This window comes from Melanerpes formicivorus, unplaced genomic scaffold, assembly GCF_026170545.1.
Source record: "Melanerpes formicivorus ecotype bairdi unplaced genomic scaffold, bMelFor1.0.p_v2 SCAF_54, whole genome shotgun sequence".
NCBI lineage: Eukaryota > Metazoa > Chordata > Aves > Piciformes > Picidae > Melanerpes > Melanerpes formicivorus.
The window spans coordinates 184,077-427,869 of record NW_027142406.1 but is presented as its reverse complement, the minus strand read 5'-3'; the positions used below and the strand labels follow the sequence as shown (position 1 = coordinate 427,869).

At 45.0% G+C, this 243,793-nt stretch overlaps 4 protein-coding genes and 1 long non-coding RNA gene across 17 annotated transcripts; 2 read left to right on the top strand and 3 right to left on the bottom strand.

Annotated features, from left to right (window-relative positions):
- The first annotated feature begins 437 nt into the window (after window positions 1–437).
- Window positions 438–24,562, top strand: PUS7 (pseudouridine synthase 7). 3 transcript variants are annotated; one of them, XM_068160885.1, is made up of 17 exons: window positions 438–569; window positions 4,079–4,557; window positions 6,349–6,445; window positions 6,555–6,656; window positions 7,541–7,685; window positions 12,378–12,395; window positions 14,259–14,370; window positions 15,509–15,586; window positions 16,480–16,608; window positions 16,818–16,943; window positions 17,206–17,267; window positions 17,847–18,007; window positions 18,835–18,961; window positions 20,202–20,303; window positions 21,653–21,782; window positions 22,704–22,795; window positions 23,494–24,562. In XM_068160885.1, exons 2-17 carry the CDS (start codon window positions 4,193–4,195, stop codon window positions 23,628–23,630), a joined length of 1,983 nt encoding a protein of 660 aa, XP_068016986.1. In that variant the 5' UTR covers window positions 438–569; window positions 4,079–4,192; the 3' UTR covers window positions 23,631–24,562. The 3 variants fall into 3 exon arrangements, with proteins under 3 accessions (XP_068016986.1, XP_068016987.1, XP_068016988.1); XM_068160886.1 differs by having other exon boundaries at window positions 6,349–6,433; window positions 23,494–23,636; XM_068160887.1 differs by lacking the exon at window positions 12,378–12,395 and having other exon boundaries at window positions 441–569; window positions 6,349–6,433; window positions 23,494–23,636.
- On the bottom strand, window positions 496–24,626 carry LOC137452466 (uncharacterized). Of its 2 annotated transcripts, XR_010990095.1 has the most exons (5): window positions 24,441–24,626; window positions 22,013–22,138; window positions 7,197–7,276; window positions 3,614–3,731; window positions 496–1,462 (listed from the first exon to the last, which is right to left on the bottom strand). It is a non-coding gene; the product is annotated as an uncharacterized lncRNA (long non-coding RNA). The 2 variants fall into 2 exon arrangements; XR_010990096.1 differs by lacking the exon at window positions 22,013–22,138 and having other exon boundaries at window positions 496–1,511; window positions 24,441–24,540.
- Window positions 24,627–25,567: 941 nt separating this feature from the next.
- RINT1 (RAD50 interactor 1) lies at window positions 25,568–39,998 on the top strand. Its single transcript, XM_068160884.1, has 14 exons — window positions 25,568–25,657; window positions 26,037–26,229; window positions 26,427–26,668; window positions 26,821–26,994; window positions 27,072–27,221; window positions 28,363–28,519; window positions 30,279–30,389; window positions 30,535–30,760; window positions 31,374–31,511; window positions 32,351–32,550; window positions 33,596–33,810; window positions 34,447–34,627; window positions 34,718–34,836; window positions 39,500–39,998. Exons 1-14 carry the CDS (start codon window positions 25,650–25,652, stop codon window positions 39,711–39,713), a joined length of 2,328 nt encoding a protein of 775 aa, XP_068016985.1. The 5' UTR covers window positions 25,568–25,649; the 3' UTR covers window positions 39,714–39,998.
- Window positions 39,999–42,660: 2,662 nt separating this feature from the next.
- EFCAB10 (EF-hand calcium binding domain 10) lies at window positions 42,661–45,824 on the bottom strand. Of its 2 annotated transcripts, XM_068160861.1 has the most exons (4): window positions 45,698–45,824; window positions 45,337–45,501; window positions 44,601–44,685; window positions 42,661–44,122 (listed from the first exon to the last, which is right to left on the bottom strand). In XM_068160861.1, the coding sequence occupies exons 1-4, from the start codon at window positions 45,795–45,797 to the stop codon at window positions 44,086–44,088; spliced, it is 387 nt and encodes a 128-aa protein (XP_068016962.1). In that variant the 5' UTR covers window positions 45,798–45,824; the 3' UTR covers window positions 42,661–44,085. The 2 variants fall into 2 exon arrangements, with proteins under 2 accessions (XP_068016962.1, XP_068016963.1); XM_068160862.1 differs by lacking the exon at window positions 42,661–44,122 and having other exon boundaries at window positions 44,600–44,731.
- A 6,674-nt stretch (window positions 45,825–52,498) lies between these two features.
- On the bottom strand, window positions 52,499–189,652 carry ATXN7L1 (ataxin 7 like 1). 9 transcript variants are annotated; one of them, XM_068160882.1, is made up of 12 exons: window positions 189,388–189,652; window positions 188,808–188,876; window positions 138,684–138,788; window positions 90,759–90,981; window positions 81,375–81,658; window positions 77,061–77,143; window positions 75,975–76,231; window positions 73,466–73,658; window positions 69,016–69,137; window positions 64,374–65,319; window positions 58,478–58,552; window positions 52,499–55,226 (listed from the first exon to the last, which is right to left on the bottom strand). In XM_068160882.1, the coding sequence occupies exons 2-12, from the start codon at window positions 188,824–188,826 to the stop codon at window positions 55,185–55,187; spliced, it is 2,349 nt and encodes a 782-aa protein (XP_068016983.1). In that variant the 5' UTR covers window positions 188,827–188,876; window positions 189,388–189,652; the 3' UTR covers window positions 52,499–55,184. The 9 variants fall into 9 exon arrangements, with proteins under 9 accessions (XP_068016983.1, XP_068016975.1, XP_068016978.1 ...); XM_068160874.1 differs by lacking the exon at window positions 189,388–189,652 and adding an exon at window positions 188,977–189,042; XM_068160876.1 differs by lacking the exons at window positions 52,499–55,226; window positions 189,388–189,652 and adding exons at window positions 55,235–55,671; window positions 188,977–189,042.
- Between the last annotated feature and the right edge of the window lie 54,141 nt (window positions 189,653–243,793).

The window sequence follows — 243,793 nt, the reverse complement described above, 5'->3', positions numbered from 1 at the left end:
AGATGCTTCAGACTGTTTTTTGCCCGCGAAGGAGTCGTCAGCAGGTCAGTGGTGATGGAAGCCCGTGCAAAACCAGCTCTCGGGGGTGTCACTGCCTCCCAGCCCTCATCAGAAGCCGCCGGGGCCGCCGCTCCCCACCACGCACCCGCGCGGCTGGCCCAGCGTGGAAAGACTTCAAACACACACGATTAGGTTGAAGCGAGGCGCCCTGCTAATAGCATCTCGCTACGGGGGCACCTCCCTCATTCCGCGTTAGGACTCCGCTCAGTGGCCAGCGCTGACGATTATTCGACCCTTTTCTTTCCGCGAGGGACCCGAACCACGTACCGTACGGCAGCGGCTCAGCGGAAGCCGGCCGCGGCACAGAGGTACTACCCCCAGCAAATGCCGGGAGCCAGGGCCCGGCTCACCGACCGGGCCGCGCTGGGCCGGGCCGGCCGGGGGCGGGCACAGGCAGGAGGCCGCCTCCGCACACGAGAAGCTGGGGCGGGCCCACGCTGTTGGCTGCGCCCACCGCCTTCTTTCACGCGGTGCTTGGCCCCGGCCCACCCGCTAGTGCCAGCGTGCGGGTAAGTGGCATCCCCTCCCCGGTTTATGCCTGCCTGCGGGCGGACAGGTGCCCTCCCCCGGTAGACATAGCTAGCTAGGGCTTCTCGGCGGGCGGGAGCTGCGGCCTCCGCGGCGGGGCCAGCTCTCAGCCCGGGCGTGGGGCCAGGGCGGCGGGCGAAGGGGGAAGGGAGGGCTCAGTCCCGGAGCAACTTCACCCAGCCAGGCTTTCTCTGGCCCACCCCAGGGCTCTCGCCTGGAGTGGCTAGGTAGGGCGAGTGGCAGCCGCGCGGTGCCACGGCCGTAGCTGCAGCTCTTTGCGCCCGCCCCATCTCCGCTTATCCTCGCTTTGCCCCGGCAGCTTCGGGACGGGCAGCGGCAGAGCCGGGCCGCGAGACCTGTCGCCGCTCTTCCGGCCGCGCCGCCCAGAGTGCTGCTAGCTGCAGCTGCCTGATTCGCCCTCCCGATACCGCGTCGCCGCCGCGCCGGTGCCCAGCCCGCATGGCTGGGGACGCCGCTCGCTCCCGGCCGAGTGCCCCTTTGCTGCCCCCCGAGGGGTTGCTTTCGGGTGCTGCTGCATCATCTTGGTACCCGTCACTCGCCTTGTAATCCTATCTACCTCGTCTCATGGTGAACCAGCTTCCTACCCCGGGCTGGCGTGCGTCTACTCTTTTTATTTGCTATCCTAAGTACCCCTTGGCTCCTGCTAGCTGGTGTGTCTGCCGGATAGATACCACACCAGAAACAAAAGCGCTTTTTTTAATTTTAATTTTTTTTCTTTCTTTTGTTTTTTTTTTTTCTTTTTTAATTCTTCTTCCAGAGGAGATACTCAAGTCCTTTATTTGTAGTAGTAACTCCTGTCTGCTGAAACATGGTCTCTGTCGAAATTGCTGCGGAGCTGTTCTTCATGCAGTTTCTGGCATTTACAGAAACGTTTGCTAGGAAAAGGAGCTGCTGTTGAGCAGCTGTCACAAAATAACAAATGCCCCTTAATAGCAATCTGCACAAGATAGACAGCATGTGCCCCTCTTCAACTTTCTCTTTCAAGTAATTACCCTGCCACCATTTGGCACGGGATAATTCTTTGCTGTATGTGAGGCATTCCTCTGCTGTGAGAACAGGCTGTATCTGACAATTTTGGAGTATTTGTGGCTAGCTGTTCTAACGGTTTGTATCATTCAATAACTAGGTACTACAATTTTAGTGGAGAAAGATGAGATTTGCTGAATGGTGTTTTGTTTGCCATGCAAAGACATTCACAAGCTGTTTAGAAAGCCTTTTCCACATTTATGCTTTATAACATGGGCTCCAAAAATTTGGATATGTAGGAGAAGCATCTGGAAATTAATGAATTGCTTCTCTTGGCTATGGTTTGGGGTTTTTTTGTTCTTTTTAGAGACGGATCTAACATACTTAGTTTTTATTTGAGGACAAACTGGACTTGGTGCTTTCTGCTTTGCTAACTGTCCTGCTTTCTTTATGCATTTTGTCATCTTTCTCTGCAGGCAATACATACACTGGTTTATGTATCTTCTTATTTACCTTTTGTTTATAATTCCCTCTAGCAGCCTTTTTCAGTTCTTCATCTGAGCAAAACATTTCAGGTGTTTCTAAAGCAGGTGTTCCTGCCTCCATACCCTAAGTTCATGACTCTATAGCAGAAACTCCAGGCAATGAAATCAGCAGTGACTTAACACCTTGGCAGTAACAGTTAGTTAACAACCCAGCACTTGGTGATTACTGAGTTAGTAATGAGTCTTCCTTTAAAATTAAATACAATATGTTGTCTAGTGACTGGAGAAATAATACAGGATGGTGTGTGCAGTTTTAAAATGCTGATATGTGCCTAAATTAATTTCTTAGTAACAGTTGAATCTTATTAATTTAGAAACTTGCCCGTTGTGGGCAAAACTGTCCTGACTGGGGGAGTTAATATCACTTATTGCTACTTAATGTAAACTTTTAATAACTGATTTGGCTAGCAAGATATAAAGATGACAACCAGTTGAACACTTGTGGAAAACTATCCTCCTCCTTCACTCTAGACATCTCCTCTACCCTGACTGTCTCCACAGGTTACACTTCTTTCCTTGGGTGTGATATTGGTGGTGCAGAAGCTTGGGGTTGGTGCATGGAGGTTTCTTTAAGCTGCTGCTTCTTTTTCATTACTTTCACTCCCATGTGGGCCCTTTCACAGGCCATGGTTCCCTCAGGGGTGTCCTGTCTTGGCGTGGGCACCTCTACAGGCCCCAGTCCTCTCAGGGGTATCCCTTTCCCAGTGTGGACACATTCATAGGCTGTAGTCCTCTCAGAGGTGTCGCTGCTCTGGTATGGAGAGCCTCCTTTCAAGAATGCATCCCTTTCCTGTACCTCTCCCTGTGTCTTTTTTAGCACACTGTCACATTTCCTCTGCTTCCCACTGCACTTCCCACTGACAGCTCCTTCCTTCCTTAAATAAGCCAGAGCAAAGGCACTGTGTGCTCACCTGATGGAGCAGGTCAGTTTTGGGAGGTGGTAGGTTTGATTCATTATAGAGCCAGCTGGAATTTGCTATGATTAGCATAGGTCTCTGTTGTGCAGCCCCTTTTATCTTTTATCCCCAACACAGGTGTGTGACAATTGCATGGTGCTGTGAGAAAGGTCCTATTATTGCCTAATTATAGGAATTCTAGTCTCCGTTCAAAAGCAGAGAAAGAAGTCTGAACGTCTTTGCTATAGCTTGCTAAATAGCAATATTGAGTGATGCCACTGGATTGGTAGCACCTTAATGATTGTGCTTGTTATTAACCTGTCAGGGGCAGCTGGTTTCTGTAATGATCCTGTTCCTATCCGTGTTCATACTTGAGGGTTTTTTTCCTGAAAGTCAAGAAGAGATAGTTTTCCTCTCTTTAAGATCTGAAGGTACTGTATCTGCTGACACAAAGGCGGCAGCTCAAGCTGCCAGGGAAAAGTTAAGGACTCTGCTCCACCAGTGTGAATAGTCGTGCTTTTCTCAGAGATCATATCACATCCTTGTCATTTTATTTGTCCCCCACATTCAATGATTATGTTATCTCATCCCTCTTACCTTTTGGTTTGAATTGCTGCCACCTTAACTTCCATGAGGGATTGTGTATGTTAGAAGAGACAAGGTTCCAGGTTTGGGGGAATCAAGCTGCTCTCTCTTGGTCCTTGCAAGACAGAATCTTGGTAGAACAAGGAGTAATTGAGAAGTAGTAATGTTTAACAGAAGGCTTGGAGAACAAAAATTACTTGGGCACTAAATTGCTATTGACAGCAGGCCTGTGTGAACAGGGCTGGATGGGGCTTGGTAAGAGTTGGCAAGAGCGATGATGGTGGTAAATGGTCAATGTAGTATTGAATCCTGCTCTTCCATAGCCTAATATGAATGCTGCCTTGGGTGGGTAGTAAGTCCTCATAATGTCTCACTTCTCTCCTCCCACGTACATATTGTTTCTCGCTGTACAAAATCTTTACTTGATGTTTAACTTAAAAATGCTGAAAGTGATGTGGTTTTCCTGAACTGTTGCAGGGTGTAGAGTCCTCGGAGTGAAGAGACTGTTGGTTGATACAGCCCTTAAGCAGACAGGAAATAAGCCATTCTTCTTGTTTCTCAGGACTTTGTATCCTACACTGTGCCTTAAACATGGAAACTGTAGAAACGAATAGTGTATCCTTGAAACGTCCTCACTCAGAGGATGATGTGGCTAACGCAGACGAAATTAAAAGACAGAAGATTTCACAGAAGTCTAAGACAGGGAATGACTACGAGCAGAGCATCAAGACTGTAACAGAGCAGCCAGACAAATCTCTGCTTGAGGACATGAAAAATGAAATAATCCCCAATGAGTTAAGTGAGGATCAGGAAGATGAGGAACTAGAAGACAGTGATGAAGATGGAGATCCAGAGAGCTTTGCAGATATGATGAAGCACGGACTGACAGAAAGTGATGTTGGCATAACTAAATTTGTTAGTTCTCATAAAGGGTTTTCTGGAATCTTGAAAGAGAGGTAAACTCTATCTTGTTACATATGTTAATTCCTTGTGTTAAGCAGCTGCTTTCTACTCATAGGATGCAAATGGATTATTTGCAAATGCTTGCGAGGTTCATCAATTTCTAGTGCTGAGACTGAAAGGAAGACTTAATGTGGGTCTTTTCTACATTGTGTTTCCCTTTTTTTTCCCAGTTCTTTCCTGTCCAGTGGAGTTCTGAGGAAAGAAGCTGTGTGATAGAAATACAGGACGACACTGACCTTTGCTGTTTGTGTTGCTGTCTGGCAGCATACATATAGCATAAAACTTTATGTAGGATACCCACTTTTTGCACCAGTTTTCAGTGCTGATACAAGGTGCACAGGAGAAGGGTATTAAATCATCCCTCTTTGGTTCTTTGCTTTTCTGATTTTTTTTCTTCTTTCTTCTTTTTTGTGCTGGTGTCTTTCAACACCTGTATCGTCAGGTGGTCCATTAGACTTCAAATTACAGACTGATCAGTTGCAATGTCATTTACAAAACATAAAAGGGAGTTTTATAACTAATAGTGTGGAATTCCAAATTATATACTTAAGAATTTGGGGGCTTAGTAACTTTTGAAATGAAACTTCTGGTTTTAAAAAATTCCATAACATATTTGAATAAAACAGAATGCATACACAAAACTCACTGAAGTGAGAATCATTGTTGCCCTGACTTGGCAAAACAGTTAAGGATGCCTTGTGTACACATCAAGAAGTCCCTCTTCCTACGTACTGGCTTCCTATATAGATAATTTTGCATAATAAAGTGGTATGTACATACTGTATTTAATCTTTGTATGCAGTATTAAGCAGCTAGCATAATACTTCACCAGGGGGACATGGCCTGTGCTGAAGCTCCTGTGAAATACGCCAGTTTTGAACTGAAGTGGCCAAAGGTAGCCATTTGTGGGCTCACAATTTTTCTTTGATGCTAGTTTTTAACACCTGTTGTTAATTAAGTCCTGGCAATTTTATGGTAGCAGTCACTAGCAAGTCTAGAAAGCTACATGTAGTAAGAAAGACGACACACAGCCCTCCTCAGGAAGGAACACTTAATGGTATGATGTATGGCAAACAGGGCTTGGGGGGAGATAGTGTAGAAACATTCCTACGTTGAAGTTTCATCTTTCAAATTCATAAACTAAGATTTTTTTTGTTTCCTTTTACAAGGAAATTCTACTTAAAATAATTTAACAATTGCAACACAGACTATGCTCTGTTGAAGTCAGGATGTTTTAATTATTGGACGTAGTGACTTGATTGAAAATGTCACAGTCAAATTCTTTGCGCTGTTACAGACAGAGTAACTGTTCATTTGAAAGATGTTCTCTGTAGTTGCTGAGCTGAAATTGTCCTGAGGAGTGACCAATATGCTCTTTATCCCACAGGTTATTTGAAGTGACAGAGTTCTTGTGTTCACATTTCAGCAATGTAGTAGAGTCTGGGGACTGAGGATGTGCATTACTGATCACTGCAAGCTAGTGAGAAAAGTCCTCAGAGTAACTACAGCAGGTCTTTGGTTATCTGCAAAGAAATCTGCTGTGTTTAGATAAACCAGACTGTTTTTCTGTATTCTTGTGGTATCCTTCTGAGGGGTGGGAATAAGTACAGCTTTCTCTACAGTTCAGGGTTCTTTTATGTAAATTGAATTATGTGAAGTCAAAATTCCTGAGTGAATTCTGCTAACAAACAGCTTATTGTGAAAGGCCTTTATGTGAGGTGGGACATTTCTTTATGTATGTATTTATTTAAATTTCATATTTAATACGTGTTTCTTCCTATCAGATACTCTGACTTTGTTGTCCATGAAATAGGCAAAGATGGACATGTGAGCCATTTAGATGACTTTTCTGTTCCAGTGGATGATGAGGTAAATTTTGAGGTAAAGATTCAGTAACGATCATGCTCCTTTAGCAAAAATATTCAAAGGCTAGAAGTTGCTCTGTGATAGTTGTTAGATGTTTGTTTTTCTTCCCCGAAACATGTATTAGGACCCATCAGAAGAAACATTTACAGTTTTGTCAGAGGAAGACAAACAGCGTTTAGAGGAGCTCCAGCTTCTTAAGAATAAGGAAACTAGTGTTGCCATAGAGGTAAAATTAATAAATCACCTGGGGGTGGGGGATGGGAATAGGATGAGAGAGTGAGGAGAAGGTGTGTGCATTCTAGTGCATGTAAGGTGTAAGAGCAGTTTGAAGATCATGCAACAGGTAGTAACAAAATGTTTCCAGTCTAAAGTTTAGTTCGGTAAAGCTTTACGGATGTACTCAAATTCACACACAAGTTGTTGTTTTGATTTCTGTGGGACTGTACACATGAACTCAAAGATGTGTCCTAATTTCTATGGTGTTAAAATTTTCTTGGAGTATTTTGATTTTCTGCATAGCTGTATTTTCTTAGAGTAATTATGTAAGAAGGATTAAATGAAACATCCATCCTGATGAAAGACTTTTTCATGGTCAGTGTTTAGTGTTTTAACAGAAAAGAAGATAAATATGCAAAATCAAACGAAAAATTGGTATTTTAAAACATCCCAGAATGATTGTTAGGCTAAATTAGGGACACAGACACATAGGATTAAATCTAGTAATTTCAAGTAAACATTTGCACATTAAATAACATAATAATCTTACCTGGGTGTTTTTTGGTTTTGTGGTTGTGGTTTTTTTTCCTCTTAAATACATAGCGAAGAACTTCAGTTTGCCAGAGTTTTCTATAGAAGAAAGTATTTTATTAAGCACAAAAGAGGGGAGTAAGTCTTTGTAATTTTATGAGTGTTGAGACTGCGGTATGTAGCAAAGACACTAATTTTCAAACTAACCGTAATAAATAGGCCATGCTTTTGAAAATATACCTGTGCAGTACTTAGTGTGATTTCAGAAGTCTTCTTTAGGCATTGCAAAATTTAATGCTTAAGAAAATCTCTCCCCTTTTGCATCAGTTCATTTTGTTTCTGCGTACATGTGTATCAACACAGGTAATTGAAGACACCAAAGAAAAAAGAACAGTTATTCATCAGGCTGTGAAGTCCTTGTTTCCTGGACTGGAGACTAAAACAGAAGATCGAGATGGAAAAAGATACATTATTGCTTATCATGCTGCTGGGAAAAAAGCACTGGCAAGTGAGTTTCGGTATCGTGGAAGCTGGGTAAACAAAACGCTAAAATTGCCCCCCAATACAACTGGTTAGTCAATAATTCAAGTGGAGGGTTTTCTTCTTTGTAACTGATGAAGTGCATCTAAAGTGACTAGGAACACAAGCAGTGTCTCAAATGTAAATTTCTAAATTTCTACATCAAATACAGATGTGTTAGAAGTGAGAGAATCTTTTGCTGTTTCAGTGGGTAAAAGGAAAACAGAGGCTTTATTTTCAGTATTGTTTGAACTTAGCTTTCATGAATTTTACTGTAGGTGTAAGTGTGCCTTGTGGAAGTAAAAGGCTGTAGCTGAAACGCTCACATTACACTGCCAGTCAGTGTAATCCTGATTCTCCTGAAAATCCATGACAAAATTTTCAATGACTTGAGTAGAGGAGGAGGTGCCCTCTATGTCAATAGCCAGTTGGAATCAGTGGAGCTCCACCTGGGGAGGGATGATGAGCTGGTTGAGAGTGTATGGGTTAAAATTAAAGGCAGGACAGGGGAAGGAGATATTACTGTGGGGGTCTCCTACAGGCCCCCTGACCAGCAGAACCAAGCAGATGAGGCCCTCCACAGGCAAATAGAAGTGGCTTCCAGGTCACAAGCCCTGGTCCTCATGGGTGATTTCAACCACCCGGACATCTGCTGGAGGGACAACACAGCAAGGCACCAGCAATCCAGGATGGTCCTGGACTGCATAGAAGACAACTTCCTCCTCCAAATGGTAGAGGAACCAACAAGAAATGGTGCTATGCTGGACCTTGTTCTCACCAGCAGGGAAGGGCTGGTAAGCAATGTGAGGCTCAGAGACAGCCTTGGCTGCAGTGACCATGAAGCAGTTGAATTGAATCTCCTCAGGGCAATCAGGAGGAAGTATTCCAAGCTCACGACCCTAGACTCTAGGCGTGCAGATTTTGATGGCTTCAGGGATCTGCTAGCCAAAGTGTCCTGGGACAAAGCCCTGGAGGGAAGAGGGACCCAGGACAGCTGGTCAGTATTCAAGGACCACCTCCTCTGTGTCCAGGAGCTCTGTATACCAACAAAGAGAAAAGCAGGTAAGAATGCTAGGAGGCCTGCCTGGATGAGCAAGGAGCTACTGGACACACTATTACTTAAAAGGAAACTCTACAGGCAGTGGAGAGAAGGACAGGTAGAACAGGGGGGAGATAAGGAAGCTGCCCGAGCAGCAAGAGTCCTGGTTAGGAAAGCCAAAGCAGAGTTTGAATTGAATCTAGCCAGGGAGATTAAAGGGAACACTAAGAACTTCTACAGGTATATTAATGGGAAGAGGAAGACTAGGGAAGGTGTGGGCCCCCTCAGAAAGGAAACTGGTGACATGGTCACAAGTGATGAGGAAAAGGCTGAGGTGCTCAATAACTTCTTTACCTCAGTCTTCACTGCAAGGGCCTCTAGCCACACTCCTGATGTTATGGAAGACAATGCCAGGGACAGGGAGGAAGAACTGCCCATTGTAAGTGAAGATCAGGTTCGTGATCACCTGAAGAACCTGAAAGTGTTCCAAGTCCATGGGACCCAAAGGGATATACCCACGGGTGCTGAGAGAACTGGCAGCTGAGGTTGCTAAACCCCTCTCTATTATATTTCAAAAGTCATGGCAGCCTGGGGCAGTCCCCACAGACTGGAAAAGGGGAAACATTGCCCCCATCTTCAAAAAGGGTAAGAAGGAGGAACCAGGGAACTCCAGGCCAGTCAGTCTCACCTCTGTGCCTGGAAAGATCATGGAGCAGATCCTCCTGGAGTCACTACTGAGTCAGAAGAGTAGTGAAGAAGTGATTGGGAACAGTCAGCATGGCTTTGCCAAGGGCAAATCCTGCCTGACAAACCTGGTGGCCTTCTATGAGCAGGTGACAAAATTAATAGATGAGGGGAGAGCATCTTATGTCATTTCCCTGGACCTGAGCAAAGCCTTCGACACTGTCCCACACCACATCCTGGTCTCCAAACTGGTGACACATGGGTGTGATGGGTGACCACTAGATGGATAAGGAACTGGCTTGATGGCCGCACCCAAAGAGTGGCTGTCAATGGCTCCATGTCCCAGTGGAGGCCTGGGTCAAGCAGAGTCCCTCAGGGATCAGTCCTGGGACCAGGCTTGTTCAACATCTTTGTGGGTGCCATGGACAGTGGCACTGAGTGCACCCTCAGCAAGTTTGCTGATGACACCAAGCTGTGTGGTGCAGCAGACACGCTGGAGGGAAGGGAGGCCATCCAGAGGGACCTGGACAGGCTGGAGAGGTGGGCACAAGCCAACCTCATGAAGTTCAATAAGAGCAAGTGCAGGGTCCTGCATCTGGGTCGAGGCAATCCCAGGCACAAATCCAGGCTGGGCAGGGACTGGCTGGAAAGCAGCCCTGAGGAGAGAGACTTGGGGGTGCTGGGGGAAGAGAAGCTGAACAGAAGCTCTCAGTGTGCACTTGCAGCCCGCAAAGCCAATCAGATCCTGGGCTGCATCAAGAGAAGTGTGGCCAGCAGGTCAAAGGGAGGCGATCCTCCCCCTCTACTCAGCCCTGGTGAGACCCCACCTGGAGTACTGTGTCCAGTTCTGGAGCCCCTATTACAAGAGGGATGTGGAGGTGCTGGAATGTGTCCAGAGCAGGGCCATGAGGATGATCAGAGGGCTGGAGCACCTCTCCTATGAGGACAGACTGAAGTAGTTGGGGCTGTTCGGTCTGCAGAAGAGAAGGCTCTGAGGTGACCTAATTGTGGCCTTCCAGTATCTGAAGGGGGCCTACAGGAAGGCTGGGGAGGGACTGCTCAGGATCCCTGGTAGTGATAGGACTAGGGGGAATGGAATGAAGCTGGAGGTGGGGAGATTCAGGCTGGATGTGAGGAGGAAGTTCTTCACCGTGAGTGGTGAGACCCTGGAATGGGTTGTCCAGGGAGGTGGTTGGGGCCCTGTCCCTGGAGGTGTTAAAGCCCAGGCTGGATGAGGCTCTGGCCAGCCTGATGTAGTGTGGGGTGTCCCTGCCCATGGCAGGGGGGTTGGAACTAGATGATTCTTGTGGTCCCTTCCAACCCTGACTGGTATTATGATAAGCACCCATTTTTTTTCTCAGAGTTAGTTTGATACAACCATAACGTATTTGCCATGATCTGTAAGGCTACTTCTGCTTCCAGTACTAAATATGTTTGCAGAAAATTATCTTTGTTCATTAGAAATCCCAGTTACTATTTTTGAATAATTAAAGTAACGAAGGATTTTCAAGATGAAGTGTTACCCACCTTATGCTCTTGCCAAGCACTGTTTTGGCTACTGGGGCTAAATTAATATGTTTGTATCTTTTAATGTTATTACAAAATTGTTGCTGCTGTAAATTGAGAGGGTCATCTGCATACAGAATGTTGCACATTTAACAAAAGGTATTAAGGTTTGGTTTGGTTTAAACTGATGACATGCCTGTGTAATTTCAACCTACTGCAGATGTCAGAGTTTAAACCTAGCACAGTAATTTTGAAGATGAAGGAGATGGGAAAAGATAGAGACAGTTTAAAATTGGAACTAACACTGTCTCCACATTCAATTTATCATAGAATCAACAAGGTTGGAAAAGACCTCAAAGATCATCAAGTCCAACCTGTCACCCAAGACCTCATGCCTACTACACTATGGCACCAAGTGCCATGTCCAATCCCCTCTTGAACACCTTTAGTTACTCTGTTTCTAAGACTTGTCCTAAGCAAATACTGGAATGTTGTGCTTTTATTGATACAATGATACTGTGTTGATTTATTTAACAATATTTAGAAGATGTGTATGTTTGCATGCTTCATGCATGGGGTACCTATACTTACCAGCACAAATTACTCCTCAGCTAGTTTTGTTCTTTGTTGGTTTGCAATGGTTTTACTTCCACCTTTTCCTTCTGCTGATTCTGTTCTTTAACCATTACTACAGTCAAATGGTTGTTACTAAGCCGACTAGTCTGTTTTAAGAGATACTGTATAGAAGAATTTAAGTATTTGAAACTCACTGAAAAGAATTTAGTGATGCTTCTCCAGGATTGCAATATTATCTGGAGCACCATCTTGTGATGCAGAGAAGCATCATCTTAAACTTGGCTTCCTGAGCTGTGATGCTACAAATGCCTGTGTGTGTTGGTGGAGATGTGAAGTTTCAGTGAGTGTGTGTAAATGACAATGAATGTAGGATCTAAGAGTGCAAGTTCTTTTTAGTCAGGATTAAATTTATCTTTCATGTTTGTATGGATATGCATACGTCTTGGTCTTGAGCAAAATTTCAGGAGTGTAGAACATACAACTATTAGCTGAGATACCTGATTACTTTTGGTGATAATCTAAAAGGGTTACCAAACATACTTTCCTAAAATTTAAAATTGGAAGCTGCTTTATGTCTATAGTAAATTTACACCTAACATACTTAAAGTCCCACCTCATTAAATTGTCAATAAATTGGTGTTTCATCATCGTCTACAAATGAAGTTTGTTGCATCTTCCATATGTTCACTGTTTGCCTCTGCACGATTCCATTGCATAACTGTCTAAATGGTTGTCATCCACCATCTAACTGTTGGATGCTCCCTGAAACAAACAATCCCATAACCATAAACCTGCATGTTCACCTCTAAAAACCCTTTGACAGTCTAAAAATTAAATGCTGCTCTTTTGTGCTCTTTATGCTGTGCATTGGGACAGAGGTCAGAACTGCAACAGGTAAGAGATACTGACATTTCATGCTAACAAAATGAAATGCCAACCATTATGACCTCCTAAACAGTGAAAAGACTGGCCCAACTAGTAACCATTCTTTAAAAAGAACCCTACACGTACACAATGCTTAAAATTCCTTGAAACGGCCAAGAATTTGGCTTGTGCTACCTCTGTCTTTGTGCAGTATAGGCAGTAGGCATTCAGTGCAGAGAAGGCCTGCCAGTAACAAGTGATGTGAATTATCAGTTTTGACACTCCTGTGTGAAATCTGTGGTAATTTTTCCATTGGTTTAATTAAGACAGGCCTTTTCCCTTTAGCCTTGTATTCCACACACCACTATCTGCATTTATACAACTTTAAAAGTATTTATCATGCATCCTGATATTTAAAAAGAACTTCTAGCCCTCAAGCTGCTGCAAAATATTTGGAGTAAGTGCTTCAAAATACAATTTTACTGTAAAAAAATTTAACATGGCTTTGAAATAGCCGTAAGAACTGCAAACTGTCCCTCTGATCAGTCTACCCAATAGACTTACTGCTTGAGGACTAGTTAAATATTGGGTTTGGAGCTGCAGCCCCCCTGTACTCGGCATGGCCAGCAGTGCAGTGGAAAGGCAGATGGCTGTGATGTGCAAAGTGTGAGGAGACCATTGACATGTAGTGTCTATAGAGTATGTTTAATCTAGCGTAGATTAGGGCTCACTTTTCGAAGGGTGTTAAATGACCATGGGCAAGTCGGATTAAAGGCCATCTGGAGATTTTCTTTGTGAATCATGCTCTGTTCTCTTCCTTTCTGACTACTGAGTTCTTCTTGAAGGACCGTGCTCTTCAGCCTGAGTATGGCTTTTTCAGTTAGCTTTTGCTGTTACAAAAATCACTTAAAGCCCTTTTTGTTCAAAACCAGAAATGTCTGCTGTGTGGTTTCCAAGAGATAAGGGATTTCCTATTTAAAACAAATCCTTAGTTTTGGTCTTAACAAAATAAAGAATTTATAAACAGAGCACCTCAAAATTGTTTGCTAAACCTCTGTGGAATCAATCCTCCTTCCCTCTAATGCCATCAGCGTTGGGTCATAAAAGGTAGGATTTGTCTGTGGAGGATTTTGTGTGCCGCAAAAAGTTTTCTTTCCTCTCCAAGAAATGACAAGTAGTTGTACAGCGTTGTACATCAGTTGTTCAGTCTGCAGCAGCTGAAGTTACCTTGCCCTCCGGCCTTCTCTAAACACAGCATGGTATCTAGCTTGAATTATTTGTTAATGTCTTTATTGTGCTAGATTTCTCTCTCCTGCAGGACTTTTAAAAATCACCTTAAAGGTTTTTTTTTGTGAGGATACTTTTGTTTAGATCCTTTGTGGAGATAAAATCCATGCTTGTACATGACAGAAAAAAATCCTACAGAAATACCAGACGTGTTAGTACTATAAATAATAATTGTTGTCTTCCCCCAAACAGGCCTCTAATGGTCCTCATCTATCAATTCTAGAAGGTGCTAGATGAAATGTAGAATGACTTTTGTTGCTCAAAGTCAGCTTAACAGTGTTTGTGAGAAATTTAATCAGGAAGTACAGCAGTTAAATGATTGGGGTGCATTTTTAGATACTTTCATGATCAAGAAATTGTCATAATTTCATTCAAGATTTTCTAGGTGATAGGATTAAAGAGAAGTTTACAGCCTGGTGTAAGGGAAGGTCTTTTTCAGTGTGGTGTCAGTTGTCATTTTCTTCTCTTTTTTTTTCCCTTAAGGCAGATGGAAATTAGCAGAAATTGAGTCTTGCATATTTGTTTTAAACGTAGCTGCAATGGTAAAGATATTAGTCACATTATAAAAAATGACACTATAAAAATGTTAATATTTTGTTTTTAAAGATCCAAGAAAACACTCTTGGCCAAAATCTAGGGGAAGCTACTGCCACTTCATACTGTACAAGGAGAACAAGGATACCATGGATGCCATTAATGTCCTATCCAAATTTTTAAGGTAAGGTTGTTGTTTCTGCCAGCCTGGCGTGCCTGGAGCTCTCTGTTTGTCTCATGTTACTGTAATGTGTTGCTCTTACGTAATTCTGAAGCATAACAGGTGCTTACTATTGCCTAATTTGTAGCCAGTATTATTTTAGAATATCAAACTGGAACTTGTTAAGTTTTGGAAAGAGACAAGATATGTAATAATTATCTATATATACATACCTACAAGTCTGTCTATCTAGATATAATCCAAATAAATTCAAAAGACTGTACTCCACTACTTCAGTGGATAAAGGTCCACAATTGAAGTTGGCTGAGCCTCAATGTGCATAAACTGAATTCAAAGCGTTTTTTTTTTCCTCCTCCCCTTTGTGAATATATGCATGTGTGTAATGAGACTGTCAGAGAATATGCTGATAAGTTCCTAAGCAGTTACAGTTGATAAACTGTTGTTCCAGGTATTAATTTCTCTGTGGCAGCACACAGTCTAGTTCCTTTCACCCCACCAAGTGTGGCAACAAAAAGATTTGTTAAAGGCATGGTGTGAACGCAGTGAATTGCAGAGGAAAGGCTTTTTCGAAATTGGCACAACTCAGTCATTTACTTGGAGAGGCACTTCCCCATTTGTACTCTTTCCCTTTTCCCTTCCTGTGCTAAAGCAGTGTCTGTAATCTAGACTTTAACCGGCATCCTACTAGTATTTGTATGTGAGAACAAAATAATAGGAGTGTAGTTGATGGAAAAATGTATGTAATGGCAATCTTGCTGCTCTCTGGTGTTTGTAGCTGGAATAACTGGAAATACTCAGAGGCTAACAGGCTGTAACGTATGAAGTTGTAACAGGTTAATGTGCTGTAGCATAGTAACCTGCCTGTCTCCCCCCAGCGCAGAACGCAAAACCTCTGGGTTGAGATAAAGAGAGTGAGATAAATTTAATATTAATGAGATCTCATAACATAATGCACGATTGCCTTAGCTTAGTCTGCTTGCAGAAGTAGTACATTGAAATGCAGGAAAATAACCAATAACATATTTATATGTTATGTCTATATTTAATATAGAACATTAATAATATAGCTAATTAAGATGAAAATGTTGTTTGATCTGTGCCTGTTTTAATATAGGCAATACTTATTACTGTTGCTTTTCAGAGTGAAGCCAAACATATTTTCCTACATGGGAACTAAAGATAAAAGGGCAATAACAGTTCAAGAGATTGCTGTTCTTAGGTAAGTGAAAGTCTACTTAAACATTTGCACTCCTACCATGGTAGCTTGAATATCTCACTAAATATCTTGAAGACCCAGTACGTGTGTGACGCAAATGGCACATTCAGGTCCTGATCTTGTAAAAGACATGCATTAATGAAGATGCTGTAATCCTTTTATATTCTGTGGTGGGTGCTAGTGTTTTCAGTCAGTGGTGCTCTGAGTCATAGGCCTGGGTACGTGTATATGGCTGAAGCAGCAGGCCAAATTGTCTACTTGCTCTTATGCTGAGTGGCTCCCATATAATGACAGAAAACAGAATAACAGTGAAAATTACACTGCATTTCCTTCCTATTGTTTCCCCCTTCCCCACCTGGAATCCTATTTACTTATTAACTGTCTAAACAGTTCCAGAGAAAGGTAACTCCCAGTGGTTTGTATGTGAATATGTTTGCACATAAAAAAAGGAATTACAAATTTTTGAATCATGAGGTGTTGGACTTGATCTCCAGAGGTCCCTTCCATCCCCTAACATCCTGTGATATTCCTTGATCTGCACTAAGCTTACACAGTGCCTACTAATTCTGTATTTATGGCTGTGCTAACTGGAGTGTGTTCATACTGTACTCACAGCATAGTTCAGCTGGTGCAGTGCAGCATACAACAGTATTGCAACATCTTTTTTTTGCCTGCATACTGTAACAGAGATGTGAAAAGACAGTGCTAACAGTCACACTATGCCTTGATAATTATCTTTTCTTTTCTTTTAGATAATTCATTAAAATACTTTGAAAAGGTAACAACAGAAAACTGAGGAGCTGGACCCACTGCATTTTGTTTTGAAATGCCAGATGTTAGATATTTATTTAATTCTCTGCTTTTCTAAGTGTAGGTTGCTCACTGTTTCTTTTTAGAATCACTGCACAAAGACTTGCTCATTTGAACAAATGCTTGATGAACTTCAAATTAGGAAATTTCAGTTACAAGAACCATCCACTGAAATTAGGAGAGCTGCAAGGGAACCACTTCACAGTTGTTCTCAGGTAACACATCGGTACATATTTAGACAGTTCTGTTACAAATTGTTATTTCTTGGAATAGCTAAGAGATACCATCTTGTGTTAGAAAAAAGATGAAAAGTCCAGCTGGCAAACATTTACAGAATTTGATATATGCTATATAATGTTGATGCTGAGCTTTATTATTTAAAAATATGTCTATAACTTTTTTTTTTATATATAATTAATGCTAGAAACATAACAGGAACTGATGACCAGATAGAGCAAGCAATGCACTCTCTCAGGGAAATTGGATTCATTAATTACTATGGAATGCAGAGGTTTGGAACCACAGCTGTTCCTACATATCAAATTGGCAGGTATGTGTGGTTTTCATCCTATTTTTGTGCCTATGTAACCTCTAATGGATTTTGGGGATGTTCTTCTAGCATATGGCATGTGCCAATTTTAATTGCAGGTTCAAGAAAGAACCTACCTGCTGAAAAAAGTTCAGGAACGTCTTGCACTACTTTTAATATTGCATAAATCTAAAGACTAAGACTTGTTTTTGTGATAAGTTGGCTATATCTCCTTCAAATATATTTAGTCACTTCATAATATACTTTTCTACTTGAATCTTAGAGCTATTCTACAGAACAATTGGAATGAAGTAATGGATTTGATACTAAAACCAAGACCGGGAGGTAAGAACTGAAAACTGATACACTGAATGTTTCTGCCTCTCCTCCTCCAAGAACTGTATGTTCAGCAAAACCACTTTTAGGATCACAGGATGTTAGGGGTTGGAAGGGACCTTCTGAGATTGAGTCCAACCCCCCTGCCAGAGCAGGACCACATAATTATATAATCTAGTGCAGGTCACACAGGAACCATCCAGATGGGTCTTGAAAGTCTCCAGAGAAGGAGACTCCACAACCTCTCTAGGAAACCACACTGGTTCTTTTAATTTGAAAAGATGTTTGTGAGATTTACATGTGCTAAACTTCAGCCAGTTTGATGGTGGAGAACAGACTCTGCCTTTCTGCTTCTCTTTCATTGCTGTGCAGTTTCTTGCACTTGGAGTGAAAAGGGGCATATTACAATGAATACCTACACACAGGGTCTGCTCAGACTCCACCTGAAACCTTCCAACATAAACCATTCTGTGATTCTGTCAGTCTAATTACTGTGATACTTTAGTTGTTCTAACTTACAGCAAAAGGCGAGATGGATGTTTTTCCGTTCTGTAATAAAACCATTTTTGTTTTACATCCTTGTTCTAGCTGAAAAGGGGTACTTAGTAAAATGCAGAGAAGAATGGGCAAAGACTAAAGATCCAGCAGCAGCCCTCAAGAAACTACCCGTAAAAAGGTGCGTGGAAGGACAGCTTCTACGCGGACTCTTAAAGTATGGAATGAAGAACATAATCTCTGCATTTGGAATAGTGAGTGTAAAAGTGCTGTAGGTATTTACTTGAATAAATGCTCTTTTGATGTTATGATGGATTTGAAATAGACTTACAGATGCTTGATGAGTAGAAGGTTAGTGTAAAAGCGTAACATTGCTTTTTGCTTGAAGCACTGCCATGTGGTAACCCATGACCTCTGTAACGTGCATGTAATGAGCTTTGCAATTTATACAACCATCTCTGGTACATTGGAAGCAATTCAGTTATACTTGGGAACCTTGTCTAGTAAAGATCTGAGAACTGTGAAAAAGTTTAGTTAAGCAGAGAATTTCTGTTTCTTTAAATGTATAAATCACACCGATAATGTGCTGATTAAGTCAGCTTGGCATAGAGCTGGTGGCTTTGCTGACATTTTCAAGCACTGTAATTAAGAACAACTCTTTGGAGGAAAATACCTCATCACCAGCAAATTACCAGGGCCATTGCAGAAGCCACGGAATAAATTCTTCTTTTTTAGTAACACTTCTTTAAGAATAACACTGTTTTCTCCATCTGCAAAGTTTACTTAAGAGTTCAGGAGGTTGAGTATGAATTTGGTGTTTGAGTACAACAAAAATGTAATTTCTAAATACTGCTTAAAAAAAAGCACAAGGAGGTTTGTGTAGATTTCAATGGTATAAAAGCATTATTTCTTCACAAACCTCTCTCCCAAGTAATGAACAAAACCCAAATCTGTATACCAAGAAATTGTGTTTCTGGAGAAGGTACCACTTAAAACATATGTCCTTTCAGTTATGATTGAGAGAAGATAAAACTAATAATAGATCTTTCTAATGTTTCACTTTTTTTTTCTGTACCTCTAGATACCACGAAATAATCGTTTAATGTATATTCATAGCTACCAGAGTTATGTGTGGAATAATATGGTGAGCAAGAGAATAGAAGAGTATGGGCTTAGAGCTGTAGCAGGAGATCTCGTACTTAAAGGAGGTAAATGAGACAAACAAAGCTAGTGATGCTGTGTAGTTCAAATTCCTAGGAAAACAAGACACTTTTACCTGTTTATGTGATACTGGTAAGTTCTTCTACCCCTCTACTTTGCGCTGGTGAGACCACACCAGGAATACTGCATCCAGTTTTGGGCTTCCCAGTTCAAGAGGGACAGAGAACTGCTGGAGGGAGTCCAATGGAGGGCCACAAGGATGACTGTGGGACTTGAGTGCTCATCTCCCGTATAAAGAGAGACTGAGATCCCTGGGGCTATTTAGTCTTGGGAAGAGAAGACTGAGAGGGCATCTGATCAATGTGTACAAACGTCTGAGGGGTGGGTGTCAAGTGGAGGGGGCCAAACTCTTTTTGGTGGTGCAGAGTAACAAGTCAAGAAACAACAGGTACAAGCTTGAACAAGCTCCTCAAGCTGAGGATAATCTTCTTTACTGTGAGGGTAATGGAGCACTGCAACTGGCTGTCCAGAGAGGTTGTGGAGTCTCCTCTGGAGACTTACAAAACCCACCTGGGTGCATTTATGTGTGGACTACCATAAGTGATTCTGCTTTGGCAGGGGGGTTGGACTGGATGATCTTTGGGGGTCCCTTCCAACCTCTCATATACTGTCATACTGTTTTCTCTTCCTTCTCATTTTGATCCAGTGATTTCCAAATCCATTGGCCAGTGTTAGTCAAATTTTTCAAGGAATTGTAAGTTAAGGTATTACACTTCCATGAGCTTGTGAGGGATACAGAAGACAGAATAGGAAGGACTGATTGTTCTAAAAATGAGCTCAGACCTAGTTGAGCTGTGGAGAAGTTGGCACCATGTTCTGAATGTTCTAACCACAGAAGTGTGTTTTCATTAGTATCTTGTAAAGCAGAGGCTCCTTTTAGTTCAAACTGTATTCACTTGGTGTTCTGGCATTTCCCTGGGGTGTGGATATCCACAGTATTTCTCCTTCATGTGCGCCTGATGCCTAGTGAGAGGACTGTTCATCTAGCAGTCCTTACTTCATTCAGCTTTAAAAGTCACTGAAAGCCAGGCTGTGATTCTGCTAGTAATTGTGACAGCCTTGAAGACCGTTACTACTTTTCCTGGAAATGTCTGTTTAGTGGAAGTAAAACACAGTAGTTATCCCTCTCAAAGCAAGCTTATGTCAAGGAAGTGGTTCGGTTTATATTCAGCTAATGCTGTCACAGGCGTCCACACTGCTGACTTCATTTTTCTATCCCGATTGTAGCTACAGCTGTTCATATTGAAGAAGGAGATGTAGATAACTACACTATTCATGACATTGTGATGCCATTGCCTGGATTCGATGTCATTTATCCCAAGCATAAAAGTAAGTCTGATTGTTAACTCAGCTACATTGAAGATGTAACTACTTCAAAATTATTCTTAAAACAAAGATTGGATAATATGCAGCCTTGGTGATCATTGAGACAATAGACTGTTTTGGAGTTCTGATCTCTTACTGTATTCAGGTCAGGGCTTTGTCCTGTCAGGTCTGGAAGTCCTAAGTCTCTTTAAGTTCTCCTCTAAGCCCAGCCCCCTCAGACTCTCTTCATAGGATATAGACTATAACTCCTGGCCTCAGTGGGACTCATCCAAGTTCATCAGCATCTGCTTTGTATTGGACACACTATTCCAAGTGCAAAAGTGCCCAATGAAGACCAGTAATTGTTTTTCCTGGTGTAAATACTGGCCAAGCTTCTGTTGCTGCCAGGGTACTCCAAATCCCAAGTGACTTGTCACTGAAGTTCCTCCCTACTCCCTCTAAACTCTTACAAGAGTTTAGCCATGAGTTCTTTACTTCACCAAACCAGTGTATCCCAATGCTTGTGCTTGTGTTCCTCAATATTTGGTCGAACTTGCTCTTGTATTTGATGGTTCTTAAAACAACAGTCAAGTCTCTTGAGGTTCTGCTTGTCAGAGCTAAGTTCCAGAGCTAGGATCCCATGTATCACTCATCTCTGAAACACTTAGAAGGTAAAGATCTGTTGTGGGGTGTGACACTGAACCATACAGAGTTAAAAGATCAGAAAGAAAAGCTGCTATTTTTTTTGTTCTATAAATACTGGGATTTGCCCACAGTAAGCCTAACATTTCTGCTTAGGATTTCCAACTGCATGAATGAACACTGGCAATGATGCTGTAAATTCAAAAGCACCATTTTAGCTGCAGTTATTCTTGTCTTTCCACTGTCATCCTTGTCTTCCCTAGGTGTGCATGCATATGCCCTTAAGGACACCACCACTGTAATTGAGTTACTTCTCCTGGCAGTGTACTTAAAGGTCCCTAGTGGCTCTCTTAACTTGCTTCACTCTGGAGCTTTTTCAAAGAAAGAGCAATTGATATTTTGGCTTCCCCCCGCCATATAGCTGAGATAAGTCTTGTGAAGTTTAGATAATTGGAAAGGGTGTAAGGGATATCAGTGAAATGGCAGTAAAATACTTGGTAAATTTCATTTTCAGCCCAAGTTTGGATTTGCAAGATTCTTTCTTGAATATTGCCTCTACTGATCAGGTTGTAGAAGCAAATGCTGTAGGTAGTAAGATTTGCAATAAGTAATTTCCAACTTCTGTGTAACATCACACATATGCTGAAAACTACGAAATGCAAGTGAAGGAATGATTCAGGATGTTTCACTTTGCTACACTATACTCTATTAAATATTTTCCTGTCTTACAGTTGGTGAGACCTACAAGGAAATGCTAGCAGCTGACAGTCTTGATATCAATAACATGAGGCATAAAATTAGAGATTATTCACTTTCTGGAGCATACAGAAAGATTATCATTCGACCTCAGAATGTCAGCTGGTAAGTAGGAGAATAAAGCAAATTGCATTTGAATTTATAGCACATGTATGTGGAATGACTTAAGTACAACAACCATTAGACTGACCCATGGGACATACATATAGAATGAAGCATAGGCAGGGAGGAATTTCCCTGTGTCCCCCTCATGTTTGCAATGCAGAGTTGAAGCATAACCTCCCTCCTTTAGTTCTCTGGTTCTGTGATGTGAAATTGTCGAGGCATCTACTCACTTGTTACACTCCTTGTAAGGCTTTGCCTGAACGCTTCATAGATAATTACATTGAAACCATGACAGTAATATTCAAAGCAGGGTTTTTGTAGTCTTACTACTAGAAAGTTGCTCTCCAAGTACCTGTCTGTTGAATCAGAAAAATTTGTGTCACTTAACACCAGCAATTTAATAAGTTTAAGAGATGCAACCTAGTTGTCATATGGCAACACCTTTTAAACAGGTGACTGTACAAATGTGCAGAATGACTTGATCACTGATGCATAAAAAATAATAGGGTGTAGGAGTTAGAAGAATACAAATGTTTACACTTGATTTCATTTAGTCCTGATGTTTAAAACTTATGTACTTCTCAGCTACTTTTCCAGCCTTGTAATTATGTATGGAATTTGTTAAACTAATAGCAGAAAGAGTCAAATATGTATTTAAGCTCTTTCAGAGAAGTTCAGATAGCTTTCTTCAAAATGAAGGTGCTTCCCCTCTTGAAACATTCTTAGAGTTGATACATAAAGCTTTACCAGTTACTGTGCCATGAATGTTGCTTTACCTTATTACAAAATCAATTCAATTTCAGCTTGATCCGCCAAATTGGAATAATGAAATTACAAATATGCACTCATATGAAATAAAATATATATTAAAAATATTCTGAATAATAAAAATAATTAAAACCTTTCATGTATATTATAAAGGGAGGTTGTTGCATATGATGATCCCAGAATCCCATTATTTATTACGGACTTGGATAAGCTGGAAGGAAAACCATTACCGGTTCCTCCTACAGGTAAGGTGATTTTTCTGCTGATATTTGCAGACAGAAGTTTGATCTGGCTGTTGCTTTGAACCACTTCATATTGAGAGCTCTTTTAAGGAAGAATTTTCATTTAACTATACTTTAAATAATGGTATTATAGGGATCCAATGTTAGGTATCAAAACAAGGCCCTTTATTTCTCAAGAGTGTAAGCAATTTTTTCAGTAGTTTGTATTGATGGCTGCATTTTTTTACAAGCATCTGTAAAATTGGTTAAATTATTAAGAATGTCTGTGAAATCAATGAAGGTGAAATTAAGCCACAAAATGTATGCATAAGTATGTATTGTTTGTGCTCAGCATAAGAAACCACTCGAGTACTTGACAGAATTCAATGGCAATTCTTTTAATGTAACTGGTCACATGGTCTTCTGGCACTGCTTTTGAGAAAAAGGGAAGAGGCTAAGGTTTCAAAGACCAAGTTTGGTTTGCCTTTAAAAGAAGAAAACTCACCAAAAAACCCTGCTTTCTTTTGTGGGGAAGCATTAACAAGTTTCTCTACAAAATGCCACTGTGGATTGTAGGTTGGAGTGCAGTGGTTGTTTCGCTTTATGGGTTGGGGAATTGATGGTATAAAATGTCAGTCCAGTTTAGCTGGTATTCAGAGTAAGTGTTGCTTGTGCTTTTAGTAACTCTTTGTTGCTTTGTGTCTCCTTGCCTCTTAAAATAGATGGTAAATTCAGGGCACTAAAGATGGAGTTCTCCCTTCCCCCATCAACTTACGCTACCATGGCCATTCGAGAAGTGTTGAAAATGGACACGAGCATAAAAAACCAGACACAACTGAACACTACCTGGCTACGCTAACTGAACTGCAAAAATGACTTAAGCGTATAAAAAGTGTTTTCCTGTTTACACGTTCTGTATAAATCTTTAGAGATTGGTAGTACAAGATTTGTATTTTTCAAAGTTTTTATTAGTGCCAGCATTTACCTTCAGTAGTCATTTGCAAGGTGGTGGTTGTTAATATAACATTAGTAACTGGTGCTTTTTAATGAGTAAGTTGCTTGAGCTGTAACGTGGGTGCAATATAAGACATGAGCTTGCTGCATTTTTAGACCTGGAAGAATGTTTAGCTTGCCTTTATTTTGTTTGCCAGAAACAAACAAGCACTGGGTATTCTCATGAGTTCAGCACACCGTTAAATCTCTTCAAATACAGGAAATGACACCTTTAAAACGTTAGAGTGAAATTGAGATACTGCTGAAGATTTACATGCCAGGAGTTTTTGCTGGTACCATTTGAGCTGATACGGTAGAAGAGTCCGTTTAAAATCAAGGCATTTTATGTGCTGTAAAGAAGTACAGCTGGTTTTAATTAGGTGGTCTTTTAATTGAGAAATACTTGTGCTTCGCTAATGGCTGTACCAAAGCACGGGTACTGCAAACAATTGAACCTAGACAGACGACCAAGCGCCTATCAGGAATTGCTTCCTTTACACATCTTGGCTATTGCTGGCAGGGCTTGAAGCGCCCCCCTGGTAGAAAAGAAATTAAAATATTATAAAACTGTTCTAAGAAGACACTGTAATTTCAGCCTCTTTTCTTTTGGCTTGAGAAGACCTGCGTTGCTAAAACAACTTAAATGGAAGACAGCCGCCGCCGTTACAGGCCGTACCTGGGTCTCCAGCCCTTGCCCGCCCGTGAGGTACCTCAGGAAAGGACGTGTCCCGAGCGCCTCGATGCGGCGGAGGCCTCTGCGCTTTCCACACCGGAACAAAATGGTCTGCTGCTCGACCTAACGGCGTGATGCCTGCCGGCGCCAGCAGCCCTGTGTCGCGGCGCGGCAGCACTAACCACCGAGGCCGTACCTCCAGCGGTGCCGGAGAGGGGCGGGCAGCGGCCGGCGGTGCGCGTGCGCCCTGCACACACGTGATGGCCTGCGGGGCCGCGCGCGGGTGACGCGGCAGGAGCAGGGCCAGCGATGCGGAAAGCTGACCCAGCAGCGGGGACTCGGGCGGAAGCCTAGCGGCCGGGGACTCGGCCTTAGGGAGCCCTGGCCTAGATCGGAGAGCCCCTGTGCGTTCTGCTGCTCGTCACGCCGTCTTCCGCTGTCTGCGCCCGCTGGCGAGGTCCTTACTGGGTGTCGTCCAGTCTGCGAGCTCGAGGCAGAGCTTGGAGCAGAAGAAGGGCTGCTTTGCCGCCTGATCTGGGTCCTGGGCGCCGGAGGGCCTCGCTTAGCGCCTCCCCGGGGCCCAGAGAGTCTTCTAACGCTCCCTGAGACGGTCTGGCCTCTGGCGAAGGTGGGTGTGCAGCTGCGTGTCTCCTGTATCCTGATGCGTGCCTCTAGCAAGAAAGGAGCGCTGCTTGGGCAGCAGTCTAATGCATTACTACTTGTTTCCATTGCAGCAGACAGCACGGTGCTTTTTACTGTTATTTTATTTATTCACTTAAGCAATGCACTTGGTCTTCCAGTTTGTTCTTTCTGGTGCTCTCTATTGCTTCTCCAACTTTTGCCTGTCAGCTACACCATTTTCTTACTCCTGCTGCCTGTTTAATAGGGGGTTTCACTTGAAGTACATAACAGATAAGAGTGCAAAGATAAAATATCCATTAAAAAATACTATTTTAAAAGAGACATTAAAAAATTGAGAATTGAACTTTGTGGCCTCTTCTGTTGCACTGTGTGATCACCCTCTCAATTTCAGGTCTAGCTTGCTCTCGATGCTGCCAAGCGTATGGGTCAGCAAGTGTCTTGGTTGCACTCTGTTTTCTTACAAGTGTTTCAGTGATGCTTCTACTTTACCAATCATTGCCAGACCTGAGTGGATACTTTGCCAGCGGCACATTGGTCATCGGCTGAGATCTCTGGAACATCCTAAACTATATGAAAAGGTAAACCAGAATGTTGTGTGCTATCTTGCTTTGTATATATAAAAACATTAAAAAACGTTTTTCCGGTATTTTTGAGTTTTCCATATTGCATAGATGTAAAATTTTTAATAACTTTAATAGCTCTGGTGGAGAAAGAAATTAAGAAGCGTATTTCCCTTGAGTAGTAATGTATGATAAGTGACCAGCTGCAAGTGTGAGCAGGCTTCTGTAATTTTTCAGCTAAGACTTATGCCAGTAAATTAAAGCAGTGTGCTCAGTGAATGTTTTATTTGGCGTTTCAAATTGAACTGCCTGGCTTTTGATGAAGTTTTGTGCGCTCAATAGATCAATAGTTGTTTGTGTTGACTTAGTGGTGGCTAATGAAAACTTGTCTGATCAGCACTGCAGAGAAAGAAAATATGGCAACCATTGCTGGTAGCAAGGAGGTCGCTAGAGATCTGGATCATTGTGATATCCCATACTATATTTCTGAGTTTGTGGAAAGAGAAGTTGGAAATGACTATGATTCTCTTAGGAAGCTAGACAGGCTTATTGATCAACTGTCTGAAAATAAGAAGCAGTTAGAAGAACAGGTAAGCATCTTTTTTTCTTTTTTCTCTTTTTTTATTTTTTCTCTTTTTTTTCTCTTTTTTCTTTTTTTTTTTCTTCTTTTGACTATGCTGTATGACTGAAGTATATTTAACTAAACTAAAGCAATGTATTAAGGTCTCAAAAAGTACTGTGCTATACAGTGCAGTGTTTTTATCTCTGACTTCTCTGTGACTTTTAGGTCCTTACAGTTTCATCAGAAGTCCCTAAAAGAATTCAGAATGCCTTAAAGAATGCTGAGGACTCTAAAAAGTCTTTGAATCAGCTTCTAGAAGATGAAACTCTTCTGTTTGAGTCAGTCAGTAGCCACTTACTGAAAGCTCAGCCGTGGATGGAGGATCTTGATGTACTGATTGGTCAAGTAGAAGAGATTGAACGACACCTGGCCTATCTGAAATGGATTTCACGAATAGAAGAGTTAAGGTAAAGATTCTGAGACTGGCAACCACGTGTCTCCCATCCTTAAATACTTAATCTATACGGAAGTCTTATCTTCATTTTTCAATATACAAATGATGTTTTTCTGTTAATTCTAATGCAGGGTTTTTTGCCTTGAATCTTCTTGTATTTTATAGTGATAGCATTCAGCAGTATCTGATGACAAACAATGTTCCAGAGGCAGCCAGTACTCTAGCGTTCATGGCAGAACTGGATATTAAACTTCAGGAGTCGTCTTGTTCTCATCTTCTTGCTTTTGTGAGATCCACTGTTAAATTCTGGCATAAAATTCTTAAGGATAAATTGTCTAGGTAAGGGATGTAGTGTCACTCCTTTGTCTTTGCGTTGTGCTGTAAGGTCATGTTACAGTGCTTGTTTTGCCTTGCAGTGACTTTGAAGAGGTACTAACCCAGCTTCACTGGCCCTTTGTGGGGCCACCGCAGTCTCAAGTGTTTGGCCTTGCTGCGCCAGCGAGTTCTCCAGATGTGTACAACAATTTGGAGATGTTGTTTTGTCAGCTTCTGAAATTGCAGATCTCGTATCCTTTTAACTAGTTGGGGTGTATTTTAGTAAGAAATAGGAATGTGAGAGATGCATATTCTCAAGGAGAATTATTTAAAGTTTTGATAATTTGAATTTTTATTGCTTTTGTATTAACATTACAATGTTGGGTGGTTTGGGGTTTTTTGTTGTTGTTTGTTTAGAAAATGCTCTGTGCCAAATTTTTAGGCAGTGGCAACATTATCATTCCAGTTCATCCAAGCTAGTGATCTCATGGTAGGTGCCAGCTTGCCAGCTCAGGTTTCATGAGGATCAGGGCTCATATAGTTCAGTAATATTACCCATGTTAATAAATGGTGATGTGTCTTTTATTTCACACAGCTAATGCTTTTCATTTCATTTCATAGTCTTACTTGAAGTCAGTTTTAATATTTTTACTGTGTCCTGTCCCAGAAGGAAAAGAGGGAAAGCTGAGGATACATTTCTCAGCAGGAGACTTTGCAAAAAACTGGGAGACTACAGCAGGATTTTCATTGTGTTGCAAGAGTAGTCTGCCTCTGAGGCTAATCAGAAGGCACTGCTGCTGATCCTGTTACTTTATTTTCCCCACTCCTAATTAAATGAAGCATAGATAGAACTCAACCAAGCAATTTATGCTAGATGTGGTGCCTTTGTTTTGGGATTTTTTTTAAATCATAAAAGGTCATTTTACTCAACTCTGAAATGGTAACGGCTTTAGTCTGGCAGACTGTGTCACTTAATCAGTTACTTGAAAAGGGGAAATTATGTATTTATTAGTCTCATAATTCTTCTTTTATCCTCCTTTAACAGATACAAGTAAGTCTGTCTCTTGGGACAGCCCCTGTGTTTGGTACTACTAATGGTGGGTTTCTGTGAGGAGTTTTTTAATTATACAGGTTTCCTAAATCAGACTGAATTAAGAGACTTGTTTTGGAATTGAAGAAATAATCCTTAGCAGCCCAAGTTGTATTAAATAGCAGATAAACTGAAATATTTTTGTATCCTTCATATTTGAAGAATACTATTGATTACATAATACTGCCTTCAATTAGTAAGAACTGAAGACCTCAAATGTTCATTTGTATAAACCTATTCCACTGAAATAATGATGCTGGGAGAATCCAACAGTTAAATTTATCCTTGACTGTGAAACTCAGAGATGAGCTGCTAACCAAACCTAAACAGTTGCCAGGAAAGTACTCTTTACCCCCATCACCACCCATTATCCTTCCAATACAGATCATGCTGAATCCTCTTCAGAAAAGATTCAAGTACCATTTCACTGGAAATAAACAAACCAATGTTTTAAACAAGGTGTGGGAGAAAGCAGCGTTCTCTCTTTTTCTTTCCACAATTGGTTCTTTAAACAACAGATAGATTGCCATATTTTAATTGTACAGCTCTCACGCTTTGCTTTGTGGGCTTTTGATTCTTCGAAACTGTGCAGTTCTTGTGCCTACTTAAGTGTGGACAGACATCAGGGTTGCTCTTGGAGGCCTCTCAGATACACAAGCATTTTCCATGGCCCAGGCAGTATTTTGCCTTTGCGTGGCTGCATTACTACAATCTTAGCTTGACTCCCATCATTGCAGAAGTTACAATTAACTACCTCTGCCTCCTTGGAAATGGTTTTGCACTCACTGTTCCTTATTACTCAGGCTCAAAGGCTGTACAATGCTGCAACTTGGATTTCTGGCATTGCATTTTGCTACTTTCATGAAACTGAAAATGTTGGATTCTGCTGTTAAAAGACATTTATGTAAGGCATTACATAATTAGTTTTCTGGGTTAAATTTTATCACTGACATACAAAGGAAACTGACTCTCTTGTATGAATTACCTGCAAAGACTGAGGATTTTTATCTGAGAATTATCATTGGAACAGGTTTCAATGTGTTGTTAATGCTACTCTAATTCATCTGGAGCTGTTCTCTACAAGTTTAGTTACGCAAGTCTGTGTACTTATGTTGACAGTCTTGTGTAAGTTTAAATATATTTGCAACCTTGATAGTTGCTACTACAGTGCTTTTAAAAACAATGTTACATACATTAGTGAGGAAGAGGTTTATTAGAACTGCATGAAGTGATACCGTGAGTGAGCGGAAAATTACATCCAAGACAATTTATGAACAGGTGAACAACTGTTCTTCTAAAAAAGCTTCTGAACAAGAGTTTACAGGCAGTTTCAGTCAGATCAGAAAGACAATCCAACAGGGCTGTGCTCAAATTAGGTGTGTTTGCTGCTGCTTCTTGTGTCATTTTTTGTTTGGTGGTGGTTGTTCTCTTCGCCCCCCCCCCAAAATAATAGCTTGGACTAAAGAAAATACTCTTCAAAAACATCAGCTTGGAAGGGATTATGAGTATTTCAGAGGACAAGCTTAGACATCACAATGATCTGGGGAAGCTGGGGAAGGAGGGAGTATTGAAAAAAAAATAAATAAAAAAAATTGAGTAGGCAAGTGAAAATGAACACAGAAAATGTGGAAAATGCAAGTGCAGTTCAAGAGAAGGTCCTTCAGCTGCTGGGAGTCATGAGGACAGGAACTGCTTTGGCTTGCTCTAACGCTAATTATTTACCCATATTATTTGGTCTGGAAAAAGGAAAAGCATAAAGGCATTAAAATGTGAAATGAGAATGTGATAGATTTCCTACTTCCAAGGGAAAGGTGAAGTGGTGGTTGGATACAGTGACAGAATCGAGTTTTTGGGAAGAATTTTTTTTTCCAGGAATGCATCCTTTTTGCTGTAGTAAGAAATAAAGACCTCATAGAAGAACAGGAGGAAGTATGTGAAACAGGAAAGAGGACCCTATGAGTGAGAAAGCAGTGAAGTAGGTAGAGATAATAAATGGAGGTTTTGCTTGAGCAGGAACAGATTAATTGGTGTATTAAACATAATGCTGCTTTTATGAAAATAAAACCCAGTAGGAGATAATTAAAGACTTGCATGATCTGAGACCCAGAGAAGGCGGGGAAGAGACTGGTATTTTCAGAAGTTTGACTTAAAATATTCGTATTACTTGAATAAATGTTGTTTGGTTGTGTTTAATAATTTGTTTTCTTTTTAAAATAAGCCTGAGTGGTATTTAACACAAGTACTCATGTGGATTGGAAATCATGCAAAGTTCCTTGATGACAAAATCCAGCCAATACTGAACAAGGCAGGATCTTCAGTGAATGCTGGGGTAAGGACTTTCATAGGTTTGTGAGTCAGCTTACCATAAATTTTTGTGTAAGCCCAGTTCCACTGATTTCACTTAAGTATGTGGTGAGACTTAAGTCACTGTATGTGTTTTGTGACAATTTTACTCACTTTTTTTCTTCCAAAAGCTTGAATTCTCTCGTGCTCTAGTAATGCTGATTTTGGAGAAGTTGGCTACTGATATTCCATGTCTGCTGTACGATGACGCACTCTTTTGTCACCTTGTGGATGAGGTACTTCTGTTTGAGAGAGAGTTATACAGCGTTCATGGTTATCTCAGCAGCTTTCCCAGTTGCATGCATATTCTGTCAGAAGAATCCTGCTTCCAAAGGTGGCTATCAGTGGAAAAAAAATGTAAGACTGTAGATTCTGTTATTTATATTGCACCGTTAGAAAGTATGTGTGTATTTAACAAAAATAGAATGGCCTTCTCAAATAGGATAAGTCACTTGGACAAGGCTACTGCATGAGATGTACATATTTTTATACTGTGATTATTTTGTCTAAAAATTGGTTAGGCTCTTGATAGTGTTTTTGTGGGTTTCAGGACTTTAGCCCCTTAAGCTGCAGAGAATCCAGTAGGGCTGTTTTTAAACAAATGTTACATTTACCTGTGTGCAGACAAGGATGGACTTCAAGTTGAAATAGGGGAAGGGTACTAACTTTTGAAAAATGAAAGGGAAATGTATTGGAAAGGAGCAAGCCAACTATTTAAAACTCCCCAAACCCCAGAAACAACCACCCCCCACACTCGACTCTGACATAGTTAATAGCATTGCAACTGCGATACATAGAAGCTGGGGTTGTATGAAGCCAGTTGTCAGTAGTTTTTGTAACCTGAAAATGTAAAATTGAATTTAATAGAGATAAGGCTTTTATGTTTGTATATTTTAGAGGAGGTTTTGCTAAGAAATTTTGTATTTATTATTAAAAACTTAAAAGAATTTACAAGTTTTGTGTGTTTCAGTTGCTCTACAGAAAATGGACTCTATGCTTTCATCGGAGGCTGCATGGATATCACAATACAAAGATATCACCGATGTAGATGAAATGAAAGTTCCAGACTGTGCTGAAACTTTTATGACTCTGTTGTTAGTTATAACAGGTAATCTATAATCATTGTTCTTGTTTTGAATGAATAGTAAAAAAGCACTTCAGGAAACTTCATGGAACACTGGAACAGGTTGCCCAGGGAGGTGGTTGAGGCCCCTTCCCGGGAGATACTCAGGGTAAGACTTGACGAGGCCCTGGGCAGCCTGCTGTAGTTGAGGATGTCCCTGCTGACTGCAGAGAGGTTGGACTGGATGACCTTTGGCAGTCCCTTTTGGCCTGGACCATTCTGTGATTCTATGAAACAGATTTCTTGACTAAAGAAATTGCAGCATTATTTGCTGAGTACTGCTGACAAAGTTGTGATGTTTGCAATGCAATAAAAGCTTTCCTACTCATTTTGTATTTTGGACACTAAGTGGAGCAGGAGTAATCTTTAGCTAGCGACTTCTTTACAAATTATTTAAAAAAACCCAACTTGATATTTGTAATATTAAAGTTTGCTCATACTTAAGAGCAATTACAATGCACTAATAGAAAAATGCTACCGTTCCTTTTAAATCTGTGACAACTCAGAATGGTTGCTTTGGTGGGACAGAGCATTAGGAGACAATTAGTAGGGGCCACACTGAACAGCGTGGTATAACTATGTACTGCTTCAAGTGTTAGAATACAAAATACTGGTGGAATCAGGAGGAGGAAGGACGTGGTTTCTTTACATGTTGCTTTTGCATTGAGTAGTTTCCCTGAAATTACTGAAATGTCAGCTGTTTTAAATACTATGTGATGTCCTCCTAGGTGTTGGGCTATATAAAAGATGATTGATGTTTCTTTTTTGAAGAGCTCTTATTCAGCATTGGAAAACCTAAAAGCCTTTTATGAATGTCTTTCCAGACAGGTATAAGAATCTTCCATCAGCTTCCAGAAGACTACAGTTCCTGGGTCTACAGAAGGAGTTAGTTGATGATTTCAGGATACGATTAACTCAAGTGATGAAGGAAGAGACTAGAGCTTCTTTAGGATTCCGATACTGTGCAATCCTTAATGCTGTTAACTACATAGCAACAGTGTTAGCAGACTGGGCTGACAATGTGGTAAGTGATTATACTTAAATAAAATTTTAAATAGACTTTGGGTATTTCTTTCATAACAAACACTTTCAACACCGTTTATCTAAGTGTATTCAGAAGAACTGATTAATGAAAGAAACCAGAACAAGATGTAAATTCAGACTGAGAAGAGATGCATAAATAAGGACAGGTTATTGTTTGAAATATAAGTTGCATTAATTGTAAACTCTCCATAGAAATGCAAAGAGAGCCTGGGGGGGAATGGAACAATCTGAACAGACAAAGCAATCTCCTTTGTATGCTTTGGATTGGGGAAAAAAAAATAAAAAGTAGTGAGCTGATTTTCGGAGATCTCTGAGCCAGTGTTAACAGCTTTGCTGTTGAATTGCATGTGGTTGCCTATGTATCAACCGTGGCAGGTTAGCTTAAAGTGGTTATTGGTACATAAGTCAAAACACCTGTTGCACGTAAAGTAATGGGTATCGTGTGCAAGATGAGCAGCCTGCAACTTCTTTTCATCTTCACAAGAAACTGGCGCTCTCAGCCTTCATGTTGTATAGTGTGGATAAGCATCTTGATCTGCTTGAAAGCAAAACCAAGTGGTAACCAGTGTCATATTAAACGTGATCCATTTTCTTGCTGTTGTCAGTCCAGCAGATTATTTGATTTAATGCATAATTATTTTGCAAACAAATGACAATTAAAGATTGTAGTTTACTTTTGTGAACATCAAAAAGATCAAAAGCAGGGTATTGGGTTTTTTTAAGTATTGTGCTGTCAATCTTAAATACCTTTTCGGTATTTCTTAAGGTCTCTTTCATTATCTATCTGCTCTTGATTCTGAGACCCATATCAGTTCCATTGCTAGGATTAAACTACTGTGGTTTGCTTTTTGCTAGATTAAGACCATGGGTAAAGATAAGAAAGTGGTTTTAAAATCTTAAAAGCTCAAGTTCATAAATATGCCAGGTGAGTGTTTTCTAGAACTGTGCCTATTAAAGGGCCAATGCAAAGTTCAAATGGTAAGCTTACTTTTTGAACTATTCATAGTCTGGTTTTGTTTCTCTAGTTCTTCTTGCAGCTACAGCAGGCTGAGCTGGAGGTTTGTGCAGAAAGTAATGCTGTCAGTAAACTGCAGCTAGGGCAGCTGGCTTCAATGGAGAGCTCTGTCTTTGATGAAATGATTCAGCTTCTGGAACGCCTGAAACATGACATGCTGTCTCGGCAAGTAGATCATGTCTTCAGAGAGGTCAAAGATGCAGCAAAGCTGTACAAAAAAGAGAGGTGATTGACAGTTTACTCTTTTCCCCTATTACAATATTATTTCATATTAAAAATATTGAGGTAAATATAGGGAAAATTATTTTCCTGAATAGGAATAGCAAAGGGTTGTAAGTTTTAGAAAACTCTTTTAATGTTTATTTAAGACTATCTCACTGCTACGTTTTCTAAAGCAGTTCCACAATCAGTGGGAGCATCATCTTGAAAACCCTAGGAAGAATTCTGGTTTTGACAAGAATTATTTTTCTGGAGTTAATATGATATGCCTGTAATGACTTGTTCTGTCTTTACAGTCTCACAGGGCTGCTTGAATGTTTGCTCCCCAGTAGAATTTCTGAAATGCTTCATGAAAGGAATACAACCACTTGATTTGAATTTTAATTTTTTTTAAGATTAGATGGGGTTCTCTGAATGACATGTTCATAAAGTTATACCTAAACTGAGTTTAGTATATAATGAAATCTGGATATAGCACTAGCCTGTGGTTGCTTTTAGATTTGAAATGGGAGGGGAGAACTCTGTCTGAACCATTGTAATTGGGTAAGGTTTGGGGTGGGTTTGTTTGCTTTTCTTAAAGGATAATTTTAGCTGCAGTTGTAATATGAATTACAATTACTTCAGTGTGATAATTTCTTTCAGGTGGTTATCTTTACCATCTCAAGCCGAGCAAGCAGTCATGTCTTTATCAAGCACAGCTTGCCCAATGTTATTGACCCTAAGAGACCGCTTGCTACAACTGGAACAGCAGCTCTGTCACTCGCTGTTCAAAGTTTTCTGGCAGATGCTTGCAGAGAAAGTGGACATATACATATATCAGGAAGTAGGTATCAGCCAGTTGTGCCCTATGGAATACAGTGTAGTAGGTGTCAGTTGTAGCTGCAACAGCAGATGTACCTCTTTGTGTTTGCAGATAATTATGGCAAATCATTTCAATGAAGGAGGAGCAGCACAACTCCAGTTTGACATGAGTCGAAATCTGTTCCCTTTATTTTCACACTACTGCAAGAGGCCAGAAAACTACTTCAAGCAGTAAGTAGTCAAATTTCTGATTTACCAGTGTTTCAGAAGTGATTGTTCAGTTGAATGTTTTACATATTGCCAGTGAGTTTTTCAGAGTTGGCTTTGATCGTATAAGGATCATTTATGCTTCCAGTGTTTACAAATAGGGAAGTTCTGTTTGTGCAGTTTTTACTTGCATAGCAACAAACTGTGGCATGTGTTCTGGAGTATTTTGTGTGGTCAGGATGTTCATATACATTAACTTAGGGAAGAAATACAAAGAGCACAGACTTCCAAAGCTGGGGACAAAAGAAGCTCCAAAGAGAAAAACCTACTGGACAGCAAGTTTGCCATGGGACAACAGTGTGCCCTTGTGGCCAAGAGAGCAAATGGTACCCTGGAGTGCATCACAAGCGTATCCAGCAGGGATGTTCTTCTCCCCCTCTACTCTGCCCTAGTGAGACCACACCTGGAATACTGTGTCCAGTTTTGAGCTGCCCAGTTCAACAGAGACAGGGACCTGCTGGAGAGAATCCAATAGAGAGCCCTGAGGACAATTAGGGTACTTAACCATCTCCTGTATGAAGAGAGACTGAGAGGCCTGGGGCTGTTTAGTCTGGAGACGACTGAGAGGGGATCTGATGGATGTGTATAATTATCTGAGGGGTGGGTGTCAAGTGGAGGGGAGAGGGACAAAGCTCTTTTTGATTGTGCACAATAAGAAGACAAGGAAGAACAGGTATCCCAGTATTACCAAGGTTGGAAGAGACCTCAAAGATCATCGAGTCCAACCTATCACCACAGATCTCATGACTAGATCATGGCACCAAGTGCCACATCCAATCCCCTCTTGAGCACCTTCAGGGACGGTGATTCCACCACCTCCCTGGGCAGCCCATTCCAATGACCAATGACTCAGTGAAGAACTTTCTCCTCACCTCCAGCCTAAACTTACCCTGGTGAAGCTTGACACTGTGTCCTCTTGTTCTGGTGCTGGTTGTTAGAGAGAAGAGACCATCCCCTTCCTGGCTACAACCACCCTTCAGGTAGTTGTAGAGAGCAATGAGGTCTCTCTGGACAGATGGGCAGTATCCAACGGCATGAGATTTAACACATCCAAGCGCCAGGTTCTGCACATTGGCCACAACAACCCCATGCAGTGCTACAGGCTGGGATCAGAGTGGCCAGGTGGAGAGGGACCTGGGGGTGCTGGTTGATAGTAGGCTGAACATGAGCCTGCAGTGTGCCCAGGCGGCCAGGAGGGCCAATGGCATCCTGGCCTGCATCAGGAACAGTGTGGCCAGCAGGAGCAGGGAGGTCATTCTGCCCCTGTACACTGCACTGGTTAGGCCACACCTTGAGTCCTGTGTCCAGTTCTGGGCCCCTCAGTTTAGGAAGGAGGTTGACTTGCTGGAACGAGTCTAGAGAAGGGCAACAGAGTTGGTGAGGGGTTTGGAACACAAGCACTGTGAGGGGAGACTGAGGGAGCTGGGGCTGCTTAGCCTGGAGAGAGGAGACTCAGGGGAGACCTTATTGCTCTCTACAACTACCTGAAGGGGGGCTGTAGACAGGCAGAGGTTGGTCTCTTCTCCCAGGCAGCCAGTACCAGAACAAGAGGACACAGTCTCAGGCTGTGCCAGGGGAGGTTTAGGCTGAAGGTTAGGAAGAAGTTCTATACAGAGAGAGTGATTGCCCATTGGAATGTGCTGCCCAAGGAGGTGGTGGAGTCACCATCACTGGAGGTGTTCAGGAGGAGACTTGACAGGGTGCTTGGTGCCATGGGTTAGTTGATTAGGTGGTGTTGGATGATAGGTTGGGCGCGATGATCTTGAAGGTCTCTTCCGACCTGGTTTATTCTAATTTGCCTGAGCCTCCTCCTCTCCAGGCTAAACAACCCCAGCTCCCTCAGCCTCTCCTCATAGGGCTTGTGCTCAAGGCCTCTCACCTGCCTTGTTGCCCTTCTCTGGACACATTCAATTGTCTTGATGTCCTTCTTAAACTGAGTGGCCCAGAACTGGACACAGTCCTCAAGGTGTGGCCCAACCAATGCAGAGTACAGGGGTACAATGACTTCCCTGCTCCTGCTGGCCACACTATTCCTAATGCAGGCCAGGATGCCCTTCTTGGGCACCTGGGCACACTGCAGGCTCGTGTTTAGGTAGCTGTCAATCAGCACCCCCAGGTCCCTCTCTGTTTGGCAGCTCTGCAGCCGCTCTGACCCCAGCCTGTAGCACTGCATGGGGTTGTTGTGGCCAATGTGCAGAACCTGGCACTTGGATGTGTTAAATCTCATGCCCTTGGATTCTGCCCATCTGTCCAGTTGAGGTCCCTCTGCAGAGCGTTCTGCCCTCTAACAGATCAACATCTGCTCCCAACTTAGTGTCATCTGCAGATTGGCTGATGACAGTCTCAATCCCCTCATTCAGATCATCAATGAAGATATTGAACAGGATGGGGCCCAGCACTGATCCCTGGGGGACGCCACTAGTGACTGGCTGCCAGCTGGCTGTGGCACCATTCACCACCACTCTCTGGGCTCAGCCCTCCAGCCAATTCCTAACCCAGCACAGAGTGTTGCTGTCTAAGCCATGAGCTGACTGCTTAGCCACCAGTTTGCTGTGGGGGACGGCGTCAAAGGCTTTGCTGAAGTCTCGATAGATTTCCTTACCCCACCCCCTTCAGACCTAGTTTAAAGCCCTCTTAATGAGCCCTGCCAACTCTAGTGCTAGGACTCTCTTGCCCTTTCCAGATAATTGCACCCCATCAGGATCCAGCAGGTCGGGTGCAGTAAAAGTTGCTCCATGATCAAAGAACCCAAAATTCTGCTGCTGGCACCATCCCTTGAGCCAATTGTTGATGGCATGGGTCCTCCTGTTCCTCTCAGTGTACTCCCCTGCCACTGAGGGAGCTGAGTAGAACACCACTTGAGCTTCTGCCCCATCAATCAATTGTCCAAGGGCCTTGAATTCTTTTTTAATTGCCCTGGTGCCCTTCTGTCAATTTCATCACTCCCAGCTTGTATTACCAGCAAAGGGTAATAGTCAGTGGGCTGGATTAGCCTGAACATAGAAAATTTAACCTCAACATGAGGAGAAACTTCTTTACAGTGGGGGTGACAGAGCACTGGAGCAGGCTGCCCAGAGAGGTTGTGCAGTCTTCTTCCCTGAACACATTCAAAACCCACCTGGATTCATTCCTGTGCAGACTACCCTAGGTGATCCTGCTTTGGCAGGGGGTCAGACTTGATGATCTCTGGAGGTCCCTTCCAGCCTCTAATGTACTGTGATGTAGATCAAACGTATTACATTTTCTTTGTTAGTTTAAACCAGTATTTTTTCTATGTTCCCACTTGTACAGCAGTCTAGTTGCTTTCATTGATGAGAAGCTGTCTTCATGGTTAGTATTTTGTAAGTAATCCAGTCTTCTAAAGAGTCTAGTGCTAAACTCTCAGGCTAATGAGGCATGAGTCTGAATGTTTTAATATGGAGCACGGCCTTCAAAGTGAAGGTATTTGCATTCTTAAATTGTTGTGTTTGTGTCATCTTCTGGTTTAACTTTTTTTTTTAACACATCACCATTATAAATGTAACTGACACATGCACATTATTGCCAGCATAAGAGGAAGCACACATAAAGCAACCATCATAAATGATGCATAATGGGTACCTGGCTATATGTAGACTAGAAACAATGTGACAAGTACAAGGTATCTGTTTCCTTCCTAATGATATTTATGAGGGAAAATATTCAGATTCTAGGAACTGTCTATTAAACTGCTCTTTAAATGTACTGTGTAAGAAGTTTGTAATTATCTTAGGGGAAAACGTAGTTAGGGAAGGCGAGATTCATAGAATGGCTTAGGTTGGAAGGAACCTTAAAGATCATCTAGTTCCAGAACCCCCCTGCCATGGGCAGGGTCACCTTCTGTTACACAGGTTGCTCAAGGTCTCATCCAACCTGGCCTTGAACAACTCCAGAGTGGGGGAATCCACAACCCTCACTGTAAAGAATTTCTAGTCTACATCTACCTTCCTCAAGCTTAAAGCTGTCCCCTCTCATCCTATCACTATGAGCCCTTGTAAAAAGTTCTTTCCTAGATTTCTTGTAGGTCCCCTTCAGGTACTGGAAGGCTGCTGTAAGGTCACCCTGGATCTTCTTTTCTCCAGACTAACAGTCCCAACTCTCACAGCCTGTCCCCATAGGGAAGGTTCTCCAGGTCTCTGACCATTGTTGTGGTTCTTCTCTGGATGTACTCCAGCAGTTCAATGCTGCGCTTATGCTGGGGCCACCAGAACTGGACACAGTACTCCGGGAGAGGTCTCGTAAGAGCAGGGGGGTTGAATCACTTCTCTTACCCTGCTGGTCACACTTCTTTTGATGCATAAAGTGGTAAATCCTATTCTGTCATTTTAATGCTAGTGGAAAAACTTGGGAAGTAAAAGCCATGCTGAACACTGGGAGCCAAAATACTGGTGTTTATGGAATACACATAATGGAAATGGCTTGGAGACTGAGACAAAGTATAATATCTGCCTTGATCTAGGCAATACCTTTCAGTTTAATACGTCTGATCGTTTTCAGAAGTCCGTGGAGACTTACTTTGTTTTTTGTTGTCAGTCACTGTTAGCAGAAAAAGAGAGAAGTGTATCTTATGGGTGCTTCTCACATTAATCTATGTAACTTTTTCCTCTAGCATAAAAGAAGCCTGCATCATCCTGAACCTGAATGTTGGCTCTGCATTGCTTCTCAAGGATGTACTACAGTCAGCTTCAGAAAATGAAACATCAAAGCTAAACCAGCCATCTGCAACAGCAGCATTAAATGAACTGGGAGTTTATAAATTAGCTCAAAAGGATGTTGAGATCCTTCTCAATTTGAGAGCTAGTTGGCCAAATACAGGGAAATAAAGACTTCTTCAGAAATGGTTAATAACTTCAGTCTAGATTACTTATATCAAACAGTAGCACTAAGCCTGGATTGTTTATACAATACTTTGTGAGTGGTCTAATTTTATGTCTTCTTGTATACAGATTTTAAAATAACTCAAAATACTATTGCCTGTGCTGATCTCATTTCCCATGCCATTGCATTCAGAAGCTAAATCAGTCTTCAGCTCCAGTGAACAATGGTGCATGCTGCACAAGGAATAAAGAGCACTTACAGTGTAAATACACCTGTGTACAATATGGACACCTACTCTTTGTGCACTGGTCCACCTTCACTTAAACAGATACTATACATCTATACATCCCAGCTGATAGGTGTTACATTAACAGGTATGGGGCAATGGAGATTGAGGGTGAGGTGATCCTGCTGCTGGAGGTTTTCCCTGAGGGTAAACAGCTTAAGGTTAAGCAGCCTTCCCCTGGCATCAGGACCTGCTCCCTCATAAAAAAGAGGAGGATAATTGTTATTGGTGATTCCCTCCTGAGGGGAACAGAGGGCCCCATCTGTCAGCCAGACCCATCTCATAGGGAACTTTGTTGTCTCCCAGGAGCCCAAGTTAGAGATGTTACTAGAAGGCTGCGTAGCCTGGTGCAGCCCTCTGACTACTCTCCCTTACCAGTTATGCAGTTAGGGAATGATGATGTTGCAACCAGAACTCCCAGGGCTATCAAAAATGACTTCAGGGCCCTGGGAGACCTGGTTGAGGAGGCAGGTGCACAAAGAATTTTTCATCAATACCCTTAGCTGCAGGAGGGAATACAAGAAGGAACAGGTCAGCAGCTATAGTCAACAAGTGGCTTAGAGGCCAGGTCAGCTGGCAACAGATGGAGTACATCTGTCCCAGAGGAGGGGAAAGGTCACAGTATATGAGAATGGCCTGTCCCCCAAAGGTAAAAAGATTCTGGGAAGGGAATTGGCAGGTCTCATTGACAGGGCTTTAAACTAGTTTCAGAGGGGGAAGGGGCTGAAACTAGTTCTCTCAGGCAGGAGTCTGGGGGTGATAAGATAGAGTCAGAGGTGAAACCAGAAGCCTAGGTGCAGTGCATGTACACTAATGCACAAAGCATGGGTAACAAGCGAGGAGCTGGAAGCCTTGCTGCAGCAGGAAAGTTATGATGTAGTTGCCAGCACAGAGACATGGTGGGATGACTCACATGACTGGAGTGCTGCAGTCAATGGCTACAGGCTCTTCAGGAGAGAGAGGCAAGGAAGAAGGGGTGGAGGGGTGGCCATGTACATCAGGGAGGCACTAGATGCCATTGAGATGGAGATTAGGGACGACTGGTTTGAGTGCTTGTGGGTAAGAATTAGAGGGAAGACCTGGTTGGAGTCTGTTATAGACCACCCAACCAGAAGGAAGATGTTGACGAAGCATTCTATAGGCAGCTGAGGGCTGTCTCAGGATCGCCTGACCTCGTTCTCATGGGCGGCTTCAACCTGCCTGACAGCTGCTGGGATTTCAACACAGCAGAGGGGAGACAGTCTAGGAAGTTCTTAGAGTGCATGGAGGACAGCTTCTTATCCCAGGTGCTGCGTGAGCCTACCATGGGTAAGGCTATGCTTGACCTCCTCTTCACCAACAGGGAAGGGCTGGTGGCTGATGTGGTGGTTGGAGGGTGTTTGGGGTCCAGTGACCACGAGATAATTGAATTTTCAGTTTTCAGTCAAGCTAAGAGGGGCAGCAAGAAGACCTCCACTCTGGACTGCTGGAGGGCAGACTTCAGGTTACTCAAGGAACTAACTCAGAGGGTTCCTTGGGATAAAGCCCTTAAAAATAAAGGGGTCCAGGAGAGCTGGACCTGTTTCAAGGAAGGCGCAGGAACAGGCTGTGCCAATGTGCCGGAAGATGAGCCGCTGGGGCAGACGGTCAGCCTGGATGGGTAATTGACGAGAACGGAGACAGGGACGACAGCACTCAATATGAGTGATAGTAATCATCCAACTTTATTGTTCCACACTTCATTATTTATAGTCTTATGCATAGTTAATTCTATTCTAATTTAACACATACTATTGGTTTCTCTCTAAAAGGTTACATTGTTTTCACTACTCTGTGGATTTTTTCTACTCAGTCTAATTGCTCTTTTTCCCAGATCAGCCACTTGGATCCCCACAAATCCATGGGACCAGATGGGATCCATCCTAGGGTGCTGAGAGAGCTGTCAGAGGAGCTGGCCAAGCCACTCTCCATCATTTATCAGCAGTCCTGGCTCACTGGAGAGGTCCCAGAAGACTGGAAGCTGGCCAACGTTGTGCCCATCCTCAAGAAGGGCTGGTCGGATGAGCCAGGGAATTATAGGCCTGCCAGCCTGACCTCAGTGCCAGGCAAGATTATGGAACAGGTCATCCTGAGTGCAATCACACAGCACTTACAGGATGGCCAAGGGATCAGGCCCAGCCAGCATGGATTTAGGAAGGGCAGGTCCTGCCTGACCAACCTGATCTCCTTCTATGATCAGGTGACTCGCCTGGTGGATGTGGGGCAGGCTGTGGATGTAGTCTACCTGGACTTCAGCAAGGCCTTTGACACTGTCCCCCATAGCAAACTCCTGGCCAAGCTGTCAGCCTGAGCTGTCAGGCTGAGCCCGGAGAGTGGTGGTGAATGGTGCCACATCCAGCTGGCAGCCAGGCACCAGTGGTGTGCCCCAAGGATCAGTGCTGGGCCCTGTGCTCTTTAACATCTTTTTTGATGATCTGGATGAGGGCATTGAGTCCATCATCAGTAAATTTGCTGATGACACCAAGCTGGGGGCAGGAGTTGATCTGCTGGAGGGTAGAGAGGCTCTGCAGAGGGACCTCGACAGGCTGCACAGATGGGCAGAGTCCAACAGCATGAGATTTAACACATCCAAGTGCCGGGTTCTGCACATTGGCCACAACAACCCCATGCAGAGCTACAGGCTGGGGTCAGAGTGGCTGGAGAGTGGCCAGGTAGGGAGGGACCTGGGGGTACTGGTCAATGGTAGCCTGAACATGAGCCTGCAGTGTGCCCAGGCGGCCAGGAGGGCCAATGGCATCCTGGCCTGCATCAGGAACAGTGTGGCCAGCAGGAGCAGGGAGGTCATTCTGCCCCTGTACACTGCACTGGTTAGGCCACACCTTGAGTCCTGTGTCCAGTTCTGGGCCCCTCAGTTTAGGAAAGATGTTGACTTGCTGGAGTGTGTCCAGAGGAGGGCAACAAAGGTGGTGAGGGGTTTGGAACACAAGCCCTATGAGGAGAGGCTGAGGGAGCTGGGGTTGCTTAGCCTGGAGAGGAGGAGACTCAGGGGTGACCTTATCACTCTCTACAACTACCTGAAGGGAGGTTGTAGACAGGCAGAGGATGGTCTCTTCTCCCAGGCAGCCAGTACCAGAACAAGAGGACACAGTCTCAGGCTGCGCCAGGGGAGGTTTAGGTTGGATGTTAGGAAGAAGTTCTACACAGAGAGTGATTGCCCATGGGAATGGGCTGCCCGGGGAGGTGGTGGAGTCACCATAATTGGAGGTGTTCAGGAGGAGACTTGATGGGGTGCTTGGTGCCATGGGTTAGTTGTTTAGGTGGGTTGGATTGGTTGATGGGTTGGACGTGATGATCTTGAAGGTCTCTTCCAACCTGGTTTGTTTTGTTCCTATCCTATCCTATCCTATCCTATCCTATCCTATCCTATCCTATCCTATCCTATCCTATCCTATCCTATCCTATCCTATCCTATCCTATCCTAAATTGTGTATGAACAGAACATGGAAGGAATGTGGCACTTTTGTCCTTTATTCATACAAATCTTTACAATTCTTTGCTTTACCAGAGTCTCTTTTTTTAAAAAAAATTCTTCCCTTAAAAGTTTGCATAAATACTATGTTGAAAGTTTGAAAATAGCATCTTCTTGCGAAGTGCTCCTTTCTTCATCTAGGGCTGTACTGAAATTTGGTGAAGTGTGTCTTTCCTTTGAAAAAAAACACACAAAACCCCAAACCAACAAACCAACACCTCACAAGCCCCAAAACTGACTTAGAAACAAAATCACTCTTACTTTTATTCAATGGTAATGAACCAACAACTAACAACCTGTTACTGTGAGTTACAAACTGAAGAAGGAAACTCCCACACCACACTCGTTTTGTTGTTTAAAAGAAATCTCTACTTCTTGGCGTTTAACCACCTAATTCAAGAAGAAGTACTTTTGTTAATACAAAGATTGCCCTCCTGTGCCTGTCCTTTTCAGCCAATTAAAGAAGGGGGAAATGATGGGGGAAAAAAGAGAATGCTATTTAGTCACTTATCCACAGCTGATGAAGCAGAAGCATCATTTAGGCAGATGCTTATTTTTAATATCTGTAAGAGACATCATCAAACTAACACGCAGCCCAGCTCTTCAGCATCTTTTTCTTCCTATAATAGAAAAAAATGTAGTTAGATAATGAGGATAATTAGTTTGTTGCCATTCAGAGATTGCACGTTACCAAAAAATTGTCCCCCAGAACTGTACTTTGGCCATAAGAAATTATCCTGAGTTTGTTTCACCTACAGTTGTGCTGCTACTTCTGGCAACGATGATGACACCATTTCACATTTCTAGATCAGTATTTGAACCCCTGGGCTACCCAATAACTATCTCTCTGACCTGAAAGGCAAGTAATGTGAGCCCTTTAGATCCTGGAACTGAGGTGGTGGAGGAAAATGCCAAGTTTGATTCAGGTTACAGAAGCTAAGAAATGCTGGGCCAGTAACTGACCATTTAAAAACATTGCCACACAAAATAAATGGGTTAACCTTAACCCAGCAAGTTTTGTAATCTAAAAGGAAATCTCAGTAAAGTATCTCTTCTGTGCATGCCCCCACCCAAAAAAATACTTTGAATTAAACTTACACTTCTTCCTTGAATATATCCAGTGTGATATTCATATCATCTTCAAACTGTACATCTTCAGTGCTCAGTCCCAAAGTTTTAAGAGCTGAAGTGAAGGAAAGAGTATTTCCTATGCAAGTCTTGCAAAGATTCTGATGAACAGAAAATTCTCATTAACAGAATCACAGAGTTGATAAGAATTTTCCTCGTTAGCTGAAATGCTGGAATGCAGGGAGGGGAAGAGGGGTTGGCAGACAGCCTTTGCATAGATAAGGAGTAACAGGATTTGTCAGTGATTCACTTCTGTTAGTCTTGGACAAGATGATCTTTTGTATAAGATAAAGGACACCTGCATGATATGTATACTTCTGCTCTTTTTAGCTAGATAAGCTTTGTATAGATAGGAAGCATCTGGACCTCTGTCATTATAGACAGATAACTTTTTGTATAAAAGTTTGCCCAAAACTCTCTGAAGACACACAGGTCTTTTGAAATGATTCTACCTGTGTCAGGCGCCAGAATAGAAGCATGATACAAAAACCTTACTGAGTGTCTTGTGTGTCTTTCTCTAAGTCAGTTCAATCAAAATCTTAAAGCAGCCTAGAGAAAAGATAAAGTATGTACCTCTTTTAACTTTCCAAGCTGCGTAGTGGCAGAGGTGTGGATAATTTGAAAGCATATAGATGGGTAGCTTTGCAACTCTTTCAATAATTCTGTGCAAAACCAGCCCGTGAGCTGCCGGTCAGGAGAGACACACCTTCTCTGTACTGCGCTGCCGTGATGTGGCCTTGGCCTGCAACTTCCAGCAAGCTGAACATGGCCTCCAGGTTGCCTTCGTCCATCAGGCAAGGGTACTCGCTGTCGTCTCGTTTCCCAGCCTTCACCCTTTCCAGCACCTGGATCAGGAACTCGCGGGGGCTTTCTGCAACGAAGTAAAATTGCCCAAAGCTGAGGGACAATTCGCTAGCGACCGAAGGCCACGCGATCCCATCTTCTGCCCCCCGCCATCCCGCGGGAAGGCGGCTCTGCGGCTGCCGGGGCTGACGCGGGAACCCGCCCCAACTGCCCTCCCCAACTGCCCTCCCCCGCCCTGGGGCGGCTGCGGAGCGGCCGCGCACCGGGTCGGCGGTAGAGCAGCAGCGCGCCGAGGCGCCGCATCAGCTCGGGGAGCCGGTGGCGCCGCAGGTAGTCGCCGCCCTGCTGCTCGCGACCCGCCATCCCGCGTTGCTGGGAGACGGCACGCGCGCCCCCGCCCCGCGAGACGCGGCGTGAAGGGAGGCCGGCGGCACCGCCCTCCGGGAGCAGGGCGGAGAGCGGCCGCGGGCCGGAGCCGCGCAGGCGCGGCGAAGGCCTCAGAGAAGACAGCGCAAGGACAAGAATGTGAGGGCTCGGCGGCAGGGAAAGCAGACGCTCGGCAGAGCGGGCGGGGTGCGCCTTGGCTCGGCTAAGGGCGTCACAGCGGAACTGACTGGAGTGGGAAAGAAGCTGTAAGGATTAGCGAGGCAAACCCGCGCCTCGCAGGGCTGCGCAATGCCAAACCAACCCTCAGCACTCTTCCTGCCCGCCTCTGCCTGAGGGGGCTTGGGATACCGCCACCCAGACGTGTACGGGGTGGGTTCAGTCTGTACTGGGAAGTGGCCAGGGGATCGAGGCAGGGGAAATAGATGACCGAGGTGTTACAGAGTGCACAGCCACTGCTTCAGTGGGTACAAAGTGGGAAGCAAAAACATCATTTGCCTAGATGTCACATTAGCGCTAGAACAGAAACTCCTCACACCCAGCTAAGTTACTTGTTTGTATCACAGCTGCATTAATTCATGGGGAGAGCAAATTACATGCTTTGGGCTTTAACATTTCACAGAATCACAGAAGCATGTTGGAAAAGACCCTCAGGATCACCAAGTCTAACCAACAACCCTGCTCTGCAAGGTTCACCCCTAAACAATATCCCCAAGCACCACATCTGAACCACCTTCACGCACATCCAGGGTTGGTGACTCAACCATCTCTCCGGGCAGCACATTCCAATGCCTGACCACTCTTTCAGTGAAAAATTTTTTCCTAATGTCCAGTCTAAACCTACCCAGCCACAGCTTGAGGCTGTTCCCTCTTGTTCTGTCACCTGTGAGAAGAGACCAGCACCAGCCTCTCCACAATGACCTCTCTGGTACATAGCAATGAGCTCTCCCCTCAGCCTTCTCTTTTTGAAACTAACCACCTCCAGCTCCTGCAGTCTCTCTTCATCAGATTTATTCTCTGGACCCTTCCCAAGCAATGTTGCCCTGCTCCACACTCCACTCCTGCACCTCCACATCCCTCTGGTATTGAAGTGCTCAAAAGTGGCACAAGGGGACAATCACCTCCTTACTCCTGCTGAACACAGCAATTCTAATCCAAGCCAGGATGCTGTTGGCTTTCTTTGGCCCATGTCCTTTGTCACTAGGTGTCATATCATTCCTCCCCCTTCCCTCCCATGTGGTGATGCCCATGTTTTATGTTGCCTTCCTTTCACGTTAATATACAGAAAGTGTTTTTCACATCTGTTGTTAATTCCACGTCTAGCTCAACTTTGACTTTCTCAGTTCAGCATGCCTAGGCAGTATTTCTATATTCTTCCAAGGTAGCCCATCCCCTGCTTCCACAGTCTGTATATTTGCCTTTTGGGTTTGATTTCAGTCAGGAGCTCCCCATTCAGCTCTGCAGGCCTTCTCCCACGTGTGCCCAACTTCTGCATAGCAGAATGGTCTGTTGTGCTTCAGCTAACTCTGCTGGGCCCTTCAGGGCAGTCCTCTGTGGGATTCTGCCAATAAAATGTCTGCAGGAGACAAAGTCTGCTCTCCTGAATTCTATGGCTGTAATTTATCTTCCTCACTTCTCTCAGAATCTTAATCTCTGCCATCCCATAGTAAGTGCTGTCACCAATGTCAATGTTCCCCACCAGCCCTTCCTTATGTGTAAGAAGCATGTCTAGCACAGCATGTTGAGCACTTCTGTCAAGAAATTGTCCTTGATGTATAGAAGTAGCCTCCATCATGCTGCCATCCCAGTCCCCTCCACCAGAACAAGAGCCTGCCGTTGTAAGGCTAAGCTGTGCATGTTGTTGCTTCTCTCTTTTTTATTTTGTTTTTTTATGTCAACTGCAAAATAAAAACTAAATCTGTCACAAAAAATCATACACTGGAAAAAATTAAATATCAGGAATCAGAAAAATACTTCCAGTTACTCTTTCTGGCTCAAGAATAAGTAAAAATAGGTCACAAAAATGGCTAGTTTAGTATCAGGAGACTGTCCTAAGTGCCTGAAACCCCAAGAAACTGACTTCCTAGAATGGGGGTGAGACCCTTGCTGAAGGCAAAAGGAAAAATGTTACTTAGCATGAGCTTTCATTCTTTCAGATCTACAGTACATTTGTCCATTTTAGTGTGGCTCTGAGCCCATACCTCTTAAGACCACAGCTGCTTTTATTTTAGCAGTAGTTGTAGCGCAAGTCCAGACTGCACAAGTTGGTGGAGATCAGAGATCCATCTCAGTGACCTGTGTTTCTCTGACCACCTCACAGTCCAAGAAGACATTCTAAGCAACAGGAAGGCTGGACATGCAGTTTGGAAGCAAAAGGAAGTTTCAATTATGCACCTCCAATTACTTACGTTACTGCACAGTAACTTCTGTCTTTTTCTGCATTTGACTGTAAGTCCACATTTCTTCTCATGGTAGTCATTCCAGACAGTGCCCTGTACAAGCACAGTTACCAGTAAGAGATCTTGGAGTACTTCAGTGTCAGCATTGCTCTACCAAGTCAAACAGTTCTGATGCATCAACCTTTGATGAAAGTGAGTTATCAATGTAAGTGGTTTCCCAGAGGTGTCACAACAGTCATACTCTTCATATAAGCTGCAATACTGCACATACTGTAATAGAGAAAGTGCTGATTACTGAGGATAGAAAATAATGTCATTAACTCTGCTGCACAGCTCACCATCCTTACTGTAAAGATGTTCATTATTCCTCAAAAGAAAGTAACTTTCTTGGAGAACATGTTAAATGCTTGGTCCTGTGAAAATAAAAATACAAGACTTTAAAAGAGTGGACAACAGTTTCTCTACCTCATTCTATGCTGCCTTAGAAACAAAGCAGGTAAATTGATTCAACGGAAACCGGGGTGCATCTCAGGGAAACATCTGGAAAAAAAAATCTGCTGAAAAATCTGTCTAGGAAAGACACAGTAGAGTGTGAAAGGCCAGTGATAAGATGTTGGGCATCACCATCTCTGAGAAGAATTCTAAGCTACCAAAAAACCTGAGGAATGAATCGCAAAGACCAAGCGCTGAATGCTTCATGTGCTATTATCAAAATACCCTAAGGCTGCTCTAGGGAGTTTTCCTGAGGAAATGACCCTTCGAGTCCTTGAGAGAGGAGTTAGATAATCATCACTGCTTTCTTCACATTTGGATCACAAGACAAGAGCATCCTGCTCAACGCAGGGTCACTGCTGAGGCTGGACTCAAACTGCTATCCAGTTTGCATTTGAAAACCTCAGAAGCTGAGTACTTTGTTCTAACACCTGACTGTCTATGTAGAAGGAAGGTTATCCCCTGTATCCAGGCTGAACCTCCCTTTTAAGTCCATTGCTTCTCACCCTCCTACCATCAATCACTGCAGAGCCTGGTTCTGAGATCCCAGTGACTTCTTCATAGGTACTGGCAGGCTGCTGTTATGTCCCCTTAAATCAGGGGAGAATTAAGCCAAGAGATAGACTCAGAGGGTCATTACACTGCTCACCGACTTGATTTGTGCTTGTATTTCTATATCTTTTCCCTTTTTCTTTCTTGTCAGCCTCATAAGGGATTTTGAAGGCCAGACTGGGCCCCAATGCCCTGGACAAAAATTCAAGATGAAGGCTTCACTGACATATCTTTCAGGCTTCACCAGCATTTGACTGCAGATGAAAGGAGTTTGGGATTGGAAGACCAGCTGTGAAAGTCATGGGAGCGAGTGGTCCATTAAGAGAACTGTCTGTTAGAAATGAAAAGCCCAACAGAGTCTGTTATGTACTCCAGGAGCAAACATGCACTTGGCTTGTTCTAGATTAAGGAGCATGAATGGAGCATGTCCCTTTGAATGGTTTTATCATCCATGCTCAGGGTGTGAAGCTCTAGGCCTTGGAAGCACTCTGCAAAATTACACAAGTAAAAACCAGCTTTCTGCACCTTCCTGATGTCTCCTTGATAATGAAGTAGCAAGCCCAGTGTGTTGGTATTATTGTTCAGGTTATGTGGCCAAACACAAATCCTAAAGAAAATCAACAAGGAAGGAGTACCTCAAGGCAAGGTTAAAACAAACAAGCAAACGAAAAACAAAACCAAAAACCATACCACAGCCATCCCCCCCAATTGATTTTGAGTCAAAATATGTGAAAACTAAAGAAAAGGGAAGTCAAATAGAATTTTAAGAGTGGAGCTGACCAGAAGGGAATGTTTCTTGCGCAGGCTGGTTGAGAGCATCTTCAGAACTCTGGTGACAGGCCAATGTATTCTGCATCATGAAAGGCTGAAAAGGATGAACCCCAGTAGTCCTCTTCTAGTGATCTGTCCATTTGCTTTGGACACAGCTCTCCAAATTGGAGAGTATATTTGCCACTGGAAGGGGATGATTGTTTCTCCTCTGCAGTCATGCTTTTTCTGTCACCATTCCCTTCTCTGCCTCTGTAGGGACCAGGCTGGTGCAGATGCAGGACTCAGGATTGCAGTCATGAGTTCATCAGACCATTTGTTGTACTTACCAACATGCCTTTCTACCTCTAGCATTCTGTCAATATACTTTGTTCATGTTAGACAACTTTCCTGAAAAAGTCTCTTGTGGTGTCACATCATCCATATTAGTAACTGCTCCAAGTTAATCAAACCAAGACTCAGCTTCAGAGAGGAACCTTACAAGTTTGGGAAATCTGCGAACGGGCAGCTGAATGTTGTGCACCATCTTTATCCCTACTGGTGTTCTTACCCTCAGATCTAGTTCTCCTGGATCCTGATTGTTATTCCTGGCAAGCTTCCCTGAAACAGCTTCCCTAAAGTTCCCCTTCTCCTTTCTGTAGGGAAAGCAGATCACAGAGCAGATGTAAACATTTTTTGCAGGTCAGCACTAAACAACAAATACACACACACACAAGAACGCAACTCATGTCAGCTGTGATGCATTGCAACAGGCGAACAAGAGTATGTATACCATTTAAGGTGGATTCACCAGCTGAAGGGCAGATAGGGTACTCCTGCTGAATTATCAGCTTCAGCTTTCTTCTACTTATTAAAGTATGTTGTAAAAGAGGTCCATACCTGTTCTGAGTAGTAGCTTTCAAGAAGCAAAACAGTATAAAAATTTGCATGAAATAAACATTCTTGTGTTCCAAAGTCTGAATCTGTTGTATGCATCTACTACAAATATTTCTGGAACCAGTATTTGGCATTTCTTCCAATTGTGAATCCTGGCAGATTTGGATGAGTAAAACAGAGACTGGTTGCACACAGCAAAGACTTGATTCTGAAATAAATGGTTCTGTGGTAAAAGCAGAAGCATAAGAAGGAGAGCACAATGAATAAAAAATCAGTGTGATCTGCTGTCCTCTGACACTGGTGGTGCATAGAGCATGTTAGAAAAAAAAAAGAAGCTGGGGAGAGCTAACTCCAAATAAAGAACAGTTTGTAAATAATTCTCATGAACGTGCAGTGTGCTAGTGCTAAAAGATTACTTGGATTCATATTTGGAGAATAAATTCAGTGGTCTTTGGCTTATCCTGGCTATGGGCAAAGATGGCAAGCAACGAATGGCTGCAATATTCCATTTGCTGTCGCTTTAATTGCTCATGTCTGCTAAGCAAAGCATCTTCTAGACACAGTGTCACTCTTCAGCCATACACAGGGACCATCCTATCAGATGAAATTTCTCTATCTACTGTTTCTTCATGGCATTTGGTGTTTCTATGCTGGAGAAAATAATTAACTTGAGATTAAAAAAAACCCAACCAACCAACAAAAGTTTAGAAAAGATAAGCAGCTCAGACTAAGGCACAAATTGGACAGTAAAGAGGAAATTCAGGATTAGCTTCTGCAACATGTATCAGTGCATGCAAGACATTTCAGAAAAAGCTGTTTATTTAGAAGGTAAAATTTTCCTCCTTAGACTACTCTTTCCTGCAACACAGACCGGCTTTCTATCTCCTCTGACAGTTGAGTGTATGTATATAAAAACAGTTTGCAGTCCAAATTTCTTGCTTTTAAGAAAGGTTCATACTGTAATTGTGTCTTCCCTACAGCATCAAGAGAGATACTTCATAAAAGGAGCATAAAAATGTGCATCTTACCCAGGTTTGTAGAAGAGGTTTGATGTGAGAAAATAGACTGCAATCCTCTCTGCAGAGCTGATGAGCCTATGAGCAATGTAAGTCTCAACTGATCTGTAGTTGGAACAAGCCTTACACAGAACAAGAATCTTAATGCCTATGTAAACGTTGCATTTTTAGCATTAACAATGATAAAAAGACTGGTTATAAATTTGTACTGCCCACTGAAGTGAGTTCCTAAATCTAGTAGCTGTAGCAAAGTTAATTGTTGCACTGATAATGAATAAGAAAATGCATTCAGCTAAGCAAAAGAATTTAGAAATGCTTTATCAGTGCAAAAACCTCAGTAGCTGAGGTTGTGTCACACATGTCCTGATATGCAAATACAGAAGTATTTGAGACACGAATGCCAAAAATAATCCCAGAGCAATTCGGCCCTGTAGAGAGAGCTGGGCAGATCTTTTGAATCACCAGTTCTGGCTATCTGCACAACCTCTGTAGCCTCTGGGAAGATAAAGGGCAGTCTTGCAATACATACCATTTTGGTTTTGGAAAGATGAATAATGACAAAACCCATCTGTTTCTTACAAACATATAAATTATTTTATTTACAAATCCATGTTACAAAAAAAAAAAAAAAAAAAAAAGGAAAAAAACAAAAGAGGAAAAAAAGAAAATAAAATAAAAGGCAAAAAAACCCCAAAATACAATCGCTCACTAGAGAATATCTCCAGGCCTGGTGCTGAACCATGGCAGTATCAATCAGATACGAGTTTGTTCTGGTTTTCCTTTTTTAAACTGTAAGCCATAGAATTTACTATTTACACCTACTTTAGACATTTATTCTGCTTACAATTATCACAAGCATGGAATGAATTCTATTTGATACTGCTAATACATAAAGGTGCAGGACAAAGAATGAAAATACTTAGTGTTACAAAATATGGATTGTAGAAAAGAAATTGGCTGTACAAGTATGGCATTTTTTTTTTTTCTCCTCAGAATGATTGGACATGCTTTCTTCAAAAGTCTTCTGGAAAAAGTTCTAAAATCTGTAGTAGGAAAACACAATATAGCAGGTGCAAATTTATTTCTGTGCAACAACAGTTATTTAATATATCCCATGACTGACCAGCTATGCAAAACCCACAGAGTTTTGTTAAAGTGCCATGGGTCAACAGCATAACAAAATATAAGGTGTAAATAGAAAAATTTCTTTTTTTTCCCCTTCCTTTTTTTTTTTTTAACAATAGTTCACTGAGAATCAGCAATAATAGAATATGCTGTATAAACTATTTCCTACAAAGGTTGATCAGCACTATGTACAACTGTTACATTGATACAAAAGAAGGCATACAAGTTATCCAACTTGATTTTTATGGCTGACGGGCCTATGCATTGCGTATGTGTAACAACCAAAGCTGCTGAGCCTCTATTGCTGGAAACAAATAACAAGATTTTCAGGCAAATGGGGAAGTGAAAGAACCATCAAGAATGCTACACTAATATTGCATTATAGGCTGGTCCAGTTTGTATCCACTTTCTTTTCAATGTTTACTTCTATTTCACTTTTTGGGCTGAAATTTTTGACACACACAATTAAATAATGATTCTTTGATAATGAAGGAATGGTGTGGGATTTTACTTCGTGCTTAATCTTCCTGAAATGCTGTCAGGTGTGAGCCAGATGAAAAAAAAAAAAAAAATATTAAGCAGCATTCAAAGGACAGGCTCCTTATTTCAGCTTTCCAATAAAAAGATGCATTGCAAGAGCTACAGCTTCCTAAAACTATAAAATTCCTCCTTCAGTCACTAATTAACATTATTTCTCAGAAGCAACCACTGAATCTCACAACCACTGTTTTCCCTCAACAACTAGAAATAGCAGTTCATTGATTACAGAGGATGACTTTGTTACTGAGATTTTTAAACTCCTGCAGTTTTATAACTCAAAATAAATAAAAAACCCCAAACCAACATAGTACTGCTCCTAAAACTGAACGAGACAAAAATTGTGCAAAAATAACAAAGATATGTACACATTTTTTTTTTTTTTTTCAGTCTGGAAGAAATGTACAATAAAAACATAATTCAAAGAACATTTAAAAAATATAAACATTGCTTAAACTTTCCTAAGTTTCATACTGTTTCTGAAACTATACCGGTCAGTTAACTCTGAAGTATAGCAAAACATAAATTATTACAAAATTAACACTATAAAAATTTATCTTAAGAATATTTCTAAATTTTTTTTTCCCCCAAAGGTTCTAGCCTTGTTTATAATTGCTTAAACATTTTTTTTAGTCTTAATATTTGCCTTAAGCCTTCTTTTTTTAAAAAAGAAAGTAGTAATAATCTCCCTATTTGCAGTCTCTCGCCTTTCCCCCAAGATGTAAATAAACCAGCATATAAGTGCACTTTTAACACTGTAGAAATAAAAAGTAAGTTCTCTGTACTATTGTTCCAGTATTGGCTTCCTGATTATAAAATCTATATTTTATTAAAAAAATTACTCAGTAATTCTATAAGAAACACTGTCAGTGCAATTCCATTAATGCAAGCCAATCTGCTGAACTTCTGTCCTTGCAAACCCAAACTGTTTACCAGTTACCAGGTGCTGTGGTCTTAAAGGTCTAGAAATCTGCCGAGATATGGGGATGTTACATGTTGAGGCCCTGATAACATATTAACTAGAGTTTGGTACAAAAATCCACCATGGGTTGATGGAAATATAGATTCCCTAAAAGCCTGATCGTAGAAGAGGCTGAACACTCAGAATTCCCACTGAAATTATTAAATGCTATAGGTACAGAGCACCAGTCAGAATTAGGCCCTAAAGTCGCAGTGCCCCAGCTGTTTGCAGATTACTAAGAAATGCACTCCTTTTTTATCCATAGGGCAAGCTGAAATACAGAATTACTGTAATTTTTATTTAATGAAAAAATTTTGAGATCCTTTAAATAAATTCAAATTGTGATATGGATTGTTTGTTTTTTTTGAATGTCCACTGTGTTCTGGTAAGGAAACAAAGGGAGCATTGCAATGCTAACAGCTTTAAAAGGCATGAAACATAACCAAGCAGAACACACAGATCAGTGGCAAATACAACTGAAAAACTAAACAAATCACTATTACAATTTTCTGTAAATTTTGTTGTCTTTAAACCCACAAATTCATACAAGGTTAAATCCGTCTGCAGGACACAGAAAAGAAAAACCCTGTGGAGCAGAGCTGCTGAGAGCTAGAGATTATAGGCTGGTTCCGTTTCCTTGTTATGGAAGAGTCCTTATTCTACCAGTCCGGTTTGATGTCTTCTAAAAGAGAAACCAGAGCCAGGTTCAAAATCACAAAATGTCTTTCAGTATTTAATACTTCAGTAAATTTCTCTGTCTGACAGAATTCAAAGCAGGAATTAGTCCCTGAACTATATTTCCTCCCTGTTTACTGATTACATTAGACCTTTAAGAAAAGGAAGGGCTTTGAATATGCGGTGTATTTCCTTCTACGTCTGTCTGAGTTTTGTAAGCTTTGGTGAAACTCCTGTCTGTTAACTTGGTGCATCATTACAAACAAGGAGCAGAATTAGATGACAGCTCTGAAGAATCTTTTCCTCTACACAGCATGTTCTCATGCACAAGAAATCCCCACACAGTGCACGTTTGTCAGCTTCCTTTAATAAAATTAGCTAGTTACTCAGTATTTAAAAACCACTGCATACTGAGGTCTCCAAGTGTTAACACATTCAGGCACCTAAAAGCACTATGAAGACAAAAAAACTCGATTAGTTATAAACCTAGCACAAGGATCCAACAATCTAAAGAAACAACCTTTTAATGTATAAACTGGCACAAACAACCTTTTAATGTATAAACTGGCACAAATTATTTGACTGTAAAGCTACCATTCCATTAATGTTTGTTAAAAAACAGTATGTTTTTGGGAAAGGGAAATTAGTTTGCCTTTTTCTTTTTTTTTAATTAAAACAACAATAGCTGGAAAAACAGGCATGCTTTTATGTACACAAGCCCCTATTCAAGTCTCAGATGCAGCGATGTTCAAATTAAACATGAATTGAGAACAACTCATCCAAGTTTAACCTGATGGAGTACAATACAACAGAAGAGTGCAAGACAGGCCCACAATAGTTATCCTCAGAGCTACCAACCACTCAAAAGTACTACTTAAAAGTAGAGTGTACTTCAAGAAATGTAGAAAACGACCCAAAGAAACCACTTATGTGAAATCAAACCAGCTATGGGACAGTAATGAGAAACAGCCATTTATTGATGGCAGGTGACTTTCACAGCACTGCTGTGTGTCTTCTCAGCTCCAGCTTGAGAAGGTGAGCAGAGAATCATAGAATTGTTAGGGTTGGAAGGGACCTCAAGGATCATCTAGTTCCAACCCCCCCTGCTATGGGCAGGGATACCTCACACTAGATCAGGTTGCTCAGAGCCACACCCAGCCTGGCCTTAAAAACCTCCAGGGTTTTTAAGCCAGAAACTGTCTTTCTCAGCAGGAGTGAATGCGGGCTATTACTGATTCAAACAAGACTGGGTCTACAACCTTCTGCAGTTTCCTGAATGCTGCTTCATTCTCAAGCAATTGCTCAAGCCTGTGCTAAGGACCCATCTCCCTTCTCTAAAGCAACAATCTTCTCCACCTTTCTCACTTGGCTTTTGCACCAGCAGATAACCTGACAGTTTGCCTGACCAGGTAACACAGTGGAGGCCCACAGACCTTATATCAGTTGGACTCCCTGATTATCATGGTTATATCACCAACACTAAAACAAGACAGCTCGGGTTCCCCCATTAATACCTTTCCTCACATAGTACATACCTTGCACTTACTGTTACCCAATTAGTAACACCTTGATAAAACAGTGCTATAGTATTTCTTTAAAACTTTATTTAGAGATTATTCAGCTGCTAGATTGTAGATGAAAGCTATCAACAAAGCAGCTGAGATGTACTTTGACAGTGACAATCATTTATTTGATAGGCAATCATTAGCCGTGGTTCCAAATACTAAAATCCTGTGTTCAAGTTTAAAAAAGAGCAAATGATAAACCTTTACTAAAATTCCATACATCCTGACTCTCTTTCATATTCGTATTCTGAGCTCCATATTCAACTACCAAACTGACAAAAACTTATTTTTAACAATAGTTTGTGGGTCTTAAAACAAGCACCCACTTCTGATTTTGATAAAGTTACAGAAATGGGCATCTGAAAAGCTCAGCAAGAGCCTATGTTTACATAAAGTTGCCACAAAATTAATGCTTTGTACTGTTAGGTTTTCCCCATGGGATCTAGGCAACAGATCCCAACAAGCTCTGCTCCTCAGGCAGTGTGTATTTTACTAACACAGGAGCGAGAGGGTAGAGCAAAACCAGTTTTGCATTTCGGAACTGCTTTATGCCATGTTTATCATTGGCTGCTGGACGACAGCATCCCAACAGGGAATGCCAGTCCCTGGAAGTACAAACTAACTTCCCACTTTTTTCTCTTCAAAGTAATTCTTCCATAGATATACTGCTTTGCATTCAGCATCAAGAGGGAAAATAATATATAAAAAAAATTACTGTTTGGTAGTTCATCTCAAGATGTGAGTGATCCAGAATATTTTTAATGGGGATACTGTGGTGAGTTATCATTATTACAACCATTATTATTCTTTCGCTGCACCCACACAGCAGAAACTGCAGTACAGCCCTTTGGAATAATTACTCCTGTAAATTAAGTCAGAATACATAACAGAATTCTAAAGCACTGACTTGATGTACAAAAAAACCCTCTGCAATTTTTGTTTACTTGCGACTACACCTTGTTGTTGTGGGAAACATTTTCATACCAAGGCTCCTGATTAAGGAATTCTTGATAAACTACTCCACTTGGAAAGTCAAACAGTAGAGGCCAAAAAATAACTATCAGTCCTCCAGTCCTCACTGAAAGGCTGTTACTAAAGTTATTATAATTGTCTGACTAGTCTGTGTTATAAACAGGTACAGTGGGAGCACTAAGGAGTTCTCACAGTTTTAAGAACACAGATTGTGCTTAGCTTAGTTAAGCTTTCAGGTTAGTTTGTCTGAATAGTCAGGTGCCCTCTCTGTCCTGTTTCTGTCCTCCCTTTGCTGCTTTTATTTCTGTCTTATTTTTAAGTGCTGTCCCTCCTATGCCAGTTTGAAGACTCTGCTGTGGCATCTCACTCAGCAGGGTTAGTTGGATAGGAAAACCACAGGAAAACCACAGCTGGCTTCTGCACAGAGTTTCTGCTGCTGCTGAGTTTATATCACCAAAGCAACAGCTGGTGAGCAGCACATAAGCCAACCTGAAGCGTTATCACAGGTGGTGAAAAACGAGCAGAAAACTCTTTAAGGGGGAATAGCTGGGAAAAAAAGAAGAAAGTGAAAGGAAAAGTGTAGTATTAGTTCAGCAAAAGACAGCTTCTATAAAGACCTGTGTTAATAAAGAAATTGTATTTTAAGGTTTTGCAGTATAAATTATTTCAAGACCACTTACAGACTACTTAAGTACACTTTTTGTTTTTTAATGCAACTTACTTGTCTGTTGTGTACTGGGTTTGATGTACTCGAAGGACTGGATTGTGACAAAGCTACACTGCTATTTTTTCCAATCTGAAAGACATTAATTGATCAATATTGAGAGGCATATTTGTCAGTTGAATGCAGATGCTAGTAAAGGCTTTTCCTTCCCTGTGTGAAGTGGCACTAATTATTCTGCATTTGGAACACAGGTATTTTGCAATTGCAAAAGATACACTTCAGAGAGAATCACAATTACGTCTCAAAGCCTGTAAACTTTAAATGAACTCTTAGAAGGCACATAAATACTATCACAGGTCAAAAACCAATGTAAGAAGCAGTTACCAAGGGAATAGAGATTGTAAAGCCTAACCTCTCTGCACTGAAATACTAGTTTCTCTAGATACCGGTGTCACCACCTGCAGTTAGTCAGTACACAGTGTCCAAGGTCACAGACTCCTCCCCAGGGGACCTTCCCCACTCCTGGGGAGTTTAAATCAGGTGGCCAAGCAAAATAGCATGCCTTAAGTTAATCCATATTCTTTCATATAGAGTCTTAATTTATTATTGCTCAATAAAACAACCAGAATAATCAAACTCCAGAGGTTTAAATTTGCAACTGTGCCAATTTATCACATCACAGAATGCAAATTGATAGCACACATACGTACACTTCAAAATTACTTAGTTAAAACACTGCCATATTCAGTCTGCCTGTTTCAGTGCTTGAAAGGTCACAGCACTCTGCAAGAGTCTTACATTTTTATGCCATGACCCATAACAGCATGTGATGACAGCATGTGGCTCAGTTGGTAGTGCATCAGACCCTTAATGGGAAGGTCGTGAGTTCAAGCCTGCAGTGGGCAGTAGTGTTCTCCCTACTCTAGTCATGAGGCCTGTGGTGACAGGTTGGACTTGATGATCTTTGAGGTCTCTTTCAACCTTAGTGATACTGAATACTGAATAAACACAGTGTAGGTATTTTGGTTGCAATACAAAAGGCAAGGCAGTTATTGAGTCAGAGGAGTAGTTCCTCAGAGGTTATAAGGCAAATAAAAATTAACACCTGCCTACAAATGGCAGATGACCGGAGTTTGAGGAGTTATTGACAAGGTCAAGGGACTTCCAGTAATGACCACTTCAGTCAGTTGGAGAGGTATCAAGGACGTGTCTTCTAAACAGTGAGAAATGCAGTTGCAAGTTTCTTACTGAACAGATGGGACTATGGCCTTGGCTGGCAGAGGTTCCACCAACAGCTATTTTCTCCTCCCCTTCTGCAACGTCATTTGCTATTTTGCCCTTTCATCAGATAGCAAAAGGTGGTCTTGGTCTCCCTCTCCATGTCTGCCCTTTCTCACATAAAGACTTTTTAAAACAGTGTCTTTGCTCACATTCTGTCCAGAAGAAATATTTGAAGTTGTATTTACAGCCAATTCTGAAGGCAGCTCCCATGGTGCACAAAAGTTAAAAGGGTAGGCCTGTGCTTATCCTGTCCACTTTAGTTGTTGTTTCACATGCCAGGGCTGTTCTCTAGGTAACAAGGTGTTTTTCTTCGATACACAAGCCTTGACTGAAGATACGTAACTTTGCATCATCTTTCCTAGCCATTAAGAACATCATGACACACCTGCACACCCTCCTTCTCTACATCCACCATTATTACATTCACAAAACCCATAATCAAATACATGTCCATCTTTTAAATGGAAAAATACCCACTGGGAAATAGACTTGCTGAGATCCTGGAATTATAAGAGGCAGTATTATACCTCTCTAGGCTTTCATTCATTCAGTACTTCTACAGCTAACAGACTGACTCTCTTCACAAGACAAAGCGAGGAGCAACAGCACCACTTGTAGCAGTGTCCTTGGGTTCAAGCTGCTTTTATCACCCCATCCACATCCAGAGCTGAAAAAGCAGTGCTGCGAGACAGAAGGGTGATTCAAACAGACTGAACAGTTACAGCACTCAGTGAAATAAGAAGATTCCCATTTCTGCAAGGCCCTTAAATGGTGGGAACACCATAGCAAAAGGATAAGAATAAGCCAAAGATTCTTGATACTGTGATACTGTGATTCTTGAAATAAAACAGAAAATAATTTCACAAACCTGAGCCTATTACCTGTCACTTAATTTTTAATTTGTGTGTGTGTGTGTTGTTACTCTCTTAATTTGCCCTGTTACACCAGGGAACAGAAGCAAGACTTTAAGTTATACTGATGCTTTTTGTTTTGGTTTGGTTTTTTTCTTGTGGTATGGATTTTCCCTGTGATTTTAATTCCAGAATCCAGCAATTCAAAATAGCATAGCTTTAAGAGTGATTCAAAGTACTGTATTCTCCAGAGCTTTAATACCCACATGTAGAGTATGTAACATTACTTGACCCATATGCTTAAGTGGGTAAAAATTTCATTTACTTATAGCACAAATAAGCAGCAGTAAATGTCAGTTTTGCACTGCATACAATTTGGTATCCTTGTCAAAAAGACAATTAGCTGCCAGCCAGGCATACGATACACAATCATCTCCAATTTATCTCCTATTTTTGATTACTGGTGTATCTCCAAAGACCAGCAGTGTAAGAGGAAAAGAGTGACTAGCTTGTACATATACACACACACATATACACCTCTGGAAGCTGCCCAATGTGGTGCCCATCCACAAGAAGGGCCGGTTGGATGAGCTAGGGAATTATAGGCCTGTCAGCCTGACCTCAGTGCCAGGCAAGACTATGGAACAGGTCATCCTGAGTGCAATCACACAGCACTTACAGGATGGCCAAGGGATCAGGCCCAGCCAGCATGGATTTAGGAAGGCCAGGTCCTGCCTGAGGAACCTGATCTCCTTCTATGATCAGGTGACTCGCCTGGTGGCTGTAGGGCAGGCTGTGGATGTAGTCTACCTGGACTTCAGCAAGGCCTCTGACACCGTCCCCCACAGCAAACTCCTGGCCAAGCTCTCAGCCCATGGCTTGGACAGCAGCACTCTGCACTGGCTTAGGAAATGGCTGGAGCCCAGCCCAGAGAGTGGTGGTGAATGGTGCCACATCCAGCTGGCAGCCAGTCACTAGTGGCATCCCCCAGGGATCAGTGCTGGGCCCCATCCTGTTCAATATCTTTATTGATGATCTGGATGAGGGCATTGAGTCAATCAGTAAATTTGCAGATGACACCAAGCTGGGGGCAGAAGTTGATCAGTTAGAGGGTAGAGAGGCTCTGCAGAGGGACCTCGACAGGCTGGACAGATGGGCAGAATCCAACGGCATGAGATTTAACACATCCAAGTGCCAGGTTCTGCACACTGGCCACAACAACCCCATGCAGAGCTACAGGCTGGGGTCAGAGTGGCTGGAAAGCGGCCAAACAGAGAGGGACCTGGGGGTACTGGCCGATGGTAGCCTGCACATGAGCCTGCAGTGTGCCCAGGCAGCCAAGGGCCAATGGCATCCTGGCCTGCATCAGGAACAGTGTGGCCAGCAGGAGCAGGGAGGTCATTCTGCGCCTGCACACTGCACTGGTTAGGCCACACCTTGAGTCCTGTGTCCAGTTCTGGGCCCCTCAGTTTAGGAAGGAGGTTGACTTGCTGGAGTGTGTCCAGAGGAGGGCAACAAAGGTGGTGAGGGGTTTGGAACACAGCCCTATGAGGAGAGGCTGAGGGAGCTGGGGTTGCTTAGCCTGGAGAAGAGAAGGCTCGGGAGACTTTATTGCTCTCTACAACTACCTGAAAGGAGGTTGTAGCCAGGCAGGGGCTGGTCTCTTCTCCCAGGCCACCAGCACCAGAACAAGAGGATGCAGTCTCAAGCTGCACTGGGGAAGGTTTAGGCTGGATGTTAGGAAGAAGTTCTATACAGAGAGAGTGATTGCCCATTGGAATGGGCTGCCTGGGGAGGTAGTGGAGTCGCCATCAATGGAGGTGTTTAGGAGGAGACTTGATAGGGTGCTTGGTTGCATGGTTTAGTTGATTAGGTGGTGTCAGATGATAGGTTAGACGTGATGATCTTGAAAGTCTCTTCCGGTCTGGTCTGGTCTGGTCTGGTCTGGTCTGGTCTGGTCTGGTCTGGTCTATTCTATTCTATTCTATTCTATTCTATTCTATTCTATTCTATTCTATTCTATTCTATTCTATTCTATTCTATTCTATTCTATTCCATTCCATTCCATTCCATTCCATTCCATTCCATTCCATTCCATTCCATTCCATTCCATTCCATTCTCTGTGTGTATGCACATGTATATAAAAAACATGTTTGCAATGTTATATATCATATCATTACAATCACTACAGATGTTAACTTTTTACTTAAAAAAATAGCATTGATGTGAATTACGTATTTGTAAACATAAAATATCTCTGATTGTTTCTTTGTGGTTAATCATGCTGAAATACATCACAAACTGGGATTGGGAATATGCCATGGGAGATGATTTAATCACTACAGGAGTCAGAAGTGGAACTCAGAACCTCTGTTTTTACCTCTAAGTCTTCATCAGACTGCACTCGGCTACAGATACAGCCTGTGCACTGTGAAAAGATGAGAGAATCCATTTCCTACTACCAATGTTTGTAGCAAAGTAACAATCCGTACTTACTTCCCATTTGAGACAGTGTATTCCAGGGCAATTGAATCTTTTGGGGGGCACAGGTATTTAAAACATCAGATATGTGACACAATGAAGAATTTACAGCATCCTCCACTGACTTCAGTGACTTAAATATTAGTTCTGAGTGCAGGGTGCATTCAAAAGGCTTCAAATAGACAATGCCACTACCCATTTTTTAAAAAACAGGAAAGTCATCTCAGATGCCCCTGCTGGAAGTAGGAAAGACAAAATATACAAGACAACTTGCTACATCATTCTTTGTGCCTTCATGCTGGCTGCTATGCCAGTTTTAGGATTAATTTATTCCTTCCTTCCCCTCCACCCTCTGCCTGTGCTAGTAAAATTAGCTATTGCTGTGCTAATAGTATCTCAGGGTCCCCATCTCCAAATTCCATTTTATGAGCAATATCTTTAGGAATTGAGTTTCAAAAACAAACAAACAAACAATCCTATATGACCTTCTCTGGATATTCTGAGGTACTATGTTTGCTATGTTTTTTTTAGGCCAGGGTCAAGCTTTGTTTTCTGAGCACTGCACAGCACTGGACACCATAGCAGAATGAAAGTGATTGTGATAACACATCAGCAGTTTTTCCACCAAATCATACTTCACATAGACTTTTGTCCTTTATAACATCACTAAAAGAGAAATCAAAGCTCTGCTTACACTGACAATGAACTAAGAGTGTAACCTTATCTATTGCACGACTCCAATATTCTGAGCTCATGCATGTAAAAAAGATAACCAAAAGTCCACTGAACATCACCTGGTTAAGATCTTAATTTCTTACTTTTTCCAGTTTCAAAAAGGAAATAGCATCTGAGGTCAGGCATCTCAAACTCTGCCCAGAGGAAAGGTAAATGAAAGTGTTTTACATAAGAGAAATGAGGAGACTTGATGACATTAAGAAATGAATCAGCAACAGCTTTGAGGAAAGAAACAAACAGGAATGCTGACTCTCATCTTCCCATTTTAATGGCAAATTTATTTCAGAGAGATGAGAATTAAGATAAAAAAATTAATGTCTAAAAAATTATTTGTCCATTCAGGACATTCAATTTTAACTTTCAAAGATACAAATGGCTACTTTATTGATGGAATAAAAATATCTTGTATAAAACTATTTAAGAAAGTAGATTTTTTTTGTTTTTTGAACTCTCAAAATATCTTTCTACGATGGCACAGTACAAAGAAAAATACCCTTCTGTATTAACGTAGAAACAAACATAGTACTTTCTTTTCAAGAATACACAAAATGTTTCAAGTAAGTTAGACATGACCTGCAAAAAAATAACTGGATGAGTCCCTTACCTGCCGAGAGATGGAGCTGCTTGTAGGATCTGGCACCGCAGAAATAAGGTTGGCAGTGCTTTTTCTATGAACACTGTTCATACCAGGCATTTTAGTGATTTTACAGGCTTTGCTACTAGAACTAGAGTTTTTACGTTTTTTTCCTTCTGATTTGTCAAAAGAAAGGGCAAGAGAAGACACTGCATTATGTGCTCCTAGGGAGTGGTCCCCTGAGTGGTGCACAAGAGAAGATACAGACAGGTTAGAAGAGTCAATGCTGCTCACTACCATGCTCATGTGTTTCACTGAGTCTGCTGAACTACTTGACAATGAAGTCCGTCCTGAGGGCTCCGATTTGGCACTGAGTGGGCTTGTTCCATTATTTGTATTGTGCACAGACATACTGTTGTAAGAAGATGTAGCCTGATAGGAGTTCAAAGTTGAACTGGGGTTCAGGACACAGTTCTTTTTGTGAGACCCTGAAAATGAAGATGAGGAAGATGTCTGCAAAGATAAGGAGGAGGAGGACGATGAGGACTGCGGCTTTTTCTTTTTGTTACTTGAAGACTCATCACTGCGGGATGACAGGTCTTTCAGTTTTGTAGATTTGCTGGCTTTTGTTTTGGATGGCTTGTGGGATGGGGAAGGGATGACTGCTGGCACTGGTGACACAGCTGATGGTGCCTTAAAAGTTGAGTCCATGATACTCAGGCTTGCAGGCACATGAGGGAAAGCTGTAGTATGTGAGACAATGGAATTCGTATCTGATGTTGTCACAAAGGCTGCATTCGATAACATAGCTGACGTCATTATGTAAGAAGATGAAGTGATTCTTGAACTGATGGGTGTTGAAGGAATATATACCGCATTGGGGTTGCTGAAAGGCTGTAAGACCGATGCTGGAAAAGGAGTGGAGACATGTGCTGCTGGAGAAGGCATGGGACTATCTGCCGCAGGAGGAATCTTCCTAAACAAAAGGAAAAGAAAAAAAAGAGATTTAGATACATAAAAAATTTCACCCAAACAATGTCAACAGGAAACAATTTTTGGGAAGGACCAACTTATTATAAAAGGCAAACCTAGTTCATTCTAATTTTGACTCCCATTCTTACCAATCACATATATTTTAATACTCATAGTTCAAGATCAGTTCTGCATGCTACAACAGCTTGAAAATGCTTTTACTTGTGAGTTTTTTCTCCTCCAAACTTTTTTCAAGCAAGTCCATTATATAGTTCTTTGGGGTTTAATACCAGTGATAAACCCCAAACTATATGTGTTTTAATATCCTAAAGATTGAGGTAAGTTGGATTATGAAGTATATAAAAAAAAAAGAAAAACCAACACCAAATTAAATGAGGCACATTACAGCTGTGAGGGCAGCAGAGACCTAGCAGATGATTAGGTGAAGAACTATGCAGTATAATTTTCTCTACAAAATTCTGTCAGGTCACATGAGCCCTAAACTCTGTAACTCAGTTAAACCAGAAATGAGCACCACTTCAGCAAAACTAGCAGTTAAGTGTACAGTGTTACAATTTAATCACTTTATTACAAATTTAATTTTCTTTTTTTTTCTCCTCTCCTATGCTACCAAACAGTAAAAAAATGCAAATAATTGATCAATAAACATTCTGATCACTACATTTAATTCATTGCTTATGTTTCGCTTGAAAGTTTGAGTGGTGGAGGTTTCATTATCAACCTAAACTCACAGGTTAGATTTAATGTGGATAGTAAATGAGCCAGTTTGGGGGTTGTGAAGTACTCAAATCACGAAGCTTGAAGAGGAAATAAGGAAAACTCGTCCCTTTCCAAATGCAGTGCTATTCTCAACAGCTCAACTGAGAGCTAGTTATATGGGATTAAAAGGGTAAATCATTAATTTCACTGCTGTTGAAAGACTGGCAAAAATTAGACAGTGCTTGATAAAGTTGAATACTATTTGGAGAATAAAATCTAATAATATTACCTGTGAAATTAGTAGAATGTATTAATATTGTTTTCTATTCAGCCATCATCTTTTATTATCTAGTCCAGTGTTAAAGAACCAGATTTCCATAACATTGCTTGGAAAATTATTATGTGAGCTTCTCATTATTTAGAAAAAATAGATTTAATTCACAGTTTAATCCTATTTCTCTTTGTTAGGAAGCTGTACATCACCATAACTCTGCCCTTGTTATCCTCACTACTGACAGCTTTTTAGTTTTTCAAAGGCTTACTCTTGCCCTCAAAGGCGGATGATAAAAGAGCAGCACCGGGTGTGCTGCTTCATCATAAATCAAATCCTAATTACAAGTGTTCTCTGCTGGTATTCCTCCTATGGAGACCGTTGGACAGAACACTGTTTATGGCACACAGTTACATGAGGGACTACATACACTCCATGCCGCCAGAAATGAGGGAGTCCTATAGGCTGTGACTTGCTATGCAAACAAAGCTGCTTATCAGATCTGTTCCTCAGTTCATTTTAAAAGAAGGGCCAGTAATTCTTGGCCACTTTTTGAGAACTAGGGATAAAAAGAACTTCGTAAATGTTACAATCGTTCTGAAAACAATATGGCCTTTCAACCCTTAAGCCTTTGTCTCAGTTGGATGAGCTACAGCTACAAAGTTGCACTAGCACCAGTTATAAAATAGCAGCTTCATGCCTACCGGTGCTTGGGGAGGAGAGGAAAAGATCAGTGCAGAGAAGAGTGAAGAACAACAGGTAACACAACAGTGGTTAAGCACTACAAGCTTCCTGTGTTATACAGACAAGTAAGTATGGATGGAGTTCTTAAAAATATTACAGATCACATAAAGAAGTAGAATTTGGGAAAACATTTACAATTGGGATTTGTGGGAGCAGGAGTGGGACCTGTTTATTTCTGGTATCATGTAACTATATCTATAGAGGGTGGGTTTGTGTTTGGGTGTTTTTGAACAGTAGCAATACTGAGTATCTTTTCTTCTGACAAACAAAGTCAATGGAAAACAAGTTTTAATCTTCCTATTTGTGGAAACCAAAATAGTTTTATTTGTGGAAGACAACAGACACAAGTTGTGATTCTGTGAAAGTTAACAGCCAAATTTACAAAGTAGAAGAGAAGAACCACTTGCAGACCAAGTGTGATCTGTCTCTAAGCAGACACGAAACTACTGGCTCATTTATGGAAAACCCAGCCATTTCCAAACTGTGTCCCCCAGCACAACAGCACTCTCCTCAAGTTACCAGGTTAGTCAGAGAAGCCAAACTTTAGTGTTTCAAAAATATATTTAATTAAAAATCAAACCTTGTTTATTTAATGGCTGGCATCCAATGAATATAACACAGTCCTGACAATAAACAATGACATGAAACACTGCACTTTACTGTCATGATATTGGAAGAAGAATGCATATTCTGCAGCAGAATACCCTCCCCTCCTCCCCAGATCAATCCTCTGTGGAGATGCCACAACATTTTACATTTTTTTAAACTTTTTTTCTTTCAAGAATTAGTATCTTTTTCAGAAGTGCTGTCTATTTTAATGCATCATATAGCCAAAGCCAACAGAACTTGGAGTCTGCATACGCTACATGGATGTGCTTCAACAGTGAATATATAACTCAGAAATTTAAAAGCCCAAAGCCAGTAAGGTCACTTATGGATTAAAACCCTATCATATTCCATCTTATGCATAGGCAAAGGTGTACATTACAACAGAGTCATACAAAGCAACGTCTGAATGGGTGATATGGGTGTATGACACCTCCAGGGATGGGGACACCACCACCTCCCTGGGCAGCACATTCCAATGGCCAACAACTCTCTCTGGGAAGAACTTTCTCCTCACTTCCAGCCTAAACTTCCCCTGGTACAGCTTGAGACTGTGTCCTCTTGTTCTGGGGCTGGTTGCTTGAGAGAAGAGACCAACCCCCACCTGGCTCCAATCCCCCTTCAGGTAGTTGTAGACAGCAATGAGGTCTCCCCTGAGCCTCCTCTTCTCCAGGCTAAACAATCCCAGCTCCCTCAGCCTCTCCTCACAGGGCTGTGCTTGAGGCCTCTCCCCAGCCTCACTGCCCTTCTCTGGACACCTTCAAGAGTCTCAATGTCCTTCTTAAACTGAGGGGCTCAGAACTGGACACAGGACTCCAGGTGTGGCCTAACCAGTGCAGGGTACAGGGACACAATGACTTCCCTGCTCCTGCTGGCCACACTATTCTTGATGCAGGCCAGGATGCCATTGGCCTTCTTGGGGGGTGCCATGGTTTAGTCATGGGGTCTGTGGTGACAGGTTGGACTTGATGATCTTTGAGGTCTCTTCCAACCTTGGTGATACTGTGATACTGTAATATAAGCATTAAAATATTGAGGCAAACTCTAACCTGTGTGTTAAAAATCATCTAATATCAACACTCTTCTCCAAACCTTGAAACAGAATGACTAAATTCTTCCTCCTTAGATTCACAAGGACTTAAAAAACCCCAAGTCCTAAACCTGGAAGAGATTTACATCAGAACAGGAGGCTGTTCTGTTGCATTGCATATCCCTTAACAGAGAAAATGTGTTCTTGTATTACCACTGTGCCTTCACACAGAGGTAATTTTACAAACGCTTCTCGTGGACTGTCGAATTTAGAAGTCTTACAGAATTAAAAATGTTCAGCTATCCACTGAGCATAAAAATTCAACTTACTTCCACATCTGTGAGTTCAAATGTTTTTCTACCATGGAGTTCAGTGCAAATCGAAAGTGGTCCCATCTTCTGTCAAACACATAGTACCCTCTTCCCATTAAGCGACTGCCATATGAACAAAACTGAAAGAGAAAAAGCATTTCAACACTGTTTATAAAGTATTTCTACACTATATAACAACTACGAGTTCTATGTTAAGGAACACCTTTGTAATCTGTACCATGCACATTCAACACCTTTTTAAAAGGTGGTTTTCCTCATCTGCAACACAAATACTGTTTGCGTGAGAAAGGAAACATGTACCTGATGTTTCAGCTTAGTGTAAAGTGCACTAACAAGTCAGGTTACTAACAGGTGCCTGTGTGTGAGAGCTAAATTATGGGATTAAAGTGGGGCTTACTTAGAAAGTAAGAATTTGCTATGAGGGAGTTGAAACAACAATGGAAGAGCCAGACAGTTCACCTTATCTATGTGCATGTAAATCAAATAGCCTCTGCTAAGGGCCTTATCTGGGGTCTTGCTGTAAATCAGTGGGGGGCTGTCTGAAGACACCAGACACAGCACCAACTTCTGAAGTTTTAGGACAGAACACAGGCTTAATAGACTACTGAATATTAACTTCTCCACCCAGAGAAGTGAAGAACCTATTGAACATACGATGTGTGATGCAGGAGGGTTACATGTGAAGGGCTATGTGTAGTAGGCGTATCGGGGAAGACTGTAGATCCTGTTTATCATAGCCAATGGGGGAAAGGGAGAAGGAAATTTGTGCCCGGGAATGTAGGATAAAAGGGAAGCTGCACCTTCCAGCAACTTGAGAGACCCCGCAGAGAATTGCCCTGTGGACTCTCCCTTTATCTGAATAAAGTTTTACAAGACTCCTTTGTCTTTGTTTTGAACAGGAACTTCTAGATTGGATTACTTTTTTTCCTTACAGAAAGAATATAAATGCTGAGGGACTGTTAGGGAAGCAGTTCTGGAAAATGATACTTTCACTGCCTCGGAAAGAAAGTTGCAGCCTTCCATGCCTATTACATCTTGTAAGTGTGTGTGTGTGTATATATATATATATGTCCTGAAGGGACATAAAGCCTCAGAATGCTCTGAATCAGACAATGGGGCAGGAGCCAGCAGATCTGATTTTCCAGGATAATGCCCACATCGCCCAGGCTTGTCTGAACATGTCCTGAAGTCCAAGTGGGCCAGGTCTGTATGCCTTTGGCCACATTTGGAGAAAACTCATTCTATAGGTTACAGTGTCAGGTTTTTATCTCTCAATCTTTGTCGACACTGGCCATTATTGTCTCGGGAAATCTATAAATACCAGCCCAAAGAGCCAGAGCCTTGCCTTGCAATTGTCCATGCTCTGGGAGAAATCACAAGCCTTGCTTGGAATGTGAGCTGTGTTTCAGTTTACCCAGACAAGACTGCAAAGACCCCTCACTGTGTAGCGCTGTAAAGCCTCAGCGATAAGCTGCGGACCCCAACAGAAAGTGAAACTGTGTTCCTGCAGCTTTCATGTGACCAACGCCATTTTGGTTTTGCTTCAATCGCCCACGTGTGCCGCGGAGTACCACGATCAGTGAGGAATTATGGAATCTGATTTTTGTAAGCATCTATTAAAGATCTGTTGCCCTAGAGAATCCTGGAGTTTCCCCCCACCTTGTGGGCAATCTTCAGCTCTGGTGCCAATGTTCCCTTTTTTCTTTACAGTTTATTGTTTCTGGATTTTTGTTCATATTGTTTAAATTGTTACTTGTTCCTTGTGGTGGTTCCTTGTTCTGTTCCAAAACCGAATATTTCAAACCAATAAATAGGTCTTATTAATAGTTTATGCAGATTTTTAAAAATTAATAAAGTTATTAATATTTTTATTAATAGTCCCACCTACTGAATATTAATAGCCTCCTTATGATCAGAAATATATATAGATAACTGAAGAGGAAAAAAGTGCAGTGGGAGCATCTTCAGTATCTACTAAATAAACAAATCAGTGACGTTTCAGTAAAAACAAATTATTGTCCCTGGCACCTGTGCTACAGCAGAACAGTGTATATAGGCTGGGCACTGACTGGCTTGAGAACAGCCAGAAGAAGAGGACTTGGGGGTGCTGGTGGATGAGAAGCTCAAAATGAGCCACTAGTGTGTACTTGCAGCCCAGAAAGCAAATTGTATCCGGGGATGCATCAAGAGAAGTGTGACTAGAGGACAAGAGGGGTGACTCTCTCCCTCTACACTGCTCTGGTGAGACCCCACATGGAGTACCGTGCCCAGTTCTGGAGCCCCCATTACAAGAAGGATATAGATGTGCTGGAATGTGTCCAGAGAAGGGCCACGAGGATGATCAGAGGGCTAGAGCACCTCTCCTATGAGGACAGACTGAAGGAGTTGGGGCTGTTCAGTCTGGAGAAGAGAAGGCTCCAAGGAGACCTTATTGTGGCCTTCCAGTATCTGAAGGCGGCTACAAGAATGCTAGGGTGTCAGATAGCGATAGGACTAGGGGAAATGGAGCAAAACTAGAAGAGGGTAGATTTAGCTTAGATGTTAGGAAGAAATTCTTCACTATGAGGGTGGTGAAATGCTGGAATAGGTTGCCCAGGGAGGTGGTGGAAGTTCCATCCCTGGATGCTTTTAAGGCCGGGCTGGATGTGGCTCTGGGCAACCTGATCTAGTATAAAGTGTCCATGCCCATGGCAGGGGGGCTGGAACTAGGTGATCCTTTGGGCCCCTTCCACCCTGACAATTCTGTGATTCTGTGTATGAACTCATCTAGAGGAGCAGTCAACATTTTGAGCAATCTGCAGAGCTCAGCAGTGTTTGTCCCACTTCCTTTGGAGAACTTCCTGCAAAGTCCTACTGCACTGAAATGGCATGATCAGAAATCTACCCTCTCTTCTGTTCAGTATTACTGATCTCACTTTATGCAGAGAACTGCCAAAGCACCTATTTGTGGGAGAGAAATCTGTTAGAAATCATCCTGGAAAAAAAAAAACCAGAGAGCTCTCCATCATGCAAGAATCGAGTCTTACCAGCTCTGTCTGAAATCAGAAGACAGCGACACAGTTAGAAAAACAACTGTTCAAAGTATTTTTCAGCTTATGGACAGTGAGTGGTGACAGCAACTGTTTATCTTAAGTCTGCTTCATGACAAGGTTAAACAGCTTAATTAAAAATACCAGCATCACCTCTCAGTGATACAGATCAGTTATCACTAAGAGGCAGTTTAAGATGCTACTCTTCCTGTCAATTACTATCATCTCTCTAGGAGAGGGATTACGGAAGAAAACCATTCCACTTCAATATGAAATTTAGCAAGTTAGCATGAGCTGTGCTGACGGCAATTTACACCACCTTTTCTGACTCCATGTTGATGTTGACTTAAAACAGCTGCACTATCATTAACTGCTCCAGCTAAGTGATGATAGGATTTCAAAGAACAGATGAGTCAGTGGATTTGCCTTGAAACAGAACTAGGATCTTAAGCCAAAATGGCTATTGACAGCCTGACTCAATAATAACACCTGGGTAAGTACTGGCTGCACTTTGGTTATTTTTTTATGTTGTGTGGACACCTATGCCATGAGCCTTTAGTTTTTAATTCATGAAGAGGCAGCCAGCAAAAAACCCAACAAAACAACAACACAAGAAAAAACTGCAATACAAGAGTACCAAAGCAGCAGAAGGTTATAATGCATATCATAGTACTATATGGTCTAGTAATTCTTCTTTTCTGTGTAAGAACCAAATACAGAATTTCATCTGACAGTTATTTTACGTTCAGCTCATACTCTTTGCCAAGTGTCTGACAGTAACAAGTTCTCCTTTGCTCTAGGGAATCCAGGCAATGCTACAGTTATCACAGTGTTCTTCTTATTCTGCATATCACATGGAAAACACCTGAGTGATGTCTTTATTAATTGTATTCCTTGGCTCAATTGTGATGAGAACCAACTGCTTAGAAGTTCAAGAGTTCTCTCATTAATTCTTTGTTTGTAAAGTGTAAGGAAATTCAGATTACAAAGACAATGCCACTTACTACTTACAATGCTCTTACTACTTTTAATAACATTTCTCACTAACACAGGTACAATTTTGTGAGAACTACGACAACCAAGAGATTATCTCTTCATGTCACATTTAAAACAATGCAACTTGCATCAGTCTAGCAAATTTACAGGAGTTGCAGTTTTCTGAGGGAAACCTAAAACTAGAACTTCCAATTTTCAGCTGCTCATCTTGTCCTGCAACCTACTTGTCCCATGCACAGACCAGAGTTTTCCTTCTACTTTATCCCATCCACACCATTCTTGGATAAATGCATTCTCTCTAGAACACAGTTTTCAGAATATAAGGTCTTAATTCCTTACATTCTTACTTAATTACTTCTTTTTTTCTCCCCCCTCTAATTAAGTAAGAAAAAAGGCAAGGCATGCCGGAAACAGACACATACCCCAAGAGGCCGGGGATGGTGTTCAGAAAAATGACAGTCTAATTTCTCAGATTCTTCAGTTCCATCCGCTTCTCCTTCATCACTGGACAACCTGCTAGTTAAATCTCCTCCCATGGATGGCAGTGGCAGTTCTGGTATGTACCCACTGTGGTTTGAAGAACTGTTGCTGTTTATGCTATTTGCAGATGATGGTCTAGAAGGAGAACAGACATTTAAATCATCAGTGTTCCAAGGTTTTTCCAACCTACCTGCTAGAGTGCTGTGGTTTAACCTTAGCTAGGAACTATGCACCAGCACACAGAGTTAAGAATCAAAGTAAATTACACCAGGAGGAGAGTGAAAGGTACAGAGTAGCTGACATTTGGTCTTGTCAGAAATGTGTCATGCATTGTCATCAAACTAATGTTATTAGTTTGAAATTTTAAATTTGCCATGAAGTTGAGTTTCAGATCACAAGAAGGGCAAAGTATAATTAAAATGCAAACAAAAATCAGATGTGTTAAATGTTACACTGCATTGCTACTCTGCTACTTAATTAATCATAAAGGTCCAGTTATGAAATTTTATTTCACACCAAAATCCGACTGAAATTTGTGTACTAAATACAGTCAGAGTGTTTAGCTGACGCACTTTACAGGTAGATTATTTAAGTGAAACAACTGAGAGGACCTGTTACTGCATGCAGATTTTCTTTACATTTGTCTAAAATCCACTAAAGCAAAGCAGAAATGCCACCACGGGGCATGATGGTGCCTTGCTTTTCAAAAGCATCTTGGAAACAAATGAGATTAGAGCTAGGGGTAGAAAAGGATTCTCAGCTTAATAGTCCATACAATCAAGTATGTATATGGCCCTCTGAGGTTAGAGGAGATGTCCACATCGAGCATAAAATGTATTAAAATAAAATGTATTAAAATAAAGAGTTTCTGCTAGCAGTAGAAGATGGACTATACATTAACCTAAATGTGTCCATGGTAGCCTAAACCCTAGTGGGAAGTGAGCTAAGAAACCAGTCTGTCAGGACACAGCTGCAGACAGGTGCCCTCTTTTGAACCGGGCAGGGATTGCTCACCCACTGTCCATCAACCAGAAACAACTGCTGTGGTTGCTGTTGCAAGGGATAGATTGTGTGAGTGCTCCTTAGCCTCCAGGAAAAGTTGGCTGAGTGAAGCCAAGTCAGCACCACCAGTCAAATCACCACGAGCAAGCTTTCCCTCAGCACAGCACAGATGCAGGCTTGCTGAGTCCCACCAGCAGAGAGGCAATGAGGCTGTCCCTGGTATGGCTGCTCACAAAACCAGACAGGATGAGAGAACAGAGGCACTGCAGCATAAACTGTAGATTGTAAAAGCACAACGTATGTCTGCCAAAATCCCCCTTCTCACCTTTGCAATTTCTTCAACTAACTTTCACTGAATTGCATTCCAGTTTTGCTTCTTTGGCTGTAACACCTACTGAAAGCAATGTCTGCCTGTCCTTCTGTGTTCCTAAGAACTCTAAGAATTACACCAACTTTTCAACCATTTACCTACAGGGATTCTTTCATTCTCATTTCACGCAAACCCTGAGTCCTTCCCTGTCACTGTATGAATAAAATCGCATTATGACTTAATGAACACACAGAAAATGCTGGAAATGCCTCTCTCTGCAAGACTTGACATAGACAGTGAATGGAACAAGTACCTCCTTGAAATAGGGACTACGTTAGTACAAAAGCCTCAAAACAGGCACCAAATCCAGATTAAGACTTTCGTGAAGAAATACTAAACAAAATTAATATGAACAAATCCAACCAGTTTACCTCTCTAACTCCAGCCAAAACTAGTACCAAGATAAATCTTAAACAAACAAACATATAAGAAGTTTATTAAAGAATAATTAGAATTTAGTACACTCAATATCTCATACTAGTTTTTCTAAGGGCATGTCTTTAGAAGTTTGCATTGTCTTTCTGAAAAGTGTTTCTGTCCTTATCAAGAAAAATCTTAATGAGGAAAGACATGCCATGCACAGTTTTGAATCAATAGTTTCAAGAACTAGCTGCTTACGTTGTCATTTACACTACAACACCCTTTCTTTACAAGATGTTCCATTGATGAAGTGTTTGCAGAGAAAAATTGCACGTAAATGTGCAGAATTTCACCACTGATTCTGACCCTGATTCATATACAGAAGACACTGACTGTGAAACATGCCAGAACATCTCAACTGTAAGCTTTCCTAATTATTACTGACCATTTTAGCAAAAAAAAATGCAGTCTGAGATTCTGAGCTGGTCTCTTAGCTCACTTCCCACTAGGGTTTAGGCTACCATGGACACATTTAGGTTAACGTATAGTCCATCTTCTACTGCTAGCAGAAACTCTTTATTTTAATACATTTTATGATGATGCAACAGCTTGAAGAAGTACTGAATACTCATAAAATTATAAGATGTACAAAAGAGTAATGAAAGTAATTTCTTACAGCACCTTTAGAAAGCAACATTCCACACTGCAGCAGTGCTTACCTTGGAAGTACAGAATTTGGTGGTCTAGACTTTGCAGGAGATGTTACTTTAGATTCTTGCCCAGAGCTCACCGAAGATCCTGACAGAGAGTCTTGTGCTGGTGTGAACTGGCTCTGATAGCTTTCTCTTGCAGACAGTGGATGCTCTTTGTCTTTTGCAACTTCTTTTTCCCTGGATCGAGCTTTGTGTTCAGCTAGAAGGATGTCAAACTGTTTTTTACGGCCTGGAACTGCTCGTCGATGATTAAGTGAATGAGTCTAAAAATAGGGTGGTTAAAAAGCATTTGTGTGTGCATGACATTGTTTATGAGTCCTCTACACTTCCGATACACCACAACTCTAAGAGATAAAATCTACTTCAAACAGATTCAGCCACAGTTATGGAAATAAAGCTGTTATGCCAGATTATCTTTGACAATTTATGAAGTCATCCTTAAGAAATACCAGTATCAGGGCTAAAATGACTTTTTGCAACAATTTCCATATAATGGACTCTATTGACTTACCTCTTCCACGACAGAAAGTATAATTCCTATAGTTTTAAAATCTTAGCTCTTAACTTACAATGAAAAAATTTATTTCATTGGATTGAAAACTGTGAATACACTTTAAAGCAAATTTATCTGATGATCTCTACTAATAGGCAGCACATATGCATACAAATGTTCACTACAGAACTCCTACATTGCTGCTACTTTTTGACAAGTGCCTTATTACTACTGCAAGGGCAGCCTTCAAGTAATTTATTGTAGAAGAAACGTTTATTTTTTTAACTAAAGACTGTACTACAATATTGTTGCACACATGAACCAAAAAATGAGCATTTAAAGTAACACCTGTGCTTCTACACAAAATATGAATGTTTTTTGCATAACAAGAAAAAATAAATCTTTTTAGAAACATCAGTGGAATAATGCAGATGCTCTGATTCAAAAAAACAGAATTACTCAAAAGAATTACCTGAAGACAGCGTCTGAATACCATACCCATTGTCTGTAAGACAGGAGCAGGTATGACCTCTCAAACTACTGTGGTAGGATTTAAACTATAACAAAGCATCTGATATTTTATCTTCTAAGAAAAATACCTTGCAGGTGAGCGATCTTGTGCAAGGTTTCTTTGTTTCAGGATCCAATACTCCACAGTGTTTATTTGGGTCAAATTCTCTTTCTGTTTGATGAAGGAGCGAGAAGAAAGAGGAGAAAAAAAAAGATTACATATTTTTTAACCAAGTAGCTACAATTTTTGTCTGATAGAACTTACTTCAACCAGGCTCAACCTGAACCACTGATTCCAACCTCAGCATCCCATAACAGAGCCAACATGCATTGCCGATACTGTTGTGTGGTTCTTTGCCCTAATATGTTTCAAACTATTTAGAGCATGATTTCGGTCACAGACCTCACAGAACTGAGTCAGCTTACAGAGCTGTACTCAATGAAGTAGCCCACAAGCAGGACCAAAACAAACACCTGCAGGTTCAGTTCCCTTTCTAATGCTGGCTGCTCTGAGGTTGTAAAATACAGCATTTGCCAACCTAGCTTCCGAGTTTGGGCAGGACGCATACAGATTAAATATTATAAGTGCTTTCAATAATATTTCTTTGACATACTCAGAAACTCTGGAGAACAACCCATGGTGCCTCCCAAGTAAATTGAAGATTACTAGTGGTATTTAAAGCCCAAATTTATCTAAATCTGCCCTGTAAATCTGTGTGAAGTCATGCATATGTAACGTTATTTCCCTAAGTGAAGGAAGGCATGAAGTTTAAAGTCTGCAAATTGTGAAGAAAAAAAAAAAGAAGGGACATTTATGAGTTCTAGTTATGATCAACATTAATATTTAATAGGCTGTATTTCATAGAATCATAGAATGGTATGGGTTGGAGGGGATCTCCAAAGGTCATCTGGTCCAAACCCCTCTGCAGCAAGCAGGGTCATCCTCAACTAGATCAGGCCACCCAGAGCCCTGCCCAGCCTTACCATGATTATCTCCAGGGATGGGACCCCAAACACTTCTCTGGGCAACCTGTTCCAATGTTCCACCACCCTCATTGTAAAGAACCTATTCCTAACATCCAGTCTAAATCTTCTCTTCTCCAGTTTGAAGCCACTGTCCCTTGTCCTGTCACTGCAGGCCTTGTAAACAGTCTCTCTTCATCCTTCTTACAGGCCCCTTTCAGGTACTGGAAGGCTGCTATTCGGTCTCCCCAGAGCCTTCTCTTCTCCAGGCTGAACAATCCCAGCTCCCTCAGTCTGTCCGTATAGCAGAGGTGCTCCAAACCCCTGATCACTTTCACAGCCCTTCTCTAGACCTGTTCCACTAGGTCAATGCTCTTCCTGTATAGAATAGAAAAGAATAAACCAGGTTGGAAGAGACCTTCAAGATCATCGCGTCCAACCTATCATCCAACACCACCTAATCAACTAACCCATGCAACCAAGCACCCTGTCAAGTCTCCTCCTGAACACCTCCAGTGATGGCAATTCCACCACCTCCCCGGGCAGTCCATTCCAATGGGCAATCACTCTCTCTGTGTAAAACTTCCTCCTGACCTCCAGCCTGAACTTCCCCTGGTGCAGCCTGAGACTGTGTCCTCTTGTTCTGGTGCTGGCTGCCTGGGAGAAGAGACCAACCTCTGCCTGTATTGAGGGCTCCAGAGCTGGACACAGCTCTCCAGGGTGAGGTCTCCACAGAGCAGAGCCAAATGGCAAAATCACCTCTCTGTGGTTCCACAAGCTCCTTCCTCTCTCTCACCAACAACAGCACTGCTGAAAAGATGGCAGGTTCATTCATCACCCAAACAACTATCAGCTCTCAGAAAAGAAAAAAAAGCAAAAAACAAACAAACCACAAACTTCAGCCACAGTCAGGGAAATCATGTCAGAGTGAATGTTGCTAAAAAAGAAAGAAAATGGATGTAAACTGGCCAGATCTATCAAAGAGTTTCAAAACTTAACAACTGCACAGGTCCACAGCAGTGGACTGAGGAAAATCTAAATCCCCTAGCCACTGTCTCATTCTTTTAACGTGAAATGAATTGAATTTTTGGGATATCTAAAATAATCACTCATTGACCTTCCAATATTTTTTTCTCAGCTTTTGCACAATACTGTATAACAATGGAGATGAATCCATCATAGTGACATACAACCTACAGGAAATTCATCTACAGCACTCTCAGGACTTCTATTTGCATCATGTCTAAATTACTGTGTTGCTGCATCAATACAGGAGGCAGCAGAAGCAAGACTGAGCAGATTCTAAATCTGATAATGACAGAGGACCTTTGGGACAAAAAGAAAAGATTCTGTGGATTTGTTAGCCACGTAAAAGTTAACTAATGCCTACTGTAGTGCTTTAACAGGCCTATGCAGAAGTTTCCACTGGTTAAATGTTCCCTGGCCTAGAGACACTGCAAGTCATAGAGTCATAGAATTGTTAGGGTTGGAAGGAACCTCAATGATCATCTAGTTCCAACTCCACTGCCATGGGCAGGGACACTTCACACTAGATCCAGCCTGGCCTTAAAACCTCCAGGCATGGGGCCTCCCCCACCTCCATGGGCAACCTGTTCCAGTGTCTCACCACTCTCATGGTGAAGAATTAGTAAGTGACAGCTTAGATCACCTCCACACAAAATAAGCAAGCAAGCTGAATCAAGCAAGCTCTATAGAAATTATTCTCCTGTATGAATACCCTGCAGCAAGCACTTGTACAAAAGAGGTCTAAGTATCACCTACAACCCTGCAGTAGTACATGGTGACACAAGGAAAACAAGTATCTCAAACAACATCAGTTTCAATCGTCCTAGGGAGAAATTCAGAATTGTTTAGCTAAATTAAGCATCTAAACTATCAAAGGAAATAACAGGTGAAAAGAAAACAGTATTTTAAATTAACTACAAAATATGTAGAGTTTTTATTAGAATAACAAATTGGATCTTAGCAAGTACAACACAGTCAGCTCCTTTCTTGTATGATTTTTTCCTTTGGTAGAATGAACAATGGTTCTGGCTTCTTATACAACACCTTTAACTAGTTAAGAAAACAATCAGTGCACTGAAGCCTTTTAAGGCAGTGGCATTGTTCCATAGCCCATGAAGCCCTAGCAAACAGCTTGCACTGGTCTGGAATCAAGCCAAGGTACCAGTAGCATAGGTTAACTGCCAAGTTTAAGGAAAAGACTAAAATAAACCTGATATTCAGTCAAAAAAACCCAGGGCATGCTTGTTAACTGGAAACTAAAGCATTTACCTTGCACAATTTCTACTTGGTTCATAACTAGCACACACTGAGAAATCACATGAACTCACTTTCTGCCAAGCTGATGATCTAAAGCAGATCGTGCTGCCATTGGCAAAATTAGCCTTTCAGTACACATCAGAAGTTCCTGCCCAAATCACAAAGTGCTGTCAGCTGATGAATAGACCCTGCGCAGCTTCTGAAGCTGGAAACTTGACTCAGTTACTTTTGCTTTAAAAAAACTAAGCAAACAAGCAAGCAAACAAAAAGAATCCCTCAATATACTTAATTTCCTTTCATTTAGAACAAAAGTATGTTTTCAGCTTTAGGGAACAAATTCTCTACTCACTGCCCAACAGCTGGTATGGGTCACCTCCACTGAAAATAATTCTTCCTCCAACGGATAGCAATCTTACTAAGGTTGGAGCCTTAGTGGAGGCTCTGCCCTCCCACAATGGGGCATTCTGTGCTCCAGTGGTAGATTTGCATTTCTGTCCTCCATACTGGCCTCTCTTAAGGCCATCCTGCACATTTCCACATTTAATGTTACTCCCTCAACCTCACTGGTCCTATGTTCCTGAGAAAGATCAAGATGCCCATGCTACAAACTTAATTCATGTGAATCATGCAGGGAGAAGGGTGAAAGGAAATTCTGTCTTTTAAGACTTCCTTAGCATTCCCTGTCAACTTAGAATTTTGAAACCAAACAAAAAGAAGATTATTTTAAAAATCATGACTTGGTGAATAATGCAACGTCTTAAACCTCAACTGTTCAACTCGATCACAACTATACTAAAGTTACCCAACCAAGGCTCATTTTGTTTTGTTATAAACAGATCCAAATCACGTAACGGCTCAAGGAAGCCTTCTGCCTTTCTGTTTTGATGAATTTTTACTTCCTTCAAAATTTATATTTGGCCTGTTGACCAGCTGTGAAATGCATTAAATGCTCTAATTTCAAGCTCAACAGAACGTGTTCTTTGAAAACGTTTTACACATGCTAGCAGAATATGAAAGCTCTCTTTTTCATACATGCAAACTGGCTCTTTACAGTAAAAAATCAAACCAAACCCAGGCTACAGCCCTTTATTAGTCCTGAGCTATACAAATATTAATGAAGAAAGATGGACTACAAAGATAACTACAAGATCACTCACCTGAAAGTCTTTTGTAAGGCTTGTTACTGCTTTTAGTGCCATTTTGGTGTTTCTTGTCTATTGAAGGAGCTATGATTCCTTTGCCGTTCAAAATCTTTTCTGGTGAGGGTGGCACTGATTTGGATGTCAAACCAGATTTTACCAAAGTTGGAGCAGGTATGGTGGATGAAGAGGCTGAGGAGGAAGTGATGGTGGTAGTGGTTGCAGAATTCATTTTAACATTGGCACCATCTGCCTTCACTAGGTTAGGAATTTTCTCCAGACTGACTACTGGAACAGGAACGCTGCAAAACCAAAGAAAAATCCTCAAGTTGTTTTCTGTGCCAGAGATTTACAGATAAGAAAAATTTCAACACAAGTGACAAAGTATCTTCAGACCAGACTAAAATGCAATATTTAGGATCATTACTGACTACTTTTGTTCAATCAAATGTTTACAAAACAAGGCATCTGTAAATCCTGGCAAGTAGAGAATTATCAAAATGAATCTAATGATTTTGGTTTTTGTTTAAAAGATCTAATCTGCTACTATTCATACGCAAAGTAAGTATTTGGTACTAAGCAAAACACACCCACTTACATGTCTCATGAGCATGTATCAGATGTGTGTCCTATACTAAACACTCCATGACAGCAAAGCAGTTTGCTAAAAACATTAATGTTTTTAAACTAAGACAAAAATAACTCATTTGTTCCGATGTGTCTGAATGGCATGCAATGAAACACGGAGAAAAGAGACTTAAGCACAGCATCCTTAACAGCAGTCCCTTTAAAATATTAGGATCCATGATGAATTGACCATTAGCAAAATGTCCTTTTAATCAAATCACACTAATTTAAAAATTCCCCACGTAATTATGAGCTTACTTGGTCCTTTTCAGAATTAAAGTTTGTAACAACTAGTTTCCTTAACTACCACCACAGCATATTTGTGATGTTAACAAATGCTACTTTCTCAAACCAGCAGGAAAAAGACGAAGACAAGTGATTTTCAATTCCAGCATTATTTTTATCAGCTCCTATCTGCATGAGGAACTATCCAACAGTGATAGCTGCTTTTTACCTACCCAACAACTCCAGAACTGGCTGTCTTGTGAATGGCAAATCTACTTTAGCAGAGAAGTTGGACTAAATGTGATCTTTAGCGGTCCCTTTCAACCACTACCATTCTCTGATTCTGTAATGTGACTACCAATTAATATCTAATATATAAATTTATCCTTACTGAAACAAATGCAGATTAAAAAAAGAACTAAATAAAACCCCTAAATTCTCAGACCTTAAATGTCAGTTTTCATTGGAGGCTGCAAAAGAAAACATCTTGCTTATTCAGTTCTTCCCGAAGAGTTGCTTTTGACAAACAGTTATCTGTTCTGTAATCAAATTCACACATGGATCATGCAAAATGACAATTTTCAGACTATCATTCATTCTACACTGAGCAAACAAAATAAACACAAAGGTGATGTTTAAAAGGTAAACCAAATTCCTTATTCAGAAGTAGGAGAGTCTCCTTGAAAATATTGCTATCTTTTCCTTTCTGAATAACACAGGACTAGACTAACCTCCAAAATTTTAGTTCCCAGCATAAAGGTTGAGGAGACTGTCCTGCACAAAAAAAAATTCTTAAACCTCAGAACTTCTTTAATCTATTATCTTTAAAGGTTTAACTTGATGTATTTGGTTAAAGGTAAAATCAATCTTATTTATTAAGAGTGTGAAATTACTTCTTAGCAAACCATACTCCACAACCTGCTTCTTGCATGTTCAGATGGCACATCGCTGCAATAATTTGGCATAGTAGCACAGAGCTTCTGTATGTGTATTACTTGTGTGCTGCCTGTCAAACACATAATTCCTGTGCAGTAAGAATCTATCTTGACACATACTGTCACATGACAGTTCAGGTATAGAGGAGTTTCTTGCCAGACACTACACTGTTCTCACGTGCCCAAGACAGGTAACATCTGCCCATCTGCACAGCACTGTGTTGTTTGGGGCTTCCCCTCATTCACAACTTCAGTCTTTTGTATCTCAAAAATGGCACCTTGGCTGCATACCTCCTACTAAAGGAATACTTCACAAAGGTGGACCTTCTACAACTGATGGCTCTCAAGAGGGACTTCAGGGCCCTGGGTCAACTGGTCAGGGGAGTGGGAGCACAGGTAGTTTTCTCCTACATGCCCCTAGTTAGCTGGACTCATTGACAGGGCTTTAAACTAGATTAGAAAGGGGAAAGGGGAAAGACCAGGCTTGCTGGAGACAAGTCTGGAATATCTGTGGGATGGTGCGATAGTTCCACTGCTATCTCAGGGGACATAGGGAATAGTGGGCCATGAGATAATGATGATGAGCTAGGACTCATGATAATACCTGAGAGCAGTTAAGCAGGGAGCAGACCCCCACCATGCACAAAAGCTCCCAGGTGAAGCACATATCTGCCAATGCATGGAGCATGGGGAATTAGCAAGAAGAACTTGAAGCTATCATCCAGAAGGAAAACTATGATATGATTGCCCTGATGGAAACACGGGCAATCATATGAATCCCATACATGGAGTGCTCTTTGATGGCTACTGGCTCTTCAGAAGGGATAGGCCCAGAAGGAGAGGTGGTGGGGTGGCCCTGTATATCAGGGAAGGTCTCAACTGTTTTGAGCATGATGATGATGGTGATGTTAGAGTTGAATGCTTGTGGCTGAGAATCAGGGGAAAGGCCAACAAGGCAGATGTGATGATGGGGGTCTGCTACAGAACACCCAACCAGGATGAGGAGGTTGATGAAGTGCTTTATAGGTGCCTGGGGAAGGTCTCAGAATCAATAGCCCTTGTTCTTGTGGGGTACTTCAACTTACTCAGTATCTGCTGGAAATACAACACAGCAGACAGGAAGCAGACATGGAGGTTCTTGGAGTGGAAGATAACTTCCTAACACAGCTGGTGAATAAGCCAAAGAGGGATGGCTCTCTACTAGACCTGATATTTGTATACAGAGCAGGACTAGTAGGAGATGTAAAGGTTGGTGGCTGTCTTGGACAAAGTGACCACAAGATGGTGGAGTTTTCAATTCTTAGTGAAGTTAGGAGGGGAGTCAATAGCACTGCATCCTTGGACTTCCAAAGGGCAGACTTTGACTCGTTTAGGAGACTGGTTGATGGCATCCCCTGGGAGGTAGGCCTGAAGGATAAAGGAGCCCAGGAATGCTGGACATTCCTCAAGAGAGAAATCTTCAAGGCACAGGAACAAGCTGTCCTTGTGCATTGGAAAACAAGCCAGCAGGGCTAGGTAGAGAGCTTTGGGTAGAACTCAGGAAGAAAAGGAAAGTCTGATGGCTATGGAAGGAGGGGCAAGCAACTCAGGTAGAGTACAAGGCTCTTGCAAGGATTTGTAGGGAGAAAATTAGAAAGGCCAAAATTCAACCAGAACTCAATGTAGCCAGTGTCATTAAAGTGAATAAAAAGAGCTTCTGTAAGTATGCTAATAGTAAAAGACGAGCTAGGGAGAACCTCCACCCACTACTGGATGTAGGGGGAAACCTGGTGACAAGGACAAAGCTCAGCTTTGGAAAGAAAAGGAAAAAGCTCAGCTGCTGAACTTTGCCTCAGTATTTGTCAGTGACACCAGTTGCTCTTTGCAGGATCAGTCCCTGGAACTGAAAGATACAGATGTGGAGCAGAAAGCAGACCCCACAATCCAGGAGGAAATGATCCGTGACCTATTGTGCCACTTAGATGTGCACAAGTCTATGGGACCAGATGTGATCCACCCAAGGGTAGTTAAGGAGCTGGCAGATGTGCTCACCAGGCCTCTTGCCATTATCTGTCACCAGTTCTGGTTAACTGGGGAGGTTCCAGTTGACTGGAGGCAAGTAAATGTGGCACCCATCTACAAGAAGGGCTGGAAGGATGATCCAGGGAGCCACAGGCCTGTCAGTCTGACCTGGGTGCTTGGGAAGGTTATGTAGCAGGTCATCCTGAGTGCCATCGTGTGGCACTCACAAGGCAATCAGGCGATCTGGCCTAATCTGCAGGGGTTTATGAAAGGCAGGTCCAGACTGACTAATCTGTCCTCCTTCTGCAATAAGTTGACCTACCTAGTGCATGAGGGTAGTGCCATGCACATTGTCTACTATGACTTCAGTAAAGCCTTTGACACTGTCTCCCACAGCATTCTCCTTTGGAAACTCCTGGCACAAGGCTTGGATCCATGCCCTCTGCACTGGATAAAGACCTGGCTGATGGCCAGGCCCACAGAGTGGTGGTGAACAGAGCTAAATCTGGCTGGTGAGCAGTCACTAGTGGTGTCTCCCAGGGTTCAGTACTGGGGCCTTCGGTACTCTTTAATGTCTTTATTAATGAACTGGAAGAGGTGATTAAATGTACCTTCAAATAAGTTTGCAGATGACACAGCTGTGTGTGACTGTGTCAATCTGTGAGAAGGTATGGAAGCTTTACAGTGAGCTCTGAACAGGTTAAATCAACAGGCCAAGGCCAGGTGCCAGGTTCTGCACCTGGGTGTCAACAACCCCATGGTAAGTTACAGACTTGGGGGTGTGTGGTTGGAAAGTTACAACTCGGAGGAGGACCTGGAGTTCTCAAACATTGAAATGGTCTTCCCAGGGCAGTGGTGGAGTCACCATCCCTGGAGGTATTCAAGCAGTGCATGGACCTGGTGCTTAGGGACATGGTTTGGTGGTGACCCCTCAGTGATGGCTCTAGGATTGGACTGGATGATCTTTGAGGTCTCTTCCAACCAGTTGTATTCTGTGATTCCACAATCAGAGAAATATGACTTTAAGATGGCATTGTCCATGGGACACCATTCAGAAACATCAGCAGCAGGGTCCAAAATAACTAAAATCTCGACATCCCTGGGCTAATATAAAACCTCTGTTTCTCCACAGCTGCTGAAGGTGGTAAGAAGAAAAGTGCAGTGTGTGGCTGGAGCAGACTCCCAGAAAGTTGTTAATCTTTGTTCAAAGGGTATTTTAACACAGAGAAAAAAATAATATCTATGAAACTTGATGCAAACAATATGCATATTAAAAAAGCTAAAAGGAAGATTTAGACACTACAGCATACTCTGGAGCTGTAAATAAATGATATGAAACTTCCATAGCCTGTAGTACCATAAATACAGCAGTCAGCTAGTCAGAATACATACCTGACTGCAGGAAGAAGTAGAGCACTGGCCAGTAACTAAGCAAAACCCCCTGAACTTACTCCCAAACCCAGAACTGTATTAAGTGCTTCAGAGAATGCAACCACGGAGCTACGAAAAACAGGATTTGATCTTCTATTTTTTTAAACTGCTCTGAGTTTATTAAGTTAAATGACAGAAAGAAAAAATTCTAAAGTTTCAGGAATTATTTTTTTTCTTTTAAATAGATGTTGATTACATTTTCTGAAAACAGCACAATTTTTTTTACAGAAAATCAATGAGTTTATATACATAACATATATATAAAAAAATATATACTACATTTACTCTATAATATATATACTATAACTTACTTGATAATATATGTACTATAATTTACTGTATATGCAAAAACATGGATAGACTTCATGTCGAGTTTCTAAGATCTATCTTAATTCAAAGTATTGATACAGAGTGAAAGGTACCGATACACAGTATTGATACTGTGTATTACCTGGTCTAGTAGAAAAATACGGTCAATAAACATGAAAAGAGGTTCTCTATTCTGCAGTGCTCAAAATCTCAAATCCTGTGGTACACAGGGATGGATCACCATGGAAAAAAAGCCAGCAGAGGGAACATTTTCACTGAGTTTTGTTATAGACCAACAAGTCAAACTTTGGATCATATGTTTCATAGGAATGTGAAAGAAAAAAGAAAAGTACTCCAGTATTTGAGGACACACATTGTATAGGACTCCTAGCAGTCTACAGGAAATTATTTGAGATTGTAGAAGCTACAGGTGGTAATTTTGACCCTTTTTTTTTTTTTTTCCTTTGGATATATGGTTCCCACATTTAACAACAAATGTTTATGTTTCTATATAAATATCACAGCAGCGACATCCTCCACAGCAGTGCTCAGAAGTTGCACTAGAGCATGGCAGGTGAAGCAGCATCCTTTGGGCAGGTCAGCAGTGAGGGAGAGAGTTCCTGGCTGCAGGAAGTATTTGGGCTATTCTTATTAATTATTGATTGTTTGATCATTATTATCATGATTACTAATAATCACCTTACTCTTTGCCATTTTCTACCCTTTTGCTATGCCTCTTACCACTCCAACTGTAAGCTTGAAAACCAGACCATTTAGATTTATCTTGATCAAAGTGCAGCAGTGCTCCAGCACTGTTACAGTGTCTAAGCACTGCTGTATTAATAGCAACAATGTTAGAGAGACTGGGGGGGAATAAAATCAGAGCTGACAGATATTTATGGATGATGTATTCACAATAATCCTTCATATTCTAATTACAAGAAGGGAAGTATTAAAACAGTGGCTATGAAAACTAAACAGTTTCAGATCTCTTTCATCTGATCATGCTTTCTAAAGCATTAGCTGAAGAGCAACCTGAATCCTGCAGCACATCTTAAAACAACACAGGATGTGAAGAAGAAAGAGAGCTGCTGGGTCAATGTTTAAGAGGATGACTCAACCAAAACTAGAGTTAATTAAGCAACAGAAGAGATGGGTCTCCATGCAGGCAGGCATGATAACAGACAGGTCTACTGAAATACTACTGCTGAAATAATACTACTGAAATAGTTGCTGAAATACTACTACTGAAATAGCACTGAAATGCTACTACTGAAATACTACTACTACTTGTAACAGCTAAAATTTAAAAGAAATGCTGCAGGAAAGAATCAGGCAAGTGCAACAAAGATTATTATAGGTCTACAAAGCAATCATTACAAGCGATACAATTCCTGAATTAAGCTAATTTGCTAACCCTCTGGAAGAACCTATGTCAAGTAAATATTTGTGGTATGAGACTACAACATAACAGGCAAAAGCACTGAATAACTGGAAGATTCTGAGGATGGTCAACCACAACACACTTGGACACATGATGAGTACTATTTGCATTTTTAAGTCAAATTTATTTGTCAGTTGAGCATTCATTTCTAAAATATAAGAGAGTGAAATTCTATGGCTTGTACAGAGAGCTGAATGGAAGATATAATTTTACAAAGGAATACATTTTAGGACTCATTTATCCTTTAACAAAATTCAGACCTGCTGAATATTTTCTAAAATTATAATTAAGAATTGTAATCCAGTAATCAAATACAAGCAAACACTTCTTTCCTTAACAGCTCTCAGATCTCTATAAACTGTGACCATCATCAGACAGATTTTATTCTTTAACAAGTCATGTAATCTCAGGCGCTTAACACTAAATTTAGAAAAACAATTTCATTCATGTCCACTTCAGATTGTTTGTGATTTGTTATGTGATGATTACAGTATTTTAACTATTATGTGCCTTGTTTTTCTCTGCTGGTAAACAAAACCACAGTATAATCCCCCAGCAGAGCTGGAAGAATTGAGTAAGTCACAGGTACAACTACTGACACATCCATTGACAAGGTATTACACGGAGCAGTACAACATTTTTAGACAGCTAAAACTACCTTGTTAATCATCAGTAGCTATTTGGGATGTTCCCAATAAAGGGACTGGTGGAAACGCTTAGTTACTTTGTTCCCTTCCAGCTTTTACTGATTGACAGAATGACATCTGTTGCCAGAATGGAAGATACAGTTTGTAGATTCGGTCAGCATGCTGTCTGCAACACTAGGATGAGGAGCAGGCTTGTAGTCAATATTGTTAATAATCTGAAGTGGTACTTTCAATTTTCCTTTAGTTTTCTCATATAAAATTATTCTCTGGTGTTCAGAATAAAAGGTTGCTATTCAAGTCAAGAATATTTTTTTTCAAATAGTAAATGAGGCCTTAACTAGACTTTAACTAGGACAGCCTCTAAATCATCTGTGTGTATGTGTGTGTGTAATCTCATAATCCAGATTTTCTATTTTCAAAATTAGGTGCCATATTTGTCCACAATGCTCATCATGCTTATAGAGATGGTGGGTTTGGATTTACAGAATTGACTGAGTATGTTCAAGGGCAAGGCAAATTCTACAGCTAGGCAGAAGTTGCCCTCTTTGAAATGTTTCAGGCAGAAAACATTGAGCTATTACTTTAAAATAATTTAAGTTTATACTTTGTCTCATGGGAGGATGGTTTGCATTATTTACTGCTTTAGAGTAGTTGTGTCCAGAAACACTACCTAAGATCATGACCTTATGCTAAATAATACATACAAAAGGGAAGGCTCTTTATACCATAAGTAGAGAAAACAAAAAACCAGGAAGTTTTACTTTCTCAAGATTACAAACAGAACTGAGGCCAAGGAGGCTAAGGCACGGGCAGAATCAGGAACTAAACCCAGATCTCAAGTCACCAATCTAGTGACCTAATCACAAAAGCATCTTTTCTGTAGATAACCAATGACAAAACTGTTTCTTAAGGGATAAAGAGTGACCCAGTTCAGCTCATAATTTACATTTTTGCAACTCTGTTGCTATCATCGTAGTCACAGGAGGGTGGGCCTGGCAGTCTTAAATCCTGTAAGTAAATATATGTATATATATATACATACATCACAGTATGTCACGTAAGATGCCCTCAAAAGAGCGAGTGTTTGGAGCCAGAATTTTCTTCTGCCTTCCTACAAGGCATTAAACACTATCAAAATACAGAATGAACTCCAACAGCAGCTGATGTAGAAGACAAATGAATATAACCAGTAAGTTTTCATGAGCATCAGTTAAGGCAGTATTAAGAACTGAGGAGACCTTGTTGTGGCCTTCCAGTGTCTTACAGGGGCCTACAAGAAAGCTGGAGAGGGACTTTTTAGGGTGTCAGGTAGTGATAGGTCTTGGGGGAATGGAGCAAAACTAGAAATGGGTAGATTCAGGGGGGTTGGAACTAGATGATCCTTGAGATCCCTTCCAACTCTAACAATTCTGTGATTCTCTAATTCTAACTCTGCAAAAACTATCCTACTGTTTAAAAGATTCAATTTTAAAGGCTAATACTGTAATGGAAGATGAACTTTAAAGGTAGCAAACAGGGTCAATATCTCACTTGCTATATGCATCTTAGAAAAAGCAGACATTTGATGGAACATCAGAAAGGTAATCCAGTCCTTTTTCCTCTTTCTCTCTCTCTACATTTTAATGTTAAAATTACCCGGATTCTTCCCTTATGAAATGTATGGGCTTAAATAGTAAACTTTTAGAAGTTGGAAATACAGATTTAGTTTTGGTGATGGTGAAACATGGAAATATTTATTTTACTGAAAATCAATACCTTTGGTTACTATCATTTCAGATCTTACCATGGTTTATCCCGTGATACTTTTGAAGGAAAAACTGTGTGCTGTTTGCCACTGGAGGTAAGTAGATTGTCTTTGGGCGTTTTGAATGGCTTTGAGTTGCTGCTGACAGGGTTATGGCCGCTGATACAGGATTTCGGTTTCATCTGTACTAGGGATGTCCTGGAATTGCAGGCTGGAGAAGCTGGAGGAGGGGAAGGTTTACACATTGAACCGTGTCTTCGTTCTGTAATGGAAAAAATAATAAACTAGTTACAATTATTTCATTACTCTGAAGAATAGCAGTTCTTTACCACTGTGAATGCCATGAAGCCCAACGATACGTAACAAAATCAATTCTGTGAAGTGCTCTTAAAACTTTTAAAAACAGTAAAATAAATGCTAATAATCTAACAGGAGAAAGTTTCACAAAAAAAATTTCAAACCATTTTGTAAGCAGGAAGTAACCACTAGCATCTGTGTGAGGTAGACTGGGTGTCCCAGCAATTCCAGGCAAAGAAGGGAGTATCTAATAGCAGCTCAGATGGCTCAATTAAATACTCCATGACAGACACGAGGTTGCTTCTAAAATGGTTGATGAAGAATCCATGTGACTTGGTGACTGGGATGCTTACTTTATGGTTATCTTGTTCCAAGTTTAATGGGAAGCTTCAAGGAAAACAACTAGAAAACTCAAAAGTAGCTAAAGGTTTGCTCTACCCAGCCCTTCCAAATACATAGGCCCTGCCTGGTTTGTAGCTTGGAGCTTTTCTCCAAGCACCCATCAAGGTAAAATCTTACTTCTTCCAGACAGAGCAAATAGCAAGTGCAAAAAAGCAGGAAGTTTATGTATCAGTTACAAACATTGCACCTAGAGATCAGGCCCTTGTATAAGCACTGTTCACTTTTATGTGAGAGACCTCTTAAGGACTGCAAAAAGCAAGGCCTTGCTGGCCCTCACCAGAACAGGCAGCAGGATGGACAGGCTTCAGTAAAATTGTTTGGGTTTGGTTATTATTATTATTTTTAAAAATCAAAACATCCTCTCTCTGACACTGTCCAGTAAAAAGACTGTTTTCAGAAGGTATTTAGCTATTCTTTACAAATGGTACATTTCTCCAGGGAAGAAGTGTTAGTACTTGGACAGATAGCTGGATCACAGTGTGCTGCAAAAAAAAACAGGCTTGGAACTGCAAACTTTAGCAGGACTTCAAAATATTACAACAGACAGGAGCTGATTTTAGCTGAAAGGTGCTATAAATCCATAATAGTCCTGTTCTCCTCTGCATCCATAATTGCAGTAACAACCTTTACCCAACCACTTCAACTCCGCAGTGATCTAGTTCTGGTGCTCCCCAGTGTCAGGGGTGGCTGCGGGAAGAGGAATTGTCTAGTCAGAAGCAGCTGACTCCTCCTTACCAGCACAACGAAACCGAATGCCTCCACAGCAAGGATCAGGAAGATACCCCTCTTACTGACACAGTAAGAGAACACAGCAAGCCTAACGTAATTATAGACTGAGAACGCTGGACAAGCTGGAGTTTCTCCTTCAACAAGCAGTAACTTTTCCTTGTCTAAAACCTTCAGCATTTAACTTGAAGAATCCAAAGTGGGTGCTACTCTTTGAGCTTGTACAGCATCACCCCATTGGGCCAAGAGGAAGTTACAGAAGCAACAGTGACCTGCTCCTGCAAAGGAAGGTTTTTTTTATTTACCTCATCAACCCTGCGCTCACTAGTTTGATATTTCAAGGCTAATTAAGAAAATTTTTCCCACAAAGAATCAGAACGTGACAGTTTGTCTGGCATCCTCACAACTAAGAACTTGCCAGCAGCAGACAGATTCATCTGTGATTAATCTGAAATAGGTGAATACCTCAAGAACAAAGAGAACTTTAAAAAAAAAGAATATTCTAAATTATTTCTATTATGTCTGCAATAACTAAACATCTTTTATTAAAATCAAGTGCTTCCATAACTTCGTATTCACAGCCTTAATTACAAATGCTGCAACTGAAAAACATCAAGAGAAGTGTGGCCAGCAGGTCAAGGGAGATGATTCTCCCCCTCTGCTCCATTCTGGTGAGACCCCACCTGGAGTACTGTGACCAGTTCTGGAACCCCTATTACAAGAATGATCTGCACGTGCTTGAATGTGTCCAGAGAAGGGCCACAAGGATGATCAGAGGACTTGAGCTGCTCTCCTATGGAGACAGATTGAGAAAGTTGGAGCTGTTCAGTCTGGAGAAAAGGCGGCTCTGAGGAGACCTTATTGTGGCCTTCCAGTATCTTACGGGGGCTAACAATAAAGCTGGGGAGGGACTTTTTAGGGTGTCAGGTAGACAGGACTAGGGGGAATGGAACAAAACTAGAAGTGGGTAGATTCAGATTGGATGTTAGGAAGAAATTCTTCACCATGAGGGTGGTGAGACACTGGAACAGGTTGCCCAAGGAGGTGGTAGAAGCCCCATGCCTCGAGGTGTTGAAGGCCAGGCTGGATGTGGCTCTGAGTAACCCGATCTAGTGTGAAGTGTCCCTGTCCATGGCAGGAGGGTTGTAATTAGATGATCCTTGAGGTCCCTTCCAACACCAAGAGTTCTATAATTCTATTTTTTAATATGAAAGGTATCTCTCCTCACTCTCCCAAAATGCCAGTGGTCATTTGCTAGTTTTCACCCCACAGCATACCTCAGTGTTCAGCCTCTGGTCTTTAAAAGTCCTTTTTCAGGATGAAGTTAATTTACATTAATTTCACCTGACATTTGCAACAACCGTGTAAACTACACCTCTGCAGAGTTCCATTAACTCTGGGTTTTTTATTAAATAATGGCTATTGTTTCAAGATTCACCGGCCTCTCAGCAACTACTTACTCAATTTAAATTAGGTTAATAAAGATTTGCAACTTTCCCATTAATTACTTGAGGACTGATGGAAAGGAACTGCTATGTAACCAACAAAACCAAGCTGTATATAAAGCGAAATTTGGAAAAGCCCTACAATTTCTATTAAAAAATACATACATTCAGGGTTAATTGTTTTTCCCAACATCAGCTGCCTTCTAGTAAAGTGTGTCTTCAATATCATCCCTATGGATATATTTGGAAGCGAAATACACTACTCTGTAATTAATCTTCCAGAAAGACAGCTATTCAAAATACTAACCATCTACAATTGTATTTTAAAGTAATCCAAGTATCATACATCAAAGCAACTTATTTAACAGTCTCTTTACACTGTATTTTAATAATGATACATATTTGATGCTTTTCCCCAGACTATTTCCTCAATTCATTGGTACCCAAGAGCAAGCTAGTACATAAACATTGCCCTTTTTTACTGTAATATACAAAATGTTGAAAGAGTCACTGCAGTGATATGACACTGTAATAAAGTGCATTCGACTATTTTAAACACATGTTTACTCAAAAGATAGGGAAGGAAAAGATTACAAGATTACTTTTTCTCTGAATGTGTCAGATTGGTGCTCATCCTTTTGATTAGGAACCTGCTATATTTAGTGTTTCTTTTAACTCCATTGAACTCCATTCCTCTCCCTCCGAAATATGGCTAAAGAGCAGTCTTCCAACACTTCACACAGACTCTCATATGTATTTGGTAATTATCAGCATTGCCCAGCTTTTCTTGAAATTTCTAGAAGCAAAGTGGAAATTATGACCATTATAAAGTCATATGGGGGGGAACATAAATAGCCAGTGCCAAACCACCATCATTATTCTGAGACACTACTCAGATGGGTAAAATCTGCATATTTACTCACATAAGTGAACGTAACTTTAGTGTCAGCAGAAGATGGCGGCAGTAACCGCTTACACATAGAACCACAGTGGAGAGCTGGAAGAATAGCTCATTCCAAAGGGGCAGAAAATCAGTTTGAGCTGGGCAGCCATCAAAACAAGTCTCAACAGACTTGAGACATAAATCAAAACTAAGCACTGATATATTTCTTTTGAAAAACTATTAGGTTGCCTCTTGCTTCCTTTTTCCTTACCTATGTATCACGTAGTGAATCAATTATAGACATTGGTAGAAAGCTTCAAAGATAACTAATGGGAATAAATGACAAAGCAAGAAGGCTATCAGCCTTATATAGCCTGTGTAATAAATTAGTATGTGAATAAAGGCATTTGCACACCAAATATTTGTTATAAAATTAGATATTCACATAATAACACATTCAGGAGACACCCAGCCACTTGTATAAAACTTTCTATGCTTGTTCACAGTTCACATGTAGACAGATTAGATCTAGCAGAGCAGGTGAACTCCTACACACACAGAGCTGTGGTCATGGCTATCCCCACTTACGTACAGAAGTGGCATAGTCGCTAGACACAGATGAAATTTTTTGCCCATAGAAAACTAAAAGATCCTGCAACATAACTAGAAAACTAGTTAGCACTCCTAAGACACTACCCTAAATCCTATATGAATTTCAGTTTCTGCAGAATCCTGCAATGCTGTAAATGTCTGCTCACATTTAAAATAAGAAACAGAACTTTGCCAATTCATTTAAATACTTCCAAGTGGATTTTTACACTCCACATAAATAACAACACATATTCTGCTCTGTTTCTAAATACCAGTTGCTGTCAAATCCAAGAGTAGAAAGAACAAAAGCTACAATCCTCTCTAGCACATTAATCCTTCTGCAACCTTTCACCTGTCTCAGAGCAGCCACTGCAGTAAGTGACAAGCAATACATGACTTCTGCTGTCAAACACGTAATGTATTAATGACATTAATTTCAGAGGAAAGTTTAACACTCTCTCACTGAATTAACTGTACTTTATGAAGAATCAATTTTAGATCAATATCTGTTGTTTTTTGCTAGTTAGTGACAAGCAGCTAAAAGCCCAACACTGTGCATCACCCTAATCACGCTGCAAACTCTACATTGCTATCATTGCAAACAACCTTCAATTATTCCAGGAGATTCTCCATGTCCTATGGAAACATGGATATAGTCCAACTTTCTCAGCCAAATCTGAATTGTTTGTAGATGTGAAGTCCTTGTTGGAGATTTAACATTCCCTGAATTTCCAGAGCTTGTCTCTCATGCCCTTGTACTTGATTTTTAATCCTCCTTCCTGCACCCTTCTACCTTTCCCCAAAACCTTTGCTGCAACTGTTGAAGTCCTCTAGGTCTGCATTTGAATCTGTAATTCCACTGGCTCCTTTTTGACAGGTCACCAGGGAATACTAGCAGCTGATTTGCAGGAAACGCCACATCTCCCCTGATCTTAAGCAAAAAAGTAAAGCAACAGAGAGGCAACGTGAGCCCCAGAGCCACAAGCACAGCATGTGGGAAAAAGAGGCAAACCCACACTCTGATTAGAGAGTCTCTTCTTGAATTTTTGCCTTGACTGTCTCACACAAGATCAAACACTCTCTTAGCTCACAGCAAACCTTACAGACAATAGTGAACATGTTGTCAATAAAACATACCAACCTTATGTTTCCAGGTGGACTGCAGTAGTTTTATACCCAAAAAGATTTTTGTATAGTCCTGAAACTGCAGGTTATCTCTAATTCAGACTACCAAACCTCTCCAAGCATGTGCCAGCTACATTCATTCTCACCAATGAGTGCTATTCACAGTTAATCAAATCCAGTGAACAGGTTTTGCCTGACAGTTAGTGTCTTCTCCATGGGTGACATACAGAATTACAAAGGAAAAAAATCATGATACAGCTTGAGCAGCAAGAAAGGTACACTTTTGCTCTTCATGTATTTTTTTGCAGGTAGTTAAAACAAAACAAAAAAATCCCTCTAACACTGTTAGAGGAGAGACACCAGAACTTTGTCTGCACCAGTCATTTTGAAACGTTACTCATTTAGCACTATCTTACTTCCTGCGTACAAGAGGCCTAAAGCAAAAATCAATTTTAGGTTGACCCATGAGTAACTCAGAGACCCAGTGCTATGGATTACAGCTTCATATTACACTTGGTAAAAGCAAACAGAGTATAATCACTAAAACTCAGCAAGGTAATAAAGGTATTTGCTGTTAGTAAGCATTTACAGAAAAATACAACTCATTTTAAGCTTGTACTCATCACAACTCTTGAATTCATAGCCCTTTTACATAAACCAGCATAAACTAATTTATCTGATTGCCTCAACACAATATGAATCCTGTTTTGATATTCCCCATTTACAGTATTTAAGCAAATGGTAACATAATTTACTATCTCATCCACAACATGATTTTGTTCCAGTAGCATATCACAGTCTTGTTGATTAACGTGCTACTTCTGGTAACTCCAAACAGTTTTTCTAGCTATAGTATATGCTGGGTCGTTTTGTTGCACAGCCCTTCACTGTACAAAGTTGAGCAATGTATACTTACAATTTCAGTAAATAGTGAGTCCTGTCACCTTGTACCAATCCCAGTTCAAAGATTGCAAACGTAGTTGGCATTAAAACTAAACCAGAAAAAAGCCCTACACATGCCCCAAAAGCAACAGCCAGAAAACTGAACAACTAGACTGCTTGCAGAAATGTGTCACCCTGCAGTAACTGGCAGCTGGTTCATAACAAGAGTTCATAAACACCTTGTAAGCACTTTCATTTTGTAGCTACAGTTAAAAAAAAACCCAAAAAACCACTAAGAAAACCTAGTACATATGGCAGATCAAAAATAAACGTGCATCTGATGCTAGCATACAGCAGCATAATGTTGCAAGATCGAAGGATAACTTTACCAGTCTTTCTGACAAAACACTACTCCAAGTACAGCTGAAAAAGTTTGGAAACAGTATCTGCAAACTATTCCACCCTTTTTGCACTGCGCACTGGAAACGAAACAGCACAGTCAGTTTCATTTTGATACTTCTTGTAAACTGACAAAAGAAACAAACTGCCAGCTCAAACCCCTAGACTGATCTGCTGCATAAAATACAGCTCCACAATCACAAGTTTCATGCCAGGTCAAATTACATAATTGGGAAATTATCAAGTGCTAAAATAACCACCCTTCTGCTGCTGTTTATTTACAACAAACACAAGCTTCGCTTCCTGACAGAAACCCAACTAAAACAATTCTCCATTTCAAAAAGTCTACAAGCTAGTAGGATCAGCAAAATTATGCAAAACATCCTGCTAGAAGAAACATAAACTGAGCCACTTACAGCAAGAAGCAGGCTGCCAACTTAATCTGATTCTACGACGACTGTAAACATTCACTTTTGGAATGTGAAATGATTCACATTGCCACAGATGCCGTCAGAGAAACACAGCAACGTGATTAGGTATTCTGCACACGGGAAAAACTCAGGCAGATGACCTGCTGCAGCAAATACCAGACCAGTGCCTGCATACACCAACTGTTTTGACTAGAGGCACTTGTTAAGCACCAAGTTTCAGGTCCTACCAGTTGGGCACCAGAACTGATCCTGTGCCAAAAACAACAAGCGCTGAAAACGTCAGTAGGCTTGCTGGATTTTTTTTCAGCAAAACACCCAAGTGTATCTTTAGAGGAAGAAAACTACATTTTTTTTTTTTTTTTTGTTCCTGAGTCAGGAAAGAAGGAGGTCATTTGTGCTGAATACAGTAGAATAAACCTGCTTGGAATTTGTCAGAAGGAATAATCTCTAGAACACCACCAAATTACACTTAAGTGGCCAAATCACTTTAAAATGGCCAAATCCCATAAAAAAGCCACATACATGTAGCATTTCCTAGAACACTTCCACTCCCCTTTGGTACACGGCATGAAAAGAACACAAAAAAGGGTCAAACAGAACTCCAGTGCAGAAAAAAAAAAGGCTTCAAATAGTGCAATTAGCTACACTAAATGTAAAATGAAGCCAGTGGGTACTTTGCTTCTTTTGCAAGAATTTCACAATGTAAAGATGAAGCTCCAAGGTCTCACTGGCATATCAGAAAGAGAGGAAAACAATGGAAGAGTGAATACCTTGCCCTGGTGATAACGTCAGTCTTCACATCGCTGAGCTGGAAGCCCTAGATTTAACTCTGATGTCAAGGCCTGCTTCTTCAGCTGTGAAAGGGGATATTAACTTTTTAGTATATTAACTTGTTTAAAAAAGAGTTGGAGATTAAGGTAGGAATTCATCATGTCCTGTACTGACATGATGTAATCAGCATTTGCCAGCATACTGCTACTGCATATTTCCCAGCACAGCAATGCCAAAAATCCCTGGGCAAAAAAAGCAAGTGAGCCCTGGTTACACACTTTTGCATGGACACTCAACCAAATAAAGCAAATAGAGCTTCTGAACAGAAATATCCCCTTCCACTGGAGGAGATGCTCTGGTAGTCCAACATGAAACTAGTGAAATATCCTGATGTGTCTGGGAGTGTTTCAGGTAAATACCATCTCACACCTTATGTCCAGATCTTACACCACAAGAACAGCCCCTCATCATCATTTTGCACCCGTTCCTCTGCACTGGAACTGCAGTGTACTTATTAATGCTCACCAGTGGGAATGGTATTTCCATGATTTTAATTCTCAGAGCAAGGAAATGGATTATCAACCCCAACCTTAGGGCAGACATATCAATTAAAATGCTATAATATTTCTAGCAATCAAGCAACAGCGTTTTTCTTCAAGCAAAGGGAAGCACCACAATCATAATTTTGTGGGTGATTTTACATGTGAAATCCTTATCCGGCTATTTGTTAGATGTAAGAAAGGAAGTATTTTTACACTTAAGGCTAAAATATAAAAAGAGGAACAGCATTCTAGTTACGTTTAAAAGCAACTCATCTAATAACTTCCAAATACTCCACTTTATTCCATATGCATGGTTGCAAATAGAGGAAAATTTAGTGTTGCCATTCTTGGTACTGTGTAACAGATCTGTTTCCTCAGGCAGATCTTTTGTATTCAAGTTCATCATTCACATTTTAGGAATCACAAAATCACAAAACTATTGTTAAAAATTGATACTTCTTCTATTGAAGAATACATCTTTCAATACTTCTTATTGAAGAATACTTCTTCTATTTACTTAATCCAAACAGATATGACAGCATTTCATTTCACAGGTAAGAAAATATAAGCCATAGAAAAGTGAGATGGAACTACTTAGGTGGTTTGTCAAAAAACAATGTTGTACTACAACACCAACAACACTTGTTAGGTAGTGTTTTTAGCACACACAATCTGGTTTTGTGCATAGTATCATGTCAGATCACAGGATTGCAGGATGTTAGGGGTGGAAGGGACCTCTGGAGATCTTCCAAGTCCAACCCCCCTGCCAGAGCAGCACCATATAATCTAGCGTAAGTCACAAAGGAACGCATCTAGACGTGTCTTGAAAGTGTCCAGAGATGACTCCACAACCTCTCTGGGGAGCCTGCTCCAGTGCTCTGTGACCTTTACAGTAAAGAAGTTCTTCCTCATGTTGAGGTGGAACTTCCTGTGCTGTAGATAACACATTCCACATTAGAAGCAGCTTTTTCAAAACTAGTAACATTACTGAAATTAGCCCAGAATATAGTGCTGCAGGTTGTTTATATGATCTATTGTTTAAACCTTCTGGCTTTTTCAGCTCTAAATGTTATTTGGCATCCAAACCCAGCATCTGGTGGAATAACGTATTTCTCAACAAGCTGTTTTATAAGGAGAGAAAAAATAAAAAACATTTTACTAAAAATCTGTGTGGTTTATCCCTAAATTTGCCCCACCTTTGTTGCCCTGATCATCTCCTTCCATCCAGCACCCTTTCTGTTTTATCCCATATGCACAGCCCTTTGCCTCCTGCAAGAGACAGAATGAGCTCTATCTGGTCTGTACATACGCATGTGACAACTGCCAGTACAGGTGTGCTACTGCCACATGAGATACTGTTCTCTGGGGGCATGTTAATTAAGGTGTCTCTTTGCAGTTGCTGATTTTCACAAGACTGCTGAAACTTTTAATTTTTTAAAGTCTAACTGGCAGAGTTAAAAAGTCTTAGAACAAATTGGTATCATCACATAAGCCCTAATGCTATTAATACCATTATTATTATTATTATTATTATTACTACTACTATCATAGTTATAATTATCTTTTAGGAATTTGAGTTAAAATATATGTATGACCTTTTTTTACTTGCTTTTCTGTTTTTGCCACTCCTCATAGATATTCCCAGGCTTCAAATCAGTCTCCCTAGAATTACCTGACACCTTTTGAAAATCCAAGTAAGCAGACAGATCTGCCCAACTAAGGAGACTGTTTCCTTTTGAAAACTGAATGATCTTATATTTAAGTTCAATTTGCTTTATCAAACCCTGCTACCAAAGCAGCATGACTGTCAGTGTAGCAGACTTCCTTGTTCCAGATGTTTCAGCTACATCAGCTCACTCATCTTTCAGGCACATTATTTGCCATAGGTAAGAAAATCTATTATTCTGAATGCTGCAGGAATACCCACAAGCTGTAACTCTCAAGTACACAACCTCCCAACACAAATGTGCACAATAATTCTTGAAGAGGTCACTTGGTCACATTTCCCTCATTATATACAATGGCTCTTACAAACAAGACAGCAAACTCTCAACCTTCTACAAAAAAAAAATAAATAATGAGGAGACAATACTTAAAGATATACCCAAAGAAACTCCAACTTCCTACAAACACACTTTTTAACCTATTGTTTCTTAAAAATCTCTTTAGTTCTATATTTACATGCAACTTAAGATCTAAAAAGGCAGTTTCTGCCTTAACTTGCACCATTTATGACATTTAACTGTGCAAACTAAAGAAACTCAGTCCTAAACACATATAGTTGGTTTGGCTGAGCTGGAGTTAATTCTCCCCAGAGCATCTTTTAAGTGCTGCAGATGGATGTTGATACACACCAGTGTTTTCGCTACTGCTGAGCTAAGCAACAAGGCTATGCTTTTCAGCAGTTTTCCCCACAACAATAGGCTGAGGCAAAATTTTGGGAGGGGACACAGCTGGGTCAGCTGACCCAAACAGACCAAAAGGGTATTAGATGCCATATCACATCAGCTCAGATACATAAGGTAAGTGAAAGAAGGAAGTGTGGGGACATTCGTTGGGGGTGTCTGTCCTCCAGAGCAACTGCTACATGTTAGAACCCTGCTTCCTGGGAAGTGACTGAATATTGTCTGCTGATGGGCAGTAGAGAATAACAACTTTGTTTGCTTTTGCTTTTCATCCTATTAAATTGCTTCTACCTTGACTTGTGGGCCTTCCTTTGTATTTTTCCCTGTTCATCTAAGAAGGGGAGTGACAGAGCCATTTTGTTGGGCATCTGGCCCCCAGCCAGGGCCAAACCACCACACCACACATGCATATATAAGTATACAAACATACACACACACACATATATATATTAAAAAAAAAAAAAACTCTGAAAGTCCAAGTGACAACTTTGTGTTCTGCCTCTGAATGCACCTCTTAACCATTCTTCACTACCACAAACCTCACAGGTTACAAGTTACCTTTGGATAAATTATTTACAAGTTCATAGTACTGACAGCTTCCTCACCATTGCCCTCAGTGGGAGAGTGTTGTACATCCACAACTTTAAATGTCTGTTCTGCCTATACAAAAGACTTCTTTCAGACAGGCCTTTATTCAGTTTTTTTCAAGGTACTCTGTAATCAATAACAAATCAAGACTTCAAAATTTGTTGAAGAATGATCACTGTTTCAGATACTGTGTGAAGAAACTTATTTTCCAAGGCCACACAGTGACTAGAGTGTGAATCTGTATTTAAGGCATTCCAAGTTTATTCACCCACTCATGTTGCCTCTGCCATGTAATAATGTGGGTGGAATAGCACAGAAGAAAGAGAAAGATGACTTCCATTACAACTACCTACCAAGATGCATGAACTCCAGAACACAACACAGCTGTGCAATTTCAGCTTTCCCTGCTACTTTCAATGCCATGCAGGTGGTTCCAGCTTCCTGTGCATCTTCTCAGAAGCACACACAGACTATAGTTTAGAAAATCTTTTAGTAAAAAATGCTGCAGACGTGGGATATTTTTCTTCTAAGCTGTTCTGATTGCTTTCTATAATTACTTACAGAAGTTCACTGGGTTAAAAAAAATCACTTATTAGAACAAAGCATAGTTCAAATCAGAACAATTCTTTCAAGTTTTAACGTGGACAGTAAACAAACTAACCAAGATCATTAAAGCCCAACTCGCAAACAAGTGAGTTTTACCTGAAGACATTTAACTGTGGGATATGAAACAGGAGACCTCTGAGAACACACATGCAATAAACATCTTTCCAAAGTATCAAATAGTTGACGCGTAGGTAAATCTCAGGTGGGAAGAATGAATAGTGTATCTGTTTAGCAAGACATGAGAGTAGTCTTTGGTCAATCAAAAAATAATTACAGGGAAAGTAAACTTGGCAGCTAACGGGAATAAAAGAAAATGATTTTAAGACAAGGATTTCCAAGTGGTTTATTTATATGGTCAACAATCAATTATCATCCATGGTCAGATTACCTGTATCAGAGATGTAGAAACAAATCAACTCCAGCAAGGGTTCCTTAGCCTAGGTGCACTTCAGTGCAAACATTCCTATATGTCTAGAGACAGTGTGGGCCCAAAAAATATGCAACCACTTTTTTTCAGCATAAAAAAAACTTTATTTTTTTTTTTTAAAATCTAAAGTGAAACACTTTCTTTGTATGGCATTTCCAAAAGCAAGAGCACTGGAGAAAATGGCAAACACTACAGATGAAGGGTTATTCCAATGCTCTGAGTCCCAAGAAGTTTGATTAACTCAGACTGAGCTGGCTGCATGCACTCTTGCCATGCTGTATCAGGGACAAGGCCTCTGCCTGGATGCCAGAGAGCTGGGGAGCACAAGACACTTGTGACAACGCAGGAGTCAGGTGCCAGCCAACATGGCAAACACTAGTAAACCCAAATACAGCTGGGATGGCCTCCATGCAGAGGGACTCAAACGTGAGATCACTTCAGACTGAGAAGCAAGAAATTTACACTCAAGTCATTTAAACCAGAAAGACTAAATAAGGGAAAACGTACAACACAAGTGCTTTCCTAATTCTTAGAAAAACACAGCAACAGACAGTACCAATGCAGCCTGAAGCTGTTTTCCTGGCCATAATGCAAAAAAAGTAATTGACAATGAAAGAAAAAGGTAAACGGGTAAGGAAATGGAAGAAAATCCAACACTGTATGTCCTACCTGAAAACTGTCCCTCCCCATCAAACTGATGCTGCTATGGATGAAAGAAATCCTACTGCTCACAGATAACAGGAGACACTTCTAAATTGGAGGAATCTGAGATTCAGTTTTGGTTTTGCGGGGATTTTTCTCCAGCGACAGGAGTTCTTTGACCAAAGAGGCAGGGAAAGGACAACGGACAGGATACTGGCATGACATCACCCCCATTTTCAAAAAGGGTAAGAAGGAGGAACCAGGGAACTAGAGGCCAGTCAGTCTCACCTCTGATCATGGAGCAGATCCTCCTGGAGTCACTACTGGCTCAGAAAAGTGAAGAAGTGATTGGGAACAGTCAGCATGGCTTTGCCAAGGGCAAATCCTGCCTGACAAACCTGTTGGCCTTCTATGAGCAGGTGACAAAATTAATAGCTGAGGGGTGAGCATCTTATGTCATTTACCTGGACCTGAGCAAAGCCTTCGACACTGTCCCGCACCACATCCTGGTCTCCAAACTGGTGACACATGGGTGTGATGGGTGACCACTAGATGGATAAGGAACTGGCTTGATGGCCGCACCCAAAGAGTGGCTGTCAATGGCTCCATGTCCCAGTGGAGGCCAGGGACAAGCGGAGTCCCTCAGGGATCAGTCCTGGGACCTATCTTGTTCAACATCTTTGTGGGTGACATGGACAGTGGCATTGAGTGCACCCTCAGCAAGGTTGCTGATGACACCAAGCTGTGTGGTGCAGCAGACACGCTGGAGGGAAGGGAGGCCATCCAGAGGGACCTTGACAGGCTGGAGAGGTGGGCACAAGCCAACCTCATGAAGTTCAATAAGAGCAAGTGCAGGGTCCTGCATCTGGGTCGAGGCAATCCCAGGCACAAATCCAGGCTGGGCAGTGACTGGCTGGAAAGTAGCCCTGAGGAGAGAGACTTGGGGGTGCTGGTGGACAAAAAGCTCAAAATGACCTCTCAATGTGCACTTGCAGCCCGCAAAGCCAATCAGATCCTGGGCTGCATCAGGAGAAGTGTGGCCAGCAGGTCGAGGGAGGTGATCCTCCCCCTCTACTCAGCTCTGGTGAGACCCCACCTGCAGTACTGTGTCCAGTTCTGGAGCCCCTATTACAAGAGGGATGTGGAGGTGCTGGAGCGTGTCCAGAGAAGGGCCACAAGGATGAGCAGAGGGCTGGAGCACCTCTCCTGTGAGGACAGACTGAAGGAGTTGGGGCTGTTCAGTCTGGAGAAGAGAAGGCTCTGAGGTGACCTAATTGTGGCCTTCCAGTATCTGAAGGGGGCCTACAGGAAGGCTGGGGAAGGACTTCTCAGGATCTCAGGTAGTGATAGGACTAGGGGGAATGGAATGAAGCTGGAGGTGGGGAGATTCAGGCTAGATGTGAGGAGGAGGTTCTTTACCATGAGAGTGGTGAAACCCTGCAATAGGTTGTCCAGGGAGGTGGTTGGGGCCCCGTCCCTGGAGGTGTTTAAGACCAGGCTGGATGAGGCTCTGTCCAGCCTGATCTAGTGTGGGGTGTCCCTGCCCATGGCAGGGGGCTTGGAACTAGATGATTCTTGTGGTCCCTTCCAACCCTGAATGATACTGTGATACTATGAAAAATCTCAGCTATAATCAGCTGACTCCAGCTTGATTACAGGGGAGGAACTAAACTCTGTATTTGGCAAATGGGTCACAGAACAAGTCTTTTCTAAAGCTTTTTGCTGAGTCTGACAGTTGGTAGCTAGACAGTACAGCAGATTTAACCAGCAATAGCTAACAAGTGAACCAAAACTAACCATGCCCAAGCTATCATCCCTGAGATTTGCCTACTGCATGTGAGCACTGGTTTATTTACACTAAGGAACACAGCATGTAGCTACCACTGCTCAAGTAGTTTCAAATGACAGCAAGAAACAAAGCATCACAGTGTAGGATGAGGTAGAAGAGGGTTACCTGTCCTACCAGAACATCACTGTAAAGGCACAGGTCCTAAATCTACAACCTCACTACCACTTTGTTTCCTTCTCCCTAGACGCAAACACTTTGACTTTCCAGGCTTTTTATGGCCTGAAAACCAAGCCATTAAGGAAAACAATAGTCCAAATCCAAAATTCACCATGACAAATATTACTGACCAGAGAACTGTCAGCTTTAGGTGTTACTATTTCTCCTTCCATTTCAGATCCCTAAATGACTATGGCCTAAAAGGTGATAGCAGTGGAAGTTACAGAAGACTTACTGTCTGTCTTTGCTGTTTTACCTTAGCACATGTATTTTATTCTCAGTATTAGAAACTAACATATTTTGGAAGATACAACATTCACCAAACAAATGGAAAGCGATTCTTCTGCTGTATGGTTATTTGCAGGTCTTGTGTACACTATTTATCTCAGAATACATACTAATGAGATCAGAGAATGGTTCCAATTATTGTAAACAGCTAGGAGCAAAAGACATTCAACAATTCAGATCAATAGAAGGTTTAAAAGTTTCCATTTCTTATTTACTGTAATAAGATTAGGTCAACACTCCCTTCCACCTTGCTTAAGGCCCATCAAACTAGGGAAGACTGAAATTACAAAACCACTGCATAACCTCACTACTGTGCTGAAAGTCTTGGTTGCTGTAAGGTTTCAGGACAGAAATGCAAGGTATTTCCCCTTCCCCAGGACTACTGCCACAGAAAATTTCAGCCTGTAATTTCCAGGTAAATTGGCTGTGTATCCATCAAGGACATGCATGCAAACCACATTTACATAAACTTTCTGCTCCATTACTGCTTCCCCTCCACTCCAAAACTCTACCTAAGAATTTGATTAGCAATAGACTGTGAAAGGCTTCCTGAGAACTTCAGAGGTGGCACTTATGAAAGGCCTGAAATTTTATGGCCTCAAGGCCTCAGAGCAAAGTGTGGCGGCTGGCATCAGGCCTCTCATGTTATGGCTGCAATCATAAACAGAGACTCCATTTCTATTTCTGTTCTTCCTCCTTTTCAAAGCATTCCTGGCTCACCTTTGGTTTCAACTTGGTATTATGACAGAGCTCCATTACAGGCACAGAGACTCAGCACATTGTAACCTCGAGCCTTTCAGCAACTGAATAGGCTGCTCTTGTCCTGCCAGTACAGTGTATATTGATTGCTCCCCCTAGATGGCATCTCATAGATTCAGTATATTTGACACTGGCTTGTCGAACACACTTTCACAAGCAGTCTTGATTCCTCCCATAGCTGTCTTCCTTTTTAGTAACTTTATACCAATTGTCAGTCACCGATCTTATGGATCTCTTTCTCTCTCCCCGCCTCCCTTCTCATTTAACTGTAAAATTATTAAATCCTGCAGTAATATGGACTATTTTTGCATGAGCTCTGTCTTCCTCTTCAAAATTACCTGTCAAAATCTGTTACACAGGAAATTTCAAACAAATTATTTTATTCCAGTTTTGTATTTTAATTAAATATAAAGGAATACAGGTCAGGTATCTGAGGACAATTCTAGCTTTAGAGAAATGAGAGCTCATTTAACAGCCATAGTATTCCATAGATTTAGAGATACTAGCTTCATCAGCTAACAGTGGTCTCAGGTAAACTATAAGGTCCCCTTCTTTCCCCTGAAAACTCTAAAGAAGTTTTCTAACGTCACTTACATGCCATAATTATAACTATTTAAACAATAATGTAATGGACATACAGAACTTTTAAGTTTTTCTCCTTTTAAGTGCATTAGTACAAATGGAGGCTCAAATCCACTCATAGCAGAGGTAAAGTGGTAATGGTGACATTAAACCTGATTCCATACAGCCCTTAAAGTTTGCAGGTAATCCCTCTCTTTCCAAGAAGTCCACACTGAAAAATCAGATATATTTAAGGAATAATTCAGCACCATTGAAGTACTCACTTCCTTTTAATTTAAACATACACACCTAGAACCCTATCAAAGCTTCCATAAGCCAATGCTCTGCAACTATCTTGTTCTTTATTTTAAAAACCTCTCTGGAATAAATATAAAAGAGTCCATAAAAAAGTTGACAGCTGATAATTCAATTCAGCAACTGCCTATTATAGTGGCACATTGTATTTAAACTGTTTTGGTACCACTGCCACATTACTAATCAAATCTGAAAAAAAAAAAATCCCCAAATGCTACGAATTCCGTATTTCTGAAACACTACCTATTACAAACATCAGCAGACGCAGTTTGCACTGACTTTTTTTAACCATATTGTCACATGTGAAATATATGTGGCAGAGCAAATTACAAACATACAAACACGTACTATGCGTAACAGGGAAATGACAATAACTTCCTTACATATGGGTCTAGCTAAGTTTCCAGTTAACTGCCTCTCCTTTCCTTTAACCCTTCCAAAGCAGTTGCAAATGAAGCTCAGTGTCTGCACACAAGTTAAAAATCTTTCCAGTAATTAGTGTAGATAAAAATCACAGACTATATTAGATTCCAAGACTGCAAGCAACATGAATGATTGTATTTGCACAACAGCATGCTGATCCAGCTGGGGAGGGGAAAAATAATAATAATAAAAGAAATTTAAAAATCACAGTATAGATTAGCAAGAATAAAAGTTCTGGTAGAATAGAATAGAGTAGAATAGAATAGAATAGAATAGAACAGATTGGAAGAGACCTTCAAGATCATTGTGTCCAACCTATCAACGAATCCAACCCACCTAAACAACTAACCCATGGCACCAAGCACCCTATCAAGTCTCCTCCTGAACACCTCCAATGACGGCGACTCCACCACCTCCCCATGCAGCCCATTCCAATGGGCAATCACTCTCTCTGTATAGAACTTCTTCCTAACATCCAACCTAAACCTCCCCTGGCGCAGCCTGAGACTGTGTCCTCTTGTTCTGGTGCTGGCTGCCTGGGAGAAGAGATTAACCTCCACCTGTCTACAACCTCCCTTCAGGTAGTTGTACAGAGCAATGAGGTCACCCCTGAGTCTCCTCTTCTCCAGACTAAGAAACCCCAGCTCCCTCAGTCTTTCCTCATAGGGCTTGTGTTCCAAACCCCTCACCAACTTTGTTGTCCTTCTCTGGACTCGTTCCAGCAAGTCAACATCCTTCCTAAACTGAGGGGCCCAGAACTGGACACAGGACTCGAGGTAAGTCGCAATATTGTCACTTCCTGTTCTAAGCCTAAAATATTCTTAATTAAAACTATTTTGTCCTGCTAAAGTAATGAATCCCTCTTCTTGACACCCACCCTCCCCTTCACATATAGCTCACTTACATTATTATTAGGCTACTTTTAAAAGGTCTGAAGACCTTTTCACAGGTAATATTGTCACAATGAGGCAGGCAGGCCAGACCTGCCCTTAGCCTTCCTGCACCAAGCTCAGCCCAGAAGAACTCTCCTGGTGCAGGGTGGGTGTTACAAAGACGCTCTTTGCACCCTTTAATGCTTTGGCTATTTCAGAGTCAATGAGAGGTGCTGACAACACTTAGACATATGCCACCACCCTCCACATTACACAGGTATCTACACCCATGGATATTTAGATCTCCAGCTGTTTCCTGTAACTTTGTGCAGCACCTACAACAGGTTTCTCATGCTCAAAGGCAACAAGCCAATGGATAGAAATACAGTTCCTTGTAGGTAATACGGTGGGGAAAAGGATTTTTGTTTGGTAAAGGATCACTCTCTTTGCTCATCTCTCATTTTTTAATGAAGTGGCTAAGAAAGAGGGAACAGCTAAGAGTGATTCCTTCATAACCTGCTCTTCTCAGGCTACAAATGTGGCTCTGGAAATAGCAGTACTACATAAAAACATTAAGAGACTGCCTAGTTACCAGTGCCTGGATATAGTCATTAACCTGACTGATGTCAGCATGAAATTAGGATATCACCACTTTTTTCAAAACTATCTTGAAAAGAAAACACCACATCTCTGCAGTTAGCCTTGGACTGACAGAGCTGTTTGTCTTACCAGCAGCTTCCTATAACCTTGCACAGCACCTGCAACAGGTTTCTCATCCTCAGTGGCAACAAAACAACCCAGGGCCTTTAGCGACCCAGACTCACATTCAGACCCCACTGCAAAATCCCATCAGCAGCACCTTTCCCCAGTGTGCTTCCAGGTTCACCTACGGAGGCTTCAGAGCAGGCGTTCCTCAGTGCAGTGAGGCTGCCAGCAGCCCATCAGTAGCACTCCGTAAACAACAGGCGGATTTTCTGACGCATGCTCCCTGGGGAGTGGTAATGTTTATTTTATCTCTCCCCCCCATTTTATTTTTTTCCCCTCCCACCCCAACATGTTAAACTCGACGAGCAGGAAAAGCCCAAACAGCAAAAAGCTCATGACCGGCACAGTAACTGCAAAAATTTTCCACGGTTTCATTCATCACTTGATCGTTCTCCTGAACAGCTGTCAAAAACTTCATTTAGCTTAGGAAAGCTTGAGAAAGCAAAATCTTTCACACAGACAATGAACCAGCGGTACCACAGCTGCAGCCACCTCTAACAAGGTTACACGCGCCATCCGCATCTCTCAGACTCCAGCACTTGCTAAACACTGAATAATGCATGGAAACTGATAATTAAAAATTTAACTTCTAGAATTTGATTGTCTTTGACTTTTACACAGTGGTGTCCCAGTGGACTCAGAATTAAGATCTTCTTACAGTCAGCTGCTGAGTAAATACTAAGTTTTTTATAATCTATTTTTCTTCTTACAAGTATTTGTACTCACAAGTACACAGATATCAGAACTATGGTGTCACCACCCAAAACAAAAAGCAACAAGCCAAGCTTTGCTGCAGCACAGCTCTGCATGTTAAAGCATCTCTCAGCCAAACCCTTGCCCAACAAGGTGGGTTCCCAATTAACCAGAAACACACCTTTCAGCACACCTCTCGAGATGTGGCATAGAGGTCTGTTTACTGCTTACCCAATGCCATTACGAGTGATTTCTTTCAGCCATATTTAAAAGAGCAGTCCCTTGGCTCTCCTCACATAGACGCAACTTTTCTTGCAGCCAAGAGCTTGCTGGCTTGTCCATTAAAACCAGCCAAACCCATCAATTTGCAGCAGACCAGCAAGGGATCCCGGTTTAAACGCAGATTTATTCTCACAGCTGTGTCAAACATGAAACACGCTGGCAAATGCAAGCTCACATCATAAGGTACTTACAAGTGTTTTAGAATTAAATTCTATATATTTGCACATGTGCATGGAGCAGTGTTCCCCAGGAAATTAATCTGGAAGATGTTCTCTGGAGCGCTACGTTCCCTGCCTGGGCACTCTCCCCAACTCTGCAGGAATCCCAGTGGGGCAGGAGCAGGAATGGCCCCAATTTATCCAAGTTTCTTTCTTAATTACAAAATCCTCTGCTAGAGGCCTCAGAAAAAGAGAGAAAGTGGTTAGGGAGTGTGAAAACACAGAACCAGCATTTTAAAAAATCATCCATGGTAAATAAGCTCTTCAGCAGGCACTACAAGTCCTCCTCACAGCAGTTTCAAGGGGGCAGAAGACACAACTAAATTCAAAGACATCCTGACGCATTGGACCCAAAAGGGAACCAAGACATTTAGCCAACAGGAAGGTGCATAACCTGATGGATTGCATGAGTTTTTTTGTGTTGTTGTTGTGTTTTGGCTTTTCTTGTGTGTTTTTTGTTTTGGTTTTCTGGGGCTTGACATTAAAAAAACAAAACCAGAACTATATTTTTGAGGCATGAGCCTGTCTAAGTACAATAATCACAAATGCTTCTGGGATTCCTGGGCAGGAAAGCATTCACTGCAGGTATACACACCAGACATAAAAAGCAATCAGTGAATCCAAGGAGTAATGAAACAAATTAAAATATTAAAAAAGAAATAATAAGAAGATAAATAAGTCACAGTTACAGAAATAACAGGTTAAGTAATATCAACACGCAAATAACTAACAAGACAAATAGCTAAGTAAATAGTTTAAAACTGTCTGGAAAAAAAATCCAGCAAAAAATATACGCTTAGAAAATGCAAAGCTGAGAAAATGATGGCTGAAAGAGAATGATGGCTGAAAGAGAATGATGGCTGAAAGAGAATGATGGCTGAAAGAGAATGATGGCTGAAAGAGAATGATGGCTGAAAGAGAATGATGGCTGAAAGAGAATGATGGCTGAAGGTTGTGATGCATAGCTCCATCATTTTATGGCTAGGATGTTACACACTTCCAATACCTATTGGTATGTCTTGGGTTCATGCCTGTGGAGCGCTGCCAAAGCATGCTGTAACACAATCCTGGGGATCCACAGGACTGTAAGGTGGCTGCAAAGTGAGTGGTGATTGCTGTTTCAGGTGAGCATGTCACAAAGGTCACATCACAAGTCTTGAATGCACATTGAGTCATGACTTGGTTCTGAATGCTTAAAAAGTACCACAGGGTGATGTTAAGGAAGGGATGACTCCCATGCAGAAACAATACACCAGTATGTGGGGGGGGGGGATATGCAGTAAATATGCAGACAACATAGCAGAAGTAAGTTAAAAATTATGCCCTCACCATCTGAAAATAAATCTGTCTTCTGAGAAGAAAGGCTAATGTTAGCTTCTATTTAAGACACAATCAAGACATTGACAGTTTTCTGTACCTTAATAATACGTGTCTCAAGTGATCCCTCAATAGATCACCTGAACCAATTATTTCAGGAAGTGATAACTAATGCTTTCATTTTCAGTCTAAAGAGGGGAGTTTATCAGCAATAACAGGATGCTTATTTAAATACAATAGGACTTCTACAGTTAAGATGAAGACCCCAGAGATTTGCCTTATAAATTAATTTCTTGAAAATGGTTTTCTTTATACAATGTAATACTAAGTCTGTGCTAATGACAGGCAAGTTCTGCACTTGATCACTCAATATTGCAGGCAAGTTCTGCACTCAATGTTGCACCCTAAGTATTTTCTAACTCTAGAATCTTGATACAGAAATTTTAGCTCCAGAACTCAATAGAGTTAGAAATACAATTCCTTGTAGGTAATATGGGGAGGAAAGAATTTTTTTTTTTGCTCATCTCTCATGCTTTAATGAAGTGGCTAAGAAAGAGGGATCAGATAAGGATGATTCCTTCATAACCTGCTCTTCTCAGGCTACAAATGTGGCTCTGGAAATAGTACTACAACATAAAAACATTAAAGAGACTGCCTAGTTATCAGTGCCTGGATGTAGTCATTAACCTGACTGATGTCAGCATGAAGTTAGGATAACACCATTTTTTCAAGACTATCTTGAAAAGAAAACATCTCATCTCTGTAGTTAATCTTGGACTGATGGAGCTGATGAAGAGTATTCTGATACTAAAACTTCAAAATGCAGAATCAAGAGTCCAATCTGTTGGGAGCATACCTACTTCTTGCCAAAGCAATACAGGCCTAATATAGTGCCCAAATGAATTTTGTTTCCTTGTACCACTAGGTGGGTCAACATGCAGGGTTTTTTCTTCTACCTAGAAACAAGGCTACAGCTTCAGCAATTATGCACTAGAAAACCCAAGAGAAGAGACTTCAGGCAAAAAATTTAACCTGACTGAGAAACAAAATACCACAAATAAATATTTGAGTGGCAGCTGTATGAAGTGTGTCAAATTTTTCTGTAATGGGGTATTAATTTCACTGAGCCACAAGTCACGGTTTTTATCTTAGAGTGCCATAGATATTTCAGTGCCAAAGGACAGGAGTGTTAGAGAAGTACAAGTCAGAGCACTTCAGAAAGCAAAAACTGTACTGACTTTGCCTGCAGAGGTTATTTAACAAGACTCTGCCAAATTTTAGCTGATTGCTTCTGCATGTGGCTGCTACAAACCACCAACAGGTATCTTATTTAGCAGAACACAGAAGAGACCTAGATTTCTATGAATTCCAAGCATCCTGACTCAGCAACTCTAACAGCAAGCATCGGAACCATTTTCTGAAACACACTCTACAAAGCTGTGTTTGTGGCCTATAAAACACTCCTGCTACTCTTAAAGCATCACAGACCTTCACAAACAAAGTAAACAACTGTTGTTGCACTGAGGAAAAAGTACAAAGCCCTGACTGTCAAGTGGTACTTGACAGACACTCAGTTATGCTTACAGTACCCTACAGATCAGACTGATGCTTCAACAGTCCCAGATTTTCACTGCAGCTCCTCCAGAAAGTCCATGGCATTCTGACTTCATGTTTAACCTCTTGCAGGCAATAAATGCACATTTAACTGAGGAGGGCCTTAGTTCTGCACAGTTCATGCCTAAATCCATAAATTAGACTATTGTTTTTGAATACCCTAGAAGGCCTGAGATATACCCATAATCTGAGCTACCTTTTATTCTGCCCCTCCTCTCCATATATCTGAGACTTGTCCATATTTCAGGCAAGGAACAGCCAGCCACTCCAGTTCTTTTCACTTGATTGCAGTCAGTCCTTGAATGAGGTTTGCCCCATCCTTCCCACATGGAGGTGTACGACAAACACAGTTCTCTCCCTTTTCGTTCTTCACCCAGGTCAAGAAGGTGTTGCCCATTTAGATCTAAATATGCACACAAGTGACATTTTAGAAACAGCTTCAAATATTGTACAACCTACCATCTGCTTTCTTAGGGAAGACATCATCTTTTTTTAGGAAAAACATCATCTTTTCAGAAAGTGCTTAGCTCATGTCTAGCAAATGGCTTCTCTCCCCTGGTCAAAATGCCAAGGAGTTCCTTAGAGAAAAGTTTCTCTTACTAAAAATGAAGCATTGTAATAACAAAATTAAAGACAAAATGTTGTTACCCTTCTGAGTTTAACACAGGTTTTTTGCTGTAAAACTTCTATACTGAATTGTCTAAGCAAGTTTAAGTACAAAATGAGCACACTGTTTTCATCCTCTTCAGGGATCTGCTTGGCAGGGTTTCATGGGATAAAGCTCTGGATAGAAGAGAGGCCCAAGAAAGCTGGTTGGTATTCAAGGACCATCTTGTCCAAGCCCACAAGCAGTGCACCTGAAGAAAGAAAGAGGCAGGCAAGAATGCCAGGAGGCCAGCATGGATCAACAAGGTACTCCTGGACTTTCTTTGGCACAAAAAGAAAGTCTACAGGGAGTGGAAGCAAGAGTGGGCTAATTGAGAGGATCACAGAAGTTGTCCGAGCAGCTAGGAATTAGGTTAGGAAAGCTAAAGCACAAATCAAATTAAATTTGGCTAGGGACATAAAGAGGAGTAGGAATTTTATCAGCTGTGAATTTTCAGGCTAGTGAAAATATGGGGCCCCTCCAGAAGGAAAATGGACTCAAGAAGTTGCAGTCAATGGTTCAATGTGCAAATGGACACCAGTGATGAATGCAAGGTCCTCAGGTCAGGGTGATCCCAAGCACAGGCTGGGTGCAGAATAGCTTGAGAGCAGTGTGAGCTGATGAAAAACTCAACATGAGCCAGCAATGTGTGCTTGCAACCCAGAAGGCAAACTGTGTCCTGGGCTGCATCACTGTTTCCCACAGAATCCTTGTGGACAAACTGGCTGCTCATAGCTTGGATGAGCACAGGATCTGCTGGATAAAGCACTGGCTGCACAGATGGGCCCAAAGAGTGGTGGTCAATGGAGTTAAATCCAGCTGGTGGCCAGTCACAAGTGGTGTTCATCAAGGATCAGAGTTGGGACCACTTCTGGTCTAACATCTTTATTGATGATCTAGATGAAGACATAGAGTGTGTCATCAGAAAGTTTGCAGATGACACCAAGTTAGGTGGGAATGTTGATCTGCACGAGGGTAGGGAGGCTCTACAGAGGGACTTGGATAGGTTGGATTGATGGGCCAATGTTAACAGGATGAGCTTCAACGAGGCCAAATGCCAGGTCCTGCACTCTGGTTATAACAACTCCAAGCAACACCAGAGGCTTGGGGAAGTGTGGCTGGAAAGCTGTCTGGCAGAAAGGGACCTGGGGGGTCTATTTGACAAGCTACCTGGGCTACTCAGAACGCTGCAGGGAGACCTTAGAGCAGCCTTCCAATACATAGAGGGGGCCTCCAAGAAAGCTGGCTTGTAGTACAAGGATGAGGGGGAATGGCTTTAAGCTGAAGGAGGGTATATTTAGACTAGCTATTAGGAAAGAATTCTTTGCAGTAAGGGTGGAGAGATACTGGAACAGGTAGCCCATGAAGTTGTGAATATCTCCTCTCTGGAAGTGATCAAAGCCATGTTGAATGGGGCCTTGAGCAAGCCAGTGTAGTGGAAGGTGTCCCTGCCAGTGGGGGGGTGTGTGTGGAACTAGATCATCTTTAAGGCCCCTTCCAACCCAAACCATTTTATGATTCTTTCCAAAACATAGCTAGAGCTCACATTGCACACAAACCAGTCCCTGCTCTCAATGATTATATCAAACTCCTGAGTGCCTCACCAGTGCCATGCCATACCACTACAGGTGCAGCCTTGTGCATGCTAAAGCATGAAACTAATCCAACAAGGAACAAACATTCCTCCTCCAATGTTCAAACCTTCAAATCTTCAAGGAAGCTCATGGAAGCAACAGATCCTTCAGTACTTCTCTCATACAACTTTCTTTTTTTCACTGCTCTTGGGCTCTGAAACCTTTTAAATAGTTTTAAAGAGTTTCTAAATGTTAAATGATACATAAAGAGCTAATGAATACACATGTAAAATATGCAGAAAAAAAGTATTTCTTATAGGAGCAATGCTGCTGTACATTGTAGTGGTTTCCTAAGTTAATTACCTTTGTCCTCATACAGATACTGATTCCTTCAGGTGTTACAAGGAAAGGGTCTCAAAGGTATCCTTTAACCAGTTAGAGCAAATAGAAGTGCATTTGTTGCCTGAGGTGTGCAATGCAGCACATGCCTTCACAAGAACCCCAATGTTGTATTTCTTAGCTGTGAGATTCCACGACACCTGGTACTAGCTGGTATCTCTACCATATCCCCTTTTTCAGCTGTGAATTCCTGCTAGAGATGAGCATGTCATTTTTTGGGAAAAAAATAGTAGGCCATGCCATAATATATCAACAGCCTGTAGATACCAACTACCAAAAAAAAAGACGCAAATCTGAATGGGTATAGCCCAGAAAAATACCATTTTAAATTTTTCATCTTCAAGGTCAGGGATCCTTTGGAAAATACTTGCTCTTAAGATTATAGTTTAGATAAGGCATGCAGAGCTGATTTAATAATTACCTGCTGCTGCTGTTCCTTCTGTAAGCACTACTCTGAACCATACATTCTCCCTGCTTTTTTTCTTGCACTGTGTCTGGCATTCACCAGCCCTGCTGGGTGAGCTGAGCTTGCTAAACCAGCAGAAAACCTACCAAAGCAAAAGGGAAAAGATGCGAAACCACAAATAAATCCAAGTGAATAGCTCTCTGCAGCATCACACCATTAGATCCATTCAGGTGCCCGTTAGATACCCTGTGAGCAACAACCTGGCACAGTGATAGCCAACAGAGCTATAAAAAGGGCACCCATGTCACCAACAGAAAAAGCACTCTGGAAAGACAGCAACATTTTAAAGCCTTTGAGGGTTTTGCTGCTGTTGAAACAGGTTCTTGCTTATTTTACAAGGACTGCAGCTGCAATCACTGATCAGTCCTCACAGGAAACTGCGGCACCTCTCACAGCTGAGCGACCAACCTGTATTGTCTTCCAGCCTATCACCATTTACATCACTGACCGCAAAACTGCCTGATACTTGTACCATGCTACATGGTCTTCACTAACCTAACTGCCTTCAGCGATGGCCTTCAAACAGCAGAGATGACATGACCAGTGTGGTGAGAATGAAGAATTAACTCTTCATTCAGTAATAGTTTGAAGAATGTCACCGGGAGTCTGTAAAGGACTGGATACATAAAGGCGTAAAATTCTTCACTACTTCTCTCTAGATATCACCTAGAACAGCTTGCTGCTTTTTCAAAAACAAAACATTGGAGTCGCTGGGAGCTGCTGAGCCTACTGGATGCTACAGCTCTACTTCACCAGTGACTTCCAGATACCTGAAAAAAGACTATCAGAAAAGTAATGCAGAGGCACAGGGAGTCTGTATGAACACCTGGCTAGACTTGGGACTCGATGCTATCGTAACATCAGTGCCTTACTTTTGAGACTAATACATTTAATTACAAAAACCCCAACCTGATACTGCCACTGAAGATTCTCTGCAACCTGAACTTCAACATTTTGCATTGTCAATTTGCCCCAAATAAAGGATAAACTGGAAAGACAACGGTCATATTGTTCATTTTCTCTCTTAGTTAAGTAATAACATGCTATTATTACTTAAAATGAGAATTAAAAACCAAACAACCAAATAATCTCACTAAACACAAAGTTTCACTCCACTAAGACCAGTAAGTCAGTATGGAATAAACAAAAGACAGATTGCCTGTCAAAACAAAATCCTGTCTGAAAGACAGTATAACAGTTAGGCACAAATATGTGAAGGTCCATTTGCACCAGAAATGAAGCAGTTACTGCATTTCTTGCAACACTGTATGAATTTTCCACCAATTTAGGAAACGGAGATCACTAAAGCATCACCAGGAAGCTTTTCAACAGTGTAAGAATAGGTTGATTGCAACCAAAGTTAAAAAAAGCAAATTGCTACATTATCTGAACCATTCCGTTCATGCTTAATCTACATGAATAAAAACACTACTAAACATCTCGTAAGTTAATATTTGACTTAGATTAGTATCAGCTAAACCAAAATACATTTTAATGTAACAGCAGGGGTTACATTTTAAAACTGATGAGTCATTGTTGAGATCAGTACAATCTAATGTTTCTAGGAATGCAAGTTATTTTTACTAGGCAGCTGGCTGCAGACATTGCTAGAAGTTAACTATGTTAAGTATCAGAAAAAAAATGGAAAAATTGCCATTCATAAGCTTTCAAAAGCTTCCCTAACATGTGAATGGAAGCTGTGTTTGAATAGTAGAAGTCATACAATTTTGAAACTACACTAAAGAAAATAAATAGTGACTTATTGGCAATGTATCTACATTGCACATAAAACTGCTTGTGCTTGCTGACCAGAGTTTCATCCACGCTTACCAGAAGGTACTACTGCAATAACATATGATTAAAAAAATCTTTACAAAACGAACTATGGTAAGCTGCTTTAAAGAATTATTTTCATGCATACAGTGCTAGCAAAGGCAATGATGGCTCATGGGGAGAGAGGTGTTGCTTGGTCGGCTGAGTCCCACTGCACATGGGATGCACTGCACACCAAGGAATGCCTGCAGGGGAGGTAAAGCAGATACTTTCACAGGGCCATAAAATAAATAACCTGCTCAGCCTTTCCTCCTGCAGCAAATGTGGAGTTTTCCGGTTTTTCTTTTTGTAATTAAAGTATACTGCTAAATATAAGTGTAATTACACGAAAATTCCCTCTGCTATCATTTACATAAAGCTAATACAGAATGACTTCCTAACACACAGATGTCTATAGCATCTCTGCTGTGCCATATGAAAAAACATGTGGAGTCCACATGATAAAAATCTTACTTTTGTAATACAATGATTCTCAAAATGTCAACATCCTTCCACTTTACAGATTAAAAGATACTTTAAGTCACGACACAGTTTCCTACACAATATTCACCATAGCTGTCATTCTTCAATTTAAAAAAGTTATCAATTACTACAGCTTCACTCAACGATGCATCTTATGTGTATTTCTAGATTTGCTCTTAGTAAGAAACTCAGAATTCAGTTTTTGCAAAGAGGTATATTTTACTTTTTAAACAACAAAAATAGACAGTATTTGAAATTTTCCAGAAGTATCTTCAAGTGATCTGAATCAGACACTTTAATAGATCTACTGTAGTCTCTAGGGGTGTGAAAGGGAGCATTAGATAATGTTACTTTGACCACTTGCATGCACAGAATGGCACTAACAGCATTGCGGCCACTCAACTTTAGCAGATCTTTGAAAATTTACATGGAAGTCCTTAGCAGAAACTTTGCAGACTCACACCCACAATGCAATTTTTCTTAAACAAGACCAGCACACATCATGCTAATCAAGGGGATCTCAAAGAAGCCCTGCATAACAAGCACAATACATAATACAGAATTAACCAGGCTGGAAAAGACCTTCGAGATCATCAAGTCCAACCTATCACCCAACACCATCTAATCAACTAATGTACCTGCATAATGTAACAAGCCTATGCTGTATCTGTGGTTCTCCTTCAGTTTGGAGGGTTGAATTATTTAAGAACAAATCACTCTCCCCCAACCTAACTGGGAAATGGAAAAACAACTTGTGCATGTAGTTCAGCGTAAGCTTGAGCTTTAATGCAAAGCACATCAGAAAAATGGTAACAACAAAGCTCAACTAGTAAAACCAGTTTAGATCAATACTGATGCTGTCTCATCCACTGTAAATGTCTTATGCGAACTGCACTAAGAAAATGAATCATAGTTTAAAGGGGGGAAACAAACAAACAAAATTCAGGTCCAGGCAGGGTGAAAATCGAACCTTTAAAAGCCCAGCATGATTTGCAACACAGTGAAGAGTGAGCAGCTTCCTCTTTGAATGAAGTATCTTTTCCACCTCTTCCTGTGTCACAACATCCTGGTGAAACAGACCTCTAAGGTCTCTTCCAGCCTAAGCCATTCTATGATTCTATGAATTTTTAAGTGTTTAGGGAAATGTATTTGTTTCTACAGCTCTCTTTGGAAATTGTGATACTTGAAACTCTATGCATCATTTATCTGAATGTTTTCTCTCAGTGATGATGCTATCTAGATAGAATTGTCATATTCATTCCTCTAAATTAATCAGCAAAACCAAATCCAAATGGTCTGCTTTAACAGTGCTTCTGGTGCAAATACTGACAACAACTTTGCAGTTCCTTCATATAAATGCACCACATAATAAGCAACTGGAAATAAAACTGTCCTATGGCAAAGGCTACGGAATAACATGAATCCTTCTCTGCAGAAGCAGAAGAGACTGAAGACAACTCTGCCAGGTTTCACCAATGTACCTCAAATACAAGTGAGAAGGGCACTTCACTTTTTCCTGTCCACATTTCCAAAATCTGCCTTTATATTTAGGCTTTTCAGCACATGAAGAACAAACAGGCCACTCACAGCTTCAAGATGACTGGGCATCCTCAAATTAGGGCATAGGAAACAATTCAGCTCTGTTCCCTTATGCCTCTTTATGACTATTTGCTGCAAGTCCGAAGGCAGGAAAGCACATGGATAAAAAATGGCACTGTCAAAATAAAATGACCTCTGAGCATGCACAGGCTTCACTTGACTCATGCTAACTGCAGTGAGAAAAATCTTTTCAACTGTCTGTCTCCAGGAACAACAAAACTGGGGAATGACTAAACAGGCATCATAGTGATCTCAAACCTGTTGATGTCTGAGAGACATGGTAGTCCAGGATCTGTGACTTTGCTTCTCTATGAAGGTAAACTAGCGTGAAAGCTGTGAAAGTAACATGGGTACGAAAATACTCTAACATCCTAGCTCCCTTAAAAACCCCTTCAAACTCTGCTTATCATGTTCCTTGCTGAAGAACAGCTCCTGACCTTTCATTCTTGCCCCTTTTCAAATGCAGACAGGCTACTTGTGATCTGATTTATTCCTAGTCTGCCAGATAAGGTTTATGGAGCAGTAGGGATGTAGGCCATAGAAGAGAAGAAACTCAAACATACTTCAGTCCTTCCCAAGTCTGGCAAACAGATACTGGGTGAAACTTTCATGAGTTCCAGGACTTCAAGCTATGAAATGCGAACATCTTAACATCATCTTAACACTTCTATACTTCTGAATACAGTAAAGAAATAATGACTTCTTAAATGAGCCTTTGGCAAATTGAGATTCCACTGCTCTCACTTATTTCTCCTTACCAAAACACTTTCAAAGAGTGAATTTAAACATCTCTTCATTCTAACTTTCTATAGGAAAGTTCAAACGATTTTTTAAAACAATCTAAAAAAGAAAAATATCTCTAAGATCAAAGACATTCACCTTATTCAGAACAAGTAAGACATGCTATGGAAAACTTCAAGCCAAATGCTCCTATTTTTGATTTTGACAGATTTCTACAGGTTATGACAGGAAATGTTTACTGTACCTTTCTCCTCTCCCGTACTATGACAACTCCCAACCCTCCCACCAGTGAAACAGCTGGAAGAATGATGGACTAAATGCAGCCCTGTAAATGACAGAATGTAGGAGATTAAACTTAAGCCTAATGCTACAGTCAGCCTTTAACAGCTGAGTTCTATTCATGGACACTCCTTAAAATAAATCCTTATTGGTCACTATTTAAAACTACATCTCTATTAAAATCCTGACTGAGAGAAATTACAAGTGATATGTGTCTCCTATCAATGCCAGGACAACACTGCCTAGGTCAAGAATGTACTTCATCATTTACTACAATTTCTATGAAGTAAAAAAAAAACCCCAAACCCTATTATCAATGAATGCACTACACAAAGCTCATTTATAATGATAGGAATTATATATAATGTAGCCCAGTGTCATTACTACTCTTTCAATCTTCTTCCCATGGCAATTTATTTGAGATCAGTATTGTAAAATTATAGCACAGTCAAGGCACTATAAATGCTTAATAGAAAAAGTTAGGGAAAAGACAATTAATCAGTGTTTTACTTCCAGGCACTTTTCAATTTCATACACAGGTCCTAAAATTACAGGGGAATTAGGGGTGGGGGCAGCTATGAGCTACTAAGCGTTACTAACTGCTTACATGTGTAGTATCCTGATCACTGCTGGATGTTTTCTTCTGTTAAATACTCATTGCTTCCCAATGTACAATCCGTTGGCATTCAGCACTGCCAAAGTGTTCCTGCTTTCCCATTCAAACAATCTATTTAATGAAGAATTTTTCAATTATTGGCATATCAACCTAGGATGAATTTTTGAAGTACACAAGTTATCTATGGGAAGTTATTGGCTTCTTACTGATACTACTCATTGACCAAGTAACTCTCTCTATATCACACTTATACCTGAACTTCTTCGGTTTAGGCTCTGTAACTGATGGTGAATTAGTAACAACAAAAAAGAAAATGCTTTAAGTAGTGGAATACAAGTATAAAAAAGGCCAACTATCAAATCACAGTATCACGGTACCTTAGAGGTTGGAAGGGACCTCCAGAGATCATGCAGTCCAACCCCCCTGCCAAAGCAGGATCACCCAGGGTAGTCTGCACAGGAAACGCATCCAGGTGGGTTTTGAAAGTCTCCAGAGGAGGAGACTCCACAACCTCCCTGAGCAGCCTGTTGAAGTGCTCTGTCACCCTCACTGTAAAGAAGTTTCTCCTCATGTTGAGGTGAAATCTTCTATGTTCAGGCTTGTACCTACTGTTTCTTGTCTAATTATTGCACACCACCGAAAAGAGCTTGGCTCCTTCCACTTGACACCCATCCCTCAGATATTTATAGACATTGATCAGATCCCCTCTCAGTCTTCTGAAGATTGAACAGCCCCAGCTCTCTCAGTCTCTCTTCACAGGAGAGATGCTCAAGTCCCCTAATCCTTCTCATCCATTAGACTCTCTCTCCAGCAGGTCCCTGTCTCTCTTGAACTGAGTAGCCCTAAACTGGGCATAGTATTCCAGGTGTGGTCTTGCCAGGGCAGAGTAAAGGGGAAGAAATTCCCTAGGCCTGTTGGACTCACTTTTTGTGATGCACCCCAGGATATTGTGCTACTTGTTTCTATGCAAGCAGTTCAGCATGTCTGAACACAGATCCACTTTTAATTCACATGCTAGACTAAGAAAAGAAAACACAATAAACTCCTTCCAGCTTCTGGCACATCTCAGCAACCTGCAAGGTGAAGACATGTTATGCTTGCTGCTGCTCTGGGCATCAGCTATGCATTTTTCAGTCCCTCAGATTTAAGTGTCACTAAGTGCATTCAGTTTTGCTTTGTCTGACACATCTCCAGTGCTAAAAGCACTGGACTTGCTTTAGCCTGGGTTATAGTGTACCTGGTGGTTAGGACATGTACCTCTACTAGGAAGTGGAAGATGAGACAATAGCTCCTAGGTTAGGCTGTCAAATCCACATCTCCTGATTCCTGGAAATGAGAATGTAGGATTTTTGGTGTGTTTTTTTCTTGAATAAATGAGGCCTTGTGTAGCAGGTTGAGAGAGAAGGCCTAGTTCTCCCTCCCTCACAAAGAGGAAAAAAACCGACAGCTAACTCAGTCGGAAAAGCAAAAGGGATGCTATATTTACAAGCAATGTGAAAAGGCAGGTTATATATTGTCAATACATACCTTGTCAATGTGTCTTTCACTGAGCTCTCTCACATACCAAAACAAAGCAAGCTGTTTGCAGTCCTGGATGAGCATACAAGCCAATACTGAGACAACAAACACCCATTTATAGGATGGGCTAAGAAGGATTTTTATTTATTGCTTCATTTATACCAACTATACCAATGTCAACTGATTATCTGATGCATCTAAGTGCATTCCTGTACCTATTTAGAGTCTATCAGCAGTTAGGGTGGCCTCTCCAAGGAGTAAACAAAGACAGGTTTTGCATTTCTGTACCTATTCAGAGTTTCAAGAATTGCTGACAGTCTAAAAATATGGCATTCCAAGAATATATAAGGAAAAAGATTAATTCAAAGCAAAGCTGTTTTAGCTTTACCTCTTCACAGGTAATATTACAGAATCAGAGAATGGTAGGGGTTGGAAGTGACCTCTGGAGATCATCTAGTCCAACTCTCCTGCTAATGCAGGTACACCTGGATGAGACTGCACAGGAATACATCCAGACAGGTTCTGAAAGTCTTCACAGAAGAAAAGTTCACAGCTTCTCTGGGCATCCTGTTCCAGTGCTCCGTCACCCTCAAAGTAGAGAAGTTTCTTCTTAAATTCAAATGAAACCTCCTGTGTTCCAGTTTGTACTCATTGTCCCTTGCCCCTATCACTGGCCACCACTAAAAAGAGCCTGTTCCCATCCTCATGATCTCCACCCTTCAGTTATTTATACGCATTTATAAGATTTCCTCTAAGTCTTCTCTTTTCCAGTTTAAACAGCCCAAGGTCTCTCAGCTTCTCCTTGTAAGAGAGATGCTCTAGTCCCCTCATCACTTCATGGCCCTCCATTGGACTCTCTCCAGTAGTTCCCTGTCCCTCTTGAACTGGGGTGCCCATAACTGCATACAATAACCCAGGTGCTGCCTCACCAAGGCAGGGTAGTAGGAGAGGAGAACCTCCCTCAACCTCCTGACCACAGTGTTCTGGATGCTCCCCAGGACACCTTTGGCCTTCTTGGCCACAAGGGCACATTGCTGGCTCATGATGAACTTCTTGTCTGCCAGCACACCCAGGTCCTTCTCTGCAGGGCTACTTTCCAGCAGGTAAACCCCTAACCTGCTTTGGTGCATGGCGTTATTCCTCTCCAGAATGAACTTCATGAGGTTCACCTCTGCCCACATTTCCAGCTTGTCCAGGTCTTCCTGAATTGAAGTACAGCCTTCTGGTGTGTGTCAGCCACCTCTTTCAGTTTTACATCATCATCAGACTTGCTGAGAGTACTCTATTCCTTCATCCAGGTCATCGATGACTATCACAGAATGCTGAACAAGACTGGATCCAGTAGTGACCCCTGGGGAACATTACTAGCCACAGGCCTCCAACTACACCCTGCACTGTTGATCACAATCCTCTGTATTTTGTCAGCCAGTTCTCAATCCACCTCACTGTCTATTCATCTAACCCACACTTCCTAAGCTTATCTATGAGGATATCACAGAAGACAGTCAAAGTCTTGCTGAAGCTGAGGTAGACAACATCCACTGCTCTCCCCTTATTCACCCAACTGATCACACCATCATTAGAAGGCTATCAGATTAGTCAAGCGTGATATCACAGTATCAACAAGGTTGGAAGAGAGCTCAAAGATCATGAAGTCCAACCTGTCACCACAGACCTCATGACTAGACCATGGCACCAAGTGCCACATCCAATCCCCTCTTGAACACCTCCAGGGATGGAGACTCCACCACCTCCCTGGGCAGCACATTCCAATGGCGAACAACACTCTCACTGGAAAACTTTCTCCTCACCTCAAGCCTCAACTTCCCTTGGCGCAGCTTAAGACTGCATCCTCTTGTTCTGGTGCTGGTGGCTTGAGAGAAGAGACCAACCCCTTCCTGGCTACAACTCCCTTTCAGGTAGTTGTAGAGAGCAATGAGGTCTCCCCTGAGTCTCTTCCTCTCCAGGCTAAACAATCCCAGCTCCCTCAGCCTCTCCTCACAGGGCTTGTGCTCGAGGCCTCTCCCCAACCTTGTTGCCCTTCTTTGGACACCTTCAAGTCTTGATGGCCTTCTTAAACTGAGGGGCCCAGAACTGGACACAGTACTCAAGGTGCGGCCTAACCAATGCAGAGTACAGGGGCACAATGACTTCCCTGCTCCTGCTGGCCACACTATTCCTAATACAGGCCAGGATGCCATTGCCTTTTTGGTGACCTGGGCACACTGCTGGTTCATGTTTAGGCGGCTATCAATCAGCACCCCCAGGTCCCTCTGTTTGGCAGCTCTGCAGCCACTCCGACCCCAGCCTGCAGCTCTGCATGGGGTTGCTGTGGCCAAAGTGCAGCACCCGGCACTTGGACTTGTTGAATGCCATCATGTAGGATTCTGCCCATCGGTCCCCCTGCAGAGCCCTTCTGCCCTCTAACACATCAACATCTGCTCCCAGCTTGGTGTCATCTGCAAATTTGCTGATGACTGACTCAATCCCCTCATTCAGATCATCAATGAAAATATTAAAGAGGATGGGGCACAGCAGTGATCCCTGGGGGACACCACTGATGACTGGCTGCCAGCTGGATGTGGCACCATTCACCACCACTCTCTGGGTTCGGCCATCCAGCCAGTTCCTAACCCAGCACAGAGTGTTGTTGTCCAAGCCACGAGCTGACAGCTTAGACAGCAGTTTGCTGTGGGGGACGGTGTCAAAGGCCTTGCTGAAGACCAGGCAGACCACATCTACAGGCCTCCCCACATCCACCAGACGGGTCACCTGCTCGTAGAAGGAGATCAGGTTGGAGAGGCAGGACCTGCCCTTCCTAAATCCATGTTGGCTGGATCTGAGCCCTTGGCCATCCTTCAGGTGTGCAGTTATTGCCACCAAGAAAATCTGCTCCATCACTTTCCCTGGCACTGAGGTCAGGCTGACTGGCCTGTAGTTTCCAGGTTCCTCCATCCGACCCTTCTTGTGGATGGGCATCACAGTTTCCAGTCATCTGGGACCTCTCCAGTGAGCCAGGACTGGAGGAAAATGATGGAGAGCGGCTTGGCCAGGTCATCTGCCAGCTGTTTCAGCACCCTAGCATGGATCCCATTTGGTCCCATGGACTTTTGAGTGTCCAAGTGGCTCAGCAGGTCCCGAACTAAATTCCTCATGGATTTCTGGGGCATCACACTGCTCCCTGACCCCATCGCCCAGCTCCGGAGGCCACTCGTCCTGAACTCCTGCCTTGCTGTTAAACATTGAGGCAAAGAAGGTGTTCAGGACCTCAGCCTTTTCCTCATCTTCACTCACAGTGTTCCTCTCCAGGTCCAATAAGGAGTGGAGGTTCTTCTTGCCTCTCTTTTTAGTGTTAATATACTTGTAAAAATGCTTTTTATTATCTTTCACAGAGGTGGCCAGCTTAACTTCCAACTGGGCCTTTGCCTCTCCAATTTTTTTCCTACATAATCTAACAACTTCCTTAAACATATCAGGAGAAGCCTTCCCCTCCTTCCAAAGGTGATGCAGCTTCTTTTTTCCACTTAATTCCTTCAGGAGCTGCTTGCTCACCCAGGCCGGTCGCCTTCCCCGCCGGCTCATCTTTCAGCACATGGGAACTGCCAGTTCCTGTGCCTTCAAAAGCTCCTCTTTGAAGTAGGTCCAACCATCCTGGACCCCTTGGTTCTTGAGGGCTGCTACCCAGGGAACGTTGCGAATAAGTTTCTTAAACAAGCTGAAGTTTGCCCTCCAGCAGTCCAAGGTGAGGGTTCTGTTGGTGCTCCTCCCTATCTCCCTGCATATTGAAAACTTCACTATCTCGTGGTCACTGCACCCTAGGCCACCTCTCACGATCACGTCTCCCACCAGCCCTTCTCTACTGGAGAACAGCAGGTCAAGCAGAGCCTGTCCCCTGGTCGGCTCACTTAACAGCTGCATCAGGAAGCTGTCCTCCATGCACTCCAGGAATCTTCTGGACTGCCTCCTCTCTGCTGAATTAAGTTCCCAGCAGATATCTGGCAGGTTAAAGTCACCCACTAGGACAAGATCTGATGATCTTGAGACAGCCTCCAATTGCTTATAGAATATTTTGTCTGCCTCCTCATCCTGGTTGGGTGGTCTATAACAGACTCCAACCAGGATGTCAGATTTGTTAGGCTGCCCTCTGATTTTAACCCACAGGCTCTCAATCCCTTCATCCTCCACCTCAAGCTCTGTGACAGAGAGTGACTCCCTAATATAGCGAGCCACCCCTCCTCCTCTTCTCCCTCGCCTGTCTCTCCTAAAGAGCCTGTAACCCCTCAGTGTAGCACTCCCACCATGTTTCTGAAATGGCAACTATATCATAGTCACCCTGGTGGACCAGGACTTCCAGCTCATCTTGCTTATTGCCCATGCTGCATGCATTGATGTACCTGCACTTCAGCTGGGCTCTCGATTTCTCAATTGACCTTAATTTATGTCCCACTCTCTCCACTTCAGAGGGACTGATTTCCTCACCCACCTCCTTCAGACCTAGTTTAAAGCCCTCTTAATGAGCCCTGCCAACTCTAGTGCTAGGACTCTCTTGCCCTTTCCAGATAATTGCACCCCATCAGGATCCAGCAGGTCGGGTGCAGTAAAAGTTGCTCCATGATCAAAGAACTCAAAATTCTGCTGCTGGCACCATCCCTTGAGCCAGTTGTTGATGGTGTGGGTCCTCCTGTTCCTCTCAGTGTACTCCCCTGCCACTGAAGGAACTGAGCAGAACACCACTCACGCTCCTGCCCCACCGATCAATTGTCCGAGGGCCTTGAATTCTTTTTTAATCACCCTGGTGCCCTTCTGTCAATTTCCTCACTCCCTGCTTGTATTACCAGCAGAGGGTAATAGTCAGAGGGCTGGATTAGCTTTGGGAGTCTCCTTGCGATGTCCCTTACCTGTACCCTGGGTAGGGAGCAGAACTCCCTGTGGGATGGGTCGGGACGACATATGGGTCCCTCAGTACCCCCCAGGAGAGAGTCCCCAACAACTACAACCCTTCTCCTTTACTTTGAGGAGCTGGTCGTTATAGTTGGTAGGGACTGCTTGGCCTTAGGCATCTCCCCAGATGGCTGCTCCTTAGCCCTCTCATCCCCATAGCCCTCAGCCTGCAGGGCCTCATACTTATTATGCAAGGGCAATGGAAGAGGAGGAGAGGACCAGGATGGATTTCCCTTGCTACCCCTGAGAGGGACCTGTATCCACGCCTCCCTGTTTCCAGAGACCCTTCCCTCAGCAGGGGAGATCTGCAGAGCCTGCTCCCACATATCTAACTCCCTTTTGCTTTCCCTTATCCTCACTAGCTGACTATTCCAAATAAATTTACTCTTCTCCATGTGTTTAGAGTTGACCTCCAGCACCGTTCCAGGGTTGGAGGTGAGGTTGACTGGCCTTAGTTTCCTGGGTCCTCATTCTTGCTCTTTTTGAAGATTGGAGTGACACTGGCTTTCTTCCAACCCTCAGGAAGCTCCCCTGTTCTCCATGACCTTTCCAAAATGATGGAGTGGCAATAATCTTAGCTAGCTCTTTCAGCACTCATGGGTGCATCCCATTTGGGCCCATGCATTTGTGGGTGTCCATTTGTCTAGGTCATCTGTAACCCTATCCTCCTTGACTAAGGGAGAGTCTTCCTTCTTCCAGGCATTCTCTCATACCTCCAGAGACTGAAGCAAAGGTGGCATTCAGTAACTCTCCCTTCTCTGTACTTCTGTCATCAGCTCACCCATCTCATTCCACAGCAGGCTCACATTTTGCTAGTGTTCCTTTTTCTGCTGATGTACTCAAAACCCTTCTTGGTATTTTTTATATCTTTTGCCAGACTTAATTCTAAGAAGGCCTTGGATTTCCTTGTATCACCCCTACATAATCTAGCAATGTTCCTATATTCCTCTCAAGTGACCAGTCCCTTTCTCCACATACTGTGGACTTTCTTCTTTGAGTTTTTCCAGAACCTCCTTGCTCATTCATGAAGCTCTCTTGCCTAACTTGCTTGATTTCTTACTCACAGGGATGCAAGGATTTTGAGCTTGGAAGAGGTAGTGCCTAAACATTAACCATCTCCCTTCAGCATCTCTATCTTCTAAAGCCCTAACCCACAGAATTCTTCCAAGGAGGTCTCTGAAGAGGTTAAAGTTGACTCTCCCAAGTCCAGGGTTGCAATCCTACTTACTACCCTATATTCTATTCTCTCTATTATATACATATTTGTTCTACCTGGACTGTCCATGCACTGATTTACTACTGAAGTTCTATAGAAATGGTGCACAGGATGGCTTGTGACCAACAGTTTCACAGTAACTGTCATTATGCTGCAATGACATGGACATGACAGACCCACATAACCTGCACATATATATCTGTGCAAGAACTCTATCTTAGACTTTCCTTGCAGACAAGAGACAGAGCTTAGTGTCACAGCTGTGCCTCCATCTTGAGAACAAGATTTCCGATAGACTGTAAAGATAAAGGGAATTTTTTGTGTGCTTTCAGCTACTAGGGGTGTCCAATTTAAATGAAAGTTGCAGTATTCTAGGCAATTACACAAGTAAAACTGTACAAATACGGTACACATAAAACATTAAATTCCTTCGCCTCCCCACTCCTGCCAACAGAAAGAAAAAAACCAAACAACAAAGATTCTTGTCAGTCTAGGTGCTACTGTTTCCATATTTAAGAAAAAAGCAGGAGGGACGAGATTAAATTTCATTATTTTAATTGTTTTATACAGTGAAACCTAACCATGTGACAACTAAGAGAGTTTCTCAATCAATAATGATATCATATAACAAGTTTGACAGAGCTCTGAAAAAAGACAATCACATATTGGAAGAAGAATGACTCAAAACAATGAAGAGGGTGCAGAGGAGGACCATGAAAACGATCAGGGGGTTGGAGCACCTCAGCTACAAGGACAGGCTGAGGGAGCTGGGGTTGGTCAGTCTGGAGAAGAGAAGGCTCCAGGGAGACCTAATAGCGGCCTGCCAGTCCCTGAGTGGGGCCTACAAGAAGGACGGAGAAAGACTGTTTATAAAGGCCTGTAGTGATAGGACAAGGCACAGTGGCTTCAAACTAGAGTGGAGTAGATTTAGATTGGATGTTAGGAACAAGCCCTTTACAATGAGGGTAGTGGAACACGGGAACAGGTTGCTCAGGGAGGTGGTTGGGGTCCCATCCCTGGAGATATTCAAGGTGAGGCTCGACAGGGCTCTGGGCAACCTGATCTAGTTGAGGATGCCCCTGCTTACTGCAGAAAGGGCTGGACTAGAGGACCTTTGGAGGTCCCTTCCAACCCAGACCATTCTGTGGTTCTATGAAAATGTCAATGTCCCTGAAGGGCACAAGAGCACTCCCCCTGATAAAAGGAACGTGATGGATAAAACAAACAATTACAAAACCCTGAACAGCTGTATTTAATAAGAATCAAGGCACTGAATAATTGAAAACAAATAACCCATCAAATGAGACAGTGATACCCATATCAACAGGAACCACCAGTGGGCACTTGCAGCCCAGAGAGCCAATCACATCCTGGGCTGCATCGAGAGAACTGTGGCCAGCAGGTCAAGGGAGGTGATTCTTCCCCTCTACTCCACTCTGGTGAGACCCCACCTGGGGTACTGTGACCAGTTCTGGAGCCCTTATTACAAGAAGGATATGGACGTGCTGGAACATGTCCAGAGAAGGACCACAAGCATAATCAGAGAGCTGGAGCTCCTCTGCTATGGAGACAGATTGAGACAGTTGGGGCTATTCAGTCTGGAGAAAAGAAGGCTCAGAGGAGACCTTATTGTGGCCTTCCAGTATCTGAAGGGGGCCTACAAGAAAGCTGGTGAGGGACGTTTTAGGATGTCAGGTAGTGATAGGACTAGGGGAAATAAAGGAAAAATAGAAATGGGTAGATTCAGATTGGATGTTAGGAAGAAATTCTTCACCATGAGTGTGGTGAGACACAGGAACAGGTTGCCCAGGGAGGTGGTAGAAGCCTCATCCCTGGAGGTTTTTAAGGCCAGGCTGGATGTGGCTCTGAGCAACCTGATCTAGTCTGAGGTGTCCCTGTCCATGGCAGCGGGGTTGGACCTAGATCCTTGAGGTCCTTTCCAACCCTAACAATTCTATGATTCTATATCAAAATCCTTACACAAAAAAAGACAACAGCTAGTAATGTTTCAGCTAGCGTTAAGAAAGCAAGTCATCCTTATTCATACTGCAAGCTCAGCCTTCTCATCTTTAATTGTGGTTCATTAAATTGCAACACACAACTGGTGCAATGGAAAATAGAGTAATTGCAAATATATAGCCTCTCTGGTTAATGTTCAAACACCACATCCTCTTGGCTCAAGAAAATGTATACCATTGAAGAAAAAAACAGCAAACAAACAACAAACAAAAATCTAGCAGAGGGGGTAGGACACCTACGTGGATAAGCAAGGAGCTGCCAGAATAATTCAAATGGAAGAGGGAAGTCTCCAATAACCGGAAAAAGGATCTGAGCACATATAGAAATATAAAAGCATAATAACAAAGCCTGTTGAGATGCAAGAAGGAAGGCCAAAGCTCTCTTGGAAGTAAACCTGGCTCAGGAGGTGAAAGATAACAGGAAGGGCTTCTTTAAATACATCAATAGTAAAAGAAATAATAGGGGAAAATGTGGGTCTATTGTTAAATGAGGTGGGAGACATGGTGATGGACAATGCTGGAATTACTGACTGCCTTCATGGCCTCAGTCTTTACTTCTAAGACCAGCCCTCATGAAATTCAGACACTAGAAGGAAGAGAGCAAAACTAGATAGAAGAAGAGTCTTCACTGGTCAGTATGGACTGGGAGAGAGATCACTTGGATGGAATGAAAATGCACAAATTGATGGGCCCTGATGGGGTGCACACACGAGTGCTGAGGCAGCTGTCTGCTGTACCACTCTCCATCATTTTTGAAAGATCATGGAGAACAGGGGAGGTGCCTGAGGACTGGAAAAGGGCCAGTGTCACTACAGTCTTCAAAAAGGGCAAGAAAGAAGACCCAGGCAACTACAGACCAGTCAGCCTCACCTCCATCCCTGGAAAGGTGATGGAGCAGCTCATTCTGGAGGCCATCTCTAACCACATGAAAGAAAAGAGGGTTATCAAGTATAGACAGCATGGGTTTACTACGGGGAAATCTTGCTTGACCAATCTGATAGCCTCCTATGAAGGCATGACCAAATGGATAGATGGAAGAGCAGTGGATATTGTCTATCTTAACTTCAACAGGCGTTTTTCAAGAAAAGTGTGTCCAGCAGGTCTAGGGAGGTTCTCCTCCCTCCCTGCTCTGCCCTCCTGAGACCACACCTGGAATAATGAGTCCAGTTTTGGACTCTCTGGGTCAAGGGAGACAGAGACCTGATGGAGAAAGTCCAATGGAGAGTTACAAGGATGACTGGGGGACTGGAACACCTCTGTCATGAAGAAAGACTGAGAGCCCTGGGGCTGTTTAGTCTAGAGAAGAGAACACTGAGAGGAGATCTTACCCAAGTCTGTAAATATCTGAGCAGTGGGTGTCAAGATGAAGGTGCCAGGCTCTTTTTGGTGGTGCCCAGTGACAGGAGAAGGAGCAATAGGTACAAACCAGAACACAGGAGGTTCCACCTCAACACGAGGAGACACTTCTTTACTTCTTTAGGTTGGATGTTAGGAAGAAGTTCTACACAGAGAGAGTGATTGCCCATTGGAATGGGCTGCCCAAGGAGGTGGTGGAGTCGCCGTCACTGGAGGTGTTCAGGAGGAGACTTGATGGGGTGCTTGGTGCCATGGGTTAGTTGCTTAGGTAGGCTGGATTGGTTGATGGGTTGGACGTGATGATCTTGAAGGTCTCTTCCAACCTGGTTTATTCTAAATTATTCTAAATACAGAGAGGGTGCTGGAGTACTGGAACAGGCTGCCCAGAGAGGTATTGGAGTCTCCTCTGGAGACTTTCGTAAGCCGCCTGGATGCATTCCTGTGCAGTCTGCCCTAGGTGATCCTGCTTTGGAAGCAGGATTGGACTAGATGGTCTCTGGAGATTCCTTCCACCCCCTAACATTCCGTGATTCTGTGACTGTCTTAGGAAATAATTATGATACTGAAGGGAAAATAACATCTTTATCTTCTTCAGTGCTGCATTACTTTCTAGTTTGGTTTCTTGGTTTGGTTTTGGTTTTCTGGGAGGGTATTGGCTTTTGTTTCATTGGTTAGTTGGGTTTTTTTAATGATGCTTATGTAGTCTAACAGAAGGATAACAACGAGTATCTTTTCCCAACTTCCACGAGAACATAATGATGTCAAACCAAGGACTTAAAACTCAGAAGTAATGAAAATCAAGGGTACAATTGTCTTATTTAAGGAATAAAAAAAATCTACTTATTGATCAGAAGACTGTTAGAGTAATCTTAGAGAATAGATAACAACAAGTGTCCAATAAATAAAGCAGCAAAAGAAGAGATCTTCATAGTCATTTCTCCTTGACAAAGCAAATTCACCTCTGTATGCTATGACTTCCTCAGATGGGGATCTTAACTATTCAGTTCACTAAGATACCCTCCTGTGGCAGTTTTAGGCTATGCCTTTAAAATTTAGCTGCAGATTTTTGAGCAGAAGAGTGGAGAAATATAAACAAATCCACAGTTGGGTGTAAAAAGGAAAACAAGAGATTATTCTAAAATAATTTCATTGGCTAGATGTGTGAAAGGGGACCCTTAGCAGTCTTGTTTCCCACATTCATTCCTTTCTTTCCTGGGAGGATTTATCACTAGTAGCTAACCTTGCAGATAAGGCTAACAGAGATCTCTAACATCTCTTTTCTCTTTTCTTTTAATTAAGCAGAGGAAAAAGCAGGGGAGGGGAAGGTTGGGGGGAAAGCAAGGAGGTTGTTTCCTGTTCAGGGGGGTTTCCTTGCTGTTTTCACCTTGTAAATATCTGTATAATATTGTAAATACTGTATATTTGTACACATTCATTGCATTCCATTGTAGAGTGTAGTTTTGCTTTTAAATATAGTTTCCATTTGCTTTCCCCGACTGAGTTGAGCGGAGTTTTTGTTAATGCTTGTGGGCAAAAACTACCACACCTCCACAGATTTGGACATCGTTACAGAGTATGTTTGGAAATTGTCTTTGATGGTTTTGCTGCAGTTATTGCTTAGCCAAGCTGCAGTATTTAGCTTGGCTAAATACTTCTCCCCAACTTTACTTTTAACACTTGCCCATCACTAATTTACTGCCTCATAATAAAAAGTCAAGGTCTCTACATTAAATGTGCTAGAGCTCTCTTCTGTAAGAGATTTTCCTTTCAACAGGAAAAGACCAAAGTTAACAAGCCTATGATTGTATGGATTATTTAAAAAGAAACAAACTGTCCCCCCGCCAAACCCCAAGAAAACCCCAGAACAGCCCACAACAAAACCAAACCACCATCAACAAAAAAAAACCCAAAAAACTGAGAAATGTACCTGATTCTCTTTAGTCCAGTAAACGATAAGGAAGTGTAAGAATATGAAGCCCTACTCTCTTCAGGGCTAAAGAAATGTCTCTTGGGAGTTGGTACAGGTTCCATCTTAAGTAACAGACAGACTGTTAGAAAATAGACGTTAACCGAAGACCTATGGAGAGAGCTCAGCTGCCACCCTGAAAATCTCCTAGAACACAGATATATTGGAGAACACTGAAACAATCAGCAAGAACATTATTGTACTTCAGAGCTACAAAAACACTACATTTGTAGTGTCTTGAGAAGTACTCTATGTTTGCTGAAGTCGGCATTTGAGAACAAAGTCTCAAAACTAAAATTCTCCACATGCCAAGTAGAGAAATGCTACAAGCTGCATAACTAGACTGGCTCCTTATACAAACTTGTGGTGGTTTAGGCTGGGTGCTGGCCCGGATACGACTGCACAGGTGACACCTGGGAGGTCCCAAAAGGGTCCAGCCCACTGGGTGGTCACAGCAAACCAGGTATTTCACCCACAATCCTCTGCTCCCCTATAAAACATCCACGTGGGGTCTTCGCTCTCTCTTTCGTCCCCGGCTGCTTCCTAGGTAAAATGGCTGAGCTGCCTGGCCCAACCAGGCCCAAGGCTGGGTTGGGGGGTGGAGAAAGAGCCCTGGGGGTGTTTTGGGTGTACCTCCAGGTGGGGATGGGACATTCTTGGGTATGTTCTGGGATCTCTCTCTTTTGTCACGGTGTTTGTGGTTCTCTGTAAAACTTTCATTGTTGTTTTTTACTGGTTTTCCATTTAAACTATCCACCAATTTTGCAATCTGTTTGTCTGAGTCGTTATTTCTGCCCGTGGTGGGAGAATTTGGTCTCCCAAACCACAACAAAACTACTTTATGGAGAAATAAATACAATACATTTATTTTTTTTAAAGTAAGAATAGCGTAAGAGGGACATAGATCTGTTGGAACAAGTCCAGAGGAAGGCCACAAAGATGACCCAGGGGCTGCAACACCTCTGCTGTGAGGACATGCTACGGGTACTGGAATTGTTCAGCCTGGAGAAAAGAAGACCTTAGAGCTGCCCTCCAATACCTGAAGGGATCCTACAGGAAGGATGCAGAGGGACTTTTTACAAGTGTCCACTAATAGGACAAAGGGAAATGGATTTAAATTGAAGGAGAATAGGCTTAGATTGGATCTTAGGAAGAAATTCTTCACTATGAGGGTGGAGAGACTCTGGAATGGATTGTCCAGAGAGGTTGTGGATGTCCCCTCCCTGGACATGTGCAACACCAGGATGGATGGGGCCTTGGGTAACCTGGTCTAGTTGAGAGGCAGCCCTCCCCATGGCAGGGAGGTTGGATTAGATGATCTCTAAGATCTCCTCTAGCATAAGCCGTTCTATGATTCTATGATGGTATTGTACCACTGCAACAAGTTACTCAAATGAACTGGCTTCAGAAGCAAACACCACTATTTCAACCCTATTGTTGATGACATTAGTATATGCTGTTCTCTAAGTGCATGATAATGCTAAATGACCATAATAAATTATTTATTTATATATGGTTTATCTAGCAGCCTATCACAGCAAGTCTCTTTTTCAGTTGGGCTTATGTCCTATGTACATAAATGGTTTAATCCTTACAAATGGATATAAATGTTTATCTCACAGATACAAGGACATGAAACTGCTCTTAAAAACAATTAAATATTTCTCTGACTAGCCTCTCCAAGGCTAGAACAAATGTACTACTGTGCAACACTGAGCTTTGAGTTATGTTTATTACAAAGACTCTGAAGTCCAGCAAGCTAGTCCTCTAATCAGCCAGTCTCTTACCTTCCTGATTTCTGCTGGTCTAAGGTTGTAGAATGAATAGCTTCCTATTAAAAAAGCCTGGACCACAACCAGATTTCCCCCCTTTTTCTGCTTGATATTCCAGGAATCGAACCCTTAAATGTTTAATAACCACATCTGTGTCTATAACCTTCACAACTTCCCTGAGATATCAAGGATGGCTGCCACAGGTCCAAAATTAGAGTCAAATGACACAGTGGGTCCTCTTACTCTCTGGTAAAAGGCAAATGGCAGCAAGGGCTCAAGAGAAGTGTTACAAAAATGTTTGCTAAACTAAGCATTCCACTGGTGCTCCAAAGCCAAGACCTTCAAGCTATGATGCAGGGAACCTAGAAATATAATGCTTGTCTGGCATGGGTTTAAAACCTTCTGAGAGAGTATGGACCTGACCTTACCAGGGATATTAGAAACAAAACACACTTTGTGGGAGATTCTGGGATTGACCTCTACAAGTCCTTGTCAGTAGCAATAAAGACTACCCATGACACAGCCATCAAGAGCCAAAAAACCAATGGCGGGTCCTAATACTTCCTCATTTTATTCTTTGTTATGATTTTAAAGCTGCATGTCAAGACATATAATTAATGCATTTTATAGTAAATAGGACAGTCTAAAACAGCTCAAAGTCTACTGACAAACATGTTCAGTATCATTGAATTTACAGGCATACTGCTGCATAGCCTCACTAAGTAAACAAAATCTGATCCAAACTGATTGTGATAAAATTCTCAGTAAAGCTGAAAATCAATTGTTGCTGCTTCACAGAAGAGCCCAGCACAGTCAGAACCAACATCTCCAATGAAGCCTTCTCCAGACCTTTCTTAATGGACTACTGATATCGTAACATAGCCAGTAAGAGATTATTCACAGTTATCTGGTTTTTAATGCAAGATTTTTATCATTTTCTCACCAGACAAAGCAATTACAGATCAAATATTAAGTTCTACGTATAACTCAACTATCCACTAATAGATGCATGTCACTTATAAGTACTACTTAAAAATGTAGTACTATTAACAAATTTAATTCTTTGAAAACACCAATTATTCTGCAAGAATTCTCATGATCTCCAATAAGCCTTCTCTTTTCTAAAAGTTCTTTTATGTGGTTTTAGTACAGCATTTTCTGTGGAAAGAACACAAGGTAACCAGAAAAATGTATCTGAAAGGCCTCTGTCATGATTGTATGCAATGATTCTTACGAGAACCAAATGCCAATTTGGCACTGTAATGCAGGAAAGAAAATATTCACTTACCGCAGTGTGACTGGAAAACCTGTGGCTTGACTACCTGATTGCAGATATTGCACACTACAAGATAGAAATCATCATGAGCTGGATAATGGCCAAATAAGTGCATATCTGTAGGAAAGTTAAAAATATATACAAGAATTAGAAATTATGCTTTAAATATATATTAAGAAAAAAAAATCAAAATACTTCAGGGCCTGTACTCTCAACTTATAGAAAGCAAATTTATACATTCCTCCATAAGAGCTTCTTACTACCTCAGAACTATTTTTTTTTCCTCTTCTGGGTTTTAAAGTCCTATACTAATGCTGCAGTCTCATCTTTCAGTCCAAGATGGAACACAGGCAGCAACACCTTTATCTTAACACTCCCTGCCAAGAAGTGGATTAAGCATTTCCATAGTGGCCAACTGCTGAAACAGTAAAAGAGTAAGTTTTTTTTTAAAATTTCTGTCTAAAAATCCTTTTAGAAAACATGGTGCATGAGTAATGCTCCATGTTACAATATCCTAAGCTTGCCTGCAGATTGCTAATCCCCTCCTTAAAACCTAGTTATAGTTAGTAACCGAGGTCAAGGATCCTACAACTTGAAAAACAATCAGGAATATCATCTCTGTTTTGACCCAGATGTCATGACATGAAATTTCTGATTCTGCATAAACGTCCCTCCTAGTTCTAATGTTCTGCTGTTTGTTTCTCCAAAGCCTCTGGAAATAAAGAAAGTTGGTTAATGAGGTATTTCTCAGTGACAGTGTAAGTAATTTCATGGAGTCAAAAGATGGACACAGTCAGGTGATGACAGGCACTTGTCCCTCTCAGATGAAACAAAAATGCAATACATACATTCTTAAGCCATTATAAACACGGAGTAAACAGGTGCTAAATTAGTACTGAAGGTCTCACAGCTCTAACATTGCAAGTGAGGTAACTTGTTTGACTTTGCATAGCTATAGCTGAAGAACACAGACTCATCCACTGCAGCTCATCTTAGAAGGCAGAAATCCCAGTTGCTTTCACGCACTTTGGTGTGAACATGTCACCATGCCCAGTGCTGTCGAGGAAAGTGTTGCTGTATTAGTAACCCTGTGGTGAGTAGTGGCTGCACAGACAGCACTGCCTCTCAGAAGGGGACAATGACTTCTTTATTTACAGCTGTTATTAAATGGCATGCCAGTGTGTAATGGGTTAATGCAAGGATTAACCTGCATGCTCCCCCAACACAGAAGGGAAAAGTAACACACAAAAACTTGGAGTTGAGGTAAAGAAATAAGAGTTTATGGAATAAACGAGATGACATAAATGCACAATTACGTTAGCTAATAATCTAATTAATCTAATATACAATGCATGATTAGCTTAGCATATTTGCATAAGAAGCACAGTGAAATACAGGGGGTAAAAAATAGCATAAAAGAAAACAAGCAGCTACCCTAGTCCCATTCATCTTGGTGCCACCCCTGTGGAAAAAAGCTAACGCCCAAAAAACCCAGAAGCAGCAACCAGAACAGGAAGCCTCTCATGCTGCAGTCTGAACTTCAAGCCCCATCATACTTTGCTCCAGCCAACACTTTATTTTGAAGCTGCCATGAAGCAGGAAGGTATGAATAGCAGCAGACCCATGATGCAGTGTTATTCAGCAGCTTCTGAAATCTATTACAAAACTTACAAATGCAGTTTCTTACTCGGAATGAAATACCAGCTTGAAACCTTTTCAGCAGGAGGAAAATGAGAAGACCCTCAGTGAAGACAAACAAGCACAACAGCAGCAGCAAGTGATAAACGTGAACAACTAAAAGCTGCTTCTCCAATAAATGTAAGTAATACTTTTCTTTTAAAATAGTGCTTGTCTTCAAAAATTGACTGAAGCAGGTACCTTATTTCATTAGTTCTTAACCAAAGTAAACATTTTTTCCCTAGACCTGCTGTGGCCTATACTGCTGTGTAAAGTACATCACTATTTATGATGGCTGTACTTGGCATGATGAAGTACAGTGCCTTCAGTCCCTGGAAAACTCACAGAAGAATAGGGCATCCTTCTGGTGGTAGTTCAGGCAGTATCACAAGCAGACCCAAGCAGGCTTGTTCAAGTGTCTTTGGGCACAAAACAGCCCCAAATTAGTCTGATGCAATGTGAGTCACTACTTTATCCCCTGAAAACCAAGAAGCCTCTCTATATGTTACTGCTCATACCAAGCTACAGTACCCAGCTGAAAGGTTAAGCCCTTTGCAGTTAGGTTAAATGCGTTACAGCCAGACTAGTGCAATCAGCACATTCAACTTTTAATAGGAGTTCCAGAACTGGACACAGTACTGCAGGTGAGGTGTCAAGAGTGATGTAAGAGGGAGAGAATCACCTCCCTTGACCTGCTGGCCACACTTCTCTTGATGCAGCCCAGGATACGGTTGGCTTTCCAGGCTGCAAGCGCACACTGGTGGCTCATATGGAGCGTCTCATCCACCAGCACCCCCAAGTCCTTTTCTTCAGGGCTGCTCTCAAGCCAGTCACTGCCCAGCCTATATTGGTGCCTGGGATTGCCCTGACCCAGATGCAGGACCTTGCACTTGGTCTTGTTGAACCTCCTGAGGCTGGCATGGGCCTACCTCTCCAGCCTGTCCAGGTCCCTCTGGATGGATCCCTTCCCTCCAGTGTGTCAGCCACACCACACAGCTTGGTGTTGTCGGCAAACTTGCTGAGGGTGCCTCAATGCCACTGTCCATGTCACCCACAAAGACGTTAGACAAGACTGGTCCCAGTACTGATGCTTGAGGGACTTCACTTGTCATTGGCCTCCACTTGGATGTGAACCCCTTGACAGCCACTTGTGGTAGTCCATCCATTCAAACCCATATTTCACCAGCTTGCAGACCAGGATGTTGTGTGGGACAGTGGCAAAGGCTCTGCGCAGGTCCAGATAAATGACATCAGCTGCTCTCCCCTTGTCTATTGATGTTGTGACCTTGTCATAGAAGGTAACCAGGTTTGTCAGGCAGGATTTGACCTTCGTGAAGCTGTGTTGATTGTATCCAATCGCCTCCTTTCAAATTTAAAAGAACGGTAGTGCTGAGATATAAACTCCTTTGGTGTGGTTAGTGCCAGTACCAATGATGCTAAAACTGCACAGTTAGATTATATCAAGTCTTTCTACAGGTAAAACAAACCCCTAAGCAAGCACTACATCTGGTATGTTTATGTTATTTCTTCTTTTACTGTGACAATCCAGCGATCTTAAAAATCACTTTACGCTGGCAATTCTTAGCCAGGGTTATTTCTGGTCAGAACCTACAGACTTTCACTAACAACACTGTAAACTCCACAGAAAGGAGTATTTCTTTCAGATAATTTGGCACCATGTAATTCTTCCAGATATAATTTGGTTTTAGCTCAAAAACATGCATTTAATTACAGTTATCAAATATTTCAAAAATTGTTAAAACATCTCAGCAACTTAAAACATTTTGTTCTGTTGTTTGAATGGTCCAGTGACAATCTTTGCATGAAAACATATAGACTTTGCCCTTTACAAACACTAAAGTTCAGATTTTTTTCCTTCCATTTTAAATTCCTGAAGTCCATTCAAGCGTCACAGCTGCATGTACCAGCCTTTAAAATATGCCCATCTCTGATGTGTATGAAATCCAGCTGAGTTTAAATGAAGTCTGGCTGCATTAAGTAACTTACAAAAACACATAAGGTATTAATACTGGAGAAATCCATCCAAGGACATAGATGGAAGAAGATCATTAGGTCAGTTCACGAGATCACAAAATCATCTCTGTTTTCACCAGGCACTGTCAAGGAGACAGCACAGTGAAGGAAAAGTCCTGGTACCTGCAAGCTTGCTGCACACCCTTGGTAAACAGCACTGCACCTAAGGGGTACGTAGCACCTAAGTGGCAGAAGTTAATATGCAAAGAAACTGCACAGACAGGTAGCAGAACACACCAAAATACTGATGTAAGAAATGCAGCATCAAAATAATGCACAGATGCAGAGTAAGTGACATCCTGAGAAGTTTCTTCATATTGCAGATACTTAAAATAGTCCAGTGGAGGTGCATGTGTCTGTTGTCAATGTGAGTCTCCTTGTACAAACTAAAGTTACTACCTAACTGTTGAAAGGTCACTTAAATTAATTCAAGAATCTCAATTATGAAAGACCACAGGTTGGAAATCAGAACTAGGAATCATACTATACTAATTAATTGTTATCACTGAATCAGAATAGCTAAAAAATTATATAGCATCTAACAGACGGTAACCTCACTATACAGAAATTTGTAAGAAAGGAAAATGCACCAAGTCCAAACAGGTTCAACTAGTTCTATTAGTTCATGGAAGTTAACAAGATTGTCAGAAAAGACTTTTCATTATTAAACTCATGATGTGCAAGTGCGCACACAGTATGTATAAATTACTTTTTAATTAAAAATGTATGAAGCATTACTATTGTGTCACTAGAAATTACAACAGGGGACACACTTGACTAGGCATAAAGATCACAGTAGCATAGTATCACCTAGGTTGGAAGAGAGCTCAAAGATAATGAAGTCCAACCTGTCACCACAGACCTCATGACTAGACCATGGCACCAAGTGCCACATCCAATCCCCTCTTGAACACCTCCAGGGATGGAGACTCCACCACCTCCCTGGGCAGCACATTCCAATGGCGAACAACACTCTCACTGGAAAACTTTCTCCTCACCTCAAGCCTAAACTTCCCTTGGCGCAGCTTAAGACTGCATCCTCTTGTTCTGGTGCTGGTGGCTTGAGAGAAGAGACCAACCCCTTCCTGGCTACAACTCCCTTTCAGGTAGTTGTAGAGAGCAATGAGGTCTCCCCTGAGCCTCCTCCTCTCCAGGCTAAACAACCCCAGCTCCCTCAGCCTCTCCTCACAGGGCTTGTGCTCGAGGCCTCTCCCCAACCTTGTTGCCCTTCTCTGGACACCTTCAAGTCTTGATGGCCTTCTTAAACTGAGGGGCCCAGAACTGGACACAGTACTCAAGGTGTGGCCTAACAATGTAGAGTACAGGGGCACAATGACTTCCCTGCTCCTGCTGGCCACACTATTCCTAATACAGGCCAGGATGCCATTGCCTTTTTGGCGACCTGGGCACACTGCTGGCTCATGTTTAGGTGGCTATCAATCAGCACCCCCAGGTCCCTCTCTGTTTGGCAGCTCTGCAGCCATTCCGACCCCAGTCTGTAGCTCTGCATGGGGTTGTTGTGGCCAAAGCGCAGCACCTGGCACTTGGATTTGTTGAATGCCATCATGTAGGACTCCGCCCATCTGTCCAGTCAGTCGAGGTCCCTCTGCAGAGCCCTTCTGCCCACTAACTGATCAACACCTGCTCCCAAAGATATTACAAATGCAATCCAGATCAGAGAATTTATGATGGAAAACCCAAGGAAACTCTGAAATGAAACGTAAAGCAGAAAATATAAACAATTGTGTATCTTTTAATTCATGTGTTCTTGTTTTTAATTAAAACAGTTCAATGCTACCATGTCCTATTCAGAGTGAGCAGGGCTGAAGAGTTATTCTAGAAACTGGTATTATTCTTAGATCAGATTATAGCTATCTGACAATCCATATCTTGCACATGCAGCAGAAAAAGACAACAGCCTCCTCAAAAATTTCTCTTCTAAAGGCAACAATCACACGTTCCTGCCTGCTGAATCAGAAGCAATGATGATAAACTTCCCAGGAAAGGTTAATTTTGGAGAAGAAAACCACTCTCTCCAAAGTTAGATCAGGAAAGATGACTTCATGGAAAAGTGTAAGAAGAAGAACACAGCTGAAGAACACAGCAGATAATAGAAAAAGAACCGGGAGGGACGGAAGAGTGATTGTAAAGAGTGCTCATTTTATACCAAAACCTTGGGTCCCTTGAATAAGGAAACAAAGCAACCAAGGTCTGCATGACTCAAGCCAGACTTGCACGGTGATCTCCACCAGGGTCTCTGACCTGCCTCTTGCCAATGTACAAATCAGATAGCTATAAATCTGACAGAATAAGCTGCAATGATGCCATGAGATGGGGGCCAGACTGCTTTTCCTTACCAGAAGGAAGAAGAGGGCCCTCATCTCAGTTACCTCATTTTACTCGTAGATGCTTTCAGTAGATTCAGAGTAGACTCCTAATGACAAGGAAGAACAGATAACTCATTTTCCATTACCAACATGCTTTGCTGAAGTGCTATTTATACAAGCCCCAGTTCTTGCTGCACAGAATTGCCATCCCCTTGAAATGAAATCTTTTTGCCAGTCCTGCCTGTTGATACTGTACACTGACAAAAGCCTTACTTGAAAATGAGCTATTCGGCTAACAGGATGTGAGAATGTACCAGAGCATGTGAAAAATATGCAAGATAGGTGGAATTCAGAGACAGTGAATGCTGACTACAGAAGATATGACTTTGCTAGATTAAAATCTTTACCAAAAATTACTTTGTGTATATGTTGCTATGGTGCTTGGAAAAGAAATATAACTTCTCCTTATATTTTTTAATATTAGTAACATTTGAAAATGAAAAGACAGTTGTAACCACAACATGTAGTTTTGTAACACATCACTTGTACAAATAGCATACAAACAAACATTGCTTCTGTAAATTGTAGCACAAACACAATAATCCAGGTGTCAGATACAACTTTTGATTGTCTCCAATAACACACACATAGGAATTATTTTTTCAGTAACAGTCAAAGCCAGGTAGAAATAATCTAAAACATCCTCCCACTGCAGAATTAAGGTTGTCAAACAGTAAGACCTCACAATGTTGTGTGGGAAAATATAATCTACTGCTATAAATTTTACATACTTTAAACACTTATATCTGTTGCTGCACTAAATATACACAAAGTTTGCTTTAAAAAAAAAATAAATTTGTATTTATGTGTAAAGAGAGAGGAGGAGAGGGAGTAGGGAAGAGAGAAAAATTGTTTAAGACACACTGGTTTAAAAACTAAAACAGAAAAGGTTAAAAAAGAAAAGGCAATGGCAAAATGGCAATGGACAAAAAACCCCAAAACCATGTAGCTTCTCTAGCTCCTGGAGATACAGATTTTTGAAGTCAGTATCTAGAAATGCACTCAGTATTTCCTTCCTGTTCAATAGAAGGGACGAATTTGTTCATCATTCAAAAATGGAGGAATATACAAAATCTTTGTATATTACATTTACATTTAAGATCAGCTAAAACCCCAAGCAATTTGAATGGTGAACTGATGCTTGAACCTGAAACAATAAAAAGGTATTTTCAGGCTATTCCTCAGACAGCAGTCAAACACACTTGCATAGACAGGGAAGGCTTATCTTAGAAGTAAATGTCACAATCTTTCCATTGAACATCAGCTTTATTCTTCCCCAAGTATAGTTTTCCTTGGTTTTTAATGCAAAACCCAGTAAATTGCTTTAGTAATTAGTTAGAATAAATTGCATTTTACCCCTGAAAATACCAGGGTCACAGTCACAATGAATCACAGAATAATTTAAGCCAAAAGAGATCACTGGATGTCATTTACTTCAAACCGCTGCTCAAATCATGGCTATTTTGAGGATGAGAACTACAAGGTTCTCATGCCCAAGCTCACGTCTTTTCTGATGGAAGTATGCAGGTCACAGCTGTATGGAGCAAATGGAGCAAAAGATAAAATTAAAATATCCAGGACAGAAATAACACAGGGCCCAACACAACTGTCTTAAGTCCTTTGGGTGTTAATAACCAGGAACAAAAGATTCTGCATGCTAAAGAATCAAGTGATCAATGAGAACAAAATTGGACTTTCCAATAACAGTGATAGGAAGGTAAATACAATAGTGCTGAATTTGAGGGGGGAGGGGAAAAAAGGCCAGGAAAATTCAGCAAATAACTTAAAATGAGTCAGCATGATAAAGTGTCAAAGTGATGACACCTTTAAACCAGGCCAGTAACTTGAATGGTATGCTGCCTCCCAGGTTAGAGCAATCACAAGGATACTGGCAGCCCTGAAGAATGTTGGCAATTATTCATTAATTATAGTTTATACAGGAAATACTACCCCCAAAGACTTGGAATGATTTTGTACTACACTGCTTTACACAGGCATTTTGAAATTACATTGAACTCCTCTCTCCACCATTTTTGAAAAGTCATGGAGAATCTGAGAGGTGCCTGATGACTGGAAGAAAGTGAATACCACTCCAGTCTTCAAAAAAGTTAAGAAAGATGACCCAGGCAACTAGAGACCAGTCAGCCTCTCTTCCATCCCTGGAAAGATGATGGAGCAGCTCATTCCGAGGTCATCTCTAAACACATGGAAGAAAAGAGGGTCATCGGGAGCAGTCAACATGGATTTACCAAAGGGAAAGCTTGCTTGACTAATCTGATAGCCTTCTATGAACCATGACTAAATGGGGAGATGAAGGAAGAGCAGTGTCCAGTCTAAACCTACCCTGTTGCTGCTTGAGGCCATTCCCTCTTGTTCTATCACTAATTACCTGTGAGAAGAGATCAGCACCAGCCTCTCTACAATGTCCTTTCAGGTAGTAGTAGAGAGCCATTAGGTCTTGCCTCAGCCTCCTCTTTTTAAAACTAAACAGCCACAGCTCCTTCAGTTGCTCTTCATAAGATTTATTCTCCAGACCATTCACCAGCTGCATTGCCCTCCTCTGCGCTATCTGCATACCTTTTTTAACAATAATCTCTTTGAGACTACAAATTAAAATACATGCAACTATTTTGTATAAGACACTGTATATATTAAAAACAAAACCAAAACAACAAGCGAACAAAACCCACCACACTGAAAACAAACCAAACCAACCAACCAATCAAAAAACTACCAAAACACACCTCAACCCTAACATGGAAAAATATCACAAAGCTTTCCTTGCACAATTTGAAGATGTCTATAAAATTTATGCAGGCTATTTGCCATCCCAGCCTAACCTTATTTGGCAACACAGGATCACCTGTGCTTTTTGCCTTGGCTATAAGATGAATGCATCACAAGAGTATTGGAAGAGAAAACCCAAAATTCACAGGTCTAGAAAGTATGCTGTATATCTATGGCACCAAGAAATCTCAGCTTTTCACATCTTAAGATACGTAGAGGATAAGACATTAACTAACATAAATCTTTCCCCCTTTTCCTTAACCAATTCTTAAAGCTTGCTTATATGGAGACAAACAGAGTAAACAGAAGACTGCTTGGTTACTTATGGACTCTTTAACTTTCTGTACACAACTCAGACAAAATCACAGCCTCCAAAACTGAACAACTAGCAAAGTATTCAGCTATTCTTTAGTGTTTGCAAAGGCATTAAATTCAGTCTGTAACAATCTTCATTCTGTAACACTGGATGACACTCAAATGTTGTTTTTCAAATTTCTCTTTCAATAGTAAGTCAGGCTGCAATTCCACAGGAATTTAAATTCTTCATAGTCAGAGTCCTTTTTGACTTCAAGCTTCCCATTCCTGCTCCTCCCTCGTGCTTTTACTATCAACTCACTGATTACCCAAGGAATTAAAGTCATGACAACTCTGAAGCAGATGCAAAGTAGCAAGAGATAGAACAAAACAAAGTAGGAAAAGGTTTTCTGACAGTTTAATTTCATGACTTGCCCACTGTGGAACCTCATGAATGCTACTGCTAGTGCAAGTGAGGAGAAGGAAAAGCAGAACTCAGAACTACACAGTAGTAGGACCAACAGGACCAAAACCAGTTAAAATCACCGTGGAGCAACAGTGCCTCTCTAGGTTGTGCTCAAATCCATGACAGATATCTACACGGTATTAAAGCGAGGTATTTGGCTCCAAAACAAGCTTTGTAAAAATAAAGCTACCTGTTTCACAGCTAAAGATAGCAGCAAACAAATGAATACATTTATACTGTATAAAAACACTCAGAAGCATGTAATCATCTGCACAATTCTTTGCCTCTAACATTTCAGATTAGTGAACTAATCTTTAAAACCAGGTTCCCACTTCATCATGTACCTTTACAATTATTTTGTGCAATGTAACCAAACAGGTTACCTTTTCACTTTCTGGTTTCATTGGTTTTCCTGCCTGTCCTTCAGTTAAAGAGTCTCCTCATTTCTGATGTGAAGTGTGTAGGTATTAATACCAAGAAATTAGTTTGACAGGTGCATATATACCACTGAAATATCTTTGTATGTTTATGAGAATTTTGGTTAATGCTTTTTTTTTTTTTTTAAATACAGGGTTTTTTTTAACACATGTCAGGAGAGACAGGCAAGGAAGAAGGGGTGGAGGGGTGGCCCTGTACATCAGGAAGGCACTAGATGCCATTGAGACGGAGATTAGGGATGATCGGGTTGAATGCTTGTGGGTAAGAATTAGAGGGAAGACCAGCAGGGCAGACACCCTGGTTGGAGTCTGTTATAGACCACCCAACCAGGAGGAAGATGTTGACAAAGCATTCTATAGGCAGCTTAAGGCTGTCTCAAGATCTCCGGACCTTGTTCTCATGGGCGACTTCAACCTGCCTGACATCTGCTGGGATCTCAACACAGCAGAGAGGAGACAGTCTAGGAGGTTCTTAGAACGCATGGAGGACAGCTTCTTATCCCAGGTGCTGCGAGAGCCTACCAGGGGCAAGGCTATGCTTGACCTCCTCTTCACGAAAAGGGAAGGACTGGTGGGTGATGTGGTGGTTGGAGGGTGTTTGGGGTCCAGTGACCACGAGATAATTGAATTTTCGGTTTTTGGTCAAGCCAAGAGGGGCAGCAAGAAGACCTCCACTCTGGACTTCCGGAGGGCAGACTTTGGGTTACTCAAGGAACTAATTCAGAGGGTTCCTTGGGATAAAGCCCTTAATAATAAAGGGGTCCAGGAGAGCTGGACCTACTTCAAGGAAGAATTGTTGAAGGCTCAGGGACAGGCTGTGCCAATGTGCCGGAAGATGAGCCGCCGGGGCAGACGGTCAGCCTGGATGGTTCATGAACTTTTAATGGAACTAAGGGAAAAAAAGAGGGTGTATCACCTTTGGAAGAGAAGGGAGGCAACCAACAGAATGTTTAAGGATGTTGCTAGGTCTTATAGGAAGAAAATTAGGGAGGCAAAAGCACATTTGCAGCTTAAACTGGCCTCTGCTGTGAAGGACAACAAAAAGTCCTTCTATAAATATATTAACAGCAAGAGGAAGGGAAAGGACAACCTCCACTCCTTGATTGACATGGAGGGAAATGTTGTATCAAGGGATGAGGAAAAGGCAGAGATACTTAACACCTTCTTTGCCTCAATTTTTACTAGCAGGACAGAATGTCTTCCTGACAGCTGGCCTGCAGAGCTGGCAGAAGAAGCCAGGGAGCTGCACAGTTTCCCTATGTTCCCTGAGGAGGTGGTTGGAACTCTCCTCAGCAGCTTGGATCCCCACAAGTCCATGGGACCAGATGGGATCCATCCTAGGGTGCTGAGAGAGCTGGCAGATGAGCTGGCCAAGCCACTATCCATCATTTTCCAGCAGTCCTGGCTCACTGGAGAGGTCCCAGAGGACTGGAAGCTGGCCAATGTTGTGCCCATCCACAAGAAGGGCCCGTTGGATGAGCCAGGGAATTATAGGCCTGCCAGCCTGACGTCAGTGCCAGGCAAGATCATGGAACAGGTCATCCTGAGTGCAATCACACAGCACTTACAGGATGGCCAAGGGATGAGGCCTAGCCAGCATGGATTTAGGAAGGGCAGGTCCTGCCTGACCAACCTGATCTCCTTCTATGATCAGGTGACTCGCCTGGTGGATGTGGGGAGGCCTGTGGATGTAGTCTACCTGGACCTCAGCAAGGCCTTTGACACCGTCCCCCAGAGCAAACTCCTGGCCAAGCTGTCAGCCCATGGCTTGGACAGCAGCATTCTGAGATGGGTTAGGAACTGGCTGGAGGGCCGAGCCCAGAGAGTGGTGGTGAATGGTGCCACATCCAGCTGGCAGCCAGTCAGTAGTGGTGTTCCCCAAGGATCAGTGCTGGGCCCTGTGCTCTTTAACATCTTTTTTGATGATCTGGATGAGGGCATTGAGTCCATCATCAGTAAATTTGCTGATGACACCAAGCTGGGGGCAGGAGCTGATCTGCTGGAGGGTAGAGAGGCTCTGCAGAGGGACCTCGACAGGCTGGACAGATGGGCAGAGTCCAACAGCATGAGATTTAACACATCCAAGTGCCAGGTTCTGCACATTGGCCACAGCAACCCCATGCAGAGCTACAGGCTGGGGTCAGAGTGGCTGGAGAGCAGCCAGGTAGAGAGGGACCTGGGGGTGCTGGTTGATGGTAGGCTGAACATGAGCCTGCAGTGTGCCCAGGCAGCCAGGAGGGCCAATGGCATGCTGGCCTGCATCAGGAACAGTGTGGCCAGCAGGAGCAGGGAGGTCATTCTGTCCCTGTACACTGCACTGGTTAGGCCACACCTTGAGTCCTGTGTCCAGTTCTGGGCCCCTCAGTTTAGGAAGGATGTTGACTTGCTGGAACGAGTCCAGAGAAGGGCAACGAAGTTGCTGAGGGGTTTGGAACACAAGCCCTATGAGGAAAGACTGAGGGAGCTGGGATTGCTCAGCCTGGAGAGGAGGAGACTCAGGGGTGACCTTATCACTCTCTACAACTACCTGAAGGGAGGCTGTAGACAGGCAGATGATGGTCTCTTCTCCCAGGCACCCAGTACCAGAACAAGAGGACACAGTCTCAGGCTGTGCCAGGGGAGATTCAGGTTGGATGTTAGGAAGAAGTTCTATACAGAGAGAGTGATTGCCCATTGGAATGGGCTGCCCAAGGAGGTGGTGGAGTCGCCGTCACTGGGGGTGTTCAGGAGACTTTATGGGGTACTTGGTGCCATGGGTTAGCTGTTTGGGTGGGTTGGATTGGTTGATGGGTTGGACGCAATGATCTTGAAGGTCTCTTCCAACCTGGTTTGGTTTATTCTAAGTTTATTCTAAACAAACATTAAAGCTGCTAAAATATATTAATAAACTTAAGCAAACATTTGCATATGGCTGCTGCCAAGCTATGGTAACATAAAACTATTGCCTACAAAATTATAGATGTTCTTACATTTCTCTTTAATTATCAGATTACACTCCTGAAAGAGTGTACGAGCATCCTCCTCATGAACTTGGATTTTGAGCTGCCTCTCATTTTACATATAACAATATACTCCAGGAACTAGAGCAACTGCTTACAAAATCTCCTATTCTAAAATTGTACAGTAGATACCAGTGAAGCATATCAAGGTACAAAGACAGAAATAAAACCAAATACAACCAACAAACTTTCTACTTTTCAGGCGAGTTATTTACCTGGTAAGTCAAGGTAAGCAAGACCCATGGAAGGAATAAACTTTAGAGTTTAAAAGTAAGATAGAAGAGTCACAAAAATGTAGACAGTGGCTTCAATAAGGGCAAGAGGTAAATAGATTGGGCTTTTGGGCTTTAAGGAGATGTGTACCCCAACCCCAGTTACAGTTAGTTTAATGAAAGGTATCAGCTCCAGGCTTATGCCTGAAAATCTTCAGAATAGCAACAGTATTATGAAATGATAACAAAAATTAAATTATTGAGGGCAAGGAAACATTTAAAGATACATCATTTATAAGGATCCAGACTATGTACTCTGCATCCAAAAGCAGAGGTGGATGATACCCCATTTGTAGAACATATAGAATAACCATCCTCAGATCTCTGAGTATGGAGAGCATGGTAAAGAAGTCCTGATCAGGAGACTTTCTGACCATGTAGTAACAGCAGATTTCTCTTAGATGCTCACATATATCACTATCAAAGACCTTGAGGAGTAAGTGTGGCTGCACACACAATGTGCAGAAGGATTTATGAGTCTCTGCATTAGACTTCTAATTTCTCAGAAGGCAGGCATAAGGGGAGACTCACTGGAAATCATCTTAATTTCCCTCATAATTCAAAGTGAGCATCATGCACCTTGACTAGAGAGTCTTCATGAACCACTGTATAGCCACAGAACAATTCTTTCTTCCTTGAACATGAATCAAGGTAAGTCTCGCTGCAAATGAGACTTGCCACCACAAGAAGTATCTGTCATGGACGATGCAACTAAATTTCAACTCAGACTGATGTATGGCTCTCCTGAATTAGACATCTGACTTTTAGAAACAGAAGGTTGCATTGCATACTTAGTTTCCCCTGAGATTTCCACAGCAGGTGGTCCCTGCTGGCTTCTCTACTGGGAGAGCACACCTTGACACAGGAAGAGATGTCAGGTCTGGGAGTTAACTACAATAACTCACAGAAATACAGAGTGTTTCAGCTTTTGATTTTCTGCCCCAAGATGCTTAAGACTTCTGATGCCTAGACAAATAAAGAAGCAAGATAACAACATGAATATACTGGTCCTGCAGAAGAATTAATGTGAAGATCAGAGAATCAGAGAATGGTAGGGGTTGGAAGGGACCTCCAGAGATCATCAATCCCAATCGCCCTGCAAAGTGGAACCTTTTAGGGCAGGTCACACAGGAATGCGTCCAGGTGGGTTTTAAAGATCTCTAGAGAAGACGACTCCACAACCTCTCTGGGCAGCCTGCTCCAGAGCTCCATAAAAAAGTTAAAGTTTTTTCTGATGTTGAGATGGAATTTCCTGTGATTGAGTCCATTGCCATTCATCCTGTCACTGGATATCACTGAAAAGAGGCCGGCTCAATCCTCCTGACAGCTACCCTTCAGGTGTTTGTAGACATCAATAACGTACTCGCTCAAACTTCTCTCCTCCAGACTAAACAGCCCCAGGTCTCTCAGCCTTTTCTCACAAGAGAGATGCTCCACTCCCTTATAGTCATCCTCATAGCCCTCTCTTGAACTCTCTCCAGTAGCTCCCTGTCCCACTTGAACTGGGGAGCCTAGAATAGTACACAGTATTCCAGATATGGTCTATCTTGGGCTGAAAAGAGGTGGAGAAAAACTTCCCTCAACCTGCTGGACACTTCCTTCTTAATACACCCAAGTACAGTATTAGCCTTCTTGGCCACCAGGGCACATTGCTGTCCCATGGATAACTTACTATCAACCAGGACTCCAAGGTCCTTCTCTGTGAAGCTACTCCCCAGCATGTCAGCCCCTAGCCTGTACTGCTGCATGGAGTCATTCCTCCCCAGGTGCAGGAATCTACACTTATCCTTTTTGAACTTCATTAGGTTCATCTTTGCCCGTCTTTCCAGGTTTCACTTCCAGTGTGTCAGCCACTCCTCCCAGGTTTGTAGCATCAGCAAATTTGTTGAGGGTGCTAGCTGAAATATACAGGGTCTTTTTAATTTTTCCTCAGTATTTCATATATTGTTAGGCTACAAAAGTACCCAGGCCACGCAAAGGATACCTGGGACTCCTTCTCACCTTCCACCTTTGGCATTACAACAGCTGATGATTGCCATAGGACAACAGCTTGGTATTGTTCTTCATTAGTACAGTATGCAACCCTTGTTGGAGTCTGAGACATTAATGGGTTTCAGAAAAGCATACTGGACTTCTGCAAGCCATTAGAATCCTGAAAATCCAATTATACTAGTCTGTCTAGAGCCAAAGGTGGAAACAGAATATTGGTGACAATTAGGCAATCTTTTGCTGGAAAAATGGGCCATTCAAATATTCCTACCATAGATCTAACTGGCACCAAGCATTTGGCTAAGAATGCTAGCAGGGAAGGAGACTCTTTATCTTTGAAGAAGGCCATCTTCTTTCTCTACAGCTATACCAGAATCCACCCAAGCAGAGTTAATTTCCAATATTGCCACAGTGGGCCCCAATCCAGCAAACAAGACAAATGGTGTTTGAGGGAGTGGGAAACAATGCTTTTTCAGGTCCTTCAAAACAAAACCTACAGGAGACAGCCTGCTTGACAGATGGGAAAAAACACCTACTTTATGGTGATAGTGAACAAATATTATTTCAGGAAGTTGTCTATAAACAAGGTATCGTGGTTTATTACCGAACCTGTAATAATGCAGGTTGTAGACTGGCACCAGTGGACTTTGATCTGCCTAAATCTTGCTCTCTGAAGGCAGATTTAGTTGCAAGAACACTTCTAACACTTGCACCTTACATAGCTTCTCTTCACACCTTTGTTGTTACAAAAGTTTCCCTGTCCCTTTTGTTACAAGATTGATGTATTCCCTCTTCCTGAATTTCTTGGTAAATTTCCTGCAACTTAATACCCCCTCATGACTTTGCATACAGTAGACGTAAGCTTTCCAAGCCTGCTGAAAGAAGCTGACACAGTTAAAAACACCTGGTTCCATACAGAAGAGTGGCACGCAAGATAAAAATGCAAGAATTTCCATTCAGGAGAAAATGCAGATCTTCCTCTACTCCAAAACAAATCTTGCAACTATCTTTTGATGTTCAACTTTTGTCAACTACCCCAGCGAACAAAATGAGCCCTTATAAGGATATTAAAATAGCTGAGGAACAGAGTGACCAGAAATTTACTTAGTTCTTAGTTCACCATAAATGTCCCTTCTGACTATGGGTGGCTGAAGGTGAAAAGATAGCATAAATTATTGTCAATTTGTCTTTGGCATCACAGCACAATTATCTAAGGGTTCTCATAATCATTAGGCATTTACTGTTGATGTAGGTTTCTACGTGGACTTAGTGCAAAGACTTGAAGCCTTCTGTTGTGCAATTCAAAATAAATGCTTGAAATAAAAAAAAATTAATAACTCGTCTGAAAATTACATAATGGATTATCTTTACAATGGGCCACAGTGAGTAGTAAAAATGTTTTTCTTCATCTTGTCCATTTGCTAAAACTATAGCTTCAATGATCGTGTATTAAGTGATCAAATATTAAGTGACCTGAAAAAGTTTGAAAGGAAATAACTTCTTTGATCTTTATTGACAAGCCTCTATTCTTTTTTGTTTAGTGGAAATGTTGAATATAGTCATACTAAGGACAACTAAATGTGGAGAAAAAAATGCAGAAATCATTTAAATACAATTAATTTCTAATACTCTATTTTACTAGGTCTGCCATTTGCAGAGTCAGTATGAAATACTAAAAAGATTGCAGGTACCGTTCTTCCATTTTCTTCTCAATAACAAAAATATGTTATCTATGCAGTAAAGCAGTCCTCAGGAGAAAATTTCCATAACCAATAAAACCCCTCACTCCTCTTTCTTTTGTGCAGACTCCCATGAAACACACTTTAATCCTGCACTCAGCAAGACAGAATGGGCACTCAGATGCTAGCCTGCAAAGTTGTATAACCTTCTGCAGAAGAGCAATTCTGGCTTAAGGCAGTACACAACTGGACTGAAAGAGAGCTGGCTTCATCCCTGGCTACCAAACAACATTCTTGCATGACCCTGATGAGATGCTGTGTTTCAGTATCACATCTATAAAATCAGGATAATATACTCTTTGTCTGCCCTGCCTGTTTAGACTACAGCTTTCCAGTATTCTCTTACTATTTGGCCATACACTGTGGCCACAAATGGGGCCCTTCATTTTGTCTGGTACCTCACTATGCCTACAGAACAAGCAATGAATCCTTATTCTTTCAGCATAGTTTAGAAGCAGTGTGTAACAACTGGGACACTATTGTAAAGACTCATTAAAGAGGTCTTATTAATGTCTGAAGAAACATTTTCATATCCAAGTGGCACATGCAATTGTAGCAAATATTCTTCTTTGTGAAATTCTCAAACAAAACTTTTGTTGTGTAGTCTTTACAGAAATCCCACTTCTTGGAGTAATAACAGAGCGTATTAAAAGTTAGAAAATGAAATGTTCAGAGATTTCTAGCCCAGTTCTTCAACAAGATTATTATACCAATTTAATAATAAAGATGGCATAATCAGGAAAATATTTCTCAGATAAGTGAAGTGTAAACTCTTCTAATTGTTCTAGCAGGAAAATGGATAAATGAGAAAAAAAAATGGGAAAAATAATATCCCTCATCTTACATATGTCATTTTACAAAATGCTAAGTATGCTTGTCCATGTGCTGTTCCCATTTCCAGTGTTGCAATGGATGCCTTTACTGCTGTCAGAGTATCTCAAGACACTAAGGAAAGCTTTATACTCTGCAACTCAGCCATCAGAAACCCACAAAACAATCAAATCTACTTCCTCCTCCCCCAAAGTGTTCTGTACAGTTTTAGAGTGAAGTTATTATTTCCTCAGGATAAATAAAGTAAACTCATTATTTCAACAGACCTAAGAAAAAGATGCTATGCCTAGTAAAAGTGCAAGTTTGGTTTATATCATCTTCCACTACTAGATTGCTACTTGCACATATACCTCAATTTGTTAAGCTTGCTAACAGACATAATCACAACAAGATCCAGGATGTCACCATTACATGGTAACAGGAATGGAACCAACCTGCAAGTCACATCCTAGGATACTATGAAGGAATTTGCCTTTTCCCTGCTCTACAGTCAATTTCAGTTTCTGGGTCCCACTGTTCTTCAAAAGCATAGCTAAAAAAAGTCAAAGGTAACTAAGTATCTAAATACTTTGGATCCCAAAGCAATCAGAAGAACCCTCTGAAAGTAACAACTCTGCAGCTTTCACAAGTAGAATGAACAAATTAAAGAGGGTACTTTCTATGCAGCCACATATATCAATTTCCACCCTATGTCTTTATTTCCCCAGTAACTGTCTGGCTTTTTCCAATCCCCAAATCCATTGCCAAAGATACTTCTGTTTTATTACTTTACCTCTCCCAACAAAAGCCAAGGGCAAAAACATTTTTTTAATTTAAGAACTCTCTGCTCACCCAAGATAGAAAGTGTTGCCTCATTCTTAATCAACAGATGTATATTAAACAAGAAGGTATTGTCTAAAAGCACACAAGTAATTCTTATGCCAATTCTCTGTTGATATGTTAGAGGATAGCGACCCTGCAGAGGGACCTTGACAGGCTGGACACATGGGCAGAGCCCAAGAGCATGAGATTTAACACATCCAAGTACCAGGTTCTACACATTGGCCACAACCCCAGGCAGTGCTACAGGCTGGGGTCACAGTGGCTGAAGAGAAGCCAGGTAGAGACAGACCTGGGGGTGCTGGTTGATGGTAGGCTGAACACGAGCCAGCAGTGTGCCCAGGTGGCCAAGAAGGCCAACGGCATCCTGGCCTGCATCAGGAACAGTGTGGCCAGCAGGAGCAAGGAGGTCATTCTGCCCCTGCACACTGCACTGGGGAGGGGTCTGGAGCACAGCCCTCTGAGGAGACGCTGAGGGAGCTGGGGTTGCTTAGCCTGGAGAAGCCAGGGGTGACCCTATTGCTCTCTACAACTACCTGAAGGGATGTTGTAGCCAGGTGCGGGTTGGTCTCTTCTCCCAGGCGGCCAGCACCAGAACAAGAGGACACAGTCTCAAGCTGCACCAGGGGAGGTTTAGGCTGGATGTTAGGAAGAAGTTCTTCATAGAAAGAGTGATTGGCCATTGGAATGGGCTGCCCAGGGAGGTGGTGGAGTCACCATCATTGGAGGTGTTTAGGAAGAGACTGGATGGGGCACTTGGTGCCATGGTTTAATTGATCAGTGCTGGATGATAGGTTGGACTCGATGATCTCAAAGGTCTTTTCCAACCTGGTTAATTCTATCCTATCCTATCCTATCTTCTGTGCTTTATCTATATTTCTTCCAACACCTATAACAGCACCTGTTTTTAGGAATATTGTCTCTCATATAACTCATCTTTTCTAGAAGTTACTTTCAAACAATTCCAAATAAAATGGATTTTGCTCTCTTCCTTGACAGCATGCAGATTGAGGTACTGCTCAAAGTGCTCAACTGCACTTTTTTTCAGTTACAAGACTATGCTGAAGAAACATTTGGGACAAGGGGTGGGGGGGAGAGTTCATTAAGGGATAACAGGATGGGGAAATATGAAGGATAAACTTTTAAACCAAAATCCAAACATACAAAACCTCTAACCCAAGGCTACTTAGGCAAAACAGTTAAAACAAGCAATAGTATTTCCTGCAGACTGAAGAACAGTCTTTAGTTCCACTAACATAAAACTTCAGAAAATAGCCCTCTTGTTTTAAGAATTGTGCTCTTAAGGGAATAATTACAATCAGTCAAATATTTTTACTGTCTAAAAAAGCACATACATCATCAGCTGAGATTTATACAGTACACTTACATGTGCACTATGTGCTCCTACTGGTTAAACAAATTAAGTACAGACAAATAGTCTAGCAACGTGGCACTTCTTACTGGTGCCACAGTCTCTTCCCTATTCAAGGAGATAAAAGCACATTTTTGCTAGACTGAGTCCATGCCAAGAGCCTGCTGCAGACCTCAGGGAGTGTTCTTACCCCTGAGAAACACAACCCTAACAGAACAACATGGTCACTACGTGCTCAGATCGGTACAAGTCTGTATGCCACTAAAGTGGCCACCAAGAACCAAGTCTTCAACATGAACCTCCTAAAGGATATTTATGTGCTGTGTTCACAGACATTCACTTCCTTTCCATTCCCTCCTTCCAGGAGTCCTATTAACTAAGTTACAGTTTATCACAGGTACAGATCACCCACAATTGAAAGCTTCAAAATGAAATTCTGCAGTTAAAACAACCACCTTACAAAGGAACAAACTCCACTACCAAGACACACTCATGAGATTCACTGCCATTAGAGGAAAGACAAATTAAAATTTTGTTTGTGTTGCTATGTTGGGGGGAAAAAAACAAAACAACTTAAGAAATGCAACCAGCTTTTAATAACTAAAGAATGAGTAAAAGAAACTAAGTATTTCCTCTCCAAAATATCTGGATATTTCAGTTCCGCAGACTTTAAAAAAGTGTATAGAGTGAGTGTAAAGAGACTTGCCCATCTAGTAACACTGAAAGAGCAAAAGAAAGAAATGAAAAAGCAATAGTAGATGCGTTACTTGTGTCTGTCAAAAATGCCATTCTTCCTATTCATAATACAAATCATCAGTTTAATACTGTCACTCAATGGAATATACACAAGCTCTCAATTGTTTTTGTTTTTAGTTCAATCACATTATTGTTGTGTTTCCACTTTTGCTGCACTGAAAATGCAACAATTTCATTTTCACATTCTCAAAGAGAGACTTGGAAAATCTTTCATTGGCTTTGGAGTTTTGCCTTTGTTTGTTTCCTGGACAGAAGAATAAGAAGTGGCTTTTAGGGAATGAACTACTCAAAATATGGGAAGATAACTGGGTTTTTTCCCAAATTTTAGTCTTAACAATGTGACTACAACAAGGATCTTTCCAGCTCACTCCTCTTTAGAACATTACATCATCTTCCACTATTTAGTAGAAGCAATGACTTACTACTGCTTGGTTAGTACCTCAAGGGATAAATCAAATACCCCAAATTAGCCTTTCTGAGGCTTGAGAAGTCTTCCTTTTTAAAGGAAGATCACTGCATGTAATCAAGGATCAGCAGGCTGATTCTGATTGAGGTGTGCTACCCTGACAGAAAATGGCAAAATGTTTCAGAGCCACCAGATTATGGAGGTACTAAGTTTGGTTTTCAAGGCAGCCCCTTGTGTCTGGTTTCCTTGCAGCAGGGGGTACACAGCAGCTTCATTGTTGTTGACACCTGACTCTAATTAGAATATGAAGAGCCCTGCTGGGGAGCTACAGCCATCCAAGGAGCACATACAGAGAAAACTGAACCAAGGTTAAAGCAATCTGTTGAAAACAGGTCTGTGCTCTGCGACTGCTTCAGGCTCTTGGCAGATGTGTGCAAAAGACCAGCAACATTTGCCGATGTGGCCTGGTCCCAGAAGTGATGCTTTCACCGGCACCCAAGCTTCCCAGATGTTGTGGTTTGAGCCGAAACACAGCTTCAGACTGAGGACAGAATGAATTTACCCCAAAGGCATGAATAAACATACACATAATTGGAGGTTAAATAGAAATACTATTTACAAAAGTAAATCAAAATCAAAGGTGCAAAGGCAAAAGTGTATATATGCACAATCCAAACAAGCTCAGGCTTAGCTCTCCAGCTGGACCCACCAGGCCTCAGCCTGGCCAAGACCCTCCCCCCAACACTAGGCCTTGGTAGGCCCAGATTAGGCCAAACTGCCCCCCTCCCCCACCCCCCTTGAAACATGCCTACTAGGCCTCAATGCCCAACCCCTGCCACTAGCTGGGCACACTAGGCCCAACTGTGCAGCAAGAAAACAGCTTGCCATCAAGGCCACACACCCCACAAACCAAAGGGAGAGCAGCTGCACCTGCCAGGAGTAGAGAAGGGGGAGAAAGAAGAGCAAACTGGCTGGGAGGTCTGCTTATATAGGGATGCAGGATTATGGGATGGATTAACAAATTACTATTTCCACCCTCTGGGATGGACTGTGCAGCCCTTTGGACTCTCTGTGGAAGACTTCTGTCTTTATGGTAGGACATTTAGTCCTTAACCTATAACACCAGATTAATCTCACACACCGAACAGCTCACTGACATGAGCAGACCACTTAACATTTATTATGATGCAGCCTGATGACTGTCAGCTTTGTTTAGAATGAATGTTCCTTCCAGCATTATACCATTCTGAGGATTTGAGTGCAGCACAGCAGTTATTTCATCCAGTATTAGTGTTGTGCTAGTTCTCCAATAGTTAAAAAAACCAACACCAACTCCCCCCTCCAAAATCCAGTTCTATTTAAAGACACACGTTCAGAATCCAGTTTTTATTCAGATTTTCTTCAAGACAGTTGTGCCTCCTAGCACTTTGCAAGGTACCCAAATGTAGGGTCATTTGAACAAGAAGTTTCCCAGACAGAATCCATGATACAGCTTTTCAGACGCTCTGAATTCTCTGGCACATACCTACTTTCAGCAGTGATAGATCCTTAACAGAAGAAAAGTGAGACAGAGAAGCAAAAGTGCACTCCCTTGTCTCATGCATTTAAGGTACATTCTAGCATCACAAAGCAATAAAAAGTCATCAAGATTCATAGGCAGAGACCACTTAAGAGACCTTCTCACCCACCCCATTAAATAAAAATATTATTCACAGTATTACAAGGAACAAACCATACACCCATTTACTGTAAAAGTATGGGTCCTTGGAGGGATGTTACTAATTACCACACAATCCAACAGACAGGACAGCGGACAAAGGAGGAGTCAAGCCCTGCATTCTTTAGTTGTCTACTGGGAAAACTTTCAGACAAATTTCTTGAATTCCTAGTGTCTTTCCCAGTATATCGGGAGGAATTATGTACACTGAAATGCCTAATATAACACTTTCAAATTCACTGGTGAAAAGTATCACGCTGAAGAGAATCTACACTTATGACTGTGGGACTGGAATGTCTCTCCTATGAAGAAAGACTGAGAACTGGTGCTGTTTATTCTGCAAAAGAGAACGCTGAGAGGGGGTCTTATCAAAGTCTATAAATATCTGAGGGGTGGGTGTCAAGGTGATGGTGCCAGCCTCTTTGGTGGTGCCCAGTGACAGGACTAGGAACAATGGGTACAAGTTAGAACATGGGAGGTTTCACCGCAACACAAGGAGACACTTCTTTATGGTGAGGGTGACAGAGCACTGGAACAGGCTGCCCAGGTTGTGGAATCTCCTTCTCTGGAGACTTTCAAAACCTACCTGGATGCGTTCCTGTGTGACCTGCCCTAGATGATCCTGCTTTGGCAGGGGGGGTTGGACTAGATGATCTCTGGAGATTCCTTCCCACCCCTAACATTCTGTGATTACACATATCTCAATTTATGTTAACACCTCATCTGCAAGTTTATGGGATGATTATAATGGCATAAATGACAGCTAATGCATATCACAGTATTTAATCTAGGAAAAAAACCTTTTAGTACTTTTCCAAAAGACCAAGTTCAACAAAATTAGCTTCTGAAAAAAACCAAACAGAAAACAGCCTAAATATGGTAAATCAGCTATGAGATTGAACATCTGTCCACTGATAATTGTGTCCATGTTCTCCAAGTGGAACTACTTTGAGAAACTCATACAAACTCTGGAGCTGCTTGTGTGAGCTTCAGAGTTAAAGACATGTCTCTTGAGTAATGCAACATATATCATAAGGCAGGGCTGCACCATGTACACTGTAAAAGCACCAGACCTGTGGAAGGTACTTGCATCAAGGATCCTGGCAGTGAGAGAGAGATTACTCTAGCGCATGGATTTAATGAAGGGTAAATGAATCAGATGTCAGAAAGAATCACTATTCTAACAAAAAATGGCTCTGATGCTCTTTAAGGAGGCTAAATATGTGAGCATAGGAAAGAAAACCCAAAAAACAAAACAATATGCACTAGCACCCCACTCAGAACAATACAAGAAATGACGGAATGTATTTGTAATGCGCATAGTCGGAGTTCCACTCATAAAAACCCCAGGTCAATATTGAGCACTTTCTTTCTGAGTCTCCTATTTAATGAACATGTAAGTTTTGTTGAACTCTGTATCTGAACAACATGACATACCACTGTTTAATGTAAACTCACTCTTAATGCTTCTGTGAATTACCTATGCAACTACACTGCAATTCAACACCATCCTGTTTCTGAGATTACTGAAAGTAGTCTTTCCCAACAACTTTTCAACAGAAAGGATATCCTGTAGTTATCAGAGTAGAAAGGTTGAACAGTCCATTTGGGTATTTTCAAGCATGAATGATAGAAAGCCTCAGCCTAAGGAAGACTCCTATGTCCAGAATAGATATTCTTTAAAATAAACTTTGAAATGAATACTTCATTTTAAATATAAAGCATCTTCAAAGCTTCTGTCATATGCAGTGGATTCCTAAAACAGCTTCATACCTCAAAGTCAGTCTTTCTTTTATGTCTCCAAATTCATGTGCAATCCATCATTTGATATGTAAACAGGGTCAAATGACCAGACTTGAAAACTTCTCACAACTGTGAGCATTAAAAGACTCAAGAACCTTGGTAGTTTATAAAATGGAATTATTTTTATTAGAGCAACGTATTTCTGCAATGTAAGAAGTATCCAAGAGCTCCAAGAAAAAAAAAACAAAACAAACCCCAAAACAATCACTGTGAGGAAGCACATACTCTGAGCAAATTACTAGGATCCATAGTTACTGCTACACTGATGATACAATACAGCTAAGGTCATCTGGATACATTACGTCTAACTCTCTTTACTCATTTAATGAGTTTCTTTGATGTCTGAAATACTACTGTAGTCACCTTCACTTGCAGTAAACTTCGTCACCTATACTTGCAGTACTTGAAGGACACTTGCAACATCATTCAACTATTAAAAATCTTGTATTACTACACTTTCACAATAGTTTTACATTAGCCAAAACAAAACCAAACCAAAATAAACAACCCCCCCCCACACCATTTTTCTCTTCCAGATGGTATCGACCTAAACTCTTCATAAACAAAAATCAGAATTTGTTAGTTAGAATTCTATTTCATTATCACTTAAGTGAAAGGATTTCCATTTCATGCACCAGCTGAATTTTATGGCTAATGCTACCAAAGTTATCAACTATTAAATTCAACAAAAATACACTAACAATTTCACTGGGAAAAATAGGCATAACTAAGATCCAACCCTAGATTCTTAGTCTGTAACTACAGGTATACAAAGCGGGAACATTTAGTTTCATCTAAGAGTTATACTTAAAAGTAAGGAGAACGTTGCACCTATCTATCACTTACAGTTCAGAAGATGGTCATTTGGCCATTTGCAATTAATTTATTTTGCTTCAGGATCAACAGGGTAGCTACCAGAAATTAACAGATGACAACTGCTCTTGTCAAAGAAGGCAAAAGAAAAAAGAAACAAAGGGGGGGAAAAAAAAAGAAATGAAAAAAGAGAGAACTATCATGAAGAAAAAAAAATTGCAGTAAAAATTCACTAGTAAACATTCATGGCAAATTAAGTATGTCCCAATTCTTATTAAAATAACATACTCGTTACTAGATCACAATCATTGTTTACATTCCATAATGATTTACAAGTGCCTTACAACTGCACATTTCAGTAACCTTGCAGGGACTCTTATTACTCTGCGGAAAAAGAACATTACAAAATATCAAACCTGTTACAAAACTGCTGATGAAATTTATGAATAACACTACGTGTGCTAAAAATTCACCGAAAAGATATACAACACAAAAAATGAAATAAAGCTTTTCTCCCACCTTCTTTGGGGAAAAAGAAAAAAGGAAATAATACAGGACTCTATTTCTCCAGTTCTATCACCCAGTTTGATCAACGACTATTATTTCACAAACTGGTAAAAGGTATTTCACTTTATTAAAGTTACAGAATTGTAAAGGGGTTTGAGGCACCCCCACCACGGGCAGAAATAATGACTCAGACAGATTGCAAAACTGATGGAAAGTTTACATGGAGAGCAGTGAATGTTTACAGAGAGCCAGAAGCACAGTGACAAAGGAGATCCCAAAGCAGACCCAGAAACATCCCATCCCCACCTGAGGGTACACCCAAGAGCCCCAGGGCTCCTTCTTCCTCCCACTCCCACTCCACTGCTAGGCTAGCCTCAGCTGGCCAGATCCGAGACTGCCTATCCCCCCCGGCCTTGGGCCTAGCCAGGCCCAAGGCCGGGAGGCATCTCCCCCAGTTACCGGGTGACAAAGGAGGAAGAAAGAGGAAGTGCCAGACCCCATGCTGGATCTTATAGGGGTGCAGAGAATTATGGTATGAAATACCGAATTTGCTGTGTCCACCCCTCTGGGCTGGACTTCTGGACACAGCAAGTAAACACAGCAGAGGGCACTCAGCCCAAACTGCTACAAGAATAAACACACAAAGACCTAAATCTGTATTGTAATTACCAGATGACATCTGCATACAAGAATATAAGGATCTCCTTAAGTGACAGGCACTGGTTTGACTGCATGGCTTTCAATTGCATTCAGCAGACTTCTAGAATTTTAGGGCCTTCAAATATACGTGAAGTGTTTTCATTTTCAAAACATTCAGAGTGGTAGAGGTTGCAAGGGAGCTCTAAAAGTCACCTGGTCCAATCTTCCCTTCTCGAGCTGAATCACCTAGAAAGTCACACAGGAACATGTTCAGGCAGGTTTTGAATGCCTCCAGAGACAGAGACTCCACAGCTTCTTTAGGCACCCTGTTCCAGGGCTCTGCCATCCTGAGAGAAGAATTTTTCCTTATGTTTATGTGTAACCTCCTGTCTTCCAGTTTGGGTCCATCACCCCTTGCTCTGTCACTGAATACCACAGAAAAGAGTCACTATTTTAAACTTTCAAGAAAGGTTTTTGGATACAAAGTGAGCCACTCTCAACATGAGCTATCCTGCTGCTAATGAAAACTTTGCCCTGTATCTTGCAGAGCCAAGTGCTGAACACACATACCAAGGAAACTCTAAGCTACCAGTAGCCCAGACACCATCAAAACTCAGGACACTCTAAGCAAACAAAACCTTAATCATTTACCACACTTCTTGATCCCTTCAAACAGATTCTGCCAATTTGCAAGCTCCCAAGGTATTTCCATTAAGCATCTGAAGCACTTACACATGAAGCAAATTAGGTAAGAGAGCTTGCTACTGGCTAGGACCTTAAACTTAAAATATGCTCCCAGAACCCTACTGTGGTGCAAAATACATCACCCCACTTCCCTACCCTTCTTCTCTAGAGTAATTTCCTCTTAGTCTGTCCCTCTGTGCCCTGTCACCTGCCCAAAGACCTCTAATTAAAAACAAATCTATGACAGAAAATGCCAGGAGCAACTCAAAACCAGGTAAAATACGCCACACATAACAGCAAGTTCTGTTCTGCAAAATACCACTCTGAATAAACTAACTCCATGGGAGCACTCTGAGTCAATTTCGCCTCATAAAAACAAAAGAATGAACTGGTAACTGCTGAAGTGAAGGAAAGTCTTCTTCAAGCTATGCAACATCCACAGTAGTATCAAATTGCTGATCTGCCAGCTTCTTGGATCTAAGAGCAAATTCTGAGGAGAACATCCCCACAGTTCAAAGCTATCTGAGGCCCCCCCTATTCAGGTTAGTGGACAGCAGTCCATAGTTATTACTGTATAAATAATACACTCCAAAGCAAGGTTTACCAGCGCTGTTTGGACAGAGACCTGGATTTTGCTAAGGACATAACTCTGACTGTGAGTACAGCAAAAATTCAAACACAGCAACAGAAAACAACAAAAAAGCATAATCATTTTGATGACAAAATCTCTTCCATAAGCTAGCCCAATAAGACTGGCACACTCTGAAGAGATATGGAAAAACATTTTTCTCTCCTAAAACAAACAAAGAATTAAAACTTAACTTGCCAGCTATTGTAATATGTAGTACCGTAAAGCTGTGGCTAAACTGTCTCTAAGTTCTCATATATATAATTATATACACCTGGTTCTCCATTACCTTGCTCTTTATAAAAACATCAATAGTTTTAGGTTTGTTGTTGTTGGTTTTGGGGTTTTTTTCAAACACACCTCAGTTTCCTACAATTTACAAATGAAGATGCATCTAACAAAAGCACTCCAGAACTGCTGATTTATCTCATTTATTTCATGTTTAGGGCAAGTCACTTGGACTCTCCATGTTTCTATTTCTTCATCTGTGACACTTCACAGAAAGCTTGAGAGGCTTAATTTATTAGCAGTCTGCCAAGTGATTTAAACAAATGTGTTACTAAAGCATTAAAACTGTTCATTGGTTCTGACACAGTCTCAAGATGCACCAGGGGAAGTTTAGGCTCGAGGTGAGGAGAAAGGTCTTCACAGAAAGAGTAATTTGCCATTGGAATGGGCTGCCGGGGAGGTGGTGGAGTCACCGTCCCTGGAGGTGTTCAAAAAAGGACTGGACATGGCACTTGGTTTAGTTAGTCATGAGGTGTTGGGTGATAGGTTGGACTTGATGATCTCTGAAGTCTTTTCCAACTTTATTGATTCTATGAAAGGGCAAACCATTAGTCAAAACAAAATTCAACAACATCTTTAAGAAAAGGCTGCACTTTTTAAATGTGGAAGTATCATGTTTACCTTATTTGACTTTAGAGAAAATTAGATTTCAGGTATTTTACTGCAGTAAAACTTGAGACATACAACTTTCCTCTGAACCTCCTTTCCCTCCATTTACTGTTACACTTTTGAAGGAGGTGATAAACAGAGAGAAACAAACCAGCAACATGAAATTAAAGGGACACATGCCCAGCCAGACTCACTGTCCCAGGCCACAGGGGAAGACATCTATGCACCAGGGTCTGTCATCAATCTCTAATTGACAGCAGATGTCAACTCCAGGGAACTAAGAGACCTGTCAAGTCTGACCTCGGTGATGCAGAAGGTCATGGAGCAGATCATCTTGAGTGCTGTTATAGAGCATGTGCAGGGCAACTGGGTAATCAGGCCCTGTCAGCATGTGGTCATGAAGGGCAGGTTGAACCCTGGCAAACTTCATCTCCTTCTAAGACAAGGCGACCTGCTTAGTGGATGAGGGAAAGACTGTGGATGTTGTTTATCTGGACTTTAGTAAGGCATTTGACACTGTGGATGTTTAAAAACTGGCTGGATGGCCAGGCCCAGAGTGGTGGTGAACAGAGCCAAATCCACCTGCCAGTCAGACACAAGCAGTGTTCCCCAGGGCCCAGCATCAGTGCCATGCTCATTTAATGTCTTTATCAATGATCTGGATGAGGGGATTGAGGGCACCCTCAGTAAATGTTGCAGAGACACCAAATTGAACGGGAGTGTTCATCTGCTTGAAGAAGGTCCACATCTACCCTAGCCTTAAAAACATCTAGGGATGGGGCTTCTACCACCTCCCTGGGCAACCTGTTTCAGTGTCTCACCACTCTCATGGGGAAGAATTTCTTCCTAACCTCTAATCTAAATCTACCCTCCTTTAGTTTGGATCCATTCCCCCTAGCCCTATCACTACCTGACACCCTAAAAAGTCCCTTCCCAGCTTTCTCGTAGGCCCACTTCAGATACTAGAAGGCCACAATAAATTCTTCTCAGAGCCTTCTCTTCTCCAGACTGAACAACCCCAACTCTCTCAGCCTGTACTTTCTCAATCTGTCTCCATAGAAGAGGAGCTCCAGCCTTCTGATCATCCTCATGGCCCTTCTCTGGACACTTTCCAGCACATTCATATCCTTCTTGTAATAGCAGTTGCAGGACTGGGCACAGTACTCCAGGTGGAGTCTCATGAGACTCTCAACCTGCTGGTGCTTTCTCACCAGTCCTGCTAGATGGCTGCCTTTTGGCTTTGACCACCTCATCTTCTTTTAACAAAAGAAACATTTACATTATATGAAATTTTAGGGAGAAGAGGCACTACGAACAAAATTCTTCCGTATTATTTGTACTGAATTTCTATGTTAGAACAGGCCATAGAATTTTGTCACATTATTCTAATTTCAAATGCAGGCTTTCTGGCTGGTTAAAGCACCACGTGTTTCCTGAGAAATCACCAGGGCCTTATGCAAGGATTTTGTGCAATAGAGTCTACTACATCCCTTGATATGCTGTTCCTATTTAATTGTATCATTAGAAAACTGTACTTTATTTCTAGTCTGAACTGCTCTAGCTTCAGCTTTCAGCCATGAGAATCCCCTTAATCTAGCTGACAAAGAACTATCTAACTGTCAGATACCTTTGCCCTAAGTACTTAGAGGCTTATCAGGTAGCCTCTACTGTCTGTTGGTAAACTAAATAGACTGAGCTTCTCAAATCTTCCATTCTAAAGCTGATTATCCAGACCTGAAATTAATGTCGATTTTTTCTGAACTCCTTCCAGTTCTTCCAACACCTGATGTACAAATCAGAACTGGGATACAGTATTTCAGTAAAACTGTATACAAAGCAAGAGGATTCCCCTTCCTCCTACTCCCTTTGGCCTCCCTCATGGCTGCTGTGCACAGGAAGTAATGCTTGAATGAACTTTCTAAGGTAGTTCTTCTGTCCCTATTTATATTCTAGATAGAAAGTCTTCCTAACACAACAAATTTAGAATGGACCATGACCAAATCTACTTCCATTTGCTCCAAAGAAAAAAAAATATTATTTTAAACCCTATTGCATAAGCTCAATGTATGACGGAATTTAGGAATTCAGTACCTGTATTTTGCAAGAGAAAATCTTGCAGTCATGTATTAATTACCCAATTTAAAGCTACTTATTTAAACTACTGTTTCATCCAACAAACTCATCACTTCCAGCCTATTTTGCACTATGGCATTCTGTTGCTCACTTATATATTCACCTCTGGCCAGAATAATTTTGTTTTCCACAAAATCCTGAAGGCACAATGAAAGATTGCTTCAGGCTAGAGGCAGTGTTCCACCAGACAAAAGACAGAGCTGAAGGCTAGCCATGGAGGATTTACTAATGTTATAAATCTACCCATGTAGTGAAAACTAATTGCAAGTTATAATCTATTACTATATCACTGGCTAGTTTCCCTTCCTATCTTGCATGAAAAAAAACCAAACCCAAGTAAAATCACAAAGTATCTGGGATGACCATTTCTACAAACAGAAACAAAACGGAAACCCCAAAAACCAGAGATTATAAAACCATACCCTATATTATCTGGTAAATTATACATGGTCCTCACTGGCAGAGCAGGCACATAAAAAAGGGGAAAAAAAAAAAAAAAAGATGATGCTAGTGATGCTTGCATGAGAAATGAGCTTTCTGGAGCAGTAACGTCAAATTGTATTTTTAAGTGGTTTTGAAATTATAGAAAAGCACCATACTAGTATTTGAGGCGACTTTCTAAGATAGAGTGAAATGCGGTGAGATTTTTGCTATAAGAGCTGGCCTGTTCACAGAAGCCTTGTTTGGGTAAGTTCTTTCATGAAATATTAACCCAACCAACGTATTTCAAAAGATGGCAGTCTAATGAGCAGATTTTGGTGCCAATGGAAGCATCGTCTTTTGGAAACCAGTAAACACAGCACCAGTCATCCATGCCATGACCTCTCACAAAGAAAGGCAACTTTCTTCTTTTTTTCTTTTTAATAAATAGATTCTATCTACATGTACTCTCACTGTAATCTAGAAATAAGGTATTTTCCCTTCCCTTTCTAATTATTATGCAGTAATATTTCGGTGAGGACTCAATTACAGCCTATCAGCACATGGTAGGCTTTCATTTAACTTCAGTATAGGTAAGATTAGGTTTTTCAGCACCACTCATTTACATTCAAAGATGCCCCTAAACCCTTTCAGTAACAAATGGATTAACTTCTGCACATAGCTGGTAGAACACTTTGGGCCTTTTCCCAATAAAAGGTGATCCAGAAACGTTATGAGAATAAACAAGTTGATTACAGATAACTTCTTCCTGTTAACTCACTCCCTTTGCCTCTCCTCACACTGACAGGTGGGCTGCAGGCATGAATCACGTTTCATAATCTTCCTGTCCTGATTGTTACTCAGAGCAGCTGTAATACATGATTTTGAACACAGGGAAAGTCTCCCTCACAACCTCATTGTATTAAAATGATCAATCACTTGTGTACTGTTTTCATAGCACTCTGCTTACACATGGCATGTCAAAAATCTGCCACAAAAAGCCCACATTCAAGGGGTTCTCTGGAAATAAAGTTACACTTTAGAGGAATTTGGACACAACGGACTCACTCTAAGGCTGAAAATACATAACAGGTCAAAGCTTCTTAAAACTTTGATCCTGTAAGATACAAATAAATAGGCATAACAGAACTAATACAGAAAAATAAATATAAAAGAATGACAAATGCTGTTGCATACACAACATGATAGTTTGTCTTTATTTTTCCTCCTAGTATCAAAACCAGGGCATGATTCAAGAGAACAGATGAGGCTGAAGCCTAATAAAAAAGGTAATGTCTAAGTATCTGGTGAAGAGAGGGCATGTGTAAGGAAGAAAGTTAAGGAGAATTAAGATTTCTCTTCCAAGATTTATGCTATTTTTGCAGTTTAGCAACTACAATTAGTTTTGCTTCCCAGCTCCATGACAATATTAACAAAACAGGGAGAGTTTATTTTATTTTTGCAAATAAACTGCCCTCACTAGAATTCTGTTCTGTATGCTGTTGTGTGCTATACTATCAGATTTGATGCCTCCTTCTTCTACATTAACTAATTGTTCTCTGCCTCTTTCAAATAACTGCCTGCATGAAATTTTTCAACATTCGTGCACTGATTTTTGTCTTCACAACATACATTGCTTATGGTTTGAGGTATCACAGTATAACCAAGGTTGGAAGAGACCTCGAGGATCATCGAGTCCAACCTATCACCACAGACCTCATGACTAGACCATGGCACCAAGTGCCTCTTCAACACCGTCAGGGATGGTGACTCCACCACCTCCCTGGGCAGCCCATTCCAATGGTGAACGACTCTCTCACTGAAAAACTTTCTCCTCACCTCGAGTCTAAACCTCCCCTGACGCAGCTTGAGACTGTGTCCCCTTGTTCTGGTGCTGGTTGCCTGGGAGAAGAGACCAACCCCTTCCTGGCTACAACCACCTTTCAGGTAGCTGTAGAGAGCAATGAGGTCTCCCCTGAGCCTCCTCTTCTCCAGGCTAAACAATCCCAGCTCCCTCAGGCTCTCCTCACAGGGCTGTGCTCAAGGCACATTGCAAGCTCTTCAAAATAAAGACTCTATCTAATTTTTTTTAAAAGCTACGCTTTTATACATTTCATGATTTGAATATACTACCCATCTCCTTTGAACTTTTCCAAATATATACTTAATAACAAGGAATTAAAAAAAACAACAAAAAACAAACAACAGAAAACAAACTCAACAAAAACAACCACCAAAACAAACCCAAAACACACATTCAGGATAACCTCTAACCTTCCAGGAAAGTCATAACGGTTTACAACAGCTTTGATTTGCCAAAGTGCTGGGAAAACACAGTCAGAATAGTGACAGGAGTCTTGAACAGTTAGAAACAGTAATAGAGGCAAAATAAAATTTGTAGCATTTCCTCTATCAGCAATGCAGACCAGAGTATTTTTTTTTTTTTCTGATGGATAAGGAACACAAAAATACAGAAAGCTGCATTAACTCTGCAGTACCCTGGACACCCAGCTTCATGAACTGGGAGTCAGGGAGTAGAATCAGAATGAGGTCATCGCAATAAATGAGCAAGTGGTTACTGACTTGCCGTGCCACCTAGACACACACAAATCTACAGAGCTGGATGGGCTACACCCAAGGGTGCTGAAGGAGTTGACAGATAATAATAATAAAAAAAACCAGGTTGGAAGAGACCTTCAAGATCATGGCGTACAACCCATGAACCAATCCAACCCACCTAAACAACTAACCCATGGCACCAAGCACCCCATCAAGTCTCCTCCTGAACACCTCCAGTGATGGTGACTCCACCACCTCCTTGGGCAGCCCATTCCAATGGGCAATCATTCCCTCTGTATAGAACTTCTTCCTAACATCCAACCTAAACCTCCCTTGGTGCAGCCTGAGACTGTGTCCTCTTGTTCTGGTGCTGGCTGCCTGGGAGAAGAGACCAACCTCCGCCTGTCTACAACCTCCCTTCACGTAGTTGTAGAGAGCAATAAGGTCACCCCTGAGTCTCCTCTCTCCAGACTGAGCAACCCCAGTTCCCTCAGCCTCTCCTCACAGGGCTGTGCTCCAAACCCCTCACCAACTTCGTTGCCCTTCTCTGGACTCGTTCCAGCAAGTCAACATCCTTCCTAAACTGAGGGGCCCAGAACTGGACACAGGACTCAAGGTGTGGCCTAACCAGTGCAGTATACAGGGGCAGAATGACCTCCCTGCTCCTGCTGGCCACACTGTTCCTGATGCAGGCCAGCATGCCATTGGCCCTCCTGGCCGCCTGGGCACACTGCAGGCTCATGTTCAGCCTACCATCAACCAGCACCCCCAGGTCCCTCTCCACCTGGCCGTTCTCCAGCCACTCTGACCCCAGCCTGTAGCTCTGCATGGGGTTGCTGTGGCCAATGTGCAGAACCTGGCACTTGGATGTGTTAAATCTCATGCCGTTGGATTCTGCCCATCTGTCCAGCCTGTTGAGGTCTCTCTGCAGAGCCTCTCTACCCTCCAGTAGATCAACTCCTGCCCCCAGCTTGGTGTCATCAGCAAATTTACTGATGATGGACTCAATGCCCTCATCCAGATCATCAATAAAGATGTTAAAGAGCACAGGGCCCAGCACTGATCCCTGGGGCACACCACTACTGACTGGCCACCAGCTGGATGTGGCACCATTCACCACCACTCTCTGGGCTCGCCAAGCCACTTTCCATTATTAACCTGAAGCTCTGGCTAACTGGGGAGGTCCCTGTGGAGTGGAGGGTAGCAAACGTAACACCTATCTACAAGGAAAGAAGAAAGGAGGATCCAGGAAACTATAGACCTGCTAGTCTGACCTCAGTACCAGAGAAGGTCATGGAGCAGGTAATTTCAAGTGCCATTACACAACATATTGAGTACAACCAGGGGATCAGGCCCAGTCAGCATGGGTTTATGAAAGACAGGTCCTGCCTGACCCATCTGATCTCCTTCTATGACAAGATGACTGACTACTGGATGAGGGAAAAGCTGTGGATATTGTCTACCTAGACTTTTAAAAAGACTCTGACACCATTTCCCACAGAATTCTTGTGAACAAATTGGCTGTTCATGGCTTGGATGAGCACAGGATCTGCTGAATAAAGCACTGGCTGCTCAGTGTTGGGACCACTTCTGTTTAACATCTTTATTGATGATCTTGATGAAGACATAGAGTGTGTCATCAGCAACTTTGCGGTGGGAGTGTTAATCTGCATGAGGGTAGGGAGGCTTTACAGAGGGACTTGGAGAGACTGGATTGATGGGCCAGCGTTAACAGGATGAGCTTCAACAAGGCCAAATGCCAGGTCACAACAACCCCCAGCAATGCTACAGGCTTGGGGAAGTGTGGCTGGAAAGCTGTCTGGCAGAAATGGACATGGGGGTTCTATTTGATAAGCAACTGAATATGAGCCAGCAGTGTGCCCAGGTGGCCAAGAAAGCCAACGGCATCCTGGCTTAGATTAGAAATGCTGTATTCAGCAGGAGTAAGGAGGTACTCAGCTCTGGTGAGGCCACACCTCCAGTGTTGTGTCCAGTTTTGGGCACCTCAATACAAGAGAGATGTGGAGGTGCTGGAACAAGTGCAGAGGAGGGCAATGAAACTGGAGAAGGGTCTGGAGAATAAATCTTATGAAGAGCAACTGAAGGAGCTGGGGATGGTTAGTTTGAAAGAGAGGAAGCTGAAGGGAGACTTCATTGCTGTCTACAACTACCTGAAAGGACATTGTGGAGAGGCTGGTGCTGGTCTCTTCTCACAGGTAATTAGTGATAGAACAAGAGGGAACAGCCTCAAGCTGTGGCTGGGTAGGCTTAGACTGGACATTAGGAAAAAAAATTTTCACTGAAAGAGTGGTCAGGCATTGGAATGTGCTGCCCAGAGAGATGGTTGAGTCACCAACCCTGGATGTGCGTGAAGGTGGTTCAGATGTGGTGCTTGGGGATATTGTTTAGGGGTGAACCTTGCAGAGTAGGGTTGTTGGTTAAGCTTGGTGATCCTGAGGGTCTTTTCCAACCTGAATGTTTCTATGATTCTCTTTCACAAACTACCTGCAAGGCTTGGTATCATTCACACCCACCGTGTTGTGAGCTATAAGAGTAGTTGAAGAAAACTTACGTCAAGCACTGAATGTACAAAGACTATTACAAGCACTGTACACACAGGTCGCCATAATTTCAAGACCCAAAACTTATTTTGTTCCCATTTATCCTTTTATTTCTTCATTGCCATGTATGCAGTTTCTTAGTATATTTACCCAAAGTTCTCCAAGTATACTAAAAAGTCAAAAATAAAAGCATGAATACAAATTGGAACTGCAAAACTTTATGATAGTGTAAAAACCAATCAAATAAACAAAACCCTGAGAGACCCTGAAGAGAAAATCTGAAGGCTTTTTTTCTATCTTTTAGTCAGAAACTTTGCAAGACAATGTGTATAATTTTTTGGGATGACTAACATGGATAATATACAGGGACAGGCAGAAAGTTGCTTAAGAAAGGCAGTTGAGGTAAGGGATAAAGCCTTTCAAGTCAAAGGATCAGCTCAATCCTCCTTGTTTGAGAAAACAACTCTTTCCTGCAGCATTCTACGCTTCTTGTCTCCTGACTTACACAGATGTTTAGATCTACTTAAAGAGATGTGAAAACTTGAGATTAACTTCTTAACTACTGAGTCTGCATCATGAATGGCAGCCATTCCATGTAACACCTCAAAAACATTCAGTCCTGCTTTCTTGGAAAAGTGCTGCATCATAAAGCATGCCTGCCTGTACCACGAGGGCAGCAACAAACATGCTTTCCCTTGCAAGACAAGCAGAAGCCACACTAAGCCCAAGCTCTGAGGATACACTCCCCTGTGCAGCACAACAACCAGGGCCCAGTCCACAATAACTTAATCCTAGGGCCTTGGCTCTGGAATCAGGAACCAGAGGTCAGTATCAGTGAGTGACAGATCACATAGGCATATCATCTGCTTGTGATACACTGCAAAGAACGGAACTACTGAGCTAGAAACCAACAAGCAAACTACTTTCATATCCATCCTGCAATGTGATAGATATGGTCAAAGAATAAAAAGCATCCTGCTGCTATAGCTACTCTTCGTTTACTCTGGAGAAAAGGCAATATTCTCTGTATTTCTCAATACTGCCTTCTTCAAGGCTTTGAACTTTCTCAAAAGTGCATTATGGATTCAAGCTCAGGGTTGTCAGAGAGCTGCCAGCAGTCTTCTCTCCAGTCATCTACCAAAAGAATCTTTCATTTGAGAACCTGGCTCAGATGCTGGCCTGGCAGATGCTGAATGGCATCAATTTACTCTCTCAGTACTGCTCATTATTCTCATCCCATTATTTCTGATACCGAGGACTCTACCCTCTCACACACTGACACAGTATTTTTTGCCCTTTTTGCTTCTACCCTTGATGTTTCTTGCCTCTATTTCCCACAACTAGGTCCAACTTCACCAGTCCTGAACCCTTACTTATATAAAACATCAATTTCCTTCACTTTATTCTTGTCTGTCCTAGAATTTGCAAGCAAAAGGAAAGCAATCTGGAAATGAGGTTACTGCACATTTTGTCTTTTTCCTGCTGCTGACTAAGCTGTGACATTCCATTCAGTTGAGCTGAACCCACACCTGCAATTTCCGCTTTTTTTCCTCCTACTTTTCTCTCACTCCTCAAACCTTTTTCTTTTGTATTCATTTCTTTCTCCGCAATAGAATAATGCAAATATTTATTCCAAAAGAAATCCAGAAAACATAAGAAGGGTTTCAAGTTCTCTCTTCCCACTCTTCCTCAGAGCTCTCCTTTCTTCTTCATACCATACATATGGAACATCTGTCCTACTCTCCACTTGTCTTGCTCACATCACCCCAGACCTCAAATCTCCTTTCTCCTCTTGCTCTGGTAGAACAGCAGGATAGCTAATCAGTCTTTCTTATGTCTGGAAGTCTACTTCTGAGCCCTTGCTTCTCTAGCTACACTACTTCTTCTTCTAAGCTCATTATGAACTGTTTGATAACAAACTACACTTCCAATTTGTCTCTAACTTCAGCCTGAATTTCCTTCAGCTGTTGCTTGCACTACACTGAAACCACTTTCATTAAAATGTCCAAAAACCTTTTAATATTGCAACATAAAAATAAGTTAGCAATTTCCATCATCCATAACCCTTGTATGTTCTTCATAAAAAATTAAATGTGTTTTTCTCCTTTTGAAGCAGTCATTCTCCTTTTCTGACCTCCATCACTCTAACCTGTCCTGCTTTAGAGGATACTCTGAGGCTCCTTATTCCTCCTTTGTCTTATACGGCTCCATTGAGCTACACATTTTGTCCGTTCTGTGTGAAGTTTGTACACAGATCCCAAGGTGACAGGTCTCAAATACAGCAGATTTATGCCCGAGCAAAAAATCTTAGTCTTTCTGATACCACTTATCACTGAGTAGCTGTCAGCTTCAGCTAAATACAGGTAGAACAGAACTTACATCTTGTGGCAATGGTGGCAGTAAGTGGTGTGAGCAATCTGGCAGTATAGGCCTAGAGCCTGACATGGTGGTAGGCCATGCTCAGCATAAGCGCAGAAGTAACTAGCAGCTTAGCAAAACAGTGCTGTGGAAGCAGCATGTAACTAAAGCAGGGCACTGGTAGCTATAAACACAGAGTTATCTGGGAATAACAGGACGCGCACCTTCATCAACAGCCTCGTGTGTCATTAATAGTTTGACCAATAATCTATAATAGTACGATGTGTGGTCACTCATGGGGAACCAATGAAGCTATGCCAACGGTGCTCTCAGAGTCTATATAAGTTGTAGAAGTTCCCTTAATACGCACTATACTATACTCACTATACTTGTACAACACTCGTACAATAAAGGAACAATACTAGATCACATTGGTCATCTACATTGACTCCATTCTCCGTCACTGACATCTGGCACCCAAACTCATGACGGGATCCTCGGACTACGATGCTGCTTGACTCATCATAAGAGGTACGTTCCAAGAGATATGGGAAGCCGGTCGAATCAGCACTGCCCCGGTGCTGAAAAAATAAGCAGCGTGTGCTCAGAAAAGGAAGTGAATCTCACCAGGATCCGGTCAGTGATGGGGGAGGAGCATAGGGGAAACACTCTGCAAAAAAAAAAGAGGCTGTGCTAAACACCCTCCAAACTATCCTCTCTCTGAGAGATATTACTTACGATTCTGGGATTTTAAAATGGCTATTAGCCTGGACCCGGAATCATGATTTTATCCCCACAGCAACCAAAGCTTTTACTTCCGAAGCATGAGACAAAACTGGAGCCCAGCTATGGGATGAGGTGCTAAATACTTAAAAAGAAGCTTTTTGCTATAGCACTGTGTGGCACATTGTCACATACACTGCAATCTATGATAAAAATAAAAAAGGTTAAAATAATAAAAAAGCAAAAAATTAAAACTAAAATAAAAACAAAAAAAAGGAAAAAAATATTAAAAAATTAGAGTTAAAACAACAACAACAGAAGATTAACAAATAAAGTAAATTTTTTTAAAATTAAAAATTATTAAAATAAAAAATAGCAATAAAATAAAAAAATTAAAATTACAAAATTAGATTAAAATAAAAAAAAAATTAAATTTTAAAATTATAGACAAAAAAGAAATTACAAAAAAATACATTTAATGGCATAAAAAACAGAATTAAAACTTAGATTATAAAATAAAGAATAAAAAATTAAAAATAATTAATTGAAAAAAAAGTAATTTATAAAAATTAAAAATTGTGAAATAAAAAATATAAAAATAAAATAAAAATAAGAAATTAAAAATAATGGAAAATAAAAAATTAAAGTTAAAATTGAATTAAAAAAGAAAAATAAAACCAACACAGTAAAAAATAAAAACATATTAAATAAATTAGATTAAAAAATACAAATTTAAAAAATTAAAATTGACATAAAAATAAAAACTTAAAAATAGATAAACAGACAAAATTTAAAAAATAAGAAAAAATTAAAAATTAAAATAAAAAAATAAAATTAAACATTTTTAAAAATTAAAATAAATTAATTAGAACAAAAAATTCAAATTAAAAAATAACAGAATAAAAATAATATAATTCAGAAAGAAAAGAAGTTTAAAAAATATATGAAGAAAAAGGAAAAAAAAGAAAAAAAAGGATGATGTATATTTTATAGCTAAAGGTTTTTAGTGACACCAGCAAGAAATAAGTAACACATGTCAACTGCAATCGTCGCAATAAACAACAGCAGAAGAATCAAGAATATGAAAGAACAGCATTTCCCACAAAACCATCTGAATCAGGACTGAATATTACAACTGCTTGATTGTTGTGCAATTAGAGAAAATGTTCATATGGATTTATATGTTACCTCACCAGTTTGCCATAATTTTACACACTTAGAGGGAAAAATCATTATAACACATTGACTTCTCTCTTGATCTGACCATGCTGGCTATATCATTTTTTCCTGTCTTGTTCCTTAGGATAAAGTCTTCTCTAAATATCTTCAGAGTTAATGGTTTGTCCAGGTCTTCGCCTCACATGTGTTACTAAAATTTTCTTCTATTTCATTTTGACAAACATTATCCTGCTTGTTCACACTGTTTCAAAAGTTGTTTTTTTCTATACTATCATAAGGATCTACCAATATTCTTTCTATATCCTACTATATGTAGTCCTCTGACTTTTAAACACTGGGAACAACTCATCTTTCCAGGCTCCTCTGTCATACCTACATGCTATGGTCTACAACCTACTCGCTACCACACCATTTGCTCACATTTCTAGGTGGTTCTTGATGTCAACATTCATTTACAGAAGTTTTAACAACCAGTCTGTGTTTTCATTCAAGCCATTCTGTTACAAAACTCACTGCCCTCTGAGCATCACCTTAAAGCTTTCCTCACCGCAGTTCTAAGAAAGCCACTTTAGTTTAGGCTAAAGTCTACCACTTATCATTTGGAAGAATTAAGTACTTTTGTCAATATTAAAATTCCTGCTATGCCACATATTAAAAAAATAGTTCTCTGAAGCAAAACAATTTCACAACACACACGCCCTTCCTCCCTGTGTTCATACCCTGCACACTGACAACTAGTCTCTGATGTAGCTGCTAAGCATTAGGATCATGCCAGTAACAATATGCCTCCCTAATCGTGGCAGTAATAGATTAATTATTTGTAGTCATCCAGATTATTGTACTCTGTCTCCTTTATTAGCCCCAAACAGACAAGGTTTTGGCTCTGACAGTGGTTGTTGTAATGGCATGGGTCCAACAAACTTTCCAGATTTAAATCATCAGCAGTATCCTGTCTTGTAACTAAGAGCATCTTAAAAAATAACTGGATATGTTAACTACCACCTGATAATTGATCTAATCTGGACAATTGCAAGTGGTTGGCCTAAAGGCCACCTGAGAACAGAATATCTATCAGAGATTCCAAGATGAACATCCTTGATGATTTACACTTCTGTAGATCTCTGCTTCCATTCTGACCATTTCAGCTTAGAGTAATGACAAGCTGAAGTGACTTTATTCTGCTACTGGGGAGGTCCAGCATTATTCTATTTTTTCTTGCCAGAGATAACACTTTCAATCCAACAAACTTGGCAAGAACTATTACTTATATGATGTTAGCAGTGTTCAATCCAAACCTAACTTCAAATTCCCAGTCTCTGCTTGACCCCTACGTCTAGCCCCCAGCAGCACGAAGAGAAAGAATGACTGGACAGAAAACATCGAACACTGCATTAGACGGAAGTATAAACCAAACAAAGAGAAGAGAACAGCAAAGATCACCACACAGAATCAAACCCTATGAACTCTTGCCCTTTGCCAATCATTCTTAGGTCTTGATGTTACTTCATCATTCACACCTCTGTCTCTTCCCTTGAACACCTACTCCAAGTGAATGGAAAAGGAAGCAAGTCTAACCTCCTTGTGTACTGTGTGCAGCTCTGTCACAATACAACTGCTTCAGATGATTCAGAAGGGGCCTGGGGACTAAATGAAACTGCACTGCATGTACATTAGTACCAACAATTGTTCAGAACTTTTGTTTTCAAATTCTTTGCTACTTCTGACTGATGCTCCTACTCCTCTCAGCAAACTCCACTTCTTTTTTGCCAAAGACTACATATTTTACAAATGCATGCACACAGAAACCAAAAAGCAGGAAGACCAAATAAATCCATATTCTAATTGTTGTCAAGAATACAGATAAATAGGAAGACGTGTGGGGCTTATGGACTGTATTATTAATACAACTTAGTAAAATATGAAAATAAATTGCTGAATAATAGCACATTTCAGAAGTATGGAAGAAGTTTCTATTTCTATTGAGTACAAGATGAAGGGCAATCAGAAAGCCCACTTCATCAGCATCAGTTCCTTTCAAACATAACTTTTAATATGCCATACAAGAGAAGTTATGACAAAACAAATCCCTTAAAATCAACAACATTCAACCACAGAAAAGGATACAAAAGCAGAAAAACAGAAAAATGATGCATGCTTTTCCTCTGCTCCACACTGGTCTCAAGGAACTGTGTGGGATTTCATTTCCAGTTTAAGTCAGCTTAGACAGCTGCAAAGTATCTCATCCAGCAAGAGAACCATGAAAGACTTCTTGCCACGAGTTGCTGAGACCTCTGTCAAATGCACTTACTGCATCACAACAGCATTCACCACAGGTTTTTTGGCATGTAAATTACTTAAAGACATCAGCTTCCCCTAGCATCTTGCACCATTAACTCCTCAATCAACTTTTTCGAGGACAAACTGAGCAATTTCTGCACCAAGTTGAACTTGGAAGACAGATTCACTAACCTCATCCATGTTCATACAAACTGAAAATCTTTCCTGCTTGTTATGCCAAAATTCTTCTCAATAACAAGTTGTCATGGAATTTATACAGTTTTATGGTGGAGTTAACTCTCTAAGAAATACTCATAAAGATACACTATTTTTACAGAAGGTGATCTTTTTTAATAATGTATGCAGCATTATAAATATTAACTTTCACCGGGGCTACCAGAAACTTAGAATTTCTGCCTACAGGACTTCTGTGATCTTCAACTTGAAGAAAATGTTATTTGAAACATGTTTGCCACAGGATTTTTCATGGTTGCTCATACACCTCAGACTTGGTTAAATGGCCAGCATTTATTGCCTCAAATTTAAAACAAAACCTAATAATGTCCTAATTTTTAATTAACTAGAACAAAGGGACCATTTCAAGAAAAATCACTCAATTTCACAATTCTTGTGTAGTCTTTTTTTTATACAGGGAAACTTACATTTCATCTATAAGCAATTAAATGTACAGAGGTAAATCAACAAGAAAACTCACACGTTTTCATATCTCAATCAGAATTAGAATAATTCATTTCACTTTCTCTGGTGATAACAGGGCTTGGGGTACACTCTACTTAACATACCATTTCCCTCTTTCTCAAGTCTAGTTATAAACTACAAGTAGAAGGAATGTCAGAGACAGATTATTAGTGACAGTGGTGTCTGATCATAGAAAAATCACACATGGTTTCCCCCACTAGTCACCAATAGAGGTATCTTAAACTACAGGAGATCTAACATCTTCAGAACAACTGTTGCACAAATACTGGGAGAAATACCACTTGAACTCCATCAAGATATGTGCCACTAGAGTTTTTAAATAAGCAATTTATAGAACAACAGTTTTGGATATATATTCAAAAACATCCAAATCCTGATTCAAAATGGAATATCTGATTAGACAGCCTTATTATTACTCCAATTTTTTATCAAGTGTGTGGGTTGATGAACTGAAGGTTTCAGAAAATAAGTATGTAATTTTAAGGACAAACTACAACTCTGACTAAATTTCTGGACACTATCACACATAATGTTTCATTCCTCCATTAGATAAGGTGATAGCCATAACCAGGAGCTACACCAACCCCTTGCAGAAGCTATCCATGGGGGAAAAAAAAAAAATTTTGAAATGTTGTAGTCAGATATCACATATTGAACTGATCAGGCATTTGAACACCAGAATGCACACCAGTATTCAATCCCACTGTCCTTTCACATGCTAAATAAAAACCCCACGGGGACCTTTGCTCACTAATTTTATTTCCAGCATAAAGATCAAAACAGTAACAAAAAGTTTCTCTTGATAACAGCCAGTTTTATACCCTGCCAACTCTCAGTTCTTTCACTTGTCAAGCTTCTGTTGTGTACTACACCTGTTTAAGAACCAGTATCTCTGGAATATCTTATTAGCTTACAGGAAGGAGAAAGAAAATGATACAACATTTACTCCTCTCTTTTGCCCACTACAAAAGCAAAACCAAACACCAGCTAACATGGACCAAGTTCAATAACCGCACCTCTTTATTTTACAGTATGTGTTTTAAATTTTGTTATAATCTTCTTCCCCTCACACCCTTTCCAACATTCCCTACCATCACAAAAAGGTAAAAGATGAAGGTGGCTAAGAAAAACAAGAATGTTTCACAGAATTACAGAATGTTAGGGGCTGGAAGGGGCCTCAAGAGATCATTGAGTCCAACACTCCCTGCCAGAGCAGGATCACCTAGACCAAATCACACAGGAATGCATCCAAGTGGGTCTTGAATATCTCCAGAGAGGGAGACTCCACAACGCCCCTGGGCAGCCTGTTCCAGTGTTCCGTCACCCTCACAGTGAAAAAAATTTTCATGTTTCCATGGAATTTCCTATGCCTCAACTTCCACCCATTGCCCCTTGTCCTGTCATTGGGCATCAACAAGAGATAAACAGCACCATCAGCAAGCCACTAATAATGAAAACAAACAAACAATTAAAAAAAAAAATCAACTCCAATCCCTATGCTTACATTAACCAGCTGGTTTTGTCTTCTCTCCTTTCACAATCTCCTCATCAATAATTTCATGAAAAGCAAGAGAAAGAACTAAGCTAGGGGGTTTTACCTTATAGAAGTATGCCCTACCCAACCTACTTAAGATCTTCATTTTCCATGAAGGATGGCAAAATCATCAAGACATTTTTCTGAAGAATAAAAAACAAATGCTGAGAGCGAAACTAGTAAACATCTCTTTAATTTTGTTCTGATGTTGTCAAAGGATTTACCAAAAAAGTTTTCCATCAGATTATTTATGTGGGATGTCAAAACAGGAAAAATACATCGGAAATAGCTATCCAATAGGTTTAAACTCCAGCCTACATGTGTAGTTGTGACATAAAATTGTCAAGTTTGAGGCTTCGTAACAATGACAGAGTCTCTAATTTTAATATAACAGAGTAGATTTTTTTATGTAAGAAACTTAACACTGTACAACAACTCAGTATGGTTAGTGAAAATGCTATCCAAGACAAAACGTACACTTCATCAGATGGAAACCTCAATAATAAACCCACTGAACTGAGCAGCTGAAGCTGACTACCCAGATACCTATCTAAATCCCACAGGTCATATTAACCCTGCTGTGGTACACGAAGACACATAGGTCATGTTTTCGTCCTTTACAGCCTGCGCCTACCTAGAAATACAGCACTTAATGCTTACACATTTACTAAACTGACTATTTAGTATGCATGCATGTATATAAAACCAAAGCATTCACATTCTTCTATTGTGTTCTTAAATATTTTATAAAGGAAACTTATGCCTCAAAAATTAATCTAAAATCAGTCTTAGGCAATGAATGAAAATAAGAGATTACAGTATCTCTCTCAGGCAGTTACTGTGACTTTTTACAGGACACAAACTGTCAAATAAATATAGACTCTTGTTGCTATGCATGCTATCTTCAAGAAAAATCTCCAATTCTTTGAATATACCACTCAACGTTTTAAAAGTCAATATAAACTCTAAATATTTCTCCAATTCTGATAACATCTTTTTTAGCTAAGCTGGTTGGTTGGTAGTGATCTGTCAGATAAGTTACACAATACTATTTCTGTTTCCTGATTAGATAAGCAGATGAGTTTTGGGTTTTCTTCTCACACAAACATTTATGCATTTTTTTTTTCCTTTTCTGTGAACACTTGCAAATTGGTAATCCCTTCTCCACAAATCTATATGCTCGTAAAAGTCAAGCACGGACATTTTGCATTTGCTAAAGGACCACATAGAGTAAGCATTAACATGCAAAAAGCAATTCTGTTGACAAAACTGAGCAAATATTCAGGAAGTTTCTCTCCCTCTATGCTGCCTACATATACACTGTACAATAAGGCAAAGCAGTCAGCAATATTTCTACGTCTTTACTTCTGCCCTACATATGGGGCACAGGGAACACCTGGCCTCAGTGCATCTCTTGCATTACAGAAATTACCAGCATAGCCAGCCTGTGACCCATCTGCTGAGGTAGGTGCTAGTAAGTATCAAGGCAGATACTTGGCAGATTCTCCCCACTACCACCCAGGAATGCTGTCTCCCAGTTCCTCACATGGGTCAATAGGAGGAAGAGCAGCCTATCAGTCTAAACACATATAGAACAAACACAACCCAAAGGAGGCAGCAGTGAGGGATGAAGCAAGCTGTAGGCACTTTTTGACATAGTTTTTTTTCTACAAAACCAACACTTTGTGGTCTGGAGACCACCACCCTCCCACCCCTTCCCTCCACCACATTCTCCACACACAGTTTCAGTAATCTAAAAAGGCTCCTTGCTTAACTGTTTAAAAGGGAACAGCCATGTAAATCTGGTCATATCAATTACCAGTTGACAAAATATAGAAAAATACTACAAGAAGTAAAATAGGTCAAACTTTTTACTATCAAACAGGACAGTAACTTTTGGTACTGTCCATCCATCCATCATCCCCTAGTTACCTTATACAAGTCTGATTTTTCTAAGACCCCACTTATAATCTCATGGCACTACAAATGACACATGAAGCCCTATTCAAACAGATGAAATTGCAAAGAAAAATGGGTTTGGTTTGGTGTTAAGACCTACCTCCACCACAAGCCTTATTTATGAACAAAACAGACAAAAATTCAATGTGTCACATGACAGCTGTGTGCAAGATCAGAATTAGCACACAAGAATCCCTGCAAGTACATGAGCAATATTTTGTGCAGACCAGTCTAACACTTGAAATTTTCCCCCACCTCTCTTAGTAAGGATAGTGAGGCTCAAGGAAGACTTAGAGTAAGTGCTCAAACACACAGATGGTTGTGGTGAAAACATCTGTATTAGAAGACAGTTTAAGTGAATACGGTAGAAATATTTCAACACATACTAATTTATTCAAACTTTGTAGAAGCTCTTTCTAAGTCATCTAAAGCAAGCTACTACTTGGAAGCAATAAAATTCTCCAAGGTTTTCCTTTCCTCAGTAACAGTCAGGTTTGTTTTTTTAAACTGTATTGCAGTGTAAGTACTATAAAAGCTACTAAGTGTTTCACACTTGTCACCATCATGATGTCCACAATGAAATTATGCTTAGTTTGAAAAGACTTTTTCTGGACAATAGTAGTAGTAAATAGAGCTCCTCTGATGGAGTCTCTAACCTCCCCCAAAACAAACAATGAGAGAATATAGCTTATAATCTAAACTGAATTTTCTAAGAAACAACTTGCATATTAGTCATGACTAAGAAATAGGAACATGCTTCCATCTTTATGCATCAAGTAAGCATATAAGAATTTGTATTCAAGGACTTCTAGGCATACAACATGTATCTCAACAAATTAAGCTCCTTATCAAGGCCATGCTCCAGTAGCAAGATTTTTGTTTGATTGGTTTTGAATCAAACATATGTTCAACATTACTGAGAGATACATAAACTGGTTTGAGCCTTGAACCTTTTGCCTAGATACATACTACCTGAAAATCTCAGTTCTGTCTCTAATTATTTTTGCACTGGCAAAATAGAGAGGTTTGGGCATGTAAGTATCAACACAGGAACACAATCAAGCGTGACATCTTTATAATGGTCTTCTGAATGGGACATTTTATGGCATTCTAAGCGATGTGTACTTTTTATAGTTTATCACACAAATCTATGTCACTGATTAATTAATTCTTGTTTGGTAAAGCAAAACATTCTGTTAAGCTGTCAAGATGCTCAAAGTTAAACATATGTGTAATGACAACTACAATGTAATGAGAACACACATTGTGACAGTACAGGTAATAGTGGGATTCCTCTCAGCTTTAGTGAGGTCACACTGAAGTTTCACCATAATGAGACTGTTCATTATGAACTGCCTTCACAAGAAATATTTGGGTATGTACACTGCTTTCCTAAGAGAAAAGAAATGAACAGCTACAGTGAAGTACAAACAAAACCATTTCACTAGTGGCACTCAGTGTTACCCCAGCATGACCCTAACAATGCATTTCACAGACTAAACACGTGAGCTTGATTTGCCTATGCTCAAAGCTCAAGTTTCTCTTCTCACAACTGACAGAACTGCGTCAGGTACAGTGTATAAGCAAATACCATTAGCCTGGAATTCATCTGTTCATACTTATAGTACCAGAAAACCCTGTGGCCCAAATCACAGAATCACCAAGGTTGGAAGAGACCTCAAAGATCATCAAGTCCAACCTGTCACCACAGAGCTCATGACTAAACCATGGCACCAAATGCCACGTCCAATCCCCTCTTGAACACCTCCAGGGACTCCACCACCTCCCTGGGCAGCCCATTCCAATGGCCAACAACTCAGTGGAGAACTTTCTCCTCACCTCAAGCCTAAACTTCCCCTGGCACAGCTTGAGACTGTGTCCTCTTGTTCTGGTGCTGGTTGCCTGAGAACAGACCCTCCTGGCTACAACCCCCCCCTTCAGGTAGTTGTATTGAAATTGAGACTTCAATAAAGTCTCCCCTGAGCCTCCTCTTCTCCAGGCTAAACAATCCCAGCTCCCTCAGCCTCAGGGCTTGTGCTCGAGGCCTCTCACCAGCCTCGCTGCCCTTCTCTGGACACGTTTAAGTCTCGATGTCCTTCTTAAACTAAGGGGCCCAGAACTGGACACAGCACTCAAGGTGTGGCCTAACCAGTGCAGAGTACAGGGGCACAACGACTTCCCTGCTCCTGCTGGCCACACTGTTCTTGATGCAGGCCAGGATAAATGACCTATTATATTTGGTTTGCATAGCTTGCATGGTTTAGCCTAACATAAAATATCAGATGTTCACTGAATGAAAGAATATGACTTTAGCTGAAGTAAATGAACTCAAAGATCATGACTTAGGATTCCTCCCTGTGAATGAATGTTCTTCACTATAGGTGTTATAGATAATATAGTATTTGAAGTTGATGAAGAAGGTCTCTGTACTTATCTTCACAAAGAAGCAAGTGAAACATTGCACCAAGGGACAGGTCCTCGAAAAAAATGCAATATGGCCACTGATGTGTAGCTGTCTTTTGCTTTAAAATCACCTTATCTTCTACCACATCTGTCAGTTGCACACATACACCTGTTATAATCGGACTTCAAAAGAAGTTGACACAGTGACTGTAATCTGTGTGTATCCAACCCTGAAACATTCGTCAAGGCAAAGAGATCCACACAGCATTAGACTACCCTGTCAAGGCCAAAGCACAGTCATATCCAGCCACCAAGAGACAAGATAGGTGGAGAGGTGTACCAGCACTATCCACTTACCTTCTTTATTAAGCCTCATAACCTCCCTGTTTTTTCCACCCTCCTTTCCAGTCTCTTCTAGATCCACACCTGCAGAAGAGAAGCAGAGTCAGGAAACATCGAGGGCCCAGAGGTGTGCATTTATTGTTCAGCAAGGGGAGAGAGGTGAGGAGGTGAGCAGTGTTTCTACTTGCAACAGCAGAAGCACAATGGTCAGAGCATCTGCCAGAGAGCTGAACGCCCGGGCCCCCGCAGCAGCTCCCTCCAGGCCCCCGCGCAGCATTCTTCGGCCCCTCTGCGCCGCGCATCCGCCCCCTTCCCCCACCGCGGCGCCGGCCCAGCGGTGGAGCCCGCGCTGCGGGGCAGCAGCACGGCGCGGCGTGCGCCAGCGCCTCCCGCACACATGGCACCGGGGGGCTCGGCGCGTCAGCTGTGCGCCCGGAGGGGCGGCACCTCCCGTCGAGCGGCTCGACCCCGGGAGGCGCGAGGGGGTGGGGAACCACGGCCCTGCCGGGCCCCCGACCCCTGGCCCCGCCGCCCGTGCGTGCGCTCCGGGGGAGGGGAACGGCGTGCCGAGCCGCGAGCCGGTCCCTGCCCTTACTGTGCGGGGGGGGCGGCGCCGTGCGCGTGCGGGGGGGCGGCCTCCCGCACCCAGGCGGCCCAGGGCTGGCCCAGGAACGCCTCGGGACTGGGCACGGGCCGCTCCAGGGCCGCCATGGCGCCGCGCCTGCTCCTGCCTCCTTGTTGCTTTTCCCGTTTCCTTCGGCGGCGGCGAGCGAGCGAGCGAGACACGGGATTCGAGAACGCCGCACGTCATCCTCGGGACGTTCCGCCGCCCACACGGGGGTAGTGTCAGCCCCTGCTCCCTATCAGATCGGGCTCCCCGCCGCCCAGCGCGCATGCCCGCTCCCCCCGCGCCTGCGCGTTGCGCCCCGTGACGCCGCCAGCAGCCGGGCCTGCCGCGCGTCCGGAGCCGGGCTCCGGATCCGTTGCGATGGGGCGCTTTCCGTCTCGGTTTGGCCTGGACCGGCTCGGCTCGACCAGGCCCGGCGCAGTGGAGGCGCCACCGCGCGCAGCGGAGCGGCACCGGCGGCCGGAGAGCCTCATCGGGAAAGGCAGCCGCTGGGTTTGCGCACCCTGGGGTTACACGCCCCGCGTCTCGCAGCGCCCCGCAGTAAGTCCTCGGGACTCACTTTCGGTAATAGCGGTACGGGCCGCTCGGCCCGGAAACGGCCCTAGGCTGCGGTGTCAGGGCGCCCTCCTCTCCCTGACTGCTTCCAGCTGCGCTCCTGTGGATCACCTATATCCACAGACGTTTTGTTGTCCAAATACTGCCTGATCTGTGTCTGAGCACAGGCTTAGTCTGTTTGCAAATGATTCTCTTTTTTTGTTTTGTGTTCTAGGCTATGATTCAGCGGCTCTGGACTCACAGGAGGTCCCGCTCCTCTCATAATACCAAGGCTTTCATCTTGCTATACACAACTTAGGGGTTGTACATGCTTTTCATTTAATTTTAAGACTCTCGGTTTTTGTTTATTTTGGTAAAAATAGAAAATAACACTACAATGAGTATTTGCATGCTACCTGTTTTGGGTGAAAATAGAAAATATAATGAGTATTTGCATGCTGCCTATTTTGGGTAACCAGTTACTGCAAAAGCCTCCAGCTCACACAAATGAAGTCAAACATAAGCACCACTGGTGAAGGACTTGGTTTCATTTAGGCAACCTCACTTGACCCCACATACAGCATCTTTTATACATCTAGACAGCCGTAGCAGGTGTACTGCCAGTTGAAGTTTATGGTTCAACAGACACTTCCTTGGAGTGGTGGTGTGGGCTTTACATAGTCCCGTCCTACCTTTCTTCCCAGTCACCTGTTTAAGGCCCTTTGTCACCATTCAGTTTTTACTATTTCAAATTGTGTGGGACAGCTCTGAAGCATAGCATGGAGTTAATGTAGACACAAGTGAAAACAGCATTTAAGGCCTGCTCAAGGGTTGGAGCAGTGGACAGAGGAGCAGGACAGGAGTTGTTGAAGTCAGCACTGCTGCCTGCAGAAAGGTACATGCTACTACAGTCTGTGGTTGAACTAAGGAAATTGCTTACAAGCTTATTAAGACTTCACAGTGTTAAAATGGATAAAGGTTTGGGGCAAAGGACAAACATCCTTTTCACACTCTCAACGGATGCAGTATTAAATACAGATAGTGTTCATACTCCACCTCTTCCAAAAAGCAGCTGGAAAATACAAGTTTCATCCTAAATACCTGGAGGTAAGTGGGAGCTTTTATGCTGAAGGATTTGTCCAGAGTGCCTCCAGTCATGTAACATTAGCTACGTGGAACTACAGGAACACGAAACAAGCAGAAGGCTCACTAAGGTGTACCTCAGGAGGCAAACAGTCAATTGCAGGAAGCTTACTAGCAACCACTCTGAAGTAGGCATAAGATGTGTGACCTTAGATACCCTATACATGGGATTTCCAGAATCAGGAAGGGTAGTCATGGTAAAATACAATGGTATAAGACCTATCTTGTAAGTACAGTTCTAGCCACCAGTTTAAATAAATACTCCTACAAAATAGTGTGTAAAGGGTTATCAGAATGATCAGAGGAGTTGCCTGTCTGTCATATGAGAAGAGCTTGACTTAGTCTAGCAAATTTCAGCAGGGAATTGATGTGACTGATACATTTAATTATAAAGACACCTAATCATCCATGAGGAAGAAAAAATAAAGAATGGATATAAACTGCTTATGCTGAGGTTGAAAGCTCTTTTCACCTGTATGTAAAACTCTTTTTGGTCAGGAATAGCATGATGGAATTCTTCAGGAAAAATTATAAATGGCATGAAGTTAATAGTCAACCATGTTTGGCACCTGTGCTCAAATTCACTGCAAGATACAAAAGTCTTGCCAGCAGCCAAATAGTCTCATAATTAAAGAAGTTAACACTTCACAGCTTATACTATAACACTTCTGTAATTACCCAAGATGTATCTGGAGAGAAGATACAAAAGAAAGACATGTGAGCACCTAGGGTATCCCCATCAATGAAAATTAATGTAGGGTTTCAGGCAAGTATATGTGGATGAAAATCTAACTAGTTATTAATCACCTCTATAGGATAGAGAATCAATAAAGCAATCCCTAACCACGTAACTGAAGGAAAGCTTTTCTACAAGCTGCACAAAAACATAAATAAACTTTCCAAATTTAACGTGGCAGTAATCTGCATGCTGCTTACCATTCTGCAGAACTACAGTCTAGGCTCTCACAGAAATAGACTACAGGAAGGAAAGCTAGTATGAAATCAAAGATGTACCAGTTCCTTCCTAAAAACAAACAATCCAGTGATTTGCAGTTTTACAGAATGGTTTTCAAAGATTTCCCAAAGGATTTCCTCCTCCCTTCTGTATGTATTCAAGAACAGCATTGTTGTTAAACAAATGGGTCCACAATCAACAGAAGAGATATGTCTGACTTTCCATTGATCAGCATCCTTTGTTTGGAAAGTTCAAGTTCTGCTTTCCTCTTGACCTGTACCAGGGAATGAACTCCCTACCCTCAGCGAACTACAGGGCTGTAGTTGTAGGATGCGAGTCCTGAAGCTGCAGAAAATTAGCCTCTTTTCTGTGCCAGGGATCCTCCCCAAGAACACCACTATCACTTCAGATTGGAGCCAAATCAGAGTAGCGTGTGTGGCATGGACAACTGCACTATACTCTAGAGCCCTTTAGTGAAATAGGAAGAGAGCTTGTCCAACGTTGTGGAAGTTTTTCCTGTGCTTTGGAATATACATAGCTTACTGTTGTGAATGAAAACTTGGGCTGCGGCTTTACTGTAGCAATAGCATTCAGATGATTTCTTTACATTTCCTGGCATCCGCCTTCCTCTTTCAAATTTTTTATATTAATGGATCCAAAAGGGTGGAGAAGAAGGGTGGAGAAGAAAAAAAAAAAAAAAAAAAAAAAAAAAGGAGGGAAAGGCACAAACATGATCACAGATGACTTGTTTCCATAGGAAGTGTGTAAAGAACCCTGTATATGAAAGCATCCTTCGTTTCTTTCCCACCTGCTCACCAATACAGAAATTAAATTGTTCTATACCTTGAACATGTCACTCTGTCAGTCCAGAAAGGTACATTTTTCCCTCCCCAGTCCCTCTGGATCTTGTTTTATGTCAACTGCCAAGTAGAGGTTTCCTTTTACTCTGTGGTTTTTCAGAATTGAATATAATGCAGCCTTGGTTACAACTTCTAAATACTACATGGAATTTAAAAAGTAAACTATAAGCAAGTTAATATGTAGCAAGATAAGCACAAAACCTTTAATCTTGTTAATCCAGGTCTTTTAATAAGATGATCTCCAAATGCAAGTTTTCTGCTAAGTAATCAGGAGATATAAATCATATGTTCTTATATCTACTTACTGGAATTATAGTTAAAGACTTGGGTTTTAACTTGACAGCAAAAGTTGCAACATTTAAACGAGATCCAAAACTCTGTATCTCTCTTTGGCTCACATGGAGATTAGTCCAGCATTTATATAATTCTCAGGTTCTGATGTTAAGAGAGAACAAACTAAACAAGCAGTTCTCAAATATGGTTATCAGGAGCATCAAGGAACATCATCTGTAGTCACCATGTACAAGTAAATAATGACATGATTCCATTTCAGCTCCACTGTCAAGACACTGAGAAACTATAATGAATTTGCTGAAGGTGCATCTGTAGTCATAGCAGCAAAAATTTGTTGCACTGTGCTTTACATCATATATACCTGGCTATATGTGCACCAGATGGCTTTAAATGGGCTACAAAAGTATTACAAAAAACTAGCTGTGTGAAGCTTCAGTATTATACCAGAATTAGAAACACATGATGTTCTTCTGACAAGATCATTATGATTGAGACAGTTTGGCAAGAGACTCTTTAGTACTTCTCAGGATCCCATTTTGCAATGGATTTACTACAATGGTGGTTTATCTTATGTAGCAGAAATTATTACATAGCAGTTTTATGATAAGCCAAGGTATCTACTTCGGTGGGAATGGAACAGTAAATGACTGTCTTAAAAGACTGTCTTAAAAGACAGGTGGTGATGGAGTTTGCATAAGAAAAGCAGCAACAAGCTATCTGGCTGTCAGTCACAGAAATACAAAAATTTCAATCCTCTTCCAGGATTTTGAGTAGTGTAAAACTAATGTATATGTTGACTTGTGTGCAAATTATTTTTATAGTGGATTTTTATACTCTTGCTAATTTTAACCTGTGGCTTATCCTTCTGTAGTCCCTTTTTCCACAGCAGATAAATGAGGCTACCTCTGCATCTCAGGGGAAAAGTTACTGGAGAAGTTCATATTGAGTAGATGCAAAACCTACCAGATACATACTTCTGACTTCCTAACTTTCTCTGACTTTCTCTGGTGAAATTGATTCTGAAAAACTATTTTTTTTTTTTTAATTAACTTACAGTGTAGCATCCTAATCTGCTATATGATAGAGTAGCTAAATTCATTAAACATAACAGATACTTCAAAAGTCCTGCATCTATGCATACAGGATGGTCATTTAAATAGCTCAGCACTTAACAACACAAATATTAAAGCCACTATGAGCCTTAGAGCCACATTGGCCAGAAATTTGGTCCCTGTACTATTTCTTATCTCTTTGTAATTTCAGAAGGTGTCTAAAACAGCATGTCAGTGCCATCATAAAAGATGAGCCAGAAAACTGTTAAATAGACACTTGTAGTAGAGGAATCTATTTTAATGTCCTCTGAAATAACAAGAAAAAGAAGTCTAAATTAAGCCTTTGGTTCCATCTTGGCCAAAGAAGCCAGCACTTAAAAAAGAAACAGAAAAATGGAGAACTGCAAAATAGTTATAGTCTAAATATACTGACATTGCACTGTCCTGCAGCTAATCTATCCTACTTTTCAAGGGGACAATTTCTCTTGCCTACTGTATTACCACAGCTGGAGTGTTTCCAATACCAAACTAGTAACAGTAACCATCAGTGTATCATAGGACTGCTTTGTGTAGTGTAGACATGCATCTTCACTGCATGTGGGGACTTACCAGTTGCTTGTAAGTAGCAAAACAGTTTCATTCTTTTTTTTCTGCAACAGTTTCAGGTTTATCCAGGAGCTGAGAGTTCATTTCAGACATACAACTGTCAAAAGATTTCAGAACCTCAAGGTGTGATTAGAGCCCGTTTTTGAAAGCAGAGAGGCCAGGTCCTCCCTGCTACTGATGGATTTAGGGCCCAAATATAACCTCCGAAGGCACCATAGTTTGATCCTTACTCAAAACTCTTCTCTGGAGGTCCTTAAATTTTCAGAGTCAGGCTGAAGTAAAATTGAATATCTCCCAAATACCGAAGGACAGCCCATCCAGTCTGAAATATGAAAAAACAATAGAACAAACCAGTTACTAAACACAAACTCCTCTTCCTCCTTGTGTGAAACTGAAATTTTATTGTACATGTACTAAATCTGAGCACCTTGATTTTTACTTGAACTCATATTTGCATTGAAGGACTCTATCACAATCTGGTAATATGATGCTTGATTTTCCTTTTGTGCTAAGAACTTTATCTCTTAGTATTGCAGCTACTAGTGACTTCAAAATCTATTAGAGTTGTAGCCTGTGATACAGAAAAGCTACAAAGTCAGAATGCTTTAGGCATAGTGAACTGAAAAATCTCACAGAAGATTATCTGTTTAAGCATATTTTGCCTGTCACTTGTCAATGGCAAGAGGTGCCGACTCTTATCTTTACAGGAACAGTGGATAATTTTTTCCTGTGCCCTCACACATAATCGTAATTGGTGCAGTCAAATCTAATAGTAGAAGATGTGGCATTTTACTGAACTATGTATTCATGTCACAGTAGAGCTGAGCACCATTAAATACTTCTAAAGTTGTTCTTAACTGATGGAGCAAAATACATCATGATGTTATAAACAACTGCAAATCTGAAGTTAGAAGTCATATGTAAACAGAGTGAGTTATAGTGGTGAAAAGACTTAACAACAGTCCCTTGACAGACACAGCATTTAAAACCAGTACAATACAAATCCCCTTGAAGTGGACAGATAAGCCTGTATTGGAATGGTCTTGTTTTGAGAACTCATGGGTACACAGAGTCATGAACAAGTGTATTCTGGGCTTAAAGACCATCACTAGGTCTTGGAAATGCTCATATGAGGGTGAATACCTCCATTCAGGGCTTAATATTTTTGCCTGTGGAAATTCTTACCTCAGCTGACAAAACCTCTTCAGTCTGTCTTTGTCAATCTGAATCTTAATGTAGCCAACTGTTCTGTTCAGTTATCACTGGTATAAGAGTCTAAGAGCTTGCTGTATCAGCCATGGGATAATTTGTCCTAGATTTTGCAAAATTTCCTGCACTCATTTTTAAAACAACAGCAGATGATTATGGCACATATCACAGGTATAATTGTCTTAATCAGTTCCAATAGATGTTTTTAAAACATTTCCATATTAAAAACCCTTAGTTACTTCAGGACTGGTGAAATACTATCCTTCCTATTGTCTTCTGCCCTCAGTGTATCCTCTGGGTACTTCTAACAGGCAGTATTTCCCTTTCTTGCTGCTTCTTGGTCTTCAACTGCCTGTATCACCTATCTCACTGCTCCAGCTAGTTTGTTGGGCTGCCTCTCTAATGACTGCCCCTACAGCTATCTAGACATTACCAAGGCTTCAAAAGAATCATACAGCAAAAATACATATTCCATCAAATTAGAAACATGTCTGGAAAGATGGTTGAACATTAATAAGAAGTTCCATTGATATGCCATGTCAATGTTAAGTAATGATTATGTTACTGTCATTTTACTTTCCTCCTGTCCTCTCAATCATGACAACTTGGGATCAAACAATCAGAAGTGTGGACCTGTAACATGCCTGTTATTCTCAAAGAACACAAGCTGACCTGAGCACACTATAGAAATTATTGGAGTGGCAAAAGGTAAACAACAGTACACATGTGATCTTGAGTGATTCATTTTTATCCATCCCTTGCTGTCAGCACAAATAGCTAAACATCAATGAGATGATAGAAGTTTTTCATCTTTTCTACCCATTTGCTTCCCTCTTCTGGTTACCTAAGTAGCAGGAGTCAACAGTTGTTAGTGAGGTAAGATACAGAATCTTATACATCTTCTTGTTCCTCAGGAATTTTGGAATTAATGTCTCCGTCTCTCCAAGAGACCCTAATACCCTGAATGTAAATTTTGAAAGAGGAATTTCTCCAAATAAGTATAGCTTAAATGCTGAATTCCATACATGTTTTGGGCTTTTTTGGGTGCACATTGCATACATGCTTTAAAAGATTTCTTTTTTTATGGTTGCTATGGTAAAAAGCAGCTCCCAGTCCTCTTACTTAAAACACGTGAACTGCAATTAACTGTTTAATGTTGTAACATACAACAGCTCTAGTAACACCTTAACAGCTTTGAGCATGATACTTCATCATCTCAGCAGATGGTGATTTTTGGCATTCTGTGTTTTCAGTTTATTCTCCTTTATAATTGTCTTCATTATATCTTTTGACAAATGCTCTGGAATAACTTAATGGCAGTTTTATTATGCTGAGCTATCCCTCATATCTTTCTGTATTTTTATTAAAGAAGACAAATACATGAAAAAGGTGTTTTTACATATATTTAAAAAAAAAAACCATCTTGGTCTGAACAAGAGGATTGTTTGTTTCTGTATTAAAAAAAAAAAAAAAAAAAGTTACCATCCTTGCATTTCTTCTCCAGTAGAGGAACAGCAAAATTATTCTAACAGATGGCATGTTTACTGACTGTTTCTTTATACATGTATAAAGTACAAGTATATTTCATATACTTTACACATTGAAGAGCAGAAGGTTTGCTGTTTCATGGATGAAGAGTATTTTCCTCATGATCCCACACATCCAATCCCACAAAAAACACAACCAACTTGCAGAGAGGGAAAAGGTGGAATGCAAATACTTATCCTTGTTTTCTCCCTGGCTAGGGTTATCTGGTCCTTTCAGATGCCAGCAGAATGAATGCAAGATGACGATAAGCTTATCTCTTTGTCAGAGATGCTAATACCACCATCTAAACTAATACTCGGAGGCCTTTGTTAGAGCAGCACAAGTCATACACAGAAGACAGTATCAAAGAGCCCACATCCATGAATGAGCACATCTGCACGTTTGCTGTGTATTGTATAGAAGTAACCAAACAAAAGTCTGAGGGATTTGAAAACTGGAGTCAAATGTAGTGAACTCAGCTCAGAAATGTTTAGAATACTAAGAAGTGATATATAAAATTTCATGTATAAATTACAATTCCTGTATTAGTCATAGTTATTATATCCCAAATCTCACACATTTCCTCATCTCTCCGCCCTCCCTTTGCTTGCAAGCAATTTTATTAAACAGAACAAAATGCCAGAGAAAAAGTTTAATTAATTATCATTTTACAAATACTCCACAATATTTATTCAAATGATTGGCAAATTTCAGGAAGTTCATCCATCCCTGAAAGAGAAGTTTTATAAACAAATCTGGCAACAAATTTATTTTAACAGCAGTAGCCCTGATAACCTGTCAAGATATAGTTTGCTTCTGACACTCGATTAAATTATTTTTGCTTAAGAATAGAAAGTCATGTGCTGCAAACAACCCATTTAGTTGGGACATGGTGACTGCCCCTCTGGTATTTCACAGAGCATTTAATTCAGCAGAAAATGCTAATACTATAATGTTTAGCATATTTATTATTTTTTTAACAGAAAAAGAAAAGGCTAAATTTCTGTAATCACAAAACAGCAACCATGCTAGAGGTTTAAGTGTTTGTAAAATCCATTTATAGTCCCTTCTGCAACCTGGACCATCATTAGTCCACATCCACTGGACACAAAAGAAGAGAGTGGCTTAAGCTGCAGTTCCACAGGCACTGCCTTGCCTAGATCCCTTATTTCCTGGCAGTTTGTTCCTGGCTGCATTATCCACTTGCTCAGTTCCTATCCAGCACCAATACAAGGATCCAGTTCTCTCTGTGGCAACACCAGCAGGTTTGTGGTCACATTAGCCTGGAATAGCCCAAACTGAGATGAAAGATTTGAGTGGACTATACATCTTAGCCTGGTTTTGTGAAAAAAAAAAAAAAAAAAAATTTAAAAAATGTTTGGGCTCTGAAAAATGGTTTATACAAGACAACAGTCTTAGAGGTTTGCAAAAGTAAAATGGCTAAAATCCACTGCCTGCCATTGGCATAAATTGATCAGTGCTGCTGTTCGACATGTATGGACATCATCTTTTCTTGCATTAAAACTGGCCATCCAACTGAACTGCTGGGTGTGAGAAGATTTTAGGGTGTCCATCTCTGGAATCTGAAAGAGAGGCAAGTCATCTCACTGCTGCCTCTTAGCTTGGGAAAAAAAAAACTTGTTAATCTATGTCTTGGCTTCAAAAAGCTACACATCTTGGGGTGAAGGCTCAGCCAGCGCAAGTGTTGGTAGAACTACGATGGTTTGTACTAGCTGATAAAATGTACATCCTTCCTGCCACTTTCCCAGCTCCTTCAAACCTAGAAGGCTGAGCTTTCTCTCCATGCTGGATCCAGCTCTAGGCAGGCATGCAGCTTCATAAGTATGGCAGTTAAAATACCAATAATAGGCTGGGTTTATGATAAATCTATCTGACAGGTGTCCCCATGGATTAAGAGGTATGGGGGAATAGCAGAATTTGCTGCCAGCTCCTTGGTACTTATTTCTGGAAGCTGTTAGCTTAGGGTTTTGTTGTTGAGATGATAAGAGTGAGCTTTATAAAGTCATATAACTTTATCACTACTATTGTGAGTTGTTTTATTACCTAAATAGTTCCTCATTTGGGGGAACTTGTTACACATATTTTGTAGAATATTTAAAATCAGTGTTTAAAATAAAAGGGAATAAAAAAATCCCCTGTAAGAATTTATCTTTGATGCTGTGAAATAATTAATTTTTATAATATAGGCAAATAAATTTAGCAAACTCTTGCTTAATTTGGATTCATGCTATTTAAAATAAAATGGAAGTGGTGAGTGCCTCAAATATTCTAGCCCTTCTCAGATGGAAAATAATGTTCTTTTACATTATTGAGTCTGATTCCTTCTGTGATTTTTTCCTTTTCTTTACATGGTTAGCAGATGGAAATAGTGGGAAAGTCACAACCACAAGCAATAACACAGCAATGAACTCAGAGGTACTGGTGGAACATTTAAGTAATTTTAAGTGTGTGTATATATATATATATATATATATGTACATTTCTGGTTTGAAAATCTGGAGTGTGTTTACAGCTGGAAGATTTGATTTCTTAATTAGTTTTGGTTTGAAGTTGCTTTTGAAAATTAACCACTGGTTTGAATCTGTTCCAGATAGGCAATGACTGAAAATTGTAATCTGGCACGTGTTTGGCAGCATAGATAAAAGTGAGTTGATGGCCTCACTAAAACATATCTCAATGTATCTCAAATCTATGCACTAATTAAAAGGACCTTCTATCTCTAGCTCAGCAGAGTCTTGGCTGAAAGGAAATGAACTACTCAGGCACTCCCAAAGGGCTCTTTCTGGCATAACAATAGGAAGTTCAAAATGCTGTTGCATACAGAGGTGAATATAAAAGGTGTCATGGTTCAGTGTGCCTGCCTGACAACAGATGCAACATGGCAGAGGCCCATTGCGGTCCCTGAGAACTCCTGGGTAGGTCTCCCTCCACCTGACTGAGAATCACATGACCGAGATCATGGGGTTTAGGAGTCTGAAAGTGATACTTATTTGACTATGTAGCATTAACATATACAGGTTAGTTATTTCAAGGTAGGTGAGATAAATCCTATTCTCAACAGCATCCATTCTAACTGATACTTGGTGAAGGAGTGTGAGGGCTTTTGTGCTTTGTTTTTGCAACCTCTGAGTAACAATGGACAGGGCCTGAGCTAGTGACTCAGTTCTGAGAACATGTCATTTTTCGGAGGAAGAGAATGTAGCATCTTCAATAACAAGCTTAGCAAAGACACTGACCATAATTATGTCTCTGGCACATAATGGCCCTGGTTTTTGGTATGCTTTGTAACCCCTGCCTACATTAATTAAATGGCTCTTTTCTGTTTAAATGGATGTATTTCTGTGTGGCATTAGATGGCAGTATTTCCTCAGGTCCAGCAATGCTCATGAGAGCCCTGCAAATCAAAGGGATATATATTCTAACCTTGTTTCCCTGTAATCACCCATGGAGCTCATAGCATGATAACCAGGTATTATGTGACTGAGGTAAGTCTGGCCTCCAAAGAGTTTTTTTCTCTCTGTGCATTCACCCACCTACCGTTAGAGCTTCACAGTTATTTATTAAATCAATTGTTGAGCAGTACGCTTACTGTGTCACTCTTGTCTCATTAAGGAAACTCTTGTAGTCTTAGGCTGTCCCACAATGCTGACACTCAAATCCAAAGACAAAAAGTATTGACATCCAGAGTCTTGCACTGCTTTCCTGCTGCCTTTGACATATGAATGCAGTGACAGACTCAGTCAAATCATGCACAGCTATAATGTTGCCTCATGTCACTTGTAAATCGCTTATTTTTTATTCTTTTTTTCCACTCATATTTTGTGGCAATGCCAGCGACAAGCAGTGTGAGCAATCTGGCAGTGCAGGCCTAGAGCCTGACATGGTGGTAGGCCATAAATGCAGAGCCAGCTAGCAGTGTAGCAAAACAGTGCTGTGCCTGCAGCATGTAACTAAAACAAGACACTGGTAGCTATAAACATGGACAGTTATCTTGGGACAACAGGACATGCACCTGCATCAACAACCTCGTTGTGTTATTAGTAGTTGGACCAATAATCTGTAATAGTGCAATGTGTGGTCACTCATAGGGAACCAATGGAGCTGTGCCAACGAGGCTCTCCGAGCTTATATAAGTTGTAGCAGTTGCCTTGCTAGGCACTTCTTCTTCTTCTGCCTTTCCTGTCTCCTGTTTCTTCTACACTTTACAGTGCTATACTTGCACTACAGGCCTGCTCCATAGGCCTGCACCTCAGGCCTGCACCATCGGCCTGCACCACTGGAACAACAAAGGAACAATACTCGATCACATTGGTCAGCCGTATTGATTCCCAATCTCCGTCATCCTACAATATTTGCTCTCAGATAAGAATAATCTAAATTCAGCAACTGTAAAAAGGTGATTCTGTGTCAGTATCCAGATGAGTTTGACCCTATCCCTATGTGATACTTCCAAAGTTTTTTTTCTGATCACGGAGCTTTGTAACAGGTTAATGCACTGTAATGGGTTAAATTGCCTACACACAAAAAAACCCTCTGGGTTGAGATAAAGAGTTGAGATAAAGAGTTGAGATAAGAAGTTTAATATAAGAGAGATAATATAATCCACAATTACCTTAGCTAATAATGCAATGCACAATTACCATAGGTTAGCCTATTTGCAGAAAAAGCACAGTGAAATGCAGGGAAAAAAACCCCAACAGCATAAACCAGAAAACCAGCAGCTACCCAACTCTCACCTGTCTTACCACCCTCCCTGTAGAAAGAGCCGATACCCAAACTCTGGAAACCAAAAGCAGCAAACAGGAAGCCTCCCATGTTACAATCTCAATGTCAAGCCCCATAAAAATTTGCTCCTGCCAGCACTTTCATTTTGAAGCTGGCATGACGTGAGCAATGGTATGAAGAGTAGCAGATTCAACAGAACCCATGACAAGCTTGTAGGCAGCAAGGAACAGAGTCAGTGATGAATGTTACGTCTGTTTCTTTCACATGACTAAAATTTTGGTTTGTCTCTGAACCACTTAATTCAAGATCAGGTCCATTGAAATGACTCCTTTCAAAATCAGGCTTGACACTGATGTTTGTGTAACTAGGATTATTTTAATTATTTTCCAACAGCCTAGCTGAAATAGTAGCACTACCCAAATATAGAAAGATTACAAGGATGGATTTAGACAATGTATGTTCTCTGCAAGATATTGAGCTAGAAAGTTAAGTTGCTGTGGAAAAGTTTTTTTCTGGTCCCTTATTGTCATAGGATCACTGAAGCCTCCTCTTCAAACTGATGCCTCCACTTCATATTCACCTTGCCCCACAACCTTTTCTCCAACCTATAAACTTACGTCTGCACTGCTACATCTGTCTGGATGCATTCTTCTTAGAGCAAAGATCCCCAAATCCCATTCACTACCTCCCTCTTATTGCACATCTCCATGGCATGCCCTGTCTTTTTCTTTCTTCTGCTTCTCATCTTTTCCAGCCCCCAGTGTTGGCAGACCAAGCAAAACTGGAGTACATCCAGGGCTACCCAACCTTCTTTCATCGCATGCCCCACCTCTGTTCTGCTGGAGAACTACAGATCCCAGTGGAAGATCTCAAAAGTTCTGGGTGGTTTGTTTTTGTTTTGTCTGGTTGGTTTTATTTGTTTGTTGGTTTCGGTTTTTCTCAAAGCCAATGGAAAATATTTCATTTGTGCTAAAATGCAAAGTTGCTTTTGCAAAACATAATGAAAACCTTTTTTTTTCTCATAAAGTATGTAAGAGAGAGTATATTTCATGGTGGAAAGGCATAGTATCATAGTATCAGTCAGGGTTGGAAGGGACCACAAGGATCATCTAGTTCCAACCCCCCTGCCATGGGCAGGGACACCCCACACTAGATCAGGCTGGCCAGAGCCTGTTTAAGTAATTGTTGTTGAGGTATCAAAATACTTGACTAAGTGAAGTGCATCACACTGTACATAGAAACCTCAGTTTCTGTACCTATATTTTCCCAGAGCATTCTTTCTTGTTGCATTTGCATCATTTGGTGTTTCACATCCTTGTTTACCCACCAGCTCAGGTGGGCAAGCAATTACAATAGCAGGCAAATACTGCTTCATGAGGTACAAAGTATTGCCAATGGGTTCATACCCTGATTCAATAGAAGATTTAATTGGCTTTAACACATATCTCACTGAATCTTTACTTGTACTAGACCTTATATTGAAAGTTAAACCACATTATTAAAATTCAAGAAACATATGTGACTGAAATGGACAAGTAACATAATTTCTCACAAGTATTGAATGTTCTACACCACCATATATTTTTGATCTTGAACCACAAAACACAAAGCAGTTGCTGATACCATCTACTTTTGCTTAAGTGAATGACTACTGAAGCTGGTTTACTTTCATGTTGTATTCACACAGAACAAAATGTAATGCTTAAGTAGCACAAGAACTTCCTAAAGAAAAAAAACATTTTGCAACAATGAGCTTTTTACAGACACAATAAATGCCTTACAGTTTTCATGACTGAGACTGGGAGAGGGACCAAGAACTTTGGCTTTTCTGGACTTTCTGCATGGCCTTGGAGAAGTCACGTGGCATCTTTGTAGGGAGGATTCAAGTAGTCCTTAAATTTCTCAAACTTACGTTCTTGTAATCATCTGTCTGCCTCAGTCCACATTTGTCACAACGGAGCAGGGAGAATGGGGAAGGATCAGAACAATCACCCTTATTTTAAGGCCTTATGTATGCCTAGTCCTCCTAAAAGAAGTGATAAAATTCTCTGTAGCAAAGTAAACTCTCAGGATTCCTTCTTCTCTATAAAATCCTTTCACATCTCACGTGTACAACTTCTGGAGCAATGGGAGAACTTGATTTCAGCACTGACGAAAAGAATGTTTTCAGGCTCCCGCTTGGACACACCTGGATTTTAGGCTGCTCTTAAATCTGGATCCCCTAAAAAAGTTCCTGGAGCGATAGAATCACTTCTTATTAACAGACAACACAATTTAATTATCAAGGAGGTGACTAGTGGGTTTATGTGTCTACAAATCAATGCTAGGTAATAGAAAGCCAGGATATCTGTCTAGATTTTTAACATAACCACATGTGTTACTAACTCCAAGGCAGTGGATAGAGATGTACTGTTTAAAGAGAGTGGAGATGGAAATAAACCTTGACTAGGTTAATTTAATTAATTAAATAAAAATAGTACTCTTGAACTGAGGTTGGATCGGGTGTGTGAAAATTCTCCTTAGGCTGAGCAAAATGTCTCTTTTCCTGTGGGTGGGCTGAGCAGAAATAGTCTGGAAATGGAAATGGAAAAATTATGTCTTGAAGCTCTGATGCATTTGAAAAGTGAGAGGTTTGTTTTTTTCCTGTTGACAGACTAGAAGTCAATTTAGAATCATAAAAACGATTAATGTCCTGAACCTGCACATTTTGTTACACAAGCAAACTGCTTCTGTGAAGCTTGCTTCTGTTAAAATCACTCACTTTCCTGAGGACAAACAATTGCACTTCAAGGGTCCTGCATCTGGGTCAAGGCAATCCCAGGCACAAATCCAGGCTGGGCAGTGACTGGCTGGAAAGCAGCCCTGAGGAGAGAGATTTGGGGGTGCTGGTGGACAAGAAGCTCAACATGGGCTCTCAATGTGCACTTGCAGCCCGCAAAGCCAATCAGTTCCTGGGCTGCATCAGGAGAAGTGTGGTCAGCAGGTCAAGGGAGGTGATCCTCCCCCTCTACTCAGCTCTGATGAGACCCCACCTGCAGTACCGCGTCCAGTTCTGGAGCCCCTATTACAACAGGGATATGGATGTGCTGGAAGGTGTCCAGAGAAGGGCCACGAGATTGATCAGAGGGCTGGAGCACCTCTCCTATGAGGACAGACTGAAGGAGTCGGGGCTGTTCAGTCTGGAGAAGAGAAGGCTCTGAGGTGACCTAATTGTGGCCTTCCAGTATCTGAAGCGGGCCTACAAGAAGGCTGGGGAGGGTCTTCTCAGGATCCCTGGTAGTGATAGGACTAGGGGGAACGGAATGAAGCTGGAGGTGGGGAGATTCAGGCTGGACGTGTGGAAGTTGTTCTTCACCTTCTCCGACCTGAGCCTGGCCACCTCCTGGGCCTGATCCTTTACCAGTCCCTGGTGGGCACAGCTCAGCCACTGCAGCTCTCCCCACAACAGCTCCTGCTCCACCCACCGCACTACCGCAGGTGCTGGTGCAAACACTGACACTGGCCTGTCAGCTCCGGCTGCTCTACACGCAGCCCCTACCCTAATGGCCCCGGCTCCAGGCCCGCCCGGAGCCGACCCAACTGAGCTTAAAAAAAACCTTAAGATCTCTCTTCTCCTTGGGCACTCTCGTTTCAAATGCCCAACCTTCCCACAATCTACTTTTCTCTCTAGGCCCTTCCTCCATTATCCTTTTTGCCTTATCCTTATCCTGCGTATTGTGCCTCCAACACGCAACCCCAGAGGACTGTCCGGGGATATATCCTTGGGTACCCTTGTTGTTCCCATGTTTCCCAGGGCTGCTCTACACCTCACCCTTGCTCCATTTCCCGAAGTCCACGCTTTCCATCACCAACTGCTTCGTCCCTTCACTGGCCAAGTCCCTCGCGGGATATTGGAAACACAGTTAGAAGGACTCCGCACTCACTTTGTGGATCTGGACTGTCCAGCCCACGTCTCATGCACGCACACACTCTCACTGACCTCAATACCCACCCAACCGGACAATACTTACAGTCCTTTTCTTGCCCGGGTCTTTGTGCACTAGAATTGCAGGCTAGTTCCGGGAGCTCCTTCCCTTGCCTTTATCTTATAATATTGGCTGGATCATCTACCCGTGTTCCGAGAGGCTTCCAGGGTCCTTCTTCTGGGCCGCCGAAATCGGTGGGGGCACCCCCCCTTCTGAAGGGTCCTGAAAGCCGTTGCAGACAGGGTAATCATGTCGGGGTCACCAAACTGTGAGAAACGAACTCACTGCTGAAAATTTATAACCAGTTTATTATAAAATAAAGGCAACACAGCGCTGGGCACAGAGTGAGTTTGCTAGAGGCGCACCCCAACTACACAAGGTGAACTTATATAGATGGCATACATACATATTAATATATTAAAACGTACTTACCAGAACAAGAGGACACAGTCTCAGGCTGTGCCAGGGGAGGTTCAGGTTGGATGTTAGGAAGAAGTTCTATACAGAGAGAGTGATTGCCCATTGGAATGGGCTGCCCGGGGAGGTGGTGGAGTCACCATTATTGGAGGTGTTCAGGAGGAGACTTGATAGGGTGCTTGGTTGCATGGTTTAGTTGTTTAGGTGGATTGGATTGGTTGATGGGTTGGACATGATGATCTTGAAGGTCTCTTCCAACCTGGTCTATTCTATTCTATTCTATTCTATTCTATTCTATTCTATTCTATTCTATTCTATTCTATTCTATTCTACTCTACTCTACTCTACTCTACTCTACTCTATTCTATGTGTAATTAACTCGTTATCGACTGGGCAAATGAACCTGAATAAATTGGCATGGGAAAATAATTGTTGATATTTAATAATACAATATTCATATTTTATCATATTTCTGGCCAATAAATTCATAAAATACAACACCCACATCCACCAGCTGGGTCACCTGATCATAGAAGGAGATCAGGTTCGTCAGGCAGGACCTGCCCTTCCTGAAACCATGCTGGTTGGGCCTGATCCCTTGGCCACCCTATAAGTGCTGTGTGATTGCACTCAAGACGACCTGTTCCATAGTCTTGCCTGGCACTGGGGTCAGGCTGACAGGCCTATAATCCCCTGGCTCATCCAACCAGCCCTTCTTGTGGATGGGCATCATGTTGGGCATGTCTCTGCCCTGCCTTACACTGCCCTGCCCTGCCTTGCCTTGCACCCTCTTGCCCAGCCCTGCCCTTCCTTCTCCTGCCTTGCCCTGCCCTGCCCTGCCTGCCCTGCTTGCCCTGCCCTCTACTGCCTTGCCTTGCCCTGACCTGCAATGCCTTCCCCTCCCCTGACATGCCCTGGCCGTCCTTGCCCTACCCAGCCCTGCCTTGCCCAGCCCTGCCCTGCCTTGCACTGCCCTGCTCTACCTTGCCCAGCACTGCATTGCCCTGCCATGCCCATCCCTGTCCTGCCTTGCCTTGCCCTGCCATACCCTGCATTGCCCTGCCTTGCCCATCCCGGCCCTGCCATGCTGGGCCCTGCCTTGCCCTGACCTTCCCTGCCTTGCCTGTCGTGCCTTGCCCTGCCCTGACTTCCCCTGCCCTGCCCTGCGTTGCCTTACCCTGCCTTGCACTGCCCTGCCTTGCCCTGCCCAGCCTTGCCTTGCCCTGCCTTGCCCTGCCCAGCCTTGCCCTGCCCAGCCTTGCCTTGCCCTGCCTTGCCTTGCCCTGCCTTGCCCTGCCCAGTCTTCCCCTGCCCTGCATTGCCCTGCCTTGCCCTGTACTGCCTTCCCTGCCCTGCCCAGCCTTCCCCTGCTCTGCCTTGCCCTGCCCTGCCCTGCCCTGCCATATCTTGCACTGCCTACCTTTGCCCTGCTCTCTCTTGCCCTGCCCTGCCCTGCCCTGCTGTGCATTGTGCTGGCCTGCCCTGCCTTCCCCTGCCCTCCTCTGCCTTGCCCTGCCCTGCCTTGCCTTGCCCTGCCATGCCTTGCTTTCCCCTGAGTTGCCCTGCCTTGACCTGCCCTGCCTTGCCCTGCCCTGCATTCCCCTGCCTTGCACTGCCTTGCCTAGCCAAGCCCCAGCCCTGCCCTTAGCCCCAGTCCCAGCTCCCACCCCAGGTCTCCCCCAGCCAGCCCTGGCCCCGGCCCCAGCCACTGCCTCAGCCCTGCTGCCAGCCCAGCCCCAGCCGTGCCCTGAGCCCTGGCCCCAGCCCCGAGCCCAGCCCCAGACCTTCCCCAGCCTCGGCCCCTACTCTGGCCCCAGCCCCCAGCCCAGCCGCCAAAACTGGCCCTAGCCCTGCCCCACCCCTGCCCCAGCCCTGCCTCTAGCCCCAGCCCCAGCCTAGCCCTGCCCCAGCCCCAGCCCCAGCCCAGCCTAGCCCAGCCCCGGCCCCAGCCCCAGCCCCAGCCCCAGCTCCAGCCCCCAGCCCTGGCTCCAGCCCTGCCCTAGCCCCAGCCCCAGCCCCAACAATGTCCCCAGCTCAGCCCCAGCCCCAGCCCCAGCCTCAGGCCCAGACCATCCCCAAGCATAGCCCTGCCCAGGCAAAGCCCCAGCCCCAACCCTGCCCCATCCCCAGCCCTAGCCCAGCCCCAGCCCAGCCCCATCCCCAGTCCCTGCCCCAGCCCTGCCCCAGCCCCAGCCCTATCCCCAGCCCAGTCGTGCCCTAGCCCCGGCCTGGCCCCCAGCCCAGACCTGCCCCATCCCCATCCCTGCCCCCAGCCCAGCCCCAGCCCCAGGCCATCCCCAGCCCTGCCACAGCCCCAGCCCCATCCCCTGACCTCACCCAGCCCCAGCCCTAGCCCTGCCCCAGTCCCCGCCCCAGCCCCAGCCCCGGTCCCAGCCCAGCCCCAGTGCTGCCCCAGCCCAAGCCCTAGCCACATCCCTGCTCCCAGCCCAGGCCAGCCCCATCCCCATCCCTGCACCCAGCCCAGCCCCAGCCCCAGCCCTGCCCCAGCACGGCCCCAGCCCCAGCCGCGACCCCAGCTCAGCGCTAGCCCCAGCGCTGCCCCCAGCCCAGCACCACCCCTGCCCCCTGCCCAGCCCCAGCCCAGCACCAGCTCTGACCCCAGCCCAGTCCCAGCCCAGCCCCAGCCCCAGCCCTTGCCCCAGCCCTGCCCCAGCCCCAGCCCTATCCCCAGCCCAGTCGTGCCCTAGCTCTGGCCCGGCCCCCAGCCCAGCACTGCCCCAGCCCTGCCCCCAACCCAGACCCAGCCCTGCCCCAGCCCCATCACTTCCCATCCCCCTGCACCAGCCTCAGACCCGACCCCAGCCCCAGCCCTATCCCCAGCCCAGTCGTGCCCTAGCCCCAGCACGGCCCCAGCCCAGCCCCAGCCCAGTCGTGCCCTAGCCCCGGCCCCAGGCCTGCCCAAGCCTTTGTTCCAGCCCCTGGCTCCAGCCCTGCCCCAGCCCCAGCCCTGCCCCAGCCCCATCACTTCCCAGCCCCCAGCACCAGCCTCAGCCCTGCCCCAGCCCCAGTCCTGCCCCAGCCCAGCCCCCATCCCCAGCCCTGCCCCAGCCCTGCCCTCACCCCAGCCCCAACCCAAGCCCCAGCTCTGTCCCCAGCCCCAGCCACAGCCCAGCCCCAGCCCTGGGCCCACTCCCAGCCCCAGCCCTGTCCCAGTCCCCGCCCGAGCCCCAGCTGTAGTCCCAGCCCTGACCCAGCACTACCCCAGGCCAGTCCCGGTCCCAGCCCAGCCCCAGCACTGCCCAAGCCCAAGCCCTAGACCCAGCCCCAGCCCCAACCCTGCCCCCAGCCCAGCCCAGCCCCATCCCCATCCCTGCCTCCAGCCCAGCCCCAGCCCCAGGCCAGCCCCAGGCCAGCCCCAGCCCCAGCCCTGCCCAAGACTTGGTTCCAGCCCCGGACCCTGCCCCCAGCCCTGCCCCCAGCCTGGCCCCAGCCCAAGGCCCAGCCTCCAGCCTATTTCTGCCCCAGCCCCGGCGTTAATCTCAGTCCCAGCCCTGATCCCAGCCCCGGCCCAGCCCCGGCCCCAGTCCTACCCCAGCACTGCCCCAGCCTCGGGCCCAGCCCTGCCCCAGGCCCAGCCCAGACCCAGCCCAGCCCCACCCTTGGCCCCAGCCCTGCCCCAGCCCCAGCCCTGCCCCAGCCTAGACCCAGCCACAGCCCAGCCCCAGCCCTAGTCCCAGCCCTGCCCCAGCACTACCCCAGCCCAGTCCCGGTCCCATCCCAGCCCCAGCCCTGCCCCAGCCCAAGCCCCAGCCCCAACCCCAGCCCCAGCCCCTGCCCCTGCCCCAGCCCTGCCCCAGTCCCAGCCCTATCCCCAGCCCAGTCGTGCCCTGGCCCCGGCCCGGCCCCCAGCCCAGCCCAGCCCCAGCCCAGCCCCAGCACGGCCCCAGCTCAGCGCTAGCCCAGCCCTGCCCCCAGCCCAGCCCCAGCCCTGCCCCATCCCCAGCCCTAGCCCAGCCCCAGCCCCAGACCAGCCGCAGCTCTGACCCCAGCCCAGTCCCAGCCCAGTCCCATCCCCACCCCAACCTTGGCCCCAGGCCAGCCCCAGTTCCACCCCTGCGCCAGCCCTGCGCCAGCCTGGGCCAAAGCCCCAGCCCCAGCCTCGGACCCAGACCAGCCCCAGGCCTAGCCCTGCCCCAGTCCCCTCCCCAGCCCCAGCCCCAGCCCTGCCCCAGCAGTACCCCAGCCCAGCCCCAACAGTACCCCAGCCCAGCCCTGGTCCCAGCCCAGCCCCAGCCCTGCCCCAGCCCAAACCCCAGCCACATCCCTGCCCCCAGCCCAGCCCAGCCCCATTCCCATCCCTACCCCCAGCCCAGCCCCAGCCCCAGCCCTGCCCCAGCCCAGCCCTAGCCCCAGTCCCAGCCCCGGCCCCAGCTCAGCGCTAGCCCAGCTCTGCCCCCAGCCCAGAACCAGCCCTGACCCCTGCCCAGCCCCAGCCCCAGCCAAGCCCCAGCTCTGACCCCAGCGCAGTCCCAGCCCAGCCCCAGCCCCTGCACCAGCCCCAGCCCCATCCCTATCCCCAGCCCAGTCTTGCCCTAGCCCCCGCCCGGCCCCCAGCCCAGCCCAGCCCCAGCCCAGCCCCAGCACGGCCCCAGGCTCAGCCCCAGCCCCAGCTCCAGCCCTGCCCCATCCCCAGCCCTAGCCCAGCCCAGCCCCAGCCCCAGCCCAGCTCCATCCCCAGTCCCTGCCCCAGCCCTGCCCCAGCCCCAGCCCTATCCCCAGCCCAGTCGTGCCCTAGCCCCGGCCTGGCCCCCAGCCCAGCCCAGCCCAGCCCCATCCCCATCCCTGCACCCAGCCCAGCCCCAGCCCCAGGCCATCCCCAGCCCTGCCACAGCCCCATCACTTCCCAGCCCCCAGCACCAGCCTCAGCCCTGCCCCAGCCCCGGCCCCAGCCTAGCCTCCAGCCCTGGCCCCAGCCCTGGACCCAGCCCTTTCCCCAGCCTCAGCCCTGCCCCAGCCCCAGTCCTGCCCCAGCCCAGCCCCCATCCCCAGCCCTGCCCCTGCCCTGCCCTCACCCCAGCCCCAACCCAAGCCCCAGCTCTGTCCCCAGCCCCAGCCACAGCCCAGCCCCAGCCCTGGGCCCACTCCCAGCCCCAGCCCTGTCCCAGTCCCCGCCCGAGCCCCAGCTGTAGTCCCAGCCCTGACCCAGCACTACCCCAGGCCAGTCCCGGTCCCAGCCCAGCCCCAGCACTGCCCAAGCCCAAGCCCTAGACCCAGCCCCAGCCCCAACCCTGCCCCCAGCCCAGCCCAGCCCCATCCCCATCCCTGCCTCCAGCCCAGCCCCAGCCCCAGGCCAGCCCCAGGCCAGCCCCAGCCCCAGCCCTGCCCAAGACTTGGTTCCAGCCCCGGACCCTGCCCCCAGCCCTGCCCCCAGCCCTGCCCCCAGCCTGGCCCCAGCCCAAGGCCCAGCCTCCAGCCTATTTCTGCCCCAGCCCCGGCGTTAATCTCAGTCCCAGCCCTGATTCCAGCCCCGGCCCAGCCCCGGCCCCAGTCCTACCCCAGCCCTGCCCCAGCCTCGGGCCCAGCCCTTCCCCAGGCCCAGCCCAGACCCAGCCCAGCCCCACCCTTGGCCCCAGCCCTGCCCCAGCCCCAGCCCTGCCCCAGCCTAGACCCAGCCACAGCCCAGCCCCAGCCCTAGTCCCAGCCCTGCCCCAGCACTACCCCAGCCCAGTCCCGGTCCCATCCCAGCCCCAGCCCCGCCCCAGCCCAAGCCCCAGCCCCAACCCCAGCCCCAGCCCCTGCCCCTGCCCCAGCCCTGCCCCAGTCCCAGCCCTATCCCCAGCCCAGTCGTGCCCTGGCCCCGGCCCGGCCCCCAGCCCAGCCCAGCCCCAGCCCAGCCCCAGCACGGCCCCAGCTCAGCGCTAGCCCAGCCCTGCCCCCAGCCCAGCCCCAGCACTGCCCAAGCCCAAGCCCTAGACCCAGCCCCAGCCCCAACCCTGCCCCCAGCCCAGCCCAGCCCCATCCCCATCCCTGCCTCCAGCCCAGCCCCAGCCCCAGGCCAGCCCCAGGCCAGCCCCAGCCCCAGCCCTGCCCAAGACTTGGTTCCAGCCCCGGACCCTGCCCCCAGCCCTGCCCCCAGCCTGGCCCCAGCCCAAGGCCCAGCCTCCAGCCTATTTCTGCCCCAGCCCCGGCGTTAATCTCAGTCCCAGCCCTGATCCCAGCCCCGGCCCAGCCCTAGCCCCAGTCCTACCCCAGCCCTGCCCCAGCCTCGGGCCCAGCCCTGCCCCAGGCCCAGCCCAGACCCAGCCCAGCCCCACCCTTGGCCCCAGCCCTGCGCCAGCCCCAGCCCTGCCCCAGCCTAGACCCAGCCACAGCCCAGCCCCAGCCCTAGTCCCAGCCCTGCCCCAGCACTACCCCAGCCCAGTCCCGGTCCCATCCCAGCCCCAGCCCTGCCCCAGCCCAAGCCCCAGCCCCAACCCCAGCCCCAGCCCCTGCCCCTGCCCCAGCCCTGCCCCAGTCCCAGCCCTATCCCCAGCCCAGTCGTGCCCTGGCCCCGGCCCGGCCCCCAGCCCAGCCCAGCCCCAGCCCCAGCCTCGGACCCAGACCAGCCCCAGGCCTAGCCCTGCCCCAGTCCCCTCCCCAGCCCCATCCCCAGCCCTGCCCCAGCAGTACCCCAGCCCAGCCCCAACAGTACCCCAGCCCAGCCCTGGTCCCAGCCCAGCCCCAGCCCTGCCCCAGCCCAAACCCCAGCCACATCCCTGCCCCCAGCCCAGCCCAGCCCCATTCCCATCCCTACCCCCAGCCCAGCCCCAGCCCCAGCCCTGCCCCAGCCCAGCCCTAGCCCCAGTCCCAGCCCCGGCCCCAGCTCAGCGCTAGCCCAGCCCTGCCCCAGCCCGGCCCTAGCCCTAGTCCCAGCCCCGGCCCCAGCTCAGCGCTAGGCCAGCCCTGCCCCCAGCCCAGAACCAGCCCTGACCCCTGCCCAGCCCCAGCCCCAGCCAAGCCCCAGCTCTGACCCCAGCGCAGTCCCAGCCCAGCCCCAGCCCCTGCACCAGCCCCAGCCCCAGCCCCAGCCCTAGCCCTATCCCCAGCCCAGTCTTGCCCTAGTCCCCGCCCGGCCCCCAGCCCAGCCCAGCCCCAGCCCAGCCCCAGCACGGCCCCAGGCTCAGCCCCAGCCCCAGCCCCAGCCCTGCCACATCCCCAGCCCTAGCCCAGCCCAGCCCCAGCCCCAGCCCAGCCCCATCCCCAGTCCCTGCCCCAGCCCTGCCCCAGCCCCAGCCCTATCCCCAGCCCAGTCGTGCCCTAGCCCCGGCCTGGCCCCCAGCCCAGCCCAGCCCCATCCCCATCCCTGCACCCAGCCCTGCCCCAGCCCCAGCCCCATCCCCTGACCCCACCCAGCCCCAGCCCTAGCCCTGCCCCAGTTCCTGCCCCAGCCCCAGCCCCGGTCCCAGCCCAGCCCCAGTGCTGCCCCAGCCCAAGCCCTAGCCGCATCCCTGCCCCCAGCCCAGCCCAGCCCCATCCCCATCCCTGCACCCAGCCCAGCCCCAGCCCCAGCCCAGCCCCAGCCCGGCCCCAGACCCAGCTGCGACCCCAGCTCAGCGCTAGCCCCAGCGCTGCCCCCAGCCCAGCACCAGCCCTGCCCCCTGCCCAGCCCCAGCCCAGCCCTATCCCCAGCCCAGTCGTGCCCTAGCCCCAGCATGGCCCCAGCCCCAGCCCCAGCCCAGCCCTATCCCCAGCCCAGTCGTGCCCTAGCCCCAGCATGGCCCCAGCCCCAGCCCCAGCCCCAGCCCAGCCCTATCCCCAGCCCAGTCGTGCCCTAGCTCTGGCCCGGCCCCCAGCCCAGCACTGCCCCAGCCCTGCCCCCAACCCAGACCCAGCCCTGCCCCAGCCCCATCACTTCCCATCCCCCTGCACCAGCCTCAGACCCGACCCCAGCCCCAGCCCTATCCCCAGCCCAGTCGTGCCCTAGCCCCAGCACGGCCCCAGCCCAGCCCCAGCCCAGTCGTGCCCTAGCCCCGGCCCCAGGCCTGCCCAAGCCTTTGTTCCAGCCCCCGGCTCCAGCCCTGCCCCAGCCCCAGCCCTGCCCCAGCCCCATCACTTCCCAGCCCCCAGCACCAGCCTCAGCCCTGCCCCAGCCCCAGTCCTGCCCCAGCCCAGCCCCCATCCCCAGCCCCCATCCCCAGCCCTGCCCCAGCCCTGCCCTCACCCCAGCCCCAACCCAAGCCCCAGCTCTGTCCCCAGCCCCAGCCACAGCCCAGCCCCAGCCCTGGGCCCACTCCCAGCCCCAGCCCTGTCCCAGTCCCCGCCCGAGCCCCAGCCGTAGTCCCAGCCCTGACCCAGCACTACCCCAGGCCAGTCCCGGTCCCAGCCCAGCCCCAGCACTGCCCAAGCCCAAGCCCTAGACCCAGCCCCAGCCCCAACCCTGCCCCCAGCCCAGCCCAGCCCCATCCCCATCCCTGCCTCCAGCCCAGCCCCAGCCCCAGGCCAGCCCCAGGCCAGTCCCAGCCCCAGCCCTGCCCAAGACTTGGTTCCAGCCCCGGACCCTGCCCCCAGCCCTGCCCCCAGCCTGGCCCCAGCCCAAGGCCCAGCCTCCAGCCTATTTCTGCCCCAGCCCCGGCGTTAATCTCAGTCCCAGCCCTGATCCCAGCCCCGGCCCAGCCCCGGCCCCAGTCCTACCCCAGCCCTGCCCCAGCCTCGGGCCCAGCCCTGCCCCAGGCCCAGCCCAGACCCAGCCCAGCCCCACCCTTGGCCCCAGCCCTGCCCCAGCCCCAGCCCTGCCCCAGCCTAGACCCAGCCACAGCCCAGCCCCAGCCCTAGTCCCAGCCCTGCCCCAGCACTACCCCAGCCCAGTCCCGGTCCCATCCCAGCCCCAGCCCTGCCCCAGCCCAAGCCCCAGCCCCAACCCCAGCCCCAGCCCCTGCCCCTGCCCCAGCCCTGCCCCAGTCCCAGCCCTATCCCCAGCCCAGTCGTGCCCTGGCCCCAGCCCGGCCCCCAGCCCAGCCCAGCCCCAGCCCAGCCCCAGCACGGCCCCAGCTCAGCGCTAGCCCAGCCCTGCCCCCAGCCCAGCCCCAGCCCTGCCCCATCCCCAGCCCTAGCCCAGCCCCAGCCCCAGACCAGCCGCAGCTCTGACCCCAGCCCAGTCCCAGCCCAGTCCCATCCCCACCCCAACCTTGGCCCCAGGCCAGCCCCAGTTCCACCCCTGCGCCAGCCCTGCGCCAGCCCGGGCCAAAGCCCCAGCCCCAGCCTCGGACCCAGACCAGCCCCAGGCCTAGCCCTGCCCCAGTCCCCTCCCCAGCCCCAGCCCCAGCCCCAGCCCTGCCCCAGCAGTACCCCAGCTCAGCCCCAACAGTACCCCAGCCCAGCCCTGGTCCCAGCCCAGCCCCAGCCCTGCCCCAGCCCAAACCCCAGCCACATCCCTGCCCCCAGCCCAGCCCAGCCCCATTCCCATCCCTACCCCCAGCCCAGCCCCAGCCCCAGCCCTGCCCCAGCCCAGCCCTAGCCCCAGTCCCAGCCCCGGCCCCAGCTCAGCGCTAGCCCAGCCCTGCCCCCAGCCCAGAACCAGCCCTGACCCCTGCCCAGCCCCAGCCCCAGCCAAGCCCCAGCTCTGACCCCAGCGCAGTCCCAGCCCAGCCCCAGCCCCTGCACCAGCCCCAGCCCCATCCCTATCCCCAGCCCAGTCTTGCCCTAGCCCCCGCCCGGCCCCCAGCCCAGCCCAGCCCCAGCCCAGCCCCAGCACGGCTCCAGGCTCAGCCCCAGCCCCAGCTCCAGCCCTGCCCCATCCCCAGCCCTAGCCCAGCCCAGCCCCAGCCCCAGCCCAGCTCCATCCCCAGTCCCTGCCCCAGCCCTGCCCCAGCCCCAGCCCTATCCCCAGCCCAGTCGTGCCCTAGCCCCGGCCTGGCCCCCAGCCCAGCCCAGCCCAGCCCCATCCCCATCCCTGCACCCAGCCCAGCCCCAGCCCCAGGCCATCCCCAGCCCTGCCACAGCCCCATCACTTCCCAGCCCCCAGCACCAGCCTCAGCCCTGCCCCAGCCCCGGCCCCAGCCTAGCCTCCAGCCCTGGCCCCAGCCCTGGACCCAGCCCTTTCCCCAGCCTCAGCCCTGCCCCAGCCCCAGTCCTGCCCCAGCCCAGCCCCCATCCCCAGCCCTGCCCCTGCCCTGCCCTCACCCCAGCCCCAACCCAAGCCCCAGCTCTGTCCCCAGCCCCAGCCACAGCCCAGCCCCAGCCCTGGGCCCACTCCCAGCCCCAGCCCTGTCCCAGCCCTGACCCAGCACTACCCCAGGCCAGTCCCGGTCCCAGCCCAGCCCCAGCACTGCCCAAGCCCAAGCCCTAGACCCAGCCCCAGCCCCAACCCTGCCCCCAGCCCAGCCCAGCCCCATCCCCATCCCTGCCTCCAGCCCAGCCCCAGCCCCAGGCCAGCCCCAGGCCAGCCCCAGCCCCAGCCCTGCCCAAGACTTGGTTCCAGCCCCGGACCCTGCCCCCAGCCCTGCCCCCAGCCCTGCCCCCAGCCTGGCCCCAGCCCAAGGCCCAGCCTCCAGCCTATTTCTGCCCCAGCCCCGGCGTTAATCTCAGTCCCAGCCCTGATTCCAGCCCCGGCCCAGCCCCGGCCCCAGTCCTACCCCAGCCCTGCCCCAGCCTCGGGCCCAGCCCTTCCCCAGGCCCAGCCCAGACCCAGCCCAGCCCCACCCTTGGCCCCAGCCCTGCCCCAGCCCCAGCCCTGCCCCAGCCTAGACCCAGCCACAGCCCAGCCCCAGCCCTAGTCCCAGCCCTGCCCCAGCACTACCCCAGCCCAGTCCCGGTCCCATCCCAGCCCCAGCCCTGCCCCAGCCCAAGCCCCAGCCCCAACCCCAGCCCCAGCCCCTGCCCCTGCCCCAGCCCTGCCCCAGTCCCAGCCCTATCCCCAGCCCAGTCGTGCCCTGGCCCCGGCCCGGCCCCCAGCCCAGCCCAGCCCCAGCCCAGCCCCATCACGGCCCCAGCTCAGCGCTAGCCCAGCCCTGCCCCCAGCCCAGCCCCAGCCCTGCCCCATCCCCAGCCCTAGCCCAGCCCCAGCCCCAGACCAGCCGCAGCTCTGACCCCAGCCCAGTCCCAGCCCAGTCCCATCCCCACCCCAACCTTGGCCCCAGGCCAGCCCCAGTTCCACCCCTGCCCCAGCCCTGCGCCAGCCCGGGCCAAAGCCCCAGCCCCAGCCTCGGACCCAGACCAGCCCCAGGCCTAGCCCTGCCCCAGTCCCCTCCCCAGCCCCAACCCCAGCCCCAGCCCTGCCCCAGCAGTACCCCAGCCCAGCCCCAACAGTACCCCAGCCCAGCCCTGGTCCCAGCCCAGCCCCAGCCCTGCCCCAGCCCAAACCCCAGCCACATCCCTGCCCCCAGCCCAGCCCAGCCCCATTCCCATCCCTACCCCCAGCCCAGCCCCAGCCCCAGCCCCAGCCCTGCCCCAGCCCAGCCCTAGCCCCAGTCCCAGCCCCGGCCCCAGCTCAGCGCTAGCCCAGCTCTGCCCCCAGCCCAGAACCAGCCCTGACCCCTGCCCAGCCCCAGCCCCAGCCAAGCCCCAGCTCTGACCCCAGCGCAGTCCCAGCCCAGCCCCAGCCCCTGCACCAGCCCCAGCCCCAGCCCCAGCCCTAGCCCTATCCCCAGCCCAGTCTTGCCCTAGTCCCCGCCCGGCCCCCAGCCCAGCCCAGCCCCAGCCCAGCCCCAGCACGGCCCCAGGCTCAGCCCCAGCCCCAGCCCCAGCCCTGCCACATCCCCAGCCCTAGCCCAGCCCAGCCCCAGCCCCAGCCCAGCCCCATCCCCAGTCCCTGCCCCAGCCCTGCCCCAGCCCCAGCCCTATCCCCAGCCCAGTCGTGCCCTAGCCCCGGCCTGGCCCCCAGCCCAGCCCAGCCCCATCCCCATCCCTGCACCCAGCCCTGCCCCAGCCCCAGCCCCATCCCCTGACCCCACCCAGCCCCAGCCCTAGCCCTGCCCCAGTTCCTGCCCCAGCCCCAGCCCCGGTCCCAGCCCAGCCCCAGTGCTGCCCCAGCCCAAGCCCTAGCCGCATCCCTGCCCCCAGCCCAGCCCATCCCCATCCCCATCCCTGCACCCAGCCCAGCCCCAGCCCCAGCCCAGCCCCAGCCCGGCCCCAGACCCAGCTGCGACCCCAGCTCAGCGCTAACCCCAGCGCTGCCCCCAGCCCAGCACCAGCCCTGCCCCCTGCCCAGCCCCAGCCCAGCCCTATCCCCAGCCCAGTCGTGCCCTAGCCCCAGCATGGCCCCAGCCCCAGCCCCAGCCCAGCCCTATCCCCAGCCCAGTCGTGCCCTAGCCCTGGCCCCAGTCGTGCCCAAGCCTTCGTTCCAGCCCCCGGCCCCAGCCCTGCCCCAGCCCCAGCCCTGCCCCAGCCCCATCACTTCCCAGCCCCCAGCACCAGCCTCAGCCCTGCCCCAGCCCCGGCCCCAGCCCTGGACCCAGCCCTTTCCCCAGCCTCAGCCCTGCCCCAGCCCCAGTCCTGCCCCAGCCCAGCCCCCATCCCCAGCCCTGCCCCAGCCCTGCCCTCACCCCAGCCCCAACACAAGCCCCAGCTCTGTCCCCAGCCCCAGCCCCAGCCCTGTCCCAGTCCCCGCGCGAGCCCCAGCCCTAGTCCCAGCCCTGCCCCCAGCCCAGCACTACCCCAGCCCAGTCCCGGTCCCATCCCAGCCCCAGCCCTGCCCCAGCCCAAGCCGCAGCCCCAGCCCCAGCCCTGCCCCCAGCCCAGCCCCAGCGCCAGCCCCCAACCCTGCCCCAGCCCTGCCCCAGCCCTGGCCCCAAGTCCCAGGCCAGCCCCAGCTCCGGCCCCTGCCTAGCCCCAGCCCCAGCCCCAGCCCCAGCCCCAGCCCTGCCCCAGCCCTGCTTCAGTTTAGGCCCTAGCCCAGCCCCAGCTCAGCCCCAGCCCTTCACCATCCCTGCCTCAGCCTTGGCCCCAGCCCAGCCCGAGCCCTGCCCCAGCCCCAGCCCTGCATCAGCCCCTGCCCAGCCCCCAGCCCCGGACCCATCCCCCAACCCTGCCGCAGCCGCAGCCATGCCCCAGCCCAGCCCCACCTCAGCCCCAGCCCAGACCCAGCCTCGGCCCTAGCGCGCCCATGCCCTGCCCGACCCCAGCCCAGGCCCCAGCCCCGTCCCCAGCCCCCAGCCCAGCCCCAACCCTGCCCAAGCCCTGGCCCCAGCCCATCCCCAACCCTGCCCAAGCCCCGGCTCCAGCTTCGGTCCCAGCCCTGCCCAAGCCTTGGTTCCTGCCCCAGCCCCAGCCCTGCCTCAGCCTTGGCCCTAGCCCAGCCCCAGCTCAGCCCCAGCCCAGACCCTAGCGCTGCTCCTGCCCTGCATCAGCCCAGCTCAGCCCCCAGCACCAGCCCCCTGCCCTGCCCCAGCTATGCCCCAGCTTCAGCCCAGGCCCCAGCCCCTGCCCCAGCCCCTGCCTAGCCCCAGCCCCAGCCCCAGCCCCAGCCCCAGCCCCAGCCCTGCCCCAGCCCTGCTTCAGTTTAGGCCCTAGCCCAGCCCCAGCTCAGCCCCAGCCCTTCACCATCCCTGAATCAGCCTTGGCCCCAGCCCAGCCCGAGCCCTGCCCCAACCCCAGCCCTGCATCAGCCCCTGCCCAGCCCCCAGCCCCAGCCCCAGGCCCCAGCACAGCCCCAGCCTAGCCCCAACCCCAGCGCTGCCCAGCCCCCACCCCAGCCCTGCCCCAGCCCCAGCCGCAGCCCTGCCCCCAGCCCTACCCCAACCGCGGCTCCAGCCCCAGCCCCAGCGGAGCCCCAGCCCAGCCCTGCCCCCAGCACAGCCCCAAATCCTCCTGAGCCTTGCTTCCAGCCTTGACCCCAGCCATGCCCCAGCCCCAGCCCAGCCCCAGCCCTGCACCAGCCCCTGGCCCAGCCCCGGCCCCAGCCCCATGCACAGCCCCGGCCCTGCCCCAGCCCTACCCCAGCCCCAGCCCCAAACCCTGCCCCAACCCTGCCCCAGCCCCGGCCCCAACACCGGCCACAGCCCCCAGCCCAGCCCCAGCTCTTCACCATACCTGCCTCAGCCTTGGCCCCAGCCCAGCCCGAGCCCTGGCCCAGCCCCAGCCCTGCCCCAGCCCCAGCCCCAGCCCCTGCCTGTTGTGGATTGTTTTGAGCAAGAGGGGCCTTGGGTCCCAGGAACGCCTGTGCAATTCAGGGCTTGAAGAATTCTCTGTTGATAATATAGTGGCGCTGTAAGAGATGTGAGAAAGTGCTGATTGCTTGGTATGATGAAGTCCAGCTGCCCCTGAGATGGGAGGCAAGCAAGATAAGGAGGAGGCGAGATCTGGGAAAGAGAGCAATTAGGCCAGATAGAAGAATTCCACAGAGTTGTGAAAACAATGATGTAACCTTTTAGAGAGCAACCAATAGTATGTTGCCAAGTGGGCATAATTATAGCAAACTGTATATAAGATGTGTCTGATGCTCAATAAAGTTGGAATCCGCTGATCAAATTGGTCGAATAAGCGGCCCCTTCTTGCAGTAAGTGGCACTCGAACACGGGACCCTAATGAAGACAAAGGTTTAGGGTCTAAGAAGTTCTTCGGGACTTGGGAGATTCGCAGTAAGCCGGGAGGCAAGAAGAAGGCCGGCCCGGGATAGCAGTACAGGAGGCTGCAAGAAAAGGGAAGACAGCCTTGAAGCTGAAGACACTGTAGAGCCGGGAACTGCTTAAATGAGGACTGTGCGCACAGGTATTAAAGTTTAAATACGGACATGGATAGGCAGGCAGCATATGATTTATTTATATGCTTTTTAGAAAAGCGACAGTGTAAGTTAAATTTTACAAAGGAGTTGGTGCCGCTGTTAAGCTATGCAGGAGAGTTAGGATATTTTAAGGACCCAAATGAGGTGTTTGAAAGATTGCAGTGGAAAAAGTCTGGACAAGACTTGTGGCTGCATGGCTTAGATGATGAAAAACGAGCAAAGGAGTGTGGAAAATGGTGGAAGATGGTTATGACAGCATTGGATCAGCATCGTGCGGAGCAAATGGCAGCTTATCAAGCCAGGGTACGATTAGATCATACGGACCCAAATGGAGCAAGTGTTACACATTCTGGGTTGCCTTTGTCAGAAGAGGTTCAGGATTATTTAAGAAAGGAGAAGGCTGCGTGGCTAGGTGGCAGAGTTGAATTACAATCTGTAACACAGGACTCTGCTGAGGAGCCTTCCCCGTCTCTTTTAGCTGAGCAAATTGTACAGGACAAGAAAGTAGGTGAGGGAGAGGAGACAAACAGGGCGGTAGATCCTGGAGGTGGTGTTAAAGATCATGCAAGAAAGCACACAGAATATTGGCAAAAGCTTGCAGAGCACTTAAATGCCGAAGGAGATCAGGAAAGGCTTAGCCGGCTGGCTGCTTCACATCAAGCTTTTCCAGTAATGTATACACAGGTCCCTGGGGAGCAAAATGTTGTTCAGGCTGATGTAACCCAATTGCCATGGAAATTGTTATCTCAATTAAGACAGACTGAGAGTCAGTTTGGGGTTCAATCTGAACCAGCTAGACAGATGATTGATTTTATTTATATGAACTATAATATGTTATCTAGAGATTCTAATAATGTTATGAAGCTGATCCTAACAGCATCTCAATTTATGACATTTTTGAATGAGTGGGAACACCTAGCTAGACAAGCAGCTGGAGTACAAAGACAGCAAAACGATCCATTATTTGGTGTAACAGTAGATCAGTTGTGTGGAATGGGACAGTATGAGAGACCAGAGTTACAGGCACTTTTACAGCCGCCTGTTTTGCAAGCATCAGCCCAGATAGTAAGGAGATCTTTTGAAAAGCAGAAGGATGGAAATGCAAATCCTCACTATATGGGAATTAAGCAAGGTAGACAGGAACCTCTTGGTGAATTTGTAGATAAGTTGCTTGCCGCACTTAGAGCAGCAAGCGTAGGAGAAGGTATCCGAGAGGCAATTTTAAGGCAGTGTTTAATGCAGAATGGGAACCAGCAGACGCAGCAGCTTATTACATCAGCAGATCCTAGATGGACGGTAGCCGAATTGTTGCAGAGGGCTCAGGACTTGCCAAGCAATCCGATGGCCATGTTGACGGAGGTGATTGATAAGGGATTACAAAAACAGGCTGAGGTGTTGTCAATGACAATGACAAAACAGCTTGAGCATAGTCAACAGGTTATGGCAGCCTTAGTACCTTTGCACACAAACTCGAAAGGGCAAGGCCGACCCTATAAGCAGTCATCAGGCGAAATACAGTGTCATCGAAAAGCGTAAGGCGGAGATATTGTCTAAAGTAATGCCTGGACTTTTGGCCCATAGATCCGCTTTAGGGCATTTCCCTAGCGGAGATCGTTATTTTGATGAAGCTTGTTGGAGAGAATACAGGAACAAGTTGTGGGACTTGGTTATAGGTGGTGATAAAACTGCTATAAAGCTGCAAAAGTCGTGGCGAGAATGCATGAACTGTGTTAAAACCTACGAACTGAAACAGCGAATGGCTGCTGCAGTTAGAGCAACTTTGTCAGGACGAGACGCAGCGCCAGGTGTATCTGAGTTGCAGCTGAAAGATGTGTCTGAGAACTGTTGACCGATCGACTGGGGCCGCCCCCGATACATCTTGCAGCGACCACACCGCGTTTACTAGCCGTCACCACTGCCGTTTGCACACAGCGGGGAAAAAGCCGGAAAAAGGCAGCTCAGTGTGTTCGACCCCTTTTTATCAACACCTTCCTCTGACATCGCCAGCGACGGCTCGGATTCGGAAGACAATACCGGCAGCGAGGAATTCAAACAGCGCCGACTTTGCTTTACGGCCCCTCTTAGAAAAAAATGGAGCGCTTGGAGGCTCGCGGTTACAGTGTTCCTGCCACCGCTCTCCTCCCGCGAGCCCTGCCGGCCCCCGCGGATACCGACGGCTCCGACCATGGCGGTACCGGCTGATGCACCACCGACACCGACAACGCCGACAGTAGCAGCGGAGCAGCTGCCACGGCAGCAGCCCCCACCCCTTTCCCCTGCAGCGGCTTTAGCTGCACTACTCTGTTTTGATTTAAAGCAACAGTACTCATTTTGTCATTTCTGATTGTAGCATCTTTCAGAGATTTGTTATATAGAGTTTTGTTAAGTTTTTCTAATAAGCATAATGAATAAGTAAGCATTTGGTATTTATAAGTACTTAGTACATAGTAATTGCAGTAAGGTGTATGTACTTAGTAAAGAGTTCAAATTGTAAGATTTTCTTTTGGTTCGAACCTTCTTAGTTGTCTGCCTAGGCATTTCAAAGGAGCTCCATGTAATATAGTTAAGGAATGTATAAACAGGTTTTAATTTTGGAAAGTGTTTTTTAGTTAATGTAACAATTTTATTTCTTTTTAGACACTGATTTGATGGATTAATTTTAACATAGTTTTTTAAGGTTTTAAGGATTTTTTGGTATTAGCATAAGTTAAGGTTTGTAGTAAATAGGTATTAATTTTAACAACTATTCCTTCACTAATGTACAGAAGAATCAAGACTAAGAGGAAACAGCATTTCCCGTGAAGTCGAACATCGATCACAATAACTGTTATGATAATCTGGGGTCAAAAGCATCAATCAAAAAAATATTTTGTCCTGAATGCTGAATTAGAAAATAGGCAGTTTGGGCTGGTAAATACAGAAAACCTATTCTGTGGTGAGAAAAAGAATTTAAATCCCCATGGAAAATTATTGAAAGGGATTGGCATAAGTGGGAAATAAAGACTAGAGAAATTTTCGTTGGGAAATATCAGGAATAATTAAAAGGATTAGTAAAAGGAAAAGTAAGAGACATAAGATTTTGAAGGAAGAGGAATTGAAATAACAAAAGCACAATGGGAAATGGTAAACAAACTAACCAAGGAAGTAGAGAAGAGACTCCAAATGGAATTTTGAAGTGGGTTAAGGAGTTAAAATCTGTAGGGCTCCTGAAGAATGTAACTGCTGCCGAGAAGAAAATACACCCGGCTGCTGGTTGCACCCAGTAGGCTAAGGAGGCAGAGTTAACATATACTGGTGGAGCCTAATTTTGATCCTAACCCTATTTGCACATAAGGAGTCCAATCGAGATCAAAAACCACGTTCCCATGTGTGGATGAATTCTCTTTCAACATCAGTAATGATATACAGATTAAAAGGAGCTAAGATCATAACCCCATTAATCATATTGATGATAGCACCATTTGAAGTAAGGTCATGGGAACAAAACCATAGATGCAATAAAAGTGCAGCAAATTGAAATCAGTAGTCTCTCGAAAATATCTACTCTGAATAGATTAGCTTTGGATTTTTTATATAAGGAAGGGGGTGTAAGTGTAGTCATAAATGTAAGTTGTTGTAGTTTTGTTAATCTAGAGAAACGAGTGGAAACAGATATACAGGCGATTGTAAACCACAATCAGATATTACATCAGATTTCTTTAGATGATACTTCTTGTGGATTTAAAGAAATATGGGATAAATTAACTTTCTGGTTACCAGATCTAAATTGGCTTAAACATTTGTTTGTAATATTGTTGGAATAATTGTAATATTGCTATGCATAATACTCTGCAATTGTTGTTACAATATACTAAGACCTTTAAGTAAGATTGCTCATGTCAACGAGTTACAAGTAGAGAATTATGATCAGAATGTGATCAGAACAGATGAACTTAATTATGATCCAATTAAGAAGGAGGTTCTGAAATATCTGGAAATTTTACCACAAATCAATGGTGAAAAAAAAAAAAAAACAAAAACAACCAAAAGGGGGAATTGTGATGAATATACTGGTGATTTGTGTTAAAATTGTAAGACTTAGAGTGCACTGGGATTAAGGGTCAGGATCTTGTGAGGCCTGTTTAGAGGGTAAAGGGAAAGAAACCTATCTTGCAGACTTGCAAGGATACTGTCTGGTTAATTGGAGACACCACGGCTGAGAAGGAGCTGTCTTAAAGATAAACATTCAGAACTAGGAATTTGTTTTCTTCAGATAAGAAGCCTGCACAATTGAGCATGTGTGAAAGTGGATGCTCTGACCCTTACCACACTGAATGTAGGGAGAAGGGATTTATATGTTATCTCACCAGTTCGCTATAATTTTACACACCTAGAAGGAAAATCAAAATTCATAACCACACAACATGCATTTTCATTTTCGATTGAAAACATCAACAAATGGTACCAATAAGAGATCAGTATTACTAGGATGAGCAAAAACGCATTATTATGGGTAATTTTTATATTGGGCAAGGCAATGAAGCTCTTTTGCTCTTGCTGATTGCCTGCAAGTTTTCTGTCTGTGAAGCTAGAGCCTGGCCAGATCTACCTTCACAGATTAAAGAAATCTTGCTACCATTAAACAAATTATGATTTTTGACCATCCTAGAGAAAATAAAGGTGCAACATAACAGGTAATAATGAATTGATTGAACTTTTTCAGACGTGTCTGATAGGGATACCCAGACTTAATGTTAATATGTTTGTTAATTATAGTAGTAAGTTTTAAGGTTCTTAGGTATCATTGTACTCATTTTGATTATTGTTAAGCTTGTTATAATTGTATTATGCAAAGTGTTCAAAGAATAACCTCCAAGGCCTTACTTGCACAAAAGAAAAACGGGGGAATTGTTGAGGATTGTTTTGAGCAAGAGGGGACATGGGTCCCAGGAACGCCTGTGCAATTCAGGCCTTGAAGAATTCTCTGTTGATAATATAGTGGCGGAGTAGGAGATGTGAGAAAGTGATGATTGCTTGGCATGCTGAAGTCCAGCTGCCTCTGAGATGGGGGGCAAGCAAGATAAGGAGGAGGTGAGATCTGGGAAAGAGAGTAATTAGGCCGGATAGAAGAATTCCAGAGAGTTGTGAAAACAATGATGTAACCTTTTAGAGAGCAACCAATAGTATGTTGCCAAGTGGGCATAATTATAGCAAACTGTATATAAGATGTGTCTGATGCTCAATAAAGTTGGATTCCGCTGATCACATTGGTCGTTAAAACGGCCCCTTCTTGCAGTACTGCCCCAACCCAGACCCCATCCCCAGCCCTGCCCCAGCCCTGTCCCTCAGCCCAGCCCCAGCCCCAGCCCGGCCCCAGCCCTGACCCAGCACCGGCCCCAGCCCCAGCCCCACCCTCGGCACCAGCCCAGCCCCAGCCCCAGCCCCAGTCCTGCCCCATCCCAGCCCCCATCCCCAGCCCTGCCCCAGCCCTGACCCCTGCCCAGCCCAGCCCAGCCCAGCCCCAGCCACAGCCCAGCCCCAGCCCTGGCCCCAGCCCCACCCTCGGCACCAGTCCTGCCCCAGCCCCAGCCCCAAACTTGGCCCCAGCCCAGCCCCAGTTCCAGACCTGACCCAGGCCTGCACCAGCCCCGGCCCCGGCCCCAGCCTTGGCCGCAGCCCAGCCCAGCCCTAGCCCTGCCCCTAGCCCAGCACAAGCCCTGCCCCAGCCGCAGCCCCATCCCTGCCCCATCCCCAGCCCTAGCCCAGCCCCAGCTGCAGCCCAGCCCCAGCACTGACCCCAGCCCGGTCCCAGCACAGCCCCAGCCCCAGCCCCTGCCCCAGCCCTGCCCCAGCCCCAGCCCTAGTCCCAGCACTGCCCCTGCCCTACCCCAGCCCAGTCCCAGTCCCAGCCCAGCCCCAGCCCTACCCTAGGCCCAGCCCGGCCCCAGCCCTGCCCCCAGCCCAGCCCCACCCCATGGCCCAGCCTCCAGCCTAGCCCTGCCCCAGCCCCAGCCCCAATCCAGCCAAATCCCCAGCCCCAAACTCAGTCCCTGCCCTTCTCCCAGCCCCGGCCCTAGCCCCGGCCCCAGCCCTACCCTAGCCCTGCCCCAGCCTCGGACCCAGCCCTGGACCCAGCCCCAGCCCCAGCCCAGCTCCAGCCCAGCCCTGCTCCAACCCAGCCCCAGCCCTACCCAAGCCCCAGCTCTGTCCCCAGCCCCAGCCACAGCCCAGACCCAGCCCTGGACCCAGTCCCAGCCCCAGCCCTGTCCCAGTCCCCGACCCAGCCCCAGACCTGTCCCAGTCCCCGACCCAGCCCCAGACCCAGCCCCAGCCTTGGCTCCAGCCCTGCCCCAGCCCAGCCCCAGTTACAGCTCAGCCCCAGTCCTGGACCCAGCCCCAGCCCTGCCCCAGCCCCTGCCACAGCCCAGCCCCAGCCCCAGGCTAGCCCCAGCTCTGCCCCACCCCCGGCCCCATCCCCGGCCCCAGCCCAGCCCTAGACCGGCCCTGCCCTCAGCTGAGCCCCAGCCCAGCCCCAGCCCTAGCCCTGCCCCAGCCCCAGTCCTGTCCCATCCCAGCCCCAGTCCTGCCCCACCCTGCCCCAGCCCAGCCCCAGCCCCAGCCCTACCCCAGCCCCTGCCCCAGCCCTGCCCCAGCCCCAGCCCCTGCCCCAGTCCTGCCCCAGCCCAGCCCCAGCCACAGCCCAGCCGCAGCCCTGGACCCAGCCCCCAGTACCAGCCTCAGCCCCAGCCCCAGCCCCGGCCACAGCCCAGACCACAGCCCTAGTCCCAGCCCTGCCCCAGCACTACCCCAGGCCAGATCCCAGCCCAGGCCCACCCTCGGCCCCAGCCCAGCCCCAGCCCCAGCCCCAGCCCTGCCCCAGCCACAGCCCAGCCCCAGCCCTGGAACCAGCCCCAGCCCCAGCCCCGGCCTCAGGCTCGGCTCCAGCCCAGCCCCAGCCCCAGGCCCAGCCCAGCCCTAGCCCTGCCCCCGGCCCAGCCCAGCCCTAGCCCTGCCCCAGCCCTGCCCCAGCCCCAGCCCTAGTCCCAGCACTGCCCCTGCCCTACCCCAGACCAGTCCCAGTCCCAGCCCAGCCCCAGCCCTGCCCTCAGCCCAGCCCCAGCCCGGCCCCAGGCCCAGTCCTGCCCCAGCCCAGCCCCCATCCCCAGCCCAGCCCCACCCCATGGCCCAGCCTCCAGCCTAGCCCTGCCCCAGCCCCGGCCCCAACCCAGCCCCATCCCCAGACCCAAACTCAGTCCCTGCCCTTCTCCCAGCCCCGGCCCTAGCCCTGGCCCCAGCCCTACCCCAGCCCTGCCCCAGCCTCGGGCCCAGCCCTGGACCCAGCCCCAGCCCCAGCCCAGCTCCAGCCCAGCCCTGCTCCAACCCAGCCCCAGCCCTACCCAAGCCCCAGCTCTGTCCCCAGCCCAGCCCCAGCCCCAGCCCCTGCCGCAGCCCCAGTCCCAGCCCCGGCCCTAGGCTCGGCTCCAGCCCAGCCCCAGCCCCAGCCCCAGCCCAGCCCCAGCCCCAGCTCCAGCCCAGCCCCAGCCCAGGCCCCAGGCCCAGCCCCAGCCCCAGCCTGGGCACCAGCCCAGCCCCAGCCCCAGCCTAGCCCCAGCCCTGGCCCCAGCCCCGGCCCCAGCCCCGGCCCCAGCCCAGCCTCCAGCCCCAGCCCCAGCCTGGGCACCAGCCCAGCGCTAGCCCAGACCTGCCCCCAGCCCATGCCCAGCCCTGCCCCAGGCCCAGCCCTAGCCCAGCCCTGCCCTCAGCCCAGCCCCAGCCCGGCCCCAGCCCCAGTCCTGCCCCAGCCCTGCCCTCACCCCAGCCCCAACCCAAGCCCCACCTCTGTCCCCAGCCACAGCCACAGCCCAGCCCCAGCCGTGGACCCAGTCCCAGCCCCACCCCTGTCCCAGTCCCAGCCCGAACCCCAGCCCTAGTCCCAGCACTGCCCCTGCCCTACCCCAGCCCAGTCCCAGTCCCAGCACAGCCCCAGCCCTGCCCTAGGCCCAGCCACAGCCCAGACCCAGCCCTGGACCCAGTCCCAGCCCCAGCCCTGTCCCAGTCCCCAACCCAGCCCCAGCCCCAGCCCTGCCCAAGACCCAGCCCCAGCCTTGGCTCCAGCCCTGCCCCAGCCCAGCCCCAGTTACAGCTCAGCCCCAGTCCTGGACCCAGCCCCAGCCCAGCCCCTGCCACAGCCCAGCCCCAGCCCCAGGCTAGCCCCAGCTCTGACCCACCCCCGGCCCCATCCCCGGCCCCAGCCCAGCCCTAGACCGGCCCTGCCCTCAGCCGAGCCCCAGCCCAGCCCCAGCCCTGCCCCTGCCCCAGCACCAGTCCTGTCCCATCCCAGCCCCAGTCCTGCCCCAGCCCTGCCCCAGCCCAGCCCCAGCCCCAGGCCCAGTCCTGCCCCAGCCCTGCCGCAGCCCCGGCCCCAGCCCTACCCCAGCCCTGCCCCAGCCCCGGCCCCAGCCCTACCCCAGCCCTGCCCCAGCCCCTGCCCCAGCCCTGCCCCAGCCCCAGTCCTGCCCCAGCCCTGCCCCAGCCCCGGCCCCAGCCCTACCCCAGCCCTGCCCCAGCCTCGGGCCCGGCCCTGCTCCTGGCCCAGCTCAGACCTCAGGCCAGCCCCACCCTCGGCCACTGCCCAGCCCCACACCAGCCCTGCCCCAGCCCAGCCCCAGCTACAGCCCAGCCGCAGCCCTGGACCCAGCCCCCAGTACAAGCCCCAGCCCCAGCCCCGGCCTCAGGCTCAGCTCCAGCCCAGCCCCAGCCCCAGCCCCAGCCTCAGCCCAGCCCCAGCCCAGGCCCCAGGCCCAGCCCCAGCCCCATCCCAGCCCCCAGCCCTAGTCCCAGCACTGCCCCTGCCCTACCCCAGCCCAGTCCCAGTCCCAGCCCAGCCCCAGCCCTGCCCCCAGCCCAGCCCCACCCCATGGCCCAGCCTCCAGCCTAGCCCTGCCCCAGCCCCGGCCCCAATCCAGCCCCATCCCCAGCCCCAAACTCAGTCCCTGCCCTTCTCCCAGCCCCGGCTCTAGCCCCGGCCCCAGCCCTACCCCAGCCCTGCCCCAGCCTCGGGTCCAGCCCTGGACCCAGTCCCAGCCCCAGCCCTGTCCCAGTCCCCCACCCAGCCCCAGACCCAGCCCCAGCCTTGGCTCCAGCCCTGCCCCAGCCCAGACCCAGTTACAGCTCAGCCCCAGTCCTGGACCCAGCCCCAGTCCCAGCCCCGGCCCCGGCCCCAGGCTCGGCTCCAGCCCAGCCCCAGCCCCAGCCCAGCCCCAGCCCCAGCTCCAGCCCAGGCCCAGCCCAGGCCCCAGGCCCAGCCCCAGCCCCATCCCTGCCCGCAGCCCAGCCCCTGCCCCAGCCTTGGGCCCAGCCCTGGACCCAGCCCCAGCCCCAGCCCAGCTCCAGCCCAGCCCTGCTCCAACCCAGCCCCAGCCCTACCCAAGCCCCAGCTCTGTCCCCAGCCCCAGCCACAGCCCAGACCCAGCCCTGGACCCAGTCCCAGCCCCAGCCCTGTCCCAGTCCCCGACCCAGCCCCAGACCCAGCCCCAGCCTTGGCTCCAGCCCTGCCCCAGCCCAGCCCCAGTTACAGCTCAGACCCAGTCCTGGACCCAGCCCCAGCCCTGCCCCAGCCCCAGCCCCAGCCCAGCCCCAGCCCCAGCTCCAGCCCAGCCCCAGCCCCAGCCCCATCCCTGCCCCCAGCCCAGCCCCAGCCCCAGCCTAGCCCCAGCCCTGCCCCAGCCCCAGTCCCAGCCCCGACCCCAGGCTCGGCTCCAGCCCAGCCCCAGCACCAGCCCCAGCCCCAGCCCCATCCCCAGCCCCATCCCTGCCCCCAGCCCAGCCCCAGCCCCAGCCTAGCCCCAGCCCTGCCCCAGCCCCAGTCCCAGCCCCGGCCCCAGGCTCGGCTCCAGCCCAGCCCCAGCCCCAGCCCAGCCCCAGCCCCAGCTCCAGCCCAACCCCAGCCCAGGCCCCAGGCCGGGCCCCAGCCCCATCCCAGCCCCCAGCCCTAGTCCCAGCACTGTCCCTGCCCTACCCCAGCCCAGTCCCAGTCCCAGCCCATACAGCCCTGCCCCAGCCCCAGCCCCCATCCCCAGCCCGGCCCCAGCCCTGCCCCCAGCCCAGCCCCACCCCATGGCCCAGCCTCCAGCCTAGCCCTGCCCCAGCCCCGGACCCAATCCAGCCCCATCCCCAGCCCCAAACTCAGTCCCTGCCCTTCTCCCAGCCCCGGCCCTAGCCCCGGCCCCAGCCCTACCCCAGCCCTGCCCCAGCCTCGGGCCCAGCCCTGGACCCAGCCCCAGCCCCAGCCCAGCTCCAGCCCAGCCCTGCTCCAACCCAACCCCAGCCCTACCCAAGCCCCAGCTCTGTCCCCAGCCCCAGCCACAGCCCAGACCCAGCCCTGGACCCAGTCCCAGCCCCAGCCCTGTCCCAGTCCCCGACCCAGCCCCAGACCCAGCCCCAGCCTTGACTCCAGCCCTGCCCCAGCCCAGCCCCAGTTACAGCTCAGCCCCAGTCCTGGACCCAGCCCCAGCCCCAGCCCAGCCCCGGCCCCAGGCTCGGCTCCAGCCCAGCCCCAGCCCCAGCCCCAGCCCAGCCCCTGCCCAGGCCCCAGGCATGCCCCAGCCCCAGCCCCATTCCTGCCCCCAGCCCAGCCCCATCCCTGCCCCCAGCCCAGCCCCAGCCCCAGCCTAGCCCCAGCCCTGCCCCAGCCCCTGCCCCAGCCCTGCCCCAGCCCCAGCCCCAGCCCCAGCCCCAGTCCTGCCCCAGCCCTGCCCCAGCCTCGGGCCCGGCCCTGCTCCTGGCCCAGCTCAGACCTCAGGCCAGCCCCACCCTCGGCCCCAGCCCTACCCCAGCCCTGCCCCAGCCCCTGCCCCAGCCCTGCTCCAGCCCCAGCCCTGTTGTCGGGCAAGAGGGGACATGGGTCCCAGGAACACCTGTGCAATTCAGGCCTTGAAGAATTCTCTGTTGATAATATAGTGGCGGAGTGGGAGATGTGAGAAAGTGCTGATTGCTTGGTATGCTGAAACCCAGCTGCCCCTGAGATGGGAGGCAAGCAAGATAAGGAGGAGGCGAGATCTGGGAAAGAGAGCAATTAGGCCGCATAGAAGAATTCCACAGAGTTGTGAAAACAATGATGTAACCTTTTAGAGAGCAACCAATAGTATGTTGCCAAGTGGGCATAATTATAGCAAACTGTATATAAGATGTGTCTGATACTCAATAAAGTTGGATTCCGCTGATCACATTGGTTGTTAAAGCGGCCCCTTCTTGCAGTAAGTGGCGCTTGAACACGGGACCCTAATGAAGACAAAGGTTAGGGTCTAAGAAGTTCTTCGGGACTTGGGAGATTCACAGTAAGCCGGAGGCAAGAAGAAGGCCGGCCCGGGATAGCAGTACCGGAGGCTGCAAGAAAAGGGAAGACAGCCTTGAAGCCGAAGACGCTGTAGAGCCGGAAACTGCTTAAACGAGGACTGTGCGCACAGGTATTAACGTTTAAATACGGATATGGATAGGCAGGCAGCGTATGATTTATTTATATGCTTTTTAGAAAAGCGACAGTGTAAGTTAAATTTTACAAAGGAGTTGGTGCCGCTGTTAAGCTATGCAGGAGAGTTAGGATATTTTAAGGACCCAAATGAGGTGTTTGAAAGATTGCAGTGGAAAAAGTCTGGACAAGACTTGTGGCTGCATGGCTTAGATGATGAAAAACGAGCAAAGGAGTGTGGAAAATGGTGGAAGATGATTATGTCAGCACTGGATCAGCATCGTGCTGAGCAAATGACAGCTTATCAAGCCAGGGTACGATTAGATCATACGGACCCAAATGGAGCAAGTGTTACACATTCTGGGTTGCCTTTGTCAGAAGAGGTTCAGGATTATTTATGAAAGGAGAAGGCTGCGTGTGTAAAAGGACTAGGTGGCAGAGTCGAATTACAATCTGTAACACAGGACTCTGCTGAGGAGCCTTCCCTGTCTCTTTTAGCTGAGCAAATTGTACAGGACAAGAAAGTAGGTGAGGGAGAGAAGACAAACAGGGCGATAGATCCTGGAGGTGGTGTTAAAGATCATGCAAGAAAGCACGCAGAGTATTGGCGAAAGGTTGCAGAACACTTAAATGCCGAAGGAGATCAGGAAGGGCTTAGCCGGCTGGCTGCTTCACATCGAGCTTTTCCAGTAATGTATACACAGGTCCCTGGGGAGCAAAATGTTTTTCAGGCTGATGTAACTCAATTGCCATGGAAATTGTTATCTCAATTAAGACAGACTGCGAGTCAATTTGGGGTTCAATCTGAACCAGCTAGACAGATGATTGATTTTATTTATATGAACTATAATATGTTACCTAGAGATTCTTATAATGTTATGAAGCTGATCCTAACAGCATCTCAATTTATGACATTTTTGAATGAGTGGGAACACCTAGCTAGACAATCAGCTGGAGTAAAAAGACAGCAAAACGATCTATTATTTGGTGTAACAGTAGATCAGTTGTGTGGAACGGGACAGAATGAGAGACCAGAGTTGCAGGCACTTTTACAGCCGCCTGTTTTGCAAGCATCAGCCCAGATAGTAAGGAGGGCTTTTGACAAGCAGAAGGATGGAAATGCAAATCCTCACTATATGGGAATTAAGCAAGGTAGACAGGAACCTCTTGGTGAATTTGTGGATAAGTTGCTTGCCGCACTTAGAGCAGCAAGCGTAGGAGAAGGTATCCGAGAGGCAATTTTAAGGCAGTGTTTAATGCAGAATGGGAACCAGCAGACACAGCAGCTTATTACATCAGCAGATCCTAGATGGACGGTAGCCGAATTGTTGCAGAGGGCTCAGGACTTGCCAAGCAATCCGATGGCCATGTTGACGGAGGTGAGTGATAAGGGATTGCTAAAACAGGCTGAGGTGTTGTCAATGACAATGACAAAACAGCTTGAGCATAGTCAACAGGTTATGGCAGCCTTAGTACCTTTGCGCACAGACTCGAAAGGGCAAGGCCGACCCTATAAGCAGTCATCAGACGAAATACAGTGTCATCGAAAAGCGTAAGGCGGAGATATCGTCTAAAGTAATGCCTGGACTTTTGGCCCATAGATCCGCTTTAGGGCATTTCCCTAGCGGAGATAGTTATTTTGATGAAGCTTGTTGGAGAGAATACAGGAACAAGCTGTGGGATTTGGTTATAGATGGTGATAAAACTGCTATAAAGCTGCAAAAGTCGTGGCGAGAATGCATGAACTGTGTTAAAACCTACGAACTGAAACAGCGAATGGCTGCTGCAGTTAGAGCAACTTTGTCAGGACGAGATGCAGCGCCAGGTGTATCTGAGTTGCAGCTGAAAGATGTGTCTGAGAACTGTCGACCGATCGACCGGGGCCGCCCCCGATACATCTTGCGGCGACCACACCGCGTTTACCAGCCGTCACCACTGCCGTTTGCACACAGCGGGGAACCTTCCTCTGACATCGCCAGCGACGGCTCGGACTCGGAAGACAATATCGGCAGCGAGGAATTCAAACAGCGCCGACTTTGCTTTACGGCCCCTCTTAGAAAAAATGGAGCGCTTGGAGGCTCGCGGTTACAGCGTTCCTGCCACCGCACTCCTCCCGCGAGCCCTGCCGGCCCCCGCGGATACCGACGGCTCCGACCAAGGCGGTACCGGCTGACGCACCACCGACACCGACAGCGCCGACAGTAGCAGCGGAGCAGCTGCCACGGCAGCAGCCCCCACCCCTTTCCCCCGCAGCGGCTTTAGCCGCACTACTCTGTTTTGATTTAAAGCAACAGTACTCATTTTGTCATTTCTGATTGTAACGTCTTTCAGAGATTTGTTATTTAGAGTTTTGTTAAGTTTTTCTAATAATCATAATGAATAAGTAAGCATTTGGTATTTATAAGTACTTAGTACGTAGTAATTGCAGTAAGGTGTATGCACTTAGTTAAGAGTTCAAATTGTAAGATTTTCTTTTGGTTCGAACCTTCTTAGTTGTCTGCCTAGGCATTTCAAAGGAGCTCCATGTAATATAGTTAAGGAATGTATAAACAGGTTTTAATTTTGGAAAGTGTTTTTTAGTTAATGTAACAATTTTATTTCTTTTTAGACACTGATTTGATGGATTAATTTTAACATAGTTTTTTAAGGTTTTAAGGATTTTTTGGTATTAGCATAAGTTAAGGTTTGTAGCAAATAGGTATTAATTTTAACAACTATTCCTTCACTAATGTGCAGAAGAACCAAGACTGAGAGGAAACAGCATTTCCCATGAAGTCGAACATCGATCACAATAACTGTTATGATAATCTGGGGTCAAAAGCATCAATCAAAAAAAATATTTTGTCCTGAATGCTGAATTTGAAAATAGGCAGTTTGGGCTGGTAAATACAGAAAACCTATTTTGTGGTGAGAAAAAGAATTTCAATCCCCATGGAAAATTATTGAAAGGGATTGGCATAAGTGGGAAATAAAGACTAGAGAAATTTTAGTTGGGAAATATCAGGAATAATTAAAAGGATTAGTAAAAGGAAAAGTAAGAGACATAAGATTTTGAAGGAAGAGGAATTGAAATAACAAAAGCACAATGGGAAATGGTAAACAAACTAACCAAGGAAGTAGAGAAGAGACTCCAAATGGAATTTTGAAGTGGGTTAAGGAGTTAAAAAATCTGTAGGGCTCCTGAAGAATGTAACTGCTGCCGAGAAGAAAATACACCCGGCTGCTGGTTGCACCCCAGCAGGCTGAGGAGGCAGAGTTCACATATACTGCTGGAGCCTAATTTTGATCCTAACCCTATTTGTACATAAGTAGTCCAATCGAAATCAAAAACCACGTTCCCATGTGTGGAATCTTGATCAGACCGGAGAGAAAAGACTTGAACTTGAAAAAGCAATGGTAAATTTTTCTGCTACAGTTGAAATCATGGTAAATGCAAGCACAGATGCAATAAAAGTGCAGCAAATTGAAATCAATAATCTCTCGAAAATATGTACTCCGAATAGATTAGCTTTGGATTTTCTATATGTTAAGGAAGGGGGTGTATGTGTAGTCATAAATGTAAGTTGTTGTAGTTATGTTAATCTAGATAAACGAGTGGAAACAGATTTACAGGCGATTGTAAACCACAATCAGATATTACATCAGATTTCTTTAGATGATACTTCTTCTGGATTTAAAGAAATATGGGATAAGTTAACTTTCTGGTTACCAAACCTAAATTGGCTTAAACATTTGTTTGTAATATTGTTGGAATAATTGTAATATTGCTATGCATAATACTCTGCAATTGTTGTTACAAAATACTAAGACCTTTAAGTAAGATTGCTCATGTCAATGAGTTACAAGTAGAGAATTATGATCAGAATGTGATCAGAACAGATGAACTTAATTATGATCCAATTAAGAAGGTTCTGAAATATCTGGAAATTTTAACACAAATCAATGGTGACAAAAAAAAAAAAAAAAAAAGGGGGGGGGAATTGTGATGAATATACTGGTGATTTGTGTTAAAATTGTAAGACTTAGAGTGCACTGGGATTAAGGGTCAGGATCTTGTGAGGCCTGTTTAGAGGGTAAAGAGAAAGAAACCTATCTTGCAGACTTGCAAGGGCACTGTCTGGTTAATTGGAGACACCACGGCTGAGAAGGAGCTGTCTTAAAGATAAACATTCAGAACTGGGAATTTGTTTTCTTCAGATAAGAAACCTGCACAATTGGGCATGTGTGAAAGTGGATGCTCTGACCCTTACCACACTGAATGTAGGGAGAAGGGATTTATATGTTATCTCACCAGTTCGCTATAATTTTACACACCTAGAGGGAAAATCAAAATTCATAACAACACAACATGCATTTTCATTTTCGATTGAAAACATCAACAAATGGTACCAATAAGAGATCAGTATTACTAGGATGAGCAAAAACGCATTATTATGGGTAATTTTTATATTGGGCAAGGCAGTGAAGCTCTTTTGCTCTTGCTGATTGCCTGCAAGTTTTCTGTCTGTGAAGCTAGAGCCTGGCCAGATCTACCTTTACAGATTAAAGAAATCTTGCTACCATTAAACAAATTATGATTTTTGACCATCCTAGAGAAAATAAAGGTGCAACATAACAGGTAATAATGAATTGATTGAACTTTTTCAGACGTGTCTGATAGGGATACCCAGACTTAATGTTAATATGTTTGTTAATTATAGTAGTAAGTTTTAAGGTTCTTAGGTATCATTGTACTCATTTTGATTATTGTTAAACTTGTTTATAATTGTAATATGCAAAGTGTTCAAAGAATAACTTCCAAGGCCTTACTTGCACAAAAGAAAAACGGGGGAATTGTTGTCGGGCAAGAGGGGACATGGGTCCCAGGAACACCTGTGCAATTCAGGCCTTGAAGAATTCTCTGTTGATAATATAGTGGCAGAGTGGGAGATGTGAGAAAGTGCTGATTGCTCGGTATGCTGAAACCCAGCTGCCCCTGAGATGGGAGGCAAGCAAGATAAGGAGGAGGCGAGATCTGGGAAAGAGAGCAATTAGGCCGCATAGAAGAATTCCACAGAGTTGTGAAAACAATGATGTAACCTTTTAGAAAGCAACCAATAGTATGTTGCCAAGTGGGCATAATTATAGCAAACTGTATATAAGATGTGTCTGATGCTCAATAAAGTGGAATCCGCTGATCAAATTGGTCATTAAAGCGGCCCCCTTCTTGCAGTACAGCCCCAGCCCCAGCCCTGCCCCAGCCCAGCCCCAGCCACAGCCCAGCCACAGCCCTGGACCCAGCCCCCAGAACCAGCCCCAGCCCCAGCCCCGGCCACAGCCCAGACCACAGCCCTAGTCCCAGCCCTGCCCCAGCACTACCCCAGGCCAGATCCCAGCCCAGCCCCACCCTCGGCCCCAGCCCAGCCCCAGCCCCAGCCCTGCCCCAGCCACAGCCCAGCCCCAGCCCTGGACCCAGCCCCAGCCCCAGCCCCGGCCTCAGGCTCAGCTCCAGCCCAGCCCCAGCCCCAGCCCCAGCCCAGCCCCAGCCCAGGCCCCAGGCCCAGCCCCAGCCCCATCCCAGCCCCCAGCCCTAGTCCCAGCCCAGCCCCTGCCCTACCCCAGCCCAGTCCCAGTCCCAGCCCAGCCCCAGCCCTGCCCCCAGCCCAGCCCCACCCCATGGCCCAGCCTCCAGCCTAGCCCTGCCCCAGCCCCGGCCCCAATCCAGCCCCATCCCCAGCCCCAAACTCAGTCCCTGCCCTTCTCCCAGCCCCGGCTCTAGCCCCGGCCCCAGCCCTACCCCAGCCCTGCCCCAGCCTCGGGTCCAGCCCTGGACCCAGTCCCAGCCCCAGCCCTGTCCCAGTCCCCCACCCAGCCCCAGACCCAGCCCCAGCCTTGGCTCCAGCCCTGCCCCAGCCCAGCCCCAGTTACAGCTCAGCCCCAGTCCTGGACCCAGCCCCAGTCCCAGCCCCGGCCCCAGGCTCGGCTCCAGCCCAGCCCCAGCCCCAGCCCAGCCCCAGCCCCAGCTCCAGCCCAGCCCCAGCCCCATCCCTGCCCCCACCCCAGCCCCAGCCCCAGCCTAGCCCCAGCCCTTCCCCAGCCCCAGCCCAGCCCCGGCCCTGCCCCCAACCCAGCCTCAGCCCTGGCCCCAGCCCCGGCCCCAGCCCCGGCCCCAGCCCAGCCTCCAGCCCCAGCCCCAGCCTGGGCACCAGCCCAGCGCTAGCCCAGACCTGCCCCCAGCCCATGCCCAGCCCTGCCCCAGGCCCAGCCCTAGCCCAGCCCTGCCACAGCCCAGCCCCAGCCCCAGTCCTGTCCCATCCCAGCCCCAGTCCTGCCCCAGCCCTGCCCCAGCCTAGCCCCAGCCCCAGCCCCAGTCCTGCCCCAGCCCTGCCCCAGCCCCGGCCCCAGCCCTACCCCAGCCCTGCCCCAGCACCGGCCCCAGCCCTACCCCAGCCCTGCCCCAGCCTCTGCCCCAGCCCTGCCCCAGCCCCAGTCCCAGCCCCAGTCCTGCCCCAGCCCTGCCCCAGCCCCGGCCCCAGCCCTACCCCAGCCCTGCCCCAGCACCGGCCCCAGCCCTACCCCAGCCCTGCCCCAGCCTCTGCCCCAGCCCTGCCCCAGCCCCAGTCCCAGCCCCAGTCCTGCCCCAGCCCTGCCCCAGCCCCGGCCCCAGCCCTACCCCAGCCCTGCCCCAGCCTCGGGCCCGGCCCTGCTCCTGGCCCAGCTCAGACCTCAGGCCAGCCCCACCCTCGGCCACTGCCCAGCCCCACACCAGCCCTGCCCCAGCCCAGCCCCAGCCACAGCCCAGCCGCAGCCCTGGACCCAGCCCCCAGTACCAGCCCCAGCCCCAGCCCCGGCCACAGCCCAGACCACAGCCCTAGTCCCAGCCCTGCCCCAGCACTACCCCAGGCCAGATATCAGCCCAGCCCCACCCTCGGCCCCAGCCCAGCCCCAGTCCCAGCCCCAGCCCTGCCCCAGCCACAGCCCAGCCCCAGCCCTGGACCCAGCCCCAGACCCAGCCCCGGCCTCAGGCTCAGCTCCAGCCCAGCCCCAGCCCCAGCCCCAGCCCAGCCCCAGCCCAGGCCCCAGGCTCAGCCCCAGCCCCATCCCAGCCCCCAGCCCTAGTCCCAGCACTGTCCCTACACTACCCCAGCCCAGTCCCAGTCCCAGCCCAGCCCCAGCCCTGCCCCAGCCCAGCCCCCATCCCCAGCCCGGCCCCAGCCCTGCCCCCAGCCCAGCCCCACCCCATGGCCCAGCCTCCAGCCTAGCCCTGCCCCAGCCCCGGCCCCAATCCAGCCCCATCCCCAGCCCCAAACTCAGTCCCTGCCCTTCTCCCAGCCCCGGCCCTAGCCCCGGCCCCAGCCCTACCCCAGCCCTGCCCCAGCCTCGGGCCCAGACCTGGACCCAGCCCCAGCCCCGGACCCAGCCCCAGCCCCAGCCCAACCCCAGCCCTGCCCCAGCCTCGGGCCCAGCCCTGGACCCAGCCCCAGCCCCAGCCCCAGCCCAGCTCCAGCCCAGCCCTGCTCCAACCCAACCCCAGCCCTACCCAAGCCCCAGCTCTGTCCCCAGCCCCAGCCACAGCCCAGACCCAGCCCTAGACCCAGTCCCAGCCCCAGGCCCTGTCCCAGTCCCCAACCCAGCCCCAGACCCAGCCCCAGCCTTGGCTCCAGCCCTGCCCCAGCCCAACCCCAGTTACAGCTCAGCCCCAGTCCTGGACCGAGCCCCAGCCCCAACCCAGCCCCGGCTGCAGGCTCGGCTCCAGCCCAGCCCCAGCCCCAGCCCCAGCCCAGCCCCAGCCCAGTCCCCAGCCCCAGCCCCAGCCCCATTCCTGCCCCCAGCCCAGCCCCATCCCTGCCCCTAGCCCAGCTCCAGCCCCAGCCTAGCCCCAGCCCTGCCCCAGCCCCAGCCCAGCCCCAGCCCTGCCCCCAACCCAGCCTCAGCCCTGGCCCCAGCCCCGGCCCCAGCCCCGGCCCCAGCCCAGCCTCCAGCCCAGGCCCCAGGCCCAGCCCCAGCCCCAACCCCATCCCAGCCCCCAGCCCTAGTCCCAGCCCAGCCCCTGCCCTACCCCAGCCCAGTCCCAGTCCCAGCCCAGCCCCAGCCCTGCCCCCAGCCCAGCCCCACCCCATGGCCCAGCCTCCAGCCTAGCCCTGCCCCAGCCCCGGCCCCAATCCAGCCCCATCCCCAGCCCCAAACTCAGTCCCTGCCCTTCTCCCAGCCCCGGACCTAGCCACGGCCCCAGCCCTACCCCAGCCCTGCCCCAGCCTCGGGCCCAGCCCTGGACCCAGTCCCAGCCCCAGCCCTGTCCCAGTCCCCCACCCAGCCCCAGACCCAGCCCCAGCCTTGGCTCCAGCCCTGCCCCAGCCTAGCCCCAGTTACAGCTCAGTCCCAGTCCTGGACCCAGCCCCAGTCCCAGCCCCGGCCCAAGGCTCGGCTCCAGCCCAGCCCCAGCCCCAGCCCCAGCCCAGCCCCAGCCCCAGCTCCAGCCCAGGCCCAGCCCAGGCCCCAGGCTAGCCCCAGCCCCATCCCTGCCCCCAGCCCAGCCCCAGCCCCAGCCTAGCCCCAGCCCTGTCCCAGCCCCAGTCCCAGCCCCGGCCCCAGGCTCGGCTCCAGCCCAGCCCCAGCCCCAGCCCAGCCCCAGCCCCAGCTCCAGCCCAGCCCCAGCCCAGGCCCCAGGCCCAGCCCCAGCCCCATCCCTGCCCCCACCCCAGCCCCAGCCCCAGCCTAGCCCCAGCCCTGCCCCAGCCCCAGTCCCAGCCCCGGCCCCAGGCTCGGCTCCAGCCCAGCCCCAGCCCCAGCCCCAGCCCCAGGCCCAGCCCCAGCCCCATCCCTGCCCCCACCCCAGCCCCAGCCCCAGCCTAGCCCCAGCCCTGCCCCAGCCCCAGTCCCAGCCCCGGCCCCAGGCTCGGCTCCAGCCCAGCCCCAGCCCAGGCCCCAGGCCCAGCCCCAGCCCCATCCCTGCCCCCACCCCAGCCCCAGCCCCAGCCTAGCCCCAGCCCTTCCCCAGCCCCAGCCCAGCCCCAGCCCTGCCCCCAACCCAGCCTCAGCCCTGGCCCCAGCCCCGGCCCCAGCCCCGGCCCCAGCCCAGCCTCCAGCCCCAGCCCCAGCCTGGGCACCAGCCCAGCGCTAGCCCAGACCTGCCCCCAGCCCATGCCCAGCCGTGCCCCAGGCCCAGCCCTAGCCCAGCCCTGCCACAGCCCAGCCCCAGCCCCAGTCCTGTCCCATCCCAGCCCCAGTCCTGCCCCAGCCCTGCCCCAGCCTAGCCCCAGCCCCAGCCCCAGTCCTGCCCCAGCCCTGCCCCAGCCCCGGCCCCAGCCCTACCCCAGCCCTGCCCCAGCACCGGCCCCAGCCCTACCCCAGCCCTGCCCCAGCCTCTGCCCCAGCCCTGCCCCAGCCCCAGTCCCAGCCCCAGTCCTGCCCCAGCCCTGCCCCAGCCCCGGCCCCAGCCCTACCCCAGCCCTGCCCCAGCCTCGGGCCCGGCCCTGCTCCTGGCCCAGCTCAGACCTCAGGCCAGCCCCACCCTCGGCCACTGCCCAGCCCCACACCAGCCCTGCCCCAGCCCAGCCCCAGCCACAGCCCAGCCGCAGCCCTGGACCCAGCCCCCAGTACCAGCCCCAGCCCCAGCCCCAGCCCCGGCCACAGCCCAGACCACAGCCCTAGTCCCAGCCCTGCCCCAGCACTACCCCAGGCCAGATATCAGCCCAGCCCCACCCTCGGCCCCAGCCCAGCCCCAGTCCCAGCCCCAGCCCTGCCCCAGCCATAGCCCAGCCCCAGCCCTGGACCCAGCCCCAGACCCAGCCCCGGCCTCAGGCTCAGCTCCAGCCCAGCCCCAGCCCCAGCCCCAGCCCAGCCCCAGCCCAGGCCCCAGGCTCAGCCCCAGCCCCATCCCAGCCCCCAGCCCTAGTCCCAGCACTGTCCCTACACTACCCCAGCCCAGTCCCAGTCCCAGCCCAGCCCCAGCCCAGCCCCCATCCCCAGCCCGGCCCCAGCCCTGCCCCCAGCCCAGCCCCACCCCATGGCCCAGCCTCCAGCCTAGCCCTGCCCCAGCCCCGGCCCCAATCCAGCCCCATCCCCAGCCCCAAACTCAGTCCCTGCCCTTCTCCCAGCCCCGGCCCTAGCCCCGGCCCCAGCCCTACCCCAGCCCTGCCCCAGCCTCGGGCCCAGCCCTGGACCCAGCCCCAGCCCCAGCCCAGCCCCAGTCCCAGCCCCAGCCCTGCCCCAGCCATAGCCCAGCCCCAGCCCTGGACCCAGCCCCAGACCCAGCCCCGGCCTCAGGCTCAGCTCCAGCCCAGCCCCAGCCCCAGCCCCAGCCCAGCCCCAGCCCAGGCCCCAGGCTCAGCCCCAGCCCCATCCCAGCCCCCAGCCCTAGTCCCAGCACTGTCCCTACACTACCCCAGCCCAGTCCCAGTCCCAGCCCAGCCCCAGCCCACCCCCATCCCCAGCCCGGCCCCAGCCCTGCCCCCAGCCCAGCCCCACCCCATGGCCCAGCCTCCAGCCTAGCCCTGCCCCAGCCCCGGACCCAATCCAGCCCCATCCCCAGCCCCAAACTCAGTCCCTGCCCTTCTCCCAGCCCCGGCCCTAGCCCCGGCCCCAGCCCTACCCCAGCCCTGCCCCAGCCTCGGGCCTAGCCCTGGACCCAGCCCCAGCCCCAGCCCAACCCCAGCCCTGCCCCAGCCTCGGGCCCAGCCCTGGACCCAGCCCCAGCCCCAGCCCAGCTCCAGCCCAGCCCTGCTCCAACCCAACCCCAGCCCTACCCAAGCCCCAGCTCTGGCCCCAGCCCCAGCCACAGCCCAGACCCAGCCCTGGACCCAGTCCCAGCCCCAGGCCCTGTCCCAGTCCCCAACCCAGCCCCAGACCCAGCCCCAGCCTTGGCTCCAGCCCTGCCCCAGCCCAACCCCAGTTACAGCTCAGCCCCAGTCCTGGACCGAGCCCCAGCCCCAACCCAGCCCCGGCTGCAGGCTCGGCTCCAGCCCAGCCCCAGCCCCAGCCCCAG

What these genes read in the sequence shown, in the direction of transcription:
- PUS7 (XM_068160885.1), top strand. Translation starts at nt 4,193, where the DNA reads ATGGAAACTGTAGAAACGAATAGTGTATCCTTGAAACGTCCTCACTCA. An exon ending in TAATCTCTGCATTTGGAATA is followed by an intron (nt 18,008 to 18,834) that starts GTGAGTGTAAAA and finishes CTGTACCTCTAG; the next exon opens with ATACCACGAAATAATCGTTT. An exon ending in CATTTATCCCAAGCATAAAA is followed by an intron (nt 20,304 to 21,652) that starts GTAAGTCTGATT and finishes CCTGTCTTACAG; the next exon opens with TTGGTGAGACCTACAAGGAA.
- RINT1 (XM_068160884.1), top strand. An exon ending in AAACCAATGTTTTAAACAAG is followed by an intron (nt 28,520 to 30,278) that starts GTGTGGGAGAAA and finishes TTTTAAAATAAG; the next exon opens with CCTGAGTGGTATTTAACACA. An exon ending in GCTATCAGTGGAAAAAAAAT is followed by an intron (nt 30,761 to 31,373) that starts GTAAGACTGTAG and finishes TGTGTGTTTCAG; the next exon opens with TTGCTCTACAGAAAATGGAC.
- EFCAB10 (XM_068160861.1), bottom strand. Translation starts at nt 45,797, where the DNA reads ATGGCGGGTCGCGAGCAGCAGGGCGGCGACTACCTGCGGCGCCACCGG. An exon ending in GGCAGCGCAGTACAGAGAAG is followed by an intron (nt 44,686 to 45,336) that starts GTGTGTCTCTCC and finishes CCTTCACTTCAG; the next exon opens with CTCTTAAAACTTTGGGACTG. An exon ending in GATATATTCAAGGAAGAAGT is followed by an intron (nt 44,123 to 44,600) that starts GTAAGTTTAATT and finishes TTTCTATTATAG; the next exon opens with GAAGAAAAAGATGCTGAAGA.
- ATXN7L1 (XM_068160882.1), bottom strand. An exon ending in GGTTTTCCAGTCACACTGCG is followed by an intron (nt 90,982 to 138,683) that starts GTAAGTGAATAT and finishes TTTCCATTACAG; the next exon opens with AACGAAGACACGGTTCAATG. An exon ending in ACCATCCCCGGCCTCTTGGG is followed by an intron (nt 69,138 to 73,465) that starts GTATGTGTCTGT and finishes TTTCTCTTTCAG; the next exon opens with TTTTGTTCATATGGCAGTCG.